Genomic DNA, 288,358 nt, shown 5'->3' with positions numbered 1-288,358 from the left:
CTCATAAGTCTTTCTAGATCTGACAGAGGAATAACTGTGTTAGATTCAGAATGAGATCTAGTGTGCTTAAAAGGTGCAAGTTTGATACAGTGGAGTCACCAGATGAAGGATTTTGACCTATATAGAACTTTATTCACCTTAAAGGAATAGGGTTTATGTCATTGTCCCAAGAAAACTAATCAAATTCGAGTCCCTAACAATGCCGTTAGGTTGATGTTGTTCCTTTGAGATGATAATGGTCAATTGATCATGCTAGAGAATCTAAGATATTTGTTTTAGAGGTTTTGGTTTTGGTTTTTATGGAGGACCAATATATGGAATAAACTATACGAATGATGTATTAACTCTTTTAGATTGTACTAATAGATAATCGAAGGGTTGTTATTTGACTTCACACAATGATTTGAATTTATAAGGTGTTTAGAAAGAATAGTAAGGAGGTATGATTAATTTAGATTTCAAACAGAAAGATAAATTATCACAAGTAAGAAAAACCTTGTCCAATTTTCAAAGTTAAACAAACTATTCTTAAGATTACATAAGATGCTGACAATTTTATGATTTAGAGGGAGATTTTTAGACAAACAGTCCAATATATCAGTCTCTTTATGATAATAACTTCATAAAGCAATTTTAAGAATAACTGTAACACATTTATTCTCACCTGATATCTCTGTAAAACCTAAACATATGCATAATAAACATAATGAATGAAACACAAGAAAAATTTACATAAGAAAATGAAACTATATGTGACCAAATTTAGAATCCTTTGCTTTATTATCAGTGATCTAGAAACAATTTGTACATCAATGCTTTTACAAAATTTCTCATGAAAGGTACCACCTTTAATAACTCATAGAAGAGAGTTATTTATACAAGTTCTTAAAAAAATATCCTAAACTGATTACAAGATAGCTTGAAAGAAGACAGGAAAAGAAAAATTGTTGCATGATGTGTCCCTATTAGATAGGAAGTTATTGATGATTGTTCCTTCAAAATCTGTTGTTGATGTCTTCTTGTTGGAATGATAAGTTAATCAATTGTTTCACACAATTGATCCCACCTTTTCTCACTAGGTATCTCAAGATTTACCATCCTTCTAAGTATCTCATCAACTTCGGTATATCTCTCAAAATTTGGTTTGGTGAGAAAAAAATGACCAATTTCATATTTAATGGAGAGATCTAAACTTCAAGCTTCCATAAACTCCTTGCCAGTAATCTTCCCTTTTATCCCTTCAAATTGATTGTTGTCTGTTGCAATGGTATAAAGCATTTCACAGTAATCCTCCAATTTTACTAGTTGATCATTTGATGATACTATCTCTGGTAAACCTTTCTTATATAATATATTAAATTTAGAGTGAAACCTCCTGATTGTAGTGTTCAAAGCATCACACTTTGTTTTTAGTTGAGTTAAGAGATTCTTCTTTACTAGGACTTTCGTTATTTCCAAAATAGTAGTTGTCCTGTCTGGAATGTTCATCTCTTGTAACTGTTGCCTAGTCTTAGAATTCAGTACCTTGATCATTCCTGATGCTTCTTTGGGTTTTGTGCCCAATGTTCCTTCTGGGTCTCTATCTCTGCTCTTCATTTAACAATTAGTTCTTGCTGCTCAAAAATAATATGTATGGATGGCCATACTTCTGTGATAGAGTGGCTAATATCTAACTAGACATCTTCTTTGGCTTGGGCCAAAGTGTCTGCCATTAGAGTCTTGCTTTCTAATTTTTTAACCTTGAGCTCTAACCTATGTGACTTCTGCATTTCTTCTACATACAAGGTATCATTTTTTACCTTTTGTGACCCCAGGGCTTGGAACTTCTGGATTACTTTCTCATTTTGTTGTTTATGTGCTTGTAGCTCTTGTGATATCCTTGTTGTTTCACATGTTGCTGAAGACAAGGCAATGTTAGTAGGAGATGAACTTAAATATACACTTGTCATTAGAATTGTTGTCACTGAGGTCATAGCAAGTTGTGTTGTCTCTTTTTCCTTGAGCAGTTGTTCTATCTGCTCCTCCATTTTCTTGATCTATATGTTTTTCTCAATAATGAGCTTTAACATCTCCTCCCTCTGTTGTTCATTTTCTACCATTTCTTTAGTCTATGGATCCTCAGTTGAAGGCAACTTCAACTGTTTCTTCAAGGTTGTAATCTCAACATCCTTCTTTAGCAGTATTTCTTCAATTTCTTTACAGTCCTGGGGATCATATCCAATCTTGATAATTATATCTTCTAAATATTTTAATTTGTTATCCTTAGGCAAGGATTGTTGGCTTGTGTTATATTCTTTCCACAACTAGCCCACGTAGTTAACCAGGGTGTTAGAAGCGGGGCGAAGCCCCCCCTTTGTTGCACCGATTGCGTAGCGAGGGGAGTGACAGGGGGTTTGAGGGGTGCAGGTAACCCCGCTCTATGGGGTCCAGGGCAGCGCCTCAGAAAATTTTGGTTTTGGACCCTATATTAGGTTGGGCAGACCTACCTATGCTTTTGTGCATGTTTTCTGCACATGGTTTTGGACACGATGGTTTTCGGTCCATGGTTTTGGACGCGATGGTTTTCGGTCCATGGTATTCGATGCTTCGGCATGTATAAATATGTATTGTAACATTGAAAAGGAACATAATTAAAAATCAAACTGGTAGTCTTGGTTTTGGGATCTAGGGTAAATCTCTGTGTATATGTGTTTTATGTGTTATGCTCTCACATTGTTTATTTTCTGTGTTTTAGAATTCGTATGCAGGTAATTTTTGTACTGGGTTAAAACCTACAAGGATGACAACTTTTCAATCTTAAGTTGTGACTATACATTGGACAAAGCAGTTCTAAGCTTGGAAAGAGTCATGGTAGTTGTGGCCATTATTGAAAATAGCATCTCACCTTATTGCCTATGAATATCCATTTGATCAATGAGATGTATTTGGTTTACATCAAACGAGAAGATGGTCTTCTTGTAGTCTATTGTGGATTTAGGAAATGGAATCTGAGCCTGCAAAAATTCCATTTGCATCCTTCCTCTTTCACTATCGAAGGTAGAAATAAGCTTATGTTGAGAAGTGGATGTTTGTTTCCAAAACTCACTGTAAACTTGAGATTTAAGACTTTCATTCTTTTGCTTGATTTCCAAAAATGTTGAGAAAATATTAGTATCCCTTGCTAAGTTGGTCTCGGTTGATTGGATAATCTCCATAGATTCAGTTGAAGAAGGAGTTGAAGAAGCAGATGGAGGCTTGGGATCAGTGGTCCCTGTTGATGAAACATCTTCCAATTCTCCAAGATCAATTATCTCTGGTGGCTTGCTTCCTAATGACATTGACAACCCAATTTTCAACTTCTTTTGCAAGATATAGTACTCTTTACCTAGTTCTGTGGCTGACTGAGTTTCTTCTCTGCTTCTCTTATGTTGATTTCTTTGTGTAGTTGGATTCTTTGTCTAAGGAGCTGATATAACTTGTTCATTATCTTTTGTGAGAGTAATTTCAGACCATTGCTCCTGGTTCATGAACTTCTCCAATTCTGGCCTGGGAGTATGGTTGTAAGGTGTTTCCTTCAACTTCACTCTGAGAGCTGAAATAATCCCAAAAGGATCATAAGACCAAGTGAAGCTTGGATGGAGGTTGATGTTATTTAGCAATATGTCTACTTTTGTACCTGGATACCTAGTGTTACAGATAAAACTCCCTACTTTGGCTTTGAGTTTAAATTGTGATTTCTTCTTGCCTGAGACAAAATGGACTTCATCCATATTTATCATTTGCCTGATGTATTCCAGTGAGAATATTCTCATTGGCACATACTTAGATAGTTTGTATGGAGCCAACTCACTGCCATAGTTCCTGATCTCAGTGTAATTTTGGTATTTGTGCCAGTCACCAGTCTTGGTTTACTCTGCTAGGTGCAGTGTCTTTTTAATTTCTTCTCCAATTCTAGGCTCTACCTAGCTGTTGAGTAATTGGAGAACTGGATGTATGAAGGAATCAATGAACTGGGAGAATGTAAAATTTAATGATCCTGCTCTTACTAGCTCTATCCAGTGAATCACTAATTGATTCAGTCCCTGCTCATCTTGTCTGTTGAGAAGAATAGGCAATAGATCTCCCTGTTGGAACCACATTAGATGAATGATAACTAAATTGTACCTGAATACTCATTGTGTGGCCAAATTCATAAATTATTCATGTATATTATCAGCCATAAAGTGGCTATAATTATACATGAAGGCAGGTCAATATTCTTTGCTAAAGATAGAAAATAACCCAAGGATGGATTCATCAACTACTTGGTCATTTTCATAACCTAGGAGGTATGATAACAGAGAGATAATATGTCTAGTAGCTTCAGGGAACATGCATGATGAATATGGAGGATTTCTCTTAGGTAATTCAGAATCTTCTGGTAGGAAAAGTTCAAAGATAAGAGCTCTCTGTGGGAAGGTGAGTTTATTGTAGAGGTCCATGAAAGCTGCAGCTGAGAAATGGCTAAGGGAATCACATGGAGGTATCATTAGCATCTGGTTTATGCTCTGATCAATGATGGTAATCAACATATTTCCATCCTGAGTCATTATTGTTCTTTGCACAGGGTCATACCTAGCTTGACATGAAGAGATTAGATCAGGGAATTGATGGGTCTTAGTAAAAGAAAACAATGGTAGAAGAGTCTCCCAAAAGCGAATGGAGTCCTCCTAATCGATATGTTTCATTTTTAACCATGAATGTAATTCATAGAAATCAAATTCACATTCACATTCATTGATCTTGAAAAGGGAGTCTACAAGTGGCATATGATCCAGATCAAGGGAGACTGTGAAGGGATTCCCTTCTTTGGAAGTCTTCTGTATCTTTGCTTTAGGAGCCATCACTACCGCAAAGGAAATTCAGAAGCTGTTTTTAACCTAAAATTGATAATAGTGGAGAAAATACACAGAGCAACAAACTGGTACTTTTGGTTTATGGATGGAAGCAAAAAGTGGTAAAGATTGGAGCCATGGAGAATTTATAGGTTCAATTGGGCTCAATTAACTGTTTGGATCTAGCCGTATGCATTCAATTTGCAGGGGAAATGTGAATTAATGCTTAACGGTTGTTTAAACAGATAATTAGGCACAACAACAGCTTTGGAGCATATGGGCAACAGTACTATGACATGGCAGGCGGTGAATGGGTAAGTGAAAATGGATGGATGACATGGAGGTTTGTTATTGGATGAATATAATGGATGCACAAGGCGCGGAGAAGTCAATGGTCGGATGGAAGAAAACCAAAAATAGATTTCGAGGAGGGGGGTTCACAATGGTTTGTGGTTTCGGGCCTTGGGGGTCCGAAACATTTTGGAGGCGCCACGTTGCAAAAAGCAGCGACCATGAAAACTACTTTTCGAACCCCCCCCCCCCCCCCCCCGTGTGTTAATGGGAAACAACAAAGGTGGGGCCGAAAGGCTTCCTCTGTTGTTGATCCGGGCGGACTAAAGGATCTTTGTTGAAAAGAACACGATGGTTATCGACGCCCGGTGTGTTGTTTTGTTGTTTCCGCCAATACAACAAAAATGTCATTTGTCACTTATTTTATAATGTCATCAAGCTTTATTACAACAATTAAATCGTAATTAAAGAACTTAAGCATGATTAATCAAAAGGACATTTTTCAAAGGTGTATTTGAGCTATCAACCTTAATTTATTTTCTAAAGCAAATATTTTTCTTTTATTGCTTATCTATCATTTTCATTTCGCCTTCTTTTTTTAGAGAAACTACTCTATCATTTTATTTGATATGGACCTGCAATAACAATCACTTCTAACATTTTTATTTTCCATCTTGTTTTTGGTCCATATCCTAACTTATCATTTTTTGTATCACATTTTGATTTTTTATATAATAGCTAACTTATCAAAAACAAGAATGTTACAATGGTTCAGTCGATTGAACAACAGAATATATAGAAAAAATCGGTGTTGTTCAATTGATTGAACAACAATCGTTCAATTGATTGAAAAACAAAACACACAGAAAAGGGAAATCGATGTTTTTCAATGGATTGAACAGCAATTGTTCAATCGATTGAATAGAAAAACACACAAAAAGAAATTGGTGGTGTTCAATGGATTGAACGGCAATCGCTCAATCGATTGAACAAAAATTATTAAACACACCAAAAAAACAAGAGAACTCCTCATATCTACATGGTGATGCCTAACTAAATTGCAACCAACTGTAAGAGAATATATACATTATTTACAGTTGAAGAAAGATACATTTTTATGAAAACAAAGTTGTCAGGTCATCACTCCCTGCAGCTAAAATTTGCATAGTGGGATCATCACATACTTGTTGACAAAAAGACTCTTTGGTGAGTCGTTTGTGATAAAGACACACTTGATGTCCATCCACCTTGAAAGAATGGGCAGACTCATCAATGTAGTCAAAGTAAGTGTGCCATTGTTATGCACCTCTTGAATTTCTTAAGGGCCAAGCCACCTTGTCTGTAACTTGCCCAAAAAGTCTTGGAATCTGGAATCATAGAGAAGCGCCCAGTCTCCTTTCTGAAACATCTTCTTTTTAATAAGACTATCGTGCCACTTTTCCCTTTTCTGCTGAACAATTGTGGTACTTTGTAGAGAAATTAGTCGAGCCTCGTCCAATTCATTTATTTGTTGAAGTCATTTGGTTTGGGCCTCTTGTCAGATCACGTCCCACTTCCTGGGCTGTTCTGAGAGTCTTTATTTCAATTTCAATAGGAAAGATAGGTTCTTTCCCAAATACAAGTTGGTATGGAGAATATCCAGTAGTATTTCGCCAAGTTTTTTGATAGGCCCACAAGGCCTCTGGCAGTCTAGTAGCCCAGTCCCACCGATGTGTCGAAATTTCTTGGTCAGAATTTCTTCTATGACCTTATTGGTGCTTTCAACCTGCTCGTTCGCCTGTGGGTGATACGGGGAGGTGACTCTATGTGTGATGTGGTGGTTCCTTAGAGTGGTTGTAATTTTGTGTCCTACAAATTTCCCTCCTACATCTGTTATCACTTTCGGAGGTAAACCATATCTCACAAATAACCCAAAAAGGAAATTAATTACAGCTTCTTGTTTAGCCCTTGGCAAATCTACTGTTTCTAACCACTTTGTTACGTAGTCTATGGCAACCGATATGTAGGGCTTTTGGTTTGATGGTGGATGAAATGGGCCAACAAAATCTGTAGGTTTTAACCTCGTATAGAAATTACCTGCATACGAATTCTAAAACACAGAAAATAAACAATGCGAGAGCATAACACATAAAACACATATACACAGAGATTTTTCCCTGGATCCCAAAACCAAGACTACCAGCTTGATTTTTCATTATATTCCTTTCAATGTTAGAATACATATTTATACATGCTGAAGCATCCAATACCATGGACCGAAAACCATCGCGTCAAAAAAACATGTGCGAAAATCATGCACAAAACCATAGGTGGGTGCGCCCAACCTAACATAGGGTCCAAAACCAAAATATTCAGGGTGCTGCCCCAGACCCCATAAAGTGGGGTTATGGGTACCCCTCAAACCTCCTGTGACCTCCCCCCCTCTAACCCCCGGTTAACTACGTGGGCTAGTCGTGGAAAGAATATAACACAACCCAACATTCTCCCACTTGTTGTTTTCTTTCCACAGGGAGCCACAAGAGAGATTAGTCATTTATCTAGCCCTGTAACGCCCATTGTTTCTCTACACCAAGAGAACTTCTCAGAGCTCACAGATTTTGTCAATGCATCTACAGTATTCTTCAAAGTGCCCACCTTTACCAGCAACACCTTTTTGTCTTCTATCATATCCCTCACAAAGTGATACTGAACATCAATGTGTTCTGTCTTTGAATGATATGCGGGGTTCTTTGCCAAGAAAATTGCACTTTGGCTATCACAGTCTATCCTTATAGCTTCATGTACTAACCCCATACTTGAACACAATCTCTGCAACCAAACTGCTTCCTTGCTTGCATGAGTGGCTGCCATGTATTTTTCCTCTATAGTTGATAGTGCCACTATAGATTGTTTCTTACTCATCCAACTGACGACACCTCCAAATAGTTCAAACACATACCCACTTGTAGATCTTCTCTGATCTAGATCTCCAACCCAGTCTGCATCAACAAAGCCACGAATATCCAACACTCTATCTAATACTGGTCTTCCTCGGTAGCACAAACCATAATCACTAGTGCCACGCAAAATACCTGAAAACTCGCTTCACTGTTGTCCAATGCTCCTTTCCTGGTTTGACATAAACCTGCTCAATACTCCCACTACATGTGCAATGTCTGATCTAGTACAGACCATTGCATACATCAGGTTACCGACTGCACTTGCATATGGAACACGGGACATGTCCTCTTCCTCTTCTTGTGTCTTGGGACACTGTTCAACAGATAACCTCACACCTACAGGAATAGGAAACTTCACATATTTACTATCCTGCATATTAAACCTCTACAATATTGTCTCGACATACTTCCTCTGTTTTAACCAAAGCTTCCTTTTTTTCCCGATCTCTTTTAAATTCCATGCCCAAAATATAGTTTGCAACACCAAGATCTTTCATGTCGAATTTGGAGGACAGTTGAGTTTCAAATCCTGGATAATTTCTTTGTCATTTCCAACCAGCAACATATCATCCACATACAAGACCAGATAAATAACACGGTCACCAATTAATTTAAAATACACACAGTGATCTGCTTTGTTTCTGGTGAAGCCAAGTCCCCGTATAAATGTAACAAATTTTTGATACCACATCCTTGGTGACTGTTTTAACCCATATAGATACTTCTTTAACTTGCATACCAGTTCTTTCTTACCCTTCACCACAAAGCCTTCAGGTTGCTTCATGTAGATTTCCTCTTCCAAATCCCCGTGAAGAAATGATGTCTTCACATCCATCTGTTCTACCTCAAAATCAAAAAAAACAACAACAAATAAAAGTAATCTAATATAAGTTACCTTGGCAACAGGAGAAAAAATATCACCAAAATCAATTCCCGACACCTGGGAATAACCTTTTGCTACCAACCGAGCTTTGTATTTCTCCACCTTTCCTTCTGCATTTGTCTTCTTCTTGAACACCCATTTTCTACTAATGGGTTTCCTTCCAGCCAGCAACTCCACCAAATCCCAAGCCTAATTTTTGTGCAAAGATGTCATTTCATCAACCATGGCCTCTTTCCAGAGATTTCCATCCTCTGAATCCACTGCTTCCTTCATAGTTCTGGGATCATCATCAGTAACAGACAAAGCAAAATTTGAATAGAAAGTCGATGGACTATACCTTTCTGGTTGCCTTCTTTCTCGAACTAATCTTCTCACAGTCGGAGTTTGTGGCTCTTCATCTTCTAATTCCTCCTCTGTTGTAGAGTCTAATTCTTCCTCCTTTAGCTCAAAGTCTATCTTCTCATGTTCCTTTGGTTGGACTTCATGTTTAATAACATCTTTCACCTCTCTCAACACCACATCTCGGTTGTGCACAACCTTCCTTGTTACTGGGTTCCAAAGCTTATAACCCTTTAAACCATCCTTATACCCAATAAAGATGCACTTTTCAGATTTACTATCCAATTTGGTTCATTTCTCCTTTGGAACATGTACATATGCATCACATCCAAATACCCTTAGATGTGAAACAGAGGGTTTCTTACCAGTCCATACCTCTTGTGGAGTCTTATCCTCCAACACTGATGAAAGTGACTTGTTGACCAGATAACATGCAGTATCCACCGCCTCTGCCCAGAATTCTTGTCCTAACCCGGCACCACTAAGCATGCTTCTTGCCCTTTCCATCAACGTCTTGTTCATTCTTTCTACAAATCCATTTTGCTAAGGTTTATATGGAGTAGTCTTCTATCGTGATATACCACACTTCTTATAGAATTCTTCAAATTCCTCGCTACAAAACTCTCCACCATTATCTATCCTCAACACCTTTATCTTCTTCTCTATCTGATTTTGCACGAGAGCCTTAAATTCTTTAAACCCAATCAAAGACTTTAGATTTCTTCTTAAGGAAATATATCCATGTATTCCTTGAGAAGTCATCTATAAATGATACATAGTACATAGACTTACCCAGTGATGGAACCTTCACAGGTCCAAACACATCACTATGCATAAGATCTAATATTTGTTTCGCCCTCTTACTACTAGAGGGGAAACTCACCCGATTTTGCTTCCCATATACACAATTTTCACAGAAATCAAAATCCAGAGAGCTATTACTCATACCTTTACCATGAAGTATTCGAAGGCCTTTCTCTCCAATATGTCCAAGCCTTTGATGCCACAACATGGTCTTCTCTCCAGAGACCACTAGATTTTCTACTCCACTTTCAAGAACCACAAAATTGTTGCACCCATCAAAAATAGTGCTACCTTGCAGCTTGTACAGAGTTCCAATCCAAACTCCTCGCATCAATACTAGTGCTTCCCGAACCATTTTGCAGGTATCCTTCTCGAACATTGTTTTTACACCTACATCATCCAACTTGCTTACAGAAATCAGATTTCTGGCCAATGCAGGAATATGCAGAACACCCGAAAGTGTTCTAACCCTTCCACCTTGCAACTTCAATTTTACTTTTCCACGACCAATGATTCTAGCCTTCATGTCATCCCCCAAGAAGACATCACCACCATCGTATTTCTCATACTCGCAGAACCACTCTCTATGGGGAGTAAAGTGAAAGGATGCACCTGAGTCAATCAACCATGCCTCATGATCTACATGTGTACTTGAAGAAGCCAAGTACACATCCCCACCTTCATCTGAGGTGGTTTTCGCCTCTGTAGAAGGAGCATCATCAAATCCTTTTCCTTTGTCAGGAGATTTAGAATTACAGTCCCTTTGTAGTGCCCTTCCTTTCCGCATTTCTAGCACACCACCTTTACAGGGTTTCCTAGAGACTTAGATCTCCCTCTAGATTTAGATCTCCCACTCGATGACTTATTTTTGTTTCTATTCTGGGACCGTCCTCGTACAGACAAGGCATCACCATTCTGGCTCTCCATATTTTTCTGTCTCATCTCCTCTGTCAGCAAGAATGAGACTATTTCATCAAACTGCAAGGCAGCTGCATTGCTACCTATTGCAATAACTAGACTATCTCACGAATCTGGTAGAGAACACAACAAATTGATGCACTTATGTTCATCTGAAATTTTAATATCAATAGATGCTAACTGACTTACCACAGTATTAAATGCGTTCAGATGCTCTGTCACCAAGTCTCCATCTTTCATCCTCAGGTTATACATCTTTTTCCACAAGAACAATTTATTCACCAGAGACTTAGATTGGTACAAAGTCCCTAACTTGTCCCACAAAGCCTTTACCATAGCTTCCCCTGATACATTCAGCAATACTGAATCTGAAACACACAATTGTATTGTGCTCTTTGCCTTTCGATCCAACTTCTTCCATTCTTCATCGGACACTCCCGTTGGTTTAGTACCCGGATCTACCGCGATCCACTGATCTTTGTCCACCAACAGATCCTCCATCTTGAGTTTCCACAACTCAAAACTCTGACCATTAAATTTCTTGATCTCTATCTTTCTACTACTCGCCATCTTTTTTCACCACCAGAATCGATCTCGCAAATCTCCCACTGAACATGGTCTACCATAGGCCTGAGCGAAACCCCTCAGCAACAAAGGCGTCCCTTTGAAGCCAAAACTACTCTGATACCAAATGTAGGTTTTAACCCCGTATAGAAATTACCTGCATACGAATTCTAAAACACAGAAAATAAACAATGTGAGAGTATAACACATAAAACACATATACACAAAGATTTTCCCATGGATCCCAAAACCGGGGCTACTAGCTTGATTTTTCATTATATTCCTTTCAATGTTACAATACATATTTATACATGCCGAAACATCAAATACCATGGACCAAAAACCATCGCATCCAAAACCATGGACCGAAAACCATTACGTCCAAAAAACATGTGCGAAAATCATGCACAAAACCATAGGTGGGTCCGCCCAACCTAACATAGGGTCCAAAACAAAAAATTTCTGGGGCACTGCCCCGAACCCCATAAAGTGGGGTTACAGGTACCCCTCAAACCCCTTGTGACCTCCCTCCTCTAACCCCCGGTTAACTACGTGGGCTAGTCGTGGAAAGAATATAACACAACCCAACAAAATCCAATGCCCATCGTTCGAAAGGTTTTATACCAGTTGGGGTTGCAGCAGAATTTCATTAGATTGGCTAGACTGGCCCATCCTTTGGCAGCTATCACAAGCCTAGACATATTTCTTAGCGTATTTAAAATATTAGGCCAATAATAGCCCATTTGTAGTACCTTATGTCCCGTTCTACAATCTACGAAGTTTCCCCTGCAGGGATCGTCATGGCAAGCCTTAAGGATGTCGTAAATTTCATCCTCATGAATGCATCTGCATATACACATATCAGACCCTGTATGAAAAAGGTATCCACCAATCCTAGAAAATCGGGCATTGCGCTAGAAAATTTGTTTCCTTTCCCTTGCTATCAAGTTTCTGGGCAACTTTCCTACTGCCAGATAGTTTGCTACATCTGCATACCATGGCATTTTGACTGCTATGGAAAACAAATGTTTGTCTAGAAACTGGTTGTCTACTACTAGTGGATCATTTATCTTTGGAACCCGAGACATAAAATCGGCGACTGGGTTTTCTTTCCTCAACGATATTTGATAGTGATATCAAATTCCTATAGAAGTAACAACCAACGAGTCACTCGAACATTTGTAATAGGTTTATTAGCTAAATATCTTATGGCAAAATGATCAATATACAGAAAAACTTGATAGCCAGTTATATAATGTCTAAATTTGTTTATGGCATAAATGAAAACTAAGAATTCCTTTTCTGTTACTGTATAATTAAGTTCAACAGCAGTAAGATTTTTGTTGATATAATATATAGCATAAGGTTTTCTATCCTCCTCCTGGCCGAGGACAATGCCTATTGTTGCTTCTGACGCATCCGTAGAAATGTGGAAAGGTAGTTCCCAGTTGGGTCCACGTAATACTGGTGTGGTCAAAACTAATTTCTTCAAATCTGTAAAAGTTGTGTCACATTTATCATACCATTTAAATTTAACATTTCATGTTAAATCATATAAAGGCGTAGCAATTTGTGAAAAAAATTGATAAACCTACAATAATAACCTGCATATCCAAGGAAGCTACGTACCTCTGTCTGAGTACAGGGTGTAGGTAGTAGGAGAATTACCCGTATCTTTGCTGGATCTACCTATATCCCAACTACAAAGATGTAGTGTCCTAGGATTACGCCATCTATCATCATCATGTGACACTTAACATTGCTTAAACACAACCCAGTGGCGATGCATCATTCCAAAACCTTCTCTAATGTTTGTAGCGCTTGGTCAAATTCATCCCCATATGGGGTAAATTCATCCATATAAACTTCAAGTCCTTCATTTATCAGACCAGCAAAAATGTTGAGTATGGCTCTTTGAAATGTAGTTGGGGCATTGCACAAGCCAAATGGTAATACTTTGTAAGCAAATGTACCCCACAAGAAAGTAAAGGTCGTTTTGTCTTGGTCTTCAGGGGCGATTTGAATCTGATTGTAGCCATTGAAGTTTTTGGCTTGATGGGCCCTGACCCAGGTTCAGCATTGAGCAGCCAAGAAAATTCCTACACTATTGGCCCTTTCGGCATCAATCCGCAGAGCGCGGACTGAAGTCTCACCTGAAGCAGTATGGGGGGATGCAGGAACCAAGTTTCCGCACCCTGAGATAGTCATGATGTCGATTTTATACCCTTACTTCGATCTTCACATAGATCGATAAGCCCTTAGGGCTTATCAATGTACTTCCTTTTCCATCTTTCAGAACCTTCGCGAAGGTACCCGATTGCCCTTCGCGCAACCTTAGACAATGATTCAGGCACTTACGCGTCTCTGTAACTATGTTACTGTCTTGTTTCCTTAATTATCTTAGTAGTTAGCCAACTTTATCATGCAATTAAGATTACCCTCGTGTAAACATATATTATTACTTGCATTCAAATAATAGATAGAAACAGATACATTCGTGCATCAATTTAACATTATAATGTAAACACAAAACTTAACATATCATAATCGGATGTAATAATCAGATACAAAAAATGCAGTGATTCTAGAATACTTCTCTTTATTTATGATTCAAGTTCCCAGTATAGACTCTATCCGCCCTACACACACAGCTGCAGGGGTCTGCACACTTAGCTGCGAACTTCCACCCTAGGCCTCTGCGCACTCAACTGCAGAGCCTCTTCATATGCTAAGACTCTCACTCTTAGCTCACCCAAAGTTACCAATGACTCATGACTTCTAACTTACTTACCGTACTTTCTTCGTAGATCTTCTCAAACTTCCCTTTTTATACAATCCCATGGTCCATGGACCATGGATGGATCTCCAAAACTGACACAACTTATCTAGACTAAGGTTGAAAAACCCTTCTAACTTTAAACATATTCACGCTCTGTGACCACAAAATACGGATACTTTACATTTCTTTACACAAAATTCGGGCCTTCTACCCCAAAACTTGGGTGTTTAACCCCAAAATTGACCCCCAGGGGACCCGTTCCCAACAGGCTCCCAACACAAACATGGTGACTCACCCTCGAGTCACTCAGTTGTTTCAAAGATCTTGTCGTAAAGACCTCCCAACTCGACCTGGACAACTACTACCTTGGTGGTGAACTGCGTTGCTGCTTGCTTCAGCTCCTTAACCAACTGTTTTATCACTAGCACTGCATTATTAGCTTGTAGCTTCTATTGAGTCTCTTGCAAACTGGACAACTTGCCTTCACTGGTGGTCGTGATCTCATAGGCCACATATAACCAAGGCTTCAAGCAAACCTTCAGCACAGCTTCCTTGTGTTGTGTTGTGTCTACATGTTCCTTCAGTGTCTTGGCCTCCTGCATCTTCGCGAGCCTCTATGTGATGGCAATAGTTTACATTGTTGCCTTAACCTCGTCGTAGCACTGTTGTAGTTCCCACGCTTTTGTCTCCAGCCTCTGTACATTAGGGTCCTCTTGTAAGCTGGTGAGGACCTCGAGCGACTGCTCAAAAAGTGTCGTGCATTCCATCACTGCACTTGCTACCACATCTGCCACAGCAGTCACGTGCTGCTCCCTGACTTCTAGTGGAGTCGAAGGTTGGGCCCTCAACTACAACTCTGCGATCTTGAGATTCAGCTCCAGCTGAACCTTGGCCAACTCTATGCATGCGTCGCACACTCCTGCAACAAATTTTTGAACCCGCACGGGTTTGCGAATTCTGAGGTGCCAATGGCCACACTGGTGGGTGCCACGCTGGTCTGCATGTGTGAGGCATGGATCTGCAGCTCGCACAAACCCGTCTGAATAGTGCCAAGCGCCTACTATTACTTCTACTTGCATTGCTGCTTCTATTCAAACTACTGCAGCAGTTCTGCAGTGGCATCCTATACCGTATCCCCTATTTCATTTAGATCCCCGTCTTTCAAGGTGATTGGATCCAAAGACGTATTGCTCGCTTTGGACTTCTTCCGCATCCCTATATTTTCTAGATCTCTAGTGCACTTGATATGGAACAAAGTCGTCTCCAGGTCCGCTCCTCCCTGTTCCGTATGTTCATCCTATTCTTCCTCTACATCTAGTGAAGGCAACCTCTAACCTCCATCAAAGCCACGCTCCTCTTCTCCTGCCTGCCCATCCAACTGCTGTGTGGCAACGCACTCTATCTTAGCCTTGTTGCCAGCCTCCTTTTTCCTTTTTTTGGCCAGCTGCTCCATTTTCAGCTTGGCTTCTTCCTTCTTCTGGTGCATAGCAGTCTTGCTAGATCCTACAGCCAAGTCCGAGGCAGCGCGCCATTCTGCCGGCCAGTAGTCAAGGACCACAGTGATTGTGTCATCTGTCACCAAGTAGGGCAATTTGTGCCACTTCTGTTTGGGGTCCTTTCGTGCCCTTATTGAGATGTGGTGGAAATCAACCTTGAATTCCACGTACTCCTGCAATCTGTCAAAATTGGTAGGTGACAAGTGCGGCTTGCAGTTGATGGCCATGTGCATGTTCATCTCCATCAAGTTCCAAAATATTTTGTTGTCCTTTATCCACTGAGGATAATTGGTCGCCCACAACGAAGTGTACTTTGAGGCCTCTGGTAGATACGTCACGACTGAAGGAAACTGATTGTCTTTGAGTAGCCCCCATGCTACCAGCACTATGGATAGCAAGAGCCATGCATAGCGAAATGTCTTGCTGAGATCATACGCCTCGCAACAATTCGTGAGGAACTCACCGCAGAGGTAGCACGCCCAATTAAATTGAACTCCCTTCGCGCATTGGGCCGCCAAAGCTACGAATGGTGTCAGCACTTCGTCTGCATGACACTTCCGCATGACCTTCCCTACTAAGAGTTGCATTGCCACTTTGACTATAGGGTCACATATGCTTGATATGTCCTAGCCATGCGGCTTCTTCACTAACTTGAAATTTTCATTCATGGCCTCTACGAGGACATGCTCGCCAGCGTTTCCACCAAACGCCATGGCCAGATTTTCCCCTATGTATGGCAGCTGCATGATCCTATGGATCATCCTATCAGTGATAGGGATTGGATCCTCCAGCCACAAACACCCATCATGTACCAAGCACAGCAGTTGCTTGATTACCAACATTGTGATGGGCGTGCGGTTGTAATGCGGCACCCATAGCAAGTTGAGCAGTCATGCCTTATCCACGCCTCTCAACCACTTCTGTGGCTCCAATGCGGTTACTCCAGTGGTTTTGTGGAACACGCGGTACATGAGTTGATATGTTTCTAGGTGAGGAAACTACTATGTGTCCGCTAAATCCCAGTCTTTTGTTAAAAGGGGGACACACCCAAAGCGCGGCCCTTCGAACACAATTTGATTTGGCAAGAGGGGTGTGTGTAGGGTGACCTTACTTTAATCAATGTATTTGGGCACCTTGGTCTTTTCCCTGCGCAGAGGAACATACTCAGGCAACTTAGTGATGGTTTCAGACCCCTCAATCTCAACATCCTCCATTTCCACACCCACATCCTCATTATCCATTGGGATATCCTCAATGTCTTCTTCTTCTAGCTCCAGGTTAATCATATTTCCCTTTTCCTGTGCGGTGGGATTATCCTTCTACGTGTGTTTCCTAGCAGATGTGCACACTGGCTACGGTGGCATGTTCTACTTTCCCTTCTTGATCTTGGGACCCTCCATGGTTGGGGTAGGCCTTGGCATAGGCATCCGTGGAGACTTTGGTACTTCAGCTGGTAATTTCATGCGCGCAACCTCTGGGGCAGATCCTTCTGCTACCATAGCCACTCTGGAACAACTCCCTTGGCTATCATTGCATCCACGCTCATGGCTTCAGTGGGCATCAACATAACACTACGTAATAACTCTTGATTCGTCTGTGGCAATATCTCAAACACAGAACTTGCTAGCAAAAGTTCGAAGGTTTCATGGTTCATTTGCGCCTGAGAGCTCAACAACTCAAATCTTAAAATTCCAAGTGTTTTTCGCTCGGTAGCCACCTGTAATTTATAGGCACTTTCAAATTCAAATCTGGAAGTTCCTCCCAAAATCGGTTCATTAATGCTAGATTGGCGATAGATTTTCAGAGATCTGATCCATAAATTCTAACTTAAATGTTCCCCCCTGCTAAATTTGGTTGTTCTTTCATCGTCAAATCATGAACAAACTCTGTGTGGTTGCTCCCTTGGCAGCGCAACCCCCTACACGCTTCTATGGGCATTATGACATATATTCGTTCCGCGCAGTTCCCCAATCGCGCAGCTCTCTGACCTAGGCAATGCAATTTATAGTGTTGCGCTTCCTTTCAGCTACCTAGAGCACTAAGACTGTGCTTCCCTCATATAGTCACCTAGCTGGATCACCAGTGTATGGCTTCAATCAGCTACCATTCACCTTCCCTGGGAAGGGTTCTCCATTCAATTTAACCAACTGAACTACTCCACCATCAGTAAAATCCTTGATGACATATGGCCCTAGCCAATGCATCCAAAATTTCCCTGGAAATTTATCAAATTTAATGTCATATAGCAAGACCAGATCATTTACCTTGAAGGTGCACAGTTTGATGAGGCGATCGTGCCATGCCTATTTGTGCTCCTTTTGAACTTATTGATGAAATCCAGCTAGAAATCGGTCCTCCTCAAGCTCTGCTAGTTGCGCAAGCCTCTCTTCCAAGGCTCCACGGTCCACCATTGCTATTAGACCAGATAAAATGTATTCCATTGGCATCACAGCTTCTACGTCATACACGAGTCTGAAAGGTGTTTACCCAATCAACTTCTTGCAATTCGTTCTATAGACCCATAGCACTGCTAGTATGAGCACATCCCAATCATTTCTCTCAGCATTGCAGACCTTCGTAAGTGCATTCTTCAGTATCTTATTGAATGCTTCCACCGTCCCATTGGCCTGTGGGTGATAAGGCGTACTCTTTTGCTGATACACCTAAAATTCTTCTATAAACGCATTGATTGTTTCGTTAAGAAAGTGTGTACCACGATCACTCATCAAGATCTTTGGACAGCTAAATCTTGTCAATACATATTCAAAAATAAACTTTCTTGATGCCATGCATGTATAGTCCTTCACAGGTTGCGTCTTCGTCCACCTGGTCAAGTACTCAGTCGCGGTGATGATGTACCGCACACCTATCTTCTTTCCTTGAGGTTGAATTGGACCCACAAATTCAATTGCCCATTTCTTGAATGGTTGTAACGTCACCTATGCATCAAAGGCAATTCATCCCTCCGTGATGATCTTTGAGTCCTTTGAGATGCATCACATGCCCTACAATATGCTTTCGCGTCCTTATGCAGGGTTGGCCACCACAACCGAGCACGCAGAACCTTCTATGTTGTTGTTTTTCCTGCATAATGTCCTCCTATAGCTCCTCCATGAGCCCCCATGAGAATGTTGCTTCATTCAAACTCAAGTACATAACATCACAATATTTCGTTTGACCCCATTTTTTACAAGTGCTCTGAAATGACAGAGAAGTCTGCCGCCCGCACTACTAGCTCCTTCTTATGTTGGCTTGTATACCCTTCTGGAGCAGTTCTCGTCATCAGGAAATGTATGATATCTTCAAAGTGATTGTCCACAACGCACACTACAAAGAGTTGCGCATTAGGCAACCCCTCCTCCAAATTAGTAGGTTCCTCTCCAATTTCAATGCGCAATAGATGATCAGGTCCTGCATTCAGTCGTCCAGGTTTCACAATAACTTCAAAGTCATACTCCTGGAACAACAACAACCATCTGCAGATCTTCCCCCTAAAAACAGGCTTATTGACCAGGTATTTCAACGCAGAATGATCTGTATACATCTTAAAATGTCCACCCAAAAAATAGTGCCTGAACGTTTGGAGCATGTACACCATGGCTAGTCCTTCGTGCTCTATAGTGGAATAGTTCTTCTCAGCTTGGACAACTTCCTGCTCATGAATGTTATCGGATGGTCCAAATGCCCTCTCCCGCCTGTGTCAGCACAGCCCCCCATGCAATACATGAGGCTTCCATGTTCACATTAAATTCCTTCTTCTAGTCCTAGAAGACTAGGATAGGCACAGTGACCATTTTCTCTTTCGGCACGTCCAAGCTCTTCTGGCATTCATCATTCCAACAGAATGTAGCATCCTTTCTCAGCAACTTCTCCATGGGCACGGTGATCTTAGCATAGCTCTTAATGAACTTCCTATAGCATCCGGTATGCCCTAGAGTTGTGCACAGTTGTTCCACATTCCTTGGCACCTCCAAGTTTATTATCACCGCGATCTTTGCTTGGTCTACGATCAATCCTTGTCTACATAACACATGACCTAGCAGGATCCCGAAAGGGACACAAAAACAAACACTTCTTTAAATTGAGTGCAATCTGGTATCCCTAACATGTATCTAACATCAAGAACATACTTTCCACATGATGCTTGACCAATCCAAACACTGTCCAATCGTCAAAGTATACCTCCAGAAACTTATGAATGAAGTCTTTGAATGTTGCAATGACTACGCGCGAAAAGATTGCTGGCGCATTCTTCAGCCCAAAAGGCATTACGGTGTACTAAAAAAATCCCCATTCAGTCATGAAGGTCATCTTGCTTCTATCCTCAGGCATGATTTTGATCTCATGGTACCCATAGAACCCATGAGTGAAAGAGTATACTTCTTGGTCACCTACATTATCGAAGACTTCATCAGTGAATGGGGTCGGGAAAGGATCACACATGCAAGCATCAATCAGCTTCAGGAGATCCACGCATATCCTTCTTTCTTCTTTCTATTTATTTTCCTGAACCACTGTCAAGCTTACCCAATTAGATTCTTCCACTAGTTCAATAATTCCTTACGCGAGCATCTTATCTAACTCAGCGCGAACCCTTTCCTTATACTTAGGAGTAAGGCGGTAAGCTCTTTGTTTTACAAGTTCAGCATCCGGGTTCAGAGCAATCTTCATGACAACCAGGTCTCCTATTATCCCTTTTAAATCAGAAAAATTCATGGGGAACAAATCCTGATATTCGCGGAGGAGCTCAGCGACCTTGTCTACTGTCGCATCATCCCAATAGTCCCCAATCTTTGCAAATTTCGATTCCGCCTCTATGCCAATGTTGACCTGCCTAGTTTTCAACGGCGTGGTTATGTTTGGATCCTCTATCTATGGATCTTCAACCTCATGGTGACCTTTAGTTTCCGAAATATTAATCTTTTTGGGATCCTCATCTTCTTCTTCAGCGGTCACATTATAGCATTCCAGTGCATGACTCAGCTGGGTAGTCCAATCAGGTTGGACCAAGTCCAAAGGATCTTGCAGTATCCTAAAGATCACAGCTTTAACCTCTTGTAGCATCATGTAAATACAGTCAAACCCATCCTCAAAGTTGAATGTCATTATAAATCCCTGACGCAAGATGTCCCATTCTTCAGTGCCATGGCGGAGCTCTATTTCCAAGTACCAATTCATTGGTATGACGTCCAGGGTATGAAAAAATAAATACACACATTCAGGCTGGGGCTCTGCTCCATAAGCCTTAGTCCATTTGGCCAGGTGATCACACGGATCATCCCTTCCATCATACTTATCTGTCATCCACACTTTTGGCTGCCCAAAATGTATTCTCATCATCCTCCTATAGTCGCGCCAATCACTGAAATTATCCTTGTGCGTACCCCACCATCTTGCGGGCGTAGTGCGCAGTACCCAGTCCAAGGCCTGGAAGTGATGTTTCTCCGATACTTCTCTCTCAAATGCATCCAAAAAGTGATCAACATCAGTTATCCCATCACAGTGAGGCAAATTCATAACTTCGGATGACACGCGGCGCAATGAATTGGTCATCATATTACAACACAACATATATACTTCATGCAGCCGGCTCTGCCAATGCTTTAATTCTTCATCTAAATCTAACGTGCAAGAGCTTTTGCAGACCATGCAATACGTATGTTTGTTGTCAGATTTACCCAACCCTGGTCTCATGTTGTTATCTTGTAAATCTGGTCTAGATTGTCATCACTTTCATAATCTCGGACTGGTTCTATATAGTGCGTTCCTTCCACGGGATCCAGCGGCACCACCACGCGGAGTGACTTCTTTTCAAATATCATCTTTCGCTTCTTCAATTTTATTACCCCATTCATGTCAATGGCCCAATCGATTCCAAGGAGCACAAGGTAGGGATTGTTATCATCCACAATCTCTATTACTTCAAAATCCGCCAGTGCACTCGCACCTTCGATATCAACTGTTACCCCTTGCAACCTCCCCATTGGGATAATTTTCTATTGATTCGCCATTCTTAACTGGATCAGAGACCACTGGAGCACAGATCTCCCCATTCTTTCCCAAGTCTGTTTTGTTAAAACATTCACGTTGAACCCCAGATCCAGGATAACTTGGTCCATTTTGTATTCCCCTATCTGTGTGGTGAGTCTCATCTCACGCTCGGTCCTTGCTTTGTGCTTGCCAAGCTTCCTGACCATGCACAGTTCACCAGTAACGCCATCCTTACCAGCGCACTGATTGATCAGTTTCTACAGGCCCTTCACAACCTTACTATCGCGGAGTAGTTTCATGTAAGTCTCCAAGAATGTGGTAATCATGGATGGGTCCATTTCTTCAACTAGTTTCTCCTGACTTCCTGAGGTAGAGGCCTCAGCGAAGCTTTTCTTTACTTCCATAAATGTTTCTTTTGCGCGCTTCAGATCAAACCCAGTCTCTTTTTCTGGTGCTTTGCAGACCCATTCGCCTTCTGCAGGCTACTTTCCTTTATCCTCCCCCATCATAGTTCCACTTCGCAGCATAATGTTTACCTTAGGGTCTTCCTCGCAAGGCTCAGCCCTCATCATCTGGAGGTTTTGCGTTGGTTTAGGGGTTGAGCCGCCTTTTCCCGAATATTAGGCAATCCTCAATCGCATGGTCAAATTGAGTACAATAACGGCATGACAATCGCATCGGATTCGAATAGTCCCTCACATAGTGTCCTGGGCCTCCGCAATTGTAAAAAATTAGTTGTCCTCGGCCTCTAGCAAGCTCTCCTCCACCCCGACCTCGGCTGCACCCCTGATACTCACCTCGCATTCCCCCAACGCCTTGGTCTGGAGGTCGCGTTTCTACCTGCACCCTGTATGCAGGTGTCATGTCCATCATCAATTCATAACTTCAGCAATTGCACTCGTCATGACCTACTAATTGACAGAAGTTGCAAAAGAGATGTTGTGGTGTTGGTACGAATTTCTGCATCAAATGGCAATTGTCAATCGCATGTTTTCCAGCCACCTGACATATAGCGCACCATAGCATGGGCCCTGCACTTGACCCTGCCGCAGCCTCCAGTTGTAGAGGCATTGGTCCCCCTACTACAAAATAGTTTTCAAAGACTAGGCAGTGATCCTTGTCATGCCCTGACCCTTGCACTTTAGGCACCAAAATTCTTCGCACGCCTCTTGCTAAGTTGTTCTGTCTTTCTTCAGACTTTGCATTTCGAGACAAAGGTTTTTCAACTGTGCATGAATATGCTGAACCCCCAGATTAGCATCCTGCATTGGTGTCTCATGCAACCTCATCATGATTTCCAGAGCTTCTGCTTGGGTTCCAATATTCTATTGTGATAGCACAACCCTTAGGTGGGGCAGGAGTGAGGCTACGAACCATTCGCGGTGCTGCCCATCAGTTAGGTTCATGTTGGCTTCATAGATCGTACACTTCAACCTTTGGTCCAAATCCCAGGGCATCTCCCTAGGCTTCATCATGATCTCCTTGAACCCCATAATTGACTGTGCTTGAGACTTAGGTCTATTGAATTCTCTATTAAGCGCGTCCTAGATATCTGCCAATGCAGACGTTGGGTTGTCAGTACTGTACTTAATGTACCATGTTAGTGCGCGATCCTGAAAAGCACTAACCAGCATAGCTTTCTTCATCTGGTCATCTGTGATACCCTGGGCTTCCCATAAAACCTTCATGACAAACCAAAACTGGTCTGGATATTCATTCCCTATGCCCTTGAATACAAGTAGTTTTACGGAGTTCGCCATGTTAAACAGCGATGGAGGCGGAGGTGGTGTGGTGTATGTGGTTAGAGGTAGGGGTGAGGATGGAGGTGGTGTGGATGGATGGGATGAGGATGGAGGTGGTGTAGGTATTCGCGGAAACCCTTGTCTTATCAATTGAGCAACGCTTAGTGGAGAAGACTGCAGTGCTCCTTCGTCGTCACTCAAAGGAAGCCCGATCAGTGGGCTATACTCATGACCTTTTCTTCCTCTGTCCCTGAAAGACTTCCCGCTTCGCGTAGCTCCAAAAATCAAGGTAATCGCATGACCTGCTTTTCACACAAGAGAATCTTAATAAAAGTATTTAATGACTTCAAGTACTTACCTCGCGACCCCTTAAAGAAGCGGTGCTTCGCTTCGCTATAACTGACAGAAGTGTCGACCGTGAATTATGTCCGAAATCCTCCTATGATGTGGTCGAGCCAATGGTCGAAAATGCAAGCGATCTTATCTTCAGAGGCTTCCACTCTCCGCACTCGGTTTCCACTCTCTGCACTAACTCCAGTGTCCAAACAATCGGATTGTTAAGCCTCCACCTTCCTAGGTCATCTACCAACTTTGCGACCCAATCGTATAACTCAACCAGGAAGGAACAGAAGAAGATTTCATGTATTTTTGTGTACAAGTATCTGTCCAACCGATGTTCTTTCGTCAATCGCATATTCTTGTTTTCTTGTGCCATGAATTTGTGGACCTTTCTATCCAACCAGTTTTCAATCTCTTTCTTAATTGGATTCCAATGATACAACATCACACATCTCGTTATGAAGATCCTAGTCTCGGCAATGGAACAATTTGTTGGCTTGATGGGCCCTGACCCAGGTTCAACATTAAGCAGCCAAGCAAATCCCTAAACTACTAGCCCTTTTGGCATCAATCCACAGAGCCTGGACTGAAGTCTCACCTGAAGCAGTATGGGGGGATGCAGGAACCAAGTTTCTGCACCCTGAGATAGTCGTGATGTTGATTTTATACCCTTACATCAATCTTCGCATATATCGATAAGCCCTTATGGTTTATTGATGTACTTCCTTTTCCATCTTTCAAAACCTCCGCGAAGGTACCCGATTTCCCTTCGCGCAACCTTAGATGATGATTTAGGAATTTACGTGCCTCTGTAACTTTGTTACTCTCTCGTTCCTTAATTATCTTAGTGGTTATCCAACTTTATCATGCAATTAAGATCACCCTCACGTAAACATATATTATTACTTGCATTCAAATAATAGATAGAAACAGATACATTCATGCATCAATTTAACATTATAATTTAAACACAAAACTTAACATATCATAATCGTATGCAATAATTAGACACAGAAAATGTAGGGATTCCAGAATAATTCTCTTTATTTATGATTCAAGTTCCCAATACAGACTCTATCCGCCCTATGCACACAACTACAGGGATCCACACACTCACCTGCGGACTTCCACCCTAGGCCTCTGCGCACTCAGTTGCAGAGCCTCTTCCTATGCTAAGAATCTCGCTCTTAGCTCACCCAAACTTACCTTCATGACTTCTAACTTACTTACCGTATTGTCTTCTTAGATCTTCTAATACTTCCCTTTTTATACAATCCCATGGTTTGCGGACCATGGGTAGATCTCCAAAATTGACATAACTTATCTAGACTAAGGGCGAAAAACCCTTCTAACTTTAGACATATTCGCGCTCTGCGACCAAAATGCAGAGACTTTACATTTCTTTACACAAAATTTAGTCCTTCTGCCCCAAAAATTGGGTGTTTAACCCCAAAATTGACCCCCAGGGGACTCGTTCCCAACAAAATCCATCTAGGAAAGAAAAGAACTGCTTCCGTGGCAGAGTATCAGGGACTTGAACAATAAATGGAAGAGGGAAGTGATTTTTCTGTGTCGCCTTGTTCTATTCCTGGTAATCCAAACAAATACGCCACTTCCCATTTCTCCTGGGAAAAACTACCAGCGGAGAGACCCACTTACTATCTAAAATTGGATAAATGAAATTCACATCCAACAGCTTTTGTAGCTCTTCTTTTACAATATCTTTGAGGTGCGGATTCAATCTCTGTTGAGGTTGTCGAATAGGATGAGCATCCTTTTCGGTGTAGATATGATGCGTACATAACTGTGGGTCTATGCCCTTCATGTCTGGATAGTCCCAGGAAAAAGCCCCTTTATGTTTTTGCAGGACCTGAATGAGCTTTTGTTGTTTGTCACTGTCCAAGTTATCATTAATTTTTAAAGCCTTGCCTGGTTCAATTTCAATAGGCTTGCTGTTATGAACAGCAGTTGTCTAGATATGTTGATCATCAGTATCTTTTAGAGGGTCTTCCGAGGCTTCATTGTCAAGGATTGCTTTCAACATTTGACATTTTACATTGTTAATATTGGCTGGCTGATTAATAAATTTATTGATTACATGATCTTCAGTCTGATTCTTGAATTCAAGTGCCTTTGCTACTATAAGAAGGTGAACGAATGATTTCTTCCAGGTATGCGGGTTGTTGTTTATATATTTTTACAATGGGCAGACTTTGTTTGGCAGGAGGATATAAAACAATATTTTATACAGCATCCCCCTTAGCAATGACCCTGCTTCCTTCTCGGCAACCTATATAAGCATCAGATATTGCCAGCCAAGGTCGGCCCAAAATCAGAGGGTGCCCATCTAATCGAATCTTTGGGTTTATAACGAGAAGATCTACTGGATACTCTCATGAATCAACAGAAACTGTAATATCCTACAAAGTTCCTTCTGGTCTCACCACCAAACAATCGGCAAGTTCTAGCAAGGTGGTGGTTGGTTCCAGAGCAGTAATACCAAGTGTCTTAAAGGTTTCTATTGTTAAGATGTTAATGTTTGCACCCAAATCAACTAGTGTGTTTGGAAAGGAGCAACCGTATATTTGAACTATAACTATGGGATTCCCAGATTCTTCATAATTTATCAGAATTTCCCCTCCCAAAAGCAAATCAGACAAGGTCCCAACAACATGAATGGTGGGTGGAGCTTTTGCTTTCCTCACAGGTTTTTTTTGCACATAGCTCTCTAATTGTTTTAGCATAAATAGGAATGTCCTGGATGGACTGGAGGAGAGGAATTTTAATGCAAAGATTTTTCAGTTCCCCTACATGATCAAAGTTTGGATAAACAACTGGTATAGGTATCGTTAATCTTTTAGGGAACGGGGGAGAAGTAACTATGAGTTTTTCAGGTTCTTTATGCTCAACTGTATCTTCTCCTTGTTTTATTTTTGTGTCAGTCATAGTCGATGGTATATGTACAGGTGGGGTTTTGAACTTAATTGATGGCTGGTATATCTCTTCCTAAAGAGTGATAATGCATCCAAATCTTAGTCTAAGTTCATTACATTCTTTCTATTCAATCTCATAGTCTGAGCTTTTGACAATTTGCACCAGTTGAACCGGTCTGTTATTGGGATTTGGACTCGGCTGGGCTAGCAATTGAGGACCGTTAAGTTATGGTATGTTCTATGCTTATAATAGTTTACTTATTTTTCTTATTATATTCCACAAATTAGCAATCACATGTACATAAAGTAAAGTGCAGATATAACATTAAATTATCGATAGAAAACAAGCCAAGACAAGAGACACAAGATGTGGCGGCTAGCCAGGGACAAACCCCACAATGTGTGGGGAAACCCTTTGATCAAATATTCTTTTATCTTCAATAACTCAGTAGAGAGAAATAGTACAATAAATCTTATTCATATCAGTAGTAGCAAACCCTAGATCAGCAGCATCAACATTAGTGGCTTCATCATCAAACTAGGGCAGACGATATCTCACAAACCGACCGTCGGATCGGCTTGATTCCACCACAAAAAGTTGCGGCTTTCAGAGGAGGTTCATATGAACCTACAACATAGTTTAGATGAGGAGATCTTTTAGTCCACGCGGGTCAATATTTACTTCTGCAGTTGCAGCTACAGTTTCGGCAGCTTCCGGCTTCAAACTAGGGCAGTCGATATCTTGCAAACCGTCTGTCGAATTGACTTGATTCCACCACCAAAAGTTGCAGCTTTCAGAGGAGGTTTAGATGAAATTATAGTGTAGTTCAGATGAAGAGATCTTATAGTCTACGCAGGTCAATCTTTACTTCTGCAGTTGCAGCTTCAGTTTCAGCAATTTCCGGCTTCACATGTGTGAGGAAGAGACCCTTTTCTGCGTAGTAGAGAAGAGACTCTTTTCTGCGTAGTAGAGAGAGAGATGTGATGAGATGAGTGAGTCCAAATGAGGAAAATTCCTCCTGTATTTATACACAATGTTGGTGTTTGCATAGATGCGACTGTTGGGCTTCTGAGCCTACATGAGTTGTAGGTCGGCTTGATAATAATTCCATAACGAAAATAAATTCATATCTCCATGAATACTTATTGGAATTGGATGATCTCTATATCAATCCTACACCTCTCGACGAGAGGAATCTAATAAAAATATTATCAGCCATGAATAAGATGACCCACATGAATTTTTTCCATATTTTCCAATTTTAACACTCCCTCTCAACTAGGGAGAACTTCATCTGCAATCTATCTATCAGTCGTTACTATTCATCCATCAAATGCACTGCCCTGCTCAGCCTATCCCATGCCCTGCTCTGCTCTATTCTTCCTGTTCTGCTTTGTCTTTTTTTGCCCTGTACTGATCTGTATTGTTCTGCTCTATTCTTCTCTACTCTTGCATTGTTCTGTTCTGCTCTGCTTTTGTTCGAATTATGAAGAAGAAGAAATGATCGAGGATGTATCATACTGACTCAAAGTCAGTCTCAGAGTATGTACCACTAATCCTAGACCAATCTCAACAAACCCGAAGTCAGCGTCATAGTGAGTACAAATCCACTGGTCCAAAACCAGTATCATCCTCCACTAACTCAAAGTCAGTCTCAGAGTGCGTACCACTGGTCCCAGACCAGTCTCAACTGACCCAAAGTCAACTTCATAGTAAGTACCACTCCTACCACTGGTCCCATACCAGTATCGCAGTCTCATAGAGTTACCACTGGTCCCAAACCAGTCTCAACCGACCTGAAGTCAGCGTCATAGTATGTACCACTCTCACTGGTCCTAGACTAGTACTGCACTAACACGAAGTCAGTCTCAGAGTATGTACCACTAGTCCCAGACCAGTCTCAACTAACTCGAATCAGCTTCATAGTAAGTACCACTCCTACCACTGGTCCCAGACCAGTATCACAGTTTCATAGAGTGTACCACTGGTCCCAGACCAGTCTCAACCAACCCGAAGTTAGCGTCATAGTATGTACCACTCTCACTGGTCCCAGACAAGTACTGCACTGACACGAAGTCAGTCTCAGAGTATGTACCACTGGTCCCAGACTAGTCTCAACTGACCCGAAGTCAGCTTCATAGTAAGTACCACTCCTACCACTAGTCCCAGACCAGTATCACAGTCTCATAGAGTGTACCACTGGTCCCAGACCAGTCTCAACCGACCCGAAGTTAGCGTCATAGTATGTACCACTCTCACTGGTCCTAGACTAGTACTACACTGACACGAAGTCAGTCTCAGAGTATGTACCACTGATCCCAAACCAATCTCAACTGACCCGAAGTCAGCTTCATAGTAAGTACCACTCCTACCACTGGTCCCAGACCAGTATCATTGATCCCAAATCAATGGAGGTCATCTTAGCGTAGGGAGTATGGTAGATACACCGATGCGTCCATCGGTACTACTATGGTCCCTAACTTCATTTCCCTACTCATTGATCAAATGAGAGGTAATTCCCATTAGTCCCAAACTGCATGGGTAGGATGCCTCGACAGGAGAACTAATCAATCCTGTCCTCACAGGAGAACACATCAATCCTGCTACAATCGCCATGGAAAACACATCAATCTAGGCTGCCATGGAGAACACATTAATCCAGGCCTCACAGGAGAACACATCAATCCTGCTATAATCGCCATGGAGAACACATCAATCCAGGCCTCACAGGAGAGTGAATCATCCTGTTCCACAAGAGAGCGAATCATCTTGTCCCACAAGAGAGCGAATCATCTTGTTCCAGTGCACACCACCAGGGGAGGGTGAGTCACCCTATCGTCATATGTTGCTCCAGTAAGAACTGCAAGCCCTTAGAGCTCCCAGAGCTCAATGTATGCAACATGCAGGACCCTTGTACAAGGGTTTCTTGACGACTCCAAGTCGATTGGGAAAATCATATATTAGATCTTTCCTCGGGGCTTTGACAAGGTGTATCGACATGTACATCATCTTAATGTGATGGAGCCTCCTTGCTCATCGATTTACCATATCCCAGATGATTTCTATCTGTTGGAGCAATCGACGAATACGAGATTCCTCAATAATCGAATCCCACCTCTGGTTATTACAGATAATCACAGTGGTATGTGTTCAAACAGCTCACTAAAGTGCTTCCCCAACCAAGCAGTTTCATACGAGATCATACTCATAGATATGTATTTGGTCTCGGTGGTGCTTATGGCAACCGACTTCTGCTTCCTGCTCATCCATTATATCGAAGCAGATCCCAAAGAGAAACAACACTAAAAAGTGCTCTAGTGATCCTCCATACTACCTGCCTAATCAGCATTCGAATAATCATGCAATTTCATATTTCCGGCAGTGTATCTCAATCCATGAGATATTGTGTCCTGAAGACATCTCAGAAGATTCTTGGCACCAATCTAGTGAGGCTCAACCAAATATGAGTTCACAATGCTAATTGTAAAACATATATTCGGACGGAGGTTCACAAAGAACATCAACGCGAATGAGTTTTGAAACTTAGAGGCATTTCCCAAATCTGGTCCTACATCACTACCATATAACCTCTGAAAGTTAAGATCCTCGAGGTAGTCACAGACTTGCAATCCACTATACCAAATCTTTTCAGAATCTTCACCACACATTTTCCTTGAGATAGGAAAATTTCCCTTGGCTTCTGCCACACTTCAAGTCCTTGGTTCTATATTTCAAATTCAGAAGCCAACTCCCTCTTACATTTGTGAATGAGATGGTATGCACCTGTTAGAAAGAGGTCATCCACATACAACACCAGTATGAGAGGCTTGTCATCTTCAACCTTAAAGTAAAGGTTAGGATCGGCTTCACTCCTAGTGAATCCCAACTTCATCAAGTAGCTATCGATCCTCTCATACCATGCTCGGGGTGCTTGCTTCAGCCCATAGAGACCCTTCTTAAACCTGCATACATGAGATTTTCAATCACAAATCTCAAATCCTTCAGGTTGCTCCACATAGACCTCTTCTTTGATCGAATCGTGCAAGAATGTGGTCTTGACATCCATCTGATGTAGGTTCCATCCTTGTGAAACCACAAGGGCTATGATCAAGTGGAGGGTCGTATATCTAGCAACAGGTGCAAATATCACATCATAGTCTATACCTTCTGGGAGAAACCACGAGCAACAAAACGAGCCTTATATTATTCTGTACTTCCATCTGCTGCAGATCTATCTTGTAAAGCCATTTTGAAGTAACAATTGGCTTGTCTTGGGGTCTGGGAACTACTTCCAAGACATCATTCTCCATAATGGTCATAGCATCCGTACATACTTGATGCTTGATGGCATCTGAGAATGATGAAGGCTCATTTTGTATGATTGTGCTCATACTGGTCAGGTATCCCTGATACCTATTGGGTTTCTTACTTTCACGAAAGTTTCCTCGGGATGCAGCATGTCTTCCAGCATCATCAAGTATCCCCCTAACCCATGAAGGCCTCTTCCTGGAAGAGGAAGGCTCAGGTGGATAAATAGGATCCATCAGTTCTTCCACATCAGGCATTGTTACATCATCTACCCATAGAGACAGCTTCCACAATCGTACGGTGCCACACCATTCTGCTCTAGAGTATGTGCTGTAATAGTCTCCCTCTTAATGCCAACCTCAGGTATGCCTGAGTGAAACAACTGTAATATATCGGAGGCCTTGCTTAGGCTTGAGGGGAATGGTCCCCTTTTGAGCTTTCCTTCGGCACATCCCAAACATACACCTTCTTTTTCTACTCGGAATTTGGGCATCCCTGTTACCATATGTCTTACATCGGGTAGATCTTTGTATTGAAGGTGGGCAAACCTCCTGTTAGCGCTTGAAATTTCACCTCAGGCTGAGAAAGGTAAACTTCAAGGCAACATCAAACCACTTAGCCTCGTAGCTAGCCCTACGGGGCAGGAGAGGGCTCTCTCCGGTCTATCTCGTAAAGATCTTCAACGGGCGAGATAGCCAATGAGGAAACACTGATTTTAGGCTAGTAAACTGATCAAAAGGTTTAATTTGGGATTTTTAGGATTTTGGTGGAAAGTTGGGGAAAGGCAATTCTGGGTGCGGGGATTGGACACAGTTTTTGCAGGGGGTTCTTTGGGGCAAGGTAGGAGACTGTACTGATGCCTTTGAGTTAAGTGAATGGATAGGAATGACCGGTGAGGAGCTAAAGAGAGCAAGAAACCTTCAAGGGTTCTCTTTAGACAGATGAAAACATAAATATTAAGCAAACTTAAAAGCAGAGCATGGCAATCATGAATTCTACTTTAACACTTCATTTGCCTAATTTGCAGAAGGAAAAGCAAGAATATGAATCACATAAAAAACTTACAAGTACAAAGAGAAACACACCATCAATACATGTAACCACAGGAATCCCAAAAAAGGACTGCAAAACCCTGGTCTTTCTTCCTTTGCCAAAACTGCAGAGATACAATGAATAATACAATAGTAGCTTCTCCCTCAAGAGTCCAACCTCTCCAACCTCTGAAAATGACTAAGAAAATACATAATATAGGCAATCTAACACCTTTCCTTGCCTCTAGGGGTCGAGCTCATCCTTCTAGGAGCTGTTTCAACCAATTCTAAACTGAGCACTAAAATCTAGGCATTCAAAACAACTTGCCTCTATAAGCTAGGAAACCAATTCATTCATTAAATGTTTGCTATTTCATGAATGAATCTTCTAGAATAGGTAAATAAGTGTCATGTCAACATGAAAATACATTAATTACATCAAAGAGGATGAAAAATCCCATCACAAGTCAAAACTGGTCAAAGCTGGGTGAATTTCTGAGTTGTAGATGAATTCCTGTGAAAACTGCCCAATGGGTCGCGCCCTCTTTCTGAACGGGTCGTGCTACTTTGGAGCTGATTTTGAGGTACTTCCAGGTGCCCAAATGAGGCAAAAGTGGGCTTTTTCGAAAGTTCTGGATGTCTAATTTCCAACCCAAGTGGAATTTCTGAATTTGGTGGTCATTTGCCCCTCCAAAATTGCAATCTCCCAAGACTGCTTCCTGTGTGTCAAAAATGTGGCAGAAAGTCATTTTTTGCTTGTTTTTTGACTTTCTGGAGGCCCAAAACTTGGTGAAATTTCTTGGAAATGGCTGAGCAAGTGTAAATTTCCATGAAAAATCCAGAAATGCTGAGTTTTCCCAAAATGGAGTTGCCCAACGAAAGGGTCGCGCGCGGCGCGCGACCCATTGGTGGAGAAAACCTGTGTTTGGCACAAAAAATTCACAATTGACAAAATTTTCTTCAAATTTCTTGAAATTTGGGCTGGGAGTCCCCAATAAAGTACCATGCTCATTCAAAGAGGCTTTGGCCAAAATTTGGAGTGGATCGGGCCTTTTCCGTCGTTTTAGTGCCTTGGCCAACCTCCTTGGATCTAGCGATTGCAATTTTGTCATTTCTCTAAAACCATGATACCTGTGTAAAAAGTGAAGGAGGTTTTTCTTCTTTGGCATGTTATGGACAAAAACCGCTCTCGGTTTCCCAAAATTAATATTTTATTGCTCTGGAACATCATTTGAGTGCGACTTGTCCCGATGTGTGAAACAAGGAATTTTGTCGAAATGAAGCGAAATGAAGGGGATAAGGGGCTTCTAAATTCTTGGGGAAATTTTTGGGAGTGGGGAGGGATGTTAGGAAGTAGGGGAAAGTGGAATCGTGGAGATCGAGTGAGGGGAAGGGGTCCAAAAGGGCAAAACACAGGCCAAACCTAGAAAATTGCCAGGTTGTAGCTAGAAACTAGGGTTTGTGCAAAAATGAGGATTTTGGGGGATCTCAGTGATGGGAAGCATTTGATAAGGTACATGAAGGATAGGGGAAGGTGTATGAACATCTGGATACAAGTTTTTCCAATGATTTGACTGTCCACGAGAAATCGCCTTCAAAACCCTAGGAGAGGGAAATGACCTTACCTAGGCACAACTGAAGCATGAACAAGGTGTAAAATGACTCATTAGACACTGAGATGATAGTGACAACCCTATGAATGATGATAAACTCAGCTGAATGATGACATGGACCGACATTTGGACAACTTTAGAAGGAGTAAAAGCAAACCCTAGACCTAATGCCTAGTGACCAAATTTTGCTTGAAAACTCTTTGAAATGACAAAATTGACCTTGACACTCTGAGACCACTTTGTAAAAGCATATTTGATCACTAGAGGAAGGCTGGAAAGACTGACACTAACATTGGCTCCAATGGGGATGGTAGCTCCTTGGAGGTGCCAAGAACCGCAGATCTCTGGGAGAGCAGACCAGCGCCTTTGTCCATTGGGTGATGGAGTCAAAAATTCAAGCTGAAATGCATGACTGAAAACCGACACAAACTAACTTAACAACAAGACTGAAAATTGACTCACAAAAATTGACTCAATACTTAAACACCACCGACAAACCTAAAATGATGCTCAAAGTGGAGCTTATTCATCAAAACCTACTCTAACAGTTTCATTCATCACCTGATCAAGTCTGTTGGTTGAATTCTCCACAAGTTCTCACTTATGAACAACAAGAGAGAACTACTGAAAGGCAACGCCCATGACAACTTAGAAACAGATCCGTGGAATGATATGGATTCACTATCCACCTCCAAAAACACTGCATAAGGATCTTGAAGTACATGCACACTGGAACTTAGCTCATCCAATGGATTATTTTTCTTCTCCTCATACCATGAATGAAAACTTTGATCTGAGCCTTGTGATGAGACCTCTGCTGAAAATGACAAGGAAACCGGCTGCCGGATCAAATTCATATCAGCACATGTTTCAAGCTCACATATAGACAATGGAGAAAGACTTTGACTGCAAACCTCATCCAAAACATCAGCTATTGGATCATGAAAAACTTGAAAAGACTGCTGTAATGTATCCATTGAAAATGTATGACATCCTTCTAGCTGTTCATCTTTTTCTTGAGAGATTTTATGAAGATTCTGCCTTATAAACTGAAATGCTTCGAAACAAAAGGGTATAGAATCTTCCTGCATCATCAAATCATCTTCCACAGCTTCATCTGTAATCTGCCCTTCAATTTCATTTGGTGGCTGCAAATCTGATGCTACAGGCTGCTCAAGAATTTTGTTATCTGTCTCATCCTCAACATTAACACCGAGAGATTGCTGATTTGTTATAGGCTGTTCATTTGAAGATTTACTATGCAATCTACCTTTCAAAAACTGAAATGATTCAAAACAGAATGGTACGGAGTCACCTTGAATCATTAAATTATGTGTGTCCACTTCCAAGTCTTCAGCTGCAACTTGACAATCAATGGCTTTCGGGGGTTGCAAATCTGAATATGAGAAGTCTTGAACAAAATTTTCTTTGCTCTCAAGATGATTCAAATCAAGACTTGTTGACATTTGATTTCTGATTGCATGGTAGTTATCTCTGATGAACTGAAACGAATCAAAACAAAAAGGCAAAGATCCTTCACTTACTTCAAAATTTGCTGCACTTTCCTCGTCAATGTTATAGCTGATATGTGATGGCTGAACATTGTTTTCAAACTGCTGAAAATGAACTTCCTCCGCCCACAAACTAGCTGTTGATTTGTCTGTAAGATTAGCTTCTTTTTGGAGAACATAATCATCATCATACTGATCATACTGAGGCAAATCATCATCAAACATACACATCATATCAACAGCTCTCTCTTCTTCACAATGATCTATAAAACAATCACTATGACAATTGGGATCAGAAACAAAATATTTTGAATCAGCAACTTGTTCTTCTTCAATCAGCGAGACATGAGCTTGAACATCATAATCATTCCTTGCGTTGATCTTGTCCATCATATTTTCCACTGCACTTACCAAAATGTCAAGTTTTACCTCTAGAGATTCAGCCGGATCTAAGGTTTTCATCTCTTCTTCTTTCAACCTTGCCCTTCGGATCAGCAGATGAGCCTCTACATTTATGGCACTGTTTTGCATCTCGTGAAGTGTTGCAATATTCCTTTCTCTCAGCTGAAACTCCATCTCCGGATCAAAGGCACCCGAATAGTGCAAGAGAGCAGATCTAGGAGTAGGCCTTATATCAACTGGCATCAAATAATAAACTTGGTTAAATCTGGCCGAAAATTGTTGTACTGTCTCCCCTGGTAGTCTTTTCAGCTGGTTATACTCTTCTACGATCAAGAGAAGGTTCTGTCCGATTATCCACCTGTCGAGAAAAACTTTGACAAACTGCTGGAAATCTGAAATGCTCGCATCAGGCAGGGTTTTGAACCAACTCTTCACTTTGGCTTGCAAAGAAAGAGCAAAAATCCTTATACTAACATCTTCTTCATCAATTTCAAAAAGATCTAGAAAATTCTCAAAATTCTGCACATGTTGTTCAGCGTTGACATTCTTACATTCACCATCAAACCTCGGCAAGTATAGATCATAATTTTTGGGGAAAGCATGAAGAACAGAAGGTAAAACAAGAGGTTTATACCGATCTGGAATTTTACAAGGTGTAGGGGTATGTACAGCAGGTATAGAATCAGTCTTGGTTGTTTGAGGTTCATCAATTTGAAGATGGTCATCACAAAATTCGGAAAAAGGATCCTGATCAAGCTCAAAGGCATGCAAATCTTTGGTATTCACAATCTTCCAAGGGAAAGAATCAACTGTAGGTCGAGGATCTCTTCTCAAATACAGTATACTTTGCAAAGCCTTCTTGACATTCTTGGGAAAAGAGAAGAAATAATTTATGACAAAGAACAAAATGTCTTGGATGAAATTCCAACTTGAGTACCTGGTCTGTCCATGTTGTCCTTTCATGTTTTTGTTGGTAGAGATCATCCTCCAGTGGAGTCTTTGGATCTGATCTTGAAACTGATTTAGAGTCGCCAGGTGAATAATTTCAGCCTTGTCAGTGTCTGATCGTTGTTCACCATCAACAATCAGATCTGAACTTGATACATGTACTGGGGTAAAATGAAAATGAAGTGCTATATTCACAAGCTCACGGAGATTGACTGAAGCAGCATTTATCTACTTCCGCTTATGCAAAGCAAAAGCGTTTCGAAAGCTACCTGGCATAACTTCAGGCTCCATCTAAAACTTATGAAACCAACACACCAACCCACAAACAAGTTTGTTCTCCCCAGTATGGTCGCCAATATGTTAGCGCTTGAAATTTCACCTCAGGCTGAGAAAGGTAAACTTCAAGGCAACATCAAACCACTTAGCCTCGTAGCTAGCCCTACGGGGCAGGAGAGGGCTCTCTCCGGTCTATCTCGGTAAAGATCTTCAACGGGTGAGATAGCCAATGAGGAAACACTGATTTTAGGCTAGTAAACTGATCAAAAGGTTTAATTTGGGATTTTTAGGATTTTGGTGGAAAGTTGGGGAAAGGCAATTCTGGGTGCGGGGATTGGACACAGTTTTTGCAGGGGGTTCTTTGGGGCAAGGTAGGAGACTGTACTGATGCCTTTGAATTAATTGAATGGATAGGAATGACCGGTGAGGAGCTAAAGAGAGCAAGAAACCTTCAAGGGTTCTCTTTAGACAGATGAAAACATAAATATTAAGCAAACTTAAAAGCAGAGCATGGAAATCACGAATTCTACTTTAACACTTCATTTGCCTAATTTGCAGAAGGAAAAGCAAGAATATGAATCACATAACAAACTTACAAGTACAAATAGAAACACACCATCAATACATGTAACCACAGGAATCCCAAAAAGGACTGCAAAACCCTGGTCTTTCTTCCTTTGCCAAAACTGCAGAGATACAATGAATAATACAATAGTAGCTTCTCCCTCAAGAGTCCAACCTCTCCAACCTCTGAAAATGACTAAGAAAATACATAATATAGGAAAGCTAACACCTTTCCTTGCCTCTAGGGGTTGAGCTCATCCTTCTAGGAGCTGTTTCAACCAATTCTAAACTGAGCACTAAAATCTAGGCAGTCAAAACAACTTGCCTCTATAAGCTAGGAAACCAATTCATTCATTAAATGTTTGCTATTTCATGAATGAATCTTCTAGAATAGGTAAATAAGTGTCATGTCAACATGAAAATACATTAATTACATCAAAGAGGATGAAAAATCCCATCACAAGTCAAAACTGGTCAAAGCTGGGCGAATTTCTGAGCTGTAGATGAATTCCTGTGAAAACTGCCCAATGGGTCGCGCCCTCTTTCTGAACGGGTCGCGCTACTTTGGAGCTGATTTTTAGGTACTTCCAGGTGTCCAAATGAGGAAAAAGTGGGCTTTTTGGAAAGTTCTGGATGTCTACTTTCCAACCCAAGTGGAATTTCTGAATTTGGTGGTCATTTGCCCCTCCAAAATTGCAATCTCCCAAGACTGCTTCCTGTGTGTCAAAAATGTGGCAGAAAGTCATTTTTTGCTTGTTTTTTGACTTTCTGGAGGCCCAAAACTTGGTGAAATTTCTTGGAAATGGCTTAGCAAGTGTAACTTTCCATGAAAAATCCAGAAATGCTGAGTTTTCCCAAAATGGAGTTGCCCAACGAAAGGGTCGCGCGACCCATTGGTGGAGAAAACCTGTGTTTGGCACAAAAAATTCACAATTGACAAAATTTTCTCAAAATTTCTTGAAATTTGGGCTGGGATTCCCCAATAAAGTACCATGCTCAGTCAAAGAGGCTTTGGCCAAAATTTGGAGTGGATCGGGCCTTTTCCGTCGTTTTAGTGCCTTGGCCAACCTCCTTGGATCTGGCGATTGCAATTTTGACATTTCTCTAAAACCATGATACCTGTGCAAAAAGTGAAGGAGGTTTTTCTTCTTTGGCATGTTATGGACAAAAACCTCTCTCAGTTTTCCAAAATTCATCTTTTATTGCTCTGGAACATCATTTGAGTGCGACTTGTCCCGATGTGTGAAACAAGGAATTTTGTCGAAATGAAGCGAAATGAAGGCGATAAGGGGCTTCTAAATTCTTGGGGAAATTTTTGGGAGTGGGGAGGGATGTTAGGAAGCAGGGGAAAGTGGAATAGCGGAGATCGAGTGAGGGGAAGGGGTCCAAAAGGGAAAAACACAGGCCAAACCTAGAAAATTGCCAGGTTGTAGCTAGAAACTAGGGTTTGTGCAAAAATGAGGATTTTGGGGGATCTCGGTGATGGGAAGTATTTGATAAGGTACATGAAGGATAGGGGAAGGTGTATGAACATCTGGATACAAGTTTTTCCAATGATTTGACCGTCCACGAGAAATCGCCTTCAAAACCCTAGGAGAGGGAAATGACCTTACCTAGGCGCAACTGAAGCATGAACAAGGTGTAAAATGACTCATTAGACACTGAGATGATAGTGGCAACCCTATGAATGATGATAAACTCAGCTGAATGATGACATGGACTGACATTTGGACAACTTTAGAAGGAGTGAAAGCAAACCCTAGACCTAATGCCTAGTGACCAAATTTTGCTTGAAAACTCTTTGAAATGACAAAATTTGACCTTGACACTCTGAGACCACTTTGTAAAAGCATATTTGATCACTGGAGGAAGGCTGGAAAGACTGACACTAACACCTCCAATGCCAAAGTTCGGACTGAAGAGATGTGTCATAAGACATGACACCTAGCAGACTTCCATCAACCTAATATAATGAATCAACATGAAACCCAAGAGTAAAGGCATCTTTAACAATATTTTTCCATATATGTACCTTGCCATTGCTAGAGGTTACCTTGTAGCCTTTGTCTTCCTTTTTCGAGATGGACACCAGGTTCTTGTGGAGGTCAGGTGCATTTAATACATCTTGGAAGTTGTAGCCTTCTTGAATGGTTGCCCTCTTCCTTGATTTCCAGCATTCCTTTTACCTTTGCTATTGAATTTTCCATCCCTTCGATTACCATGAGAAGGATTTTGATCATCGTCACGGTGAGAGTCCTTTCTATCAGGGCATTCCCTTGCATAGTGACCTGCTATATTGCAAATGTAACATCGTCCTTTTCTTCCGCCCTTAGTTCCAGCCTTTCTTTTCGATTTAGACCCGGAATTATTTCTTTCCTTGGCATGAGAAGAAAAAACAATAGGAGGACCTTTAGGCAAGGGCATTTTTTTCTCTTCTACCCTTGTTTCTTCTTCAATGCATCTAGCCATTAATTCCTCGAAACTAGGAATTACATTATTCTTCAAAGGAGTAGTCCTGAACACATACCATTCAAATGGTAATCCTCCAAGCGTCATGAGTGCCATTTCTCTATCAGTAATAGTCTCCCCAATAGATAGGAGATCGTTCTTGATCTCGGTGATTCTTAAGAAGTATGCTTGCATACTCTCATCTTTACCCTTCTTGATTTCCCTCAGCTTATTTCTAAGAAACAAAACATGATTTGCATTATTGACTTTAAATAAACTCACCAGTCTATCATAGATTTCCTTGGAGGTGTCCAGTTCAAAGATGTAGGCCACCAAGTGCTTGTCGATAGAGTCCCAGATGATCTTCTTTATTTTGACTTCTCCATTTTTCCATTGTTCCAAGCAGTAACAGATGCATTTGATGGAGGCTCAACAATATTGCCTCTCACATGATCCAACACTCCTTAATCCTCAAAGGTTAGATCGATAGACATCTTCCATCCATGATAATCAGCTTTCTCACGGAGCTTGTCTTCGGCAGGAAAGAGTGTTGAGGACCCCATCGTTCTTTTAGGATAGCCTTGCCAATCTTCTCTTCAGTGATTGCTCTTGCTCTTACTCAGGCTTTGTATTCACCTCAGCTCTTATACCATGTTAAGTTATGTTATGTTCTATGCTTATAATAGTTTACTTCTTTTTCTTATTATATTCCACAGATTAGCAATCACATGTACATAAAGTAAAGTGCAAATAGAACATTAAACGGTTGACAGAAAACAAGCCAAGACAAGAGACACAAGATGTGGCAGCTAGCCAGGGACAAAACCCACAATGTGTGGGGAAACTCTTTGATCAAATCTTCTTTTATCTTCAATAATTCAGTAGAGAGAAATAGTACAATAAATCTAATTCATATCAGCAGTAGCAAACCCTAGATCAGCAGCATCAGCATTAGCGACTTCATCATCAAACTAGGGCAGATGATATCTCACAAACCGACTGTCGGATCGGCTTGATTCCACCACCAAAAGTTGAGGCTTCCAGAGGAGGTTTAGATGAACCTATAGCGCATTTCAGATGAGGAGATCTTCTAGTCCACACATGTCAATCTTTACTTCTGCAGTTGCAACTTCAGTTTCGGCAGCTTCTGGCTTCAAACTAGGGAAATCGATATCTTGCAAACCGTCCTTCGGATTGACTTGATTCCACCACCAAAAGTTGTAGCTTTCAGAGGAGGTTTAGATGAACCTATAGCACAGTTAATATGAGGAGATCTTCTAATCCATGAAGGTCAATCTTTACTTCTGCAGTTGCAGCTTTAGTTTCAGCAGTTTCCAGCTTCACATGTGTGAGGGAGAGACCCTTTCCTGCGCAGTAGAGAAGAGACTCTTTTCTACGCAGTAGAGAGAGAGATGTGATGAGATGATTGAGTCCAAATGAGGAAAATTCCTCCTGTATTTATACACAACGTTGGTTTTTGAATTGATGCGACTGTTGGGCTTCTGAGCCTACATGAGGTGTAGGTCGGCTTGATAATAATTCCATAATCAAAATAAATTCATATCTCCATGAATGCTTATTGGAATCGGATGATATTTATATAAATCCTACACCTCTCAATGAGAGGAATCTAATAAAAATATTATCATCCATGAATAAGAAGACCCACATGAAGTTTTTCCCTAGTTGCCAATTTTAACAAGGACGCAAAAGGGGTTGAGGATTTTGCTGCAATGGATATGGGGTTGATAATGTAGGTTGAGGTTGAGGACCCATCCCCATAGGCGTATTGGTTATCCCTAAAGGTTGCTACCAATTTAGAGACCAGTTTGGATTTTGTGAAGTAGAGGCAAGCCACTAGGATGGATATGGATTACCTTGTCAAACATGAGTAAAAGGAGAATTCAGCCAGCCATTACCCAGAAAGGACTGATTTGGCCAAGGTGTCATAGGAAATGGTTGGGATTGCCAATTCGAGGAAGGTGATTGAACTTTCCATGCTACCCCGCAATTGTGATGCTGATTAAATGATGAAGAAGGAAAGAACTAGGTTGTGTCTTGTGACATACCTGTGGGTTTGGCATACCACTGTTGATGTTGGTTCATCAAGTATACGTTTTACACAGTAATTTGTCACCATTTGTCACCGTCCCTATTACCCCTCTCCCGCACTTTGGAGGACTCATTCCGGGACCTGTGAGAAGTGACATAACTTGAAAACACTTGCATTATGTTCCCCTGAGTATGGACTTCATATGCCCTGAAGACATCTCCTGCAGAATATCCTTAAAAAGTCCCCTTTTTCCATTAGCGCGGATCCACAATGACCAATGGGGGAAATCCTCCAAAGAGGGCGCGCCAGTTGGCGCTCTGTCTCGCCAATGGAAAAAGGGGACTTTTTAAGGATATTCTGCAGGAGATGTCTTCAGGGCATATGAAGTCCATACTCAGGGGAACATAATGCAAGTGTTTTCAAGTTATGTCACTTCTCACAGGTCCCTGAATGAGTCCTCCAAAGTGCGGGAGAGGGGTAACAGGGACGGTGACAAATGGTGACAAATTACTGTGTAACAATATTGGTTCTGTCTCTTCTTATGTTTCTTTGAAAACTGCCTTCAGGCTTGGAAGTGATGGACACTGCTCAGTGGCGTGGTCCTTGGTGCGGATAGCACATGTCTGGACCATGTCCAATGGACACTCCCTCTAGCTGTGCTTCTTCTGGCAACATGGGCAAAAAACGGCCAAGTTCTGTTCTGCTAAGGCTTGTTTCTGTTTAGCCTGCAGGATGTCCAACTATGTTGTAAGGGTGCCTAGGATATTCGTCTTGAACTCTTCTAGGAGGTTACCGATTTCCAGTCTTGTCATGCCTCCACTGTGCAGTTTGCTTCCTCTGGTCATAGGATCTCGGCTTCCTAACCTAGTGCATATGCTACCTCGCGAACACCTGATACACAAGCAAACAATTTCATCATAATTTTCTTGAGAAATATCTCCTTTCCCCATCAAATTGACAGTTTCCATCCATTCTTCTTTCATTCCCTTAATTAAGATGGCTCTCAAGACTTCTTTTGGTAATGTGGTGTGAGGGGATATCTGCAAACTATAGTGAAATTGTTTGATATATTCTTCTAGAGTTTCAATATCCTTTGCATCCATCTTAAATATTTCATCTTTTATTTCCCTAGTCTTGCAGAAGTCTTGGTACATTGGGAGGAAAGAAGTTTTCATGTCATCCCAAGAGTTAATAGTACATCTGCCTAAACCCATGAACCACCTCAAAGCTGCTCCTTTTAGAGTAGAAGGGAACAGTTTTAATTTTTGAGGGTTGGTGGTATAGTCATACCCTCTGCAAAGGACATCAAACTTGAATAAGAAGGCATACGGATCCTCTATGATCATCCCATGAAAGGTTGGGATGCTTTGCAAGGGAATAAATTTCATCCGGGCATTTGCCACTTGGTCGACTATGGGGTATTTCAATGTCGAGGTCTGACCTTGAGGTACTTGGTTTTCCATTTGGTCGAAAATGTGCCAATATCCTTCGGGAATTTTAGGGGATGCTATTCGGGTAAGCGAAGGATTCCCAATCCGAGTTGGTTTTGCAGCACTGCCTAGATCTAGGATCACATGATATCCTCGTTCAGATAATTGTGGTCCTGCCTTAGCAGTTCCACTGGTTTCTCCCTCTCCTTCTCTTAAGTTGCATGATTTTCCCTCTTGTAGAGGATCAGAATGTAAATTTGTTGTAACCTGAAAGCTCTGTTCAGATCCTCCAATTTGGCTATGAATCTCAGCGTAAGATGCAAATGGTGAGCCTGCTGCTTGAGGGATTATAGTAGGGCTTTTTCCAGATACAGTCTAAAATCCTATTGATGCCTGAGACTCTGTTTTTCTTACGATTTCGTCTATAAAATTTGATCTCCCAAGGTTCACCGATCCCTTGGGTTTTGAGGATTTAGGTGGGGGGTTCTGATCTTTTTCTATCTTTTTATTCCTAGTCAGTCATAAAAAAACCTATTCCTATTTAACCTCTATACAATTGTTGAAAAGTGGGCTGAAGAGAAAGCACTTTACTTGTTGGTTACACAAGTTATTACCTCCCGTTTTTAAAACCCAATTCTTTTACAAAAAAATAAAAAGAAATCACTTTGAAACACTCTCCCGGACAACAACACCAAAATATTGGTTCACTAAGATGTCTTATGAAAAGCAATCTTAATACCTACATTAATCATCCACGCAGGGTAAGTTTGTTTATTTCAAGAGTGTCAACATTGTATATGCAGTGAATTCAGAGTTCAATCCATAATGAAATGTTTGGAACCGTTGTAATCACTAATATCTATTTCTCTAATTTCAATCCAAATAATTCTAAAAGAAACCTTTAGAACATTCTCAAATCTACCTAATCTATTCTACAAGAAACTGAATTGGAATGCAAGTAGAAAGAATCACTCTTAGCAATCTAATTGGTATTGACACTAATTCATTTGATATGAAGGAAAACTACAACAATTGAATCAACAAGTAACTAGGTAAACATCTCATGGAAAGAAATCAACTATAACCTTGAGATCTGTGATAATGAACAGCAATCAAATGTCTAAATCAACATAATTAATTCGATAAAGATTATCACGCAAATGTAACACATAGCTAAATCTAGAGTCTCGTCTGAATAGTAACACAAGCCAGAATCATCAATCCTCACATCAATCGGAATAGTGCTAACTTTACAGACTAGCAGTAATGAATAATTATAAAAATAAACAGAAATGATTATAACACAATCAAAGCACCAGATCTCCTATTGATTGGGCCCAAGTCTCCAGAAATCCCTGCTGAGAGATATTCAGAATACGATTATGGATGAAACACAGTCTTCTTCATTAAAATTAATAACAGAGTTACAGCATCACAGTAATGAAAATATCTGTGTTCAAAAAGAATAGTTACAATCTCAAAATTCCTAACTAGTTGTTCAATTCGCCTCATGGCTTTATATAACTTTTGGAAAAATAAATGGATAGAAGCGAATCCTCGGGATTAGGGGATCCTGAGGATTTCGCAACCCTTGATCTAATTTCATCACAAAATAGCATTGGTCCTCCTAGTCTTCTGTTGTCCCTCCTACTCAAGGCGATGTCCTTTTCCTTTCCTGGTTATTGTTGTTCTATCGTTTGAACAACAGTCGTCCAATCAAGGTCCCTCCATAAAAAGATAGTGAAAGTTGTTTTTTCATGCCAGATTTATCCAATTTGTTAATAATCAATTTTACCCAACTTCTGCTATTATTTCTTCTAGATTTATTCCTAAAACGAATATAAACACATGAAGACAAATGCTTAATTAAGCTATTACGAGGAGAAAACATACATTTTCCTTGGCCGAACACCAACCTTGTTTTTAGAGGCTCCAACCCTATCCTTCAAGGCACCTACCTTGTTTGTTTGACGCTCCAACCTTCAGGTCAATAACCCTTTGGGCTCCAACCCACTGTTATATTTTGTCTAGATATGTTTTGATATTAATTCTCTGCTCCCAAGATCTTCTTCGTTGAATTATATGAATCTACAGTTTCACTATAGTCTCCATGCTACATCATCAATGACAACCTGTCTTCATATGAAGGAGTCTTCACAATTCTTCATATTGTCCAACGGAGTTTGCAAAGTTTACCTCATGATGATCTCAACAATGCATCATGATTTTTAATAAAGTCTCCAACATTTGTTGATGTTTTTCAATAAGATATTTGTGCTAGGTCTTTGCAACATGTTGTTTTCTGTGCTATGGCTTCATTTCGGGTCTGATCCTTCCAAGATGAATCAGGTCAAAAGATTGTCCTCCCACTTTGTCTTTAGCTTCCTTCTTCGCTCGGCCTTCAACTTCTGTTGCACCTTTTGCGTCTGCCAGACCTTCGACTTCTTGACCTTCGGCTTCCTCTGTTTCTTCAAGTTCACGAGTTGTGAAATTTCCTTGTTCTCTGTGATAGATGCCTAATTCACCTCACTCCAGTGAATCATTTCAACTTGTGTGTATATATATATATAGATATGAGTTTTGCCAATAAACTAAATAACACGTTCAAAGGTGTAGGGGCCGACTTGTGCATGAGGTGGTATATTAAAATATATCGGAGGGCCTTTTGTTAATATTCAATCCATTATAACTTAGCCTTTTTACAGAAATCACATTATAGGAGAGGTTATACCCATATTATAATAGAAGTCTGGTGGTCCCCATATGCCACATCACCGCTAATCGTAATCACAACTTTTCATAGGTCTCTTACTACGCAATATATCAGAGAGGCCCTTCTTCATATTCATAAGGCCCACATGGAGCTATCACATGCCTCGATATTAATCACAATCGCAACTATCCGAAATCCCACAATCGCAGATTTTGGAGGTATTTTACAAGTCGTGCCCATAACATAGTCGATGGTTGATTGCCCCATTACTGACGGAGCGGATGCGATATAATATTAAAAAATCATTAATAAATCCCTCGAGTCCATAGCTCCATCGCAATCGGCAATCCGTCGGGTTTATCGCAATCAGCAGTCCGAGGTGACAACCCTTTATGATTTGTGTAACTTATAGTACCTGGACACGATACTACATAAAGGTGTATTTTAATGGGGTTTCAGGTCCGCATATTATATCGCAATCGGAGATTTCAACGTGACATGACTTTAAAAACTTGCGGTATGGTGGATGTGATATTTCTTTAGGGCGCATTGTAATAGGACCATCAGGTCCGCAACTTATATCGCAATCAGCGGGCTTTTAGTAGTGGCATATAATAGAAAACGTTGATATTATATATTGTCGATACGATTTCTCTTATAACTCTATTTATTCTCCTCCGCCACAATGCTCCTCCATTTTTTCTTCCTTTTGGTTCTTCTTGGGCATATATTACATATGATACTTCCGATATGGCTCCTCCAGTGTTTTCTTCTTTGCTCCTCCGATATCGTTGTTGCTCTTTGTTCTTCTGATAGCACTTACCCTTGGGAATATGCAATAACCCGCTTCCTTGATGGCTTCTGATGAACTCTTCCTCTTACTCTTTGGCTTCATGATTCTCCTCTTTACGCTTTCTCTTTCTCTTCTAATGGCTTCTGATATCTTTCCTCCTCGGTTCCATTGTTTCTATTATGTCTATATTCAATTCTTGGATCCTCCATGAGCAGTATTATGATCAATGGGCATCAATGAACAACCACACATGTCACAAGAATTTTCCATCACAAACACTGCCATATTCACATCAATGATAACCTAGATTAACAAACAAAAGCTAAGATTGATGGTTTTAATAATGGCATGGAAGCTAAGATGGATGGTTTGAAGAATGACATCAATGGTATGGAAGAAACAATGAAAGGAAACATTGAAGATTTGATGAAATACATGGAAGGATTGAAGGGAGGTTTGGAAAAGTTGCTACAAGAAATGCTTCATAATGGAGAAAAGGTAGTAGAGGAAGCTCATGATGAGAACAAAAGAAATGTTAATCATAATTTCATATACTCTAACGTTGAATTGAAGACCCACCATATTCCAAACATTGATATGAGGAATCTTGATGGCAAGGATCCTGTAACATGGATACTACAGATGGAGCAATATTTCAATCTCCATAATGTGCAAAAAACACAAAAGGTAAGCATTGCAACTTTATATTTGGAACCCAATCAATTTGTATGGTATCGATGGCTTTGCTCTCGAAAACAGATTGTCACTTGGTCACTTTTTACGAAGGAAATGATAGCACATTATGAGGATATAAAGAGCAACACCTTCTTTAGCCAATTGATAAATCTATAAAAAAAGGGTTCAATGGTCGAGCACATTGAGGACTTCCAAAAATTGAATATAAGGGTAAGTGATATTCCAGATGATTATAGGATTGATGTGTTTATAGGGACTTTAAAGGATAACATACAACATGAGGTTCTCCTTTGGGAACCTGATTCATTGGAGAAGGCATTTAGGTTGGCAAGAAAAATTGAAAGGAAAATTATGGCAACAAGGAAGCCTACCACTCACAACTATAAAGATGGAAGTGTTACTACCCCTAGCATTCCACAACCTACAAGGTTGACAACACAACAATTGGAAGAAAAAAGATCAAAAGGGATTTGTTACAGTTGCGATAGCAAATACACTAAAGGTCATAAGTGTGCTCAGAAGAAATTATTTTACATAGATTATGAAGAGGAGGAAGACAAGGAACAATAAACATCAAAAGAAGAGGATATACACCAGGAACCAACCCTAGAGAAAGAATAAATGAATCCGACCATATCTTGTAATGCATTGGCAGTAATTACCACTCCTCAAACTCTCAAGATAAAAGGACATATCAAGAAGAAAAAGGTAATAATGTTGATTGATTTGGGTAGTACCCATAATTTTATTCATTGTAAGATAGCCAAGGAATTGAATTGTTTCCTATATCCTGCACCAGAGTGTCAAGTGATGGTTGCAAATGGAGGAACCATAAATTTATCTGGAAAGTGTCATAATATCAAGCTATCCATGGGAGAATATGTATTGAATAGTCCAATGCTTTCCATTCCAATGGGTGGTGTTGATGTTGTACTAGGAGTCCAATGGCTACAATCTTTGGGTACGGTATATTTTAATTTTTAAGAACTTTTCTTGAAATTTTTTTGACGAGAAAAGGAAGTTGAATTTATGGGTATCACAGGGAAACCGAGAAAGATAATCAGCTCTAATGACATGAAAAAACTTCTAAAGAAAGGAAAACTGGGTGTAATTTCACAATTATGTTCACTAGAGGTTCTGACATTGAAATCATCTATTTCTCCAGATCTCCAAAAAGTTTTGGACAATCATTCCAATGTATTTGAGACTCCCAAAGGCCTCCCACCTATTCGTGATCGTGATCATGTTATTCAATTGATTCCAAGTGTTCCTCCAAACATCAGGCCTTACAGATATCCCTATGCCCAAAAGAGTGAAATTGAACGTATGGTTGCAGAAATGCTAGATGTTGGTATAACTCAACCTAGTCAAAGTTATTTCTCTACTCTAGTAGTATTGGTGCACAAGAAGGATGGATCATGGCTCATGTGTCCGGATTTTAAGGAGCTCAATAAGCTCATTGTTAAAGATAAATTTCCCATTCTTGTCATTGATGTATTATTGGATGAATTACATGGAGAAATTTACTTCACCAAGTTGGATATTCGTTCAAGATATCATCAAATCATAATGAAGACTGAAGACATTCTGAAAACATCATTTAGAACTCATTAGGGTCATTATGAATTTTTGGTCATGCATTTTGGCCTTACCTATGCACCTTCTACATTTCAAAGTTTTACGAATTCGTTTTCAAACCCTTCCTTAGAAAATTTGTGTAGTATTTTTTGATGATATACTAATCTACAAGAAGTCTTGGAAGGATCATGTTCAACATGTTGAGAGGGTGCTCAAACTATTGGAGGGGAAACAAGTAGATGCAAAAACCTCCAAATGTTTCTTTGGAGTACAGGAGGTGGAATATCTGGTTCATATTGTATCTCATGAAGGTGTGAAGGTAGACCCTAGAAAAATTAAAACCATTAAGGAATGGAAAATCCCCACATCCATAAAGCATCTGTGAGGATTTCTTGGGCTGACAAGGTATTATCGCAAGTTTGTTAAAAATTATGGGAGAATAGCAGCACCTATAACAACATTACTGAAGAAAGATGCATTTTCATGGACTCCAGAAGTAACGAAGGCCTTTGAACATCTCAAAGAGGCAATGTGCCAAGCACTGGTCTTAGCTACGCTAGACTTCAAAAAAACCTTTATTATAGAATGTGATGCGTCACGAAATGGAATTGGTGTTGTTTTAATACAAGAAGGAACTTTTGAAAGTCATCCAATCAAAGGAAAGTATTTACACAAAGATATTTATGAGAAGGAAATATTGGCAATACTACATGCACTTAAGAAATGGCAACCTTACCTAATGGGAAGACACTTCAAGGTAAAAACGGATCATTATAGTCTTAAATACTTTTTAGAACAAAGATTATCTTCAGAAGAGAAGAAAAAATGGGTCATAAAGATGTTGGTTTATGACTTTGAAATCATCTACAAAAAAGGGAAGCAAAATGTTGTTGCAGATGCACCCTCAAAAAAGGATGAGGATGTGAAAGCATTGTTTTTTGCAATTTCTATCATCCAACCAGATTGGATAAACGAAGCAAGGGATGAATGGAAGAATGACAAAGAAGTGTGGGCACTCATTCAAAAGTTGCAACAAGGTCCCAATACATCTGATACATTTAGTTGGAAAAATGATTCGTTATGGTGCAAAGGTCGTTTATACCTTTGTAATAATTCCCAACTTAAACAAAATATTCTTCTTAGGTGAGCACTCAGGATTTTGAAAAACTTACCACATGGTTAAGAAGGAATTTTTTTGGAATGACCTTAAATCTAATATTCAAAAGTTTGTGGCAGAATGTTTGGTTTGCCAACAAAATAAAGTTGAGATAATTAAGACCCCGGATCTGTTACAACCTTTATCCATTCCAAGTCAACGTTTAGAGGAGGTTTCAATGGATTTTATCACAGGTTTACCCAAGTCCGAAGGAAAGAGTGTCATCATGCTGGTAGTTGATAGACTTACCAAGTATGCACACTTTTGTGCATTATACATTAGGGGTTTTTGAGATCTAAAATGGGCCTCCTAAGAAAAATGTACAACCAAAATAAACTTTATAAGAACCAATAGGATTCAAGATGATGACGCCAACCATGGGGGATGACTCACCATTTTTGGAGTAAAAAAGTAAAAATATTAAAAAATAATAAAATAATAAAACTAATTTTTCAACTCGTATTGTCAACTTATCTCGCTAAGGTTTTTCTCAAATTTCAAGTAGGAGTACTTGTTGGATGAAAAATTTAATTCCTCATCCAAATAGTACCCATGTTGCATACTTTTGATGGAACCTTCTACACAAAAATGAGAAATACATGAAAAAACGTGATTACAATCATGTTTTTCATGTATTTCTCATTTTTCATGTAGTGAGGTCCATCAAAGGTATGCAACATGGGTACTCCTTGGATAAGGAATCAAATTATGAATCCAACAAGTGTTTTCGCTCGAAATTTGAGTAAACTCATAGGGAGATAAGTTGAAAATACGAGTTGAAAAAATAGTTTTTTCTTTTTCCCTCTAAAATTTGATGATGCGATCTAATCTTATTTTATTATTTCCACTATTATTTTATAATTTCTTTAAGAGGCCCATTTTAGACCTCAAAACTCCCATAATTTCATCCATTTAAAGCCAATATAGTGGTTAATGTATTTATGGAAACAATTCAAAAGATACATGGAAACCCAAAGATTATTGTAAGCGACAGAGATCCCATTTTCACTGGAAATTTTTGGACAGAATTATTTTCTTGTCTGGGTACTCAGTTAGTTCATATCTCATCTTATCATCCTCAATCTAATTAGAAAACTGAGATAGTGAACAAATGTTTGGAAGGATATCTTCATTGCTTTGTATATGATAAATAGATACAATGGGTCAAGTGGTTGCCTCTAGCTGAATGGTCGTATAACACTTTTCCATACAGGAAAATGACCTCCTCCACAGCTTAGAGGAGAAACACAGTCTGGTTAAAGACATGACATAAAGAAAAGGCCTATTAGCCAAGGTAACACTCCCCAAAAATAGGCAAGAAGAGTTATAACACTCTTCATGCATGAGCCAAGGGTGTTAGTCCCTAGGGTAACTCACTATTTTGCCTAAAGGACAGTGTTACCCAAGTTTTGAGAGATTCTCAAGGTCAAAGAGCAGGTTGACTGACTGACACTCCACTTTTCACTCAAATGTAGGCTCGAAAAGTAGGAAACATCTACCTCTGACCTAACTAAGGACATTGTTATTCCTAACGGAGTCTCATGGAAAGGGAAAGAGAAATAAAGTGAGGAAACATCCTAGCTTTTTCCTCAATGGAACTCATGAGACAAGTGGAAAGGATAAGCCTCTCATCATCTATATATTGGAGGCTTGGGCATTGTGATTGAGGTCAAATGATTGTCGAAACTTTGTTTGAGACATAGTTGTTATGCTACCAAGAGGTTGAGAGAGAGAGAGAGGAGCTTGAGGACTAGAGGAAGCTTGATCTAGGAAAGATGTTTGTAATCATTCTTCTTCAATCTAATAATATAGATATGTTGTTGTGTTGTATACTTGATGGTGTTGATGCAATGTTTATTTACATGTTGATTCAATACCATAACTTATAAGTAGCTTAGATGCATGTTGTCTTATATCTTTATGTATGAATTCTTTAATTTCTAGAGTTTATATGTTGTAGCATTACTCTGTCTTGTTTATACGCAAGTACTGATATAGGAGCTAGCAGAGGTGTCTTTCGCTTTGCTACATTGTGTTCTCCAGTAGGGTTGCACCAAGGACTGAGGTAATCTCTCTTCTTTGCTTTGATTATTATGCATTTATATGGATATATGTATGCTTCTTTGTGACAGATGCAATCCCGGGAAGATCCTTGACGGTATTCTAGCCACAACCACCTGTGCATTAATCCCTATAGCATAATTGGTGACTCCGCTGGGGACTATACTTAGTTCCTAGTTTTTACCTCCTAGGTTCTTGTATCTCTCTTTTTTTCCAAGCCTTCCTGTTCTTTTTGGTTCCCATTATGACCACTCAAGACACTTCATAACCTTGTTTACTATGCTCAGCGTTTGATTTGACCCTGAAAGACTCTATTTATAGCCTCTGCTCTTGTAACGCACCCTAGCTGTGAAAACCAGTGAGTTATAACACTCCCCATGCTTGCAGACAGAGCATTAGTCTTGCCATTAACGCTTTGTAGCCTCTCCTGAAGTGTGTTAGCCAGCCAATATCTTGATCAACATCCTACTCTATGAATTCCTAGGGTGGGGAAGCTGCTTATAGTCTATTTAAGGGATCTTCATTTGTGCAATGTGCTTTGTTGCCTGTTTCCTTATTATTATTATTTTTTAGATAAATAGCTTAAGTGCATTTGTTTCTTGAAAAGAAAAATGAAAAAAATTATTTATTATTTTTTGTTTTAGTTGGTTAGATTTTGCATCTGTATATTGGGTTAGTTGTTAGAGAGCATTGCATGTCTACAATTTTTGCATGTGTTTACTGCATTGGATGCATGGTGTTGAATTGATGTATAAATGATTCTCTCCTTGTAGAAATAATTCATTCATCGAATTGAAATTGAAAAGAATTTTTTGCATGGTTTGCGTCAGTCTCACAAAACTCCATACATCAACACCCCTTCCGAAGACATTAATAAAGTACATCTAAAATTGATCTCGTAATAAAAGCAATCAAAAACTATTTTTGAGGATACACACATATTAGTCTAGGCTAGGATCTTGGGTTATGCAATTGTGAGTTAACTACCCAAGATCGTAAAACTGAAACTAGTGTCATTAAAGAGAGTAAAATCTTGCCTCACTCATACTATCCATGACCGCTCCAGTCAAAGAGGAGTTAAATGCGAGACAACATTGGAATGTCAAAAAAGATAGCATGTCTTCGATTGCATCTCGATTGGGTATTTTGTGTGTCGGGGATCGCTTCAGGGATATCGGCGCTGAATTGGGGACTCAGGTATCCTGCCCACATAGTGTATTGTCTACGACCATGTCCCCCCCGGTAGTGTCTGTGATTTGAGGTAACCATAGTGGCTAGACTTTTTTAGGGATGAACATAAGGTGACTAGGGTGGGCTGCCCTGGTACCTAAATAGACGAACCTACTCTATCTTCAGTTTTTGGGAGGGTGCTCGTCTTCACGAGAGTACTTGGCCCCTTAATCTAAGGTTCGGGTGAAGCTCAAGAGTAATCGTAACTGTACATTTGGCCAGCTCTCTCTTTTAGCCATTGTGATACTGGGTTTCATCTCCAGCAAACGGTGGTTATCAAACAGAGTCATATTCCTTGACTGGTTGTTGATTGACTTTTAGAGTATTTTTTATTTTTTAGGTGCTAGTTTGTTATCACTGAGACTATAATAAATATCACTATAAAAACTTTTGATAAAATATATCGGTCATTGTGGCTACATACTGCCCTCGTCGTCAACCTTGGCGATAGCAAGGTCTTCCTCTGCTGACTGCGGAGGATCAGTGGAGCCTTGGTGATCCGGATTATCCCTCTTCGGGTAATCAGTCTCCAGTATCTAACACTAAATCACACAATACCTCCCAGGACACTATACTGCCAAAGGACTTTTTCACTGAAGGAGTTGTACCTCCTTATAATCCTCCTCTCACTGATCCTCTGGGACCAATATTGACTCAGGTAGCACCTGCACCTACCATTTATTCAATTGTACCTACATCCACCATTTCCCTGGCAACTAATGGGTCGTGGGCTTTTGTGGACAACTTTGGTCCACCCTCACTTCCCCCACCGATAGTCAGTAATACACAATTAATTGGTTACCCCACTATCCAAACTATGCCAAGTCTAAGCAACTTAGTTACACCTACTATGAGTGGAACCCAGTACAGGTTGGTTTCTAGCCCTTTTGTGTCTGCTCCTAGCCCTTCGTCTATCACTCCAAATAGCGTTGTTAGCACGGGTCCCTTTAGTAATCCCTTTGGTTGGAATCCTCTATTAAGTTCAAACCACCAGGTTCAAATGCCAGGGGGGCAATGTTCCCAACGTGCACATACCGATAGGGGGCCTTACCATAGCCCCTCTGCCTATAGGACAAGCATGACCGTCATTAATTGACATAAATCCTCTAAGTGGACACTACCCCAATGTCAATCATGTGCCTATGGACAAGTACATGGCTGACGGGATCCCTCAACCCAGTCCCACTCAATCCATTTGGGCACCCCCTCCTCAACCTCAATTGAGTCAAGGGGGAAATTTTTATCCTGGGGGAAATCAAGCTTATATCCCCGAGCTTAACATCCCATATGGACATCCATCCTATATGACTACTCCACCACCGCAAAGCAACTATTATCCAGCAAATCCTATGTATCACATTGGTAACAATATGATGGAGGACCCCAAGGTCCTTCAAGTCATTTGTCATCACCCTGGTCAGACTCGGGGACACCAAACACTTTGTCTTTTTTGACAACACTGGATATCCCCAATCTGTATAAACTAACTAATGACCCCATCTACAATAACTTACATTAGCCCCCAATCCCGCACAAAGTACCTACCGACGTCCTGAAGTTTGAAGGGAAACAAGGGGATGATCTAGGTACACATGTCACCACCTATCGTCTATGGTGTGTATCGAACTCCATGGTGGATGACAGTATCCGACTCTGACTCTTCCCTCACACTCTTATTGGCAATGCCTCCAAGTGGTACATTGAGTTACCATGCGCATCAGTTAATATCTTTGGCACCGTTGGCAATGGAATGTTTAAAGCACTTTCATTTTCCCATCCACTATGAAACCGGGATGGAACTTCTTACTACCTTGCGCCAAGACACCTCCACCCACATCTCTGATCACATTCATGAATGGAGACGTAGGTGGAGGCTCATCAAGGCCCCCATTCTGGATTACCTATTAGCAGATTGGTTCTGCAAATCTCTTCTTCTCCAAATTTCCAAGGACATTATCTTTGGTGGTGCGGTCATTGAAGACCAATCCATTCATCGTGCCTAGCACTTAGATTTGATTTATTCGCAGTCTGGCTTACTATACGACATAATCCCCAATACCCCTCAAACTTCTAATGCTCCCGCTACTTAGCAACCTGGCATGCACGCTGATGGCCTCGTTGGCGCTACCTCAAAGGCTGCTGTAAAAAACTTAGCGAGCACGTTGCCTAGTTGTCTGTCAATACCACTACATCCACCCAATCAGCTTCTCTTCCAACCGCTAGAATCAACTTTGTGTATTCTACACAAAACCCTAGCAGCAAGAACAAGAAGAAGACATCTCCTTCTGAAGAGTAGCCCGCTACGCAATTCAACCCCAAATAGAAAACTACTACAAAATCTGGCAATGGAAAGGACAAAGTTGACAAGTTCCCTTGCAAAATATGTGCGGAAGACCATATGACACAGCGATGCCCGCATCTCCAAGAATGCACAAATATTATTTCTCAAAAGGAAACTGGCCAGACCCCAACATTCCTACATAACCCCTTCCCTTCTCAGCAACAGCAACATCTTATTTTGAACCCGCCTCAACCCCCGCAAGGGGGCAATGATAGTTCAAACCATCCTTCTGCTGGTGAAGGATCATCAACCGTTTACACCTTTGAAACAATTGATCTTCAAAGCGAGCCAAAACTTATGAAGCTCCAGTCGCTAACGCTTTGGACGTTGCCTTGAGTTCAAACCCACCGCTGCCTAACGATATTCATATCGAAAGGCCTATTTCTAATCTTGTAATTCGCCCCCCAAAAGGGGTACTTCTTCGCACAACACATAATAGTTGTGCACGTGTTGCTCAGAACTATAGTATTGTAGAAGATTTAGCGCAAGCACCATCATCTATGTCTGCACTCTAAGTATTACAAACTTGTCCAACACAATGGAAAGATTTTCTTTCGGCCATTAGTGTGGTTGTCCCTCGAGATTCCATGCTAGCAATATTCAACATGGAGAAATGTAAACCTCGTATTTCCCACCAACTTGCATTTCAAGTGTAGGTTTTTTCGAAAGGTAGAGGTGTCCATAGAACAGTCATTGACGAAGGCGCTTGACCTGTGTCATGTCTAATTCATGTTGGTTCACCTTAGGTTCTCCAACCCTCTCTCTGTCGTCGAATTCCCTTAAAGCATTCGATGGCCATACATTCATCCAAAAATGATACATTGCCAGCTACCTCATCACTCAGAGTGGGAAAACGGTAACGGTGGACATTGAAGTCATAGATCGTCATCTCGACTCTAATCTACTTTAAAGCCGCAGTTGGTCTTATGCCATGAATGCCATTGTGTCTTTGGTCTTCCGCCTCATCCTCTTTCCATTGGATGGGAGAATAGTCATAGTGGACCAGTTGTCCTTCTACACCCTAGATTACTCCCCGTTGCCTAGCGGCATCGTACCCTTAGTGGGTGGCATACCTTACTCTTACGTCAATGTTGGTATCGGTCTTTTGAAGGGTTTTGCCCTGATGGGTTGCTTTCCTCTCCCGCTGCTCGAGGTTCCACAAATGGTTTCTATGGTCTCCACTATTCCTCATGACCCAACCAATCCCTGGATCCTCCCAACCCCTTCTGACATTGACTCTTATGGAGAACAAATGTTGTTGTCACCAGTCGAATTGGCTTACCAAGCCATTCAATCTGCATTTAATTCTTTTATCACTTTGGTTACGACCAACAGTACCATCTCCCCTCCCATAACAACTCCCTCTAATGATCTCCTCGATGAAGTCCTACCTACGGATGAAGTTATTCGAGAGATATTATCTTTAGAGGAGCAACCTTGGGAAACCTCTCACCAGCGCGCTTTGATATATGATTCAGATGTGACCCCTGTAAAAATATTGTCTTTTGAGCCACCTGAGATTGTTCCCTCGAGTTACACAACTATCCAAACTTTGGATTCATAGGGGAACATGGGAATCCTTCTAAGATAGTGCTCATTGATATCTCAGTCAAGACACACATCGTGGAAAATATACAGATTGGAGCCGATTGCAATTCTGAGGAAATTGCAAGCTTCACCTGCCTTTTCAAGGAATTTTGCAATGTATTCGCTTGGTCTTATGAGGAAATGTCTGGCATAGATTTGTCTATTGTTGAGCATGACGTCAAGGTCTATGACAATGCCAGGTCTGTCCGCCAAAGAATCTAACCAGTCCGCCCCCGTAAAACTGCAGCCATCAAGACTAAGGTGGAAAAATTATTACATGTTGGTTGTGTCTACCCCGTTACCTTAACAGAATGGGTTTCCAATCTGGTTCGTGTAGATAAAAAGTAGGGTACCATCCAAGTTTGTGTCGACTACTGAGATTTGAATGTTGTGTGTCCAAAAGATAATTATCCGACCCCGTTCATTGACCAGATAATCGACGATTGTGTCGGTTGTGAATCCTTCTCCTTTATGGATGGCTTCTCAAGCTATAACTAGATTTCCATAAAACCTACAGACCAACACAAAACCGCCTTCATTTTCCCTTGGGGAATATTTGCATATAGGAAACTCCCATTCAGTCTGAAGAATGTTGGAGCAACCTTTCAAAGGGCCATGGACTATGTGTTTCATGATATTGAACACATTGTTCAAGCTTACTTGGATGACCTTCCATCTCATTCAACAATGTAAACTTTGAAACGGGAACTATAAACTCAAAACAGGAACTCTGGCCAAAAATCCTCGAAAAAACATCAAAAACAGTGCTAAAAACGAAAAGTGTGTATACTAGAACGATGATTTTATTTTTTAGGGGTCAATTTTGAACATGTTTTAAAAATGGCAATGACTATGAAATTTAAGATGAAATTTTCATGCAAAATATATCTTCAAAACGAAAAAGTGATGATACTGGAATGATGATTTTTTTTTAGGTCAATTTTCAAACTTTTAAAAAAATGCGAGTAAAACCAAATTTTTATGTGCCAAACAAAGTTGTTTATGAGGAAAAAAAACACATCGGATCAATAATCCAAATCTATTGCACGTGACAAGATCCTACAATCTCTTATATAGAATCTACTTTATATATCAATGTTGTGTCATGAGCTTTCAATTTGGCTATTCATTTCACATTTACTGGTCTCTAAGTGAATTTACCAATTATTAACAATTACCAATTATTAACAAGTGATATAGAAGTAATTACATACTATAATTGGCTCAATTAAACTAGTCAATAGTTAATACTAATATGTACAATAGTTTAAAATCAATTTAACAATTAAAAATTCTTACAATGATAAAACATTTTTTTATGTTTGCAAAAATTCAATTCAACAAATATATATTTGTAGAAAATAAGTCTATTACTAGGGCTACAATGTTGCTATATAAATTTACTACAACTACTTTTTATGAAATAATTGCAAGGGCTATTGAAAGAAACAAGGTATAACCACTGGGAAGAAAATAAGGTACATTTAATAAAATACAGTATGAATATGTTTTATAAAATACAATATAGTGGATAAAATAGAGTATAGCTATTTTACAAAAAAAATTAAATAATTTACAAATATAAAAAAATAAAATATTTCCTAAGTTAGAAAATAACAAATTGAATCCATTAAAATATATATGGATAGAAAGAAAACATATTTATATATTTACATAGAAAAATAACTTAAAATTAGCATTACCACTTCTTTATAGTGGCCCTTGCTCTAGAGTAGAACGTGGCTTGGGCAAAAACATGATAGCCAGTGGCCAAACCGCCTTATCTCATACGTGTGGTCTCTCCCTCGTTACTTTACTTAAACATTCATAGCAATGCAAGTAGTTAAGAGAGACCACTGATTGAAATGTTAAGAATAACCAAAAAAAGATTGATTAAAAAAAGACTTTAATAATACATATGGAATTCAACTCAACTACTATTAAGAGAATTAAATATTAAAAACCATACGTGTGGTCTCTCCCTCGTTACTTTACTTAAACATTCATAGCAATGCAAGTAGTTAAGAGTGACCACTGATTGAAATGTTAAGAATAACCAAAAAAAAATTGATTAAAAAGAGACTTTAATAATACATATGGAATTCAACTCAACTACTATTAAGAGAATTAAATATTAAAAACCCCAATTCCTTGAAAATAAAGTAAATAACAACAATGGGACAAATAAGCACCAGAAATAATGCCCATGTTCACTGAAAGGAGTCTAACGGAAGGAGAGTATAGTACATATATCTCCTGCTTTAAAAAGGAATGAATAGAGGAGTCAGAAGACATATCCGGCAGTAAATTCAGATCACTACTATCCCTCAGGCTACACAAAAACAAAACAAAACCGCCAAAGAAAACAGAATTCCCTGGGAATGACTAGAGCGTGTCAAAGATTTCCTCCATGGGAATACTCCTATACCAAAAACGAAATATTGCATCTTCTAAATGTGCCTTGATATCTCCTTCAAAGAGAGAGAAACAGAGCAGACATAGAAGGCATATACCGTAAATAAACTCAGATCACTACAATCCCTCGGGCTCTTGCTGTACAAGGCACTCGTTTGAAGATCCTATAAAACTGCTGCGAGCAAGATTTACACACCTCGACTTCTCTCAAGGCTACCCTTCGATTTCAGACTCGCCTCCGCAACCACCTTCCTTACATTTAAAAACTTAAATTAAAATAATCTTTATTTAGTAAAACAAATTTATGAAACCTATATATTATGTCTAAAGTTTTACTTAAAAAAGCTACCGTTTAAAATATAAATCTGAAAGGTTTTTAATCCCCATGATGAAAACGCATAGTGCTCATAAAGGAACACATAGTTCTTGTAAAGGGCGATTCTCAAAATCGCCCCGCCACTGCCCCGCCACCTGGGTTGTCACGTCCCTACACCTACGGTGATCTTCCAACCGCTTGTAGCGAGGTGCGGCACCACCAAACGCTTTCTTTTTAACAATACTAACGTTTATGGGCTACGCCTATTCCAACATAAACTTACTTAACTTGTGTTCTTATAATCGAATGAAGTGTTATCCTTTATACTTTAACAAAGAACATTCTCATTCATTAACCATCAACAATAAACCGAGAACAATACAAGTATAAAGGGAGGGGCAACTCCCCGAACAGTCTGCCCAACAATAATATTATGTCAAGAATATCAGATTTTACAACAAGTGTGTCTTGGTTGAACCAAGTCTCACACTTAACCAATTTTTACAAAGATAGGCCACCTGCCTTTTACAATAGTCTTGTGCACCTCTTGCACAAAGAATGGTGCTCACCCGAGCCACCTAAAATCTCTGCCAAGTCCTACACCAAAACTCGTACCTTAGAATTCACTCGGGCACACCTTGCACAATCTTCGGCTCACCCAAGACTAAACTCACAACCAAGTCTTCATACCTCAACCTGCAAACCACTTCCTCCACGCACCTAGGTTAGACTACGCATGAGGTATGCGTATCTACCTCTAAACCTGCGCAAGTGTTTACCCCTTGAGCGTAAGAAGAGATGAGCGAAGTTGCTTGTTCAAATGAGCTCTGCGTCCATGAATATATACGCATGCTTGCCTAAGTGTGAAGGGGTGTCCAGCCTTAAGGCCGACCCCATAAACTTTGTCATAACGCCCACACTTAACCAAAGTGTAAGTCGTCTTTGCCAATGTGCAAGCCTTTCAACGCCAAGGTATAAAGCCTTCTTCGCTCCATCGCATTATTCACTAAGTGTCGTGCTCTCTCATGAGTATTGTCGCACTTAGCTTCAAACGTCGCATAAGGCTCGGATGACCGTCGCACTTCGTCGCCCAAGGAGTGCCCGTGCGCCCGCCCGCGCCCTCGTGCACGATCGCCCGCCCGGCGCCCGTCGCACCGCAGCTCGGAGACCTTACATTCTCCTCCACCTGAAATCGTTGTCGTCCTCGACAACATACCATCTCGGTAGCTCTCCACCAAGATCATCATCATTCAGGATGTCGACCTTTCTACACAAGGCAAACATCCTTGCAACATATGTAGAGACTCTTTCTCCACTATGTCTCGGCCTAGTGACCACTGCCACCAAGCTCACCATCCATAATCCATGCTCAGGTCCATGGAAACTCCATCCATCTCATCTGCAACATGTTTTCCATATCAAACCGACTCTCGATGTGCCCCATTCAGGTCCATGAAGCTCTCTCCATCATCTGTAATGTGCCATCCTCAAGTCTCCAATCTTATCAACTCTTGATGTGCCCCATTCAGGTCCATGAAGCCCTCTTCATCATCTGCAATGTGCCATCCTCAAGTCTCCATAGCAAGTCCTCCTGCATAACATTCCTGCCCTAGCACCTTGTTAGGATGCCCCTCGACATCTCCACAAGTGCTTCCACACAATGTCCTTGCATAGGTCTCTACCATGTTCCATGTCTTTAAGTCTCCAACCTGATGTCCATGACTAAGTTGCCCATGTAGTCAACCAAGTAGACACATCACAACATCTGGCCATCCCACCCAAGTCTTCAACTTTCGGTTTAGTGAACTCGGTCACTCAACCAACTCATCATCGTATCATCATGTCATGAGTCCCTTCACCATAGCTCCTCCACCAAAGTGTCCACCAAGACTACCTCTTGGTCTCGACGATGAGAAGTCCACCCAAAACATCACAAGTGTGTGCCCTCCAATCTGTCCATGAGTCATGCCAGGCACTTAGCCAAAGAGGCTAAAGCATGACCCAATCCTCCACAACGATCATCAAGTTCCTCCCTTGTCAAGGGCCTTTGCACCTTCAACCATAAGGTCACAAGTAGCCCCAACAAGCCCTGCAATGGTTGACAATCCTTGCTCTTCCATACAAGGTTCCATCATAGTCATCCATGGTAAGATGTCCTCTTGCCTTGGCAAACTGACTTTGCCCTTTCTGCACACGGTCCATCTCCCAAATGCCCAAATGAAACACAAGTATCATCACTTACTTCATCATCATGAGGCTCCTCCATGTGAGTGACCTCATCCATACATGTTGACAGGTTGCATGATCCTGGTTCAACCTGATCAGCCTCAAGTTAATCTTCCATCGTAGTCATGTCTTCAACATCCTCGATCATTACGACTTCCTCTTCCTTGATGGCACAATCTGCAACTTCACCTTGCTTCATTGTCCAACCGGGTTGAAGAAGTTCTTTCTCAGCTTCCTTCTTCAAGGCTATGAGATGCCCCAATTCCTTCTTTCTTATCTTGAGCCTCTCGAATTCAGCTTCAATCAACTCTACTTCCTTTGCAAGTCGAAGAGCTTCTCCATATCAGGAACCCCTTCCTTAATCAAGGTACGGAGAGCATTCTTTGTTTCAAACATCCTCTTGCCACATTCTTCAAATTCTGTGTTATTCTTCCTGACTCTTCAAGTAGACTCCTTCCGAATTCTTTCAAGGATGTATAACCCAATTCTTGCAAGATAGACATCTTCATCTGTCACCAGCTCTGACCGAGCTCTGATACCAACTGTCACGCCCCTACACCTGCGGTGATCTTCCAACCGCTTGTAGCGAGGTGCGACACCACCGAACGCTTTCTTTTTAACAATACTAACGTTTATGGGCTACACCTATTCCAACATAAACTTAATTAACTTGTGTTCTTATAACCGAATGAAGTGTTATCCTTTATACTTTAACAAAGAACATTCTCATTCATTAACCATCAACAATAAACCGAGAACAATACAAGTATAAAGGGAGGGGCAACTCCCCGAACAGTCTGCCCAACAATAATATTATGTCAAGAATATCAGATTTTACAACAAGTGTGTCTTGGCTGAACCAAGTCTCACACTTAACCAATTTTTACAAAGATAGGCCACCTGCCTTTTACAATAGTCTTGTGCACCTCTTGCACAAAGAATGGTGCTCACCCGAGCCACCTAAAATCTCTGCCAAGTCCTACACCAAAACCCGTACCTTAGAATTCACTCGGGCACACCTTGCCCTATCTTCGGCTCACCCAAGACTAAACTCACAACCAAGTCTTCATACCTCAACCTGCAAACCACTTCCTCCACGCACCTAGGTTAGACTACGCATGAGGTATGCGTATCTACCTCTAAACCTGCGCAAGTGTTTACCCCTTGAGCGTAAGAAGAGATGAGCGAAGTTGCTTGTTCAAATGAGCTCTGCGTCCATGAATATATACGCATGCTTGCCTAAGTGTGAAGGGGTGTCCAGCCTTAAGGCCGACCCCATAAACTCTGTCATAACGCCCACACTTAACCAAAGTGTAAGTCGGCTTTGCCAATGTGCAAGCCTTTCAACGCCAAGGTATAAAGCCTTCTTCGCTCCATCGCATTATTCACTAAGTGTCGTGCTCTCTCATGAGTATTGTCGCACTTAGCTCCAAACGTCGCATATCGTCGCATAAGGCTCGGATGACCGTCGCACTTCGTCGCCCAAGGAGCGCCCGTGCGCCCGCCCGCGCCCTCGTGCACGACCGCCCGCCCGGCGCCCGTCGCACCGCAGCTCGGAGACCTTACACGGGTGGTGGTGGGGCGGTGGCGGGGCGATTCTCAGAATCACCCCACATCCATTTCTGTCAAAACTTAAATTAAAATAATCTTTATTTAGTAAAACAAATTTATGAAACCCATATATTATGTCTAAAGTTTTACTTAATAAAACATAAATCTGAAAGGTTTTTAATCCGCATGATGAAACGCATAGTGCTTGTAAAGGAACGCATAGTGCTCGTAAAGGAAGAAAAACAAATGTTATGTTAATACACGTCAATTTTAATGTGTAGCATTCTAGATTTATGGACATATAAATTTGAAGTTCATCATATTCACAAATTGGAAAAGCACGATAAGTTATTGTGGAGTAGCAACTAATGTTTTGTGGTGTGCGGTACGCTGCATGCCAGAATTTAACAAATAACAAATGATTAGTATTGTAAAAATGGAGTACATTAATTATACCCACAGCTCAATTTGTAATTTCAACAATCTTGGCATTACCAAATTCCAAGGCAGATTGCAGAAATTGAAACCGCATGATGTCACTTATCAAACGCCATTTTTGTTGTTAACTGGTTTTGTGACAACGCAAGTAGCCATTGTCCGCCATGAATGATAAGCAGTGGAGTAGTTGTTCTTTTTCGGTCATTGATTGCTGAATCCATGACGATGTCAGAGGCAGTGGGGACAGGCTACTATTATAAAAGAAGATTATAGATGGTGGTTCTGTACTGCATTCAACACAGCCATTTCTGTCAAAATGCAGCGCTCGTCGAAATTATGGGTTGTTGCCGCGTTCGCGGTGATTCTATTTATGAGCAGTGCGGGTGCACACACAACCAAATTATGAAAAATTACATTTTGATTTTGGGCATACAAAAGCATAGTTAGTCGCCGGGTTGTGGGGGCGATTCTCAGAATCGCCCCGCCACTGCCCCGCCACCCGGGTGGTGGTGGTGGGGCGGTGGCGGGGCGATTCTGAGAATCGCCCCACATCAATTTCTGTCAAAATGCAGCTCTTGTCGAAATTATGGGTTGTTGCCGCCCCACATCCATTTCTGTCAAAATGCAACGCTCGTCGAAATTATGGGTTGTTGCCGCGTTCGCAGTGATTTTATTTATGAGCAGTGCGGGTGGTACCTCGAGCGTTCACCAAAATGAAAGGTAATGGAAACTATTCTAGTTTCCACACACAACCAAAGCTCATGAAAAATTACATTTTGATTTTGGGCATACAAAAGCATAATTAGTAGCCGGGTGGTGGGGCGATTCTCAGAATCGCCCCGCCACCGCCCCACCACCACCACCGGGTGGCGGGGCGGTGGCGGGGCGATTATGAGAATCGCCCTGCAACCCGACGACTAACTATGCTTTTGTATGCCCAAAATCAAAATGTAATTTTTCATAATTTGGTTGTGTGCACACCCGCACTGCTCATAAATAGAATCACTGCGAACGCGGCAACAACCCATAATTTCGACGAGCACTGCATTTTGACAGAAATGGATGTGTTGAATGCAGTACAGAACCACCATCTATAATCTTCTTTTATAATAGTAGCCTGTCCCCGCTGCCTCTGACATCGTCATGGATTCAGCAATCAATGACCCAAAAAGAACAACTACTCCACTGCTTATCATTCATGGCGGACAATGGTTACCTGCGTTGTCACAAAACCAGTTAACAGCAAAAATGGCGTTTGATAAGTGACATCACGCGGTTTCAATTTCTGCAATCTGCCTTGGAATTTGGTAATGCCAAGATTGTTGAAATTACAAATTGAGCTGTGGGTAGAATTAATGTACTCCATTTTTACAATACTAATCATTTGTTATTTGTTAAATTCTGGCATGCAGCGTACCACACACCACAAAACGTTAGTTGCTACTCCACAATAACTTATCGTGCTTTTCCAATTTGTGAATATGATGAACTTCAAATTTATATGTCCATAAATCTAGAATGCTACACATTAAAATTGATGTGTATTAACATAACATTTGTTGTTCTTCCTTTACGAGCACTATGCGTTCCTTTACGAGCACTATGCGTTTTCATCATGCGGATTAAAAACCTTTCAGATTTATATTTTAAACGGTAGCTTTTTAAGTAAAACTTTAGACATAATATATGGGTTTCATAAATTTGTTTTACTAAATAAAGATTATTTTAATTTAAGTTTTGACAGAAATGGATGTGGGGCGATTCTGAGAATCGCCCTTTACGAGCACTATGCGTTCCTTTACGAGCACTATGCATTTTCATCATGCGGATTAAAAACCTTTCAGATTTATATTTTAAATGGTAGCTTTTTTAAGTAAAACTTTAGACATAATATATGGGTTTCATAAATTTGTTTTACTAAATAAAGATTATTTTAATTTAAGTTTTGACAGAAATGGATGTGGGGCGATTCATGTGGGGCGATTCTGAGAATCGCCCCACCACCGCCCCACCACCACCCGGGTGGCGGGGCGGTGGCGGGGCGATTCTGAGAATCGCCCCACACCCCAGCGACTAACTATGCATGCCCAAAATCAAAATTTAATTTTTCAACAACCCATAATTTCGACGGTGGCGGGGCGGTGGCGGGGCGATTCTTAGAATCGCCCCACCACCCGGCGATTCTCAGAATCGCCCCAAACAATGTTTGATACCTGGCATATCCTTCACAGATCACATTTAAAATGGTGATAACTCGCATATCGAATGAAACTTCACGTATCTAGTGATAATTGCCATTATAATTTGCATAAATGGTGTGATAACTCGGGAGATAACGACTTCTTTTGTGATGGCAAGTTTCCGTCCAACTCCGGCGACGTCAGAATTGCGGCTCACCTCTTCATGTAATTGTTGAGCATTACACCGCCGCAATGGTCTGCAGAACAGGTCACTCGTTGCGTTGAGAAATTGAAAATGCCATTGAAGGTGAGTGGGCTTTAGCTGCTCTTTTGAAAAAGCATGTCTCATCATTTTCAAAACAGCATTAAAATGGACATCAGACCTGCGTTCTACTTTCAACTTTCATATATTCTGTGAGATTACCAATATGCCAAGAAACATTGTGAGAACGTAGTGTGAAGTGTTGAGGTTCGAGCGATGACGGTCAATCACTGCGAGCATTGTGAGAACGTAGTGTGAAGTGTTGATTTCTTTCTTTGGACTTTGACTTTAAAATTACATGAATAATTGAACCCCCATGGTATAGTCAATGATATATAAGAAGACGAGTTCAACAAAGACATTTCATGTAATTGAAGTGATACTAGGGGCTATAAATCAAACCATATCTACTCTCAAATCAAAGCCTATCCACTCTTTCAATAAACTTGACCACAAAAATGATGAATTTGACCACAAAACCACAAATATGAAATTGGTTAAACACCAACCCATGTGGCTATAAGGTCATAGCTTGTTACTTCAAATATTTTCCACATGCTTTATTTTATTTTATCTACTAAAAGCGTGATAAGCTTTAGAGATTCTTTAAATGTTTTTAGTGGAAGTATGATATGACATCCTATGACAATCAATTACTGCGAGCATTTGTCCTTAGCTTGTGATGTATTTAAATATGATGAATATTGTATATATATAATATACAATGAAATATTCTAATTACAAAGATTTTAAAATTATAATGTACTTAAATACTATGAATATTGTATACATAATATACAATATAATATCTTAATTATAAAGACTCTAAAGTTATATACATAATATACCATATAATATTTTAATTACAAAGATTATAAAATCATAATGTACTTAAACGATGAATATTGTATACATAATATACAATGTAATATTTTAATTACAACAAATATTTTAATTACAAAGATTCTAAAATTATAATGTACTTAAATACGATGAATATTGTATACATAATATACAATATAATATTTTAATTACAAAGATTTTAAAATTATATAGAACATTTTTGATAGATTAACATGATGTTATTAATATATATGCAATACATATTATATATATATATATATATATATATATATATATATATATATATATATAATCGTATTATAATGCGATTAAATTATATGTAAAATGTTTTTATAAACATTAATAGTAGATGTAATAAGATGGCTGCCAGGGACAAAAGCAATGAAGCCCTCAAAACAAATCTGCTTATTTCAAAGTTTCAAACCACCATAACCAGCGTCGCAAGGAATCACTGACTACAATTGTATGACCAGTTTGTAGATAATTGCATCCTAATATTCAAACCGAAAGCACAATCGATGTCTGCAGAAATGAAGAACAAGGGTGATATTTAGATTTCTATTTTATGAAACCCCTTATCAATTTAAATAGCAGTATGGAAAACTAATTTAACAGAATTTCACGTTCAAACCCTGCATAATATCGTATTGGATGCCCAGTAAGCATTGTTTGGGGCGATTCGTAGCAAATGGGGCGATTCTGAGAATCGTCGGGTGGCGTCACCCGACGATTCTCATAATCGCCCGATGAAGGACTCGTAGGTATAGAAACATTTTCCTTCACAACTGTAGCTCGGCGCTAGGGCGCCAGACAGGATCCGCATGTCTGAGACGGCCGCACGTTCCATTACAGCCATAATTAACAGTACCAAGAAAATAGTGATCAAACACAATGGAGTCTCCATGCTCTGTCTCTCAGAGCTAACAACACATTAGTCAATGAAGGCACCCTGACTGTTAAGCCGAGTAGGGTGATACTAATGGTGATCCTGTCCACGCCCATTGGTCAAAGTCAACTCGACATGTGATCCACGGTTGTGCTTCCAACTTGCTAGTCTTTGGAAGGTGGATTTATGTTGTTACTTGAGTCGGTAAATAAAATTTGGTTCTTTCTTTATTCCATAAATGAAAGAGTATAAGTATCTTTATTTTATTAATTTAAAGAGGTTAGGAATTCCAAATTATATCTATTATTTTTATTAAAATAGGAAATAAAATATTGCGAAGAATATTTGATGATTAGTATTTAAATTATTTTAGTTTCAGAAGTTTAAAAATATATAAAGGCTCCACGCTTCTACTCATATATTTTCTTTGCAATGTTTTGATTTTGACATTTTATGAGAAGAATAAACACTCAATTAGGGTTGTTATTCGTTCAATATTTGTAATATGTGATTTTCGCATTGATTTTTAAGTTAATCGTAATTTTTTGAAAAAAAAAATGTGATTATTATTATTTTTTGACTTGAAATTCATAAAAAAAACTATTATTTAACCATTTTTAGTTAAAATTATCATATAAAAATTGTGATTTTGACATGTCAATTCTAGCAAAAAATTATCAAAACGTGTAGTTTTTTAGTTATATTTATGTTAAAAATGGTTATTTTTATGTCCATTGTTAAAAAATATTGTTTTTTAGAAACAATTATTTCATGTGGATTGAAAAATTAATTAAGGATGTATAAATATGTAGAATATTGAAAATTCTAAATATCGACCTTCTAATGTAAAAATGCAAAACAATAAAAACCTCACTAAAAAAAAAAAATTTAAATAAAAAACAAGAAAATGTGAAGAAAACGACCACTTCAAAAATTATCAAATTTACAAAATAATTATTTACATTTTATACATTAAAAAATTGAAAGCCAAAAGACAGGTCTTTTAAAAAAAGGGTGTGATGCAGAATACTCACTTTTTTAAATCAGCATGAAAATCACTACCATTCTAAAACGTAATGTACATAAAAAAAATTAAAGTGCCAAAAACTATGCTCTAAAAAAAACATGTGCGTTCTGCATCACCCCTTTTCAAAATCATGTCACTTTTTTGCTATCTCTACGAAACGGGTAACAGCATCAGTTCCCGTTTCAAAGTTTACATTGTTATTCCAAGAAGCAGACCCAACACCTAGCTCATCTCAGAGCAATATTTCTTAGGTGTAGGCTCTATAACATACATCTGAATCCGCACAAATGCATATTCTTTGTTGAGTCTAGACATATACTTGGTTTCATTGTCTCCAAACACAGGATTAGGGTTGATCTCGATAAGTAAAGGAAATTACTCAATTGTCCGCACCAAAATCCATTTTACAGCTCCAACGTTTGCAAGGGAAGGCAAACTTCTAATGACAATTCATCGTGAACTATGTCGAGCTAACGAAAGGATTTACGTGCCTACTAAAAAAAGGAGTACCATACTTGTGGGATGATCAAGCCCAACGATCATTTGATGCCTTGAAAGAGGCACTTATATCTGCCCCACTGCTTAGTGCTTCCAACTATTCGCATGACTTTCTCCTATACCCAGCAGCCTCGCCATCCTCCATTGGTATGGTGTTAGTCCAAACCCATGATGATCTTAGTGAGCATGTGATATATTATCTCTCAAAAGGCCTGGCTGGGCCTGAACTCCGATATTCACATGTGGAAACGCTATCCTTGGAAATTTTCTTTGTTGTCAACCGTTTCCGGCACTATATACTTCTGCGACAGACTACCGTTATTGCCTTGGAGAATCCCATGAGACACATTTGTCTTGTCAAGTCATCAGAGGAAAATATTCCAAATGGATTTTTATCCTCCAGCAAGTTGATTTGGTTTTCACCACTGCCAAGACAAAAAAATCCTTGGTCTTCACAGAATTATTGTCAGACCTTCCCATCGTCGATCCAAATGAGGTAGCCCATGATCCTCTTCCAGATGAATCTGTATATCTGATCGACTCAACTGATCCTTGGTATGGAGACATTCTTGTCTACCTCCAAGCACAACGATTCTGCCCAGATCTCTCGTCAGGAAATTGTTGCCTCATCTGCCACCAAGCCAAGCACCATTTAGTGTTGAACAATACTTTATATCGTTGTGGCGCTGATACAATCCTTTGACGTTGTCTCACTCATGCAAAGTTGGAACACATTCTAAATGACTGCCATGATGGGGCATGTGGCGGTCATCTTTCTGGCATGGCTACCGCCCAGAAAATTCTACACACAGGATACTACTGGCCAACCTTGTTTAAAGATTGTATTACTGCAGTCCAACAGTGTCATCCTTGCCAAATCTTTACCAAGAAAATGTGCGCACCACCGACCCCCTACACCCGATTATCTCTGTCAACCCCTTTTCTAAATGGGGCATTGACTTTGTCACGTGTAATCCCACTTCCTCTGATGGACACAACTTCATTTTTTTTGTTGTGGACAGTTTACAAAATGGGCGGAAGCCATTCCCACTTTTCAGGTTGATGGAGAAACCACGACGTTATTCCTATTCAATCAGGCAATCTGTCGTTTCGGCGTGCTCCGCACGATCGTTACAGACCATGGTTCTCACTTTCAGAACACTTTCAAAACACATGATATTTGACTTAACATTGTTGCTAGGTTTTATACAAAAACATTCTTCCTCCTACTACCCACAAGCTAATGGCCAAGTGGAAGCTGTCAATGGCATCCTAAAAACCATGATTCGCTGGTTAGTAGGTAATCATAAAACCTGTTGGCACTGTATGTTATATCCTTCTCTTTGGGCATACCAAACGTCAGGGAAAACTGCTACAGACTTTACACCATTCCAACTTTCTTATGGCCTAGAAGCAATCCTTCCTATCAAGTGTCAGATTCCTTCCCTAAAATTAGTTGTTGAACTCTTTCCCAGCACCACAGTCGAAGAAGAGCGCTTGCTATCCCTTAATCAACTAGACGAGACTCATCGAGATGTCGCACTGGATCTCGAATAAGCGTCAAGTCATTACCCAATATGACAAAAATGTCAAGCCTCGTTCTTACCAAGAGGGTGACCTCGTTTTACTTTACAATCAAAAGCATGATCTCTTGGGGGCAAGTACGCTTCAACCATTATGGGTCAGTCCATACGTTGTTACTAAGGTCCTTTCAAAAGGTGCCTATGAACTTCAAGACTGTGATGGAATTCCACTCGTGGAGCCCCGCAACGGGCTCTATCTGAAGAAGTATTATGCCTAGTGTTTCACTGGGCATTTGCTTTGTAATTTTATGTATTTATAAGTTTTTCTTCTTTTATTGTGACTGGATTTTTTGGCTTTTCATGAGTATTTGTCTCATACATGTCTCTCGTTGCATAGATGTCTTCACTACCCTTACCGTACGTAGGATACCCGGATGGTGCCGGTCATCCCACATGGCACATTGCATCAACTGCTTGGGTCCTTTACACACCTGAGTCGGAATTACTTAGTTCCTAGGGAGTTTTTCTTGGTACTACCACCAACAATATTGCTAAGTATATGTCTGTAATCGAACTTCTTACTGAAGCATCATCTCAGGACATCTCCAATCTGGTGGTGAGGCTAGACTCTCAACGAGTCGTTATACAATTGACTAATCACTATCACATTCGCAATCCAATCTTGTTATGTTACTATTTAAGGGTACGTCTCTTGGAACGTCAATTTGAGTTTATTACATATGAACACATTCCTCGAGAATTTAATGCATTAGCTGACTCATTGGAAAATTATCTATTAGATTGACATATGCCTCATTTATTATAGTTACATGTATGAAATGTAAAACTTTGCATAGCTAAAAACTTACAAAAATGAAAAAAAAAGCATGTACACCGTGAATCACCAATATATATATATATATATATCGAGTCCAGTGTTTTTACATCAAAAGCTCCCAAAACTTGGGTGTTTTAAGTAAAAAATGGCTCTACTAAGCCTCTCTATGACACGCCCTAGCTATACCCCACTATTGTTAAGCCTGCTGCACATGATAACTCATAACAGCTCTAGCCAACATCCTAAGAGGAACCAAAAACCACTCTGGCACACCCACTATGTGTCGCTACATATGAGCCGGTATCTCCCTCATGGGAAGAGGTGGCACACCCATGTTCAAACCCTCGAGGTTCCTAGAAACCTCGCAGAGACTCCGTGTGTCATCTCCCTCTTCGGAGACTGTTGCACCTGCTCCAGCCACAGGTAGTTGATAACCTTGCCTGGCATAGTGGGGCATGCTTGCAAGACATACCGGTGCCACATTTGTGTCAATCAGATGCTTCATGTCAGTACTTTTTCACCCATAATTAAAAAACATTACATAAACTTCAAAAGTTAAAAAATACTTTTTACTTTGATCAAATCCTCTTACCTTGTGGTCCCCACTAAGTGCCAAGTGGAAAAATTAGTTCCGGATCTCCTATGTAATCCATGCCTACATAGGCATAATCATCAATCATGAGGATCTAGCCATTGAGCCACTCGACGAAGAAATCCTCGAAGAAGTGTCTAATTGGTTCCCCTCCTATACAAGGTACTGGGGAAGCCCATCACTCCTGTCTCGACTCCTAAGGACCAGCTAGACCTAGACTCATATGAGGCCCCATCACGGGCACTCTCTCAAGGATAAAGGACATGATCAAAGTACCATACCCAAACTCTCTTTGGGCCTAAGTCTTGGAAGTTGTCAACTTTGCTTTCACCTAGCGAAGGACTCCCTCACACCAGTTGAATACCTGTGGCTATAAGAAGTCTATTGCTAGTTGCAACTGAGCCTTTGAAGCTACATGTTGACTCTTAGACCCTGCCAAGCATATGATCATCCATGGAATGGACCTCATCGGCATAGTTCTCATTCGCTCAATAGGGACCTTGTTGCTCACTAACCCACTGCCCAACCTACAATATGTCTGGACCAACTCCACGATGGTCCTCGAATCCGTCTACCTCCGATCAAGTTTACTCGTGCACCTCTGCATGATAAACTAGGAATAAAGTAAATGTCATCTCTTTCGATCGAGAGCTTGTGATCCCCAATCCTAAACACACCTTGTTGTTCATCCCACCGTTGGATAATCAAACTAAGGAGATCCTCCTAACCCTTCATCAGGTCTAGTCTCGCATATTTTAACAAACTGCATCTTTGCAAAGTTGTTAAGCTTGTCGAATAATTGAGCATTTGTAGTTCCTCGACATCTTGAGCTCTTTCCCTCCATAGACTCATTTTGCTAGCTCAAATCCTGCACAAAAACACCCTTCAATCAGTCTTTTGCTAACTAGAAACCATGGGAATGCAAAAAATATGGTTTTACCTTGCGCTTACCTGGCTAATGCGGACCTCTAGAGCCCATAGGGCATGCTAACACCCCTCCCTTTCACGGGCAGAGCGTTTAACGCCCCCCAGGCTAAGCGACCATGTTAGCTGGCCAAGCCACTTAGGGCTTGCCCAAAAACTAAAAAGCATCCCCAAAATTGACTGAAAAGTGTATTAAAATGCAAGTTAAGGATTAGGAAATCTACCTAGAATAGACGGTGCGTCAAATGGTTGCTTGGATTACTCACAATCTCTTGGGGAAGATATGTTCCTTTTTCACTCCGGAAAACTCTCACATAACTCAAAACAGTGAAAATGAAGGTCTCTAACCCTTCTTATAGTCACTCTGGAGGTATGACTCACCTTAGCTAGTCATTGAAATTGAAGTTTTTCATTCCTATGTTGTTAATCATGCACAATTTTGATACATTGTTAAATTTTACTTATGCTCTAATGAAATTTTAGTGTTGATATGCATAAATGACCATGTTTGACTTTGGTATGAGCACTTTCTTTTTTGGGACCTTTCCTCGCTCTTGAAACGAATAATCCCCGAGTTATCATCTTCGGACTCGTAAAACTCCTACGAAGACGATATGAACATTTTCATTTTTGGGACCTTTTCGCGCTCTTGAACTGAAAAAATTCTCGAGTTATCTTTTCCAGACCGGTAAATGTTTTACAAAAAAGACTTGAGCAATTATTTTATCTCTTTTTCCTCACTCGTTAAACAGAAAAAAGACATATCGAGTTTTCTTCATTTGACTCATTAAAATTTTATGAAGATAAATTGTGTTTTTCTTCATGTGACTCATTAAAATTTCATGAAGAATATCGAGTTTACTTTGTCCCCTCGTACTCGTAACAAAATGAGGCAAACGTCTATTGATCATAGGTTTATCACTTTATCCGAACTCATTAGACTAACTTACAAAAAAGGAACTGTGTCGGGTATACTATTAAACCTTTGTCGCACCCAGTTATCAACCATGACAAAGGGACCCCCCTGGAGTTTCTCTTTAAGATCTTTTCAAACTCTCTAAATATGAAAAGACCATTGAGTTTACCCGTCTAGACTCGTTAAACTTAATCAGATGGGGAAAAATTGGACAACACAGTGGCTCAATATCTGTATTCAGAAGGATATTTTGGAAGTAGTCGTTCCCTTGAACATGGCACTCCCTCGGCAAACCTCTTTTTGTCAACCTCTCGGATGAACCTTACCATCCTATGAGTTTAGCCTATATACTCTAATGTTCCTACATCCCTATATCCTAACACTCTTTGGTGTTCATGAGTCTAAATCTGCCTGGTAAATCTTTGTGTCGTGCCTTCTATTGTTCAAGGGATTCACCTATCCTCTGCTTCCTGTATCAACCATCGATCGTGCACTTCCATCATGCCCTCCATTTGTTTGACCCTTTGCTCAAAATTTATCTCCAAAACAAATCATTCTTGTTCCGTTTCGTGGTGACTGATGTAGGACACCTTATTGCCTACCTTTCGACAGGTCTCTTCCTATCGACTTCAACACTCTGTCTAGGAAGCAGATCCAGAAACATATTAGTACCATGGAACTTGCAGTCATTAGTGGCACGTTACCTTGTGTTTGATTGGAGGTTTTCATCACTGGCTCCCAGTTGAATGATTCTATGAGTGTTCGATGACAAAATCATTCTTCACACTCGCTATATTGTACCATTCATCTTGGAGACCATCATCATTATTAGTGGCCATCCTCGCATTTTGTTAACAATTTTCATTATTGAATGGTAATCGGACGATTTCTCACATGTTCGACATCAACTCCTTTATTCACATGTGTAGAAATATGTTGTTCAGATAAAGCGATGACCAAGACCTTGGGTAGAGGCTTGCATCACTCAGCCTTGTTTCCTCTCCCAAGCTGCGTATATTGTTTTTGGAGACAGCTCGTCAGGATGATCATATTATGACACAGTTCCACATTGTGCTTATCGGTGGACAAGCTCGTCATACCTCTTTTGAGAAATCACTCTGACATAGCTACTAAGCATGGGAATTCCCGACTCAGGACATGATTCTATATTTTTAACATATGTAGTTTGTTTCAGGTTTCCCACAGTCTTAAAGCTCCAATCCTCTCTCTCTTTTTCCAAACAAAATTTATAAAGTATTTCAGCCATCATCTTCATCTCTGACCTCACACTTTAGGGGGCATATGTTATACAGGAAAATTACCTCCTCATCAACTTAGAGGAGAAATACAGTCTGGTTAAAAACATGACCTAAAGCACAGGCCTATTTTCCAAGGTAACGCTCCCTAGAAACTTGCAAGAAGAGTTATAATGCTCTCCATGCATGAGCCAAGGGCGTTAGTCCCTAGGGTAACTGATCTGATAATCAACCTATGAGTGACATCAGCTGAAGATTTATTGATTAAAGGTATTATAGACTCATGTGCTCGTGTGTGTTCTGTGTTATTGAAGCAACAGATCGATCAAATTGCCAATACACAGACAATTAAATGGAAAAACAACAGAGAAATACAGTAAGCAAACACAAAGACACAAGAAATTAATAAGGAGTTCACCCTATTCTCCAGGGCTACATCTCTGGTCCAGCATTCAGTGGTGGTCTTGTTTTATTGTGTCATTAAGCAGAGAATTACAATGCAGGAGCTCAATATGATTCATCTGAAACAGATATTTGCTTGTCAAGGTGGTTCTTGGATTCCCCAAGCCACTTGAGTACACAGACTTCTTCTTCCTACCAGCTCTGTGACCTTTTGGTCTACAATGGAGAGCCCAATGTGGTGCTCAGCCCAAACAGATCCTCTCTGGGATGGCTCGGATCTCTCAAGCCTCTGGTGCTTGACGCTGCCTCTGGTCAGCTCGGCCCTTTGTCCTATTTCTGCTTTTGCTTCACTGTCTTCTTTCTTTGTGTTCCGTCCTCCTCTCGGGATTCTGGACTCTCTGTCTTCGGGGTTCTCTATCCCTCTCTTCGTCTCTCGGACTAAGTAACTGATTAACCGTGTATTCTGTCTCTGTTCATGGCTTTTAGGCCATTCGTTCCAAGACTATTCGGTTCCTCTTCCGCCTCTGTCGATTCGCCTTCTACAGCTGCGTTTGGAGTTCCCTATTCAGCGTCATCATCAGCGCTCAGGGAGTGGCCACATGTCCTCCTGTAACGGCGCCAACCTGCTTCGTCGGTTCGTTTCTTCAGTTACGTCGTGGATGAAGTCTTCCTCCACCGTGGTGGTCAAAACGAACTCCAAATCCTTCTAAATCGCGGCTCATTCCTTCGTCGATTCCACTTCCCCCATCGGGCGCAATCTCAACCGTTCGATCTGGGCCCCCTAGATCCAACGCCATACGCACGTTTCGCACGATTTACTTGCTCGACCGATAGCACACGATCAACGGTGGTTTTCTCTCACCTCCGCTTGAGACGCGTCGATCATTCAGTGGGATCGCTCCGTTCTCATCCAAAACCACTTACCGTTTGAGGGTGCCCCGATCAATACCGCCGGTTTCCAGAGCACAGGTCCCACCTTTGTCCTTTTAGCGCTTTTTGCCTTTCGCCCGCAGTTCTCCGGCTACCCTACGCGACCGAGTGCTCAGGACTTCTCCATTTCAGCCCTTTTCACCCAACGATGTGTAATTAGCGCTAATCGCGCATCAAAAATCACCTCCATTTCCCAATTCAAGCCTCCCAGGGGCTACTTTGACCTCCCGTGCAGTCTCCATGGGCCTCGGTCAATGTGCTTTGACCAAGGTCCTCGTCGTTCCACGCTGGCTGCCATTGCCACTGGTTCAGGGGTGTTTTTTATCGTGGTTCTGATTTCTTTGATATTTGTATAATCGGATACAGTCATGGTTCCTTGACAGTTCTTTATGAATCCAATTCGAATCACGGCCTTCCCACTAAAAAAGCTTTTGGACCACCAAAAGTTGGTTTTCAAGCATTGACTAAGTGAGAGTATTGTTTTCTCACTTGTCCAATCTCAATCCACTTTGCACTGCTTGGCCTTGAACCTTTGAGCCCAATCCTGACGTACTCAACATCTACCCTACACGTCGTCCTTACCTTCCTGTCCAACACTGTGTCTTCCTGCAACACATTAAGATATTCAAGTAGCAAGTCATCAATAGAAGGAAATTGACTCTGCTCTTCAAGGTCTTCAATCATTGAAGGTTCAAACAATCTCAAACAATCTACATTTATGACTGAGTAGATGTGCATGTAAGCTGGTAGATCAAGGCGAAAAGCATTTTCACCAATTTTCTCAAGTATCCTAAAGGGTCCATACCTGATAGGCTTTACCTTTTTACCTTCACCTTGCATCCTATCCTTACTGATATACAGCCAGACTTGGTCTCCAACTTGAAAACTATGCTCCATGCGATGCTTGTCATGCCTAGCCTTGTACTTGGCTTGGCTCTTTTCCAGCTATTCCTGTACTGCCTAGTGGATCTCCTAGATCTGTTCAATGAACCTAGTTGCCTTGTCCACATCATTGTGTCCATCAACCATGGTATCTTTACCAAAGACAAAATCCAAAGGAGACCTTGGTGTGAAACCAAAACAGGTCTCAAAAGGATATCTCTGTGTAGAAGAATGCTTTGCTTTGTTGTAAGTATGCTGCACATAACACAAGTGTTCATCCCAAAGCTTAGGATGTTTGCTGCAATAACCTCTCAATAACTGGATCACTGTCATGTTTACTACTTCTGTCTGGGCATCTGTTTGTGGATGAAAAGCTGTGCTTTTCTTCAATTTGGTGTCCATCAGTTCCCACATACTCGACCAAAACTTTCCCACAAATCAAGTGTCTCGATCAGATACAATGGAAGTGGGTAATCCAAAATGAACCCAAATAGTTCAAAGAACAATTTTGCAGTCTGTTCAGTTGTAGTCTGTTTATTACAAGGTATAAAAATGCACATTTTGTTGAACCTATCCACAACAACATATAAATAATCATGACCTTTCCTAGATTTAGGCAGTCCTCCAACAAAATCCATGGAAACACTTTCCCAAAGATGAGAAGGAACTGGAAATGGAGTGTATAAGCCTAGTTTTCTGTTGCTGGGCTTGCTTTTAGCACAATAGCACACCCTCTTACATATCTAGAAACTGTCTCATTCCTTTTTGGCCAATAGCAGAACCTTTGCAGCTATGCAACAATTTTACTTACCCCAAAGTAACCTGATATCAGAGAAGTGTGTGCTTCCCTAATTATCTTTATCCTCTCAGTTTGTGGAATGCAGAGTTTCCCACAATGATATAAGAGTCGGTCCTTCACATGATAACCCAATTCTTCTATTCTTTTGCCTTGACTCAAAGTTGCATATACATCTTTAAAGTCCATATCCTGAGCATATTGTTTAATGTAGCTTTCATGTAGTACAGAATTATGCTTAAGTATAGTAGATGCGTTTATAATGGGTCTAGATAACATGTCTACAACCTTGTTATGTATGCCCTTTTTATATCTGATGACTAAATGAAACTATTGTAGAAAACCCATCCATCTAATGTCTTGATTGCTACAACTTAGTTTGGGACTGTAGATATTGAAGTGGTGATGATCAGTATGTATTACTATCTCTTTGCCCATTAAGAATGTTTCCACTTTTTCACACTCTGAACTAATGCATACAATTCTTTATCATAGGTAGAATAGTTAACTACTACAGGATTAAAAGTCTCATAATGATAACATATGGGTTTACCGTGCTATGTCAACAGTGCTCCCATGGCATAGTCAATGGCATCAGTTTGGATCTCAAATGGTCTTTGTAGATCTTGCAGTGCTAGTACAGGTGTTGTACTAATCTTTTTTTTCAAGGTGTTGAAGGCTTTCTGATGTTTGCCTCCCCACTGAAACACCTTATTCAATCTTGTTAAAGCATGTAAAGAGCTTCAATGGAGGAGAAGTTAGAAATGAATTTCTTCCAATATTGTGTTGCTCCTAAGAAGCTTCTCACTTCTGTAGCAGACCTGGGTTTAGGCCAGTTCACAATGACTGCCACTTTAGAGGGATCTATTTTCAATTCACCTCCCCTACTATATGACCCAAGTAGTTTAGAGATGTTTTGTCAAATTCACATTTTGAGAGTTTAACATAAAGTTTTTCTCTTTCAAAACATCTAATGTCTGCTTAACATGCTTTAAATGTTCTTTTTTTACTAAAAATCAGAATGTCATCCAAGTACACAATAACAAAATCATCAAGAAAAGGTCTTAGTACATCATTCATTAATCTCATGAAAGTAGCAGGAGCATTGGTCAAGCCAAAAGGCATAACCAGTCATTCATACAATCCCTGCTTTGTTTTGAAAGCAGTCTTCCATGCATCTTGCTCTGCAACTCTGACCTGATGGTATCCATTGTGCAAATCCAGCTTGGTGAAATAAACAGCTTCCTTTAATTGATCTAAAAGATCATCTATGCGAGGAAGGGGATAACGATTTTATTGTTATCTTATTCAATGCTCGGTAATCAATGCACATTCTCCATGAGCCATCTTTATTTCTCACCAAAACGATTGGTGACCCACATGGTGATGTGCTAGGCCTGATGAACCCTTTCTCGAGCAACTCCTATACCTGCTTCTTGATTTCAGCATTCTCTATAGCAGACCACCTGTACATTCCAATGTTAGGCAATGGAACATCTTGTTGCAAAATAATATCATGTACTATTCCCTTTTTGGGTGGCAGACCTTTAGGTTTTTGAAATAAGACATCATACTCTAAAACAACCTTTTCTATATCAGCTTGCTATTCAACATTATAGCGCTCAAATACATTGGTTTTATCAGGTTTCTTTTCCTTTACAACCATCAGTAAGAATTGCTTGCATGAATTTATCATTCTTTTAATCTGCCCTGAGTTTATGAGAGTATAATTATTCTTGAGCTTGTGAGCTCTTACAAAGTATTCGATTCCATCTTTAACAAGTAGATACTTATTCTTAGCGCTATAGAAAATAGCCTTCCTATCATACAAGTAAGGACTTCTTAAAACAATTCCACATATATCGAAAGGAATTATGTCTAACTCAACCTCATCTACAAATGCTGACCCAAAAAAAACTTGAGTTTGCACTGTCTAGTCACTTGTAGATGTGCTTTATCATTCAACCATCCTAATGGGTATGGTTTCTTATGAGGTGTAGTTAGTAATCCCAATTTCTTTACAATTGCTTCAGAAATCATATTTACTTGTGAGCCACTATCAAACAAAGTATCAATCTTTTGATTTTTGGAAATAACTCAAATATGGAAAAGCTTATGTTTTTTTCTTTCATTTTCTTCATTAATAACAGATTGAGCAAAATTACTAATAGATGTCCTTTTATACCTGTGGCTGCAATAGTTGTTTCATCTCCTGAGTCTAACCCCAAATTTTTCTGAATAGCTGCAGCAATCTTCTTCTTCTTACCCTCGGACTTCTTAGGTCTCAGCTCTGGATGCAAAATCCAACAATGTTCATCATCATGCCCATCCTTTTTACAGTGAGTGCATAAAGCTTTGGCTTTCTGTGCACTGTTAGCCTTCCTTGCTTTCCACTTCTGCGTTCTTTTCTCCTTGCTCTTGCTTACAGTGGGTTGGGATGGTCCCCCAACTTCTGGATTTCCATTCTTTCCTCTAGCTTCTAGATGAGTAGCTTGTACATATACCTCATCTATACTAGTGGGATTAAACATGAGGATGGTATGCCTCATGTAGCTATGTAAACCACCAATGTACTTCAAAAGAGTCTCTAGTGAGTCTAATGAGATACCCAACATCAATGCTCTCTTTCTGAATTCTCGAGTATACCCTTGCACACTTTGCCCTTTCAACTGTCGAAAAGTTTCCAACTCATCATGGCTTGTTGCATGTAGGCCAATGGATAGAACTGCTTTTTGATTGCAGAAACAAATTCACTCCAGACAGAGATGGTCTTACCATGTCTTTTCATATCAGCTTGGGTTCTGCCTTCCCACCAAACCAAGGCATTGCCTCCTAGGCGTAGGCTTGCCAGCTGAATCTTACTCTTGTTTGAGTCTATGTTCTGTACCCTGCAATACACATCAATTTGTCTAATCCAATTATCCAACTTTTCAGCATTTAGCTCTCCATCGTATATAGGCAAATCAAATTTAACATCTAACTTGATCAAAGATGTTTTCTTATTATGCACGGGGCTATTAGGAGGTGTGAGAAAGCTTTCCTCTTTCTCTTTTCCTTTGGAGTGGTCATGAAAGTGAGACTCATCTTCTTCCTTATCTTGTTTAAAACCTGATGAATCTTCAACCTTATGCTTTCTAAAGTCCCTATACATTTCTTCTACCATAGACTTTATAGCTAGAAAATTTTCTATGAATTGAGGGTCTGGCCCCACAGAACCTTCCTTTAACATTGTATTCCAAAGATAGACTCTCCCAATTTCAGGATTAGTTTCCACCAACTCTCCTTCTCCTAATTTGAGCTTTGATCTAGTGAGCATTCACAGCGAAAACCAACACAAACTTGTCTAACCTTACAGCCTAGAGCTCTGATACCACTTGATCTGATAATCACCCTATGAGTGACATCAGTTAAAGATTTATTGATTAAAGGTATTACAGACTCATGTGTTGGTGTGCGTTCTGTGTTATTGAAGCAACGGATCGATTAGATTGCTAATACACAGACAATTAAATGAAAAGAAAGCTGAGAAATACAGTAAGCAAACACAAAGACACAAGAAATTAATAAGGAGTTCACCCTATTCTCCAGGGCTACATCTCCGGTCCAGCTTCCAGTGGTGGCCTTGTTTTATTATGTCTTTAAGCAGAGAATTACAATGCAGGAGCTCAATATGAGTCACCTGAAACAGATATTTGCTTGGCAGGGTGGTTCTTGGATTCCCCAAGCCACTTGAGTACACAGACTTCTTCTTCCTACCAGCTCTGTGACCTTCTGGTCTACAGTGGAGAGCCCAATGTGGTGCTCAGCCCGGACAAATCCTCTCTGGGATGGCTCGGATCTCTCAAGCCTCTGGTGCTCGACGCTGCCTCTGGTCAGCTCGGCCCTCTGTCCTCTTTCTGCTTTTGCTTCACTGTCTTCTTTCTTTGTGTTCCGTCCTCCTCTTGGGATTCTGGTCTCTTTGTCTTCGGGGTTCTCTGTCCCTCTCTTCATCTCTCGGACTAACTGACTGATTGACCGTGTATTCTGTCTCTGTTCATGGCTTTTAGGCCATTCGTTCCAAGACTGTTCGGTTCCTCTTCCGCCTCTGTCGATTCACCTTCTGCAGCTGCACTTGGAGTTCCTTGTTCAGCGTCATCATCAGCACTCAGGGAGTGGCCACATGTCCTCCTGTAACGGTGCCAACCTACTTCGTCGGTTCGTTTCTTCAGTTACGTCGTGGATGAAGTCTTCCTCCACCATGGCGGTCAAAACGGACTCCAAATCCTTCTAAATCGTGGCTCATTCCTTCATCGATTCCGTTTCCCCCATCGGCCGCAATCTCAGTCGTCTGATCTGGGCCCTCCAGATCCGACGCCATACGCATGTTTCGCGCGGTTGACTTGCTCGACCGATAGTGTGCGATCAATGGCGGTTTTCTCTCACCTCTGCTTGCCATGCGTCGATTGTTGAGTGGGATCGCTTCGCTCTCGTCCAAAACCAATTACCATTTGAGGGCGCCCCAATCAATATCGTCGATTTCCAGAGCGCGGGTCTCGCCTTTGTCCTTTTAGCGCTTTTTGCCTTTCGCGCGGTTCTATGCGACCGAGTGCTCCTTCTCCATTTCAGCCCTTCTCGCCCAGCGATGCGCAACCGAGTGCTCGGGACTTCTCCATTTCAGCCTAGGCACTAATCGCGCATCGAAAATCACCTCCATTTCCCGATCCAGGCCTCCCAGTCGCTACTTTGACCTCCCGCGCAGTCTCCATGGGCCTCGGTCAACGCGCTTTGACCGAGGTCCTTGTCGTTCCACGTTTGCTACCATTGCCACTGGTTCAGGGGTGTTTTTTATCGTGGTTCTGATTTCTTTGATATTTGTCCGACCGGATACAGTCATGGTTCCTTGACAGTGCTTTATGGATCCAATTCGGATCAGTAACTCACTGTTTTTCCTAAAGGACAGCGTTACCCAAGTTTTGTGAGATTTCGGAGGTCAAAGAGCAGGTTAACTGACTGACACTCCACTTTTCAGTCAAATGTCAGCCCGAAAAGCAGGGAACATCTACCTCCAACCTAACTAACGAAACTGTTATTCCTAACGGAGTCTCATGGAAAGGGAAAGAGCAATAAAGTGACAAAACATCCTAGCTTTTACCTCAATGGAACTCATGAGACAAGTGGCAAGGATAAGCCTCTCATCATCTATATATTGCAGGCTTGGGCATTGTGATTGAGGTCGAATAGTTGTTAAATGATTGTCGAAACTCTGTATGAGATATAGTTATTACGCTGCGAAGAGGTTGAGAGAGAGAGAGAGAGAGGAGCTTGAGGATTAAAGGAAGCTTGATCCAACCAAGATGGTTGTAATCATTCTTCTTCAATCTAATAATATAGATTTGTTGATGTGTTGTCTACTTGATGGTGTTGTAGTGTTTATTTACATGTTGATTTAATACCATAACTTATAAGTAGCTTAGATGCATGTTGTCTTATATCTTTATGTATGAATGCTTTAATTTCCAGAGTTTATATGTTGTAGGATTACTCTCGGTCTTGTTTATGTGTAGGGACTAATCTAGGAGCTAGCAGAGGGGTCTTATTGTTAAAATTGGCAACCAGGGCAAAACTTCATGTGGGTCATCTTATTCATGGCTAATAATATTTTTATTAGATTCCTCTCGTCGAGAGGTGTAGGATTGATATAAAGATCATCCAATTCCGATAAGTATTCATGGAGATATGAATTTATTTTGATTATGGAATTATTATCAAGCCGACCTACAACTCATGTAGGCTCAGAAGCCCAACAGTCGCATCTATTCACCCACCAACGTTGTGTATAAATATAAGAGGACTTTTCCTCATTTGGACTCACTCATCTCATCACATCTCTCTCTCTCTACTGCGCAGATATGAGTCTCTTCTCTACTGCGCTAAAATGGGTCTCTCTCTCTCACACATGTGAAGCCGGAAGCTGTTGAATTTGAAGCTACAACTGCAGAAGTAAAGATTGACTTGCGTGGCCTAGAAGATCTCCTCTTTGGAACTGCGTTGTAGGTTCATCTGAACCTCCTTTGAAAGCCGCAACTTTTGGTGGTGGAATGAAGTCAATCCGACGAACGGTTTGCAAGATATCGACTGCCCTAGTTTGAAGCCGGAAACTGCTGAAACTGAAGCTGCAACTGCAGAAGTAAAGATTGACTTGCGTGGCCTAGAAGATCTCCTCATCTGAAACTGCGCTGTAGGTTCATCTGAACCTCCTCTGGAAGCCGAAACTTTTGGTGGTGGAATGAAGTCAATCCGACGGTCGGTTTGTGAGATATGGTCTGCCCTAGTTTGATAATGACGCTGCTAATGCTGATGCTGCTGATCTAGGGTTTGCTATTGCTGATATGAATCAGATTCATTGTACTATTTCTCTCTGCTGAATTATTGAAGATAAAAGAAGATTTGATCAAAGGGTTTCCCCACACATTGTGGGGTTTGTCCCTGGCTAGCCGCCACATCTTGTGTCTCTTGTCTTGGCTTGTTTTCTGTCGATGGTTTAATGTTCTATCTGCACTTTACTTTATGTACATGTGATTGCTAATCGGTGGAATATAATAAGAAAAAGAAGTAAACTGTTATAAGCATAGAACATACCATAATTTAACATGGTATCAGAGCTGAGGTGAAGACAAAGCCCGAGCAAGAGCAAGAGCAATCATTGAAGAGAATATTGGCAAGGCTATCCTAAAAGAACTATGGGGTCCTCAACACTCTTTCCTGCTGAAGACAAGCTCCGTGAGAAAGCTGACTTTCACGGATGGAAGATGTCTATCGATCTAACCCTTCAAGATCAAGGAGTGTTGGACCATGTAAGAGGCAATATTGTTGAGCCTTCATCAAATGCATCTGCTGCTGCCTGGAACAAATGGAAAAATGGAGAAGTCAAAACAAAGAAGATCATCCGGGAATCTATCGACAAGCGCTTGGTGGCCTACATCTCTGATCTAGACACCTCCAAGGAAATCTACGATAGACTGGTGAGTTTATTTAAAGTTAATAATGCAAATCAAGTTTTGGTTCTTAGAAATATGCTGAGGGAAATCAACAAGGGTAAAGATGAAAGTATGCAAGCATACTTCTTAAGAATCACCGAGATCAAGAACGATCTCCTATCTATTGGGGAAACTATTACTGACAGAGAAATGGCACTCACAACTCTTGGAGGATTTTCATTTGAATGGTACGTGTTCAGGACTACTCTTTTGAAATATAATGTAATTCCTGGTTTCGAGGAATTAATGGCTAGATGCATGCAAGAAGAAACAAGGGAAGAAGAACAAGAAATGCACATGCCTAAAGGTCCTCCTGCTGCCTTTTCTTCTCATGCTAAGAAAAGAAATAATTCCGAGATTAAATCAAAAGGAAAGGTTGGACCTAAGGCTGGAAGAAAATGACAATGTTACATCTGCGATAAAGCAGGCCACTATGCAAGGGAGTGCCCTGATAGGAAGGACTCACACCGGGACGATGATCAAAATCCCTCTCATGGTAATCGAAGGGATGGAAAATTCAATAGCAAAGGTAAGAGGAGAGCTGGGAATCAGGCAAGAGGACAACCATTCAAGAAGGCTAGAAAGTCCAGGATGTATTAAATGCACCTGACCTCAAAAAGAACCTAGTGTCCATCTCAGCAATGGAAGACAAAGGCTACAAGGTAACCTTCAGCGATGGCAAGGTACATATATAATGTTAAAGATGCCTTTACTCTTGGGTTTAGTGTTGATTCATTATATCACGTCGATGGAAGTCCGCTAGGTGTCATGTCTTATGACACATCTCTTCAGTCTGAACTTTGGCATTGGAGGTTTTCCCCCCTTCATTATAAAGCTATACTCGGTGTAAGACAAATGGTGACAGGGATGCCCGAATTCCAAGTAGAGAAAGAAGGTGTATGTCCGGGATGTGCCAAAGGAAAGCTCAAAAGGGGACCATTCCCCTCAAGCTAAAGCAAGACCTCCGATGTATTACAATTGTTTCACTCAGGCATATCTGAGGCTGGCATTAAGAGGGAGACTACTACACCACATACTCCTGAGCAGAATGGTGTGGCAGGAAGGAAGAACCATACGATTGTGGAAGTTGTCCAGGCCATGCTACATGATCAAAGACTTCTGAAGTTTCTATGGGATGAAACTACAAACACTGTCGTATATGTACAAAATCGATGCCCTCATCAAGCATTGGGTTCCAAGACTCCTGAAGAAAAGTTCACCACAAGGTGAACAATCTTCCGACTTTGAGGAGCTCTCAAAAAGCCAACACCAGGGAACTGAAAGAAAAGGATGATGAATCAATGCCTGATGTAGAAGAACCCATGGATCTGATTGATTCTCATCCACATGTGCCTTCCTCTTCTAGGAAGAGGCCTTCATGGCTTAGGGGGATACTTGATGATGCTGAAGGACATGCTGCACCCTGAGGAACCTTCCATCAAAGTAAGCAACTTAACAGGTATCAGGGATACCTAACCATCATGAGCACGATCATACAAAATGAGCCTTCATCATTCTTAGATGTCGTCAAGCATTAACTATGGAAGGATGCTATGACCATAGAATATGAGTATATTATGGAGAATGATGTCTGGGAAGTAGTTCCCAGACCCTGGACAAGACAATTGTTACTTCAAAATGGCTTTACAAGATAAAGCATGCAGCAAATGGAAGTATGGAAAAGTATAAGGTTCATTTTGTTGCTCGTGGTTTATCCCAGAAGGAAGGTATAGACTATGATATTTGCACCTGTTGCAAGATATACGACCATCCGCTTGATCATAGCCCTTGTGGCTTCACAAGGATGGAAGCTACATCAGATGGATGTTAAGACTGCGTTCTTGCATGGTTCTATCAAAGAAGTGGTCTATGTGGAGCAACCTGAAGGATTTGAGATTTATGTATGCAGGTTGAAGAAGGCTCTCTATGGGCTGAAGCAAGCGCCCCGAGCATGGTATGAGAGGATCGATAGCTACTTGATGAAGCTGGGATTCACTAGGAGTGAAGCTGATCCTAACCTTTACTTTAAGGTTGAAGATGACAAGCCTCTCATACTGGTGTTGTATGTGGATGACCTCTTTCTAACAGGTGCAAACCCTCTCATTTACAAATGTAAGAGGGAGATGGCTTCTGAATTTGAAATGAAGGACCAAGGACTTGAAGTGTGGCAGAAGCCAAGGGAAATTTTCGTATCTCAAGGAAAATATGTGGTAAATATATTGGAAAGATTCGGTATGATGGACTGCAAGCCTGTGACTACCTCGAGGATCTTAACTTTTAGAAGTTATATGGTAGTGATGTCGGACCAGACTTGGGAAATGCCTCTGAGTTTCAAAAACTCATTCGCATTGATGTTCTTGGTGAACCTCCGTCCGAACATATGCTTTGCAGTTAGCACTGTGAGCTCATATTTGGTTGAGCCTCACTGCATTGATGCCAGGAATCTTCTGAGATGTCTTCAGGACACAATCTCTCATGGATTAAGATACACTGTCGGAGATGTGAGACTACTTGGATATACTGATGTTGATTGGGCAGGCAGTGTGGTGGACCGTAAGAGCACTTCCGGGTGTTGTTTCACCTTGGGATCTGCTTCGATATCCTGGATGAGCAGGAAGTAGAAGTCGGTGGCTTTGAGCACCGCCGAAGCAGGATATATTGTTGCTAGCATAACCTCGTGTGAGGCAGTCTGGTTGCGAAAGCTCTTCAGTGAGCTGTTTGGATTTACATTGGATACCACTGTGATTCTCTGTAACAACCAGAGGTGGGATTCGATTATTGAGGAATCCCGTATTTGTCAATTGCTCCTGCAGATAGACATCATCTGGGATATGGTAAGTCGATGAGCAAGGAAGCTCCATCACATTAAGATGATGTACAGGTTGATACACCTTGTCAAAGCCCCGAGGAAAGATCTAATCTGTGATTTTCCCAAACGACTTGGAGTCGGAAAGAAATCCTTGTACAAGGGTCCTTCATGTTGCATACATTGAGCTCTGGGAGCTCTGAGGGCTTGCGGTTCCTACTGGAGCAACATATGACCACAGGGTGACTCACCCTCCCCTGGTGGTGCACACTGGAACAAGATGATTCGCTCTCTTGTGGGACAAGATGATTCGCTCTCTTGTGGAACAGGATGATTCGCTTTCCTGTGTAGCAGGATGATTAGTTCTCCTGTGAGGCCTGGATTGATGTGTTCTCCATGGCAGCCTGGATTGATGTGTTCTCCATGGCAATTGTAGCAGGATTGATGTGTTCTCCTGTGAGGCCTGGATTGATGTGTTCTCCATGGCAATTGTAGCAGGATTGATGTGTTCTCCTGTGAGGACAGGATTGATTAGTTCTCTTGTCGAGGCATCCTACCCATGCAGTCTGGGACTCATGGGAAGTACCTCTCATCTGATCAATGAGCAGGGAAATGAAGTTAGGGACCATAGTAGTACCGATGGACGCATCGTTGTAACTACCGTACTCCCTACGCTAGGATGACCTCCATTGATCTGGGATCAATGATACTGGTCTGGGACCAGTGGTAGGAGTTGTACCATACTATGACGCTGACTTCGGGTCGGTTGAGACTGGTCTGGGATCAGTGGTACATACTCTGAGACTGACTTTGAGTCAGTGGAGGATGATATTGGTCTAGGACCATTGGAGTTGTATTCACTATGACGCTGACTTTGGGTTGGTTGAGACTGGTCTGGGACCAGTGGTACATACTCTGAGACTGACTTTGAGTCAGTATGATACATCCTCGATCATTTCTTCTTCTTCATAATTCGGACAAAAGCAGAGTAGAACAGAACAATGCAAGAGCAGAGCAGAACAGAACAAAACAGTACAGATCAGTGCAGGGCAGAACAAGACAAAGCAGAACAGGCAAAATAGAGCAGAGCAGGGCAAGGGTCAAGCTGTACAAGGCAGTGCATTTGATGGATGAATAGTAACGACCGATAGACAGATTGCAGATGAAGTTCTCCATGGTTGAGAGGGGGTGTTAAAATTGGCAACCAGGGCAAAACTTCATGTGGGTCATCTTATTCATGGCTAATAATATTTTTATTAGATTCCTCTCGTCGAGAGGTGTAGGATTGATATAAAGATCATCCAATTCCGATAAGTATTCATGGAGATATGAATTTATTTTGATTATGGAATTATTATCAAGCCGACCTACAACTCATGTAGGCTCAGAAGCCCAACAGTCGCATCTATTCACCCACCAACGTTGTGTATAAATATAAGAGGACTTTTCCTCATTTGGACTCACTCATCTCATCACATCTCTCTCTCTCTACTGCGCAGATATGAGTCTCTTCTCTACTGCGCTGAAATGGGTCTCTCTCTCTCACACATGTGAAGCCGGAAGCTGTTGAATTTGAAGCTACAACTGCAGAAGTAAAGATTGACTTGCATGGCCTAAACGATCTCCTCTTTGGAACTACGTTGTAGGTTCATCTGAACCTCCTTTGAAAGCCGCAACTTTTGGTGGTGGAATGAAGTCAATCCGACGAACGGTTTGCAAGATATCGACTGCCCTAGTTTGAAGCCGGAAACTGCTGAAACTGAAGCTGCAACTGCAGAAGTAAAGATTGACTTGCGTGGCCTAGAAGATATCCTCATCTGAACTGCGCTGTAGGTTCATCTGAACCTCCTCTGAAAGCCGAAACTTTTGGTGGTGGAATGAAGTCAATCCGACCGTCGGTTTGTGAGATATGGTCTGCCCTAGTTTGATAATGAAGTTAATGCTGATGTTGCTGATCTAGGGTTTGCTATTGCTGATATGAATCAGATTCATTGTACTATTTCTCTCTGCTGAATTATTGAAGATAAAAGAAGATTTGATCAAAGGGTTTCCCCACACATTGTGGGGTTTGTCCCTGGCTAGCCGCCACATCTTGTGTCTCTTGTCTTGGCTTGTTTTCTGTCGATTGTTTAATGTTCTATCTTCACTTTACTTTATGTACATGTGATTGCTAATCGGTGGAATATAATAAGAAAAAGAAGTAAACTGTTATAAGCATAGAACATACCATAATTTAACACTTATGCTTTGCTACATTATGTTTTCCAGCAGGGTTGCACCAAGGACTGAGGTAATCTCTCTTCTTCGCTTTGATTATTATGCATTTATATGGATATATGTATGCTTCTTTGTGATAGTCACAGTTAATCTGAACGATCTTCCTTGGATCCTGGGAAGATCCTTGAGGGTATTCTAGCCACAACCACCCGTACATTAATCCCTATAGCACACTTCCTTCCATACTGCAGCAAAAATGACCCCATTTATAGCACTTTATGGATATCATCCACCGTCCATCACGTCATCTTTAAGAGAAAATTCTAAGATTCAAGCAGTGGAGGATCACATCAAGCATCAACAACAAGTTCTCCAACTCTTAAAGGATAACCTCACTTTAGCGCAAAATAGAATGAAACAAGAAGCAGATTAACATCGCAACAAAAGAAGTTTTGATGTAGGTACCTAGGTATTTCTACGACTACAACCATACAAACAAATGTCCCTCAAACAAGTTAAGAAGGATAATAAATTATCACCAAAGTATTATGGTCCATACAAGGTGTTGCAAAAGATTGTTACTATGGCATACAAATTGGAGCTTCCTGCATCTTCCCGAGTGCACCCATTTTTCCATGTTTCATGCTTAAAGAAGGTTATAGGTGACATGCTCCTAGTTCAAACAATATTGCCAGAACTTGACAAGGAAGGAAAAATCATATTGGAACCTGAAGCAGTCACAGAAACAAGAACTCGACAGCTACAAAATCGATCAATTTCAAAGTATCTCATCAATTGGGAGAACTTACCCGCTAAAAATTCCACATGGGAAGATGAGAATTATATACAAAAGCATCTAGAACTACTCAAGCGTTGAGGATAACACTTTTTTGGAGAGGGGCATGTTAGGTCCCTATAATACTAATGTATTCCCCCATTATTATTGTCATTGTAGCTCTTATTGTTATTGTTGTGCCCCTGTTGTCCCCATATTGTTGTTATTGTGCCCCATAGAAGCCAACTATTGTTATTGTTGTGCTATTACATTATTATTGTTATGTCGGCTCAGATTATATTGTGACTCTTTAGAATTATATATATAGAAAAGAGGTTTTGTCATTTGTATCATCCAAAAATTGTTCATTTGTGTAATGTAAAGGAGGTTGCCCTCTCGAAGAGACTAAGTTTGAAGTCGTTGATCTATCTCTTATTATATTTTGTGAGTTGGTTGCATAACAAATACACTATCTTAAAAAGTAAGGATTCAAGAAATTAAAAATGGTTTGACAAATAATGGAGAGTAAACATATTAAATTAACAATAACCATAGTTACGTATGTTGCAAAATTCAATAAAAACTCAATGGGGATCATCAAGTCAGAAAATCCACAATGACAGGCAAAAAGGGAGTAAAATCCCAATGAGCATAAGCAAATGCAAAATATATCTATTTTTTCCTAAAAGAGATCAGCGAGATAAAAATTCAGGTCCAGGTTTTCCCCTTTGGAACATGCAGGAACACTCCTCTCTCCCAAAATAGCAGAACAATGAGAGAGGATTCTCATCCAACAAAATTGTCTAAGCAGGGTTTTCTTTTGGCACGGATCAAAAAGAACAGCCAACTCAAGATTTTTTGCAGATAAGAACTAGGCGACCTGAAAAACTTGGACAACTCACAAAAAGTTGCCGAATTCTGCAACACTGTGAAACATTTGAGCATAATAGTGATCATAGCAGGTAAGTCCATGTGTCAAAGTGATATAAGTATCCTTCAAAATAAGAGTAGCCAACTTGAACATAGTTGATCCTTGTAATGTAGAAGGCAGAATAGACATTACAGCACTCATCACATGATTAAATAGCTCGCTAAGTCTTTAAAAAGCTTTTCAGAAATCGATATAATCTGCTATTAATGTATTGATGTTTATCATTTCCTGAACCAAAAGTATAGGATGCTCCATCAGAATACTCTTTGGCAAAATTGAAAGCCAAACTTAAAAGCCTCTAAAAAAATAAGAAAAAAGCAACAAAACATGAATTTATTCATAACCACCGGTAACATAATATAACTTGAACTTGTTTAACCAATAAAATAACGTATCGAAAAAAAGTGCTTACACATGTGACAGGGAACTGTACAACCAATGGACAGTCTATATCATGCGACTATTAGAGGAAAGGTTAACCAATTCAATCTTGTCCAGGCTTTCTTTACTCAGGAGCCATCAGTTAAAATATAACCTCTACACTTGTCCAAATCATTTAGCACCGATAACAAAGACCCTCGGCAGGTAGCAGTGTTGCTGTTTGCGCTTAGTTTCCAGCTATCGGTGAATCCAACTTCTTTGCTTTTGTTTCTGATAGTTGCTTGGATGGACCCTACTTTGGTCTGTAGCATTATATAACTCTGAGTTTTGCAATTTGACTTTATATGCTACCTTCATCCCTATGAAGCCTGATTGTGATTTTTCTCTCGGGTGTGCCACATGCCTTCCATTCTTTTATTGTAATTTTAGTTTGATATGAAAAAGAGATTATTACAACAGAAATTAATTTCATATAGGATAATGCTGTTATAAACTTCACAGTACTGTATGGCCTCTATAAGACATCCACAGGTAATTTTAGGAATTCCCTGCTGCAGACATGGCAAAATAATTAGATTGACTGTCTAGGAGTTCTAACTGACGAAGAATCTTGCCTGCAATCTGCCTTTGTGTTGGAGAACCTTTCTGAGCCAGACCAATTATGTGCATCTGTGCAGTAGAACCATATCTATTCCTGTAATCAGCCATGTTGAAGAATTGCTCACACAGATTGGCGCATATATCTTGGACCTCCGGTGTCCCACTGCTAACCAGTCCAATTATCAAAAGAATACCATTTTCTTGATCAATTAAGCGACACCCAGTTTCACTGTCACCTGCTTGATCATCAACTAGTGTAGATAGAGCTTCAAGTGCTGTTAACACACATGACATTTGTTGTTCCCTCAGCAATAGTACTAGAGGCTTGATGGCACCTGCTTCCAATAAACAGTAACTACTTTCTAGGTGGCAAAATCCACGATGTAGCTTGCAGACAGCAGGTCTTGATGAGAAACAGCTAAAGCATTTCGGAGGATCTGGCTTCTTAGTTAAGGTAGGGGTGCTTTTAGAAAAATAGTATAGTGCTCTAGCTGCTCTTTCTTTTGTTAGACTCCTTCCTGAACTTAGAAGACTAACCATTCTCTGAATTACCTTCATCTCTGCAAGTTTTCGCTGGTGCTCCTTCTCCAAACAAAACCTTAAAAGAGCACCAACACAAGCCTCTACAACTACATCATGGACTTTCTCTAGCAGATTAACTAGTCGAGGCATTATATTGGCCTGTAGTAATAATGATGATATCTGCTTATCTTCCGGAGGAAGATCAGCTAAAATAGATGCAGCAACAGCATGATCTGATTCAGCATAACCATCTTTAAGCATATCCATAATGACGTTCAAGCTTCTTGGTTGTTCTTTTAGAGCTGAACAAGCATCAACTCCAAATGTACTTGATAGGAAACTAAACAGCTGCACTGCTCGCTCTCTGACCTTCTGATCTGCAGCTGTCACCCACAGATTTATGAGCAACTTAAGAGCATTGTTTTCTTTCATCTTTGTTTTTACAGTTGTGCTTGTTTTCTCTCCACTTGCTAATCCTATCATCCCTTGCAGTAAGTAGCAATGAACTTCTGGTGGTGTGATACGACCCATTAGAGACATGAATGTCGAAATTAGCTCGTCCAGCTGTGCATCTCTGTGGTTGTTTTCTTCATAGTCCTCTACAGTGGTGTTAAATATATTGGAAAGCACATGTGCAGCACCTGTCTTGCTTGCTTCTGAAGATCTTGTACAGTTAAGTTTCTTTACAAGTATCCGTACACCTCCAACGTTCTCAATTATTTTGCTTATAGACAAGACAGATGAGAGATTTTCAAGGGCACTTATTGCTGCTGCACATGCTTCATTATTCTCACTGTTCGTCATCTCTATGAGAGTAGAAATAGTTTCAGTTGTTGCTACAAGTTCCTTGCTCTTGTCAGGCATGTGCAGGCGGCCAAGAGTCTTAGCCATTAAAATCTGAGACGAGGATTCTCCTGCAAAATAGAACCCATAAAATCATTTAAAGCGATAGCAAGCAAACAACTATCATGTGAGGACTATTTTCAACAAAACCAATAAACATTACAAATTAAGCTGTCAATTGTCAAAACATTCTTGTTATTCAATTATAAGATAATATTCATAGTGTTGCCACTGAACTAACACTCCAATGAAAAGTCCAAACACAGGTGCTAACTTGGGGCAACAAGATGGGAATTGCACTATTGTCGCCTCAATACAATATCCCCTTACTTTAAGCAAGCTCCTAGAAGCCAAGAGGGGTATCCGTTTCTATCAAAAGTAAACCTTTTTAGCAAATTATTACCATGCAAACTTATGATTTACTTCAGTGAATCCAAAATATGTATAACATTTAGATGCATACAGATTCTAATAAGTGATTAAATGCTTCAAAGATAACCAATTAAAAACAATAGCGTCAACCACCAATTATCCAATTAAAAAAAGGGTTAGGAGCTAGTGGATGTATGTGCCAAATCTGATGTGAAAATAAACCATAAAACAACTTCAGATTTGCAATTTAATGATTTTCACTCTACAAAAGAAACTTTAAAGAGGCTAACTAAGCATGAACCACTTTTAAGTTACTTTAGGGCACAAATAGTGTAATCAACTAACATAAATCAATGGTGCAATGTGTGCTTTGATGACCAATAAATTATGTGTAAGAACAAGGATAAGCTTAAAGCTGTCCACAACTTCTAAATCTGTTTTTATAATCAACACAGAAATTTCAAATTTGAAGTGAAAAGAGAACCATCCAAGAGAGATTATTCACTTGAGAGCAAGATGTCTTGGACGATTTTACTAGTGAATATGCAATGAAATAATAGTTCAACAAGTGTTAGAATCAAGTTCCAAACATATATAACAATGAAATAAGTAAAAAGTCGAAAAATGTATGCTGAATCCCCCTTAGGGTTTCCAACATTAGCACTAGAATTCACCAATACGATCTCCAAATAAAAGATAACAATTATAAGCTCTTTAGAGATCAATTTCACCAATAGATATGTAAGATAAACTTGTAATAGCAATCCAGATAGAGGCTAGGTATGAGTAAAAATGAACCTTTGACCACCAAAACCTAGCTCTAGGATTTCTCCAAATCTGATTTTTAGTGTCGTTATGTATTTTTCCAGATTTGAGAAAGCCTTAAATCAAACCACAAAACATTGGATTTAACCTTGAAGTACAATTCTATTGGATCTTTTCCCTTTTAGGTTAAAGATAAACAAATGCAAACCCTCAATAAAACTAGTCTAGGAAATCAAATAATCAATGAACTTTGTAGTAGACTAGGAAAGAAATCCAAATTATGATTTTCTTTGATATTTTACCATTATATTTCTTCTGTCTGAACAAACAAAAATAAAATATTATAACTTTAGGTTTTAGTTGGTCGTTGGAAGATGACAAGTGCCTTATTGTTACTAGGGCTTATGGGATCAAGAAGTATGTCCCTCTAGGAATTTGTCTTTCTTATCTTAAGGAGAGCCTCTATTTATAGAGGAGGCTTTTGCATACTTCTATCCTTTTATTATTTTCTAATCTCCCTAAATGTATCCTAGGAGACCTAAACAGTAACTTGTCATCCACAACATCAAGCAGACTAAGTCAAGATATAAGTGAAAACATGTCACATGTACAATAAACCCTCCAAGAGAGGAGGTCATCCCACAATAATGAAGTGACTTCGGGTGAATGAGCTCAATGTTCTCCTCAAATGCTTGACATAGGCATCAAATCATGAAGTAGTCCTCGAAGGAAGAATCAAGCCAACATCTAGCCTCCAAATATGGAACCACCTCATGGATGAAGTGAAATAGCCCCTAAAAATTTGATGGCTCCTCTAGAAGTGCCCATAAGTCCTCCAATGAAGTCTCCAAGGTAAGATTATGTCTGTATCTCAAGCAAGGAACCTCCACAAAAGATGGAAAGTGATCCTCCAAATCAAAAATGGGTAATGAGATCCTCCAACAGCGAGTATGATGTCCACAAGTGTGAGGTTAACCCTCATTCAAGTAAATAATAGCTCAAAAGTGATGAAAGAATAGGCTTCAAATAAAGGTGAAGTAGCCCTCGAAGGAAGAATCAAGCCAACATTTAGCCTCCAAAGGTGGAACCACCTCATGGATGCAGTGAAAAAGCCCCCAAGAATTGGATGACTCCTCTAGAGGTGTCCATAATGTTAGTTTTTGTAGCATCGGAGGTATTCCAGTCTCGAAACTTTGCGGAGAAGCTAAAATACAGGAGTTCTCCATAACCTAGAAATCGTTTCTGGAAAATCCACCTAGAAGTGTCTCAATTAGATTAATAGCCTATTTTAAAATATTTCGTAAGTCTAAACTTAGGAAAGGGGGTTAATTAATCAGTGTTAATTGAGAATGGTGAGAATTCTCTAGAAACTCACACAGATCGTTCCAGGTATGATCTCAGCCATCGATTATGCTTTAACCTTAGCCGTTGTAGTCCCAACTAAAGATTATAAGAGGAGGTCGATGGGTAGATGGAGCACACACCAGTTACAAATACTCACTGATCTAGGCAGTTCAACTTTCCAGTGCAGGTAATTTAGCCAGAGAAATTGAGCCAATAGATCGAGTAGCGGGTGACAAAGGGGCAACGCAAAGGTTTTCCAGAGGAATTTTCAGTTATAGGGAAGCAATGAGACGAGGCCATATTATTTCTCCAGGAGGCTACGCAGTGGTGGATTCAACTTCCAATGGCTAGGGAAATTTCCAGGAGACCAGAAGAATCACTTCCAATGGCAACAACAAGCTAGACATCACATCAGAGGCAATTTATGGGTAGCACAAGTGAGGCCTGCGCAGAGGCAGTGCAAAAGTTTGATGTAGAAGTGTTCCAGAGTCAGTTATGAGGCTCAGATTGTTGCGGGATCGCTTGAGGAGGGTAAATACCCTCAGATATTTTACCAGTATTTCTCTCAGATAGAAATGCCAATTTGGTGTCATTTTATTGTACTCATAAATTCTGTTACTGCATAATAATAAAAACCCTTAGTTGTTGCACTGGTTTTCCCACATTGGGTTTTTCTAGGGACATTTGTCCAAAAATAATTGTGTCATTTTTTTGTGTGTGCTAGCATTTCTCAACTCATATTTTTTGCTTTCCCAATATTTTATTTGGTGAAGAAATTGCAGTGTGAATATTTCTTTATTTTGTCGTAAACAAAATAAACTGCATAATTAATTTATCACTTAGGAGAAATATTTCCAGTTGTTGCATTTCAAGGAATTTTCACATGGTATCATAGCATATTTGATAGGTAGGAGGCTTAGAGTCGAAGGAGGAAAATTTTGCTATTTAGAGGAAGTAACAAAACGAAATTTTTTGGGGCTGCATAGTGCCTAGCTAGGAAGTGCAAATTGCTAGGCAAAGGTTCAGTTTTTCAGTTGCAGGTGGCAAAAAAATTTGAGTTGTCCAGAAAAGCAATTCCATCGAGCAGAGGGAGCAGCAACTCAAATTTTCGCAGAGTGGATTCTTAGTCTAGGCACAGAGGATTTGCAACAGCAAATTCAGTGCCAAAAGGAAGAAAAATAGCACACTGAAGTATACCTAGAATTCTCCAGTGTGGCCACGAATTGATTTGATATTCAGGGGGCTTCAGAGCTATCTTCCAGATGTTAGTTTTTGTAGCATAGGAGGTGTTCTAGTCTCGAAACTTTGTGGAGAGGCTAAAACACGAGAGTTTTCCATAACCTAGAAATCATTTCTAGAAATTCCACCTAGAAGTGTCTCAATTAGATTATTCGCCTATTTTTAAATATTTCCTAAATCTAAATTTAGGAAAAGCGGTTAATTAATCATAATTAAATGAGATAAGGTGTGAATCATCTAGAATCACACGATCTACTCTAATATGACCTTAGCCATCTATTAAGATTTGATCTTAACCATTGGAGTCCCAACAGAAGATTATAAGAAGTCGATGGGTAGATGAAGAACACACACAGAGATCGATTTCCTTAGAGAGTTTGATTTTCCAAAGGCAGTAGTTGGAACAGTTCGAGCTTCAAAAGGGAAGCAGAGACAAAGAGGGGCAGAGGGAGTGAGATTGGAGGAATATTTTCCAAATACAATGAGTACTTTGCAGAGAGGTAGAGATAGCCACAGATATGTTGCACAAGGGTTGCACAGAAGCCTCTAAAAGGCAGTTCGATTTTGCTAGAGAGAAGTTGGTTTTCAATTCCAAAAGTTGGGAAAGTGTTCAAGAGTGCCAAAGAGACAGCGTCTCGGTCAACAGTAGGCAAGACAACTTGTTTGGCAGCTGATTCAGGCAAAGCGTGGAAAGCACTGTGTCACGGTGATGCAAGCCTGCACAGAGTTGGTTGGACAGCTAGCTATTCAGTAGCGGTCAAAGCCCAGATTGCTTGTGGGGGTGAGGAAAAATTCTTCACTAGATTTTTGCCAGTATTTTCTTTGCAGATTCTCAGTTTTCAACATCCAGATTGTACTTAGAATTTCTCACTATTGCATAATAATCAAAACCCTAAGTTATTGCATCGGTTTTCCCGCATTGGGTTTTCCCAAGGACATTTGTCCAAAAATATGTCAAATTTTATGTGTGCGTACTAGCATATTCTCAGTTTACAGCGCTATTATTTTCCGTAGTTTTATTAGTGAAGGTTGCAGTGTTGTTTATTCGATATTTGCCATAGCAAATAAATTTGTAATTAACTAAAAATTAGAAGAATTAATCCCAGTTGCTACAAGAGGATTTCAGACTTGAAATTTTCACATGGTATCAAAGCATGATTGATCAGACGGGGAAGCTCAAAAGCGGAAGCAGAAATTCATTGTTTAGAGGGAGCAGCAAGATGAATATCTAGAGGCTACGCAGAACCTAAGCCAGGCAGATCAAATTGCTTGGGGAAGTTCGGTTTTTCAGTGCAGGTTGGCAAAAAAAATTTGGCTTGGCAGTTGAGTGATTCCGACAGGCAGAGGGAGCAATTGCGACTCAGATTTTCGCTAAGCAGATTCCTTGTTTGGGCATAGAGGGTTTTGCAGCAGTTTGCAGTGGCAGAATCAACATCAGGTGGAAGAGAAAAGTGCACACGCAGAGGGGAGGAATTTCCAATTTTCTGGAGGAGATCCATAATTTTTCAGTTGCAGAAGGCAATGCGAATTTGCTAGACGCAACTAGTTCAAGTTGATGGGGTTACAGTTCGTGTGTCAGTTTTTCGAAGAAGGACATTCGAAAAGGCTGAGCGACTAATCCCCAAAAGCATCTAAAGGCAAAGCGAGGCAGACAGAGCAGTTCTGCGCATTCTAGGAGAGAGTGTGAGTTTCAGAATATGAAGCCAAGCAAGAAAACAAGAGGAGATTCCGATTTGTTTTTTTTCCAGTTTTCGAGTTTCGCAAATTTTGCAGCTTTCCAGAGATGGCCATACGAGATTGCCAGAGGAGGCCGTGCGAGTTAGCCAAAATGCAGATATGGGCAGCGAATCGACTTCCAATTGCCAGAGATAGGTGCCCAAGGAAGTATGAGTTATCCAGTGTGAGTTGCAAAGCAAAGGGTCCCAACTAGGGTCTAGGCTTGAAAGGAAATAGTTGGGCACCAAATCCAGGAGGAGTATGAGACTCCAGTGTGCCAGATGGGCAGGGTCCATTGAGGTGTCCTCCTCATGGATCATCACCTTGCTACAGAGGCCCACAATATTTAGTAGCAGGATGGATCAGTGTCAGTGATGCAGTCAGATTACCCGAGTGACGGTTGCAGACTAGTGGCAATCAGGTGCTAAGGAGCGCAGTGTAGTATTGGCAACAATGCAGAGTGGCACAGTGCAAAGTCAGTAGCACCGCAAATTCCTTAGTGGACAGTGCAGTGGCTAGTATCAATCAGGACACAAGAGACAAATGCAACAGACATAATTAAGTCCATATTTAGGATGCTTCTCAGTTGTAGTTGTTGCAGTTGCAGCAGCAACAGATGAGAGGAAGTTGCAGTGCAAATGCAGAGTTGGCAACAGTATGGCAGTTTCAACAACAACACGGATGCAACATCAGAGTTGCGCGGTGGTTGGTGGGTACTAGCAGACAATCACAGTGGCCAAACATCAACAGCGTGATAGAGGATGATACAGAGACAAGGTGTTGCAGCAGTGGTGCAACACTTGAACACCTTCCTCGCTAAGAGGGAGTGTTGTTTTTTATAGCATCGGAGGTGTTATAGTCTCAAAACTTTGCAGAGAGGCTGAAACACAGGAGTTCTCCATAACCCAGAAATCGTTTATGGAAATTCCACCTAGAAGTGTCTCAATTAGATTATTAGCCTATTTTTAAATATTTCATAAGTCTAAACTTAGGAAAAGGGGTTAATTAATCAAAATTAATTGAGATAAGGTGTGAATCATCTAGAAACTCATACGGATCGACTCTGATATGATCTTATCTATTGAATAAGATTTAATCTTGGTCGTTGAAGTCCCAACAGAAGATTATAAGAAGAAGTCAATGGGTAGATGGAGAACACACACACATAGATCGATTTCCTTGGAGAGTTCGATTTTCCAGAGGTAGTCGCTGGAACAGTTCGAGCTTCAGAAGGGAAGCAGAGATAGAGAGGGGCAGAGAAAGTGAGGCTGGAGGAAGATTTTCCAGATCCAGTACTTTGCAGAGAGGTAGAGATAGCCACAGAGAGGTTGTGCAAAAGCCTCTAAAAGGCAGTTTGATTTTGTTGGAGAGAAGTTGGTTTTCAGTTCCAGAGGCCGAGAAAGTGTTCTAGAGTGGCGGAGAGATAGCTTCCCAGTTAGCAGCAAGCAGGACGACTTGTTTGGCAGCTAATTCAGGCCGAGCGTGGAAAGGACTGCGCTAGGGTGAAACAGGCCTCCACAGAGCTGGCTGGACGGCTAGCTATTTAGTAGCAGTTAGAGCCCAGATTGCTTGTGGGGTGAGGAAAAATTCTTCAGTAGATTTTTGCCAATATTTTCTTTGCAATATTGCCAGTTTTCGGCATCCAAATTATACTAAGAATTTCTCACTACTGCATAATAATAAAAACCCTTAGTTGTTGCATCGGTTTTCCCACATTGGGTTTTTCCGGGGACATTCGTCCAAAAATAAGTGTGTCAAATTTTATGTGTGTACTAGCATATTTCTCAATTTCCAGCGCTATTAATTTCCGCAGTTTTATTTGTGAAGGTTGCAGTTGGTTTATTCAATATTTTCCATAGCAAATAAATTGTTAATTAACTAAAAATTAGAAGAATTAATCTCAGTTGCTGCAATAGGATTTCAGACTTGAAATTTTCACATGGTATCAAAGCGTGATTGATCAGACGAAGAAGCTCAAAAGCAGAAGTAGAAATTCGTTGTTCAGAGGGAGCAGCAGAATGAATTTCTGGAGGTTGCGCATAACCTAAGCCAATCAGATTGAATTGCTTCGGGAAGTTCGATTTTTCAGTGAAGGTTGGTAGAAAATTTCGACTTGCCAATTGAGTGATTTCGGCACGCAGAGGGAGCAGTTGCATCTCAAATTTTCGCTAAGCAGATTCCTTGTTTGGGAACATAGATTTTTGTAGCAGTTTGCAGTAGCAGAATGAACGCAGAGTGGAAGAGAAAAGTGCACACACAGAAGAACGAATTTCTAGATTTTCCTAGAGGGTTTCCAGTTCCAATTTTCTGGAGGAGATCAATAATTTTTTAGTTGCAGAAGCCAGTGCGAATTTGCTATACGCAACTAGTTTGAGTTGATGGGGTTACAGTTCATATGTCAGTTTTTCGAAGGTCATTCGGAGAGGCTAAGTGAGTAGTCCCAGAAAGCATCTGAAGGTAGAGCGAGGCAGACAGAGCAGTTTTGCGCATTCCAGGTGAGAGTGTGAGTTTCAAAACAGGTAACCAAGCAGGAAAGCAGTAGGAGATTCCGATTTTTTTTTCTAGTTTTCGAGTTTTGTAGATTTTGCAGCTTTGCACAGATGGCCATGCGAAATTGCCAGAGGAGGTCGTGCGAGTTAGCCAGAATGTAGATCTGGGCAACAAATCGACTTCCAATTGTCGGACATAGGTGTCGGAGGAAGTAGAATTATCGAGAGCGAGTTGCAAAGCAAAGGGTCCCAACCGGGGTCTAGGCTTGAAAGGAGATCGTTGGGCACCAAATCCAAGAGGAGTATGAGACTCCAGTGTGCCAGATGGGCAGGGTCCATTGAGGTGTCCTCCTCATGGATCATTACCTTGCGACAGAGGCCCACAGTATTCAGTAGCAGGGTGGATCAGTGTCAGTGATGCAGTCAGATTACCCGAATGACAATTGCACACTAGTGGCAGTCAGTTGCTAAGGAGCGCAGTGCAGAGTCAGCAGCAGTGCAAATTCCCTAGTGGGCAGTATAGTGGCTAGTAGCAGTCAGGACTCAGGAGAAAAATGCAACAGACACAGTGGATTCAATATTTATGATGCTTCTCAGTTGCAGTTGTTGCAATTTCAGCAGCAACAAATGAGAGGAAGTTGCAGTGCAGATGCAGATTTGGCAGCAGTATGGAAGTTTCAGCAGCGACACGGATGCAACATCAAAGTTGCGCAGTGGTTGGTGGGCAGTGGCAGACAATCACAGTGTCCAAACATCAACAGCGTGACAAATGATGATATAGAGACAAGGTGTTGCAGCGATGGTGCAACACTTGAACACCTTCCTCGCTAAGAGGGAGTGTTATTTTTTTTAGAAACGGAGGTGTTCTACTCTCGAAACTTTTTGGAGAGGCTAAAACACAGGAGTTCTCCATAACCCATAAATTGTTTATGGAAATTCCACCTAGAAGTGTCTCAATTAGATTATTAGCCTATTTTTAAATATTTCATAAGTCTAAACTTAGTAAAAGGGGTTAATTAATCTGAATTAATTAAGATAAGGTGTGAATCATCTAGAAACTCAGATGGATCAACTCTGATATGATCTTATCTATCGATTAAAATTAATCTTGGTCATTGGAGTCCCAACAAAAGATTATAAGAAGAAGTTGATGGGTAGATGGAAAACACACACAGAGATCAATTTCCTTGGAGAGTTCAATTTTTCAGAGGCAGTAGCTGGAAGAGTTCGAGCTTCATAAGGGAAGCAGAGACAAAGAGGGGCAGAGGAAGTGAGGCCAGAGGAATATTTTCCAAATCCGGTGAGTACTTTGCAGAGAGGCAGAGATAGCCACAGAGAGGTTGCGCAAAAGCCTCTAAAAGACAGTTTGCTTTTGTTGGAGAGAAGCTGGTTTTCAGTTCCAGAGGCCGAGAAAGTGTTCTAGAGTGGCGGAGAGATAGCTTCCCAGCCAACAGTAGGCATGACAACTTGTTTGGCAACTGATTCAGGCAGAGTGTGGAAATGATTGCGCTAGGGTGAAGCATGCTTACGTAGAGTTGGTTGAACGGCTAGCTATTCAGTGGCAGTCAAAGCCCGAATTGCTTGTGGGGTGAGGAAAAATTCCTCACTATATTTTTGCCAGTATTTTCTCTACAGGATTGCTAGTTTTCAGCATCCATATTGTACTTTGAATTTCTCACTGCTGCATAATAATAAAAACCCTCAGTTGTTGCACCAGTTTTCCCGCATTTGGTTTTCCCGGGGACATTTGTCCAAAAATAAGTGTCAAATTTTGTGTGCTAACATATTTCTCAGTTTCCAGCGCTATTATTTTCTGCAATTTTATTTGTGAAGGTTGTAGTGTGGTTTATTCGATATTTGTTGTAGTAATAAATTGTTAATTAACTAACAATTAGAAGAATTAATCCTAGTTGTTGCAATAGGATTTTAGACATGAAATTTTCACACCAGATTGGAGGATGAATTTGCTTTCTTATCAAGCTTAGCTTCACAGGCTATCTGGTATATAGACAGTGGAGCGTCAGCTCACATGACAGGGGTTAGAGAATATTTCACTAACTACAATGAGAAGCAGATGGATTTCCAGATTACGATGGGAAACAGAACGAAGTGTACTACAGTGGGGAGAGGTACCACCGACTTTCAAAGGGAGTCAGGGCCAAGTACCAGCGCTACAAATGTACTGCATGTGCCGAAATTGGGTATGACCCTGATTTCAGTATCCTAGCTACATGATAAGGGAAATGATGTCCATTTCATAGGGAAGAAGGTATTTGTCAAACACCCAAGCTGGAAGAGGGTGAGACAGATTGGAGTTCGAAGCAACAGGTTATACAGGTTACAGCTCAATTCTCCAATGGCACTGGTAGGCAGTGATAGTAGCAGTGGGAAGACACTGAATGAGCTAGGGCATAGGAGAATGGGACATTTACATCGTGGAGCACTCAAGATGCTCAGAGAGACAGTACCAGGGATTCCAAAACTTGGCATGGAACACGATGACGTGTGCAGAGGGTGGATGCTTGAGAAATATGCTAAGGAAACATTCCCAAGAAGTGACAATAGAGCAGATGGTGTGTAAGGACTTATACACTCAGATATTTGTGGCTCGATGTCCACTAGAGCTCTCAGTGGGGCCGAATATTTCCTCACCTTCATTGATGACCATTCTAAGAAAACCTGGATCTACTTCCTGAAGGCCAAGGATGAGGTCTTCGATCGTTTCAAGGAATCTAAGGCTTTCATGGAAAATGCGACAGGGAAGAAGATCAAGGTGCTTCACTCAAATAACGGTGGAGAGTATATTGATAAAGACTTCACATATTTTTGTGCGAAGAAAGGCATCAGAAGAGAGTGGACAACTCCATACAATCCATAGCAGAACAGGGTAGTGAAGCGGAAAAATAGAACTACAGTTGGGGCTACAAAAGCAATGTTATATAACTAGGATTTGCCCAAGTTTCTACGGGTAGAGGCATGTAACACAGTAGTGTATATTCAAAACAGGACTCTTCATAGAGCATTGGGAAAGAAAACGCCAGAAGGAGTTTTCACAGGGAAGAAGCCAGAAGTTAGTCACTTCAGGATCTTTGGCAGCGTTGGTTATTGCCATGTGCCAAATGAGAAGCGCACCAAATTAGATCATACTACAGAGAAGGGGTTCCTTGTTGGATAAAGCAAAACCTCAAAGGCATACAGGATCTACATTCCCAACAATAGGAAGATTGTAATAAGATGGGATGCAAAGTTCATGGATGACCGAGCTTTCAAGAGATCTCATGAGATGCCTACAGCTAATCAGAATCAGTGAGCTGAAGCTCCATTAGTCCAGCAGCAGGGGAAACCAGTGGGACAGTCGTAGGGATCTAGTACAGTGACTAGTACTAGTATTTCCTCAGGTGTAGGGGATCCAGTGAGATCTCAGTAGACAGAGCAGCAGAGGCAGGATGAGGAGGAGCTAGTTGAACCTCCCACAACTAGTGGTCGAACCAGCAGAGAATTTCTTCAAACATTGAGATATGCAAAGGAGTTCATTGGAGCTCCTAGGATGAACAAGAGACAGCGTAGATACCTGACAAGTACCAAGCATTGGTGGCTCAAGTTGCAGAACCTTCCAACTTTCAAGAGGTCACGCAACATCAGGTGTGGGTAGATGCCATGGTGGAGGAATACAGCTCTATCATGACAAATGATGTTTGGGAGGTGGTGACAAGGCTTGTGGACAGGTCAGTTTTAGGTTCTCGTTGGATCTACAAGATCAAGTATGCTGCAGACAACAGTGTGGAGAAGTACAAGGCTAGATTCATTGGCAAAGGGGTATGCGCAAAAAGAAGGGATAGATTATGAGAAGACCTTCGCCCCAGTTTCCAAATACACTTCTATCCAGTTAGTTATATCCCAAGCAGCTCAAATGGGGTGGCAAATTCACCAGATGGATGTCAAGGCAACATTCTTGAACAAGGTGATAGAAGAAGAAGTGTACAGAGAACAGTTAGAGGGGTTCAAGACTCATGAGAGGCGCACTCATGTGTGCAGACTGAAGAAAGCTCTATATGGGCTCAAGCAGGCTCCCAGGGCATGGTATGGTTGAATTGGCAGCTACTTGCAACAAATGGGATTTGTCAAGAGTGACGCAAATCCCAACCCTTACTATTTGATGGTAGAGGATGAGCCACTCATCCTAGTATTGTATGTAGATGATCTCTTCCTGACAAGGTCATCAGGGCTCATAGAGGACTGCAAGAGGAACATGGCAACAGAGTTTGATGTGAAGGATTTAAGGTTAATACACTATTTCCTAGGATTGGAAGTGTGGCAGAAGGACGGGGAGATCTTCCTTGGGCAAGGAAGATATGCTAAGGTATTCTGAGGTGATTCAGAATGCAAGATTGTAGACCCACGTCTACGCCCATGCTCACCAACTGGAAGAAAATAGATGCATCAAACAAAAAATATGTTGACCCCACCTTGTATAGAAAGTTCATCAGTTCTCTCGTGTATCTGGTCAACACTAGGCCAGATATCTTCTTCACGGTCAATACCCTCAGTCAGTTTATTATGGAACCAAAGAGTACATTGGACAACAGGGAGGCACATTTTGAGGTATGTGCACGACACAATCGAGTATGGGTTGAGATATACCTAACGGGGTGATGTTAGACTATGTGGGTTCAAAGATGCAGATTGGGCAGGCAGTTCAGTGGATAGGAAAAGTAGCTCTGGGTACTGCTTTAGCGTTGGATCATGGATGGTTTCTTGGTGCAACAAGAAGCAGTGGTCAGTAGCACTGAGCTCTGCAGAAGCAGAGTAAATGGCAGCAAGCACAACTACGTGCGAAGCTATATGGCTTCAGAAGTTGCTAGTAAACTTGTTCAGGCAGAGGATGGAGGTGACTAGTATCTACTATGATAATCAAAGTTGCATCAAGCTCTCTACAAATCAAATGTTTCATGATAGGTTGAAACACAGATATTCGGTGTCATTTTATTAGAGATTGTGTGCAGCGTGGAGCAGTCCAGCTACAGTATGTTTCCACAGATGAGCAGGTTGCGATATACTCACGAAAGCTCTAGGCAGAGCTAAGTTCGTCTATTTCAGAAAATAGATGGGTATGGTGGAGAACCCATTTCAATAGCAGGGACAGAGTATTTTGGATGCATCTCAGTGGCACTAGTTGCAATAGTAGCAACAACTATTGAGAGGGAGTTATAGTGCAGATGCAGAGTTGGCAGCAATATAGCAGTGGCAATCGCAGCAAAAATGCAGCATCAGAGATGCGAATGGTTGGTGGGCAGTGGCAGGCAGTCACAATAACAAGACATCAGTAGCGTATGGAGGATGATGCAGGGACATGGTGTTGGAGCAGTTTAGCTGCTAGAACACCTTCCTCACTAAGAGGATGTTTTAACTTTTGTAGCATCAAAGGTGTTTAGACTCGAAACTTTGTGGAGAGGCTAAAACACAAGAGCTCTCCATAACCCAGCAATCGTTTCTAGAAACTCCACCTAGAAGTGTCTCAATTAGATTAATAGCCTATTTTTAAATATTTCCTAAGTCTAAACTTAGGAAAAGGGGTTAATTAATTGAGAAATGTGAGAATTCTCTAGAACTCACATGGATCGATACAGATATGATCTCAGCCATCGATTATGTTTTAATTTTGGTCGTTGGAGTCCCAACTAAAGATTATAAGAGGTCGATGAGTAGTTGGAGCACACACCAGTTGCAGATACTCAGTGATCTAGGAAGTTCGACTTTCGAGTGCATGTAAGTGAACAGGAGAAATCAAGTCAATAGGTCGAGTAGCAGGTGACAAAGGGGCAACACAGGTTTTCCAGAGGATTTTCCAGTTCCAGAGAAACAGTGAGAGGATGCCATATTATTTCTCCAGGATACTGCACAGGGGTTGTGCAGAGCCCCAATTAAGCAGTTTGATTCAGCCAAAGCAGGGGTGGATTCAGCGTCCAGTGGACGGGGAAATTTCCAAGACGCCGGAAGAATCACTTCCATTGGCAGCAACAGATTAGACATCACATCAAAGGTCGTTTTTGGGTAGCACAAGTGAGGCCTGCACAGAAGGTTAACGCAGAAATGTTCCAAAGCTAGTTTTGAGGCTCAGATCATTGTGGGGTTGCTTGAGGAAGAGGGTACATACCCTCATATATTTTTGCTAGTATTTCTGTCAGATAGAAATGTGAAAATTTCTAAATAGAAATCCTACTGCAGTGATTAATATTATTTCTTCTACTTATTACCTCAGAAATAAGTTATCTACAACATTTTTACGGCAAATATTGAAATATATTCTACTACAGGCTTCGCAATTAAAACATTGTAAAAAGTAAATGTAAGGAAATATATTGGCACAAATACAACCACAATGACAGTTATTTTTGGACAATCGCCCCCGAAAAAACCCAACTTGGGAAAACCGGTGTAGCGGTGAGGGTTTTATTTTATTATGCAGCAGTGAAATCTAAGTACATCTATGGATGCCCAACTAGCAATCCAAACAACAAGAAAATATGGCAGAGATATTCCCTAAGCAATCGACACTCATGTTGCCTTCACTTGCGCGTTCCTGCACTTGCGAGTTCTTGCACTCGCAAGTTCCTGCACTTGCGAGTTCTTGCACTCGCAAGTTCCTGCACTCGCAAGTCCCTGCACTCATGCTTTCCTGCACTAGCGAGTTCCTACACTGGGAATAACTCAGCCTCTTACTACTACCTCTCCGAATCTGGAAATCTTCCTCTGGATCACTGTCTGTGCCCCTCTACTACAAAGAATCTCTTTGATCAAAATTTCCTCCTGAGAACTTCTCACTTCATAGATTCGATCTCTTGATCTCTAGGTGTGTTTTCCAAATGACCTTCAAGCCCCTTCTTATACCTTCCTGTTGGACAACCAACGGACTACATTAGCTCCTAATCAAAGGCTTAAATTATTTTGACTTGATCTCCGTCTCTTTCTAGAAGTTTCACCCACAATTAGATTAATACCCATTAATATTTTAATTTTCCTAAGTTTAGACTTAGGAACCTCATTAAAAATATTAATTATTTTAATAAGATCGTCTTTGGATGGAATTTCCGAAAATGGTTTTGGGTTCTTTAGAATGCATGTGCCCAAGCCTCCTTGCAAAATTTGAGGCCTAGAGCACATCCGATGCTACCCCAAATCAACACTCCCTCTTAGCGAGGAATGTGCTCTAGCAATATACTGTTGCTGCATACTGCTCTGACTTTGAAGCATCGTCCTCTGCGTTGCTGATGTCTGACATGTTGTCCACCAACTACTACATTGATGCTGCAACTGTACTACTGCCTTTACCACTGCCACTGCCAATGCTACACCTGTACTACATCTCCCTCTGAATGTTTGCATTTGTGCTGCTGTTGGCACTACCACTGCGAACTGTCCCTGGACTGCAAACTGCTGCTGCTACTGAAACAGATTTTCAACCATACCCATCTGCTCTCTGAACTGAGTGAACTTAGCTCTTCCGAGAGCCTTTGTGAGTATATCGGCCACCTACTCTCCTATGGGGACATACTGTAGCTGTACTGCCCCACGCTGAACACAGTATTTGATAAAGTGACAATAGATATCTATATGTTTCGACCGATCATGAAATATTGGATTCTCAGAGAGTTTGATACAACTCTGATTATCACAGTAAACCTTGGTCGCTTCCATCCTTTTTCTGAATAAGCTAACAAGCAATTTTCTGAGACTTATGGCTTCACACGTAGTTGTGCTGGCTGCCATATATTATGCGTCTGCTAAACTCAATGCTACCAATTTCTACTTCCTATTGCACCAAGATATCATTCCTAATCCAACACTGAAGCAGTACCCTGAGGTACTTTTTCAGTCTATTGAATTACCTGCCCAATCTACATCAGTGAAACCATTCAAACTGACGTCCTCCCCTCTGGAGTACGTCAACCCATATCCGACTATTCCACGTACATACCTAAGAATGTGTCTTGTTGTTGCCCAATACAACCTTTTTGGTTCCACCATGAACTGACTAAAAATGTTGACAGCAAAACAAATGTCTGGCCTAGTGTTGACCAGATACATAAGCGACCCAATGAGCTGCCTGTATAAGGTGGGATCTACTTCTTTGGCTTCTGATGCATCTATTTTCTTCCATTTGGTGATCATGGGAGTAGCCATGGGTCGGCAATCCTGCATTCTGAATCTCTTCAAAAATTTTGTAGTGTACCTTCCTTGTCAAAGGAAGATCTCCCCATTCTTCTGCCAAACTTCCAACCCTAGAAAAAGAAAATAATGCATCAATCCCAAATCCTTCATGTCGAATTCAACTTCAAGATTCTTCTTGCAATCCTGGATGACCCAGTTAGGAACAGGTCATCTACATATAGCACCAGAATAAGTGGCTCATTCTCTACCAACAAATAGTAGAGATTGGGATCAGCATCACTCTTGACAAATCCAAACTACTGCAAGTAACTATCAATTCGACCATACCATGCTCTAGGTGCCTGCTTGAGCCCATATAGGGCTTTCTTTAACCTGCAAACATGAGTTTCAAAGCCTTCGGGCTGTTCTATATACGCCTCCTCTTCTATCACTTTGTTCAAGAATGTTGTCTTGACATCCATCTGGTGAATCTCCCATCCCATTTGAGCTACTAGGGATATAACAAATCTGATAGAGGTGTATCGAGCAACTGGGGCGAAGGTCTCTTCATAGTATATTCCTTCTTTCTGAGCATACCCCTTTGCTACGAACATTACCTTGTACTTCTCTATGTTGTCGTCTGCAGCATACTTGATCTTGTAGATCCATCGTGATCCTACAACTGATCTATCTTCTAGTCTAGGTACTACTTCCCAGACATCATTCGTCATGATGGAGTTGTATTCTTCCACCATGGCATCCACCCATACTTGGTGTTGAACAGCTTCCTGAAATCTAGAGGGTTCTTCAACTTGAGCTACCAATGCTTGGTATCTGTCTGGTTGTCTACGCTGCCTCTTCTCGGCTCTAGGAGCTCCAACAAACTCCTTTGCATCCCTCAGTGTCTGTCGTACTTCTCTGCTAGTTCTACCACTGGTGGTGGGAGGCTCAACCAACTCTTCCTCCTGATCCTGTCGTTCCATCTATTGAGAATCATCTGCATTTCCTCCTTCTGAGGAGATACTGGTGCTGGTCATTGTACTCGATCCAAGTGTATGTCCTCCTGGCTATGCCCCTGCTGCTCTTGGACTAACAGAACATCTCCTGACTGATCTTCTGCAGGCATCTCACGAGATTTCTTGAAAGCTCTATCTTCCATGAACTTTGCATCCCGTCTTACTACAATCTTCCTACTGCCAAGAATGTAGATTCTATATGCCTTTGAGGTCTCATTGTATCCTACGAGATACCCTTTTTCTATAGTCTGATCCAGTTTACTGCGCTTCTCGTCTGGAATGTGACAATAAGCCACCCTTCGGAATACCCTGAGATCACTGACTTCCCGCTTCTTCCATGGGAAAACTCCTTCAGGCGTTCTCTTCCCCAATGTTCTATGAGGAGTTCTATTCTGGATATATACTGCTGCGTTGCAAGCTTCTGCCCATAGATACCTAGGTAGATCCTGATCATACAACATAGCTTTGGCTGCCCCAACAATAGTTTTGTTCATCTGTTCTGCTACTCCATTCTGCTCCGAATTATATGAATTTGTCCACTCTCTTTTGATGCCCTCCTTTGCACAGAAATCTGTGAATTCTTTGTCTGTATATTCTCCAACATTCTCTGAACGCAATACCTTTATCTTTTTCCATGTCATATTTTCAACAAGAGCCTTAAACTCTCGGAAACGATCAAAGACCTCATCCTTGGTCTTTAAGAAATAGATCCAGATTTTTCTGGAGTGATCATTGATAAAGGTGACGCAGTATTCGCCACCACTAAGAGCCCTTGTGGACATAGGACTATAGATATCTGGGTGTATTAATCCTAGTATACACTTTGCTCTATTGTTACTTCTGGAAAAAATTTCTTTAGCATACTTTCCTAGCACACATCCTCTGTACAAGTCATCATGTTCACTACTAAGGACTGGTACCCCTGTAACGGTCTCTCTGAGCATCCTCAATGCTCGATGGTGTAAGTGCCCCATTCGCCTGTGCCATAATTCATTTCGCTCCTTCTCACCATTACAGTTGTTGCCTATCAATGTCATTGGTGATTCGAGTTGCAACCTATACAACTTGTTGCTTCGAACCCCAATTTGCTTTTTATTCTTCCAGCTTGGATGCTTGACATATACCTTCTTTCCTATGAAGTATACATCATATCCCTTGTCATGTAACTGGGACACTGAAATCAAGTTCATTCCTAATCCTGGTACACGCAGAATATTGGTGGCTCGGATGTTGGTTTCTACTTCCGTCTAAAAAGCTAAGGTGCCTCTCCCTACTGGAGTACATTTCATTTTGTTTCCCATAGTTATTAGGAAGTCCATTTGTTCTTCTTGATAGCTCGAGAAATGTTCTCATACTCCAGTCATATGAGCTGAAGCCCCGCTATCAATGTACCAAACATCCGTTGATGCTGAATTTGCTAGGCATGCAAATTCTTCATCTAATCTGGTAGATAAATCTGAGACATTTTGAGTATCCATATTGTGCCAATTTCTGACGCTAACTTGTCCCAGCAACTGCTGCAGGAAAAACTGTGTCCTACCTGAGACAACCCTCCTTACTGAATCTTCTGCTACGTTGTACCTTCTACCACTGACAAATTTCAATTGGAAAGACTTACCTTTCTGTCAACTCACTCAGAGAAAGTTTTCCCACGAAATCCAATCTCTTTGGCTTGAACTGCGCAATCCTCTGGGAGATTTGAATTTCTACCCCTGCAGGAATTTTTAATTCCCTTCTCCTTTCAACGTTGGATCCTTTGGCTTCTCTCTTTTGCTTCCCTGTAGCTCTAATACCATGTGAAACTTTCTAAATAGAAATCCTACTACAGTGATTAATATTATTTCTTCTACTTATTACCTCATAAATAAGTTATCTACAGTATTCTTACTGCAAATAATGAAATATATTCTATTGCAGCCTTAACAATTAAATCATTGCAAAAAGTAAATGTAAGGAAATACACTGGCACAAATACAACCACAATGACACAGTTATTTTTGGACAATCGTCCCCGGAAAAACCCAACTTGGGAAAACCGGTGCAACAGTGAGGATTTTTATTTTATTATGCAGCAGTGAAATCTGAGTACATTTATGAATGCCCAACTGGAAATCCAAACAACAAGAAAATCTGGTAGAGATATTCCCTAAGCAACCTGTCAGGCCAGGAGTAACTCCAGTTTGGCAGAAAACTGATTCGATTTATTTCATTAGGTAGTTATTGTTATATACAAAGAATGTCACTGCTCAGTTCATCTTCTGATGACTGTTCACATTCCAAATTCACCCAATCGCAGAGGATTAGGTGTCAACATTCCCCCCCTTAATCTGAAGGGATGTTGGTGAGTCCAAGCATCGTTCTGAATCTTTCAAGCTTTTCTCTTCCAAGCGCTTTGGTGAAGATGTCTGCAATTTGCTCATTTGTGGAACAATGACGGAGATGGATTGTTTTGGCCTCAACATGATGTCGGATCAGATGATATTTAGTATTGATGTGCTTTTTACGATCATGGAACTTTGGGTTCTTGGCCAACTTTATTGCAGGGGTGTTGTCAATCATGAGTGAGTTGATTGTACTTGTTTTACCTGCAAATCTTCAAGAATTTTCCTGAGCCACACAATTTCTTTCGTTGCTTCAGCTGCTGCCACGTATTCTGCTTCTGTTGTGGAATCTGCTGGAACTGATTGTTTGCGTGATCTCCAAGAGACAGCTCCTGATCCAAGACTCATAGCATATCCTGAAGTAGATACCCCAGTTTCTTTGTCTCCATCGAAGTCTGAATCAGAGTATCCAATCAAGCTGAAGTCGTCCACCTGTGTATACTTGATTCCAAGGTCTTGAGTTCCCTTCAAGTACCTTAGAACTCTTTTTGCAACAAACCAATGTCCCTCACAAGGCTTTTGCATAAACCTGGAGAGGATTCCAACAGCAAATGAAATGTATGGTCTGGTAGTAGTGAGGTAGATGAGACTTCCTACAAGCTGTCTATACTTTGTTGCATCCTCAAATTCCTTTCCTTCAATAGATGTGAGCTTTAAGTTTTGTTCCATTGGAGTAGAAAGAGGATTGCACTCTGTCATGCCAAATCTGTTTAACAAATCTCCAATGTATTTCTTTTGAGAAAGAAATATGGATTTTGGATGTTGGGTTACTTCAATGCCAAGATAGTAATGAACATAGCCCAAATCAGTCATTTCAAAACTTTTCCCCAATTCCTTCTTTATGGATGCAATGTAGCTTTCATTGTTCCCTGTCATTAAAAGATCATCTACATATACCAGAAGATATACAACTGTTTTGCCAACTTTCTTGACAAATAAAGTTGCATCATCAAGATCAAAATGATTGAAGTTGAGTTTCAGAAGATGCTCAGTTAGTTTTTCATACCAAACTCGCGGTGCTTGTTTGAGGCCATACAAGGACTTCACAAGTTTGCATACTTTTTGTTCATGTCCTTTCACAGCAAATCCTTCAGGCTGGGACATAAAAACATTCTCTTTTAGATCTCCATTCAAGAAGGCAGTTTTTACATCCATTTGATGGACTTGCCAACTGTTCTGAGCTGCTAGTGCAAAGAGTGTCCGGATGGTGGCCCATTTTGCTGTGGGGGCAAAAGTTTCCTCATAATCGACCCCTTCCTTCTGTGCAAAACCTTTTGCCACAAGCCTAGCTTTGTGCTTGTCAAGTGAGCCGTCAACTTTGTACTTGTTCTTGTAGACCCACTTGCAGCCAATTGGTTTGGTTCCAAATGGAGGATCAACCAGCTTCCAAGTGCCGTTCTTTATGAGGGCATCATACTCCTTTTGCATCGTTTCTTTCCATTTATCATGAGAAGCAGCTTCTTTGAAGGAAGTTGGTTCAAAATCTGTAGACAAGTTCAATTCACAATCATAAGAAACATCCATATCAACAGGTGAATTAGAGTCATCTACATCACCTCCATTTTGTTGGTTTGAATTTCTGGTTCCTGTTTTTCCAATTTCATCAGGATGAACACTTTCAAGTGTCTTTGTCAGCCACTTTGGGGGACCTTTCTGAGATGGTCCAGGCTGCTCTGTTGATTGAGTTGGGACTGAATCAAGATTGAGTCTCCCAATTCTATCAATTACATCACTTAAAGCATCATCCGTTGTTGGAGTTTCAGTCGAGGGAGAGTGTTCTTCAAAAGAAGATTCCACATGTTGATCTAGTATAGGAATCCCCCCTTCAAGATGTGGAATCTAATTATCAAATTCTTGAAATGATTTCGTTTTTGCGAATCTATCCAAGCGATCAAGTTGCCGCTCAACAACATTGTCAGATTTGGATGATTCAAGAAAAATTACATCTCTAGATACAACAAACTTTTTATTTACTTCATCATAGAGGCGGTATGTTTTGGAGGTGTTTGAATAACCCAGGAAGATACACTTACGACTTCTAGCACCAAGTTTGTTTCTATTTACCTTTGGTATCAAAGCATAACAGGTGGAACCAAAGATCCTGAGATGTTTTACCGAAGGAACATGTCCATACCACAATTCATAAGGAGTCTTGTTTCTTATAGCATTAGATGGACATCTATTCTTTATATATGCAGCACATAGAACAGCACCAGCCCAAAACATTATCTTTACATTTTTGAAGAAAAGCATGGATCGTACCATATTCAAGATTGTTCTATTTATTCTTTCAGCTACACCATTCTGTTGGGGATTATAAGGCACAGTTGTTTGATGTTTGATCCCATGTTGGCGAAGATAGTTTTCAAATTCATTTGATGTATATTCTTTTCCATTATCAGTGCGAATAGACCCAATATGAGATTGTGCATCATTTTCAATCCATTTATGAAAATTCTTGAATGTTTGAAAAGCATCAGATTTGTTCTTCAATAAATAAACCCAACACATTCTGGTGTAATCATCAATAAATGTCATGATATATTTATTTCCATTTGCAGAAGGAACAGGCATTGGACCACATAAATCTGAATGAATGAGTTCAAGCTTCCTATGTGCTCTTGAATGTGAATCATGAAAAGACTGTTTGCTATGCTTTCCTAGAATGCAAGCATCACATTGCTTATGTTTCCTACGAATTGTAGGCAAACCAGCAACACCATTTTTCTTCAATAAGCGGAGACTGTCATAGTTTAAATGTCCAAATCTAGCATGCCATAATAAACTTGATGGAAGTGTACCTTCTTCATGATGAGAAATATATGAGAAATGTTGTGCATGAGCAGAGGTTCCTTGCAGTTTGAGAAGCCTTTCTTCTTCTATTCCCCTCATGACAAGTGAGTGGTCAGATGCTTTTCTTACCTCAAGCTTGCCATCAAACATATGAATGGAGTGACCTTGCTGGCGGATGTGAACCAAGGACAGCAAGTTTCTCTTGAGTTGTGGGAGATATAGAACATGATCCAGAAGAAAGTCTGGAAGACCAGGCAGTTTAAGCCTGATTGTGCCAAGCCCTGATGGCTTGATTTTTGACTGATCTGCAAAGTATACTGCTCCATCAACATTGTCAGTGAAATCTTCAAAAAAATCTTTTCTATGAGTCATGTGACAGGTTGCTCCTGAATCAAGCAACCAATCATTTTTCGAAGAAGCAAGTGAAGCATTAAACAAATCTTCATTTACTCCAATGTTACATTGTGCCTCAATATAGTGAGCGGATTCAGGTGCTTTACCTTTGTCTGTATCATCAGTTTTACCTTTCTGTTGGTTTCTTTTCTGCTCAATTTTGTCCCATGGTAGCTTGCATGTAGAGGCATCATGTGATCCATTTCTTTTGCAGTGAATGCAATGTAAGTCTGCCTTTTCTCCTTGAGAATGTCTGCCCCCCCTGCCTCTGAAATATCTTCCTCTTCCTCTTCGTCCACCTCTTCCTCTTGTAGAATCTTGAGCAGGATGCTTTTCTTTATGAGCAAGGCACACAATCTCTTCAGAAGATTCAGGGGTTGTCTTCTTTCCAAAGGCTTTCTCTCTTTCAGCAAACTTTTTCACAAGAGAGTCAAAGGTTATATCTTTAAGATTTCCATTTGCTTGTAAAGACTCAAGATAATTGGAGTAAGTAGGATAGAGTGCCTTGAGAAAAGCAATAAGAGGGATATCCAGCTCAACCTTAGTGGATTTGATATCATGCATTATAGACTTTACTTCAGATGCAAGTGCAAGAGGATCATTATTTTTCAGTTCAAGAGTGAAGAGTTTAATCATGAGCTGAACAACTTCAAGTGCAGAATGTGAGTCATAGAGTTCTTTCAGCTTTTGTAAAGCTTCAAAGGCAGTTGAATATAATGAAATATGGCGACTTACTTCTTCATTTACAGATGCTGCGATTAATGCATAGGCTTTGTTGTTCTTGTTTTCCCAAATGACGAGCTCTTTGTCTGATGTAGGCTGTACTGGGTCATTGTCTCCTTCTCCGACACACACTCCTTTCCACAACTCATTGAAGATGAGGGTGGGTTTTATCATCCGGGACCATTCAGGATAGTTCTCCTTGCCAGTGAGAACTATTCCTACCATAGAGATGATTGAATGCATTCTGTAAAAAAAATACTTCTGCTGATAAAAAAAAAAACTTCTGCTAATATACAGTGAAATTGTACTCAAAAAATTTCTTTGGGAAACAATTTTGGTTGTTTAATTCATATCACAATCAATAATCAATCTTTCACCGCGAGCTCTACAAAGTTGGAGCAACAACGGCATCAACCGCGAGCTCTACAAAGTTGGAGCAGCAACGGCATCACAATTTCAAAGCTCACTGAAAAGACTAAAAAATCACCATAAATCCCTTTGATTCTCTAGACCTTGAAGCCACGACTGTTTCTCTTACCACGAGCCATCTCAAATTTCCTACCCTATGATCGAACATATGGTTTAGTGTGGCTGTGCGGAACACCTGGTGCTCTTCCAAAGTGCCTGACAAAGAGAATTAGAGTCCACGCAGCAAGACTTCCTTCCAGCGCTAAAACATATGGCAGCGTTAAAAATATGGAGACCGAATCTTTCTACTGCTTTAAGGCTTTAAAACCATTAGCCACAAGTGTGTACTAAACATGCGTCTAGGACTGCTCATAGAAGTCACTCTTAAGAGATGCACACAGTAATGTATACATATTGTTTAACAATGGGACAGCGTTTAAAAACATATCGGACAGCGTTTAAAGCATATGGGACAACGTTCAAATAGACAACGTTAAAACATATGGGACAGTGTTTAAATAGACGAGCTTAAGATACCAATACTGCAGTAACAAGTTTGAGGAGTCCCGAATTTTAGATCTGGAAAATACGGCGGATCAGATCCTTTTTCAGCGTATGTATAATGCCTAGAATAATGGTTGCAAATGCAAACGAAATGTTTACCGGATGGGAGAAGTTCAAGAAATCAATTTTACAGCATTAGATGCGTGTATATGAGAGATCTCAGGACAGCGTGGTTTGGAGAGGCGGTATTCCAGGGTTAACGATGGTATTGCAACTGTTTGAGAACTGGTGGTATGGGAGATACACAGTCAATCTTTCCTCTGTTATGCAAAGAAACGTCCTCACACACATGAAACAATACTCTTAACCTTTGATTGGATTGAAGTCACTTCGAGCAGGGGTACAATGTCTCGGCTAGCAAGCTTCTTCAGATAGTGGTAAGCTTCAAATCTTCAGTTTGAATCGCTTGGAGAACTGGAGTTTGACTGCAGCTGGAGAGCGTCCTTCATATTCCTTTCAATGAAAAAAATTTGAAAAATGAATACCTCTCTGCAAGAAGGCCGAAAATTGAATAACTCTGCAAGAAGTATCCGCCGGATTCGATGCTCCGCTTCCACGATGGCCTATGGTTTTCAAAAAAAATAAACGGTAAGGCAGACCGGTATCACAACGAAAAACCAGAGAAGTGAGGACAGAGGCGTTGAGGACAGCGCTCAGTGGACAGAACGACAGAGGCGTTTGAGGACAGAGCTCAGGTCAGAACGACAGAGGCGTTTGAGGACAGAGCTCAGGTCAGAACGACAGAGGACAGCGCTCAGTGGACAGTGCTCAGACCAGCGTACAGCCCACAGTAGCAAAAATGAAGGGAGTTACAACTATTTTGAGAACTGGCTCTGATACCATGTCAGGCCAGGAGTAACTCCAGTTTGGCAGAAAACTGATTCGATTTATTTCATTAGGTAGCTATTGTTATATACAAAGAATGTGACTGCTCAGTTCATCTTCTGATGACTGTTCACATTCCAAATTCACCCAATCGCAGAGGATTAGGTGTCAACACAACCATGGCACTCGTGTTTCCTGCACTGGCGTTCCTGCACTTGCGCGTTCCTACACTCACGTTCCTGCAATCGCGTGTTCTTGCACTTGCGAGTTCCTGCATTCGCGCGTTCCTGTACTCACAAGTTCTTGCACTCACGCATTCCTGCACTCGCGCGTTCCTGCATTGGGAATAACTCAGCTTCTTGCTACTACCTCTCCGGATCTAGAAATCTTCCTCCGGATCACTGTCCCTGCCCCTTGTTAGATGATCCAAAAATAAAATATTATCATAGGTTATAAAGTTGGAATAAAATAATTATTAATTTAAGATATTAAATTAATAATTATTATTCTAGAATGTTTAATTATTTAATGGAGACATTTAGAATTAGTATATTGTTGTAACAAGATATGACTCTCCAAATGTGTTGTATCTTAAGCTCTATTTTAAGAGATTTGTTAGCTAGTTGTTTTGAATAGCATTTATTGTAAATGGACAGTTGTTATTTAATAAGTAATCCATAATTAGAGGTAGTTAGGACATTAAGCTTATAAATAGCTCATTGCAAGAGTGTTTAGTGGTTCGGGTGTAAACTCTTCCAAAATCAAATATGTAATTGTTTTTTTTTTTTTAATAAAATTACGTGTCTGAGGACACTTCTGCCATTATTGTGGTATTAGAGCTCCAGTAATGCTGCAGTGGATGTGAAGAGGAGATTCCAGCGCTACAAGTTTTTGGAAAACTCCATTGAATTGATCAGCTAGTGATTGGTATGAAATTGTCCAGTTTTGTGTTCAACAAACAAAACAAAAAACAGTTCTTACTGATTTTAGATTTTTAATCTGCAAATTGATTCTGTTAACTTTTTGATGCTGGAACATACATCCATGCTAGAATTTAATGCAAAGTTGGATGGTATTTTTTTTTATTGGCTGTAATATTGAAAGTTTGATACGTTAATCCAAGCGTTGAAGAAATGAGGCACTTGTTGGAAGGCATAGCAGAAAACCTTGGTCAAAATTCATTAACGCTGACAATCAGCATCTAGTTGTTTCAGACGCAATTGTTTCAGACGCAGTTGTTTTTGAATGCAGTTGTTTCTGGATGCGTGCTCAAACTGAGGCCGCCTTATGGGCATCCGCTGCAGCCGACATGCTGAGCATTGGAACTGCTTATTGTGACTTAAATTGCCATCTGGGTTGGCTTCTTGCAGACCCTCTGCCATTTTTGAAGTTCAATATGGAAAATACTGCGGATTGAGATTTCAGATACTTCAGGAATTTACCAATGAGATAAAAATGACCTAGCTTCTTGATTTCGGTGCTAGGTTTTGTCCCCAATTTTTCTAATAATCCGGCATTTGCAATTCTGGAAGTGTTATTTTCAAAATGATGAATGATACTCTTAACCTCCCTGGCACAATTAGTCAAAAGCTATTTCGTAGTATGCAAATGTATTTAGAAAGCCTAAAATGTGCTTTCTTTGATGTATGTTTAGTGTTCTTTTTGTTGTCATTGTTATGGCAATGAGGAACACACAAGTGTGCAAATTGAAAGATTAATGAGATGAGAGCATAATGTCTGAATTTGATGATCAGCCAGCCAGCGTGAGAGCCAGCTAGCCAGCTTTTGACAAGTAAAAAGATCCAGCGTTTGACAATTTTTTTAAAGGTGAATCTGAAAAGTCTTTGCTGGAGAGATAAGGAATATTTTTAATTTTGTAAATATTTGGAGAGATAAGGCATATTTTATTTTGGAGAGATAAAGTATATATTTTTTATTTAATGTTTTATTGGATTAATAAGGATTTTGTAATATTTATGGAGTAATAAGGTTATTTGTAATTTTTTGGAGTAATAAGGAGATTTTTCTTTGTAATTTGTTTCTGGAGAGATAAGTGTGACATTGTAACTCAAAGTAATTTTACTTTGGAGGGGGGTAACTTTTTTTTACCAAGTCTTGCAAGAGCATAGTTGTAAAAATCAAATTTTGAAAGTCACCTTGTAATTTTTGAGAAATTGACTAGAGCCAAGTGCAAAGCTCAGTGATTTTTCTCCTGCTTCAATGACTATACAAGGGTCAAGGCCAAGCCCCGATAGATCGTGTTTTTTGCGTGGTGTGTTGCATGTTGTCTTGCCCATCTTGACATTTTTTGTTTTGATTCTTTGTGTGAAGCTTCAACACTACAATGTCCAAGTTAAATAATTTGTTCTCTGATTCCTACAAACTTGAAGGTACAAAATCCTATAAAACATGGCACCGCCTCATCGAAAGCACTCTCATTTACAATGAATTATGGCAAGGTATATGTGATGGTGATATTAAACCAAATAAACCCACAGATGCAGCTGCACTAGTAAAATGGAAAGTTAAGAATGCCAAAGCCTTAGCTCTTATTAAATCTTCTGTCAATGATGAAATGTATGTCCATATCAAAAATGCTACAGATGCATGGTCTGCTTTCAAAACTTTTAAAGACCTCTTTGATACTCAACCTGAATCAAAGAAAGTTGATCTACAATTAGAATTGTTGCAACAAAAATTGACTGAAGGAGGTGATGTTCTTGAATATATCTCAAGACTTAAAAATATTAGGCAGGAAATCATTAATACTAGTTTTCCAACAATAGATGATAGTTTTATGGTAACAATTGTAATTGTTGGACTTCCTTCTTCCTACACGCATTTTGTGGAGACTCTACAATTAACTAGGAAATTAGAGAAACTAAAGTTTGATGAGCTCTGTGAAATGTTGACCCAACATGATAAAACCTTTGGGAAGAAGAAAAAATTTGGTGAAGATGTTTTTTTCACAGAGGCCAACACTAGTAAATCATCAGCAAACAGTTCTCGAGGCAGAGGCAGAGGGAATTTCAATCAGAATCAAGCAGCACATAATGTACAAAGTCGAGGTCGAAGCCAAAGCAAAGGAAACAACTTTAATAGAGGCAACAGTTTAAGAAGAAGTAATTTTCAAGGTAGAGGAAACAACCAAGGAAGAGGTAATTTTCAAGGACAAGGAAATAATAATCAAGGTAGAGGACAATCTCAAAATAGAAGTCAAAGCAGAGGCAGAGGACAATCTTCAGGAAGAGGAAGAGACTTAAGTCAAATTGTGTGTCGAAGATGTAACAAAATTGGATATTATGCTGAAGATTGTCGAACATCTCTTAATAAAATTCCCAAGTTTCAGCAGCACTCAGTGCAATTTGCAAATGATCAAGATGATGATAACTCAGAATATGTTTTTACTTCCTCGCCAGCATCACAATTTTCTTCTCATCTTAGAAGTGATTATGAAGATGCATGGATCTTCGATTCAAAGGCAACTCAGCACATGACTTGTCGACGTGATTTTTTCTTAATTCTATTTTTCTTGCAGATGATACAAAACATACTCCTTATGGAAAAGAAGCAGTTAAAGTTTTTCTCCCTGGCATTGGAGAAAAAATTATTTCCAATGTATGGTATGTACCAACTTTGAAGAAAAATTTGCTCTCTTTAGTCACGATTCGACATGCAGGGCATCAGGTGATTATGGAAGATGGTTTAGTCAAGATTAATTCAGTGAAACAGAGCTTGAACACTGTCATGACAGGTTATGAAGATGGAAAATTGTTACGGATGAAAGGGACAGTTATTCCAAGACATTCTGATTTTGTAGGGGCAGTAACTACAGGTATTTCACCTGTAAGACTATGGCATGTAAGATATGGACATTTAAATTTTGAGAGCCTTTCTCAATTGCAGAAACAAGGGATGGTTAAGGGATTGCCAACTTTCAAAAAGGAAAACGCAAAATGTGAAGCTTGCATTTATGGCAAACAAAGTCGAGAAAGTTTTCCAACAAGTTCATGGCGTGTAAACAGACGGCTACAACTAGTTCATAGTGATGTTTGTGGACCACTCCAAACTTCCTTTGGTGGTTGCAAATATTTCTTACTATTCATTGATGATTTCAGCACAATGACTTGGGTTTACTTCTTGAAGAACATGTCAGAAGCATTTGAGAAGTTTAAAATTTTTCGCCAACTTGTTGAAAATGAAGTCAAAGAAAAGATAGGTACTCTCAGGACAAATAATGGGGAGAATTCACTTCAAATGAATTCAAAACTTATTGCAGTGAAAATGGTATAAGACGACATCTTACTAATGTTTACACTCCACAACAAAATGGAGTAGTCGAAAGAATGAATCGCACCTTGTTAGGAATGGCGAGATCCATGTTAACTTTCAAGAGGTTGAGTCCAACATATTGGGCAAAAGCAATACATACAGCTGTCTACTTAAGAAACAGATCTCCAACTGCTTCTTTAGACAGAATCACAACTTATGAAGCTTGGTTTGGTTTCAAACCTCGAGTTAAACATCTTCGAGTTTTTGGATCAGTATGTTATGCCTTAGTTCCGAAAGAAAAACGAACTAAGCTTGACTCAAGAAGTTTAAAATGCACAATGATTGGCTATTCTGATGAGAAGAAAGGGTACCGTCTTTTGACCAATGGAAAATTTATTGTGAGCAGGGATGTAATCTTTGATGAAACAGAAAGTAAGAGTGCTGAAGAAATCGAAAGTCTTCTTCAAAAGTTAGAAACTAAGGGCAGTAAAAGAAAAGGAAAAATGCAAAGTCAACCAACTTCACCAAATTGGTATGAACTTGATTTTCCTTCCTCTGAAGATGAGTCATCCAGTCCATCTACTTCAACAACATCATCTGGGTCTTCTAGCAGTTCATCCGCATCTCCAAGCAGCAACAGTTCTTCTGACAGTGATTCTCCAGACTCTTCACCTAAACGAAGAACATCAGTTTATATTAATCCTCTTTACAATGATGGAGACTTTTCAGAATCACAAACAAGTGAGCACCAACTACCGAAATGGGCAGTTCAACTTTTGAAAGATGTAAAGCTTGATGAGCAGAATAAAACGGGCACCAGAAGGGCACATAGAAGTGAAGGCAATTTTGCCTTGATAGCAAATGATTTTACTGAACCTTCCACATACAAAGAAGCAGTAAAACATAAAGAATGGCAACAGGCTATGGTTGAAGAATATCAAGCAGTAATTGATAACAACACTTGGAAACTTGTTGATTGTCCATCAAATGTTAAACCCATAGGATGCAAATGGGTTTACAAAATTAAGTATAATCAAAAGGGAGAACTTGAAAAGTATAAAGCACGACCTATCGCAAAAGGTTTTGCGCAGCAAGAAGGCATTGATTATGAGGAAACGTTTGCTCCTACAGCTAAATGGAACACCATCCGATTAACACTTGCATTGGCCGCTCAGAAAGGATGGAAAGTTCATCAAATGGATGTGAAAAGTGCTTTTCTCAACGGGGATTTACAGGAAGAAGTGTATATGACACAACCACCAGGTTTTGAAATTGAAGGGCAAGAACATAAAGTCTGCAAATTGATTAAGGCTTTATATGGATTAAAACAAGCTCCTCGAGCTTGATATGCAAAGATGGATGAATACCTTAAGAAAGTTGGTTTTCAACGAAGTGAATTTAATGATACTTTGTATGTGCGACAACAGGGAAAATATCTGGTAATTCTTGTTATGTATGTAGATGATTTGATCATTACTGGCAACCATGATGATCATATTGCACAAGTGAAAAAGGAGTTACATGCAGGTTTTAAGATGACAGATTTGGGATTACTTCACTACTATCTTGGAGTTGAAGTCTTCCAATGTCCACGTCATATTTTCATTTCCCAGAGAAAGTATGCAGCGGAGGTTCTTCAATGATTTGGCATGCAGGATTGCAAGCCCGTTCTTACCCCGATGGAGCAAAACTTGAAACTTTCAAAATTTGAAGGGGGGGAAGGTGGACAGTACTACTTACAGACAATTGATTGGCAGCTTGATTTATTTGACAAATACTCGCCCTGATCTATCTTATGCAGTCAGTATTCTTTCACGTTTTATGCAGGAACCACAAGACAACCACTGGAATGCAACCAAAAGAGTTCTTCGATATATCCAAGGAACAAAATATTTTGGTCTTCTTTACACAAAGACTAAAAACTTTGTACTTGGTGGATATTCCGATGCCGACTTTGCTGGAAGTATTGATGATCGAGCATCAACATCAGGTTATTTAATGAACATGGGGTCAGCAGCAGTATCTTGGAGTTGTAAGAAACAAGCTATAGTGGCCACTTCTTCAGCAGAAGCAGAGTACATTTCAGCATGGGAAGCAGCATGTGAAATTGTTTGGTTGCACCGAATTTTGCAGGACTTGGGCATTTCTCAGGCAGAAGCTACATCATTATTCATTGACAGCCAGTCAGCCATCAAACTTGCCAAGAACCCAGTTTTTCATTCAAAGACAAAGCATGTGGACACCAAGTATCATCATATCAGATCTCTCATTGCCAAAGATGTCCTCAAGCCAGTTTATTGTCCTTCCGAAGATCAAATCTCCAACATTTTCATGAAACCACTTGGCAGAATAAAATTTACTAAGTTTAGGGATGAACTTGGTATCTGTTGTAATGTATCTTTGGATCATAGGGGGGAATGTTAGATGATCCAAAAATATATTATCATAGGTTATAAAGTTGGAATAAAATAATTATTAATTTAAGATATTAAATTAATAATTATTATTCTAGAATGTTTAATTATTTAATGGAGACATTTAGAATTAGTATATTGTTGTAACAAGATATGACTCTCCAAATGTGTCGTATCTTAGGCTCTATTTTAGGAGATTTGTTAGCTAGTTGTTTTGAATAGCATTTATTATAAATAGACATTTGTTATTTAATAAGTGATCCATAATTAGAGGTAGTTAGGACATTGAGCTTATAAATAGCTCATTGCAAGAGTGTTTGGTGGTTTGGGTGTAAACTCTTCCAAAATCAAATATGTAATTGCTTTGTTTTGTTTTTTTTTGTTTTTTTTTTCCTTTAATAAAATTACATGTCTGACGACACTTCTGCCATTACCCCTCTACTGCAAAGGATCTCTTCGATCAGAATTTCCTCCTGAGAACTTCTCACTTCAGAAATCTGATCTCTTGATCTCTCGGTGTGTTTTCCAAATGACCCTCAAGCCCCTTCTTATATCTTCCTATTGGATAACCAACGGCCTAGATTAACTCCTAATCAAACGCTCAAACCATTTTGACTTGATCTCCGTCTTTTTCTAGAAGTTTCATCCACAATTAGATTAATACCCATTAATATTTTAATTTTCCTAAATTTAGACTTAGGAACCCCATTAAAAATATTAATTATTTTAATAAGATCATCTCTAGGTGGAATTTCCCAAAATGATTTCTAGGTTCTTTGGAATGCATGTGCCCAAGCCTCCCTGCAAAATTTGAGGCCTAGAGCACATCCAAATCAACAAGAAATTCTAGTTTGGCATCATTTTATTGTACTCAAAAATTTTGTTGCATAATAATAAAACCCTTAGCTACTGCACCAGTTTTCCCACATTCGGTTTTGCTAGGGACATTTATCCGAAAATAATTGTCATTTTTATGTGTGTGCTAGCATTTCTCAGTCCCTACTTTTTGCTTTCGCAGTATTTTATTTGGTGAAGAAATCGTAGTGTGACTATTTTGTTATTTTGCCGTCAACAAAATAAACTGCATAATTAATTTATCAGTTAGGAGAAATATTTCCAGTTGTTGCATTTCAAGGAATTTTCACACATAAGTCCTCTAGTGAATATCATGTCCCTATCTCAAATAAGGAACCTCCACAAAAGATGGAAAGTGATCCTCCAAATCAAAAATTGGTAATGAGATCCTCCAATGACTAATGTGACATCCTCATGTGTGAGGTTGACCCTCATATCAAGTAAATAATAGCTCAAAAAGTGATGAAAGAAGACAACGCTCAAGGATCTTCAAAGTGGAATGTCAGGAGACTCATGCATGTAGAAATAGCCCAAAAGTGCCTTGGATAATGCGACCAATGCACTACCTGAAGATATGTGAAACTATCTTGAGAAACATGAAACTATATAAGCATTTGTATGTTAGTTTTTGTAGCATCAGAGGTGTTCTAGTCTCGAAACTTTGTGGAGAGGTAAAAGCACAGGAGTTCTCCATAACCCGGAAATCGTTTCTGGAAATTCCACCTAGAAATGTCTCAATTAGATTATTAACCTATTTTTAAATATTTCCTAAGTCTAAACTTTGGAAAAGTGGTTAATTAATCAGTATTAATTGAGAAATGTGTGAATCATCTATAAACTCACACGGATCAATCGAGAAATAATTTTAGCCATCAACTATGTTTTAATCTTCGTCATTGGAGTCCCAACTGGAGATGATAAGAAAAGGTTGATGGGTAGATGGAGAACACACACTTGAGATCAATTTCCTTAGGCAGTTCGATTTTCCAGAGAGCAACAACAATTGCTGAAAGAGTTCGAACCAAAGAAGGGAAGTAGAGGTAGAGAGGGGCAGACACAGTGATCTAGAGGAAGTTTTCCAGATTTGGAGAAGCAGTAGCAAGTGGCAAAAGTATTCCACGCAGAAGCTTCAGCAGAGCAGTTCGATTTAACTGGAGAGGAAGTCGATTCAGCTTCCAGAGGCCTAGAAAGTCTTCCAGAGGCTCGGAGAGTTACTTCCAGCAACAGAGACAGATAGGACGGCTTGATCAGAGGCTGAACAGAGCAACACATACGAAAGGCAGCGCAAGGACTACGCAGAGGGCCTGCGTAAGGGTTTGGACAGCCATATTTTCTAGAAGAGCAAATGTCGGGATTGCTTGTGGAGTGAGAGAATTTTCTCTCTAATTACTTTTGTCAGATACTTGTTGATTGTATAGCCAATTGGGCATCCATAGATTGTACTCAGATTATTTCACTACTGCTTAATAATTAAAACCCTTAGTTGTTACACTGGTTTTCCCAAGTTGGATTTTTCCAGAGACTTTTGTCCAAAAACAATTGTGTCAAATTTGTTGTGTGCGCGCTAGTATTTTCTCAGTTTCCATTTTATCTTCCGCGGAATTTAATTTGGTGAAAATTGCAACTGTGAATTATTAGTTGTTTATGTGGATGATCCAGATCTTGGAGGGAGGCCCCCAAGATCTAAAAAAAATTGAAATGAATCTTGGGGGGAAGGCCCCCAAGATCTGAAAAATTGCAATGCCAGAAAGAAAATGAGAGAACACACAATAACAAAACCACAAAGAAACTTTTTATTAAAACAGATAATAACTGTAAGGACTACATTGTGGTGGACAATCTGTCCTTTTACAGAATGTGACTTATTACTTATAGCCTTTTTCGGTTACAATACCACGGATAAATTCCATGGGTGAATGAATACCATGGGTGGATGCCACTTACAATACCCTTGGTAGATTCCATGGGTGGATGAATACCATGGGTTGATGCCATTTTCCATTCGAATCATTCCTCTCTCTTTAAAAAGCAATGGTCCCCATTGCATGAAGTTCTCTCCTGCGAAGCCTTAGTTGAATTTGAGAGCCACTGAATAGAAAGATTTTATGTGGTTAACCCATAACCATGTTGAACGAAGATCCGAGGATAGAGATACCTTGTAATGCTTGTGACCAACCGTGATACTAACAACGTGTGGCCTAGCAAATGGACTTCGATGACAAGGATTTTGTGCAGTTGACCCATAACCGTGATGTTGATTGTTGATGAAGTAGCAGGTGCCTACATAGCCTGGGGTGGAAGGGCACGTTCCAAAAACCCAAGCCAGATGCTGCTATGTTGAAACTGATGAATGTGAAGCAGGTGCCTACTAAAGTAGGGTGGGAGGGCACGTCTCCAAAGAGAACTCGCTCTAAATACTACTCCAGAATTAAAATGGACATAATTCGGTCAATATAACTCAGAATATTTATTATAACCTATTTTTGGAAACAAAATGATCATTCTGCATCTTCCCATATGTTGGAATCTTTATCCGGACACTCTAGAATCTCAGATTCGAGCTACATCTGTTCCGTCGTCACAAAAGTTCTGAAAAAAATAATTGATTTTAAATCAGCGATATCTCCCACATCCAAACTCTGATTTGACCCTTTTTTTAAACTCAATGATTTTTCGAGAGGATCTCAGATCTGCAATCATTGTTCTGAAATTCTGCACAAAAACTGCAAAAAATGATAAGAGAGTCGTCGTCCACTAGTTGTCGTCAGAAAAAAATCTGAAGCATAGCTGATTTTAAATCAACGATATCTCCCTCGTCCGGACTCCGATTTGGCCAAGGCTTTTTTTTAATTTTGATATTTTTCGCAAGGAATCCAAATCTGTTATTTGTTTTTGTAAATTTTGCACCAAATGTTTGAGATCTGATCCGCAAACTCGCCGCCTAAAAAAAAATCTTGCAAAAAAATGAAAAAAGAAAAATTCTTCCTACTTGGCCCAAGAAAATGCTCTGTGAAAGTCGCAGCACGTGCCTGAAGTTTGTTGAATATTGCTACAAAACTTTGAAACTGAAATATGCATTAAACCCTCATTTCCATGGAGTCGTAACCTGCTCTGATACCACTAATCTGAATCTTGGGGGGAGGCCTCCAAGATCTAAAAAAATTGAAATGAATCTTTGGGGGAGGCCCCCAAAATCTGAAAAATTGCAATGCCAGAAAGAAAATGAGATAACACACAATAACAAAACTACAAAGAAACTTTTTATTAAAACAGAGAATAACTGTAAGGACTACATTGTGGTGGGCAATCTGTCATTTTACAAAATGTGACTTGTTACTTATAGCCTTTTTCGGTTACAATACCACGAGTAAATTCCATGGGTGGATGTCACAATACCATGGGTGAATGAATACCATGGGTGGATGCCACTTACAATACCCTAGGTAAATTCCATGGGTGGATGCCACTTACAATACCCTAGGTAAATTCCATGGGTGAATGAATAACATGGGTGGATGAATTCCATGGGTTGATGCCATTTTCCATTCGGATCAACGGATAAATAAAATGTTAATTAATTTACAGTTAGAAGAATAATTTCTAGTCGCTGCAATAGTTAAAAAATTCACATGGTATCAAAGCGATTTTGATCAAATAGGGAAGCTCATAAGCAGAGGCAGAAATTCAATGTTTAGAGGGAGTAGCAGGACGAGTTTCTGGAAGGTTGTGCAAATCCTAAGCCAGACAGTGTGAGTTGCTTGAGCAAGTTCTATTTTTCAGTGCAAGTTGGCAGAAAAATTCAACTTGCTAGATTCGAGTGATTCCAGCAGGAAGAGGGGCAATCGTAGTTCAATTTTTTGTTAGGCAGATTCCTTGTTTGGGCGCTAAAGGGTTTTGCAAACAGATTGCAGTAGCAGAATCAGCGCCGGGTGGAAGAGAAAGGGGCACAGAGAATTTCTCTGTGAGGGTTTCTAGCCTAGAAATCTGATTTTTCCAGTTGCAGGCGACAGTTGCTGCAGGAAGTTTTTCTTACTCCAAAAGGGAGTGTGAATAGCATATTCAACAGCCGAGCAAAGGAAGAGGGAGATTTTCGATCGCATTCAGAGATGACCACATTTGGGCTTAGAGGTCAAGATAGGTTGGAGGGAGCCTCCAACTTTGTCCTCTAGAAGGCTAGGATGTCCTTCCTTCTAGAAGAATTCAGTCTTAAGGCCTATGTAAATAATGTTGTGGAAGTTCCCTAGGATGTAGATTAGCTGAAGCAGTATAGGAAAGAGATGGCGAAGGTGAAGCGGTTGATCCTGAATGGGGTCCAGGACCATATAGTTTCACATATATCTGGAAAAGGAACTGCCAAGGAGATGTGGGATGCTCTCGACCATCTATATCATAATACTTCCGAGTAGCAAAAGATGTTCCTGCAGGAGAAGCTGAGAAGCATCAAGATGTTGAAGGGTGACCCTAGATGTAGTGGACTTAATTTCTCCTCTCGAACGTTGCAATCGCGGGTATGTCCAAACTGCTCTTCTTGTGAATGCCTTAATACCTGCGTTTTGTTGGTACTTCACAATTCTGTGGATGGTTGTTTCTAGGATGGTCTTTTGGGTTAGCATCGAACCCTCCTAGGAGATATGGGCTACAACGGTTGTTTTGTCGCTGGATTGTCTGGATGTTTTCGGCCCTTAATTAGAACTTTCTCCATTTATTTTAGAATTCTGCTTCCCTTGGTGCGCATTCAACCTTGGAATGTGCTCTTAATATCAGTTTGAATCTCTTGCATGGGGGCTTTTGTTCTTTCTTTAGTGTTTCAGAATAACCCTCTGTCTAGTAAGATATGGGGTGGGCTTGTGATGGTAAACTTGGAACTGGATACGGTCCCTTGTTTAAGGAGGTTTCGTGAACACCAGGATGTTGTTGGTGGCTTGTCTCACCAAACTCATGTCACTGGGGTGGGGAAAGTTTTGTCTTCCTAGCCTAATGTTTATTGTCCTATTGTATATTGTTGTATAACTTCCACAGGGCCACTTCTTCATCAAATCCGTTGGGACCCTTCACTAGGTCGTCTCCCTATTAGCTTACAAAAAAATTTATCAAGATTTATATTACACTAATGAATTTTTCAATATTCTAATTCATATGGGTAAGGTAGGTAAATAATAATAATAAAATATTTCACAAATACCCAAATTAATAGTAAAATATTTCACAGATACCCAAATTAAACAATTTAAAATTATTTTAAACATGTACCTCTTTTTAAATTTAAAGGATTTTGATTGGTTTACATATTACGACATGGAAATTACGTGGAAATTTCATGGGCACTTTTAGGCTGAAATTTCCTCTAATGAGTTTCCTCAAAGAGAACAAGAAAGAAGTATTCCATTGGCCATGCAAAAAAAAGTCATGCTCTTTACATGTTGAAGCAATGCATCTAGTCCTCACTGAGATTGGCACTACTTGAAATTGAGGCAATCGGCTTAGAACATGCAATGGTAGTTCCCTTGTATAGCATGGGCACCCCATTGTGTATCTTTTAGATGCAATCAACGTAGAGAAACCTATGACTTAGAGATGTTTGTAATCATGTAATTAGTCTAACACTAGAGACACAATATCCTGGAAAAGGAAACGGTGATTAATTTAGATGGTGGTTCATGCAAAATCATAATCCAAGATTGAGAATGCTAGATATATGAAGTCAGCTACAGTCTGTTAGTTTTTGTTGCATCGGATGTGTTTTAATCACAAAATTTGGTGGAGAGGCTAAAATGCATGAGATCTTCAAAACCTATGTTGGACACAGATTGTCATTGATGTCAATATGGCAATATTCGAGGAGCAAAAGGAGCAGAACAGAGGATGCAGACAACCATCGCAGCAACAGAGGAACAAGCAGAGCTTTAAGGAAGCAGATAGAGCCATCAGAGGAGCAATGGGTGCATTTATATTATCAAGAGCTATCGGGCCACAAAAGAATTATATGCATGAAGATACAGGCGGAGGAGCATATATCATACATATGTGTTTTTACACTATCGGAGGCACAGAACCTTATATATATATATATATATATATATACATTTATACTATCGGGCCCGTAAAACCCATGTATGCATGCTTTAACACTATCGGCAGACAGAAAGCCCATATACATAGGCTTAACACTATCGGAGGCGAAAGACTTGGCTCTAGGGCAAATACACTATCGGAGGCGGATTGCGGACTTGAAACTCTATACATGGGAGTGTTGAGTTGTATCAGGTCCAGCACATCGCATCGCTATGAGGGGTCTACGTTAACGTCGAGCCCTAACCCTGTGCGACTTTTGATCGCCGATAGCGAGTATCGCATTGGCACTTCGGAAGTGGGAGCTACAATATGTCAAGCGGTCCATTGCAATTGCCGATAGCAATATCGCATCAGACCTCCGCCAGGGGCAACTCACGACTGCAATGCATATCCACGCGGACCCGCCGCACATTATAAATATGACTTAATGTATGATCGCATCTGACGCATATCGCATGCCGTAAAGCCTTGCCACATTGGAAGCACCGACTGTGATAGGCTGTGGACCCGACAGGCATATTAACTATGGTTTAATACCATATCGCATCCAGTCCATCGGAGCAGTGGAGGATCGGTCGTCGGCCATCGGCAGAGTCATGGGTCTGATATATAAAGGACCCCCGGGAGTCACGAATCGCCGATTGCGATTTAAGCGCGGACCCGATACAGGAATAGGTGCGATTGTAATATTTCCTGAAGTCCACCTTTTAGTCTGTTTGACTGTTTTTTCTCATATTCTCTGTGTAATGGAATGTCTGGCTTGCGCGGGGTGTTTTAAGCCGAAAGGCTTACGATGGCTGTTCCGACGGTTCAGAAGGTTGAACGTCAATGAAAAGGGGTGAATCATGGCAATTATGATTGCGATCAGGACAAAACATCTCTGTTTAATTGAAAGAACTCTGTGTATGCCGCAATCATTTCCAAAAGGAGCACTGTTACGGTAAACCGGAAGGATGTGTTCTACATGGATCATTTGGACCAATCTAATGAATCTACGTATCCCCAAAAAGTCAGTGAACTTGCACAGCGCAGAGGAAGCCGCAACGACCGAGGAAGAAGCCTAAGAGGCGGTGTACGCAAAAACGAATGGACAGAGGCATGGGAATGTATAAAACAGTAAAAACAGAGAACTGTTCGTGCTGTTGTTGTGGTGAAGAACCAGAGTGTGAGGTAGCAGAAGCAGAAGAGGCAGAAGAGGCAACAAAAGTAGCGGAGGCTGTAGAGGCAGCAGAAGCAGCAGAGGCGGGAGAGTAGGAGTGAGAGAACCTCAACTGAATAGAGTGTAGCAGCATACCAGTTTATACCAAGGTTGGGTTGGAGCCCAAGAGGTTGGAGCCTCAGAACTGAACAGGACTGAAGTCATTGGGGATAGGTGCTCCTAAGTGCAGAACCACTGTAAAACAGAGTTGTTGCTCTAGAGATTGGAGCCTCACTGAAGTCCAAGTTGGAGCTTGGCAACTATTCACAATCAGATATATACTTATATTTTATTTATTTCATTGCACTGTCTTGAGTTTTAATAAAAGCATTCATTCCAGCTGTTGATTTCTGTGTTCTGTGTATACATATACATATCTATATATGCTTTTCGCAATCACTAGAACAATTAAAAAAAAGAAACACTGATTCACCCCCCCCTCAGTATTTCCAACAATTAGTATCAGAGCCAGGCTCTTCATACTAGCCTAACAACTTGAAGAAGGATCCACAGCCATGATGAGAAATCACGAAGCATCAGGAAGACCTCCTTTGTTCGATGGCACTAACTTTGGTTTCTGGAAGAAAAGAATGGCCTACTACTTAATGTCCCTTGGACCTGAAGTCTGGCATTTTGTTCAAAATGAATATCAAACGACTTCCACTCTTCCAACAAACCCAGACGAGAGGAAAGCCTACATCGCAAATGTAAAGGCCTTGAACTCTATCACTAGTGGAATCACTGATTCCAAGTTTACAAAAGTCATGCACTATACCTCTGCCAAAGAAATGTGGGAGAAGCTAGTTGGCTTGTACGATGGAGACTCAAAAGTCAAAAAGGCAAAGCTCAAAAGTCAAAAAGGCAAAGCTTCAAACTCACATAAGACAATTTGAAAGTTTGAGGATGGAAGATGAAGAAGATATTGCACCATACCTCCTCCCAGTGGCTGAAGTGGTAAATTCCCTGAAAGGATTGGACGAAACAATTGAAGAAAGTACCATTGTTCAAAAGGTATTAAGGTCTCTTCCAGACAGATTTGACTCCAAAATAAGCACTATAGAAGAAGAAAAGGATCTAGATACCCTCAAAATGGATGAACTCCATGGAATTCTCACTGCCTATGAAATGAGGAAAGGTGGCCCAAGCTCCAAAGATGCAGCATTCAAGGCCTCAAAGTCAAAGAAGGGTGAAGAAAGGAATCACTGTAGTGATGAGCCAGATGTGGAATCTGAATTGGCTCAATTTGTACGAACGCTGAAGAGAGGATCTAAGCTTAAAGGCAAGTATCCTCTTATCTGTTTTAAATGTGGTAAAATAGGTCATTATGCGGCAAGATGTCCTCATAAACATGACAGTGATGATGAAGGAAATTCTAAAAGAATGGCACACAAAAAGAAAGGGTTCAATAAGAAAAACTTCTTCTCCAATCAAGATGAATCTGATGAGGATGACTTTATGGTCATCAAAAAGAAATCAGATGAGAAAAGTGATCATGATGAAAGCCAAGAAACATTATTCATGGCACTCGCAGAGGATGATGAATCAGGGTTGGAAGTAAATGTAGATGAACTATTAATAAGTGCCATTGAAGAAAATGAGAAACTACGGAACAAAATCATTTCTCTCAAAGTGGAAAACGAGGAAATAAGAAAGAAAGAAGATCTCTTGGAAGCAAAGCTTAAAGAAAAAGAAGAGACTTGTGAAGAACGTGAGGCCGAAATAGTGTCTCTGAGAAAGGAGTTGGAGCAAATTAAAAAGGGCTGTAAAAGCTCTCAAATACTTGAGACTATTCTGAAAAATCAAAAACCTCAACATGACAAGTCTGGAATAGGTTTCAAAGGAGAATCCTCAAGCACTAAGAATAGTGCGAAAAGCTATGCCGATGCACTTTCCTGCAATCCAAAAGATGAAAAAGTATGTTATCAAAAGTGCATCCCAGATCCCAAGAATGAAGAGAGAATTACTCCAAAGAAGAATGTGGAGTCGAATCATGGACACTATAGCAAATACAAACCTATACTCCACCAAGGGCCTATTGCAAATCCAAAAAATGAGGCAGGAGTAATTCCTAGGAAGGAAATCGACTCAAACCGTGGTTGCTTCAACAGGTACAAAACCATCTTTCTTGGACACTGCTTTCACTGTAAAAACTTCAGTCATCAAGCCAGACATTGTATGGCTCACAGAAGTGAAAAGACAAAGCTAAAGGACCGAATAATCAACTCATATGCCCCCAAAAGGCAAGGACAAATCAAAACCTTCAATTCATTTGATCCCTTGACCAAATTTGATCTGATTTGCTCTTTCTGGTACAATAATCGACACTATGAACAAGACTGCCCACTCAAACGAAGAAAGACGAGTAGCAAGAACTCCAGCATGGATAAATGTGGCCTGGCTCTATATGCTCAAAATAATGGAAACCATTGGTTTGTGGATAGTGGGTGCTCCAGACACATGATAGGAGACAGAAGGAAGTTTGTCTCACTGAGCAAAAAGGAAGGGAATGTGTCCTTTGGAAGCAGATTTGGCAGAATTGCAGGAAAAGGAACAGTTACTCTAATCAATGGAAAAGGAAAATCTCAACATGCTCTGCTAGTTGACGGACTCAAACACAACCTCCTGAGAGTCAGCCAAATCTGTGATCAAGGACATAAGGTTGTTTTCAACACCAAAGACTGTGAAATAAGGAACTCTGCCTCAGGGGAACTTGTGGCAAAAGGGGTGAGAACATCAAACAACATTTACATTCTGAACAAGATTCAAGAAAATAAATACTACTTGAGTCAGACATATGAGAGTTGGTTGTGGCACAAGTGACTTGGACATACAAGCTTCGAAAATCTGATCAATATCATCAAGATCAAAGCTGTACGAGACATCCCAAGGCTGTTCAAACCAAATCAAGGAGTATGTGGTCCATGTCAACATGGAAAACAGACCAGAACCAGCCACAAGACAAAGGAGCTCTCTACATCGAAGCCCTTGGAGATCATCCATGCTGATGTGTGTGGGCCAACTAGAAATCAGGGACTCCAAGGAGAAAGGTACTTTGTGTTATTTGTAGATGATTATACTAGAATATTGTGGATATATTTTATAAAGTTTAAATCTGAAACTTTTGAGTGTTTTAAGAATCTAAAAGCCCTGGTAGAAAACGAAAAAGATTCAAAAATTAAGTGCCTCTGAATAGACCGAGGGGGAGAATTCACATCAAACGAATTTAGGGAGTTCTGTAATATCATGGAATTAAAAGGGAATTCTCTGCTGCCAGAACACCTCAACAAAATGGGGTAGTTGAAAGAAGAAATCGAACAGTCCAAGAAATGGCAAGAACAATGCTATTAGCAGCAGACTTACAGCCTAGATTCTGGAGAGAAGCAGTAGGGACAGTTGTCTATACATTGAATCGAACTCAATTAAGACCAAATTGTGAAAAAACTCCTTATGAGCTATGGAAAGGAAGACCTGCTTCGGTGAAGTACTTCAAGATCTTTGGAAGCAAGTGCTTCATAAAAATAAATGATGGCTCACTCGGAAAGTTTGATTCTCGAGTTGATGAAGGGATATTTCTTGGATACTCTACATGGAGCAAGGCTTACAAGTGCTACAATTATTGACTGAAGAAAATAGTGGAAAGCATTGATGTAAAGGTTGATGAAGATCTTCCAGAAAAGGAAATTGAAGAACATGAAGATGACTTTCTCATTGAAGAAGAAGAACCTAAAGAAGAAGAAATAGATGAGGAAGAAGAAGAAGAAGAAGAGGAAAGAGGACCACCTAATACCCCTTCAAAGATGAAGTATGTCCAAAGACATCATCCAAAAGAGCAGATCATTGGCGATAGAGATGAAGGTGTGCAGACCCGAAGAAGGATAACAATCACACCCAAGAGAAAAGTCATTGCCCTCCTATCTATGATAGAACCAGAAACATTTGCAGAAGCAAGTAAGGATCCTCATTGGGTAAAAGCCATGGAAGAAGAAATGTCCCAAATTGAGAAGAACAAGACATGGGAGTTGGTACCTCGTCCAAAGGACAAAAACATAATAGGAACCAAATGGGTGTTCAAAAATAAAATGAATGAGGAAGGACAGGTTATCAGAAACAAGGCAAGACTTGTCTGTAAAGGCTATTCACAAATTGAAGGAATTGACTTTGAAGAGACATTTGCACTAGTGGCCCATATGGAAGCTATCAGGATGTTCTTGGCATTTGCTTGCTCAAAAGGATTCAAAATCTATCAAATGGACGTGAAATCAGCATTTCTAAATGGGGAACTCAAGGAGGAAGTCTACATGGAGCAGCCAGAAGGTTTTGATCTAACAGCAGGAAAGGAATTAGACTGTAAGCTGCAAAAGGCTTTATATGGGTTGAAACAAGCTCCTAGAGCTTGGCATGCAAGATTGGATCACTACCTACAACAACAAGGCTTCAAAAAGGGAGTGGCTGGAAGTAATCTATACATAAAGACAGATGAAGGTAAGTTACTAGTTGCTCTTGTTTATGTCGATGATCTGATTTTTGCTAGTAATAATGATGAAATGAGCCATGAATTTTCTCAAAGCATGTCAAAAGAGTTTGAGATGTCAATGATAGGAGAGCTGTCCCACTTCCTTGGACTTCAAGTATCTCAAACCAAAGCAGGATTGTGTATTCAAACCAAATATCTAAAAGACATGCTCAAAAAATATGGAATGGAGGACTATGCACCCATGAGCACACCTATGACCACAAACTGCAAACTGAGCAAAGATGATGACTCCCCTCTAGTAGATGCAACTCATTACAGGTCAATGATTGGAGCCCTTCTATACTTAACAGCTACAAGACCAGACATAATGCAGGCAGTAGGAATGGTGGGAAGATTCAATCTGCTCCCAAACAATCCCACTTATTAGCTATAAAAAGAATTCTCAGATCCCTGAAAGCAACTTCTGATTTCGGTTTTTGGTACCCAAAGAGCTCAACACTGACTGTCACTGCATACACCGATGCTAATTGGGCTGGAAGTATAGATGATCGGAAAAGTACTAGTGGAAATGCGTTCTTCCTAGGAGACTGTTTAGTATCCTGGCTCAGCAAAAAGCAGTCATCCATATCATTATCCACAGCCAAAGCCGAGTATATTGCTGCAGCAGACTGTTGTACTCAGATACTATGGATGAAGGAAGCTCTAAAATATGTCGACATATGTACAGATCAACCGATTACCGTCTATTGTGACAACACAAGTGCTATCAGTCTCAGCAAAAATCCAGTGATGCACTCAAGAACCAAACACATACCAATCAAGTATCATTTCCTCCGTGAGCAAGTAGCTGAACAAAACATCGTCCTGGAATATATCAGTACTAAGGAGCAGATAGCTGATATTTTCACAAAACCTCTTCCTCGAGAAGCATTCAAACATCTGCGTCAAAAGATGGGGGTTATTTCTTTATCATCACTCAAGTTCATTCATAAAGATGTAGCAGGACAGGGGGAGTCCATATGCATTCCTTTGCCATTGATGTTAAAGGGGGAGAGCAGAAGAATATTGCCATCAATAACAAAGGGGGAGATTGTTGGACACAAATTGTCATTGATGTCAATATGGCAATATTCGAGGAGCAAAAGGAGCCAAGAGGAGCAGAACAGAGGATGCAGACAGCCATCGCAACAACAGAGGAACAAGCAGAGCTATAAGGAAGCAAACAGAGCCATTAGAGGAGCAATGGGTGCATTTATATTATTGGGAGCTATCGGGCCACAAAAGAATTATATGCATGAAGATACAAGCGAAGGAGAATATATCATACATATGTGTTTTTACACTATCGGAGGCACAGAACCTTATATATATATATATACTATCGGGCCCGTAAAACCCATGTATGCATGCGTTAACACTATTGGCGCACAGAAAGCCCATACACATAGGCTTAACACTATCGGAGGCAGAAGACTTGGCTCTAGGGCAAATACACTATCGGAGGCGAATTGCGGACTTGAAACTCTATACATGGGAGTGTTGAGTTGTACCGGGTCCAGCACATCGCATCGCTATGAGGGGTCTACGTTAACGTTGAGCCCTGACCCTGTGCAACTTTCAATCGCCGATAGCGAGTATCGCATTGACACTTCGAAAGTGGGAGCTACAATATGTCAAGCAGTCCATTGCGATCGCCAATAGCGATATCGCATCGGACCTCCGCCAAGGGCAACTCCCGACTGCGATGCATATCCACGCGGACCCGCCGCACATTACAAATATGACTTAATCTATGATCGCATCCGTCGCATATCGCAAGCCATAAAGCCTTGCCACATTGGAAGCACCGACTGCGATAGGCTGTGGACCCGACAGGCATATTAACTATGGTTTAATACCATATCGCATCCAGTCCATCAGAGCAGTGGAGGATTGGCCGTCGGCCATCGGCAGAGTCATGGGTCCGATATATAAAGGACCCCCGGGAGTCACGAATCACCGATTGTGATTTAAGCGCGGACCCAATACAGGAATAGGTGCGATTGTAATATTTCCTGAAGTCCGCCTTTTAGTCTGTTTGACTGTTTTTTCTCATATTCTCTGTGTAATGGAATGTCTGGCTTGCGCGGGGTGTTTTAAGCCAAAAGGCTTACGATGGTTGTTCCGACAATTCAGAAGGCTGAACATCAGTGAAAAGGGGTGAATTATGGAAATTATGATTGCGATCGGGACAAAACATCTCCGTTTAATTGAAATAACTCTGTGTATGCCACAATCATTGCCAAAAGGAGCACTGTTACGGTAAACCGGGAGGATGTGTTCTCCGTGGATCATTTGGACCAGTCTAATGAATCTACGTATCCCCAAAAAGTCAGTGAACTTGCACAGCGCAGAGGAAGCCGCAGTGACCGAGGAGGAAGCCTAAGAGGCAATGTAAGCGGAAACGAATGGACAGAGGCATGGGAATGTATAAAACAGTAAAAATAGAGAACTGTTCGTGCTGTTGTTGTGGTGAAGAACCAGAGTGTGAGGTAGCAGAAGCAGCAGAGGCAGAAGAGGCAGCAAAAGTAGCAGAGGCTGTAGAGGCAGCAGAAGTAGCAGAGGCAGGAGAGTAGGAGTGAGAGAACCTCAGCTGAATAGAGTGTAGCAGCATACCAGTTTATACCAAGGTTGGGTTGGAGCCCAAGAGGTTGGAGCCTTAGAACTAAACAGGACTGAAGTCATTGGGGGTAGGTGCTCCTAAGTGCAGAACCACTGCAAAACAGAGTTGGTGCTCTAGAGGTTGGAGCCTCACTGAAGTCCAAGTTGGAGCTTGGCAACTATTCACAATCAGATATATACTTATATTGTATTTATTTCATTGCATTGTCTTGAGTTTCAATAAAAGCATTAATTCTAGCTGTTGATTTCTATGTTCTGTGTATACATATACATATCTATATAGTCTTTTGGCAATCACTAGAACAATTAAAAAAAGAAATATTGATTCACCCCCCCTCTCAGTATTTCCAACAACCTAGAAATCGTTTCTGGAAATTCCAACAAGAGATAACTTAATTAGATTATTAACCTAATTTTTAATGTTTGCTAAGTCTAAACTTGGGAAAATTGGTTAATTAATTGGTGAGAATCATCAAGAAACTCACACGGATCGACAGAAGATTAATCTAGGCCCTTGATTAAAATCTAATCTTGGTCATTGGTGCTTCAACAGAGGATTATAAAAAGAAGTCGATGGGCACTTGGAGAATATACCAGAGACACTTGGAGAATTTGATTTTCCAGAGTAGCAACAGTTAATTGCCAGAGACTTCAAGCTTCAGTGAGGAAGCAGAGTCAGTGAGGAGCAGAGACAGTGGGGATGGAGGAAGTTTTCCACATTCAACGAGTGCATTTGCAGAGACACTAAGATTTCTCCAAGAGGCAACGCAAAGCCTCAAAAACGCAGTTCAATTTGCTAAGAAGGAAGACGTTTTCAGTTCCAGAGGCCGAACAGAGGTTCCAGAGTGCTAGAGAGATGTTTTCCTAGTCAGCAGCAAGTAGGAAAGCTAGACTAACAGTCAGTTCAAGCAGCAGTTGTAGAAAGCAGCATCAGGTTGACGCAGAGCTTGCGCAGGCCCAATTGAACGGCTTGCTTTTCAGAGGCAATCCAGTGCCGAAATTGCCCAAAGTGAGGGTAAATTCCTACTAGATATTTTAGTCAGTATTTTCTCTGCAGGATAGCCAGATTTCGGCATCCATATTATTGTACTCAAAATTTCTCACTGCTGCATAATAATAAAACCCTCAGCTACTGCACCAGTTTTCCCAAGTTGTGTTTTTTTGGGGACTTTGACCAAAATAACGGTGTCATTTTTGTGTGTGTGCTAGATTTTCTCAGTTTCCAGCGCTATTTTCTTCTGCAATATTTATTTGTGAAAATCACAGTGTGAATTATTTGGTATTTTTCATAGCAAATTGCAAATAAATTGTTAAATAAATTATCAATTAGGAAAATAATTTATGACTGTTGTGATAGATGAAATTTTCACATGGTATGAGAGCATGAGTGATCAGCCAAGAAGCTCAGAAGCAGAGGAGAGAATTTCGCTGCTCGAAGGGAGCAGTAGGCCAAAATTCCTAGAGGTTGCGCAATTCATTGACAGGCAGGCCAAATTGTTGGGGCAGAAATTCGATTTTCAGTTGCAAGTTGGTAGAAAAGTCGACTTACCTAGGATAGTGATTCCAGCAGTCAGAGGGAGCAACAGTAGCTCATATTTTCGCTGAGCAGAGTTCTGGTTGGACGCAGAGGGTTTTGCAACAGTTTCCAATAGTAGATCAGCGTTGGGTAGAAGAGAAAAGCACACACTGAGGGAAAATTTCTCTTAGGAAACTTCTAGTCTCAAAAGTTCAATTTTCCAGTAGCAGATTCACAGTAATTGAGTGCAGATTTTCTCACTCCAAAAGGGAGTGTGTATAGCAAAATTAGCAGCCAAGTGCAAGGAAAGAGGGAGTTTTCAACAAATTCAGAGATGGTCGCAACAGGGCTTAGAGATAAGGATAGGTTGGAGGGTTCCTCTAACTATGTCATCTGGAAGGCCAAGATGTCCTTCCTGTTAAACGAATAAGACTTGAATCAACTGAAGGAATACCAGAGGGAAATGGCGAAGGCGAAGCAGTTGATCCTGTATGAAGTCCGGGACAATATAGTGTTGATTTTGGGTAGCATCGGATGTGCTCTAGCCATGAAAATTGGTGGAAAGGATAAAGCACATGAGATCTCCAAGACCCAGAAATGGTTTGGGGAAATTCCACCCAGTTAGAGAGATATTAAAATAATCAATATTTTTAATGGAGTTCCTAAGTCTAAACTTAGAAAATTAAAATATTAATGGGTATTAATATAAAACTGGGTGAGAATGTTCTAAATGACATGGATCAAGCCAAATCTAATCTTAGTCGATAATTAGAGATTTAATCTCAGCCGTTGAAGACTCAACAGAAAAAGTATAAGAGGAGGCTTGAAGGTCAGTTGGAAACACACCAAGATTGATCAGTCAGTTCAATTTTCTGGAGCAGGATTTGCTGAGAAAACTCGAACAAGTGATCTAAGTTGTAGCGAGGGGCAGTGAGTGCATAGCAAAGAGGCAGAGATAGTGTCAAAGGACCAGCGCAGAGATTGAGGAGGTTGCACAGAGCCAGCAAGAGCCACGCAGAGGACCAGAGTGACTGCGCAGAGGCTAACAGGTCCTGCGTAGGTGACGCAGAAGGCCAGAGAGCCAGTGTAGGCAGCAGAAGGCTAACGCAGGGGCTTTCAGAGTGACGCAGAGACCAGGAGGACTGACGCAGAGCCTCAGAGAAGTGTTGGAGAGATTTTTGTGGAGCAGACTTGTTGAATATCTGCTTCCGAAGAGAGGTATTATTGCCAGATAGATATCTCTGTTGGGTGAGCCAGTTTGGCACCCTAGTTGTACTCAAGAAAGTTGCTTAATAATAAAACCCCCAGAACTGTTGCACTGGTTTTCCCAAGTTGGGTTTTTCCGAGGACGATTGTCCAAAAATAACGGTGTCCCTTGTGTGTTTGTTTGTTATTTAAGTTGTTGATCTGTAGATGGTTGAGAATGCATTTGTGTTTATTTTCAGTATTTATATGGTTAAATAACTTGTTAAGAAATAAACAAGTGGATCGAATAAACCAGAAAATGCAGGAAGAATTTCTTACATGTCAGACTTAGAAATTTCAACATGGTATCATGTTGATTTGGGGTAGTATCAGATGTGCTCTAGGCACGAAAATTGATGGAGAGCCTGTAAAACATGAGATTTCCAAGACCCAGAAATGGTTTGGGTACAATCTAACCAGTTTGGGAGATAATAAAATAATTAATATTTTTAATGGGGTTCCTAAGTCTAAATTTAGGAAAATTAAAATATTAATGTGAATTAATATAAAACTGAGTTAGAATGGTCCAAAGGTCATGGATCAAGCCAAATCTAATCTTAGTCGTTTATTAGAGATTTAATCTCGGTTGTTGATGGACCAACGAGAAAAGTATAAGAGGAGGCTTGAGGATCAGTTGGAGAACACACACAGAGAGATCAAGAACTCGATTTTTCGGGGCAGGGTTTGCTGAGGAAATTGAGTGAAGTGATCTGAGTTGCAGCTGAGGGGCAGTGAATACATAGTAGAGAGGCAGAGTTAGTACCGGTAGCATCAGCACAGAAGCCGGGAGAGGTTGATGCAGAGCCAGCTAGAGGTAATGGAGAGGCAGCCAGAGGCCACGCAGAGGAAGCCAGGAGCTGCGCAAAGCCAATGAGGGTCAGCGTCTGAGACGCAGAGGCTCCAGAGGTTGATGCAGAGCCCCGAGAGGCTAACGCTGGGCTAGATAAGCTAATGCTGGACCAGAGAGGCTGACGCAAGCCTTAGAGGCAGTGCTGGTAGATTTTCGTGGGACAAATTGGAGCTGGAGAGCTGGATAGGGTGACACAGAGCAGCAGAAGTTGCATTGTTGTTGTGGGATTGTCTATTCGGTGATTTCGCCGGAATATCTGTCTCCCACTGAGAGGTACTACTGCTGAGGGCATTCTCTGTTGGGTGAGCCATTTCTAGCACCCAGGTTGTATTCTGAAATTGCATAATAATAAAACCCTCTAATAGCTGCACCGGTTTTCCCGCATTGGGTTTTTCCAGGGACATTAGTCCAAAAACAATGGTGTCACTTGTGTGCTTGTTTCTTTCAATTGATGATCTATATGTGTTGATACTGTACTTGAATTTATTTTCAGTATTTACATGGTAAATAACCTGTTAAGAACAAGTAGGAAGAAATAAATCAGATAGTACAGGAAGAATTTCTAACGGTTAGACTTAGAAATTCCAACATCGTATCAGAGCGAGGTTGCAGATCACAAGATAACTAAAGGCATCAGCTGAGCATAGCAGTAGCAGCAGCAGAAACAGTTGTCCCGAGTGACAGAAGTTGTTCCTAGCAAAAAGCAGCAAGGAAGGGGTGACACAGAGAGCCTGCGTCATCAGTTCGAGCCAGGAGGAGGATCAGCGCTGAGGCAAAGAGGAGAAGACCTGACCTACGCAGTGCCCGGTCATCTTTCTCAGTCAGGAAGGATCGATGCTGTGGCCAAGAGGTGCAGATTGTGTCGATGTCGGGATTGCGCAGAGCCTAGAGGCTCTAACCTTCATACTATTAGGGCATAGGAGGTTGTGGGTAAGTTGCGGAGCGAAGCTGGTGGGGTACTGTGGTCAAAACAGTACCTAACAGGGCAAGACCAAGGAAGAGGGAGTTGTTGCCGAAGATTTCTAGCGAAGAAATCCGGATCAGCGGTGCAGCTGCACAAACGATCGGAGTGGGGCATCTAGACATTGGCAAAGGGATTTCCAGAAGTGGAATCGAGACTCAGAGGGAGTCAAACTGAGAACTTCCAAACGAGAAGTTGAGAGACTCAATAGGAGTCGATCAGAGGACTTCGAAGAGGGAAGCAGAGACTCGAAAGAGTCGAAAGAGGACGAGTGAAATGGCAGTGAATGGGCTGAGAGATCAAGATAAACTAGACGGAGCTTCGAACTTCGTAGTCTAGAAGGCGAGGATCTTGTCCATTCTAGAGAGGTATCGCATCAAACACTTCGCCTTGAAAACGATAGCGATCCTAGTTGACCCGGCTGAAAATGAGAAGTACAAGGAGGCAATGGCCAGGGCTAAGTGCATCATTCTTGACGGGGTCAAGGATCATGTGGTACCACATATTGCCGAGAAGGGTACGGCAAATGAGATGTGGGATGCCCTGAAGAAGTTGTATCAGCATACTTCCGTGCAAAGGAAGATGCTTCTAGAAAATCAACTGCGGTCATAACAAATGCAGAGGGGCGAGCGGATAGATATCTTCCTCGAGAGATTGACGGAGATCCAGGATCAGCTGACTTCCATAGGGGCCACGTCGGATGAGGAGATGTTGGTGAGGACCGCACTAAATGCAGTATCAGAGGATTGGGAGGTATTTGTCCAGAGCTTACTGGGTAGGTCGAACCTTCCGGATTGGGAGGAACTGTGGGCGGCTCTTCGTCAAGAAGAGATCAGACGACCGACCAAGGCAGGAAGCAGCGGCAAGGGGGTCAGAATCAGGAAGGAGGAAGAAGAGGATGTTGCCCTAGCATCTGCAGGAAAATAGAAGAAACGGAAGAAGGACCTCTCCAAGGTCAAATTCTTCCATTGTGGGGAACTGGGTCAGTATGCGAACCAGTGTCCAAGGACGAAAAACAAGGGAGAGGCTTCTGAGACCAAGGTAGCGCCAGCGAGGGCGGAAAAAGAAGTGGCGACAAATGACGACTGTGCCATGAGTGCTCATGCACCACTTGAGAGGAAGTGGGGAGACATAGAGTTGTAGTCAAACGGACTACAGACGATGAGGCGCAGGATCCTCGAGGTACCCAACCTCTTGGATTATACCTGGCTACGGGAGCCCCAAAGAGGAGTAGAAGGACTGGCAGATATCGGTAGAGACGGATGCGGATGGAGCGACAAAGAGTGCTACAGTGCAGGAGTCTCGGGACAACGTGAGGCAACAATGCGAGAGGCATGGAGTTGTTGCAATAGCGCAGAGGTCAGTAGAGGGAGCACTTGTCAGTGACAGAGGGAGCTTTAGCATCAGGATTGTTTCTAGCCTAAGGGAGATGTCAGAGTTGGGAGGATCAGTTACTTACTTCTCAGTCACTGAGTTGCAGTGCAGCAGTTAGCAGTGGCAGTGCTATGGGCGGCACGATGCAGCATGATGAGAGGGGATGCATTGCAGATGCAGTAGTGGCAGTGGCAGGACCATGGGCAGCAGCACGGATGCAGAGGGAGCTGTCATACAGAGGCAGCAGTGGCAGTGGTAGGTCCATGGGTAGCAGTACATGATGCAACAGTGCAGAGGATGTTGGGCGGGGACACCTAGCATCAGCAAAGGGACCAGTGTCGGATGATCAAGGTGATGTTCAGTGGTGGAGCATTACTAGAGCACATTCCTTGCTAAGGAGTGTTGATTTGGGGTAGCATCCGATGTGCTCTAGCCATGAAAATTGGTGGAAAGGCTATAGCACATGAGATCTCTGAAACCCCGAAATGATTTGGGCAGAATCTAACCAGTTTGGGAGATATTAAAATAATTAATATTTTGAATGGAGTTCCTAAGTCTAAACTTAGGAAAAATAAAATATTAATATTAATATAAAACTAAGTTAGAATGGTCCAAAAGTCATGGATCAAGCCAAATCTAAACTTAGTCGTTGATTAGAGATTTAATCTCGATCGTTGATGGACCAACAAGAAAAGTATAAGAGGAGGTTTGAGGGTCAGTTGGAGAACACACAAAGAGAGATCAAGAACTCGATTTTCTGGGGCAGGGTTTGTTGAGGAAATTGAGTGAAGTGATCTGAGTTGCAGCTGAGGGGCAGTGAATACATAGCAGAGAGGCAGAGTTAGTACTGGGAGCATCAGCGCAAAAGCCGGGAGAGGTTGACGCAAAGCCAGCTAGAGGCCACGCAGAGGCAACCAGAGGCAACCAGGAGCTGCGTAGAGCCAGTGAGGGCTAGCGTGTGAGACGCAGAGGCTCTAGAGGCTAACGCGGAGCCCTGCGAGGCTAACGCTGGGCCAGATAGGCTGACGCTAGGCCAGATAGGCTGACGCTGGGCCAGAGAGGTTGATGCAAGCCTTAGAGGCAATGCTGGTAGATTTTCGTGGGACAAATTGGAGCTGGAGCGTTGGATAGGGTGACGCAGAGCAACAGAAGTTGCATTGTTCTTGTGGGATTGTTTATCCGGTGATTTAGCCGGAATATTTGTCTCCGACTGAGAGGTACTACTACCGAGGGCATTCTCTGTTGGGTGAGCCATTTCTGGCACCCAGGTTGTATTCTGAAACTGCATAATAATAAAACCAAGTGTTGATAATATCGGTATCGGCAAAATATCGGCGACAGTCCAGAAAACATCTTATCGGAAATATCGGCAAATATCGGCAAGCATAAAAAATCAATTTTTTTTCAGATTTTTAAACATAGCCGATATTTTCAAAATATGGCAATATTTTGCCGATATTTTCAAAATATCGCGATATTTTGTCGATATTTTCTCGGCGATATATCGTTTTGCCGAAAATATCGCGATATTTTCGAATATCGTCGATATATCGGCGATATTATCAACACTGATAAAACCCTCTGAATAGTTGCACCAGTTTTCCCGCATTGGGTTTTTCCAGGGACATTAGTCCAAAAACAATGGTGTCACTTGTGTGCTTGTTTCTTTCAATTGATGATCTGTATGTGTTAATACTGTACTTGTATTTATTTTTAGCATTTACATGGTAAATAACTTGTTAAGAACAAGTAGGAAGAAATAAATCAGATAGTAAATGAAGAATTTCTAACGGTTAGACTTAGAAATTCCAACATATGTTGAGCGTTGCAAATCACAGGAGAGCTGAAGGCACCAACTAAATCAAAAAATTTGCAGCAGAAATAGCTATCTCGAGAGACTAAAGTTATTCCTAAGCAGAAAGTAGCAAAGGAATGACGCAGAGGGCCTGCGTCATCATTTCGAGCAAGAGAGAGCACTAGCGTAGAGGCAAAGAGAGGCAGAAGAGGCTCACGAAGATCCACGTCATCCTACTCAGTCAGGTAGGCTTGACGCAGTTGGCCAAAGGAGTGAATCAGCCTTGCTGGGATTGTGCAGAGCTAAGAGGCTCAGTTTCTTCAGCTGCTGGGGCCTAGGGAGCTGTGGGCAAATTGTGGGTTGAGAAGCTAGTGGAGTGTTGATGTTGTCGAAGCAAAACAGTAACTAACGAGACAAAACCAAGGTAGAGAGAGTTGCTGCCTTGAGGGATTTCTAGCCAAGAAATCCAAATCCGTGTTGTAGGTGCATAGAGGATTGGAGAGGAGCAGTCCGACAGTTGGCAAGAGGATTCCCAGGAGGGAAATAGAGACTCGGAGGGAGTCCAGGAGAAGAGCGAAGATGGCAATGAACAGACTGAGGGATCAAGACAGGTTGGATGGAGCTTCCAAATTTGTCATCTGGAAGGCCAAGATCCTATCTGTTCTAGATAGGCATCGCATCAAGGGCTTTGCCTTGAGAACCGTGGCTATCCCAATCAACCCAGTTGATAATGAAAGGTATGAGGATGCAATGGCCAAGGCAAAGTGCATAATCCTTGATGGGGTCAAGGATCATGTGATACTGCATTTTGTCAAAAAGAACACGGCAAAGGAGATGTGGGATACTTTGACGACATTGTATCAGGGCACTTCCGTGCAGAGGAAGATGTTGGAGAATCAGCTGTGGTCGTATCAGATGCAGAAAGGGGAGCAGATAGATCTATCCCTCAACAGGTTGCAAAAGATTCAAGACCAACTTACTTCCATAGGGGCCACACCGGATCAAGAGTTCATGGCGAGGACCGCCCTGAATGCAGTCTCTAAGGATTGGGAGACATTTGTCCAAAGCATTTTGGGCAGAGCTGATCTTCCAGGATGGGAAGAGATGTGGGCAGCTCTTCGCCAAGAAGAGATCAGATAGTTGACCAAGGCAAGAAGTAGCAGCAAAGGAGGTCGAATCAAGAAAGAAGAGGAGAATGCGGCTCTAGCATCAGCAAGACAATAGGGGAAGAGGAAGAAGAAGGACATCTCCAAGGTAAAGTGCTCCATTGTGGGGAGTTGGGTCATTACGCAACCCAGTGTCCCAGGAAGAAGAATAAGGGAGAGGCTTCAGACTCCAAGGCAAGCCGGCTAAGGTAGAGAAAGAAGTCGAGACTGATGACGACTGTGCCATGAGTGCTCATGCACCTCTAGAGAAGAGGTGGGGAGACATCGAGCTGTAGTCAGGAGGACTACAGAAGATGAGGGGCAGGATCCTTGAGGTACCCAAACTCTTGGATCATATCCGGCTATGGGAGCCCCGAATGACAGTAGCAGGATGACGGATGTCGATAGAAGCAAAATGTGGATTGAGCGACAAGGCAATGCTAGAGTGCAGTGGTCTCTAGTAGTGCAGCGAAGGTTGCAACAGTGCGAGAGGCACAGAGGTGGTTGCAACAGTGCAGAAAGGCACAGAGATGGTTGCAGTAGTGCGAGAGGCACAGAGATGTTGCAGCAGCGCAGAGGCAACAGAGGGAGCACAAGATAGCAGCAGAGGTAGCTTCAGCATCAGGGGGCTTCTAGCCTGACAAGGATGTCAGTAGTTGGGTAGATCAATTACTTACTTCTCAGTAACTGAGTTGCAGTGCAGCAATTAGCAGTGGTAGTGCTATGGGCAACATGATGCAGCATGATGAGAGAGAACTGTAGTGCAGATGCAGTGTTGGGAGGAAGGACCAGCAGCAGCACGGATGCAGAGGGAGTTGCAGTACAGATGTAGCAGTGGCAGTGGCAGAGCCATGGGCAGCAGTACAGGAGGCAGCAGTGCAGAGGATGTTGGGCAGCAGGCCAAGCATCAGCATAGGTACCGGTGTCGGATGATCAGGGTGATGTTCAGTGGTGGAGCATTACTAGAGCACATTCCTCGCTAAGAGGGAGTGTTGATTTCGGGTAGCATCAGATGTGCTCTAGCCATGAAAATTGGTGGAGAGGCTAAAGCATATGAGATCTCCAAGACCCAGAAATGGTTTGGGGAAATTCCACCCAGTTAGAGAGATATTAAAATAATTAATATTTTTAATGGAGTTCCTAAGTCTAAACTTAGAAAATTAAAATATTAATGGGTATTAATATAAAACTGGGTGAGAATGTTCTAAATGACATGGATCAAGCCAAATCTAATCTTAACCGTTGATTAGAGATTTAATCTCGATCGTTGAAGACTCAACAAAAAAAGTATAAGAGGAGGCTTGAGGGTCAGTTGGAGACACACCAAGATTGATCAGTTAGTTTGATTTTCTGGAGCAGAGTTTGCTGAGAAAATTCAAACAAGTGATCTGAGTTGCAGCGAGGGGCAGTGAGTGCATAGCAGAGAGGCAGAGATAGTGCCGAAGGACCAGCGCAGAGATTGAGGAGGCTACACAGAGCCAGAGCCAGCAGGAGCCACACAAAGGGCCAGAGTGACTGCGCAGAGGCTAACAGGGCCTGCGTAGGTGATGCAAAAGGCTAGAGAGCCAGCGTAGAGCAGCAGAATGCTGACGCAGGGGCTTTCAGAGTGACGCAGAGGCCAAGAGGACTGACGCAGAGCCTCAGAGAAGTGTTAGAGAGATTTTCGTGGAGCAGACTTGTTGAATATCTGCTTCCGAAGAGAGGTATTATTGCCAGATAGATATCTCTGTTGGGTGAGCCAGTTTGGCACCCTAGTTGTACTCAAGAAAGTTGCTTAATAATAAAACCCTCAGAACTGCTGCACTGGTTTTCCCAAGTTGGGTTTTTCAGGGGACGATTGTCCAAAAATAACAGTGTCTCTTGTGTGTTTGTTTGTTATTTAAGTTGTTGATCTGTAGATGGTTGAGAATGCATTTGTGTTTATTTTCAATATTTATATGGTTAAATAACTTGTTAAGAAATAAACAAGTGGGTCGAATAAACCAGATAATGCAGGAAGAATTTCTTACGTGTCAAACTTAGAAATTTCAACATATAGTCTCGCATATATCTGGTAAGGATACTACCAAACAAATGTGGGATGCTCTCACCTAGCTATATCAGGGTACTTCCGAGCAACGGAAGATGTTTCTGGAAGAAAAGTTGAGATGCATCAGGATGCAGAAAGGGGAAGGCATAGATCCCTTCCTCACCAGGATTCAAGAGGTCTAGGATCAGCTTGCAGTTGTTGGGGCAGCTCCTCAACCAACAGAGCTAGTGTTGTTGGCACTAAACAGTGTCTCGGAGGATTGGCAAGTCTTCGTCCAAAGTTTATTGGATAGAGACAAGCTACTAGAATGGGACAAGATGTGGTCCGACTTGTAGTAGGAGGAGTTGAGGTGAGCTCTTCTAAAGAGCTCCATCAGTGCAGCAGTAGCAGCGGATTGAAGGGTGTGAATGAGGAGGAGAATGTGGCCCTCACATTTAAGGGTCCTAATCAGGGGCAAGGGGAGCAAAAGAAGAAAAAGGACCTGTCAAAGGTCAAGTGCATCAGGTGCAACAAGTTTTGCCACTACAATACTTAGTGTCCTCTCAGGAAGAAGGACAAGTAGGATCAGCAGGTAGCGTCTACGGAAATAGACAAGCTTTCCTCTAAAATAGAGGAAGATTTTTCTATGTTAGCAGATATACCTCCAGGAGTGAGGTGGGGTGATTTGGTGTTGTAGCCCTAGAGAGCTACAGAGACGGGTAGGGTCTTTGAGGATTCCACCTCATGGATCATTACCTGGCTATAGTGGCCCACAGTATTCAGTAACAGGATGGATCAGTGGCAGTTGATGCAATCAGTAGCAGAGTGACTATTGCATACTAGTAGTAGTCAGATGTTGAGGAGCACAGTGCAGAGTTGACAGCAAAGCAGGTGGCTCAGTGTAGAGTTAACAATAGCACAGATTCTTCAGTGACAATGCAAAGGCTATTAGCAGTCAAGACTCGGGAGATAGATGCATCGTACTGAACACAGATGATTCAGTATTTCGGATGTTTCTCAGTTGCAGTTGTTGCAGTTGCAACAACAACAGATGAGAGGGAGTTGCAATGCAAATGCAGAGTTGGCAGTAGTATGGCAGTGTCAGCAACAACACACACGTAACATCAAAGTTGCACAATAGTTGGTAGGCAGCAGTGGCCACACATCAGCGGCGTCACAGGAGATGACACGGAGACAGAGTTTTGTGATAGGGTGTGTAGCATTAGAACACAGTCCTCGCTAAGAGGGAGTGTTAGTTTTTGTAGCATCGGATGTGTTCTAGCCACGAAATTTGGTGGAGAGGCTAGAATGCATGAGATCTCCAAAACCCAGAAATTGTTTCTGGAAATTCCACCTAGAGAGGACTTAATTAGATTATTAACCTATTTCTTAATGTTTCCTAAATATAAATTTACGGAAACTGGTTAATTAATCAGAATTAATTAAGTCAAGATGAGAATAGTCTAGAAACTCAAACGGATCAACAGAAGATTAATATGGGCCCTTGATTAATATCTGATCCTGGTTGTTAGTGCTCCAACATAGGGTTATAAAAAGAAGTCGATGGGCACTTGGAGAATATACCAGACACTTGGCGAATTCGATTTTCCAGAGTAGCAGTAGTCAATTGCTGGAGAGTTCGAGCTTTAGTGAGGAAACAGAGTCAGTGAGGGGTAGAAACAGTGAGCCTAGAGGAAGTTTTCCATATCTAGCGAGTGCATTTGCAGAGAAGCTGAGATTTCTCAAGGAGGTTGTGTAGAGGCAACGCAGAGCCTCAAGAACGTGTTGATTTGGGATAGCATCAAATGTTCTCTAGCCATGAAAATTGATGGAGAGGCTAAAGCACATGAGATCTCCAAGACCCAGAAATGATTTGGGCAGATTCTACCCGGCCTGGATGATATTAAAATAATTAATATTTTTAATGGAGTTCATAAGTCTAAACTTAGGAAAAATAAAATATTAATGGGTATTAATATAAAACTAGGTTAGAAGGTTCTAAAAGACATGGATCAAGCCAAATCTAATCTTAGCCATTGATTAGAGATGTAATCTCTGCCATTGAAGGACCAACAAGAAAAGTATAAGAAGAGGCTTGAGGTTCAGTTGGAGAACACACTGAGGGAGACAAGTCAGTTCGATTTCAGGAGCGGGGTTTGCTGAGAAATTCGAACTAGTGGTCTGGATTGCAACAAGAGGTAGCTGGTACGGAATAGAGTGGCAGGAACAGCACCAGAAGATCATCTCAAAGACTAGAGAGGCAAACGCAGAGGCAGCAGGATTGCGCAGTCACCAGAGGGCCTGCGTGGGTGACATAAAGAGGCCCAGTGCTGACACAGAGAGGCAGGAGTTGACACAAAGGGTCTAGGACCTGCGCAAAGGCCAGCAAGTCTGACGCTGAGTCTAGGGGAGGGCACTGGAGAATTTATCTCTATTAGGTAAGCTAGTTTGGCACCCAGCTGTACTCAAGAATAGCTGATTAATAAAATCCTCCTCTACTGCATCGGTTTTTCCAAGGACATTTGTCCGAAAATATGTGTTGATGCGTGTGATTCTTGTGCATGTATTTGTTTCTGTATTATGGTGTGATGTCTACAGCAGAATTTATTTTAATGTTTACTGAAGGGCTTTCGTAAATAACTTATTGGAAAATAAGTAGGTAAAATAAATTTAGTTGTTGCAGTAACAGAATTTTCACATGGTATCAGAGGGAGTAATCAGAGACACGAAGGGAAAATCAATTATGGGTCGAGACCATGATGCAGAGGCATCTACGTTAGGAGACTCGCACATATTTTCAGAAAATTGCACAGCAAATAGTAATTTTGATTTCTCTATGTTGGCTTCCAATTTGGAAGAAGAAGTTGCTTGTGTGACAAGCTCTGCATCATCAGAGGTATGGTATATAGACAGTGGAGCCTCTTGGCATATGACGCGAATTCGGGAATGTTTCTCAGATTATTAGGAGGAAAGGATGAATTTTCAGATCACCATGGGGAATAAGGCAAAGTGTACTCCAGTAGGGAAGGGTACCATAGTTTTTCAAACAGAAACACGAGGGTACCAGGACTAGGGATGAACTTACTTTCCATATCGCAACTTCAAGACAAGCAATCAAATCTATGCTTGCCTCAATCTCCCTTTACGTGTTTCCTAGCTGCCCAAAAATACCATTCCTTGCTCTGCGCTGGTTGGTGGTGTTATGTCACTACCCGGGAACTCCTGAAATCCTTGTAGAACTGCCTCTCTAGGGCGGGCACGGATGGTCCCCCGAAGTAGAGGTTGAATCTCCCACTTGAGAGATTCGTGGCTAAGCAGCCAATTGACTCAGCTAAATAGCGAAGTGTACAGTCAAGTGATTTTGTTTGCAAGATGTATGAAATGAATCCCAAAATGAGCGTTGCTACCTCCTTATAACTCCTTGGGCCTCCCTTGCCTCATGTGGGCCCCTCCATCCACCTATTCGACTTTCCCTCCAAGCTATTCGAATGGGCCAATTTGAATTCCCATGTGGGTGGCCCCCACATTCCACTAGCAACCAAATTAAGTCGAATTGCCTCCTAAGTCCCTAACTGAAAATGATGGGTTCTCTTCCTTAGCCAAAATTGTGTAGCAGCACCCTATTACAAATGTGTTTGAGAAGGGACATGACAGTTCTCCCCTCCCAAATGTTGTTTGCCCTCAAGCAACCTCAATGTTGGGTGCTCCAATATGTGCTCAGCCTCCTAGGTGGCATCCTCATCTGGCAAGTTCTTCCAATGCTCCAAAAATCGTTTGTACTCAAGCAATGCCTGAATGAGCATCCTCTCTAACTGTTGCTCCCCACTATCACTGTAACATGTGCCAGGGTCCCAGATGTGCCATTGAATCGTCCCTGACCTCGGCGTTGTCCTGATATGAAAGAATCCTTCAATACCAGGATACCAGGCCATCATGTCCAACATGAAGCTCCACTCACTATCCTTCTCGGTGCAAGTACAAGAAGTCCCTTGCTCCATCAATGACTCGCTAAAGCCCAATGGAAGATCTGTATGATCTCCCCTTGCAGTAGTCGGCACATCCCTAAAGGTTATTGAGTTGTGAAGAGCTGTGACACCCTAGTTCCCTGCTAGTCCCAGACTGGTGCCACCATGCTGATGTTGTGCTACTCTGACTATGTCATACTCCCCATCATGCACAAATTGTATCCTTCTCTCCTGGAACTCGATGGTGGAATATTGAAAGAGGCGAGACACATCCTGCCTGGGCCTCTCCATGGCACCAAGGCCTACCCATCTAAATCTAACTCTGAACCTGTGCAGCAACAGAGAATGTCTGCCTCCCCATATGATGAAACCCTTTGTGAACCCCCATGTGTCATCCCGAGAGCGAACTATATCACTCTCTGCCACGACTCTGCTCATCATGAGTGATCTATCGATCAACTGAATCCTTGCATCCCATAGGAAGACTTGCTGCGGCATAGCCTTGACAACCGATGGAATCCCTTTGGCCCTCATCTCTAGTCCCTGCATGCCACCCATATATAGACTCCATACATCATAAACTAATCTGAGGCATGCTAAACTGTTCAGTGCCTACCACTGTGTAGCACTGATGACCACTGGAAACCATGTGTGCCAAATAGCTACCCCCTGAATGCAACCAATAGATGGGTATCTGATACGCGCAATCGACTCAGTGTATGTAGATCCATCCTACTCCTGCCAACCATCACCATTGGTTCGGCTACCCACCCCCTCAAGAATGTGTCGATACAATGTCGGGAACCCGGATACAAACTGGACAACTATCTCAGCCACACATAGTATCCTTTGCTCATGCATGGTCTAGACATGCCTTGTGGAAAGAGTGAAACATGTCTCCCCTGTGACCAGCTCCCCAGGCATAGGATCAGTGATGAATGATATGCCATCCCTGTCGGTGATCACATCATCCCTCGACCTGTGGCTGTAAACTCGTGCAGTGACTCGATGCCCGCGCTGAGAAATCTCCCCTCTATCGCACCAAGTGTCATCCAAATATCTTGGTTGAGCTCCCCTTCCCTTGCTACTCGTGCCTAGAGTGTCAAAGGACAACAACCAGATCGCCTGTTCCTATAAGTGACGTAGAAGAGGGTCAAGAGTGTGAGTCCCCGCGGATACCATCAAGTATTGCTCATTTGTGTCCCAATTGATCCTAGGTGAACTACACCCAAAGGTATGCCCGGTATCTCCGTCCATGGGTGTCCCTGGAGGCAACACTCCAAGACCTCTTTATGCAAACACCATACGCCTCTACATACCACCGATCATCCTAGTACTCCTTGATATGCCACTGTGCACCGTAGCCTACCCCTGTAGACTGTTGGATACCCTCGGCTACAGCTATGCCATCCTATACTATCCTGCTTCCTACCTATGTCACTGCACCTGTCACTCCCCGCATGTACTCACTGCGATGTGAGGCACTCCCACTCCACAACGCAGTGCAACACACTACAACACACCACCATGCATCTCCATGCCCACCTGTAGACCATAGCTCAACAATATATGCTCCCACACATCCCTGGATATGATGGCCTAGAGCTATGTCTGTACATGTTAGGCCACACTCGATCAGTACCATCACCTCCACCATTGCATCATTATCCCCGGCAATGAATGGATCTTCCCTCCAAATCCCCTCTGAGGGATCTGAGAAGTGACTCTCCCTATGTGTCAACAGTGATGCCACCACTGCTCCGCTCCTCAGCGTCCTCTGTGCCCCGCACAAAAGTGAAGAGCCCCCAACTCCATGCAAGGCACCGTCTGGTGGCCTACCAATGTTACCTCCTCCGACAAACTCCTGCCAGAGTATGTTGATCACCCAGTGATCTCATGTACAAATGCCATACCAAGAAAACCAAAAGAGTCTGTCCATAAACTGGTCGGCCACTTGTGCTGACCGAGACTACCCTAGTGAATGTGCATGCTCAATTGCTAAGTCAACTGTACCATCCCAGTTGTAGTCAACCGACATACATGGGAAATGATAAGTAGTCCCTCCCGGATCCCAATGCCATTTGATCCCTCTCTTAGGGTTGGGTGGCGAGAGATTCTGAGTTGGTACCCGGTGGAGTGGACTATGGAGATGGTAGTGGACCCAGGTGGAGCTCAACAGGAGTTTCCAGGCACTGGGGATGCTGGAAGCCCAAACTACTCCAACCATTTTCTCATCGGGGCACTTCAAGTGAATTTCTTATTGCTTAACTATACCCTTTTACAATGTCTCTCTATAATAGCCAATAGCCAATAGTCGATGCCAGGTGTCAATCCAGTTGATCCGGGAGTCCATGCACTCGATCCTGCTACTCAATACAGGTTTCGATCACTCGATCCAGGCGGGTCAAGTGTCGATTGATTATTGTATGTTAGGGAATCGACGCCTTCTCTTAAATCCCCCTCTATGTGTGCTATAACAGTCAGTACATGACGTTGAGTCCGTGCCAATTAGTCAATCATAGTCAGAAGGAGCCGATCATTGTTGATATACACACATAGCTGGTTCTATAGTCGCTAGTCGTTTCACAACAATAATTCGTACCCACTTCAAATATATACCATACATTCATACCTCATAGCTGCTCGTATAACACATGCTTCTTACTCTTCAATGGGCCATGGTAACCTAACAGTGATGCCCGCCCCGTCTATGTATGTCCGGAGAGGGCTTCTCTCACACTTCAACATGCACTCTAGCTGCACCAGTAGGGAATCTAACTACTCCCCAACGTGAGTCAATTTGGCCGTGGACTCTGCACAAACTGCTCTCATGCCCTCCAACTCCTCGTTCTGCTGCAGAATCGCCTCTCGCACTAACACGACCTTCCTTTTTAATGCTAGAAGGTCGACCTAAAACTAATGGAACTATCATGGGCATCTATCACTTGTAAACTCGGTCACGGCTCCAAATACCTCAGCGACTGTTGGCATCTCGTCCAGGGATGGCACCCTCTCAACAAATGGCTCTATGTGAGTAGGCTCTATCCTCTCCACCAGGGTATCAACTGGGGCTATCAAAGAGGTCTCTAATAAAGGTGACACCTGCACCACACATGGTATATCGATGTGCTCCTCACCATCCTGTGGGCTCTCAGCATCATGCTCAACCTCCCCCTCAAGCTCTTGATATCTAGAGCCAGGTCTCCACCAGCAAAAGCACCCCCTAGTCTCACCCTCTAACCGTCTTTGTCCTGTCTACTCCTTTTCAAGAGATCTGGTGCCCTGATCTGGTTGAATTTCCCCACACGATGTAGATGGTTGCACCCCCACGACCTGCTCACCTCTAACGTCTTTGTTGTAAGGGTGAGGATGGGTTTGGTTTGTCACCCTCCTCAACTGGGCCAACCTCTCATCGTCCCAATGAATTCTACCCTAGAATTTCTGCATACTGGATTTCCCTTGAGCCATGGGTTTGTCTCTGGTTTCACCCATCACTGTGCACTCATACCCAAAGCTTCCATGATCTTCTGGCTAATTTCCCACAGCTAGGCCAAGATCATGCTCTGATACCACTGTAATGATCCTTAATAGGAATACAAGTGATAACAAGCAAATAATATTATAATACATTCAACAAATTATAGAAACGAAATATTCAGAAAACACCCATATAAACGCTACAAATGGAGAACTTCTTAGCCATTTTATTATATTTATGCAAGTCAAATACAATAGATGATCGAATGGTGCACCTAGGCTTGTCTGAAAGGACAAGCAGGACCAAACCCAGGAAGGAAAATTGCTGAGCTGGAGGTTGCCCAGCTGCTGCATTAATCTGCATTGCGCTACCCAGAAACCACTGCTTTGCTGAAGTTTGAATGGCTGGAAGGTGCACTGAAACTGCCCAGAAATTTATATGCTTTTAACCCCGGACTCCTTGGCCAAAACCCACAAAAACTCAGAAATGGTTTGGCCCGATTTGGACTTCCTAAAATTGACCCCCAAAGGCACTATTCAATCCCTAGCAATTCTACATTGTCTGCTGCAAAGATACGGCTTAAAACCCCACCTCTGGTGCTCGGAAAATTATGAAACTTTATATTCGGGGTCCTTGTCAAAAACCCAGAAATACCCAGAAAGGATTTTGTTTGGTTTAGACTTCTGATTTTCAACCCCCTTGGAGCCTTACCTCAGCGCTAGCTACCAATTTTGACTTGCTATAAATTGCCTGTAAATCCACCTCAAAAATTCTCCAAAATGCTGAGTTAAACTGTGCTATCCAATCCCTGACTCCCCGGATGATCTCTTGGCCCAACTTAGCTACTCCCAAGTACCACGAAAATATGTTGTGTGGCCTTTGCGCTGTCCCCCAGCCCAACAGTTTGAATTGCTGGAATGTTGGCTCAGCTGGCTGTAAAACCCAGCAAGAACGCTGGTCTAATGTTGCTACCTCAGCTCCCCAACTCCCAGACAAGCAATCAGATCTCTGCTTGCCTCAATCTCCCTCTGTGTGTTTCCTGGCTGCCCAGAAATACGCACTCCTTGCTCTACATTGGTTGGTGGTGCTATGTCACTGCCCCGGAACTCCTGAAATCCTTGTAGAACTACCTCTCTAGGGTCGGCACAGATGGTCCCCTGAAGTAGAGGTTGAATTTCCCGCTTGAGAGATTCGTGGCTAAATAGCCAGTTGACTCAGTGAAACAGCAGAGTGAACAGTCAAGTGATTTTGATTGCAAGATGTATGAAATGAATCCCAAAATGAGAGTTGCTCCCTCCTTATAACTCCTTGGGCCTCCCTTGCTTCATGTGGGTCCCTCCATCCACCTATTCGACTTTCCCTCCAAGCTATTCGAATGGGCCAATTCGAATTCCCATGTCGGTGGCCCCCACATTCCACTAGCAACCAAATTAAGTCAAATTGCCTCTTAAGTCCCCAAGTCTAAAATGATGGGTTCTCTTCCTTGGCCAAAATTGTGCAAAATTGTGTAGTAGCACCCTGTTACAAATGTGTTTGAGAAGGGACATGACAATCTTAGTACAGAACGAAATGATTTATGAAGAGGATGTGCTCTAGGAAAGTATGCCAAAGCGGCATTTCCTAGAAGTAAAAACAGGGTCAAGAGTGTACTAGGATTGATACACTCAGATATCTGCTAACCTATGTCCACTAAAGCTCTTAGTGGTGTCGATTACTTCGTCACCTACATTGATGACCACTCAAGAAAAACTTGGATTTATTTTTTGAAAACCAAGGACGAGGTTTTATGTCAATTCAAAGAGTTCAAGGCTCTGGTGGAGAACTTAACAAGGAAGGAAATAAAGTTTCGCACTTAGATAATGGTGGAGAGTATGTCGATAAGGACTTCACTGATTTTTGCGCTAAGGAGGGCATCAGAAGAGAGTGGACAGCTCCTTACAATCTGGAGCAGAATGGAGTAGCACAAAGAAAGAACAAGACTATCATGGAAGCAGCTAGGGCCATGATGTATGATCAGGATATGCCAAAATTCCTGTGGGTAGAAGCATCCAGCACAGCAGTCTATGTTCAGAATAGAACTCCTCATCGGGCATTGGGCAAGATTACCCTAGAGAAAGTCTTCACAGGGAAGACACCTAAAGTCAGTTATTTCAGGATATTTGGGAGCTTAGCATATTGTCGCATACCCGAGGAAAAGAGGAAGAAGCTGGATCAAACTACAGAGAAAGGATATCTAGTGGGATATAGTGAAAACGCTAAGGCATACAGAATCTATCTTCCAGGGAGTAGGAAGGTAGTAGTTCGACGAGATGTGAAGTTCATGGAGGATAGGGCCTTCAGAAAATCTCGAGAAATGCCTTCTGAGGAGCAGTCAAAAGATGAGCCGTTGGTCAAACCACTTCAACCAACGGAAGTAAAGAATTCTTCCTCGGATCAGGAAGAATCACAGGAGGAGGAGGAGCTAACAGAAGCACCTGCTACTAGAGGAAGAACGAGCAGGGAACTTCGTCAGATTCTGCGAGATGCAGAGGATTTCATTGGTGCACCAAGAAACAATAAAAGGGAGCGAAAATAGCCAGACAGATATCAAGCATTAGTAGTTCAAGATGGGGAGCCTACCAATTTTCAGGAGGCTGCTCAACATCAGGTTTGGTTGGATGCTAGGGCCATGATGTATGATCAGGATATGCCAAAATTCCTGTGGGCAGAAGCGTGCAACACGGCAGTCTATGTTCATAATAGAGCTCCTCATCGGGCATTGGGAAAGATTACCCTTGAGAAAGTCTTCAGAGAGAAGACACCTAAAGTCAGTGATTTCAGGATATTTGGGAGCTTAGCATATCGTCGCATACCTGAGGAAAAGTTGAAGAAGTTGGATCAAACTGCAGAGAAAGGATATCTAGTGGGATATGGCGAGAACGCTAAGGCACACAGAATTTATCTTCCATGGAGCAAGAAGGTAGTCGTTTGACGAGATGTGAAGTTCATGGAGGATAGGGCATTCAGAAAATCTCGAGAAATGCCTTCCGAGGAGCAGTCAAAAGATGAGCCATTCATCAAACCACTTCAACCAACAGAAGTAAAGAATTCTTCCTCGAATCAGAAGAATCACAAGAGGAGGAGGAGCTAACAGAAGCACCTACTACCAGAGGAAGAACGAGCAGGGAACTTCGTCAAATTCTGCGAGATGCAAAGGATTTCATCAGTGCACCAAGAAACAATAAAAGGGAGCAAAAACAGCCAGATAGAGAGCATTAGTAGCTCAGGATGGAGAGCCTTCCAGTTTTCAGGAGGCTGCTCAACATCAAGTTTGGTTGGATGCGACGGTAGAGGAATACAATTCCATAATGGTGAATGATGCCTAGGAGGTAGCGCTGAGGCCTCAAGACAACTCAGTGGTAGGTTCGAGATGGATCTACAATATTAAATACGCTGCAGACGGCAATGTGGAAAAATACAAAGCCAGGTTTGTGGCTAAGGGGTATGCTCAAAAGGAAGGAATTGACTACAAAGAGACCTTCACCCCAGTAACCAGGTATACATCTATTAGAACCATGATATCTCTTGCAACACAGATGGGATGAGAGATTCATCAGATGGATGTCAAAACGACATTCCTGAATGAGGTGATAGAAGAGGAGGTATACATTGAACATCCAGAAGGTTTTGAGACACATGAGAAGAAGTCTCATGTATGCAGATTGAAGAAAGCCATGTATGGGCTGAAACAAGCACCTAGAGCATGGTATGGTTGAATTGATGGCTACTTGCAGAAGATGGGATTTGTCAAGAGTGACACAGATCCAAATCTCTACTATCTAGTTGTAGAGAATGAGCCTCTAATCCTAGTATTATATGTGGATGATCTCTTCCTGAGAAGATCATCCAAGCTCATCGGGGACTGCAAGAAGAATCTAGCCACAGAATTTGACATGAAGGATTTGGGATAGATGCATTATTTCTTGGGGTTGGAAGTTTGGCAGCAAAAGGGGGAGATCTTCCTTGGACAAGGGAGATATGCTACAGAAATTCTGAAGAGATTCCAAATGCAAGATTGTAGACCCATGGTTACTCCAATGATCACCAGCTGGAAGAAAATTGATGCATAGAAGACAAGGATGATGATCCCACCTTATACAAGCAGCTCATAGGGTCCCTGATGTATCTGGTCAATACCAAGCCAGACATTTGTTACGCTGTCAACACCCTCAGTCAGTTCATGGTGGAACCAAAGAGGCTGCACTAGGCAGCAGCTGAACATGTTCTCAGATATATACAGGGAACAGTTGATTATGGACTCTTGTACACCAGGAGTAAGGATATCAGATTGAGTGGATTTATTGATGCAGATTGGGCTGGAAGTTTAGTGGATCAGAAAAGTACCTCTGGGTACTGTTTCAACATTGGATCAGGAATGACCTCCTGGTGCAGTAGGAAACAAAAATTTGTAGCTCTGAGCTCAGCTGAGGCAAAATATATGGCTGCAAGCACAGCGTCGTGCGAGGCCTTAGAAAATTGCTTGTGAACCTATTCAGAAGAAAGATGGAGAAGACCGGGATCATGTGTGATAATCAAAGTTGCACCAAGCTCTCTAAGAATCTAGTATTTCACAATCGATCAAAGCATATTGATATTCGGTGTCACTTTGTCAGAAACTGTCCAACGAGGATTTGTACAGTTGAGCTACACTCCTATAGGAGAACAGGTGGTAGACATCCTTACCAAGGCCCTTCGAAGAACAAAGTTTGATTATTTCAGGGAGAAGATGGGGATGATAAAGAATCCATTTCAGTAGAAAGAATTGGGTATGATGTCGCAGTGCAGTAGCAGTCAGTGGTAGCACAATGCATCATCATGAGAAGAGGTTGCAGTGCAGATGCAGTGTTGGGAGAAAGGACCAACAACAACACAGGTGCAGAGGAAGCTACCATACAGATGCAGAGGAAGCTACCGTACGGATGCAGCAGTGGTAGTCACAAAGCCATGGGCAGTAGTACAGGATGCAGAAGTGTAGAGGATGTTGGGCGTGGAGGCCTAGCATCAGCACAAGTACTGGTGCCATATAATTAGAGTGATGCTCAGTGTGGAGTATTACTAAAGCATACTCCTCGCTAAGAGGGAGTGTTGATTTGGGGTAGCATTGGATGTGCTCTAGCCATGAAAATTGGTGGAGAGGCTAAAGCACATGAGATCTCCAAGACCTAGAAATGGTTTGGGCAGATTCTACCCGGTCTGGAAGATATTAAAATAATTAATATTTTTAATCGAGTTCCTAAGTCTAAACTTAGAAAAAATAAAATATTAATGGGTATTAATATAAAACTGGGTTAGAAGATTCTAAAAGACATGGATCAAGCCAAAATCTAATCTTAGTCATTGATTAAAGATGTAATCTCGGTCGTTGAAGGACCCACAGGAAAAGTATAAGAAGAGGCTTGAGGGTTAGTTAGAGAACACACTAAGGGAGACCAGTCAATTCGATTTCTAGAGCGAGTTTTGCTAAGAAATTCAAACTAATGGTCTGGATTGCAGCAAGAGGCAGCGGGTACAAAACAGAGAGGCAAGAACAGCACTAGAAGATCAGCTTAGAGACTAGAGAGGTAGACGCAAAGGTAGCAGGATTGCGTAGTCACTGGAGGGCCTACGTGGGTGACGCAAAGAGGCCCAGTGCTGACGCAGAGAGGCAGGAGCTAACGCAGAGGGTCTGGGAGCTGCGCAGAGGCTAGCAAGTCTGACGCTGAGTCTAGGGGAGGGTGCTGGAGAATTTATCTCTATTGGGTAAGCCAGTTTGGCACCTAGTTGTACACAAGAATAGCTGATTAATAAAATCCTCCTCTACTGCACTGGTTTTCCCGCATTAGGTTTTTCCAGGGACAATTGTTTGAAAATATTTGTGTTGATGTGTTTGATTCTTGTGCATGTATTTGTTTTTGTATTATGGTGTGATGTCTGCAACAGAATTTATTTTAATGTTTACTGAACGGTTTTCGTAAATAACTTATTGGAAAATAAGTAGGTAAAATAAATCAGTTGTTGCAGTAACAGAATTTTCACAGAAGGCAATTCGATTTGTTGAGAAGGAAGACGTTTTCAGTTCCAAAGGCCGGACAGAGGTTCCAGAGTACCAAAGAGATGTTTTCCTAGTCAGCAGCAGGCAAGACAGCTAGACTAGCAGTCAGTTCGGGCAGGAGTTGCAGCAGGTTTGTTAAAATTGGCAACTAGGGCCAAACTCCATTTGGGTCATCTTATTTATGGCAGCTGATATTTTTCTTGGATCCCTCTCATCGAGAGGTGTAGGATTGATCTAAAGATCATGCGATTCCGATAAGTATTCATGGAGTTATGAATTTATTTGCGTTATAAGACAATTCGTCAAGGTCGGCCAGCAACCAAATAAACCCCACATGTGCTCAACGTTTTAGTATAAATAGAGTTGGCCTTCAAGTCATTTCAACACACATGGGATCTCTTGCTCTCTCTACTTATCTTTGGGTTTTAGTAGGAGGAAAGATCCTAAGGAATAACGTTGCCCTGATCCAAAAAAGCCAGAATAGCTAGAACTGCCGGAAAAGCCGGAACTGCCGGAAAATCCAGAACTGCCGGAAAAGCCGGAACTGCCGGAAAAACTGGAAATGTAGGAAAAGTTGGAAATGCCAGAAAAGCTGGAACTGCCGGAAAAGACGGAACTACCGGAAAAGCCAAAAAATCCGAAAAAGCCAGAAAAGCCGAAAATGCCGAAAAAGCCGGAACTGCTGGAACTGCCGGAAAAGTTGGAACTGTCAGAAAAGCCAGAACTGTCGAGACTGCCGGAACTGCTGAAATTGCCGGGAACAGCCAAAACTGCCAGAACTGCGAGGAACTGCCGAAACATCCAAAGCATCTGTCTCCAAAGGAGAGCAGCATGCAAGGGACAGCTAACTAACATTGGGACCAGTTGTATGGTACTTAGCAGCGAATACACCAAGCATGCAATGTTACAGCTAACATGCAAGGGACAACTAGCATGCAACGACAAGCATGCTAAGGACAAAAAGCATGCTAGGGACAACAAGCAAGCAAGGTGCAGCCAACACATAGGTCAGGATGGCAACATGGTGCAGCAATGGCACATAATGCAGTACAGTGATACATACAGTCATGATTAATGAAGCGTGATGAGATGCAGCATAGTGATGATGGGTGCAGCGCGGTGAGGTGCAGCATGATGACGAAATGCAGCACAACAATAGGTGAAGGAGTCACCTTGGAGAATTAGTTGAAGCAGCATGTCTTCAACTGATCTCATGTATCATCTTTTTAGAGATGATCTATGCTCTTATCTAGATAAGTCAAAGTGTTGACTTCTATTGTAAGCGTACTATCTCTCTCTCTCTCTGCTGAACTATTGAAGAACATATAAGAAGAATTGATCAAGGGTTTCCCCACATTGGGGTTTGTCCCTGGCTAGCGCCACATCTTGTGTCCTCTTGTCTTGGCTTGTCTTCTGTGATTTATGTTTATGTTCAATCTGTAGTTTACTTTAATGCTGATGTGATTACTAATCTAGAAAAGATATGGAGCTAACTGTGAAAATTGAAATAAATTGCTCTAAGCATAGAACATACCTAAAATTAACATGGTATCAGAGCTGAGGTGAAGACAATGCCCAAGCAAGAGTGAACGAGCAATCACCGAAGACAGTTGGGAAAAGACAAAAGGATCAGTGGATTCCTCATCCCTCTTCAAATTCACCAAGGGTGAAGTCGAAGCAGAAAATATTATCAGAATGGCGCAGCAGAATATGGCCTACCTAAAGATCACTTCATTGGAAGACCGGATCTCAGGGTGGAAGGAAAGGCAGATAACTAGTTCACCCATTATGCGAAGGAGTGTCTGAATGGCAAGGACACATCACTTGATGATGATAACAATCATTCCAGGGACATCTTCAATGATCAAAGGAATGACAGGTAATGCAGGTCATCAAGGAAATGGTCAACTCTTCATAGAAAGCAAGGAACCCAGGTATGAAGAATCAAATGTTGTTTCTGATGAGATAAAGAAGCGTTATCTTGTATTGGCCCCTCTCCTTCAGATTCTTCGGGAATCTGGCTTATAGATTGTAGTGCTTCAAGGCACTTCGATGGATAGATGGGTGCACACTACACTCTCTAATTTGGTAGAGAAGGAAACAATCGTGGGATTATACTTGGAGCCGATACCACCTATCCCGGAAATGGTGATAAGGATGTCTGAATTCAAGTAGAGCATGAAGGTACATGTCTGAGATGTACCAAAGGAAAATCGGGACCATTCCCCTCATGCAACAGGTCCACAGGTTTGGAACAACCCGAGGAGTTTAAGATTCATGATCGGGAATCTCATGTATACAGGTGGAAGAAAGCCCTCTATGGCTTGAAGCAAAACACCCCGGGCGTAGTATGAGAGGATTGATCACTGTCTGATGAAGCTGAGATTCACTGGGAGTGAAACCAATCCAAACCATTACCTGAAGGTTGTGGATGATAGACCTCTCATACCGGCACCTTATGAGGACAACCTATTTCTAACAGGTGCAGACCCTCTCATTTGCAGAAGTAAGAGGGAGTTGGATTCCGGATGTGGAATGATAAGCAGCGAGCCTGTGACTACCTCGAGGATCTTAACTTTCAGAAGTTATATGGTAGTGATGTCGAACCAGATTTCGGAAATGCCTCTGAGTTTCATAAACTCATTCGCGTTGATGTTCCTAGTGAACTTCCGTCTGGACATGTTTTGCAGTTAGCATGGTGAGCTCATATTTGGTTGAGCCTCACTGGATTGGTGCCAAGAATCTTCTGAGATATCGTCGGGGCACAATCTCTTATGGATTGAGATACACTGCCGGAAATATGAAACTGCATGATTATTCGAATGCTGACTGGGCAAGCAGTGTGGAGGATCACTAGAGCACTTCTCAGGGCTGGTTCTCTTTGGATTCTGATTCGATATCATGGATGAGCAGCAAGCAGAATTCGGTTGCTATAAGCACTGCCGAGACCAAATACATAGCTACGAGTATGATCTCGTGTGAAGCTGCATGGTTGCAGAAGATCTTAAGTGAGCTGTTTGTACACATGATGAATACCACTGTGATTCTATGTGACAACCAGAGGGGGGATTCAATTTTTGAGGAATCCCGTATTCGATGATTGCTCCAGCAGATAGACATCAGATACTACCTTATCTGCGATATGGTAAGTCGATGAGCGAGGAGGCTCCATCGCATTGAGACTGATGTACAGGACATTTTGTCAAAGCCCCGAGAAAAGGTCAAATTTGTGACTTTCCCAAACGACTTGGAGTCGTTGAGAGACCTTCTTATAAGGGTCCTGCATGTTGCATGCATTGAGCTCTGGGAGCTCGGGGGGCTTGTGGTACTTACTGGAGCAACATACGACCACAGGGCGACTCACCCTCCCCTGGTGGTGCGCTATGAACAGGATGATTAGTTCTTCTGTGGACCGGGATGATTAGTTCTCCCATGGCAACTGTGGAACAGGATGATTAGTTCTCCTGTGGGCCGGGATGATTAGTTCTCCCGTGGCAACTGTGGAACAGGATGATTAGTTCTCCTGTGGGCCAGGATGATTTGTTCTCCGTGGTGACTATGGAACAGGATGATTAGTTCTCGTGTGGGCCAGGTTGATTTGTTCTCCGTGGTGACTGTGGAACAGGATGATTAGTTCTCTTATGGGCCAAGATGATTAGTTCTCTGTGGCATCCACTGGCAGGATGATTCGTTCTCCTGTGGACAGGATGATTAGTTCTCCTGTCGAGACATCCTACCCATGCAGTCTGGGACTCATGGGAAGAAACTCTCATCTGATCAAAGAGCAGGGAAATGAGGATAGGGACCATAGTAGTACTATCGATGGACGCATCACTGTATCTACCGTACTCCCTATGCTAGGATGACCTCCATTGATCTGGGATCAATGAAACTGATCTGTGATCAGTATGAGTGGTTTGAGACTCTCTTGTGGCATTGATATGGGATCAATGAAACCGATCTGGGATCAGTATGAGTGGTTTGAGACACTCTCTTGTGACATTGATCTGGGATCAGTATGAGTGGTTTGAGACACTCTCTTGTGATATTGATCTGGGATCAATAAAACTGACTTCGGCTCAGTAAGAGTGATGTGACACACTCTTCAAATGAAACTGACTTCGGGTCAGTAGAGAATGGTATGAAACATTCTCGATCAATTCTTCTTCTTCATGGTTTAGCGGAGCAAAGCAAAGAAAATCAAAACAGAGCAGAGCACAGCAAAGCAGAGCTCAGCAGAGGCAGAGCTCAGCAGGTCAGAGCAGTGCAGGGCACTGATGGCAAAGATAGTACAGTCGGACATATGGATCAACGGATGGAGTTCTCTCTAGTTGAGAAGGAGTGTTAAAATTGGAAACTAGGGCCAAACACCATGTGGGTCATCTTATTTATGGTCGCTGATATTTTTCTTAGATCCCTCTCATCGAGAGGTGTAGGATTGATCTAAAGATCATCCGATTCCGATAAGTATTCATGGAGTTATGAATTTATTTGCATTATAAGACAATTCGTCGAGGTCGGCCAGCAACCAAATAAACCCCACATGTGCTCAACATTTTAGTATAAATAGAGGTGGCCTTCAAGTCATTTCAACACACTTGGGATCTCTTCCTCTCTCTACTTGTCTTTGGGTTTTAGTAGGAGGAAAGATCATGTTAGGCCCCTATACTACTAGTGTAACCCCTTATTGTTATTAGTACAACCCACTTATTATATTGATGTACCCTTGTAGTGCCCATATTGTTACTATTGTGCACCATAGAAGCCCACTATTGTTATTATTGTGCCCTTACATTATTATTGTTATGTCGGCTCTGATTATGTTATGACCCCTTAGACTCCTATATATAGAAAGGAGGTCTTTTCATTTGTATCATCCAAGAATTGTTCATTTATGTAATGTAAAGGAGGTTGCCCCCTCGAAGAGGCTGAATTCTAAGGCGTTGATCTATCTTTTCTATCTTTTTCTTGAGCTGGTTTCATAACATTTGGTATCAGAGCTTTGGATTCTAGGGTTTTGCTACTCCAAACAAGTCATCATGGCATTTTCGCTATAATTTTTTTCAGCGACGTTTCAGAAGTTGCAAAAAAAACCCATTTGAGAATAAACCGCGCTGAACCTCGAGTCCAAATTTCAGAGTTGTTCGCGCTATCTTTGCGGAGATATGATCTGAGGAAGTTGGTCTTTTTGCAAACTCCTGAATTACATTCCAAACAGGTGACCTGCGGGAAAGCATCATAACTTTCTCTCTGGGGATCGGATTGAAATTTCGTAAGAAGGTACAGAAAGAGGACGGACTGTAGTTTCTTGTATGCATTTTTCAGATCCAAAGGTCGAAACAGTGACTCGTGGCAAGTCGTACAAGTTCGCTCTACTGAACTAGTCTATAATCAAGTCACTGTGGAAGATTTCGCATAACTCTTCCTTGGAGAATCCAATTTGGGTCAGACTTGTGGCATTGGAAAAAGGACACAGAGGGCTACTGCAGGTCACAAATTCAGATCTAAATGATTGGAAAGTACAGAGATACATCAGAGGCAATATCGAGCTCCTACAAAGTGAAAAAAGGTGTGTAGATTTTCTTAAATTTTTGCTTAAGCTTGGTTTGAAAATTTATTTTGAAAGAATTCAAAGGGCATAGTAGAGCATTATTATTGGTAACTGATGCCCCGAGGAAAGAAAATGCAAACACCTAGTAAGGAACCTGAAAGCTCTAGCATGACTCATGAAGAAGAGGAAGAAATGCAACATGATATATCAAAATTACAAGACCAAGTGCAACAACTGTCCCTTGCACAAAAAGGAACAGAATCTAAGATGGATGGTTTAAAGAAAGGCGTAGAAGCTAAGATGGATTGTTTAAAGAAAGGTGTAGAAGCTAAGATGAATGACGTGGAAACTAAGATGGATGATTTGAAGACATACATGGAAGAATTGAAGATAAATATGAATAAGTTGCTACAAGAAAGGGTCACTAATGGTGAAAGGGTAGTAAAGGAAACTCATGATGAGAACAAAAGAAATGTTAATCATGATTCCATAGACGCTAATGTTGGATCAAGGACCCACAATATTCCAAAAATCGATATGAGGAAGTTTGATGGCAAGGATCCCGCAACATGGATATTACAGATGGAGCAATTTTTCGATCTCAATAATGTGCAAAACACACAAAAGGTACGTATTGCAACTTTATATTTGCAACCAAATCAGTTTGTATAGTACCAATGGCTTTGCTCTCGTAAACAATTTATCACTTGGGCAATTTTTACGGAAGAATTGATAGCACATTATGAGGATACAAAAAGCAACACTTTTTTTAGCCAATTGATAAGTCTCAAACAAAAGGGTTCAATAATGGAGCACATTGAGGAGTTCCAAAAATTGAACATAAGGGTAAAAGATATTCTAGAGGAGCATAGGATTGATGTGTTCATAGGGTCTTTAAAGGATAATATCCAACATGATGTTCGCCTTTGGGAACCTGATTCATTAGAAAAGGCATTCAGGTTAAGCAAGAAAAATGGAAAGCAAAATTATGGCAACCAGGAAGCATACCACTCACAACTATAAAGACGGAAGTGTTGTTGCCGCTAGTCTTCCACAACCTATAAGGTTGACACCACAACAATTGGAAGAAAAAAAAGCAAAAGGGCTTTGTTACAGTTGTGATAGGAAATACACTAAAGGTCATAAGTGTGCTGAGAAGAAATTATTCTACATAGATTGTGAAGAGGAAGAAGAAAATGAGCAAGAAAGGTCAAAAGAAGAGGATATACTCCAGGAACAAAGCCTAGATAAAGAAGAAATAAATCTGACCATATCTTGTAATGCATTGGCGGGAATTACCACTCCTCAAACCATCAAGATAGAAGGACAAATCAAGAAGAAAAAGGTAATAGTGTTGATTGATTCAGGAAGTACCCACAATTTTATTCATTGTAAGGTAGCAAGAGAATTGAATTGCTTCTTATATCCAGCACCAGAGTGTCAAGTGATGGTTGCAAATGGAGGAACAATAAATTGCTCCGGAAAGTGCCATAATATCAAGCTATCCATGGGAGAATATGTATTGACTAGCCCAATGCTTTCCATTCCAATGGGAGGTGTTGATGTTGTACTAGGAGTCCAATGGCTATAATCCTTGGGTACAATAGCTTTTAATTTTCAAGAACTTTTCATGAAATTTTCTATGGAAGGAAAGGAAGTTGAATTAAGGGGTATTGCAGGGAAACCGGGAAAAATAATCAGCGCTAATGGTATGACAAAGCTTCTAAAAAAAGAACAAAGAGGTGTAATTGCACAATTATGTTCGCTAGATGTGTCCACAGTGGAATCATCTATTTCTCCAGATCTCCAAAAATTCTTGGACAATCATTCCAAGGTATTTGAGACTCCCAAAAGTCTCTCACCTATTCGTGATCATGATCATGCTATTTATTTGATTCCAGGAAGTGTTCCTCCAAACATCAGGCCGTACAGATATCCCTATGCCCAAAAGAGTGAAATTGAACGTATGGTTGCATAAATGCTAAAGGCTGGTATAATTCAACCAAGTCAAAGCTCTTTCTCTACTCCAGTCGTATTGGTGCACAAGAAGGATGGATCATGGCGCATGTGTCCGGATTATAGGGAGCTCAACAAGCTCACTATTAAAGATAAGTTTCCCACTCCTGTCATTGATAAATTACTGGATGAATTGCATGGATCAATTTACTTCACCAAGTTGGATCTTTGTTCAGGATATCATCAAATTAGAATGAAGATTGAAGACATTCCAAAAACAGCATTTAGAACTCATGAGGGTCATTATGAATTTTTGGTCATGCCTTTTGGCCTTACCAATGCACCTTCAACATTTGAAGGTTTGATGAATTCAATTTTCAAACCATTCCTTAGAAAATTTGTGTTATTATTTTTTGATGATATACTAATCTACAGCAAGTCTTGGAAGGATCATGTTGAATATGTTGACAGGGTGCTACAACTATTGGAGGAGAAACAATTATATGCAAAAAGATCCAAATGTTTCTTTGGAGTACAAGAGGTGGAATATCTGGGTCATATTGTATCTCATGAAGGAGTTAAGGTAGACCCTAGCAAAATTAAAGCCATTAAGGAATGGAAAATTCCCACATCCATAAAGCATCTGCGAGGATTTCTCGGATTGACAGGGTATTATCGCAAGTTTGTTAAGAATTATGGGAGAATAGCAGCACCTCTAACAACATTATTGAAGAAAGATGCATTTTCATGGACTCCAGAAGCAACAAAGGCATTCGAACATCTTAAAGAGGCAATGTGCCAAGCACCGGTCTTAGCTACACCGGACTTCACAAAAACCTTTATTGTGGAATGTGATGCTTCAGGAAATGGAATTGGTGCTGTTTTAATGCAAGATGAAAGACCCATTGCTTTTGAATGTCGTCCAATCAACGGAAAGTTTTTACACAAAGCTATTTATGAGAAGGAAATGTTGGCAATACTCCATGCACTTAAGAAATGGCGACCCTACCTAATGGGAAGACACTTCAAGGTAAAAACGGATCATGATAGCCTTAAATACTTTTTAGAACAAATATTATCCTCTGAAGAGCAACAAAAGTGGGTCACAAAGATGTTGGGTTATGACTTTGAAATCATCTACAAAAAAGGGAAGCAAAATGTGGTGGCAGATGCACTCTCAAGAAAGGATGAGGATGTGGAAGCATTGTTTTCTGCTATTTCTATTATCCAACCAGATTGGATAAACGAAGCAAGGGATGAATGGAAGAAGGACGAAGAAGTATGGCCATTTATTCAAAAGTTGGAAAAGATCCCAATTCAAACAATATTGCCAGAAATTGAAAAGGAAGGAAAAATCATATTGGAACCTAGAGCAGCCACAGAAACAAGAACCTGACAGCTACGAAATCGATCAATTTCAGAGTATCTCATCAAGTGAAAGAACTTACCCGCAGAAGATTCCACATGGGAGGACAAGAATTTTATACAAAAGCATCAAGAACTACTCAAGCGTTGAGGACAGCGCTTTTTGAAGGAGAGGGGCATGTTAAGCCCCTATACTACTAGTGTAACCCCTTATTGTTATTAGTACAACCCACTTATTATATTGATGTACCCTTGTAGTGCCCATATTGTTACTGTTGTGCCCCATAGAAGCCCGCTATTGTTATTATTGTGCCCTTACATTATTATTGTTATGTCGGCTTTGATTATGTTATGACCCCTTAAACTCCTATATATAGAAATGAGGTATTTTCATTTGTATCATCCAAGAATTGTTCATTTATGTAATGTAAAGGAGGTTGCCCCCTCGAAGAGGCTGAATTCTAAGGCGTTGATCTATCTTTTCTATCTTTTTCTTGAGCTGGTTTCATAACATATCCTAAGGAATAATGTTGCCCTGATCCAAAAAAGCCGGAAATGTCGGAACTGCCGAAACTACCGAAAATGCCGAAACTGCCGGAAAAGACGAAACTACCGGAAAAGCTGGAAAAGCCGGAACTACCAGAAAAGCTGGAAAAGCCGGAACTACCGGAAAAGCCGGAACTACCAGAAAAGCCGGAAAAGCTGGAAATGTCGGAAATGCCGGAAAAGCCGGAACTGCCGAAAAAGCCGGAAAAGACAGAACTGCCGGAAAAGCCGGAACTGCCGAAAAACCCTGAAAAGCCGGAACTGCCGAAAAAGCTGGAAATGTCGAAAATGCCAGAAAAGCCAGAACTGCCAGAAAAGCCGGAAATGTCGAAACTACCGGAACTGCCGGAAAAGCTGGAACTGCCGGAAAAGCCGGAACTGCCGGGACTGCCGAAACTGTCGGGAACAACCGAAACTGCCGGGAACAGCCGGAACTGCCAAAACTGCGGGGAACTGCCGAAACAGCCAGAGCATCTGTCTCCGAAGGAGAGCAGCATGCAAGGGACAACTAACTAACATTGGGACAGTTGTATGGTACTTAGCAGCAAATACACCAAGCATGCAATGTTACAGCTAGCATGCAAGGGACAACTAGCATGCAACAACAAGCATGCTAGGGACAACAAGCAAGCAAGGTGCAGCCAACACATAGGTCAGGATGGCAACATGGTGCAGCAATGGCACATAATGCAGTACAGTGATGGGTACAGTCATGATTAATGAAGCATGATGAGATGCAGCATAGTGATGATAGGTGCAGCATGGTACAGCGCGGTGAGGTGCAGCATGATGACGAAATGTAGCACAACGATAGGTGAAGGAGTCACCTTGGAGAATTAGTTGAAGCAGCATGTCTTCAACTGATCTCATGTATCATCTTCTTAGAGATGATCTATGCTCTTATCTAGATAAGTCAAAGTGTTGACTTCTGTTGTAAACGTACTATCTCTCTCTCTCTCTCTGCTGAACTATTGAAGAACATATAAGAAGAATTGATCAAGGGTTTCCCCACATTGGGGTTTGTCCCTGGCTAGCGCCACATCTTGTGTCCTCTTGTCTTGGCTTGTCTTCTGCGATTTATGTTTATGTTCAATCTGCAGTTTACTTTAACGCTGATGTGATTGCTAATCTGGAAAAGATATGGAGCTAACTGTGAAAATTGAAATAAATTGCTCTAAGCATAGAACATACCTAAAAGTAACAAGGTTGCATCAAGTTGATGCAGAGCCTACGCAGGCCCAATTGGACGGCTTGCTTTTCAGAGGCAGTGCAGTGCCGAAATTGCCCAGAGTGAGGGTAAATTCCCTCTAGATATTTTTGCCAGTATTTTCTCTGCAGGATAGCCAGATTTCGGCATTCAGATTATTGTAATCAGAATTTCTCGCTGCTGCATAATAATAAAACCCTCAGCTATTGTACCGGTTTTTTCCGAGGACTTTTGTCCAAAAATAACAGTGTCATTTTTGTGTGTGTGCTAGATTTTCTCAGTTTCCAATGCTATTTTCTTCAGCAGTATTTATTTGTGAAAATCACAGTGTGAATTATTTGGTATTTGCCATAGCAAACTACAAATAAATTTTTAAATAAATTAACAATTAGGAAAATAATTTCCAGTTGTTGTGATAGATGAAATTTTCACAACTTCTTGCAGTAGTTAGTTGGTATTCAAGTACAATAATGGTGAAGGAAATATCCATATTACAGTACAGTTGGATCCAAAGTCAAGTGCATCAGTTACCTCTAACCCAATCATGGCCATTCAAATGAAGAGCACCAGCTTAGCAAGACCTCCCTTATTTCAAGTAGATTAGGCTAAAGAACAACAGTATAATTGTACTCTTTAGAATAGGTGAATATTAAGTTTACTCAATTGCATACAAAAGCAACGAGGACCATTGCGCTCTAAAGGGGAGCGGCTGATCAAGCTACAGAGATTCATATGTTGATTAAAACCCAAAACACCCCTTGTATAGAACACCACTATGTGTAGTTAATACGTGTGCAATAGACAGGAATGCAGAAAACAAGTTGAAGAACCCATAGCTCAATGTTGGAAAAATGCATTCACATGCAGCACCATTGCAGGGCCCACAACTCTGCATCCCAATTTAATGTTGTGAAAATGCATGACCTGCACAAACTGTTGCAAGGCCCACAAACTAATAAGCCAGCTTGTGGATCTTGCAACACAAGATTTTGAGAACAAAACCCATAACTCATCATCATGGAAACCAGCATTCCGGAATAGCACACAATGAGTCTATCTATAAGGAAGTCCTGCATTAGCAAGACTATTTGCAACACAACATTTTTCAAAGGCAACTTTAACAATCCACCATTGAACAAAACATGAAATATGACAAGGAAACTGAATGAAATCACTTTAGCTGTTACTATCAAAGCCTGAAGGGTCATCTGAATTATTACTGTCACTATGTAGATACAACAGCACTGCAATAGCTATCTAGAGTAATGTACGAAAAACAAAGGGCCTTAGAGCCTTGAGAGGAGCAATGAACCCTAGAAAGTCTTCCACACAGCATGCAGGAAAGCACTTGCAATCCAAGCTATAATATTAATTAAGAATCAATTATTCAACATCTTTACTCTGTCATCTCTGCTTATTTTTGTGCTAACCTAGGTGCTTACAATTTAGCCATGCATATGACAAGCACACCCAATCTCATAACCTAATTTCTTTCAATAACTCTGATTTTCCCATGGAATTGACCCTAAGGTTGGACTAGAACAACTTGGTAATGGACCGATAATATACAAATTATGCTATAGTGCATGATTAGTTACAAAAGTCTTTAGAAAATAGTTGCTGTTTCATCTTTATAGTACAATTAAGATAAGTTGAGCCACTGAGTCTTACCTTCAATCAGTCGTGATACTAGTGGCTTCATTATATTAGCTTCCGCCATTGTAATAACATCATTGTCACTCTTTGGCAAGTTCTCAAGAATAACACCAACATTTTCAGCAAACTCCTCTTCCTGCATGAGAGTCACAAGAAAGAGAATCGCATTCCGTGCATGACTGATTTTTTTGGCAATATCTTGATTTTCTGACAATAACCTCATCAGATATACAGCTTCAGGAGCTTCTTCCTTTTGTCGTACAAGGCAGTGCACAATCAAATCAATGATTCCATTTTCCACCATGATCCCCTGTAAACAACTTTGATTAGATAAAGAACAAAGTTTTAATAGTGAGAACATTTTAAGATTACCATCAGTGTAAATCCATTAAAACTTGGAATGAGACCTAGTCTTTAACAGTAGAAATACAAACTAGACATAGCAGATTCTTGATATGGGCTTCATATGTTGATCAGATAGGAACATTGAAAGATTAGTTTCGCTAGCAAGGCTAGAAAAGGACATAGTTGTAAGAGAGTTGATGGGAATGTGGAGTTGTAACCCAATGAGAAATAAAGTTGGGTGAAAGCTTGAGTACACAGGTGAGAGGGAGGCTTCTCCTTAACACATGAAGAATTGCTGACACCTATCTGAAAATTGTATGCCCAAAAACTCAGCATCAAGGTTCCTTGACCCATAAACTCCACTTAAGTGACTACAACAGACAAAGGACCAAGCAAACTAAGAAGAACAATGAAGAAAGAGAGGTGGAATTAGGAGAAGAAAAATAAAAAGATAAGCATAGGAGAGAATGTACAAAATGCCAAGTGTCGCCCCTGGCAATAGCAAATCGAGCACGTCTGAAGAGGTCAGGAGTGTTAGCCCTCTGTCAATGGGGGTACATAGACTTTTTCAGTGCATCATTGATTACCATTGTAACTGCAAGGTCACAATGCGAAGCCATGTGAGGCCCTGTATTAGGTCTCCTAGATCTGTGTCTTGTCAATTTGAGTCTATATCGATTGTGATTGGTCAGACCATGCCCTATCCCTTTAAAGCTTCATCTAGGCGATCTCACCCTTGATCGGATTGGAGAACCTTGGGAGGCTTCTTAGGAGGACTCATGGTTTATCAGAGCCTACTTTTTGTAGGGGTCATCGTCAGTCTATGGGGCAGTCCAGCCCATGTCAAGGTGCACCTATGTCATTCCACATGGTTAGTGTTTATAGACTCGTAGGTGACCTTGGCCTTGGTGTAGTATTACTCATGACAGCTCTCACAACATAGTAGTCTCTAGTGACAACTTTTATGTTTCCCAAGATAGTTCAAGCTTCCCAATGCAAAATGGTCCAAGTGATCAAAATGTCAACCCGGGCTCAGATTATAGAGCAAGACTAGAGGATGCCATGTCACATGGAAATTTTCCAATCAGAGCATCTGGTGAAAAGTTATGGCTCGGCCAAACTTAGTTGAAATTGGTCAATAGTATAGGGATTATTCCAAGTGGAATTTCTAGCATAGCGTTGGGCAATTCCTTGCATGCATTCCATCAAAAGTGATCAACACGACAAAGCAAAGAAAACCCAGGTGTCATAATACTAAGATCATGAAAGGCGTTAGAGATCAAGCACAAGGGCAGGATCACGTGGCAATCAAGTGATGATGTGGCAATGCCCTAGAGGCTAAGAAAAAACAAAGACAAGCCCATTACAGATTGGGACCAAAGCAGCAAAACTCAAGTCTCAAATTTGTCAGGAGGGCAAGGATGTTGGAGATTTGCCACTGTGGGCCCAAGTCGAATTATTAAAAGGAGAAATAATGCCAAGTCAAGGTCAAATTAGCCTTTGGGGTCAAAAAGAAGTCTTTGGAAAGGAAGTCAACTAGCCGTTAGGCCTACCTTGGACTAGAAAGTTAAAACATGGACCTATCAAGTAGCCATTACAACAAATTTTCCTCCAAAGGACCAAGTCGACTTCACCAAGTCAATTCACACACCTCTATGTGGACAAATCGAGTCGCATATGGACCAAGGGAGCTAGATGTGGAGGGATCTTGGTACTACTTTTTATTTTGACCATTGAAGACCATTTTCAAAGGGAATGTGTGGCCTCTCTTGAGATTGTTGGACCAATTTGACCCTACTTGGGGATTTATTAAATTTATTTTACAATATTCCATGAAATAAAAAATTTCTAAGTCCCAGATTGTGGAAGACTGGGAATATTTTTAATGAGAAAAGTCAACTAGCCATTAAAGATTTTTTCTATAAGAGGCTAGGTTCCCTTCTATTGTAGTTGTTGTTGTTCACATGAGACAAGTGCTATCTAATAAAAAGAGCTCATCTATTTTGCAAACATTTGTGCTTTTGTATGAATGTGGAGTGGCTATTATTCTTATTATTCTTCTTGTTATTGCCATTGAGTATTCTTTTTATCTAATTTCGTTTACTAACAATGAAATTTATTCTAAGGCTAGTGTTCTCTACCATTGAGGAGCTAATACGATATGTGGAAGAAAGCAACTAGGGTTCTCCACTTGTTTGTTTTGGTTTTGTAGGTAAATTAGTCCTAGGGCTCTATATTACTTCAATAAGGGGCTTTATTATCTCAAGGGCTTCGTACTTTTCCGCACACAGAGAACAAAGGTTGGAGACGTCACAAAAAGAGAGGCACTCCAAAGGAAAATTGAAAGTTGTAGGGTGGATTAAGCTAAAGTGGCAGTGATTTTTGGAAGGACCAAGCCCACTCCCTAGACATGAACCAAGCATAGCGACTTAGAGGGTATCTACTTCACACTCCAACAAAGGGTGAGACTCCAAGGCATGGGTAAAAATTCAACAACCAAAAATATAAATTCTTCAAATTTCTTATATTTTTCTATAGTTAGAATTGGATTTTGCTTGCTGGATTTTACTGTCATATCAATTTACGACAAACTATTTGTTGGGGTCCGGGGAAAACTAATAAAATTGCTCGATTTAAACCCCACTTAGATACAAGTTATTATTTCTTGCATTTTACACTTGTATCTAGCCTTTTGGTTATGCGCTACCAAGTTAAGAGGGCTTTCTACTTGTTGGACCTGTATTTTCAGCTACCATATACGAGTTCTACAAGCATACAAATAAGTAACTTACACTACAACTTGTGATTTTTTAGCTCTGTATTAGTTTATAAGCAAAACTTTCATGTTAACGTTGAATTAATTTTATGTTCCAGACATTTAAATTATAAAATAATTTTCTGGAAATTTTTGGGTTAATAAACATAACCCTTAAATCCAAAATTTAATTCCCAGGTAGCTGGAAATTGCTTTTCAGTCTAGATTCATTAGAAGGGAGGCCCCGAAACCTCTACAATTACCCTCTAGCCATTCCATACTTTAGGGTAACTTCCTAGAAGTGTTTTTCACACAGTGGATTGTCTAATTGAACAAAATAGATTGTTGTCTCTGCATTTTTACGCAGGTCTTACAGGCTGTCATACAAGACAGCAAGTCATTTTGACTTATAACTCCTTGACCAAACTTCAGAATGGATAAGTAATCACGTATTTGGATAGGGGAACTTCAGTGGACCAAAATCCATAGCTTACATGCTATATATTTCAATTTTTTTGGCTACTAATATCAATTGTTAGAATTATGTTCTATTTTAGCACTGTTTTTATGCAGGACAGCAGATAGACTAAGAACACCCCCATCCCCTCGACTCTATATAGGGCACTGGACATAACATGGAGTTGTTGGGGATTTTTTAGGGACTCCTCCCTTTTTTGTTTAGGGGTGTTGGGCCTGAATAGTGGGGACATGGGTCGAGGTGATAGTGGGTCCCTGCCTTATGTGCCCCCATCTAGCAAGGCTATCAGTACCTTAGCGAGACTTCTAAAAGGATCGGTAACCTTTTTGGCATTGTTGCCAGGGAGAAGGTATTTCAACCTAGGCCACTTGGGTAAGACTTTATTTCCTTCTTGTGTATTTTTTATAAGATTATTGTAAAGGACTTGTTGACCACACTTTTTCAACAGTCCAAGAAGCGAGTACAAAGCAGCAGATCATTTTTGTTTAGATCGATGTCATCATGCAGCTTCCAGTTATATCATTGTAAAGCCAATTTCTGCAAAGTTTATTGTAAATGATGCTAGTATGACCATTGAATCATGTAATTGCACCTCGGTAAGCCTATGTTTTTTGTCAAAGGATTTCATCCTCGGAAGTTTTTTAATCTCCCCGAATTATGTGTGTTTGTAAATATGGATAATTGGCAGAGTTTTTCTTCCAGCTATGATGCCAAAGTGAGGGTGGAATTCATTGGCAAGGACTTAGGTGAGCCATAGTGTCTATCGAGTCTATTGTAAAAGTGTGTTTAGGAATAATTCTAGTGTATGGTCCATCATAATTAGACACCATGGCTAAATTATTTTATTATAAGCACACTTGGTTTCGTACTAGATCATAATGTGTCGCAAAATTGGGTAAGATCTTGAGGGTCACCAGTGTAAATGTGTATTTTCCCTTCTAAGGGTTTAATTAAATTGTAATATCTTGATGTAAAAAGTATTTTAGTGCATCGTTACTCATAATTAGACACCATGGCTAAAATATTTGAGGGTGGAAAAATTATTAATCCCCTCTAGAGTCAATTAATTAATTTTTCTGACAAAATTAAATAAAAATCCTAAGCTAGAAAATTAATTAATTTTGAGTCAAAAAACAATTAGAGAAGAATTAAATTCTTTCCAAGTGGAAAATAATCAAAATTTCATGGGTCAAAAGGAAATTAATTTTTGGAGATTCTCCACCAAGGGAAAAATGGATATTTTAAGAAAATTTGAGCCTTGGACCTTGTTGGTTAAGTCAAAGTAAATTTTTTGAGGAAATTAATCCAAAATATTAATTTTTGGATTAATAAAAAATGGTTTTTAAGAAAAATTCGATTTTTTCCTCAAAATTAGAAAATCAACAGTGGAGATTAAAAGAAGATCAATTTATTTTCAACAAACAAGATTTATTTGACGAAGATCAAGCCAACTAGCCGTTATTTCCAGTTGGAGGGGTTTATTTCTCTCTCATTCTCTATATAAGGTAGATATTGAGCTCTTATGAGGTATCTTTGGATAATCTTTGGATGATGTAATTTTGTAACGCTAGTTTTGAACCTTGCTCTGCTGTAATTATTTTCCTCATAATAGAAAGACTTTGGGGTTTCAGTTCATGGTATTCTTCTATCTGTTGATTTGTGGTATGTGTTAGTATTTTACTTGTTTATGCTCTATATTGTGCCAAAATTTTATGATTGTTATTTCATTTGTTAGTGATAAGAACATGCTATTGGCACGAGTTATCTTAGATGATCTGATTCACCATATGATCTAACAATTTATTTTCAAGATTAAATATAGATCTACAGGTACACTAGCCCTTGGACTCCAAGTTCACAGACTATGGAGAAGGACTGGCCTTGTTTGAGCTTTGGGCTTTCATTTTGACAAATTATTTTGCAGGAGGGTTTTGGCCAGTAATTTTTCAAAATTATTCATCCATATACTCTAAAAACTCTAAAAAAATTCTCAATCTCTTTCTCTTATGCTATAATGAAATTTACATGCTAACGAGGGGAAAAATTATTTTGTAAATATTGTAAATAATTGTGAATTAATTTTCTAACCGTTGTATTTAAATTTTATATTTTGTATAGTATTTGGGGTTTTGGGGATTTTTTGTGATTTTTGTATATCTTGGGGTTTTGGGAATTTTTTCTATTCATTTGTGCAAAGGAATTTTCAAGCCCTCAAAGGAAGTCAAATTTGTTTGGAGGAACTAGCCATATGGCAAGGGTTTCTGGGGTTTTTCTCCTCCAACGCAAGATGTCCAGCTTCCTTGAGCAAAGGCATTGGGTTTTTGAGGTAGATCTAGGCCTAGGAAGGCAAGATCTGGCCTCTGGCCATCCTCCAAGCTCAACACACAAGCAAGAAGGAGGGTCGCAGACCCTAGGAGATAGTTTTTGGCATTTTCGGGTGAATTTTGGTGTCTTGGCTAAATCTCTTTGTGATTGTAGGGGTCTGGTTTTGTTTTGAGGTCTCCAAGGCCTAGTTGAAGACCTATTTCCCTAAGTTGTAGCCTCTTTTGGCCTAGTTCTTTGAGCCGCAGGCCTATCTCCTCTTGTCGTGGGCCCTAAAGGCCTTGTTCTTTGAAGTCGTGGGCCCTCTAGGCCTTGTTTCCCTAACAACAGGCCTCCTTCCCTTTGTCGCAAGCCTCCTTCCCTTTGCTGCATGACTAAATATGCCTTCTAGGCCTTGTCGTGGCCTCATTAGGCCCTCTTCCTCTCACCCATAACCCTTTTAGGCCTTGATTTCCCTTGTCATGGCCTCATTAGGCCCTCTTTCTCTCACCCGCAACCCTTTTAGGCCTTGATTTCCCTTGCCATGGCCTCTTCTAGCCCTATTGTCAACCCTAGAGGCCTTATCTCCCTAGCCATAGGCCTTCTAGGCCTTGCTTCCCCCATCGTTTCCTTCTTCTAGCCCTCATTCAGTCATTGATTGGATAAGCATTGGTATTTTGGCACTAACGATTGGTTTTTGCAAGTGTCTCAAGCAATTTTGGAGCTAACACTCGTGGTTGCAGGTGGACAAGTTCGTTGGAAGACTCCTATCAATCAAGCTAGTCACCAACAAGGCCATTAGGCCTGGTGGTTTTTCCTCTAACTCTCTTTTCCCATCATTGTTTCATTTTCATCATTAAAACCCTTGTTTGCAGGGGTATAAATCACATAACAATGGCATAATAAGTAAGCTGCAGTCATCTTCTCTCATTGAGAAGTCACTTGCATTGTTGGGTTATTTCATTAATAGGCATTGTTGACATTTCTTGTGATTTTTGGATTGTTGTGATCATTGGTATCTTTGCTACCCCATATCACTGTTGCATCTCATTCATTGCACTCTTGCATGCATAAGCATTCATTGTTAGTAGTCTCATCTAAGTGATAAGACACATGTGTTCTCATTAAGTCAATATTCTCAATAAGAAGATAAAGGATCTAAAAATTGGTTTACTTGGATTGAATTGGCATTTCTTGCATAGATTAACTTGTTGCTCTAAAAAGTCTGCTCTTTCTCTTTTAATGTCACCAACATCAATCTAAAGGGTAAAATTGTTGAGAAGTTATTGGTTATCAAGTTTTGTTATCTCTCCTTCATTAACATTGTATAGAATTAATACATTGTGTTGCCTAAAGGATTACTAGCATTTCTTGTGACATTGACTTTAAAGGAATAATTGTGCTTGTCATTGCTAAAGTGGCTATTGGATAAGTGGTTACATTGCTATTGTCATAATTAGCACTTTTTTTTTGTGAGTTGGCTTTTGTGATAAGAGCACTAACTTATTGTTTTCCTAGTGAGCATCATATCTAAAATCATAATCTTGCAATATTTTAACTCACTCTTAAAGGACTTGATTGATCTCCATATTGTGACAAGAGTAATCTAAGTGATCTTAAGAATTGCTAATTGTTGGCATCTTGTTAAGAGATTGGCATTTATCTAATTGGCATATCAACATTGTTAAGAGAAGCATTGGACTTGTGCATTTTACATTTATTGATCAAGTGATTATCCATTGTGAGATTGCTAATCTTGAATTGCCTTACACAACATTTTTTGGCACCATCTAATTGGTTCATTAAGCACTGCTTTTGGTGAAGATTGTCCTTGTAATTGTTAAGTACTTTCCTTTCATTTCTCTAAATTGAATATTTTTTTGGGATAATGTCTTAAAGTAATTAAAGCATTTAACGATCTCACCTAAAGCTAATCATTCATTTTGCACTTGCATTCTAGGAGTAGTAGTGCATTTAATAATTTACCTCCAAGCATAAGCTTGGTTGAAAGATGATAGGACCACCTTTCTCATCTAACTTGCAAAACTAGACCCTCACTTGTGGTTAACACGGTGACCTTGCAGTCGTCAAAGCCACAGTGTCTGCAGCGCCAGAGGCATCAGGTGGTTAGAACTCCAGGGGAGGTATCGTTAATATAGTCTTTGCTATCTTCTCCTGGGTTTCTCTCCACAATCTACACTTGAGACTAGCTTTCAAAACAACTAAGAGAAAGGATTCACTTAGATAGGCATTGAATCTAAAATTAACCAAGAGTTTGCACTTCATTTAGTTTTAGGTGTCGCATCGCATATAAAATAGTGTGCATCCTAAGCAGCAACTGTTCATTCGGTAATTTGGTAGTTAATTTATATTACACAAGTAATTTGACTACATAAGGCACCAGCCTCTCAAATAATCTAATCTAATCGTGCTAATAATTAAACTTGCTAATCATCATTCACCAAGTTGCCAGGCCATTCAGTTGTGTCTCCCGAGCTTGTCGATTCCGATAAGCCTCTCATTTTCATATTTCATAGGTACTACCACCCATAGCCTATTGCAGGAAGACAGATATAATGGAGAGGGTGGGGATCAGAGTGACAACCCCTGCCCTGATTCGTTGTCGCATTTACCTATACAATTTGGGCAACAATAGGACTAATCTGCAGATCTCATATGGCAACTCCAACTGAGGGTGCTCCAATTGAACCCAAGTAAACAAAAAAATACACAACAAGGTCATCAACCCAAGGTGAGTTGGTTTTCGTTCCTAGACCAGAGTTATTTCACTAAAGAAAAAAAGCTAAAGCTAAGAGTAGGGAACAAAATTCAATTGCATCTCATTTTGCTTTACTTGCACTTTGAGAGTTCTTTGAAAGTCAACAATCTTTAGTTCTAAGTACATCTCAGTAAAACACATCTAAAAGTAATAAAATGGATTTACCTTGGTTAATTGATTTATATAAACAACTTAATTTAACTCAAATACTGCTTCAACTCCATGATCTCCCCAAAAATCACGATAAACTACCAATTTTTTAGGAGGATCATTCAGTTTCCGCACATTTCTTTTGGGAACCTTTCACCAAAATGATGGAAGGAATAAAAATGCAACATGAAGATGTAGCTATGAAATGATTTGTTCTCACTTTGAATGGAAATGTTGCTAATGGTTCGCTAGTTTACCTAACAATAGCATTAGATACTTTGCATAAATTAAAAGCAAGCTTTTTCAAAAAATGGTCTAAAACAAAGGATCCTAGATTTTTGCTTAACTCATTATATGAAATTAAAAGAAGAGAAAATAAAGATATTGACGAGTTCAATGGTAGGTTTGATAAAGTAGTTCAAGACATACCTTAAGATTGTAGACCTCCAAAAAAGGCTATCCTAACTTATTACGTCCAAACCTTTAAAGGAACTTTTGCGTATAACTTAAATCTCACTAAACCAAATTCTATTAATGTTGTTAAGGCTAGTGCAAAGAACATAGATGATAGTTGGACTCTAGCAAATAAACCAAACATACCAGCACCTTTGGAGTCTAGAGCCAAACCTCAAATCCAGACATCTGAGAATAACGACAAGCCTTCAACATCCAACTCAGATGACTCTATGTCCCAATTAACTCACCAAATTAAAGAATTGCAGTTCTCCATGAGGGAACTAATGCAAACCCATCAAGCTATTCAAAACAAAGTTGTTCAAATGGAGCGTAGTCAATAGTGTTTTCAACCAATAAATAGTTTCCCTCCTAAGAATGTCCTTAAACCTCCATACCACAGTCATAAACCTCTTAATCTTTTGGAATCTAACAACAACCTTGTGCAATTTAGCCATGTTTTTTGTAGGGTGTGCAATACCTTCCACTCTAAGTTCACTTTCTATGCTTTTGCAGAGGCACACAATGTAGGAAAAATCGAAGGGTTCGGTTTCCTAAACACATGCACTTTACCCTTTTTTGAGGGTACTAATGGATTGTTTGATGAACTTGGGCCTAGGGAAAGTGAGCCTCAAGTGGATAAGGCTACTAGGTTGCTTGATAGGATCCCTTCCAATGATCAACTTAAACAAATGTATGCCAAAGTTTTAGGGAAAATTTATCAACACAAATGTGAAGAAACATCCAATATGAACCCTAACCTAGCTCAAACTCTTGGTCATTCTTCTAGTCAAGCATCCTCTTCTTCTAAAAGGGTAGTGAACCCTTCCAAATCTTCTCAATCCACTGAATTGGATGTAGATCTCTCTGGATCAACAAATAATGCTAAGGTGCCTATCCCTTTGATTGAAGTTGTCAAGATGTCTACCTCTAGAATTCAAATAGGGATTTTAAAGAACCAACAATCCAGGAAGTGATTAAGAGTAACCCTATCTATACAGATGAGAGTGAGGATCCCCATGTGTTTCTCACATATGCCACATTTAATAAACCTAGCAACAATCCCTTAAACAAGCCATTCCTAGTGTCATTAATCGTAACTAATTGGATCCTTCATAATTGCATGATGGATTTGAGGGTTGCAGTAACTGTCATGAGCTTCCAAGTGGCTAAGAGGATGGGACTTAGAACTTCACGACCATACAAGAATATATGAGTTTTTTTACATTTGTGAGATCTCATCCATCGAACTAATTAAGGATTTACAAGTCCACTTTGTAGCACATCTAGATGTATTCTTGAGTATGGACATTGTGGTGTTGGATGTACCTCCAGGTTGGGGAATGTTGTTGTCACAAAAGTGAATGGCAAATTTAGGTGGCGCGATTCAAAATGGATCTATCTTACATCATGCTACCTACCCCCGAGGGTGAGTCTATTAGGTTATACAGGAAATCCTATAGAATGAACCATATAGAAGATCCTAAAAATATTGGCAATCAAGTTAAGATCATAGAAGAAAATATGGGATCTTGTAGGTTCATGGTTGTTGAAGTTCCTCAACCAAAAGAAGGGAAGGGATTATGGAGGATGAGCTTTGATAGTGCATCCTCGAAATACAAGAATGGATCCGAAATTGTTTTCACATCTCTTAATAAGGAAATCATCCATTTCTCGTATAGGTTGGAGTTTGAGGCAACTAATCATGTAGCAGAATATGAAGCTTTACTCCTAGGATTATCCACTACTAGGGAAATGGATATATCATGCTTAAAATTCACATGGGATTCAAATCTAGTGGTTTTTCAAATCAAAGGCTTACATAGCTGTAAAAATTATAGACTTAAGAAGTATAGATAAGCGGTCATGAGGGTCATAGATGTCTTCGATCCTTTTGGCATCGAAGCGGTGCCAAGGTCTATGAATATTGTTGCCGATTCATTAGTTTTGTCTACATCAATTATGCAGTCGTGCCTGGAGTTAGAGAAGGGTGGTAGAATCAAGATACTTAACAGACCCTTTATCCTAGAGAATGTTGAGAACTAGCAAGTTTTTAACAATGATGGTCAAATTGTCAGACTTTTCAAGGGCGCTAATGAATTCGAGAGAGATGAACCTGATTTGAGGGTGGAACATTCTGTAGAAACTTTAACCTCTAATAAGATTCGCTCGGGTTTTATACCTTTAGAAGCAACTTTCAACCAAGACGATGCCTTCAAAGGATGAACTGACTCAATCAGCAGATTGAGACGGATCCGAAAATGATTAAAGTTGGTAGTCACATCACTCTCAGAGAAAAGAGTAAGATTAAGAAGTTAGTGATGGACTTTAACGTGTTTGCTCGGTCATATGATGACCTGAAAACGTACAAAGATGATGTCATACAACATACAATTCCTTTATTCAAGGGTGCCAAGCCTTTCAGGAAAACGCTTAGGCAAATCCATCTAAAGCTGGACTTTTTAGTTAAACAAGAGCCTGAGAAAATGACCAGTGCGGGAATCATTGCTTCATCCAAACATAACCCTTGGCTTTCAAACCTCATGGTGGTGAGATAGAAATCAAGACAAATTTGTTTATGTTTGGACTTCAAAAACCTAAATGTAGCCTCCATAAAAGACAACTACCCATTTCCCAACATGGAAATGTTGTTACAATGGATTACGATATCTGAGATGATGCCTTTCCCTGACAGTTTTTGGGATATAACTAAGTGTTAGTTAAAGAGGAAGACCGCGAGAAAACGACATTCAAAACTCCTTGGCTTAACCTTTAATACATTAGGATGTCATTTGGGCTAAAAAACGTTGGTGTCGTTATTCAAAGAACAATGGATTATGCATTCCACAACATCATTAGGAAAATCATTGAGATTTATCAAGATGATCTCACGGTATTCTCAAAGAAAAGGTTGGATGTTGGGCGTGGAATCCCCCCAAGGCATGTTTTGGGGCTTAAAGCCCAAGTTTTGACTAAGTCCATTGTAAAGACTCCACGATTTGTGGGCGCGGAGCGCGAAGTCATAATAGAGTCATAGGGTTGTCCGCCCTTGTTTTTGTAATGTAATGTCGATTTGAAAAATCTACCCATGGTCCGCGGACCATGGAATTGTATAAATAGAGCGAGGCACTACGTATAGAAAGTAGCGAATCGAAGAGAAGAAATAGGAGCATTGAGTCGAAGTGTAAGTCGTGTCTTTGGGTCGTAGAGTAGGAGAAGGCTCTGCAGTTGAGTGCGCAGAGGCCTAGTAGTCCGCAGCTGAGTGCGCGGACCCCTGCAGCTGAGTGCGCAGGGCAAGTCGAGTCTATAACCGTTGGAAGCATTAATAAAGAGAATTTTTACCATATTTCTGTGTATCTTTTCCTGTTTTATGTATTATTGGGTATGAATTGCAAGTTTACTGTTTATTTGTTGCGTGAACTCATATGAATGTGCTAAATAAGTAAATATAACATAAGGCATCCGTTTACGCGAAGATAACTAACTGGTATAAGAAGATAAGTAAGATCTCGGGTGTGACTTAGGGAAATAGTATAGATCGCTGCTCCAGCAACGCGAAAGCCCCATAGACCCTGGTTAGAGCTGCGCAAAGGCGAATATATTAGGGCGTGAAGGCCAGGGAAGTGCGCGAAGGGACTCATAGTTGGACCAAGTCAACCCCTCAGACATCTCAAGGGTGCGGAAACCTCGTTCCAGCACCCCCCATACTACTTCGGGCAAGACCTCAATCGGTGCTCCACGGACTATTGTCGAAAGGGCCAGTGGTACAGCGATTTGTTTGGCTAATTAACTCCGAACCTGGGTCAAGCCCCAACAAGCCAACAAATGGTTCCGTTGTCGGGACCGGGATCTGCATAGAGATGTTTGATGTCGTATCACTGGAATCCAACTAAGAAAGAAATTGAAGATTGGTTAGATAGGAAGATTCACGAGTTTGCGATGCAGGAGAACAAGAATCCACGACTATCAAAAGAAGAGTGGTTAGACTGCTACCTGTACACAGAGATCCACAAAATTTTCTTTGCATCTTTCCCTACTGAGCTATATGAGTGGATCGCGAAGCTAGCAGATAGCCAAGGAAGGTGCAAGCTCGACAGAGTTATTGTGTGGACCCCAGAGTTGGTGTGCAGATTGGAAGCATCAGAGGATAAGATCGCGCGCGCTGTTAATCACTAGCTCGATCAAATTATAGGAGGATTCATTATTGAGTTCGCGATAGATACTTCAGTCAGCTATAGTGAGGCAGAATGACACTTCCTCAAAGGACCGCCAAGTAAGTACGTTAAGTCTTTGAACACTTGGATTAAAATGCTACTGGGTAAAAAGCGAGTTATGCGAATACATTAATGTTTGGGGCTACATGAAGTGGGAGAATTTACAGAAACGAAGGTAGTGCAGAATTAGAAACTAGCCCCTTGATTTCACCTCCGCGAGGGGACGAGGAGGAGCTCGCGAAAGTCTCACCAAAAAGTGCGATTAATTTGATAAGGCAAAGGATTCCACACATACCACCCCCACCAACACCACCGCCAGTTTCACCGTCTTCACCCCCATCTTCGCCCATACCAACTCCACCTCCACCGCGAGTTAATATGGCAAGCGCAATAAAGTTGTCGGTGTTCAAGGGAGTAGGAAATGAAGATCCGGACCAATTTTGGTTTGTGATAAAAGTTGTATGGGAAGCGCAGGGAGTCACGGATGACAATATAAAGAAAGCAACGTTGGTCAGCGCTCTACAGGATCGCGTGCTAACCTGGTACATTAAGCATTCTAATGACAATCCAATGCAGGGATCGCAGACATCCAAACTACGCTGAACAGAGAATTTAGCAGAACGAAGTCAGAGGCGCAGTCGATCATTGGGTTCAAGGAGATCACGATGCTACCAGGTGAGACTCCTTGGGAGTTGGATCAGAGACTAAAGTGCACGATTCGCGAAGCTAACATGACTTTGATGGATGGACAACAACGCGAATGGTTTGTAGCATCGCTAATGCCGCATTTAAGGAACACGTTGTCACAACAAAGGCTAACAACTCAGGCCGAGGCCTTGGAGATTGCGATGAGGCTGCATGAAACCCCGATACAGGATCCTAACCTAGGAGTTCAACAGCCTTGAGATGCAAAGTCTGAAACAAGACAGGACAGCTCAGCTAGAAGTGCGCGACGAGGTATGGTGCGTAAAGTGTAAGGGTCAGGGACATGACAAGGACCACTGCCCGGTGTTTGCGAATTACCTCGCAGGAGGAGGACTAATGCCATCGAGACCAGAGGCACAAGCAAGACCTAGCGCGGCGCCTTCTTTGTGGTGCCTGATTTGTCAAATAGGAGGAAAACATGCTACGAACAACTGCCATTTGTTGCAGAAGTACACGTAGAATTCACAACAGTTGTTCTGTAATTTCTGTAGGTCAGTAGGACACGATGAACACACCTGTAGAAGTTATGAGCTGATGATGGAAAGGACTCCCACCTACAGAGTTCAAGCCGAAAGACGGCCCCTTGACCAGAACGCAAGGATGGCGCAAACCAAATTTCAGGGGCGCGGACGAGGCCGAGGTGGAGGAGGACCTGGAAGAGGTGGCGGACAGCTGATATGTTACAAATGCGAAGGGCCAGGACATTATGCTTGTGATTGTACGAATCCGACGCGTCCATCATGCTTGTATTGTACATTGTTTGATCATGAGATGGAGGATTGTCCCACACTGATAGCAAGGCTGTGCGACAAGGGAGCGCTCCAACCTCCCCCGACTCAGAACCTGCAAATGATGAGGTCTGAGCTGTGCGAGGAAGACCCTAATGTGAACATTGTGCTCCAAAGTGGAATTATGACAGGGGATGACAAAGGCAAGCAGCCTGAAGATAGTACTTGGGTTCGCAAGGCTCCGACGAAAGAACCAGAGTTTGATTTGGAGCGCGCTAAGGAAACCTTCATGGAAGCTAGGAAGAGCTTCGTTGATGCCTCCACTTCAGGAAGCAAAGACAGACCGGAGCTGGAAATGGACCCATTGATGCTCACAACATTCCTGGAAACATGCATGAAGCTATTGCGCGACAGCAAGGCTGTAAAGGGACTGCAGGAACTCATAAATAGATGCGTTGGGACCGCGCCAGGAGAACCGCGCGTAGTCCGGAAGATTGGAAAGCACGCGACAAGGACGGGAAGAGAAATGAGGTTGACTGCGCAGATTGGGGAATATGAGATGGACCAAGTGATTTTGGACCTAGGATCGGACGCGAACGTTCTGCTGAAGCAAACGTGGGAGCACATGGGAAGGCCTACTGTTAAGTTATGGTATGTTCTATGCTTATAACAGTTTACTTCTTTTTCTTATTATATTCCACAGATTAGCAATCACATGTACATAAAGTAAAGTGCAAATAGAACATTAAACGATCGACAGCAAACAAGCGAAGACAAGAGACACAAGATGTGGCAGCTAGCCAGGGACAAACCCCACAATGTGTGGGGAACCCTTTGATCAAATCTTCGTTTATCTTCAATAATTCAGCAAAGAGAAATAGTACAATAAATCTGATTCATATCAACAGTAGCAAACCCTAGATCAGCAGCATCAGCATTAGCGGCTTCATCATCAAACTAGGGCAGACAATATCTCACAAACCGACCGTCGGATCGGCTTGATTCCACCACCAAAAGTTGCAGCTTCCAAAGGAGGTTCAGATGAACCTACAGCGCAGTTCAGATGAGGAGATCTTCTAGTCCACGCAAGTCAATCTTTACTTCTTCAGTTGCAGCTTCAGTTTCAACAGCTTCTGGCTTCAAATGTGTGAGGGAGAGACCCTTTTCTGCGCAGTAGAGAGAGATGTGATGAGATGAGTGAGTTCAAATGAGGAAAAGTCCCCCTGTATTTATACACAACATTGGTGTTTGAATAAATGCGACTGTTGGGCTTCTGAGCCTACATGAGTTGTAGGTCGGCTTGATAATAATTCCATAATCAAAATATATTCATATCTCCATGAATACTTATCGGAATCAGATGATCTTTATATCAATCCTACACCTCTCGACAAGAGGAATCTAATAAAAATATTATCAGCCATGAATAAGATGACCCACATGAAGTTTTGCCCTAGTTGCCAATTTTAACACTCCCTCTCAACTAGGGAGAACTTCATCTGCAATCTGTCTATCGGTCATTACTATTCATCCATCAAATGCACTACCGTGTACAACCTGACCCTTGCCCTGTTTTGCTCTATTCTGCCTGTTCTGCTTTGTCTTGTTCTGCCTTGTACTGATCTGTACGGCTCTGCTCTGTTATGCACTGCTCTGCTTTGTTCTGTTGTTCTTTGCTTTTGTCCGAATTATGAAGATGAAGAAATGATCGAGGATGTCTCATACTGACTCAAAGTCAGTCTCAGAGTATGTACCACTGGTCCCAGACCAGTCTCAACCAACCCGAAGTCAGCGTCATAGTGAGTACAACTCCACTGGTCCCAGACCAGTATCATCCTCCACTGACTCAAAGTCAGTCTCAGAGTGCGTGCCACTGGTCCCAGACCAATCTCAACCGACCCGCAGTCAGCTTCATAGTAAGTACCACTCCTACCACTGGTCCCAAACCAATCTCAACCGACCCGAAGTCAGCTTCATATTAAGTACCACTCCTACCACTGGTCCCAGACCAGTCTCAACTGACCCGAAGTCAGCATCATAGTATGTACCACTCTCACTGGTCCAGACCAGTACTGCACTGACATGAAGTCAATCTTAGAGTATGTACCACTGGTCCCAGACTAGTCTCAACCGACCCGAAGTCAATGTCATAGTATGGTACCAACTCCTACCACTGGTCCCAGACTAGTATCATTGATCCCAGATCAATGGAGGTCATCCTAGCGTAGGGAGTACGGTAGATACAACGATGCGTCCATCGATACTACTATGATCCCTAACTTCATTTCCCTGCTCATTGATCTGATGAGAGGTACTTCCCATGAGTCCCAGACTGCATGGGTAGGATGCCTCGACAAGAGAACTTAATCGATACCGTCCTCACAGGAGAACACATCAATCCTGCTACAATCGCCATGGAGAACACATCAATCCAGGCCTCACAGGAGAACACATCAATCTTGCTACAATCGCCATGGAGAACACATCAATCCAGTCCTCACAGGAGAACTAATCATCCTGCTACACAGGAGAGTGAATCATCCTGTTCCACAAGAGAGCGAATCATCTTGTCCCACAAGAGAGCGAATCATCTTGTTCCAGTGCGCACCACTAGGGGAGGGTGAGTCACCCTGTGGTCGTATGTTGCTCCAGTAAGAACCGCAAGCCCCCAAAGCTCCCAGAGCTCAATGTATGCAACATGCAGGACCCTTGTACAAGGGTTTCTTGACGACTCCAAGTCGTTTGGGAAAATCACAGATTATATCTTTCCTCGGGACTTTGACAAGGTGTATCGACCTGTACATCATCTTAATGCGATGGAGCCTCCTTGCTCATCGACTTACCATATCCCAGATGATGTCTATCTGCTAGAGCAATCGACGAATACGGGATTCCTTAATAATCGAATCTCACCTCTAGTTGTTATAGAGAATCACAGTGGTATGTGATCAAACAGCTCATTGAAGAGCTTCCCCAACCAGGCAGCTTCGTATGAGATCATACTCGTAGATATGTATCCGGTCTCGGCGGTGCTTATGGCAACTGACTTCTGCTTCCTGCTCATTCATTATATTTAAGCAAAATCCAAAGAGAAACAACACTAAAAAGTGCTCCAGTGATCCTCCACACTACCTGCCTAATCAGCGTTCGAATAATCATGCAGTTTCATATTTCTGGCAGTGTATCTCAATCCATGAGAGATTGTGTCCTGAAGACATCTCAGAGGATTCTTGGCACCAATCTAGTGAGACTCAACCAAATATGAGCTCACAATGCTAACTGCAAAACATATGTTCGGACAGAGGTTCACCAAGAACATCAATGCGAATGAGTTTTTTTGAAATTCAGAGGCATTTCCCAAATCTGGTCCGACATCACTACCATATAACTTCTGAAAGTTAAGATCCTCGAGGTAGTCACAGGTTTACAGTCCACCATACCAAATCTTTTCAGAATCTTCACCACATATTTTCCTTGAGATAGGAAAATTTCCCTTGAGATAGGAAAATTTCCCTTGGCTTCTGCCACACTTCAAGTCCTTGGTTCTTCATTTCAAATTCAGAAGCCAACTCCCTCTTACATTTGTGAATGAGAGGGTATGCACCTGTTAGAAAGAGGTTATCCACATACAACACCAGTATGAGAGGCTTGTCATCTTCAAACTTAAAGTAAAGGTTAGGATTGACTTTACTCCTAGTGAATCCCAGCTTCATCAAGTAGCTATCGATCATATCATACCATGCTCGGGGTGCTTGCTTCAGCCCATAGAGAGCTTTCTTCAACCTGCATACATGAGATTTTCAATCATAAATCTCATATCCTTCGAGTTGCTCCACATAGACCTCTTCTTTGATCAAACCGTGCAAGAACGCGGTCTTGACATCCATCTGATGTAGGTTCCATCCTTATGAAGCCACAAGGGCTATGATCAAGCGGATGGTCATATATCTGGCAACAGGTGCAAATATCACATCATAGTCTATACCTTCCTTCTGGGAGAAACCACGAGCAACAAAACGAGCCTTATACTTTTCCGTACTTTCATCTTCTGCATGCTTTATCTTGTAAAGCCATTTAGAAGTGACAATTGTCTTGTCTTGGGGTCTGGAAACTACTTTCCAGACATCATTCTCCATAATAGACTCATATTCTTTGGTCATAGCATCCTTCCATACTTGATGCTTGACGGCATCTGAGAATGATGGAGGCTCATTTTGTATGATCGTGCTCATGATGGTCAGGTATCCCTAATACCTGTTAGGTTTCTTACTTTCATGGAAGGTTCCTCAAGGTGCAGCATGTCCTTTAGCATCATCAAGTATCCCCCTAAGCCATGAAGGCCTCTTCCTAGAAGAGGGAGGCTCAGGTGGATAAATAAGATCCATGGGTTCCTCCACATCAGGCATCATCTATCCATAGAGACAGCTTCCACAATCATACGGTTCTTCCTTTCTGCCACACCATTCTGCTCAGGAGTATGTGGTGTAGTAGTCTCCCTCTTAATGCCAGCCTCAGATATGCCTGAGTGAACCAACTGTAATATATTGGAGGTCTTTCTTTGGCTTGAGGGGAATGGTCCCCTTTTGAGCTTTCCTTCGGCACATCCTAGACATACACCTTCTTTCTCTACTCGGAATTCGAGCATCCCTGTCACCATTTGTCTTACACCGGGTAGAGCTTTATAATGAAGGTGGGCAAACCTCCGATGCCAAAGTTTGGACTGAAGAGATGTGTCATAATATATGACACCTAGCGGACTTCCATCGACCTGATATAATGAATCAACACGAAACCCAAGAGTAAAGGCATCTTTAACATTATTTTTCCATATATGTACCTTGCCATCGCTGAAGGTTACCTTGTAGCCTTTGTCTTCCATTGCTGAGATGGACACCAGGTTCTTTTTGAGGTCAGGTGCATTTAATACATCCTGGAATTTCTAGCCTTCTTGAATGGTTGTCCTCTTCCTTGATTTCCAGCATTCCTTTTACCTTTGCTATTGAATTTTCCATTCCTTTGATTACCATGAGAGGGATTTTGATCATCGTCACGGTGAGAGTCCTTTCTATCAGGACATTCCCTTGCATAGTGACCTGCTTTATTGTAAATGTAACATCGTCCTTTTCTTCCACCCTTAGGTCCAGCCTTTTTTTTCGATGTAGACCCAGAATTATTTCTTTTCTTAGCATGAGAAGAAAAAGCAGCAGCAGGACCTTTAGGCAAGTGCATTTCTTGCTCTTTTACCCTTGTTTCTTCTTGAATGCATCTATCCATTAATTCCTCGCAACCAGGAATTACATTATTATTCAGAAGAGTAGTCCTGAACACGTACCATTCGGATGGTAATCCTCCAAGAGTTGTGAGTGCCATTTCTCTGTCAGTAATAGTCTCCCCAATAGATAGGAGATCGTTCTTGATCTCAATGATTCTTAAGAAGTATGCTTGCATACTCTCATCTTTACGCTTCTTGATTTCCCTCAGCTTATTTCTAAGAAACAAAACTTGATTTGCATCATTAACTTTAAATAAACTCACCAGTCTATCGTAGATTTCCTTGGAGGTGTCTAATTCAGAGATGTAGGCCACCAAGCGCTTGTCGATAGAGTCCCGGATGATCTTCTTCACTTTAATTTCTCCATTCTTCCATTTGTTCCTGGCAGCAGGAGGTGCATTTGATGGAGGCTCAACAATATTGCCTCTCACATGATCCAACACTCCTTGATCCTCAAGGGTTAGATCGATAGACATCTTCCATCCGTGATAGTCAGCTTTCTCACGGAGCTTGTCTTCGGCAGAAAAGAGTGTTGAGGACCCCATTGTTCTTTTAGGATAGCCTTGCCAATCTTCTCTTCGGTGATTGCTCTTGCTCTTGCTCGGGCTTTGTCTTCACCTCAGCTCTGGTTCCATGTTAAGTTATGGTATGTTCTATGCTTATAACAGTTTACTTCTTTTTCTTATTATATTCCACAGATTAGCAATCACATGTACATAAAGTAAAGTGCAAAGAGAACATTAAATGATCGACAGAAAACAAGCCAAGACAAGAGACACAAGATGTGGCGGCTAGCCAGGGACAAACCCCACAATGTGTGGGGAAACCCTTTGATCAAATCTTCTTTTATCTTCAATAATTCAGCAGAGAGAAATAGTACAATAAATCTGATTCATATCAGCAGTAGCAAACCCTAGATCAGCAACATCAGCATTAGCGGCTTCATCATCAAACTAGGGCAAACGATATCTCACAAACCGACCGTCGGATCGGCTTGATTCCACCACCAAAAGTTGCGGCTTCCAAAGGAGGTTCAAATGAACCTACAACGCAGTTCAGATGAGGAGATCTTCTAGTCCACGCAAGTCAATCTTTACTTCTGCAGTTGCAGCTTCAGTTTCAGCAGCGTCCGGCTTCAAATGTGTGAGGGAGAGACCCTTTTCTGCGCAGTAGAGAAGAGACTCTTTTCTACGCAGTAGAGAGAGAGATGTGATGAGATGAGTGAGTCCAAATGAGGAAAAGTCCTCATGTATTGATACACAACGTTGGTGTTTGAATAGATGCGACTGTTGGGCTTCTGAGCCTACATGAGTTGTAGGTCGGCTTGATAATAATTCCATAATCAAAATAAATTCATATCTCCATGAATACTTATCGGAATCGAAAGATCTTTATATCAATCCTACACCTCTCGACGAGAGGAATATAATAAAAATATTATCAGCCATGAATAAGATGACCCACAGGAAGTTTTGCCCCAGTTGTCAATTTTAACACCTACGCTGCAATGGTCTCCTATCCAACTACGAATGGCGAACCAGTAAAAGATCCTAACTATGGGAAGACTGCAAGGAATCACCATGGACATTGAAGGAGCAAGTGCACTGGCAAACTTTGAAGTGATAGAAATTGTTGATGACAGCAATCCCTACCTTGCGCTATTAGGGATAGATTGGGCCTGTTGTCGCACAGATTGTCACGACAACGCTCAGACCGGGGGCTGTCACCCTGATCCCCGATCTCTCTATTTAAGCGTCTCCTGCGGCTAAGGTGAGTAGACCCTATAGGATGAATGAAGACCAACTGTGGACCAGTTGGGTTGGGAGACACAACAAAGCAATTTTAGCACTTGATTGATTTAGAAATTAATGTACCAGTGCCTTATGGAGTTAATGATTAAATGATTATTTATTAAATGTTGCAGAAGTATAAACCATGTAAAACAATCATTTATCATCAAATAACCCAAGCGATGTAAGATATTCAACAAATGCACAATGCCTTAACGATGATCCAGCAATTAAACTTCAAGAAAAATTAAATGCTTTAAATGATCATAAAATTTAAATGCTGACCTAAGTCACCTGACACGAGGATTCGGGACACGTAGGATTCAAGATTCGTGGTGTCGGATTCGGACACGTTGACCCCCCAGAACAGGACACCTAGGATTCGTTATATATTATTTTATTAAAAAATATAGATATATATTAAAAATTAGATATTTCTTACACAAATTTTAATTAATGATACAAATTTATTGATTTCAAACATAGATCTTCATCTATAGCTATTAGCATGCATAGTACATACAAAATTCAAATAAATGTCAGTGGTACTAGTCACATAAATGATAAATCTATTAAAAATTTAAATCATGATTCATAATTCATAACTGAAAGACAACTTACAACTACAAGATAGTAAGATAAACACACTGACAACTGTAGTTTTCTCATTAAGTGATCAAATCAAAATGTGTTACATAGGTAGTGTTGGTGCAATGCAAATGGCAAATAGAAATAGAAAATATAAAACAACTACAGGTATACAAGCCTCAAGGCATCAATCAACATCAGAATCAGCATCACTGTCCTCATCATCATGTTCCCCACTACTCTCCTCTGCATCCTCCTCCCCTGTATCCATAGTCGCCTCTGCATCTGCTAGTGTGGAGGATGACCCCTCTAAGTCATCAAATCTAACAGGCTCTAGCACTGGATAATTGAGATCCATGTTGGCCAATGCCAACTCAACACTGGTGTCGAGACCCATATCATCAGGATCAGTGCTACTTGGGAGCGGGAGCGAAAGCGGGGAGCGGGAGTGAAAAAGGGAGCGGGAGTGACATTTTCAAAAGCTCCTGGTTTGGTGCTCTTGATTAAATACGAGTTCCATACCCTAATACATGACAAAATTCAATGGAAACATTGCAATCCCCCAATCCTAAAATCCTGAAAAAACTGATAAGTCTGCTGGATTTTGAATAAAATCTAAAATTCTACTTTCTCCATATGAAATCCAATGAGGCCGGAACCACTCTCAAACATCCTGAGTCATTTCATAGTAATGTCAAAAATTTAAGTAAAAGGATGAAAATGATGATTAAGGTGAATGTCACTTTTACTTTAAGAATTTAACATTACCATGAATAGCATATCAATACTAGGGTCTAAACTTGATCATGAAGCTGCCAAAACGCTTGCCAAATGAAAATATGCGTGGCTGTAATGACCAAATGCGGCCTTTTCATACCCACGCAGGTCACTTTTTGAGCCTCGCGAGTCCTGGAAAACAGGACACGATTCCCAAAATCGTGACACACAGATGAAAATAGGGACACGACCTCGGATTCGACGAGTCAGGAAAGGACACGACGTGTCATTGGATTTGGACACGAATCAGGGCAGAATCGCGTCGGACACGCTGGATTCGAGATTCGAGGGGCCTCTAGGACGAATCCAGTTATCTAGATGCTGACCAATTACCACTTTCACATAGCTAACTTCAAAATAAACATTAAGTGCATTTAACTATAGAGAAATGGAACATAGAGACACCAAAAATGAATTTTTCAATTTTTTATTAAGCTTTTTCAAAAAAAAAAAAATTAAATAAAATTTTAAGTTTAAAACAAAACAAGATCTAAAATTTAAATCTAAATCTAAGACTAACACTTTATCATATATACATAAAAAAGGGGGGGAAATCTAAATTCTAAAAAAAATAAACTTTTATGGTTTTTTTAATTTTTAATTTTTAACTTTTATATTTTTTATATTTTAAAATTTAAAATCAGAATAAAGCCTAAATCTATTCTAAACTAAAGGAAATTTAAAATTATTAAAACTAAATCCTAAATAAATCTAAAAAGATCAAAGCAAAATCTAAAATTTAAAAAAAATATATATAATTTTTTATTTATGAAATTAGGATCAAAACAAAACTAAATTAAAACTAAAAGCCTAAAAGAAAATAAATACCTAATCTATAAAAAATGAAAGTCAAATTCTTTTTATTTTAAATATTTTTATTTTTATGATTTTTTGATCTACTTTAAAATTAAAACAAAACTAAACATTAAAAATTCTAAATATTAAAACTAAAGCCTAACCAAAAGAAAAGCAAATCGAATAGATACAAAACTTAAATATATCCAAAATAAAAAAATAAAAAGAACCTATGCTAAATCTTTAGAAAATGAAAATGCGTTCATAAATCTTAAGTCCTAACTATACCTTTAATTTAACCAACGCATAAAACTAAACATAACCCTAGCCGTATATACAAAGAAAATCCAAATTCTTTGTTTGGTGTTTGTTGCGCAGGTAATGGACAGGAGAAGGGTAGCTCGATGAGATTGCTGCGTGAGGAGCTAAGGACGGAGGAAAATAGGGCTCAATGGACTGCATGCAGGGATCAGAATGAGGTAGCAGCAGCGTGAGAGTAGCAGTGGGAAGCTGCGTTGGAAGGTAGCATGTGAGGGTTGAATGTGCAGGTGGCAGCGTTGATGAAAAAGTGCAGATCCAAAGTGGATGAGTAGCTGCACGTAGATGGCTAAGGACAAGGAGCAGATCGTTGTTTGGCATAGAGAAGGAGGGGGATACACAGGTGAGTTGAAGAAAAACGAGGCAACGTGTTGGAAACTACGTGCAGGCAGAGGAGGATACACGAAATGAGGGTTTGGACGGAGGATGGGCGTACGGATTTCTGGCAACATGAAAATGGAAGTGACAGCAACCAGAGAAATGACATTGAGCAGCGGATTGGCAGTCTGCGTGGAGAAAAATGGTGATGAAAATGGAGGAGAGAGCTGAGAGATGGTAGAGGGTATGGCAGCGGCAAAAAAAAAAAAAACTGTGATCCCTTCAAAAAAAATTTGCAGCAGTAAAACCCCAGGCAATAGTGAAAAATGAAAATGCAGTTTGCAAACCCGCAGTCCAGAAACCTTTTCAAAATTTTAAATCTTTCCTGCTCCAAATTGCCTGATGGAAACCCTGAAAATTCTCAAAGCCTGTACCTGCAACTTGCAATGGCAAAAAACAGAACACCCAAAAATAATATGTGCAAGAAACAAAACTGAAAACCCTAAATCAGCTAAATAATTACAGTGTTTACAGATTTTCGACTCTTAAGCGGCCAGATTTGTCAATAATCACAGTTATATTATCAGAATTTAAATTCAATGTGAGATACTTCAAAAAACCCTTCATGCATTCATAAAAATTTCGAATGATAAGCCCGGAATTAAAATTGGCTGAGCTCTTTCAGAAAATGCAATCCAGGAGTTGGCTGGTTCAACCAAGAACTTCCCCTAATGCCTGGTAAACTCAAAACTAAGATTTCCTGCACAGCTTAAAATCAACCATTAACATAGAGGGAAAAAACAATAGTGAAATCCAGATCAAATGGAGATACCTGCCATTATATTTCAGAATCTACACTATCATTCAAACCCCAGAGATCAGACAAGATACTTGTGCCTGAATCAATCTTCATCAAGCTATTATCGATGACTGAAAATAAAATTATGCACAAAAATAAAAGATCTTACAACATTTCCAGAAGAGTAACACCAGCAAGATTTTTACCCCAAAGTCTTTCTTTATTGCACCAAAAATGACTACAAGAGAGCTTTCTGTAGCACCAGACTCTCAGAAAAAATCCGATCTCAAATGACCCCTAACACCCTATTTAAAGGAAAATTTCCCAACGGCTAGTTCGAGTAATCCATGTCAAAATGATCTCGACCGTCGATGAGGATCAAAATCCCTTTTAATCTCATCCGTTGAATTTTTAGATGCATTTTAATCTATGAAAAAATTAAAACTTTGATTTACTATTATTTTATTATTTTGTTTTATTTTTCAAATTTATTTATTTTTTAATTTATTTTTAAAATTTTATTTTATTTTTTTATTTTTTTAATTATTTTCATTTTTTTATTTTTGGATCCTCGAATTTAGCCTTTGGAAAAATCACCTAAGACCTAGGACTTAGGACTTATGAAGGGATAAAACATTTTATAACCCTCAAGACACTTTACATCATGACTTTTACACTTTTACATCTCAAGGGGGAAAACCCATTTGACATAAACCCTCATAGATCACCCAGTTCTGCCACACAACTATAATCTAGCAAATCAAGCAATTTGTAATAACCTAACCAAATTACTTTTACATAGACTCGACCAAGTACACTAGGAGTCCCCTAAGATTCTAATGACAAAATCCATTCCAGCTTTTGGGGTTAGGCTGAAGGAAAACTCTGCCGATCATGGATCGGTGAGACAAAAAACCTTCCGGAACGTAGATTATCACTAGAAAATTAGGTTTGCCTAGGCAATTTACATACATGACTCAGATATGCTAAGATTATTTACAATTTACACATGCAGACTGGGTTTACAACATAACATGATCGAGCAGATGATCACAATCGAATGGCACAAACACGTCGATCAAGCGCTATCCCTTTTGCGAAAAATGGGAGTGTACTGCTATGGGTAGTTGACACATAGTGGTCAAAAGGGCCACTGACATGAACAGGGTGATAAATCTAAAGAAACGCAAAATGATTTTTGAGAAAAATTCTTTGCGCGTAGTTGTACCTTTGGACCCTGCAAAACGATCGCGCTACACGGAGCCAGTGCGCAACTATGAAAGCGACAACAACTTGCACTGCATCTACAAGATAACCGCGCGAGAGCAAGACTAGGTAAATCCCACCGCGGATGGACGAATCTCATGGGTGCACGAAAGCTTCTGTACGTCGGATTCGGACGAAGAGATAGAGCGATGGCAAAACCGGTTACACGAGATAACCACGTTGAACTGCAACATGATGACAAGATCGTTGCGCTACATATCAACGGAGGTAAGGGATCTGCCTACGTATGATGGATTAAGCGAGGTAGATGACTTCCTGAACAGATTCGAAAGGGAGGTGTCAGAACAACAACGTTTCGAGGCTTTGAAATGGGTACTGCGCGCTACGCCCACAAGGTGGTGGGGCACGCACCAAAGAAGCTTTGAGGACTGGCGCGAATGCAGGAGAATGATGCACATACGGTTTGGGAAGCCTCAGATGCGATTAACAGACAAGATTGCCGACCGGAACAATCCGCGTGCGCACCTGTCCAGATGGATACAGGCATATGTTAAAAAACCTGCGCGGATGCACACAGACTTCGCGTTAGGAGACACGGTCAGTAAGCATGTGCGGGCAAGGAAATTGTGCGAACGACCCCTCAGGTTGGAACAACAGAGTATGGAAAGAACGAGTGGGCAGAAGGTTATCCACGCAACAACCCTTAACAAAGTGTGCAAAGCGCTAAACAAGGTATATGATATGCAGCGGACTAATTGGGACTTGCGTGTACCAACGGTTCTGTGGGCTTATAGGACAACGTGCAAGAAACTGACGGAGCAGACGCCTCCAAGGCTGGAGTATGGAGCGAACACTGTAATCCCCATAAAGTATAAAATGCCTAGTCCACGCATAGCAGCACTGGTAGATATGACGGCTCGCGGAGCCTTGGAAGAAGGGATCGCGCAGCTGGACAAAGCAGACCACTTAGGGCCTGAGGAAGAAATCCGACAGGGTGATCTTAGGCTCCAAGAACTTATGAAAGAAAAGGTGCGATTAAGGGAGAAAAGCACTCTGGTGGAAGCGAAAGTCAAGAAGCGGGAGGACAAAATAAAGAAGGATTTTCTCGATAAGAAAACCAGGGTGATAAAACAGGGTGCGCACGATCACGTTGACGAATTTGGGGACTACCACCGAGAGTTGATCAGCCTAATGCCTTGGATTGGACCACATATTACTAAAGGGATCACCCATGGTGGCGCGCTGCAGATGATAAAGTGTGCGACGCAGCCAGTAACAATCGAAGGTGGATGTTTTCTAGGAAAAATGATGGATGATCGGTTGAAACCCTATACAGGTGGCGCGGCCACCTGACTAACCGTGGGGAGTACAGTCTTAGCGCTCCAGGCAGTTGAAAGGAGGCGCGGGACTATAAACTACTCTGCCCAAGAGCTGCGCGATGTCGAGGCTGTGTGCAGGAGCAAAGTGTCACAAGGTCCGCGACCGTGCAAGGGGGGTTGCACTGCCGCGCGGGTTGGCTGGAAAGTGACTGTTGGAGTCACTATTCACGATGTGATGCTCGACTTGAGACCAAATGGAGCGGGTGGCAAACATTTAAGATGCGCTTTATGGGCAAGATTTGGGAAAATCTTCCGCCAAGGTAGCATTAATGAACCGGATTTGGGGAGAACGGTCGAATTCAAATTTAAAAGGCGCTATAAATTGCAAAGGGCTACCCACCAAACAACACTTGGTCATTTGCGAATTGAGTTGTCATATGCCTAGCGTATTCTCAACCGAGACCTGGTTGCCCTATGCAAAGCGTTGATTGAGCCCCTAATTGAGCGATTGAGAGATTTCTGGCCGAGCAAGATGGCAGCGTCTGAAGAAGCTAGGGAAATTGTAGAGATGATCGCCGAAGAGGCTGCGCAACCCCTGACCATCGAAGATGCCCCTGAAGGCGACGGGATTGTGGCGGAAATCCCTAAATCCCTAGTTTGTAATTACACTCTTGTACTTGTATACTTTTGGTAGTACTTGTCAAGTGAATGTTGCAGATACATATAGATATAAGAACATTGATACTTCATTGTGAAAGGGAGCTTCCACCTTCTCACAAAAGATAAGTATTATTTTTTATTTCATATATACATATATAGCTTTATCATTGTTGCTTGATTATTATATTTTCTCTTGTATTTTCCTTGGAAGGACTAAACTTGCAAGTATATTCTAAAAAATAAGGACTATGGCTAGATTTAGAGGAAGACTTGAACCATGAAAGAAGTTTTGTTGTCGAGGAAGCCCTTCAAGAGAAAGCCCTACAAGGTTTGTAAAAGAAGCAACTCAAGGTATGTATGAAAGTACAAGATTTGTAGTAGGTCCTCTTCATGAGAAGGTATGACCATTTTGTCTTTAAAGACTGCTTCATATTACTAATTGTCTCATGTCTAGGGTATTGCTATAGAATCTTGAAAGATTCTCATAATGTTGGGGTGATTGATCTCTAGACTAAATCAACCCTCATCTTACTATCTATTGTTCACTTTGGTAAAACCCTAACCTTTATGGTTCACTATAAAAAACATAGCCTTTTAGAGTTTGTTGTTGATGTCTAGGATATATGATGAAACCCTATATTTTTAGGGTTTGATGAATTAGGGTTTATAGTAAAACCCTTGCAATACTCAATGTAAGATCCTAGGAATGAAACCTTAGGTGTATATGTTTCCGTTTGATTGAAACCCTAGCTTGGTCGAGTTGTTGTATATCTAACATTAAAGTTTTGATGTTTGTGTCTAGGGTTTACAATAAAACCCTAGTAGAGATTGATATAAGATTCTAGGGCCTAATAATAAAACCCTAGATGTAAAATGCTTTTGCTATAATTGAAATTCTAACTTGATTTAGTTGTTAATATCTAAGGTTTAGTTTTGTTGATGGTATCTATGGTTTGTAACAAAACCCTAGCAAAAGTTTGTTGTAAAAGTCTAAGGCATGAAAATGTAACCCTAGTCAATTGCTTCTCTTTTGATTGTTATCCCATCTAGGTTTAGAATTTGATATTTAAAGTTGAAGTTCTTGCTCAAGGTTTTTGATAACCCTAGATGCTCTCTCTATGATAATATGGTAACCCTAGTTTGACAAAAATAATTTCATACTCTTGTACATATATATTTGTGCTTGGTTGTACTTGTTGTTGAAGATTTGTAGGTACATAGTCTTCAAGATGTTGAAGATGCTTACCTACGTCATACTTGATGATGATGATGAGCATGATGTAAAGAGGTAGTTGTAAGAACATCAAAGACATTGAAGTTTACATTAATGATTAATAAGATGACCTTGTTTCGAAATGTTGAAGTTCTTCGATGATATAATGATTCGAAAGAAAGAGCCTCTGTCATTGAGTGGTTGATGGATTTGTCCCCTAGTAGAGAAGAAGCTTGGATAAAGAAAGTGTATATCTCCCCAATTAAGAGGGGGGGATTTTGTGACAGCGATAGTAAAAACCTTAAAGAAAAGAATAAGATCGGAGAAAGGCTAAAGCACTTTAGATGGTTATTTATAATTGAGGAAGTTGTGAACAAGAATTAGATGTTTTGGAAGGTGTTGAGGCTAAGTTTGGTGTTGTTGGAGAAGCTGAAAAAGGAAGCCTCCGTCGAGATGTGTTTGGATATTGTGATAACCTAAGCAGCATCAAAATAATTGAAGACCCCGGAGTTTTGTGCTAGCATACAAGAACATATACATTGGAAGTTTGATATTAGTTGGGGTCGTGAAGCTATAGTATGTGCCAACAAGATGAACAAGTAGTTGATGTATTAACGAAATCTCTTCTCAACAAGAAGTTAGTTTATTTTAGGAGCATGCTCAAATTTGTAAATATCTCTGGAGGGAGAGATGAGTACCATAAAACTGTATGTATGATGGTACTTGGGACGAAATCTTGGCCTGGTTAGTATTGAGATCTCAGTTGATGTCTAGATCCCAGTGAGGGAGGGTATCGTGTGGAGCTCCGATTTATTGTTGATACCTGGATCCCTGAAAGGGTTGGTGTCAGGGCATGGAGGCTTAGATGGTATCTATAACCTATTGGATTGATACCAGGGTTGTAGCCTGATGGTAGATATAGTGGCAGATGCCTAGATGACACCTTATTCCCTATTGAGACGATACCTTAGCAGTTAGGGTATCCCTAGCATTGCATATGTTGTTGTACTCTTCTTAAGAACATTTCAAATTGAGGTCAACCTTGTACTGGTTGAACAATTATGAATACCTCCCTATTTAAGAGGGAGTGTTGAGAAATGTAACTAGTATCGGTCTTCATAATTGTATTTGGGTCATGATATAATGTATTTGTCAAAAGAAAGAAAAAGGAAATTTATTGTAAAAGAAAATTATTTATGAGCATGGGTTTCATGCTATATTTATTTTATTTCTAGGTCAAAGCACACACTGAGTGCTTTTAGGGTTTATGTCATGAGTCATAGTCCTTATCGTTATGGTCTAGACCCTTCTTGGGCTTTGTACATCAAGAAATAAATTTATAATTGAGTCAAAATTGTTAGTATAGCCTCCTCCACCAAGTCGGCCTGCCCACTCTTCATGTCAGCCTTATTGAAGATAATTCGACCTCCAAAAAGACTATATATAAAAGAGCATTCGACCTATTGTGGAGATATACATCCAAGACATTCAATTTGCAGTTGATGCACAAGAAAGAGAGTGTGTGTGAAAAACGAAGAAACAATAAAGAATACTCAAGCGAAGATGAAGGAGATTTATGTCTAGCAAAGGAGACTGAAAAACTTACCTTATGACAGTCTACACACAAGAAGAACTCAATCTGCAATTCAGTACAGAAAGGAAATGCAAGACACATAGAAAAGAAAGTTATCCTATTGCAAGAAGTGAAGAAAAGCCTAGCAAAGAAGACAAGAAGCCTAGGAAAGAAGAAGAGGTCTGAAATTTGTCAAGTTTTGTTACACGTGCGAGAAGACTGAGGTAGTGCAAGACGAAGGTACGGGATTTACGTGCAGACCGAATTACAATGTTGAAGAGAGGACCAAGACCCTTGTATAAGAGCTAACTTGAGTTGACTTGTGAAGGAATGAGCTAGAGTTTGACTTGTCTTCATGGGAGGCTGGCTTGGTGGATGGAGGAAAGTTTTTGTCTTGGTCTAAAGGACTTGGTTGTCTCATTTGATTTGGTTCTTGAAGAAGAAGAAGAGATTTTTGGGTTTTCCCCTCGAAGAGGGGTTTTGCCCTGGCTAAGAGCCTACATCCTATGTCCTCGATCTTCATGTTTATGGGTTTGATAGTTGCTTGATGATTAGAAGTTAAAGAAGACATAAAGAAGTTAATAAGAACATCACAAGTAATTATCAAAGATAAGGAAATATTTTTGCGTTTATGATTTTCTAACAGATGTCTCTCTTTGAAAATTTCGGACCTGCAATTTGAGGATGAATTTGGATGAATTTCGATGTTTGGATAATTTCGCTCTCTCTCTCTTGGAGCTTCTTTTTGGCATTGTGATAGATGCATATGTTCTTCATTGTCTTGTAAGTGCTATTTAATGTTGTATTTCTAATTTTGATTAATGTTTAATGCATGGAATATTGTCTCATGGTTGTTAATGTGCCCTAATTGATGAAAATTTGTCTAAAAATTGCAACTATTTGGAAATTTTGCATGTCATCTCTCATAGATAATGAATGAATGAATGTTCCTAGGGGATTCGTTCAAGCATTATCTATGCGTAATCCATGCAAAATTTCTCAATAGTTACAATTTTTAGACAATGTTTCATCAATTAGGGCACATTCATAACCATGAGACAATATTCCATGTTTAGAAATTAATCAAAATCAGAAATACAACATTAAATAGCACTTACAAGACAATGAACATATCCATCCATCACAATGCCAAAAGGAAGCTCCAACAATGATAGTGAAATTATCCAAACATCAAAATTCATCCAAATTCGTCCTCAAATTGTAGGTCTGAAATTTTCAAGAGAGATATCGAAAATCCAAGTGATGATGTTAGGAAGAGACTAGGTCTCTCCTATTTATACAAGAGTTAACAGTTCAAATTACAAAAGATGAAGCCCCTTTACATGCCTAAGATGCTAAGTAACCCACCCATTGTTACAAGCCAACCATAATAGCTCAAAAATTAAATCAAATTGCCCTCTTAAGCCCACGCAAGGCTGACATCAAGCATGCATGGAGGCCTAGAGGGGCAGAGTTGAGACCTTATGTGCTACGAATGAGAGAGAAGGTGTCAAAAATAATGATGAAGAGGGGGATTCCCTCCATATGCTGCAAAACATCACCAAACCCCTATTTGGGCTTTGTGGGCTCCAAATGGGTCTCATGGGTATCCAAGTGGCTCAAGATCAAGTCAATGCTCCATCAATGAGGGCTAAAAGATGACACATTCCCTCCCATGTCTCCCTAGGAAAGACATAACCTCCTCTCAACCTTGGAACAGCTGCCAAGTGTTGGGTGCAATTTGTAGCCGGTTGATGCAATGTGGTCCAAGTGCATCATTATCTCTGAATAACTGGGGCACGAACAAGCAAGTGGTGGTGCTGAAAAAACCCATGGTGTAGCAATTAATGCTTTGCATGGATGGAGGCCCATTGCTCTTAACGCTCACCCTACAAATGCCATTGTGATCCTCTAGAGGGCTTGGATCCCATATAGGGAGGCCAAGTCCAAGATGAAAACCCACTTGCAATCCTGTATAAGATCCAATGTGTCTCCTCACCTTCCAATACAATGATTCATTAGTGCGATTAAGTAAATAAGCTTGCTAATCAAGGGCAGAAGTGGACACTTCATAGTGGGTTTCCATTCCAAATTTGGGGCTTTGAACATGTAATGATGATACCTTCCTGGGTAGGAAATGTTAGTTTTTGTAGCATCGGACAGGTGTTCTAGTCTCAACTTTGGTCAAAAGAAGCTACAAAACACAAGATCTCCAAAACCCAGAAAAGGTTCCGGAAAAAAAACACATAGAAACAGCTCAATTAAGTTAATTGATAAATAATTAAATATTTCCCAAGTCTAACTTAGAAAAAGTGATTAATTAACAACAATTAATTGAGAAATGTGAGAATGTTCTAGAAACTCACTCAGATTGAGTTTGAGATGATATTAGTCATTGATGGGGATCTAATCATGGTCGTTCACCAACGAGAGATTATAAGAGCAGGACTCTGGGATGGAGACGGACACACCACTAGTGCGCGTTCCTTGGCAGATTGAGCTACCAGTTGCAAAGATTGAGCAAGGGAGAGAAGTTTGAACCAGAAGGAAGTGAGGAGTGGGACTGAGGGGGCAACAGCAGAGTATTCCAGCGAAGATTCCCAGCAGCATAGCAACAGAATTGGGAGGCCGAAATATTTTTGCAGGAAGACTGAATAGCCAATGCGAGCAGCCATAAACCCAATACGAGTTGCTGGAAAAGAGTTTGCAGTATTGTCGGAGGTCAGATCGAGCTCCAAAAGGCCAAGCGAATTTCTTTCAGTAGCAGAGAGAGGTAGGACGGCTCAGTTGGAGCCAATCTAACAGGTTGTACGATTTTCCCAGGCCCAGGCAGTTGAAATTCCTAGAGGCTGAGTTTCTCAGTGGGGTTTGAGCAAGTTAGATGGAGGCCGAGATAATTTCCAGAAGGGAGAAAAAATTCTCCAAATTATTTTAGCAGAGATTTTGTTGGAGGATTGTGAGTTTGGCATCCAGATCATACTCAGAACTTTCGTCGTTGTGTAAAAATAATAAAACCCTCACATGTTGCACCAATTTTCCCACATTGGGTTTTTTCGGGGACTTTTGTCCAAAAATAATAGTGTCATTTTTATTGTGTTTGTGGTATATATTTCTCAATTCCATTATTTTATTTTCAACAGCGTTTTAATGGTGAAAATTGCAGTTGTGATTTTATTCGTTGTTTGTCATAGCAAATAAATTGCACTTAATATTAATAAGTTAGAAGAATAATTTTCGGTTGTTGCAATAGAGTTGAAAATTTTACATGGTATCAGAGCAGAGTTGACGACAGATCAGAAGCAAAGAAGCGAAGAAGAAATTTGTGCAGGTTCAAAGAGAGTTTTGCAACACAAATTTCTAGGTCTGTGCAGAGTTCCAGCCAGGCAATTCGAATAGTTGGGCAGGAAATTCAATTTCCAGTTGCAGGTGCAGAAAAAAGTTAAAACAAGCTCAGTAGCAGTTCCAGCAGGCAGTGATGTTGCCAAGAAGCAGTTCCAGTGAGCATATCAGAGAATTCGTTGAATATATCTGGGTGCAGTTGGTTTGCAGCAGCAAATCAATGTCGGGCGGAAGAGAAATAGCACATGAAACTATACTCAGGATGTCTTCAGTAAAATTTCTAGAACTCTTCAGTGTGGCCATGGACAAATTTGATATTCAGGAGACCACAAAATTGTCGTAGATTGGAGGATGAATTTGCTTTCTTAACTAGCTCAGCTTCATAGGGACTTTGGTATATAAACAGTGGAACTTCATTTCACATGATAGGAGTTAGAGAATATTTCTCCAGGTACAATGAGGAGGAGATGGACTTCTAGATAACAATGGGAAACAGGGTGAAATGTACTCCAGCTAGGAGAGGAACCATTGACATTCAGAGGGAGTCAGGAGCAAGCACCAATGTTACAAATGTATTGCATGTGCCAAGATTGGGTATGAACTTGATTTCAATATCCCAATTACAAGATAAGGGATATGATGTCCACTTTGTAGGGAAGAAGGTGTTCATCAAACACCAAAAATGGAAGACGGTGAAACAGATTAGGGTACGAAGCAACAGATTGTACAAATTGCATTTCGACTCTTTAATGGCACTAGTGAGCAGTGGCAGTGACAGTGGGAAAGACCTGAATGAGTTATCACATAGGAGGATGGGATATTTACATCATGGATCGCTTAGAATGCTCATGGAGACAGTAACAGGTATTTTAGAACTAGGCACGGAGCAGGATGATGTGTACAAAGGGTGTGTGCTTAGGAAATATGCTATGGCAACATTCCCAAGAAGTGACAATAAATCAGATGGTGAGTTACAGCGTATACACTCAGACATATGTGGCCATATGTCCACTAAATCTCTCGGAGGATACAAGTACTTCATCACCTTCATTGATGATCATTCCAGGAAAACCTGGATCTATTTTTTGAAGACCAAGGATGAGGTCTTCGATCACTTCAAGGAGTTTAAGGCTCTAGTGGAGAATGTGACAGGGAAAAAGATTAGGGTGCTTCGCTCAGATAATGGAGGTGAGTACACAGATAGTGACTTCATGGGTTTATGTGTGAAGGAATGCATCAAGAGGGAGTGGAAAGCTCCATACAATGCACAACAGAATGTGGTAGCGAAGCGGAAGAACTGGTCTATAGTTGGGGTTGCAAAGGCGATGTTATACGACCAGGATTTGCCCAGGTTCTTATGCGCAGAGGCATGTAATACGACTGTGTATATTCCGAAAAAGGTTCCTCATAGGGCATTGCAGAAGATAACACTGGAAGAAGTCTTCTCAGGGAAGATGCCAAGAGTCAGTCACTTCAGGATCTTTGGCAGCATACCTTATTGCCATGTACCAAACGAGAAGTGTGCCAAGTTGGATTAGACAATAGAAAGGGATTATTTCGTTGGGTATAACAAAACCTCTAAGGCATACAGGGTCTATGTTCCTAGCAGCAAGAAGATTATAGTGAGACGAGACGTGAAGTTTATGGAGGGCATGTTAATTTTTCATAGGGCTACATTGTTCTTTGCTTTGATAATTGCATTTCTTCATTAATACATTAAGTCAACCCATATCATCATTACATTATTCAAACCTACACCATTATTCATCAGCATATGCAATTATATAGAAAGAACAACAGCATCAATGCAACAGAACATGAAGGAACAATAGAAGAAAAGCATGCACACACAGACACACCAAGATTGGTTCGAGACCAGGCAAAACCCACTATGGGGAAAACCCTTGCAAATCTTCTTCAAAAAGCATGCACACACATAGACACACCAGGATTGGTTCGAGACTAGGGCAAAACCCACTGTGCGGAAAACCCTTGCAAATCTTCTTCTTCTTAGATCATCATCAAATGATTCGGCAAAAGAGAGTACAATGATCCATAACTCTATCTATGCAACAAAACAACTATGATATCCATGAAACAAATCTAATCATGCTTATAATCACAACCTTGATTATGAGGGTTGTAGTGTGCAGACACTAATTGTAGTTAACTGTTGGATACTGTTGCCACTACGCTGAACACTGGTATCACTGAGCGAAATCTTCGGAATATTGAAATCTCATCTTTGAGTTTTGGACGCAGGGAGGAGGAGATGTGTGAGCGTCTATAACAATCCTGGACACTCTCTATGAACTGTATGCAAACGTTTATGGTAGCCCGAACGCCCCCTAGACCATTTTGTGTGTGCATCTGGGGACCAACTCATCAGATCTACTCCAAACCCTCAGATGCTCTCTTCCAGTTACCGTGCGAGCATCCGAGACTACCTGGACGCTCTCAGGACCACTCTATGCTAGCGTCTGGGGACCGACACCTCCAGATCTGCCTCTAAAACCCTGGATGCTCCCATAGGCTTATGTGTTAGCGTCTAGGGCTCTTTGGACGTTGTCTTGACCACTGTGTGCCAGCGTCCAAGGGCTAAAATGCCTAGTTTTGTGCCAGCGTCCAGGAATCAGAAAACCCTAGATCAGTGCAAGCTTCATTCCTGAGATTTCGAACCCTTGCGCAAACTTTCCTCCGACAAACCTGTGCGAACCAAGACAATAAGAGAAGAGAAGATGGCTTGATCAATTGTGTCCAAATGAGCTTGAGGTCTCTCTTATTTATAGGCTTTCATGAGGGTCCACTTGGGGTTGAGGCTGACCTTTCCAATTTGACATGTGCTTAGGGCCGACCTAACCTAATATACATGAGAGAATAAATAAATTCAAAAACCATCTTTCTTTAGGTCGATTTTGGTCCTCTCGAAAAGAGGAATCTAATGCAATCATCATCTCGGTCATCTGAGTTGTCCAAGGTGGAAACCGCAGTTGCAAAACTCCTCTCAACTAGGGAGAATTCCACATGCCAATATCCATCCATCGATCAATATGCCATTCTGGTATCTTCACGTATCGTCACTGATCATCCCTTTCATGTAGTCATCATGCCATGACCACCTTAAGTATCTTATCATCACAAATCATCAATGTACATCTCGATCTATTGCTTTCCTACTTATCTCTTGATTGCTCCTGCTCATATGTTGAACATTCTCAAATCTAGAAGAAGAAAAATTTGTTACTAGAGGGGAGCTTAAGCTACCACCCTTTATCCATCAGGCTGCTACCTGGAATCTTTGCCAACAGGCTACTACCCGGAATATCATCATCAATCGTCATCGGAGAGTATATCATCAAGGAGCACATCTCAACCTGGAACCACATTGGGGAACACATCTCAACCCGAAATCTCATGGGGGAGATATACATCTACAACCCCATATCGAGCAATAGGATATACAAGCACACACGGGAGCACAACTCGACCCTGGGATCTCATCAGGGAGCTCAATCTCAACCTAGAATCGCATAGGATTATCTCAATCCATCCTATTGCCTAATGATCTTCCCATCGATGACCCTGAATAGTCATGTGGTGAAACACCTGCATCATAATCGACTTGGGTTGTACACCCCAAGTACACTCTCGACTTGTTGGCCAAATGAGAAGCAGTATTCCCGACAAGCCCAGCATGTGGGTATTATGCCAACTGGGGTATACTTTGCAAAGACCAACAAGGGAGCAGCATTCTCCGACCCTATGAAAATAGGAGAGCAACATCTCCAACCCTATGGGTAATACATAGGGGCCATACCCTATTGTCCAGAGTTCCCTCAACCCCAAGAGCCCTCCATCTCAATTCCTCACCCTGGGAACTCAGACAGGGAGGAAGAGTTGGCTCAGTGTCCTCGATCAGCGCTGCTCTCATCGTACTCAAATCTGGTATCAACTTGTCTTAATAGTAGTTGTTTCCTATTCATACAGGGCATCAAATCAAATATCATGTCAAAACATAAATAGTCATATAAATCACAAAAGGATACCATAATCATCCTCCCTCTCAAGGAGGTGCCAACCACAAGCCTAAGCTTGTTTCGAACAACTACACTTTCTCAAAATATGAGAGTATCTTGGTCCCAACTATAAATATGGGACTTTCTGCCAATCGGATCTCACTCTATGTCATCATAATGTATCCATGTCATATCCAGATCATGCTCAGACAACTCTCTAAGGAGCTTCTTCATCTTGCCTCACAGCTAGCCATGCTAGCAACATCGTACTCATCCTCAATCGTACTATGGACCTCTCATCCAAGATATCATGGAAGATCTCATACTAAAGTAGCATCCAAATGTGCTCATCAACAATAATCTCAAATATCAACAATACATCCATGCAGTCACATTGTTGATTTTGGGTAGCATCAAATGTGATCTAGCTCCGAAATTTTGTGGAGAGGCTAGAATACATAAGATCTCCAAGATCCAGAAATCGTTTGGAGAAATTCTGCCCGGATGATGAGTTATTGAAATAATTAATATTTCTAATGGGGTTCCTAGTTCTAAACTTAGGAAAATAAAAATATTAATGGGTATTAATAAAGATATGGGTGAGAAGCTTCTAAGAGACGAGGATCAAGTCTGTTTTAATCTTAGTCATTGATTAGGGACTTAATCTTGGTCGTTGATTCATCAACAGGAAAAGTATAAGAGAAGACATGAGAGTCATTTGGAGACACACCAGGCAAATACTTAGTAACCCGAGGGAAATCGATTCTCAAGGAGAAGAAGTTCAATTTCAGAGGGAGAGTTGCAGGGTGAAGGAAGAGGAGGGCATCAGCATCAGTCAGAGACTAAGGAGGAGGTGACGCAGAGCATCCGAGGGACAGCGCAGAGGGAAGATCAGAGAGACAGCACAACTGGAGACCCAATTCTCACGCAGGCCTCATGCAGAAGTGACGCAGAGAAGGACAGAGGGTCTCCGAGGTGTCAGAACTTCTCTGGGTAGAGGAGGAGAAATTGTCTCAGGTGTTTCTCTCAGAAGTGTCTCAATATTCTGTAGAATCATTCCTTGTAAAGAGATTGTTGTTGAAGATTAATAAATAAACCCTCATCTGCTGCACCGGTTTTCCCGCATTGGGTTTTTCCGGGGACAATTGTCCAAAAATAACTGTGTTGATGTGATTGATTCTTGTGCTTGTATATCACTGTTATTTTCTCTATGCTATTATGTGGTAATTGCAGTAGAATTTATTTTAATGTTTACTGAGGGTTTTGTAAATAACTTATTGTGGAAAATAAGTAGGAAAAATAAATCAGTTACTACAGTAGAATTTTGTGTTAGAAATTTTCACACACATATCATAGGAGAAATATCTCAGCATCAAAAATAGAATATCTCATGCATATATTTCAAAGGATGCTTGGTGGCAACTCTATGTGAATGAAGCGGCTCACTCATGAATTTATTCAAGTTCTATGCACATCATATATATGGATGTTCAAAACGGAACATCAATGCTTCAATCAACATTCAGATGCCATGTCAAGTTCAACAATATTTTTGAACTTCAAATCGGAGTATCCAAGGATTTGCATTTTCATTATTCAAAAACATTTTCAATAGCTTTGCAATATAAAATTTCTTTCCCAAATTCTAGAAATCGATTCATCATGCCATGATTCATCATTTCGAGCTTCATAAGCTATCTCCCTCTGATTTAGATCATCTATTGTCACTCACTGCTTTTTCAGTGATTAGTGGCTTCAAAAGCCAAATAGCAGTGGTAATTAATGCCAAATTTTGAGCCACAGAAGCTATCAGAACGAGATGGGGCCCTCTTCAGTGCGTAGTGCTCTGGAAGAGCTTTCTAGGGGTATAAAGAAGTCCAAAAAAGGGGTCCTGGATCAGAAGTTAGGGCATGTTGAAGAATCCCTCTAGAAAGCTCAGAAAACCCAAAAATGGCCAAGTCTAAGGGACAATTCGCATATCGGCGTCGGCAGGTATGGGCGCATCACATATCGGCATCGGCAGGACCAAGAGAGAAAGAACATTGGTGATTGTAGAAACTGTGATCCGCTGATCATCGATATCATATAGTGGCGTCAGCGGGTCAGGGCACCACGTTTATCGGTATCGGCAGGATTTAAGTCCTGAAGACTGCGCTGGGAGGCCGATTGCAATACGATGTAATATCGTTGGGGGGTTGGGAAATTCATTAACAAAGAAAATGGTTAACAAAATAGGAGCGGGCTGCCCCCCTTCCCTCTCCTCCACGTGGCACAATCCTGCATCCCGCATCACAGCACTCTTGTAATCTAAAACTCCAACGACCTTGCAGGGGCCGATTGCAATACAGTGTTGTACCGCTGGGAGGGGCCGATTGCAATACAGTGTTGTAACACCGGGAGGGGTCGATTTCGAGTTACAAAGGAAATGCCTGCACCAACCAAGGGTCGGGCCTCCCCTTCTCTCTCCTCCACGTGGTATCAGCGATCGATGGGATCATAACTCTGAAACTATAAGAAATCGCCGATATTGCGATATGGACCATAATCGTCGGGGAGGGCCAATTTTTAAATATAAAGGAAAGCATGGCAAAACGGGGCTAGCGAGCCTCTTTATCTCTCCTCCAGGGGGGCCATGTGGCGGCCTCTGATTGGTCCACCGAGCTGACATGGCAGCTGACATCAGCAATGACGTGGCAAGTATGAAAGATGACATCGCAGGTGGACACGTGTCACTCATTTTGGGCGTTTTAGGGGTCCCATGGGGCTGTTTCCCGGTGCCATGTGTCACCACTCACAGGGTGACATGTTGCAATGATGACGTCACCCTGCAGATCGGCGATTGCTATTGCGATTGCAGGACCTCCCTTCCAGACGCAATAAGTATTATGGCAAGGTCTATATGGACCTCGCATCCGAACTATCGGCCTGCACCAAAGAAAAGGGTAAGGGGCCTTCTCCTCCAGCAGGCGACTGCGATATCTTTCGGCGGACCCAACCCCGTAGATCAGCAATCGCAAGGATAAAGGGAAGCGCCACAGGCAAAACACAATAACACGCTGAAGTGCGAGATTTCATAATAACAAAGGAAAGAAGCCCCCGGACAAGAGCCTGAAGGCCTTAGCGCCCGAGGGCTAAGCCCCTGGTCGTAACCCCGGTTGTATATGATAAGAAAAGCACAAAGGGGCTAAAAGCATATGGGGCTAAAGGGGAAATTAAAAGTGCCCGCTTGTTCATTTGTTTTAAACATTAAGGACCTGTGGTCGTGGTGCTTTGATAAGTGTCCTGTAGCGATTTAAATGGGAAAATGTGCCAGCTGTAATAGTTAATGGAGCATTGCGCAGCTGCAGAACAGTATGGGGGGGCTCAGGAGGACTTAATGGCACCGCATGGTGCCCCATCCCTCTTCACAGAAAAGGACTTAGCCTGTAACACGCCTCCATAAGTCGGTGCTGAAAGCAGTCAAAGGAGAGTTGACAAAAGTCGGTCGATGAAACAGTAAACTGCCTCAACAACAAAGAAAAGCATGACAACAGCCAGGACATGGCTCTACCCAAGGCCTCCACTGAAGCAGCAAGGGGACACCTCCTCCTTCCTCTCTCGACTTTCTTTCTCTGAGCATTTATTTATGTATTTTTCCGAGAAAGGGATTCAATCCCTATTGTAATCTTAGGTAGGCGATAGCAGAGCCGAGAGAGCTAGTCTAGCATGATAGCTGGGGGTCGGGCTCATATATTTTGATTGTAATTCAAATCTCTCCCCCTCTTCTTATAAATGGGGGGACAAAACATAATACCAGGTTCCGCATTCTCAGACCCGCGAGGGCTGAACTCTGTGTTTCCATTTTGGTTCAATATTTTTTTTTGGGACTTCACTAATATCATGGTTGAGTGTATGGACTGGTTATTGGGCCCTTTGGGATAAATGGTGTTTCCCTGTTGATTCCAAGCATGATTAATGTGAAACAAGTTCCTCTTGGTAATCTCATTTCACCTGTGTTTTTCTTTCTTTGAAATAGTGTAATGAATGCAGTTGGTTCCTCTTCAATCTATGGATTTATCTTAGCTACTTTGGCAGAGAACAATACCCATGTTATGTTTGATCTGAAACCTTCTTTTGCTCCTCTATTTCTATCATCTCATTGGAAAACCATGGTTTAGGATTCTGTCTTGCTTACAGCCCTATCCATTGAATTCCCCTTTCTGCTGGAACATTGTTGCCTAGGATTTTGTTTGTTACAGCCCTATGCATCTATTTCTCTCCCTCCTTTCCTCCTCTCCACCATCAATACAACTTCAGTTTAAGCTGTCTCATTTTTGTGTGTCGGCCACCAGAAGGAGAAGTCATTTCTCTTTGAGATTGCCCAAATACCCCCCAACATTTGGATCCATGAGTTGGCCTGAATCTTCCTCTTTGAAAGCTTATTGAACCAAGCCCCTCATACCTTTTTACGTGACAATTGGAGTGTTGCAACCCCTCACATATAACCTCACAAGCACTCCTCTATTTAAGATGTCCTAGGCACTAGTCTACAATCAACCCATAGGTTGTCTCTAGGGAGCTTTCCTTGCCTCCTACTGCACTTGTGTTGCAGGTGCAAGATTTAGCCACAACATCATGAAAGGCTCATCACCTGTCAAGAGTAGACCATTAGGATGTAAAACTAAAATCATAATCAAAATCAAATTCATACCTTGGAACTCATCATCTTGACTTCATCAAATAACTATCAAATATAGACATATCTAGATCGAGGAGCTTGCTTCATGCAGTGCTCTTAAGCATAATGCCTTGCTAAGCCAACATACTCAGCCTTACATAAATCAATGTTGTACCATCACATCAACAAAGTCAACTTATCAATGTTTAGAAGCTAGATCACAACCATTATCAAAATCATTATTATCACAGTGTCAATACTTTCAATCGAGCGATGGGGAGAGCTCATATCAAGTCCTGATTTCCTTTATTATTATGCCAACAAGTTGTCATTAACCATGCATTATCAATCGGAACTTTATCAAGTCATTCTCATAATCATAATACAAGTCATTTATGTCGCTAGGTGCAAATGAATACACCAAGGATGAGTCATGCACAACTATCAGTACCTCAACCATTGTGCTAGGAACGAAGAGGCCAATACAAAATATTTTTTCCAAATACTCACATAAGTCATTATGCCCACATAGCATAGACATCAAGGCCAATCAACGATCATCAAATCAAATAATTATACATCAGGTCAAGTCCAAATTTGATATCATAGAGAGATCTATAGTCAAAGCATATCTCAAATATCAATTCAAAGTTATTGTTAAGCATCATGACAACAAATTGTTCATCTATATCAATCAGCCAAATCATGCCAACCTCTTGTAGCACAAACATAGTGACATATCTATATGTATGTCTCGGTCACCTGCAAACACAAGTTCAGTCTGCATGTTCATGTTATGGAAAACATTCAAGCTTTTCCTGCTTCCAGATCTTGTTATCTGCAACATATCTATGGAACTGACATCTTCCAGGTGACCATCCGATTTCATGCACAATATTTTATGTGATCAGAAATTTAACCCAACAACTTCAAAAATCATATTACAATGGCAGAATATGTCAGAGACACCTTGGTTCAGAGTTCAAACAGCTTCAGAAAGCTTCAGATGATGGCCTATTGTAGTCAAACCCCTAAACGCTCCCTTCAAGTTAGCATGGGAGCGTCTTTAGCTACCTAAACGCTACTTGGGCCTTAGCATGCGTGCGTCCAGGGACGAGATTTCCCAGTGCAGTGCCTGCGTCCAGAGCAAAAAGTCTAATTTTGTACAAGCTTCAAATCTAAGACTTTGCTACAAATCAATTATGTCAGATGCACATAAATCATACTTCAACAGTGCAAAATGCAAATAGTAATAAGAGCAAGAATCTTGAGAAGAGATACTCCCTCTGACTGGGAATCTATGTCATCAACCTATCTCTAATAGAGTCAAGCAACAGCAGATCTGTTAGATCATAAACATATCTCTATCATGGCTATGACATCAATCTTTCATCAACGGTTAGACTCAAAGCAACATACAGATGCAACATCATATCTCAAAGATTATGAGCACTTTCTATTAAGTCACTTCATCAAGTTAGGACATTCAGTTTAACCATACGCCATCAAGACAAGACCAAAGGTAGTAAGAGATCTAGAATATCAATCTCATAGTTATACCTCTAACATCATGCTTATTGGTGGGCTCCAGTATTGTAGAAATAATGCTACAACTCCTGGAACTCCCTTCTCTAATTTTATCAACCCGGTAGTTCGTAACAAATTTGGAAGCGACGGTGTTGTATGCACAAGTACTAGCTCTTGCCGCAGCTGTCACTTGGTCAGCTGGCACAAGTCCGCCAGGAGCTTAAGCCAACTTCTATGAGCTCTTAGAAGAAGCTTTTTAATTGATGGATGAAAGCTAACTCGAAGGAAGTTAATCTAATTGCAAAAAGAAACTGAGAGCCAAAAAGAAACACAAACCCTAGCAAACCCTAATTCTACCAGCTAGTCCTACTGATGCAAAGGAGAGAATGCAAACTACGAAAAGAGATGCCATTACTTCTAGGAAGGTAAAATGCATGTGTCTAAGTTATCACTATCTGAAGAAAACATCTTTTTGTATTTTTGATTAAGTTATTAGAATTATCATGCATGTGCTTTTAACTGGCTTTTCACTGTGCAGGGGTGGATCAAGGAGGAGAAATGCTTGGAAAAGGTTGGGAAGACTCGGAGAGGGTCTAAGGGATCCCTATCATCCTTTCAGAGAGTTTCACAAAGTCAGGATGCCATGCAACCGTGTTTATGAACTTCTACAGGAAGTCTGCAGGGGTTTCTACAGGAAGTTCTGTAATTCTTCTACAGGATGTTTCGTGATTGGGTTTTTGACTGATAGGTGAGTGGGAGAGAATGCATGAATGGGTAGGGAGGTAGGGTAGGGGCCTGGAATGACCCAATGACTGAGGGATGAGGTGATGAGAGGGTGTGGAAGTCTAGCTTGCATCAAAAAGGTTTAGGCAATGGAAAGGCAAGAAGGTAGGGTTACGTGGCAAAAGAGCAGATGGGAGATGAGGAAACAGACTTGGTGATGGAGGAGCTGATCTGGACGAGGCTCAGATGAACGAGGAGGTGATGAAGGTGCCCTGCATAGTGTTTACCTGATCAAACCAACTACGTCTTGCATACAATCAAAATATTAGATGATTTATCTAACAGTTTAATGAGATCAGTGAACAGCAACCTTATTCATGACAAGAATCACGTACAGCATGTGAACAAAACATTATCAAAGAGATATAAACGCATGACTAACTCCTACCAATCCATCCTAAACATAAAAAGCTACTTCAACCATCAAAATCAACCTAAGTAACAAAGCACGAATTAAATCTAAAGAGCAGACATTATTTTAAGAATGCAGCGAACACACATAAAGATAAACAAGGGAGGTACTGGGCGCTTGAGATGGGCCCAACCCCAAGAGCTACAGCCTCCCAAGAGAGATTTAGAGCTGGTGCAAAGCTGGATTCATCTTTATTAATCAAGAATGAAGAGTTACATCAAAACTGTCCACAAAGAGAGCTTGAGAATGAGCTGAAAGCAAAGCTAATCCACTGCCTACAAATCGAATTACAAAATGACTACAACAAGGCTATGAAATGACTAACTACTAGCTACTATCTACTGGCTAACTAGCTAACATCCACTGGCTAACAAAATGACTAACTGGCTAACCCAAATGAGGCCCTAAGCCTTCTTATTTATACAATTTGAGGACCCAACAGTCCTCCTAAAATTTAGGGACTCGGCTGCCCAAAGCTTGGAGTTAACAGCAGTCCTACTTGACTTGCTTGGCTACCCTTGTGTTGATTGATTCGGTGGCCCTTGAACTCTGAGCTAATGGTGGAGAATTCGAGGCAAGGGCCCATAAATGAAGGGGACACCTTCCTACAAATCCTCTAGCTTGTCTTCCCACGAATTTGGCTGCCAAGTGCTCATTAAGACTTTCAATTTTGTCTCCAAATTGACCAAAAAGGCTACACAAAGCACCCATTAGACTTGTTGGCATAATGACTAACCAAATTCACTCTATTAGCATAAAAATAATCAAAAACATGCAATAAACCAATGAGAATGGTGGATTAAGTCAAATTAGGAGGTTGAATGAGCCCAAATAATTGTACATTTTTGGGGCTCATCATCACCCCCCTACTGAAAGTGTTGCTCATCCTCTGAGCAACCAATCTCTCTTTCCTCGTCTTTGATAGCCCTGGTGGCTTCTTTGGCTAACATCTCGGCCGATTCCTCCTTTGGCTTCCCTCTTTTCAAACTTCCTGTAGAAATAGTTCGTTGGCTTCCTGTAGAAACAGTGCTCTGTCTTCCTGTAGAAACAGTCTGCTAACTTCCTGTAGAAACAGTCTGCTAACAGTTCTCTGTCTTCCTGTAGAAACAGTCGGCACTGTCTTAGCCTGCTTGGCTGAGGGTGCTTTTCCTTTCAGCTTGGCTGTGGCAGCCTTCGTCTTCTCGCCCTTCTGCTCTTCTTCCTCACTGTCTGCTGCTTTTCTTAGTGAATCCTCAGCCTTGTTATGAGTGCACAAGTATATGCAATCATATGGAAGAAATGGTGCCCTTGGCATTCCCTAAAACCTGCAACGTGAGGGCACTCGTATGTCTTGTAACAAGAAAGTTGGTTAAATCCACAAGATAAGCCATGGTCATGTTTCCAAACAACAGGAATATGATAAAGGTGTTTCCTTTCCTTATGCTTTGGCTTTGATACAAACAATTGGCACTGGCTTCTTTAACTATGCACAACTAATCAATTTTCCCCTATTTGCCTCATGTTGACTAGATTCTGCATAATCAGTTGTAGGTCTCCACCACACCTCTTCCATATCTGATGGGTTCTGTTTCATATGTTTCTTTTCATCCAGATCACTAAGCATATGAATGCCCGACAAGGGATCCTTCAATGCTGAAAAAATCAGAGATCCTTCCTCTCTTCTCTCATGTTCATTAGAAACACCAGCTTCTTTAAATTCGTATTGAGCTGCACTCTGGCCATCTGGCATACCTGATATATAATCTTCAACCCGTTCCATGCCCTCTGTATTATCAAGTTCAACATAAATGTTTGACATATGTTCCTTGAGTTGTGAAAAAGAAATTTGTTTCTCCTTACCTTTATCTTGTTTAAGAGGAAACCTTATGTCCAAGAGCTGGTACGTTTCCTTCTGGACCTCAGTCAAGTGTGTAGGAATGATTTGCTCATGCGTCACTTTAGGGAAACTTATCTCCATATGCTGCTGACTTTTCTTCTGAATAATAGTTGGATGTGAAGGGCTAGTTTCTTTACATACCACTTTTGGAATGGCGGAATTAAAATGCTGTTTCGGAAGCTGCATTTCTGATCCAGTATGGCTGACATTGTGAATTTCATTTTGATGAGCATGAATGCTCTCTTTATGCACTTTTTCGGTGTGTGCAAATTTTGTGTCCCTTTCAAAAGCACAGCTTTAATGGGCTCCTTTGCATCTTTCTCCTCTTGAGTATTTACAGTGGCATTTTCCTTTAAACACCCATCATCATTTCCAGGCCCACTCTGATCGGCACCAACATTGTTTGCCTTCCCTACATAATCTTCCAAAAGGCAGTAGCAGAAATTCTTTTCCTCTGAGGTGCAGAAACAAGCTTCATTGGGTCACCAGGATGTCCGAGTCCTCTGCAGCAGTTATTGATGGGAGAGTTCCATGAGTAGTGAGCACTAATGCTCCGTGAATCAGAATCCCTGACCCTGTCGAGTTTATGCTTACTATGGCTCCTTTGTTGGACAAGACACTTTCTCTTATTTTCTCTGAACAACCAGGCTCTGCACACAGGTACCCACAAAAGCAGGATGCATTGCTCAAGAAACTCATAAGGGAAGCCTTTGACTGCTTGCTCCCAGTGTCCAGTGATTACCAAAAGAGCCGAAGATTTTCTGATTAGTTTCTGATTTTAAACCCTTTTATCTCTGCTCCATAAATATATATATTTACTGCACACAAGAAGACAACAATAACTGAACAGAATTCATCTGCGTGTGATGGAATTGACACACAAGGATTCCATTGCATTCATGGTCACTACCAGTAAGGGATGACATGAATATTACTCAGTTTTGACACTTTCATGAAAGAAAATGCAGGGCTTCATTCTCTTCTGGATAATGGGAATGATCAAATAACAATTTTCACGAGTACACCAGCAAGGAGATTTTGATCAGAAGCTGGAAAGGTAAAACTTGCATGGGCAGTATCAGGTTCCTCCCGCTCCAAATCATAAAGCTTTGGAATAGCATTTGCAGCACACCTTCTCACATAAGGAGAAGGATCTATAGCACATTTCTTAAGAGCCATTGAAACCAGAGGTGCCACACCATGAACACGGATTCCAGACATTGCACGAAGAGTCCATGCACGCAACAACACGGATTCCAGACATTGCTATGGAGCTTGTTACAGCTGCAAGGACGATGATAAACTAGAAACAATAGCTGTGAGAGTTCGATTGGATGTTTATGAAGATTTTCGTTGATGAAGGGTGAGCTGGCCAACTACACGTTGGCCCCATGCAAACTGTTGTGCTATCATGAACTGCAGTGGTTACTATTTGTTCTCTGCTTGAAATCTCATCCATCAGTTGCACTGGAGTTAGACTACCCACACTGTCCGTGTTTTTTTAAATTTCACGTGCATGACTGACCCATGCATGCTGCGTGACTTTCTCGTGAGTGCTAGAGAACTGGGTGTCTTGCTACATTCATGGCTTAATTTCACCATTCCATTCGTTCATGCAATGCTTAGACTAGATTCATGCAATAGATGAACAAGGTTTAGTCACGTACCTGAAGTCAAATGGTTGCTTGTGAAGCTTTTTGCTGCTGCATGCTCATGTTCTGCTGCTGCATGCTTGGATCCTTTGGTTGCATGAGGGCTTGGCTGATGATTTTTGATTGCTTTTCCTTGTGCAGGTGTCCTCTGACCAGATCTAAGCTGCATGCATTTGTTTCCACGTTCAAATCTGCACGTTCAAGCTGTTGCTGCTGCATTGTCACAGAACCAGAACTTGTTTTCGCCATTTCTCCCAAACGGTAAAGCGGATCGATCTGAAACTTGCTGAGCATGTTTCTATCATCATGATGCATCTCCCATAGCAAAATCGTGATCAATGGATGCACGGATTTCGAGAAAAATGGAAAATGGCTGAAGATTTCAGAGATCGATTTCTCGGAAACCGTGCATCGGAATCGGCTGAAACTGCTTGGGTAGGTTACTATCACTCACATGCATATCCCCATGAAACAGGTTTTGAAACGGATGCACGGATATGGAGAAAATGCAAAAATGGCTGATGGTTATGGAGGCTGATTCCTTGGAAACCGTGCACCGAAACGGCATGAAACTGCTCAGGCATGTTGCCATCAACCTTGTACAATTCCCCATAAAACGGTTTGTCAAATGGATGCATGGTTCTCAAGTTATCGCAAAAACAAATTTTGTTCTATGTCTTTTTGCTTCAAGGCTTTTTGCAAGTGTTTGCATGGAAGGGAAAACTGAGCTTGGGCTGTGATGCAGGTATGGAGATGATGGAGGAGGAGTTGGAAGATTGCATGAGGACTTCTGAACCCTTGAGGAAGCTACCATGTTCGCCAAACCACTTTTTGAAATCCATGTCTAGTTTCCCACAATTTCTACAGGAAGTTCCTGTAGAAGCACAATGAGAAGCACAATGAGGTGGAAAAAATGATGGAGAAAGGAAAGGGATGGACACACAAGTGCTTGTAGGCCTAATCAACAGATTCCCACCATCAGATTCACTTTTGAAATTGGATTTGGCTCGTCCAAAGGTTCTACAGGATGTTTCCTGTAGAAATACAGAGCTTCCTGTAGAAGGCACAAGAAAAATTCCTTTGATCTTGATTTGAGTGCTCCTCCTGTCATGAAACGTCCTTCTTGCAACCTGCAATTAGCCAATGGAATTAGTTTTATTTTTCTTTTTCTTTTTCTCTTTTTTTTTTTTTTGAAAAACAACTAGGGCGCCTCATGGAGGTTTTCACCCTAATTGCCTGCCTTGGGCGCCTCCAAGGGAGGTTTTCACCCAAAGATCTTATTCCCTTTTATTTTTTCTTTTTTTTTCCAACCCATTGACCGCCTCATGGAGGTTTTCAATCAATGAGCCAATCTAAGGCACCTCCGAGGAGGTTTTCACCTTAGATTTCTATTTTCCTCTTTTTTCATTTTTTTTTTCTTTTTCTTTTTTTCTCTTTTTTCTTTTTTCTTTTTTTCTACCCTACCCTACTTGAAAAACAAAATCATTTTCAAGTATAAGAATACTTCCAATGGAGCCATGTGCACATCGAGATTAGAGACAAAATGATGTGAAGGCTCAAAATGCATGCTTTGACAGGTATCCGGATCTCAGAGACCAAATGATCTGGCTTTGAAGGGATCAAACATAACTGAGGAAGAAAGTACCGCTGCAACTTAGTGACCTTCTGAAACCATATCTCAATATAGCTTTGATATCCTTGGTCGTCTTGCTGATTTGGATCATTCTTCATGTCACCTTCTATCATGACCTTCTGATCTTCCTCTTTTTGTTGATCTTTCTCTTGAGTACATGGAGGATTTGATGATAACCATGAGGGAACTCTCTCGATCTCTGATTTAGATCTCTTCTCTTCATCAAGTGCAGCCCATGGTTCTTTGATCTCCTCTTTGGAACCTTCTTTTTCCTTTGGTCCTTCAATGTTGTCAATAGATTCTCTCTTTTGCAACACTCTTCCTGAGCTTTGGTGAACATCATTGAGCTCAAAAGGAGTCATTTGCACATGTTGTGCCTCAGCTTTGCAATTGGGTTGAGCTACTCCACTGTATGGCTTTGGAAATGGTACGGGTAGTTGAGTGGAGGTGTGAAATTGAGATGGAGATGGATGGCATTGTGGTTGGGTAGGCATTTGGGGTTGCCTTGGTGGAGGAGGAGGCGATGGTTGTGGATGAGCAGGTGGTCAAGGAAAAGAAGCGGGAGGAGTGTTGTACTGGGGCCTCCACTCCTGATAAGGTGCATTCCACTGAGGCTGTGGCTGAGCATAAGAGTGAAATGAATGAGCAACTGGGTGGGCATAATATGGATCTGTGAAGGAACAAGGAGGAGGTGTGAACCAGGAAGGATGAGCAGGGGGACCCCAAGAAGGCATGAAAGTGGCTTGATAGGGGTCATAATAGGTCTCGGGTGTCCCTTGCAGTTCCTGCTGGTAAGATCTAGGCCCATGCGGCCAACTTTGGTTCATGTAATAGAGTGATTCAGTGGCTCCTTTGGCTCTCTGATATGCAGCTTTGAATCTGGGTAAGGAAGGGCACTGATCTGTAGGATGGTATTCTTCACAGACAAAACACACTTCTATGGAGTACAATGGACATTCGTTCCTAGGATGCTTTCTAGTGCACCTAGGACAAAAAATGACCAAAGCCCTCTTGGCTTCCTCTTGCTTCTGTTGGATCCGCAAGGTATCCAGTTGCATGGCAAGAAACTGCCTCATATCACTCTTGAAATCTTTGATCTGATTTTCAAATTCATCTTTGGACAAGATGTTGCTCCCAACATTTCTGCTTGTAGCCATTTGCTTCAGAGGAATGTTTTCTTCTTCTTCTCCCCTAGGGGTTCTTCAAATATGTCTTGTTGTCCACCTAAGGGTTCTTTAATCACAGCCATCGAAGAAGAGAGAGAAGGTTGGCTGTGTGAAGCAGTGGGGGTGTTGTGCAATCATTTTTCTAACTTATCTCTACTCCTACAAGGCATGAAATGAAATCTTTTTGGTTGATTTTTGCTTTTTTTCTACTTCTACTTGCAAAACTGAAATAGATTGAACTGCAACTAACTATCTTGCTAAAATGAAAATGCGGAATTGAAATGAAAGCAGGAAAGGACTAATCTATTTTTCTCAAATGAAATTGCAGGAATGAAATGCTAGTCTACGCTTGCGGAATTGAAATGCTAATCTACGCTTGCAGAAATGAAATTGCGGAATTGAAATGCTAATCTATGAAAGCGGGAAATGCTAATCTACTTTTGCATAAACGAAATTGCATAATGGAAATGAAATAAACTACTTAGCAGAAGATTGTAGTGGAAAATAGAAGAAAAGCGACAATCACCAATACTCTGACGCTTCCCCGGCAACGGCGCCAAAAAGATGGTGGGCTCCAGTATTGTAGCAATAATGCTACAACTCCTGGAACTCCCTTCTCTAATTTTATCAACCCGGTAGTTCGTAACAAACTTGGAAGCGACGGTGCTGTATGCACAAGTACTAGCTCTTGCCGCAGCTGTCACTTGGTCAGCTGGCACAAGTCCGCCAGGAGCTTAAGCCAACTTCTATGAGCTCTTAGAAGAAGCTTTTTAATTGATGGATGAAAGCTAACTCGAAGGAAGTTAATCTAATTGCAAAAAGAAACTGAAAGCCAAAAAGAAACACAAACCCTAGCAAACCCTAATTCTACCAGTGAGTCCTATTGATGCAAAGGAGAGAATGCAAACTACGAAAAGATATGCCATTACTTCTAGGAAGGTAAAATGCATGTGTCTAAGTTATCACTATCTGAAGAAAACATCTTTTTGTATTTTTGATTAAGTTATTAGAATTATCATGCATGTGCTTTTAACTGGCTTTTCACTGTGCAGGGGTGGATCAAGGAGGAGAAATGCTTGGAAAAGGTTGGGAAGACTCGGAGAGGGTCTAAGGGATCCCTATCATCCTTTCAGAGAGTTTCACAAAGTCAGGATGCCAAGCAACCGTGTTTATGAACTTCTACAGGAAGTCTGCAGGGGTTTCTACAGGAAGTTCTGTAATTCTTCTACAGGATGTTTCGTGATTGGGTTTTTGACTGATAGGTGAATGGGAGAGAATGCATGAATGGGTAGGGAGGTAGGGTAGGGGCCTGGAATGACCCAATGACTGAGGGATGAGGTGATGAGAGGGTGTGGAAGTCTAGCTTGCATCAAAGAAGGTTTAGGCAATGGAAAGGCAAGAAGGTAGGGTTACGTGGCAAAAGAGCAGATGGGAGATGAGGAAACAGACTTGGTGATGGAGGAGCTGATCTGGACGAGGCTCAGATGAACGAGGAGGTGATGAAGGTGCCCTGCATAGTGTTTACCTGATCAAACCAACTACGTCTTGCATACAATCAAAATATTAGATGATCTATCTAACAGTTTAATGAGATCAGTGAACAGCAACCTTATTCATGACAAGAATCACGTACAGCATGTGAACAAAACATTATCAAAGAGATATAAACGCATGACTAACTCCTACCAATCCATCCTAAACATAAAAAGCTACTTCGACCATCAAAAGCAACCTAAGTAACAAAGCACGAATTAAATCTAAAGAGCAGACTTTATTTTAAGAATGCAGCGAACACACATAAAGATAAACAAGGGAGGTACTGGGCGCTTGAGATGGGCCCAACCCCAAGAGCTACAGCCTCCCAAGAGAGATTTAGAGCTGGTGCAAAGCTGGATTCATCTTTATTAATCAAGAATGAAGAGTTACATCAAAACTGTCCACAAGGAGAGCTTGAGAATGAGCTGAAAGCAAAGCTGATCCACTGCCTACAAATCGAATTACAAAATGACTACAACAAGGCTATGAAATGACTAACTACTAGCTACTATCTACTAGCTAACTAGCTAACATCCACTGGCTAACAAAATGACTAACTGGCTAACCCAAATGAGGCCCTAAGCCTTCTTATTTATACAATTTGAGGACCCAACAGTCCTCCTAAAATTTAGGGACTCGGCTGCCCAAAACTTGGAGTTAACAGCAGTCCTACTTGACTTGCTTGGCTGCCCTTGTGTTGATTGATTCGGTGGCCCTTGAACTCCGAGCTAATGGTGGAGAATTCGAGGCAAGGGCCCATAAATGAAGGGGACACCTTCCTACAAATCCTCTATCTTGTCTTCCCACGAATTTGGCTGCCAAGTGCTCATTAAGACCTTCAATTTTGTCTCCAAATTGACCAAAAAGGCTACACAAAGCACCCATTAGACTTGTTGGCATAATGACTAACCAAATTCACTCTATTAGCATAAAAATAATCAAAAACATGCAATAAACCAATGAGAATGGTGGATTAAGTCAAATTAGGAGGTTGAATGAGCCCAAATAATTGTACATTTTTGGGGCTCATCACTTATCATGATCATTGAGATCAAGTTAGGTCATTCAATAAAGCTTATCAAAACAATGAGAGTGTCAATCTCTCTTTCCATATGCTTCCATCATGCTTATCACAAGCATTATCAGTAGAGCTATCCTTCTTTATAAAATCCTTCTTTCATGACAAGTATCAAGAGTATCATTTTACTAGGGTCAAGGTGCTAGCCTTCTTTATAGGATCAAGATGTCCAACAGATGGATGTTAGCCAAACATCAAGTGTATCAATGTATCAACATTAGATAGCCTCATAGAATTCAAGAAGATCAAAATGTTCAACACCAGGTGCATCATTTCATCATAGGAAACATAGATCCAAGTCGCTTTCATATGCATGTATGAGCCATCAAAGAAAGAGACATTCTCATCATGTCTTAGGGCTTACCTAGCCATCAATGTTATTGTTGAAATACAACATACCATGCATACCTTGTGGTATTCAAATACCTATGCACCTTCTCATAGGTAGCTTGTAGTGCTTGTCACCTTTTCATCAAGTACCTCTTTACCTCTTTCTAGATCTAGCTTTTCTTTCCTGCATCTCAAATGATCCTCAAGAAGGATCTACTCATCACATCTCATCAAGGAGGTTAGAATCATCCATATACTCAAATATATATGCAGGAAGTATAAGAAATAAACATAATCATCAGATCCATAGGTCTAAACAAAAGTAAAAGGCATCATAAGTCAAGAAATACTTATCTTCAATGAGAGGTGATCCTCTCTCTCTTGAACCAATATTCAAGAGCCATCAATGTCCATGGTCAATGTACCAATGTTGCCTTCAATTATCCAACCAAGTCTGCTAGGGATTATCCCATTAAGGGCTTCATCAAATCTTCCACAAGTGTTTGAGCATCTTCACATTGACCAACTAGGTACCATATCTCATATTGTTTCCATAAACCAAGACCAACTAGGTAACATATCTCATATTTTTTCCATAAACCAGGGTTTTCTCTCCAACCCTAACCTCATAGAATCCATCAAACCCTAATAATAAAGTTGCCTAGGGTTTTCTTCAAACCCTAGAATTCTTTTAGGTCTCCACCATCCTCTTCTTGCTTCCATCTAAGGTGTCATCATCGAGGTGATCTCCATGGATTTTCTTTAGCCCAGCTCCAATACCATGTTAATTTTTCATAGGGCTACATTGTTCTTTGCTTTGATAATTGCATTTCTTCATTAATACATTAAGTTCACCCCATATCATCATTACATTATTCAGATCTACACCATTATTCATCAGCATATGCAATTATATAGAAAGAACAACATCATCATCATCAATGCAGCGGAACATAAAGGAACAATAGAAGAAAAGCATGCACACACATAGAGACACCAAGATTGGTCTGAGACTAGGGAAAAACCCACTATGGGGAAAACCCTTGCAAATCTTCTTCTTCTTAGATCGTCATCAAATGATTCAACAAAAGAGAGTACAATGATCCATAACTTTATCTATGCAACAAAACAACTATGATATCCATGAAACAGATCTAATCATGCTTATAATCAAAACCCTGATTCTGAGGACTGTAGTGTGTTGTCACTGACTGTAGTCAATTGTTGGATACTGTTGTCACTGTGCTAAACATTGTTGAACACTATTGTCATTGAGTGGAATCTTCAGAATACTGAAATCTCATATTTGAGTCCTAGACGCAGGGAGGAGGAGTTGTGCAAGCATCTATAACAATCCTGGACGCTCTCTCTGAACTGTATGTCAACATCAATGGCAGCCCAACACTCCCTAGACCATTCTGTGTGTGCGTCCAGGGACCAACTCACCAGATCTGCTCCAAACCCTCAGACACTCTCTTCCAGTTACTGTGCGAGCGTCCGAGACAGCCTGGACACTCTCAAGACCACTCTGTGCGAGCGTCCGAGACAGCCTGGACGCTCTCAAGACCACTCTGTGCGAGCGTCCGGGGAACGACACCTCCAGATTTGCCTCTAAAACCCTAGACACTCCCATAGGCTTCTATGCCAACGTCTAGGGCTCTCTGGACGTTGTCTTGACCACTGTGTGCCAACATCCAAGGACTAAAATGCCCAGTTCTATGCCAGCGTCCAAGAATCAGAAAACCCTAGATCAGTGCGAGCTTCATCCCTGAGATTTTGGACCCTTGCGTGAACTTTCCTCCAACAGACTTATGCGAACCAAGACAATAAGAGAAGAGAAGATGGCTTGATCAATGTGTCCAAATGAGCTTGAGGTCTCTTCTATTTATAGGCTTTCATGAGGGTCCACTTGGGGTTGAGGCCGACCTATCCAATTTAACATGTGCTTAGGGCCGACCTAACCCAATATACATGAGTGAATAAATAAATTGAAAAACCAACTTTCGCTTGTCCAAATAAGGTGATATTTAGGTCGATTTTGGTCCTCTCGAAAAGAGGAATCTAATGCAATCATCATGTCGATCATCTGAGTTGTCCAAGGTGGAATTTGACCGCAATTGCAAAAATTAACAGGATAGAGCCTTCAATAAATCTTGCAAGATGCTAGCAGGTAATAAGAGTGAGCTAGTAGAAGCTCCATTGGCTCAGAGGGTAGCCACTGGGACCGTTACATGGTCAATCACAGGGATCCAGTACAGTTACTAGTACCATCACATCCTTAGGTGTAGGAGATCCAGTGAGTTCGCGATAGACGAAGTAGCAGAGGGAGGATGAGGAGCTGGTTGATCCTCCCACCACTACTGGTCGAAACAAGTAGGGAAGTTTCGTCAGACATTGAGAGATGTAGAGGAGTTCAATGGAGATCCAAGGACAAATAAGAGAGAACGCAGACAGCCAAACAGGTACCAAGTGTTGGTGGCACAAGTTGTAGAACCTTCCAACTATCAAGAGGTCGCACAACATCAGGTGTGGGTGGATGCCATGGTAGAGTAGTATAGCTCTATCATGACAAACAATGTTTTGGAGGTAGTGTCGACGACTGTGGATAGGTTACTTGTGGGCTCTCGATGGATCTATAAGATCAAGTACACTGCAGATAGCAGCATGGAGAAGTACAAGGCTAGATTTGTGGCAAAGGGGTATGCGCAGAAAGAAGGGATAGACTATGAGGAGACCTTCGCCCCAGTTGCCAGATATACTTCTATCCGGTCAATTATATCTCTAGTAGCGCAAATGGGATGGCAGATTCACCAAATGGACATCAAGACAACTTTCTTGAACGGGGTGATAGAGGAGGAGGTATATATAGAACAGCTAGAAGGCTTCGAGACACATGAGAGAGACACGCATGTGTGCAAACTGAAGAAAGGTCTATACGAGCTCAAACAGGCTCCCAGGGCATGGTATGGTCGGATTGACAGCTACTTGCAGCAGATGAGAATCATCAAGAGTGATGCAAATCCGATCCTTTACTATTTGATGGTAAAAGATGAGCCACTCATCCTAGTAATGTATGTGGATGACCTCTTCTTGATAGGGTCATCAGAGCTCATAAAGGACTGCAAGAGGAACCTAGCAGCAGAATTTGACATGAAGGTTTTGGGACTAATGCATTACTTTCTAGGCTTGGAAGTATGGCAAAAGGATGGGGATATCTTCCTTGGTCAAGTGAGATATGCTACAGAGATCCTGAAGAGATTCAGGATGCAAGATTATAGACTCATGTCTCGCCTATAACACAAACTAGAGAAAGATAAATGCATCAGAGGACGAGGATGTTGACCCCCACCTTGTATAGACAGCTTATCAGTTCCCTCATGTATCTGGGCAACACTAGGCCAGATATTTGCTTCGCAATCAACACTCTCAGTGAATTTATGGTGGGACCAAAGACACTATATTGGACAGCAGCGAGACATTCTGAGGTATTTGTGTGGCACAATCGAGTATGGATTGAGGTGTACTCCTGGTGATGGTGTCAAACTATGTGGATTCACAAATGCAGATTAGGCAAGCAGTGTAGTGGACAGAAAGAGCACATCAGAGTGTCGCTTCAGCATTGGATCAAGGGTTGTCTCTGGTGCAGCAGGAAGTAGAAGTTAATAGCACTGAGCTCTGCAGAAGCAGAGTATATGGCAGCTAGCACAACCACATGCGATGCTATATGGCTTCGAAAGTTGTTGTTGAGCCTGTTCGGTCAGAGGATGAAGGCAACCAATATCTACTATGATAATTAGAGTTGCATCAAGCTCTCTGAAAATCCAGTGTTTCCTGATAGGTCGAAACACATAGATATCCGATATCATTTCATCAGAGATTGTGTGCAGCGTGGAGCAGTCTAGCTACAACATCTTCCCACAGAGGATCAGGTTTCAGATATACTCACAAAAGCTCTAGGGAGAGCGAAGTTCGTCTATTTCAGAGAATAGATGGGTATAGTGGGGAACCCTTTTCAATAGCAGGGACAGGAGTTTTGTTCTCAGTTGCAGTAGTTGCAGCAGCAACATGAGATCACTGGGAGTGTCAGCAGCAGCGTAGATGCAGTATGGTTTAGCTACAGAATTGGCAGATGAATCAGAGTATGCACAGTGGCTTTGTGGGCAGTGACACGTTGTCACGGTTGTTAGACATCAATAGCGTGTGGCAAGATGTTATGGGAGAGAGAACACCTTTCTTGCTAAGAGGGAGTGTTAGTTTTTGTAGCATCGGACAGGTGTTCTAGTCTCGACTTTGATCAAAGAGGCTATGAAACGCGAGATCTCCAAAACCCGAAAAGGGTTCCAGGAGAAAACACCTAGAGACAGCTCAATTAAGTTAATTGATCAATAATTAAATACTTCCTAAGTCTAACTTCGGAAAAGTGATTAATTAACAGCAATTAATTGAGAAATGTGAGAATTCTCTAGAAACTCACACGAATTGAGTTTGAGATGCTCTTAGTCATTTATGGGGATCTAATCATGGTTGTTGGTTCACCAATGAGAGATTATAAGAGCAGGACGCTGGGATGGAGATAGACACACTAGTAGTGCGAGTTCCATGGCAAATCGAGCTACCCAATCGTGAAGATTGAACAAGGGAGAGAAGTTTGAACAAGAAGGAACGCAGGAGTGAGATTGAGGGAGCAGTAGTAGAGTACTCCAATGAATATTCCTAGCAGCAGAGCAGCAAAACTAGGAGGCAGAAATATTTTTTTAGGAAGGCCGAATAACCAGTGCGTGCAACTAGAAACCCAGTACAAGTTGCCGGACGTCAGATCGAGCTCCAAAAGGCCAAGCAAATTTCTTCCAGTAGCAGAGGGAGGTAGGACGAAGCTAGCAGGACGTACGATTTTCCCAAGCCAGGCAGTGTGAATTCCTGGAGGTCGAGTTTCTCAATGGGGTTTGAGCAGGTCAGAGGGAGACCGAGATAATTTGCACAAGGGAGAAAAAAATTCTCAAAATTATTTTAGAAGAGATTTTGCTAGAGGATTGCCAGTTTGGCATCCAGATTGTTCTCAGAATTTTCGCTACTACATAAAAATAATAAAACCCTCATCTTCTGCATCAGTTTTCCCACATTGGGTTTTTCCGAGAACTTTTGTCCAAAAATATTGGTGTCATTTTTATTGTGTGTGCTCTATATTTCTCGATTCCAGTATTTTATTTTACGCAATGTTTTTATTATGAACATTGTAGTTGTGATTTTATATGTTGTTTGTAATAGCAAATAAACTACACTTAATATTAATCAGTTGGAAGAATAATTTCCAGTTGCTGCAATAGAGTTGAAAATTTCACAAGAAAGGTTAATAAAGAACCCTATTAGGTGGTTTTAACCTCTAAGGAAATGACAGGTCCAAGGTAAATCCATCAAGTGGCAAGTGTCATGTGAAATAATGATGGAACAAAGTGGGGGCAAAGGGAAGGCTCCAAGCCACATGTCGTGGTACAAGGGTAGCTATGATGAGAAAAGCCCATACCTTGGGTAAATGAATGCAAGAGGGAGCAATCGTGGTACATGAGTTACCTCGGCCTTTGTTTTTCCACCCTTCTTCATTTACCTTTTTCCTTTTATTTATTTTTCTTCATTTTAATGCTCGGGGCTCATGGGAATAAGAGGATGATGTGTAAGAGATAGTAGTGATCACCCCCTTAAGGTGAAGCAGTTCATCACCCACTAGGGGTTGGGACATTCAGGGGTTCCTTATTGATGCAGAGGGGCACTCATAGGGGCCCTAGGAACCAGTGTGATAGCCATAATAATGCTGAAGTTTCTAAGTCTACTTAGTTAGAAACCCTCCATGCACTTTATCTGATTTATTCCTACCTACTTGTTATGTTAACAAGTTATTTACAATGTAAATACTGAAAATAAACACTAGTGCATGCTCAACATATTACAAATCAACAACTGAAGGAAACAGAAACAATCACACCATATGACACCATTATTTTTGGACCAATGTCCCTGGAAAAACCCAATGCGGGAAAACAGGTGCAGCTATCTGAGGGTTTTCTTATTAAGCAATATCATAGTACAATCTGAGTGCCGAAACTGGCCTACCCAACAGAGAATTTCCTTAGCAGCTATACCTCACATTTTGAAAGAAATCTCCTGGCTGAAACCCCGGAAAATCCTTCCGGCAGCTCCTCAGCACAAAACTGCTCTGCAACCCCAACGTCTGCCCAATCTGGACTGCGTCAGCCCCTCTCTATCTCACGCTAGCCCTGCGTCAGCGTTTCTTGGCCTGCGTCAACCCCAGGAGGCCCTATGTCAGCTTTCTAGGCCTCTACGTCAGACACGCTGGCCTCTCTGGTGCTCTGCGCAGCACTTGGCTGCCTCTGCGTGGCCCTGCGTGAGCCCTTGCTGGTTCTGCGTCCCTCTCCTTGGTTGTTGCGTTGCTCTCCCGGCACAATCTTTGCCTTCTCTGTTTCTCTGTACTCAATGCCCCTCAGCTGCTCTCCCAATCACTGATTCTATCTCTCTTAGCAAACCCCGCTCTAAAGAATAGAATGACTGATCACTCTGGTGTATTCTCCAAGTGACCCTCAAGCCTCCTCTTATACTTTTCCTATTGGTATCTCAACGGCCGAGATTAAGTCCATAATCAATGGCTAAGATTAGATCTGGCTTGATCCATGTCTTTTGGACCATTCTAACACAGATTCATATTAATACACATTAATATTTTATTTTCCGTAAGTTTAGATTTAGGGACTCCATTAAAAATATGAATTATTTTAATATCTCCTGATTTGTTTAGAATCTACCAAAACCTTTTCTATGTATTGGAGATCTCATGTGCCCCAACCTCTCCACCAAATTTCGTGGCTGGAGCACATTGAATGCTACCCCAAATCAACACTCCCTCTTAGCGAGGACTGTGCTATAGCAATACTCCTCACTGAGTATTATTCTAATCATCCGGTATCGGTACTTGTGCTAATGCTAGGCCTTCCTGCCCAACATCCTCTGCACTTCTGCCTCTTGTACTGCTGCCCATGGTTCTGCCACTGCCACTGTTGCATCTATACGACAGCTCCCTCTGCATCCGTGTTGTCGCTGGTCCCTTCTCCCAGCACTGCATCCGCACTGCACCTCCTCTCATCATGTTGCATCGTGTTGCCCACTACTGCACTGCAACTCAGTTACTGAGAAGTAACTGATCTCCCAACTGACCTCCCTGTTGGGCTAAAAACACCCTCTGATGCTGAAGCTCCCTCTACCGTTGACAAGTGCTCCCTCTCTGACCTCTGCGCTGCTACAACAACTCCCTGCATCTCACACCATTGCACACCTCTTTGTGCCTTCCTACACTGGTGCAACACTCCTATACCTCTCGCACTGCTGCAGCCTGCTAGCTCTGCGTTGTCTCGAGACTCCTGCACTATAGCTCTCTCTGCCGCTCCATCCGCATCCATCTCTACCCACCCAGCCAGTCCTACTAGTCCTCAACAGGGCTCCCGTAGCAAGGTCTAATCTCCAAGAGGCTCGGTACCTCGAGGATCCTGCCCTTCATCACCTGTAGTCCTCTTGAGTACAGCTTGATGTCTCCCCACTTCCGCTCAAGTGGCGTGTGTGCACTCATGGCACAATCATCGTCTGTCAAAACTTCCTTCTCTGCCCGTGTTGGCGCTGCCTTAGTCTCGGAAGACTCTCCCTTACTCTTCTTCCTTGGGCATTGGGTCGCATAATGACCCATCTCCCCATAGTGGAAGCACTTGATCTTGGAGAGATCTTTCTTCTTTTGCTTCTCCTGCTTTCCCTCAGATGCTAGGGCCACTTCCTCCTCCTCCTGCTTGACGTCGATCCCTTTGCTGCTGCGACCTGTCTTCGACTGACATCTGATCTCTTGCCCACACCTTGGGTTGGGCCTGGAACGATGCCCCAAAGGTTGATACAGATAAAAAAAAAGATAAAAGCATAATATGGCCACATAAAATAGAAAATGTACCACAAAATGCAAAAGATGGTCAAGACAATAAAATTTAGTACGTGGGAAAAAGCCAAACACAAGCTTTACCCCTTATCATTATGGTCATCGCCCTGGTTCCTAAGGCCCCCATGAGTGCCCCCTACATTATTAAGGAACCCATGAATGTCCCAACCCCTGGTGGGCGATGAACTGCCCCACCTTAAGGGGGTAATCACCATTATATCTTACACATCATTATCTTATCCCCTTGAACCCCAAGCAGTAAAATAAAGAAAAATCAATAAAAGGCAAAAGGCATATGAAGAAGGGTGGAAAAACAAAGTCTGAGGTAACTCATGTACCACGATTGCTCCCTCCCTACATCCATACACTCAAGGTGTGGGCACTCCGTATCATAGCTACCTTTGTACAATGGCATGTGGCTTGGAGCCTTCCCTTTGTCCCCACTTTGTTTCATCATTATTTCACATGACACCTGTCATTTGAAGGATGTATTTTGGACATGTCATTCCCTTAAAGGTTGAAACCACCTAATAGGGTCCTTCATTAACCACTCCTAGCCAAAAAGGTAACGTTGTTACATGTTCAAAAGCCCAAATTTGGAAGGGAAACCCACTATGTGTTGATTTGTGGTAGCATCTGTTGGAAATACTGAGGGGGGGTGAATCAGTATTTCTTTTCAATTGCTATTTTTACCAGTTAAATCATGTATATTTAGAACACAAAAATGAACAATAGGAATAAATGCTTTTTATTCATATAATCTTTACAATAAATCAGATACAATATATATAAAGCTTCAATCTGTTGCCAAGAACCAACTTGGACTTTTTGTGAGGCTCCAACCTCCAAGGCACCAACCCTGTCTTGTCAAGGCACCAACCTTGGATTTAGGAGCACCAACTCCAAGGACACCAATCCTTCCAATTCTGAGGCACCAACCCCAAGGGCTCTGACCCTATCTTGTCAAGGCATGTTTGATAGTAATTCTCTGCTCCCAAAATCTTCTTTACTGAATTCTGTCAATTTACAACTTCACTGTAGTCTCCATGCTACAGCATCAATGACAACCTGTCTTCATATGAAGGAGTCTTCACAACTCTTCATACTGTCCACACAGAGTCTGCAAAGTTACCTCATGATGATATCAAATAGCCATCATGATCTCCAATAATGTCTCCACACAACTTCAGTGTGTCTACAATGAACTACACTAAGCTCTGCACAAAAACCAACTCTCTGTTTCAAGCCTCTGTTCTCACTGTCATGGTAAATGCTTCCGGCGTGACTACTTCTCACTGTTCTTGCTGTCGCGATCTCTTACTTCCCAGAAACAAATTCACATACGCTTCAATGCTGGTGCTGGCTACTGCTCCCTTCAAGCGATGTCAGATGAAACTTTATTTTTCCCTTCACAGAATTGTTCTTCAGGTTGCGTTATGTACCTGATTAATTTATCACTGGTTTGAGCCTTTCAAAGGTTAACTCGATCAACAGAGTTGCTCGTCCTTCGGCTTCCTCCTGTCCTGCTGGACCTACCACTTCCTCTCTTTCTTCTAGTTCACACTTTTTTGAACTTTCCTTGTTCTCTGTTATAGATGCCTGATACGCCTGACCTTTGGCTTCCTTTTCGCTCGCTTGATCTTTGGCTTCCTCTGCACTCGCTCGACCTTTTGGCTTCCTTCTTCGATCGCTTGATCTTCGGCTTCCTCTGCACTCACTTGACCTTCTTCGCTCGCTTGGTCTTTGGCTTCCCAATCTTCGGATTCCTCTATCTCTTCGAGTTCACCAATACTCAAAAGACACGTTCATTCAGAAGAGAGGCCGAATTACAATAGTGTTGCATATTAAAATTTTATCAGAGAGGCCCTTTTTAAATATTCATAAAATAGACTCATTATTTACGGAGGATTTCATAGGAGAGACATTACCCAATGAGGTCCCACATCCACATCATCAATCGCAACTCTTAACATTGCCAATGTAACATGACCGATATTCATATTGTCGATGAAATGGGCGTGATATAATATTAAACAGTCGTCAATAGATCCATCGGGTCCATAGCTCCATCGCAATCGGCGGTCTGTCTGCTCCACAAGTCTTATCGCAATCGCAGTTTACCATCGTTGCATTTCTTCAAGTCTTGCGACATGTGACGGATGCGATATTTCTTTAGGAGGTATTATAATGGCTTCCAATGTCTTTCCAATGGCTTCCCTGATGGCTTTGCTCCTTGGCTTCTTGTTGTTTTTTTTTCACGGATCTGCTCTTCTTCTCCTTGGCTTCATATCATCATTTAGTATCCTAGAATATTGTCGTATTGACATCAATGACAATCTAGATCAACAACATCGAATGTGCTCTAGCCATGAAAATTGGTGGAGAGGCTAAGGCACATAATATCTCCAAAACCCAGAAATGGTTTGGGGAAATTCCACCTGGTTGGAGAGATATTAAAATAATTAATATTTTTAAAGGGGTTCCTAAGTCTAAACTTAGGAAAATTAAATATTAATGGGTATTAATATAAAACTGGGTGAGAACGTTCTAAATGACATGGATCAAGCCAAACCTAATCTTAGTCGTTGATTAGGGACTTAATCTCAGCAGTTGAAGACTCAACAAGAAAGTATAGGAGGAGGCTTGAGGGTCAGTTGGAGACACACCAAATTGATCAGTTAGTTCAATTTTCTGGAGCAAGGTTTGTTGAGAGAATCGAACCAGTGATATGTTGCAGCGAGGGGGAGGTCGACACAAGGCCAAGAATACATAGCAGAGAGGCAGAGATAGTGCCAGAGAGATAGCGCGGAGCCTGGGAAGGCTGATGCAGAGGCAACTGGGAGCTATGCAGAGGCTGAAAAGTCCAACATGGGTGACACAAAGGGTCTGAGGGCTAGCGCAGAGGCTAGCAGAGCTAACGGAGGGCCAATAGGCAGCGCCAGGGGAATTTTCGTGGGGCAAACTGAGTGTTGGTGAGCCGGGAAGGGTGACACAGTCCCTATAGAGTGACGCGGAGCAGTAGAGATGCTTGGAACAGCTTTCGTTGTCCAGCTAAGGAGTTGCCATTGTTGTTGTGGGATCGTTCATCTGATGATTGATCAGTCGGAATATCTGTCTTTGAGGAGAGGTACTACTACCAAGGAAATTCTCTGTTGGATGAGCCATTTCTGTCACCCTAGTTGTATTCAGAAATACTGCATAATAATAAAACCCTCAGAACTGATGCACCGGTTTTCCCGCATTGGGTTTTTCCGGGGACGATTGTCCAAAAATAACAATGTCCCTTGTGTGTTTGTCTCAGCTATTTCAATTGTTGATCTATATATGAGTTAAGGCTGCATTTGTGTTTATTTCAGTATTTATATTTATAAATAACTTGTTAATGGAATAAACAAATAGGAGAAATTAAACCAGATAATGCAGTAGGGATTTCTAACGTGTCAGACTTAGAAATTTTAACATGGTATTAGAGTGTTGCAGATCACATGAGAACTGAACGCACCACCAGAAATCTGAAGTATTTGCAGCAGTAGCAGCTGTCCCCAGAGACAGCGTTGTTCCAGAGCAGAAGCAGCAGAGAAGAAGTGACACAGAGGGCCCGCGTCATCATTTCGAGCAAGAAGGAGGGTCAGCACAGAAGTAGAGAAGGGCAGATCAGACCTACGCATTGCCCAGTCATCTTTCTCAGCCAGGAAGGATCGACGTTGTGGCCAGGAGGAGCAGATTCTGCAATTGTCGGGATTGCGCAGAGCCTAGAAGGCTCAGTTTCTTCAGCGTCGGGGCTTGGGGAGCTGTGGGCAGATTGTGATTGAGAAGCTGGTGGGGTGTTGTTTCTGTCGGTGCAGAACAGTACCTAAGGGGACAAAACCAAGGTAGAGGGAGTCACTACCTTGACGGATTTCTAGCCAAGAAATCCAAATCTGAGTTGCAGTTGCAAGGAGGATTGGAGAGGAGCGGTTCGACATTTGGCGAAAGGATTTCCAACAAGGAAATCAAGACTTACAGGGAGATTTCCAAGAGGGGAGTCGAAACTCAAAGGGAGTCCAGAAGAGGAGATGAAATGGCAGTGAACGGATTGAGGGATCAGGACAAGTTGGACGGGGCTTCCAACTTTGTCATCTGGAAGGCCAGGCTCCTGGCAGTCCTGGATCGACATCGCATCAAGGACTTTGCCTTGAGAACCATGGCTATCCCGGTCAACCCAGCTAAGAATGAGAATTATGAGGATGCAATGGTGAGGGCAAAGTGCATGACCCTTGATGGGGTCAAAGATCATGTCATACCACATATTGCTGAAAATAACACAGTAAAGGAGATGTGGGATACTTTGAAGACCTTGTATCAGGGCTCTTTCGTGCAGCAGAAGATGCTATTGGAAAATCAGTTGTGGTCGTATCAGATGCAGAAGGGAGAGCAAATAGATCCATTCCTTCTCAGATTGCAGGAGATTCGCGACCAGCTCACTTCCGTGGGGTCTACACCGGATCCAGAATTTATGGTTAGGACTGCCCTGAATGCAGTCTCTGAGGAGTGGGAGACATTTGTCCAAAGTATTTTGGGCAGGGCTACTCTTCCAGGATGGGAGGAGATGTGGGCAGCTCTTCACCAAGAAGAGATCAGGTGGTTGACCAAGGCAGGGAGTAGTGGCAGGGGAGGTCGAATCAAGAAAGAGGAGGAGGATGTGGCTCTAGCATCTACGAGCCAACAGGGGAAGAGGAAGAAGAAGGACATATCCAAGGTGAAGTGCTTCCATTGTGGGGAGCTAGGACATTATGCATCCCAGTGTCCCAGGAAGAAAAACAAGGGAGAGGTTTCCAATTCTAAGGCAGCTCCGGCTAAGGCGGAGAAAGAAGTCGAGATTGATGATGAATGTGACATGAGTGCTCATGTACCTCTAGAGAAGAGGAGGGGAGACATCAAGTTGTAGTCAGGAGGACTACATACTAGGGGCAAGATCCTTGAGGTGCCCAAACTCTTGGATCATATCCGGCTATGGGAGCCCTTAACGACAGTAGCAGGATGACAGGGGTTGGGTGGAGCAAAGTGTAGTGGAGTAGCAAGGCAGTGCTTGGGTGCAGAAATATGAGGCAATGCAGTGGAGGTTGCAGCAGTGCGAGAGGCACAGAGGTGTATGCAGCAACGTAGTGGCAGCAGAGGGAGCACAGTATAGCAGCGGAGGCAACTTCAATTTCACGAGGCTTCCAGACTGACTGAGATGTCAATATTTGGGAAAAATCAGTTACCTACTTCTCGGTAACTGAGTTGCAGTGCAGTAGTTAGCAGTGGTAGTGCTAGAGGCAGCATGGGCAGCATATTGAGAGGGAGTTGCAGTACAGATGTAGCATTGGAAATGATAGTGTCATAGGCAACAGTACAGGAAACAACAGTGCACATGATGTGAGGTAGCAGGGCAAGAATCAACACAGGTACCGGTGTGGAGAATCAATGTGATGTTTCAATGATGGAGCATTACCAGAGCACATTCCTCGCTAAGAGGGAGTGTTGATTTGTGGTAGCATCGGATGTGCTCTAGCCATGAAAATTGGTGGAGAGGCTAAGGCACATAAGATCTCCGAGACCTAGAAATGGTTTGGGGAAATTCCACCCAGTTGGAGAGATATTAAAATATTTAATATTTTTAATCAAGTTCCTAAGTCTAAACTTAGGAAAATTAAAATATTAATGGGTATTAATGTAAAACTGAGTGAAAATGTTCTAAATGACATGGATCATGCCAAACCTAATCTTAGCCATTGATTAGGGACTTAATCTCGGCCATTGAAGACTCAACAGGAAAAGTATAAAAGGAGGCTTGAGGGTCAGTTGGAGACGCACCAAATTGATCAGTCAGTTCGATTTTCTGGAGCAAGGTTTGCTAAGAGAATCAAACAAGTGATCTGTTGCAGCAAGGGGCAGTTCGGCACAAGGCTAAGAATACATAGCAGAGAGGCAGAGATAGTGCCAGGGAGACAGCGCAGAGCCTGGGAAGGTTGATGCAGAGGCAGCTGGGAGCTACACAGAGGCTAAAAAGGCGAGCGTGGGTGACGCAAAGGGTCTGAGGGCTGACGCAGAGGGTCTGAGGGATGCGCAGAGGCTAGCAGAGATGACGGAGGGCCAAGAGGCAACGCCAGGAGAATTTTCGTGGGGCAGAATGAGTGCTGGTGAGCCAGGAAGGGTGACGCAGTCCCTGCAGAGTGACGCAAAGCAGTAGAGAGGCTTGGAGCAACTTTCGTTGTCCAGCTAAGGAGTTGCCATTGTTGTTGTGGGATCGTTCATCCAGTGATTAATCAATCGGAATACCTCTCTCTGAGGAGAGGTACTACTGCCAAGAAAATTCTATGTTGGGTGAGCCATTTCTGGCAACCTAGTTGTATTCAAAAATACTGCATAATAATAAAACCCTTAGAGCTGCTGCACCGTTTTCCCGCATTGGGTTTTTCCAAGGACGATTGTCCAAAAAATAACGGTGTCCCTTGTGTGTTTATCTCAGTTATTCCAATTGTTGATCTGCATATGAGTTAAGGTTGCATTTGTGTTTATTTCAGTGTTTATATTTATAAATAACTTGTTAATGGAATAAACAAGTAGGAGAAATTAAACCAGATAATGCAGTAGGGATTCCTAATGTGTCAGACTTAGAAATTTCAACACTATGAAGTTCTCATTGCTGCCCTTGATTAACAAGCTTATTTAGTCAATTACAGTAATGAATCATTGTTTTTGAAGGTAAGGAGACGCATTGGATCTTATACAGGATTGCAAGTGGGATTTCATCTTGGACTTGGCCTCCCTATACAAGATCCAAGCCCCCCAGAGGATCACAATGGCATTTTTAGGGTGAGCGTTGAGATCCATGGGCCTCCATTCATGCAAAGCATTGATTTCCACACCATGGGCTTCTTCAGCACCACCATTTGCTTGTTTGTGCCCCAGTTATTCGAGATGATGATATACTTGGACCAGGATACCCCAGCCAACTACACATTGAACCCGACAATTGGCAGTTGATCCAAGCCCTCATTGATGGAGCATCGACTTGATTTTGAGCCACTTGGAGACCCATGGGACCCATTTTGGAGCCCCAAACCCAAAATAGGGGTCCCAGAGATGTTTTGCAGCATATGGAGGGCATCACCCTCTTCATCATGATTTTTGAGGTCCTCTCCCACATTTCTGGCACAAGGCGCTTCAACACTGCCTCTCTAGGCCTCCACACATGCATGGCGTCAGCCTTGTGTTGGCTTTGGAGAGAAATAAAATAATTTTAAAAGCTATCATGCTTGGCTTGTAACAATGGGTGGGTTACTTAGCACATTAGGCATGTAAAGGGGGCTTCTTTCATTTCTTATTTGAACTACTTAGTCTTGTATAAATTGGAGAGACTCTCTCCCATTTCAAACCATGAACTCTTGGATTTTCAGCCTATTTGGAAAATTCAAACCTGCAATTTGTGGATGGTTTTAGAGGATTATGGATGAATTTTGATGTTTGGATAATCTTGTCTCATTTTTGGAGCTTCTAATTGGCATTGTTATAGATGGATATACTCTTCACTATCTTGTAAGTGCTCTTTATTGATGAATTTCTGAATTTCGCTAATGTCTAATGCATGGAATAATGTCTCATGGTTATTAATGTGCCCTAGTTATTGAATATTGTTTGAAATTATAACTCTCGAAACTTTTTGCATGTGTTACTCAATGGATAGTGAATGAATGAATGTTCCTAGGGGATTAATGCATATTATCCTTGAAACTCCATTAACAAGTGTCTAAGAAGTATAAATATCTAAAGGAGCAGTGAAAGTCTTAACCTTTAGGTCTCCTTGAAGAGCGAGTTGCCCATATTAAGATCTTTCATGACTCCAAATCTCCCAATGGCTAGGAACTGATCCTAAATCCTTCTTGGTCATCAAAAACTCAAAAAATATCTCTCTTTTAAACCTTTATTTTTTGTCCCCTTAAGGTTAAAGGTAAGGAGGTTCATCTAAGGCTTGGTGCGAAATCTTTTGGAGGAAATTTTGAATTTCGCTTGGATAGAACTCTTCCTTTGTGTCTCATCTAGAAGTGGTCAAATTTTAGTGGAATTCCCACAGTGAATTTTCCATAAATTTTGATGCCCTAGCTTGTCACACCAAGAGGGAACCCTAGAGGCTAATCCTTCAACTTGGGGATTCTTTGAAAGCAATATTCTTTAGTACTTGGTGAAGTAAATCGTTCATTGCCTTTTCTCTCACCATGCTTGACCTTGTATGCACATATATATCGTGTTAAATTTCAACCCTAGGTCTCATGTAGTTTCTTCTCCAAGGGGTTTTTCGTGGAAAGTCTTAATAGCTTTTCCCAAAGCTTTCACTTTCATTGAACCTTTCCATTGAATGAGCTACCTTGCCTCACTTCAAACCTATCATAGATACGCATTTATCGCAAGTGAGTAATATTGGGACTCCTCCCGTCGATGAAAATCCGAGAAGAGTAGGGGACTTAGGTTGTGGTGACAATGGGCCTCTGTTCCAAGTGTTGTTGTGCCCTCTATATTTTGCCTCTTTACAAGGCCTGCTAGTTTGTAACCTTGTGCAACAAAAAATCCCAATAAACCAACTTCAAGCAAAAATTCCCCTCCAAGAACAATTCACACCATAGACTCACATTGCAGCAAAGTAGAAAAGAGACAGAGCTAGTATCCACTTCCAAAGAGAGAGAAGTGTGATGATGGATGATGATGAATAAGTGAATAAAGCTCCCCTCTATTTATATGAGGTTAACCAAGCCTTTTTTCACTAATTTTACAGGCAAAACCCCTAAAAAAGTTTACTTTAGCATTCAACTAGGTGAAAAGTCGCAAGTCTACATTGAAATAGCTCTAAAACATAACAAAATACCAAAAAAACCCACAAGTGTGAGAGAAAAGTAGTCTCCATCATGACATCATCCTCCAAAATAGGTAATAAGGCCTCACTAAGACAAGGGTCCAAGGGTGCTTCTCACTCCAAGAAAGCCCCAAAGTGCATGTGTACATCTCTAAATGGTGCCTCCTCCACCATGACAGCATCCAAGAGAGGACCTACACCACCCTTTTCAAGCATGTGGGGGTGACAAGCACCTCTAACGGAAAATGTTGGCATCAAAGAGGAATGTGCTAGCCCTCCCAATTCATCTCAGCTATAACAATCTTCATCTAGGCTCCAACAGAAGTTACGGTCCATTAAACAAGGTCAAGGCCAACCTGGGGGCGTCCTGAATCTATCTAGACACATCATTAAATAGTCCAATGCCCAAGCTTTTAGGCTCAGCATTCAGCATTTGGAGGCTCATCAACGGGTGTAGCACCATGTGGAAGTTGCTCAAGGCCCAAAGCTCATCTCTAGAAGGCCAACATTAGGGCCACAAACTCATATTTGCTCTCACAAAGGGGCAAAGAACCCACTGGAAGATGCTGGGGAAAAAGGGAGTTGTCCCTCAAGGGATCTTTGTTGCATATGTGATGCCATCTGAACAAAACCTCTCAAAATCAAGTGATATCAACTACACTAGGAACATGAAACTATTAAAGGGTCGTAGTGAACCATATCTAATGTTAGGGGCACAAGATTGCTTCACACAAAACTCACCTTCAAATTTCTAACTAGATCAAGATTTCTAAACAAATTAACTTACTAATGTTAAGGATAACTAGGTTAACAACCCTATAATGTGTTCCCAACCAACATGAGTGACATGTGCTAGTTCAGCCTATCAATCCATAGGTGTGTGTGATAATGATGTTAATGGAGTGGGAGAGACTTCAAGGAAGGTGCGATAACCATGAGACCAACTAATGGGGGTCCAACATCATGAGTGTAATGATCCAAGGAGGGAGCAATTGTGGTGGCATGAGTTGCCCTTTTCCTCGACCTACTTTTTCCACCCCTCTGGTATGCCTTTTACTTTAATGATTTGTCTTTATTTGGTGCATAGCTTAGGAGCCTAAGCTTACTTTATGTTTTTCCAATACCCCTTTAAGATATAGCAGTTTCTAGCTCATTGAGGTTGGGACATTCAAGAGTTTCTTTATTTAGATGAAGCATTGAATGCTTGACGAACTGGGTGATGGCCAATGAGGGGGGTGGAGCTCATGCTGGACTTTTGCCCACATGCTAAATATTGTCCCAACCATCTTTTGCAATTTACATTTTCTTTCATTGTGGCCTTATATGCTTTTAACCTTTTTTTAGCTACATCAACCTCCTTCGCCAAGTTTCCGACCCTTACTCAAAGATATCGATAAAGGGTGCCAATCCCAATGACCAATGACTACCAAACCAGAGAAAGGAGGCGATAATTGGGAGAGATGGAAAGTGGTATGTATGAATTACATTAGACACAATATATCAATCAATGCCTCCTCAGTAGAGCCCTTCCTAAATCCTAAGGCCTCAAAGGAGGTCCCACTGAACTAGAGTAAAAGACTAACGTCCCAAGTGAAGTGTAGGGACAAGGATACAATTGAAATTGGTCAATCATCCAGTTTTCCCTATGATCCATATCAATATGCCCATAACATTAAATGAAAGCACATGATTGCAAAAATGGTTAGAGTACTTGCCAAGTGAAGACCCACCTTCCTTTGAGAAGCATGCTAGATAGGAGAGAGGTTTGACTGGAGCAATGGGTGGAGAAATCTGGCATAGTGTTATATGCTAACCATCATGTGCTTGTTACCTAGCTAGTTGTCAAAAGAGGAGAAAATTTTTCTCCCATGGATTACCCACTTTTTGTAGGTAACAATGCCTACCAAGTGTTCTACCAGTGGGGATTGGTATCTCCAGTAGGTTGTTGTCTACAATTATTTGTAACAGTAGGTTGGTCCCTAAAAAGAATTATAAAAAGAAGTTTTGTGGTTTCTCCCAAAAGGGTTTCAACGTAAATCTTGTGTTCCATGGTCTGCAACTGATAGATCTCGTATGTGATTGCTTTCTTTTGGTTTGTGAATGGTTATATAAATAAAAATTGACTTATATTGATTCAACCCCCCCACCCTCTCAATACAATTGTGTGCTCAACATTAGACCCATTCCATTCATGATGGTCCCCCATTTCTAAACCTTGAGACTATTTTTCCTTCTTCTTGTCCCAATTTTGGAAGACGCTCACCACTTGTTCGCAATTTCCCTAGTACTGCAGCGTTCATAGTGGCTATTCCTTCACTATCTTCAAAGAAATCACTTTGCTACCAATATGATCAATAATCACTTAGGCAATGGCTAATACAATTCACTAGCATAGACCTTTAATTTTTATTTGATTAGTGCTCTTTTATGTTAATATGTTGTTGTAAATTAATTATGACCATGTAAGAAATACAAAGAACTCAGTGCAAACTAGCATCAATCACATATAGTAGATACGGAGATTATCTTTGAGAAACCTAATATGGGAATACTCCAACTTGAAATGGCTTGCTTGACTCTTTTATTGTATTTAAAGGAAATTAATTACTAAGGTCCTCAATAAAAGCATTTACTCTGAGCTCACGTCCCAGAAGTTATAGGGTGAATACGCCTATGCTCTTGTGCAATCTCTACTCAAATCAGCTTCTCATTGTCCTCCAAATAAACCATCGAATTTTGTCATGTTGTTGGACACCTGTGGATTCAAACTCCCTCTTATTTATTCATTGCTCGAAGGCCAATCGTTGAACCAAGAATCAATTATACCAACACTGTAACTATCAAGGTCCATTAAGCATCTTCCCATGCTTTCATGGAAACAGACACAATCATGACTTCATGGTGTCCTTGTGACACTTCCCAAAAGGGTTCTACCATGTCAATGTGGACTAACTAGCTCATTGTATTCCAACAGCCCTTTAAGCCTTTTCCTTGTGCCACATGCCAACCTACAACAGCAAAAAAGGCTTATTTCAAGGTCTTATGGAAATTCCTTTTGAACCTCCACTAAAACTCTAGTCATCTAATCAGATGGCACGCATATTCCCAAACACTAACATCTCCAAGACTGTCCAGGCCTTGCAAATACCATCAATCTCTTGGAGATCAAGAACATGCAAGCTATCTTCCCCATGCCACATGGTGCCAAATGATAGAACTGCATGGTATTTTGTGGAGGAGGATAGAGTAGGGTCCAAACCCTCATTGGACAGCTAGGATCTCATTTTGATTGATGGTCCAAATCTCTATAGTGATGGGTTTAGTCTCCTCCTCGTTTCCCTCTTAAATCTCAATAGCCTATCATATTATGCCATGTGTCTTCATGGAAGAGTCTTCTCCAACTCTAACTCCAATATCCATTTATGAGGATTTGGAATATGACCTCGGGGTGTTCCCACCCCTTTGTGCTCATGGTGGTTCAAATTAGCACCTTAATTTCTGCAATGTGTTTATTCGTGATCTTTTTGGAGCAAATTGACATTGGACAAGCTTTCCAAAAATCACTTCTTGACTTGCATGGTGGATATCTATTGCTGAGATATTCGACTATGTATCCGTTATAAAGTGCTCATTATTCCTCGTCGTTGACACAATCAAAGTTCTTATTGTAACAAGCCACTTTTGCTTTATGTTGCTCCAACCTCTCAATTCTGATTAGGACACCATATGATCCAAGAGGTAAATGATAAGATTTGTCTTAGTAGATAAGCCAAGCAATCCCAATGGGCATTCTCTTACTACTTCCTTAATAATCTTTTTTGCTCTGGTGACCAATTGGACTAAGCATAGTCTGCCATGCTTCTTTGCATTAAGCTTGCACCACTCTACTATCTTATGTGACATAAAATTATGACTAGCTCCAGGATCAATAAAGACTGAATCTGTTTGATCAGCAAGCTTACCTTGCACTTCTATCGTGGCACATATCCATGGTACATTCACTACATTCTCCATCATTTGCACTTCATGCATACTGTTGATAGTTCAGCTTGGTTTATCAGACCTCTAGCATAATGTCCCTTATCCCCCACTGCATTTGAAGCAGATATTTCCAATTTCTTACTTAGTGGTCATGTCCTACAATGGGATGGCCATTTAGATTCATGCTCTTGTCCATGCCCGCATGAGTGAGAATGAGGCTTAAATCATCTTTGCTATTTTCCCTTCACTTCTTTGTTTCCTTCAATCTCCTCTAGCTTTCCTGATGGCCCTAATCTTGCTCTTCATAATGTTGAGCTTTTCGTACAGCCTCTGCCAAAGTTTTAGGCTCAGTTTCCCAGATTTTACTTGCATATGAAGGGTCCAGACCACTTCGGAATGATTCGCCTTGAGCTTTATGAATCTTCTTCATACTCATCCGCTATTATTTTCCCTTGCTTTAGGGTATGGAACCGATTAGCTCTTGACGAGACCTAAAATGACCCACTATTTGGCCTTTGAAGTGTGTGACAAAAACAATGAATTATTTAAGAAACTTTTTCTTCTCCTCTCGATGGAATAATTTCATTTTCAATCTGAAATTTTTAAATGAACTTATTTTCTGCAAGAAACCCTGTATTATGCAACCATGCTTAGAATCAAGCAAGTCTGACACGATGAAACTTCTAGACAAACTCATTCTAAGTCATCAATAACCCTTTAGTTTTCCTTCTGTTTGAAAGCAATTACATAAGAAAGGAACATTTTGGCTCAATTACCTGATTTTCAACATTGTCTTTTGCAAGGACAGTCAGAGTAGAGAATGCCTTAACAGCCAACTTGCTGGGGGATTTTGTGAATTTAACTAGCCTGGGAATGAGATGCTTGGCTGCTACTTTATACTTATTTAATGAATCCTCTTCACATAAAGCTTGTAATTCTTGCACTGCCTTTAACCGCTCCTCCTCATCCTCTGAATTGTTAATGATTTCATTTGCATTTTCCAACCTGATATCATAATTCCGCTCTCTCCATTCTGCAATGGACTGTTTCAACGCAAAATTCGACTTCATTTTGATGTTTTTCAATTCAACCCCGTTGGGCACCTGGTATGGCCTTCTTCAAACCATCTTTCGATGGCAGCACGCTCATAGGTCTGACCCGAGGCAATCTGAACTGGATCCCGCATAATATCCTTTGTAATGGAACAAATAAATGACTGCAATGGAAGCATGGGAATGTTTCTGTGGGCGCTCTGTTTTCCATGACTGGACTCATCTTTAACATAGGAGGATGTCCGGATAGGCTTGCGCTTTGAAGCAATTGCCTTCTCCAGCAGAACAATAAACTGCTCCAAATATAGAGAGTGTACCTTTCCTTTGAATTGCTCTGCCTCGGTCCTCTCGACCTTCAATTTCTCCAATTCTGTGGAAAAAGCATCGGAGTCTAATGGAATCTGCAAACTCTCTGCTATCTGTTCCGCGAGCTTGATGCTGAGGGAGTAGTCGGCTACAACTGAATCCAGAGCACCATCCTCAAAATAATTGCAAAGAATCTGATCCTTTAATTCAAGCTTTGGAATTCCCCTCTCTATCAACTGCTTGGCTTCGGAAACATGAAACCTTAATGCAACGGAAGAGCCTTCCAAGATTACATTCTCCAGAAATGTACCTGAACTATTTGCGAAAACCTTGACTCGATCAATCACAGTGGAGCAACAAGTTAATAAATAGAGCGAAGACCTACCAGATATTTCACGTATTAGAGTTTCAGCGTTTTCAACCTCGTCTTCCAGCACCTTCATGTCCAAACCCGTGTAATTGACACTGAGGGTTTCTGCATCTGCCAATAGCTCTTTCATAACCTGGGCTAGTTTGAGAACGAATGATTCAAATTGCAAAAGCACCCGTTTTACTGCGTGTTCCTTGGCGGGACAAACTTCTTTTGTTTCTTTAGCCAATTTGCATAACTTCTTGTTGATGGTTTTGGCCCATCTTGCAATCTCAGCAGAACTTGCGCCTGGCCCATTGTCATCCATTTACTGCTCCCAGTTTTGGCGTGCTGTTATCCGAATTGAGAGAGTGAACAAATCCAACGGTGCGATATTCCACAGAGGTTGTTGATTCCACTCTGGTCGATTTGGTTAAATATTGAATGGATCTGAATCGCTTCACTCTTGGTCCGCCTTGACTGAAAATTTTGGATATTAAAATAATTGACTGGCTCGGCGACTTCAGATATCTTCGAGGTAGTGAGGTAACTGGCATGTGCGGGCTGCAAGCCGCCGCTCCAACTGTTGACATTGACTGGATAATGGAAGTTAAATGCGAAAACGCCAATTGAAGGAGCCCAAGTGTTGTTGTTAAGAAAAATAATGGTATATGAATGCGACAGCCCCAATTGAATGACGAAGTCGCCCAGGTCTGCACCACCCTACAGCTGGGCCACCCTGAGTTCTTAATTCCTCTTATGGAAGGAACAGTATCTGTCACAAGGTCAATGTGGAGCCTCAAATTCTCCGCATTTAACGCATACAACACGTTAATGCACACTCCAACTTATCATCAGCAAGGGATGCGTTTCAGACCATTATGGGAGTCAATACATATGCGCTCACACTACCCGGAATAAGTCAAATAAGAAAGAAATAAATAAATTAGGTTAACGGCCACTTAGCGTATGGTCAAATTGTTTCTTTGTTAGATGAATATAGTTTATGGGACAAATTGTTTCTTCATTTAATGTATTTGGCTCAGTGTTTCCACAAATTTATTGTTAAATAAATTATCTCAAGAGCTAGCTCTCAGCTTATCTGCATAATTTTGATAATAATTACAAAATTAGATTGATTTCCCTAAGGAAGTAGATAATTTTGTAATTAAAATACAAATTTATATATATCGAAAACATAAGAAATATTTTAGTATTGGAGAGATGTTGTCTTACATAATTTAGTATTGTAGAGATGTTGTCTTATATTAAAAGAAATTAAATAATACTTATATTAAAAATTTAAAAATATGGGCAACAAAAAAACATTTTAATATGTAACATAAATATAACAAGCTACATTATACTGTGGTTTAATTTAAATATAGTTAAATTAAAGTAAAAAATTATGAAGATTTGGCAAAATGGAAGCCTATATAAGTGCATGCATAAACCTGAAACCAAAACTAAAAGAAAGAGGTAAAATTGGAAAACAAGAGATTAGGAAAAAAATAGGGCTATTCCAGTGGTTCTAAATATTCTTCAACTAATTATTAAATGGTTATTGGGTCATTAACCATAAAATCTAATAAATAGTAGTTATACAAACCGAATAAATAGTTATGAAGCTTGTAATATGAATATATGTGATATAGATATTTCTTTATTTTATAAATTAAAGCCTAAAACGAAATAGACTTTAATTTTAGCAAAATTTTTAATTATATTGGATTTAATTTTATGTTTTCTATTTTTTATTTGTTTTTGGATATATCTGTAAGTTAATTTTGTCTAAATTTTAGTAAGAATTTGTTGAAATTGTATATTTAAGTTATATAGTTATAATGAGTTAATGTAAATTAGAACCACAACATTTCATAACTTTATGTTTAGAATGTGTGTATACAAACATAAAAATTTACTATTTACAATAAACTCTTTATATATATATATATATATATATATATAATGCTATGCCTAAGTTGAAAATTTAAAAAAATATAAAATATATTAAAAAACATCCTATATATTTATATGCATAAGTTGTAAATTTAATTTTAAAAAAATATAAAATGTATTTAAAAACATTCTATATATTTTATAAGAATATATCATATGAAAATATTAGCATTTTGTGAAATTTATTCTCTATTAAATTTGTAATTAAAATAAATCTATACTAATTATATATTAAACATTTAAAAAAAAACTCTTATTTATTTTCTATTTACAAAAAAACATAATAAAGATAAATTTTAAAATGAAATTGACAATAAAAACTTAGTTATATGTTATTAGATATTTTTTTGGGATTTGCATTGGGTGTGAAATGAAAATGACAATAAAAACTTAGTTATATGTTATTAGATATATTTTTCGGATTTGCATCGGGTGGTGCTCACAAGGGTGAAGAAGAGGGATTGAAACTAGTGAAATGAATCACATATCACTTATGGGGCTTGCACGAAGAGGGATTGAAACTAGTGAAATGAATCACATAGCATCAATCATCGATTGTGGGGCTTGCACCCGGTAACTAGGGCTTCCTGGGAGGTCACTCATTCGAGATCGCCTCTGGCTCAAGCGCACTTAACTATGGAGTTTTCCCCACAATCAAGCCCATTTAACTTGCTACCCCATTTGCAAAACCTTAGCAAGTATTGTGCCTCATGAACTATTCAAGTAGAGCTCCCTTCACTCTTTTTGTATTTAAGTATTGAGGGGTTTCTGTAGTGCATTATATTAAATATCTTTTTGGGATTCAACTGTGTTAAGTGAGTCATTCGTCTATGACCATATTAATGAGAGGTAGTCGTAACTGACTAATTTCTCATGATTTTTGAGTAGTCCACTTAGCACTCATTGAATCAGGTGATGCTCACAGAGGTTATTTGAAAAAACCTATTTATTTTAAAGAAAGGTAATGAGGAAGACAGATAAGACTTTATTAATTAAATGTCAACTATATATATATATATATATATACACGTTCCTTGTGTTCTTTCCTTTTTTTATAATCATATAATTAAAAAATGATTATATAATAATTGTTTAGTATTTTATATCAATTTGATTAGTTGTGAGGTGCATCACTCTCCCTTCATGAACTTTGTTATTTATAATGCTAAAGACATAGAATGCAAACATAGTTGAATCAAAGAATATAAGTGTATCCTCCAAGAGGGTGTAATGTTGTATTGAATTTTGAATTTTAAGGGTTTGATGACTTTGACATTTTGCCATCATAGCAATTTCATTTCATCAACAGCGCAGTAAAACAATAGCATGAAGCACGGAGGGTGTAATGTTGTATTGAATTTTGAATTTTAAGAGTTTGATGACTTTGACATTTTGCCATCATTTTTTTTTATTTTTTTTTTCAGAGGAAAAAAAACCACCATATTTTTATATATAGATATAAAAAGACATATAACAGAACATAAGGCAAAAAGGGAGAGCTAAGACAAAACTCCCGACAGTTTTGCAGAGGATGACCATTGGCCAAAGCCAAAAAGTCCAAAGATTTGATCCTGAAAGCCTCTAACAGATCCAGCTAAATAACATATGACCCAAGATAACGAAGAATGCAGCAGATTACAGAACTTTGGAAGAAGGAGACAGCCTCCTTAAAGGAGAAGGAAACAGAGGGATCATTACACCAACAGCCAAAAGCAATGGATAAAACACATAGACTGATACCATCATAGCAGAAAACACCATCATGGAGTCATGGAGCTGAAAGTCAGTCTACCGAGCATACGAATCATAGAAGGCCAAAATCTTCTGAATAATAACCTGAATGGGCTCTTTGGAATGTTGAAAGATAAGAGCATTCCGCCATAACCACAAGAACCAGCAGGAAATAATGAACAGCGATCTCGCCGAAGAGGACTGACTACTCCACCAAATAAAAGCTTCCTGAACAGAAGAGAAAGACATGTGAGGGAAACCAAACTGTAAAGACAATTCATACCAGATTTGGAGTGACGAGGAGCATTGAAAGAACAGGTGCAAATTGGATTCCGCATCGTTGAAGCACATGGAACATCTGCTCGGACCCTGCCAATTTTTCCTCTGAAGAACTTCCCACGTGAGGTTCTTATTCCAATATAGCAGCCAGGAGAAAACGATCATTTTAAGGGGGCAAGAGGCCTTCCAGAAACAGGAGGGAAAGAGCTGAGAAGAGCTTCTTGCTGAAGATGAAATAAGATCTGCATAAATGAGCTTCACATTTGCAGATTGAAAGGATCCTTTTAAGCACCATACCAAGTGATCATGAGTGCCCGATCGCTGTACTCCTAAACTGCCTAAAGAAGCTTTTGTTGAATCCCAAAGCGGACGCAATAGAGGCGGCAAGAACAGGTCCTCCGCTTCTTTCCAGACCGGGACAGAACCCCTCCATTGCTTAATTAACTTGTCCCAAGTGAACAAACCCTGCCTGTGGAAAGAAAGAACCAGCTGATGAGGAAAAGATATACCCCGCGCGCACGAGATGGAGTCGAATCCAATGAGAATATTGGTGCCCGAGGAGAGGTTCCAGCTTAAAAACTGCAGGAAGAAAGGCTGAATTTTCCTTAAACTCTGCCAGATCGACGAACCTTGCCTAATGCCAACCGAACCCCTCCTGTACCAAAAGTCAATGCACCTACCTTTCATGTATTTTCCTTTAATGATCATGCTCCACAGCCCGGCTCCGAAAATACCACGGTGGAGGGATTTACAAAGAAGAGCATTTCCAAATGAGCGTAAGTCAAGGAGACCCCAGCCTCCATCGATTTTAGGCTTTGATATGGCTGATAGCTTAACAAGGTGCATTTTACTATGAACAGAGCGACCACCCCAAAGGAAATTGGCGATCAATCTGTTCATGTGTTTAATGGTACTTGAAGGAAGATAAAATAAATGAGCCCAGAAAACTGAGAGCTGAGAGAGAACCGCCTGCACGAGAACGAGTCTACCAGCCAGGGAAAGGAGTTTGAACTCCCAGATGGATATCCTTTTATAAAAACGATCCAAGAGCCATAACCAGTCCGAATTTGAGTTGCCTTTTGCTTTTAAAGGAAAGCCTAAATATTTAAGCCCTTGCGATATAGAAATTGGAGCGATGCTCATCAGGTCCGCAATCCAGCGAACTATTTCCAGGTTCAAATCATTATGGTATAGAGAGGATTTTCCCCTATTAATAATAAGGCCTGTAGCTCTCTGGAACTTCACAAGAATATCATATATACACTGCCAGGAGTTTTTGCAAAGCATAGCAAAAATTAGAACATCATCTACAAAGAGATTATGAGAAAGGGATACGTTTTTGCATATCTTTACCGGCCTACAACGCCTCTCTGCTACTGCTTTGTTCAGCTGCAAACTAAGAGAATTCATAACCAAAATAAAGAGCAAAGGAGATAAGGGACACCCCTGTCGGAGGCCTCTCTCCGCCTGGAAAGAAGGGGAGGGTGATCCATTTATAATCACAGAGTATTTAACATTTTCTACACAGCTCATGACCCAATTGACACTTAGAGACTTCAGTCCAATTTTTGCCAGAAGAATTCTTAAAAAACCCCAATCCACGCAGTCGTAGGCTCTTTGCAGATCGATCTTGAGGATGGCCGCGTCCTTATTTTTGGATAGCATAGAGAAAAGAGTTTCCTGCGTCAAGGCGATCGCGTCCAAGATAGACCTGCCTTTTAAGAAAGCATGCTGGTCCCCCGTAATGCAGCGATTAAGAAAAGGCTTCAATCTTTCTGCAATGATTTTAGAAGATAATTTGAACAAAATATTACAGAGTGAGATGGGCCTGAAGTCATGGAAGGTCTCCGCCCTGATTTTTTTTGGAATCAGGGCTATAAAAGTTGAAGAGATCTCAGGATGAATGCTTCCAGACATCCTTGAAGCGTCGAGCATCCGCAGCAAGTCCAATTTAATAAGATCGAAGAAATGGGAGAAAAATTCTATTGGCCACCCATCGGGACCCGGACTTTTGTCCTTTTTGATAGACTTAATAGCGCTTAGGAGTTCCTCTTCTGATATAGGCTTGATAAATTCTTCATTAGCAGCATCATCCAGCATTTCCGGAACCATCTCTATGCCCCACATAACATCTTCAAAGAGCACCTCCCTTCTTTTAAAATGGCTATGAAAAAAACTCACTGCCTCCCTAGTGATCTCTTCCTGAGAAGAGAGGATATTTCCCCAATCGTCTTTTATGCTCCATATGGTATTCCTTTCCCTCCTAGCATTTGCAAACCTATGAAAAAAACTTGTATTTCTATCTCCTTCTTTGAGCCAGATGGCTCGGCTCTTGAGACGCCAGGTAGCCTCCTCCCTTTGCAAGATCTGTTGTTTCTTTTTCTCCAGATTCCTAATCAAAATTTTTTGATCAAAAGATAAACTGTTTGGGTCAGCTGATTGACATAGGGAGTCCAATTCCCTTCTCGCATTTTCCAATTCCTGTTTATCCATCCTCCTTTTATGTCTTTGCCATTCCATCGTCACTGTCCGCAGCCTGTCCATTTTGATGCGAAAAGGCATAAACGGCGCCATCTCATCTTCATGCAGACTTTTCCATTTGCTTGAGATCTTATCATTAAAGGAAGGGTCTGTTAGATGAACCCGATTGAATTTGAAGGGGTAACCGAGCCTGAAGACTTTTTCTCTCCATTTTAGGAAGATGGGTCTGTGGTCTGAAATGTGGTCGCTTCCTATGATAAAACAGGCGTTCCCATCTTAGCGAAAATACTTGCATGCATAATTACTCTATCGATCCGCTTTGCTATATATGCCTGCCCGGTCCTGCTGTTGTCCCATGTTGGACACATATTTTCCGGCACAACGTCGACCACATCCCTGTTAAGAAGTTCTCTCCTGAATCTGCCAGCCATATTGCCGGGACTCCTGCAATTCCCCCAACATTCGGCAGAGCCCAGAACTAGATTAAAATCACCTGCCATCAATAGGGATTTAATTTCAAGGATTCTGGATTGAAAGATCCTTTCCCAGTAAGCAAGTCTATTTTTATAAGGCGCGTAAATATTTATCAGGTTGAGAATGAAGTCTTGACCCCTGATAGAAGCTGTTAGGAGGATTCCTGCACAGCATTTGTAAGCTTTTGCCCTTATCCATTCTGGATCCCACATAACAACAAGACCACCTGACTGACCATTTGCCTCAGTGGCAGCCATGTACCATTTTGGAAACATTCTCCTGAAATAAACAATCGCCACTTTACTGGGATGCATAGTTTCTTGAATAAAGATAACCTTTGGATGAGCCCTGATGAATACATCTTTTAGCGCGTTAAATTTAGGGGCTGCGCCTAGTCCCCTGATATTCATCGAAACAAGAAAGGTCATTTTGATGACTGTCCAGCCTCACATGCTCTAAGGGGCTGAAATTCAGGTGATTCCAATACAGGGACTTCCACCAATGATAAGTTCCTCACACCCTGCGCCGAGGCTATCGACCTTCCTCTAAAATGGCGACTTCCCCCTTTGGATTTCTTTCTGACCGTAATATTTCTGGCCGAATTTGGACTGATGTGCTGAATGGGAGAGCTCATCGGCTTGTGAATGGTCAGGGGCTCTAGATCCAGAGATGATCTATTGAAGAGGAAATCTAAATCACTGTCCGGGTTATTAGCAGGAGATTCCAAAAACCGAAAGTCCAGAGAAGCCAGATCATTCCCTTGTGTCTGAATGGGTTTCTTGCCTTTTAAGTGATCTTTGACCGGAGATGACGAAGATGATGAAATCTGAATTGGAAGAGATCCCATTATAAAGTCCCTCTGATTCATATCTGGGGGGGAAGGTACAGGAAAGTCCTCACGGGGTTCCGGAATATTTGCAGCTTGAGGAGGCGGAGAGAAAGCATCAGATCGACCGGGAGGATCAAGAGGGGAGAAGTGAATATCAGCCTGAGGAGGGAGATCCTGAGAAGAGAATTTATGGAGCGGCTTTAATCCTTGTGATTCCTGCTGACTCTGAACTGGAGGCTCACGGAAGTCTAATATCTCCTGAGAATGCTCTGAGTCTGATTTCCTGTTGCGGTTGAAAACTGGTTTCTTTATTCTTCTTGAAAATCGGAGATTGCAATTTTTTATCAGATGTCCCGTTTTATGGCATCCGGAACACCTGAAGGGAATGCCCCAGAAATCTAACCTTTGATGGATGTTAGAACCCCCCCAAAAGATCTCCAGATGTTCAGGGTATCCGCCCTTATATTGCTTCTCAATAAGGATCCAAGCTATTCGCTTGTCCTTTTCTCCTCTGCACCAGGGGTCAACATACACGAACTTACCAATCGAATCACCAATTTTAGCGAGGGTCTCTTCTGACCAAAGTTCCAGCGGTAGGTTCGGAAGTTTCACCCATATCAGGGAATTCGATGGGGTGTTCTTTAATGGATCGAACCCAATGTACCAGCGGGAAAGAGCCAAGAAACTTCTACCAGATACCCAGGGGTTATTCAGGATCAATTCAAGGTCTTGGGTTTTTAAGAAGTGGAATGAGTACCATTCCTTCATGAGCCGAGAGATAATGGGGGTATATCCAAGTAAGGGGGACCATTTTTCCGCTAGCCACTTCCTCATGTCCGAATCGCCCATCTCCGGGAATTGCCACTTCCCTACCAGAGCTAAGTTCTTCAGGCTGTCAATTCTATCAGCTAAGGTAGCATCCTCCACAGAAACAGCTTTCGGGGGGGAATAGTCTTGACAGGGTTCTTTGATTTGTTGAAAAAAGAGGACGGGGACCCATCTTTCCCAGAACATTTATTATTATATCGGAGAGAATCCTTATAGGTTGGATTAATTATCATATCCTCGACTGTGGCTTGCCATCCTGTAAGGGAGGGGGCCTTTTCCCGCGCTTCCTCAGCTTGAATGGCGGCCTGTACAAGTGCCCTCGTGGCTGAAGAGTCTGAGTCATCCACCATTGTGATTGGGATTTCGAGACAAACAAAACAAGACAGGGCTTTGGGATTACCCTCTGTTCCAAGTACAAGCTCAATCTTGTCCTGAGATCATCCAGAGCAGGGCCCCCAAATAGAAAAAGGCCTAGGGACTAAGAGAATTAAAATGATGGATCAAGCAAGATCAGTCCGTAGATTCGATCCCTGCAGGAGGATTTAGATTGATATGGGAGTTAAGAAGCTCTGACAGGATAAGGACACTATGACATGAACAAGAATGCTCCAGAATGGAGGATAGAAGCAAGAGACCCTGATGCACTGGAATAGACATCAGCTGATGCGATAGAGAAGGACGAAAACCATAACTAGGAGAGATATGGGTAGGTCTGGCCTGAAAATTTGAATTTTCAGATGATCGGAAACCTGTTACAGGGAATGAAAATTCCAGGAGAACGATACGAAAGAAGCCTTAGCCTAGACTGGGCACTGTGGAAGAAAACCGCTACTGGTTCATGAAGACGAAAGGAGACTTATGCTGATGAGTCTTCTTGACAGTCTATACAGCAGCAGTATAGATGAAAAACGCACCAACAGTTCCCTATTCTAATACGAAAATCGGAACAGGGGTTATAGAGGACTATAGAGATCTTTATCTTAGTGAAGATAGACTTCAACAATTTAGATATCAGCTCCATTGAATACCTACATCATCTCCCCTCGCTGGAGCTTTTACCTGGACAACAGATAGACTCCTGACAAAAACCCGAGACTTACAGATACAAAGTCAACGTATCAGACCCACAAAAAGCTCCTCTTCTTTGTCTGAAAGAGTATAACAAGACCACAATCCCGCTTCATGCATGAAAAAATTACATATTCAAACTGATAGGGAGGGAAGTCTAAAAAGCTCGAAACGAGGAAAACAGAGACAAATGGCCTGTATCTATAGGAGAACAAAAAGTGACCACAAACCAATAGCTGATTACCTTTGGGCGACTTAGTCAAAAACAAGAGGACGAGGACAATGAAAGTGACTGTGAGTGGATGACTCTGGGAGAAAGCACGCTACTCTCACGTTCCCATTCCAGCTCTGCTTAAACTGTGCTGCTTTGCTTAAACGCTTCTCCTTGGCGCTCTCAGAGTTATCCAAAAATCCCCTCCAACAATTTGCCATCATAGCAATTCCATTTCATCAACAGTGCAGTAAAAAAATGACATGAAGCATGAAGTTATTGTTTGTCAGTGATGTCATGCACCTATATCTTTCAATTCGTTGTTCATAAAAAAACTCATTTCAATGTGTTAAAATACTCTAAATTAACAAAATTACATATCTCAATTTTTGTTAATTAAAATGAAAAAATCAATAACTTAATATTCTCCTTTTACTTGGGCCTTCCTCAATTTAACTAATTATAGATGTGTATTATATTAATAAACAATTTTATTCGTTTCATATTAAATGTGTATTTTTTATTAATACGAGCAAGTCGAATCTCAAGTACTTAAGGCATGTTTCATAAATGTCAATAATAATGTTCACAAAATATAACAAATAAATTACAAAGATGCATGGATAATATTTCATATTATTTTATAATTTGTCGTTTCATGTTTAGGCTATACCATGAGATACGAGATGCTTCCATTTCCCCTATACTTCAGAGATTATGTACATAAATAGATGAAACGTACAATAAGCAATCGAAGACGACTTTAATTAGATGTTACGTTCATAACTAAATATTTGGGTTATATGGGTAATTTTGTAAACTAAAATAAATAAAAGTTGAAATAAATATATTAAAATATTTTCAAAAAATAATAAAATTCAATTTCTAATGTTAAATTATGGAAAAATGTGTAATTTTTTTTTGAAAACAAACCAATAATTGGTCAAGCAAAAAAATCAACACAATATATCCAAGAAGTATAATAACAAAAAAATATTTTAATATTGATAATATATACAACAAATATAATAACAAAAAATTATTTTAATATTGACTATATATAAAACACTTCAATGTTCACAATAAATGATATAATTTTACAACTTTATATCTACAAAGATTAGGTAATTGATATAAATGTGTGTGTGTGGGGCCTAGAGTACACCCTAAAGTTGTTTTTGCTTAGCTAAGAGTTCGTCTACCTCGAATGTAAGGAAACAGATAAACGGCCCAAGACCTAGAGGCATCTAGTAGGAGTGAAAACCCACCCCATTATGGACCACTAGTGGGTAATTCTAGGTGGCATTGTTTTCCTTGAATAACAATGATGAGTCAACTTGCATTCGCAGATAACAACCAGTGATGGTTGTCCCCACTATTGGTTTTAACAATTGAGTTATGATAGGTTTTCCCATTGTTTGTTTGTTATATATATATATATATATAGAGAGAGAGAGAGAGAGAGAGAGAGAGAGAGAGAGAGAGAGTGCCTTCTAATTAAGGATATGAAGGAGATGTATAATTCCCTCCATTATTAACATGTCATTGACATAACATTTTATAGAAATATTAATAACAACATAAATTCAATGTGTGTGTTTGTAGAAAGAGATAAGTACTTTCTTATTCATTGTATGAAGGAGATGTATAAATCCTTCCATGTTTTATATGGAATCGAGATGTAGCATTTTAAAATAATATTAATAAGGATGTAAATTCAATGTGCCTACATATAAATAGAGAGAGAGAGAGAGGGATAGAGAGGGAGAGAGAAATTTTTTATTCCATAGATACATGCTTTCTATTTCCTAATAGAGAGAGACACGTTCTTCTTCTTTTTTATAAATCAACAAAATCTATTAATTCATGAAAAATTACATTATGAGCAGCATAGTTTCAAAACATTTCTGGACGCATTCCTATTAGACTTGTTGGTCAAGTGGTAATGACAAAAAGATACAAATAGTAACATATCAAAACTTAGAGACCAAAACTGTATTTCCCATAGAAACCAGAATCATCCAAGGAGCCAAATACAACCCATTAACATCGTTACCCAACAAGATTACCTAGAGATGGATCATTCAGACCATCACCACGTGGTTGACAAAAGGCCTCATGGATATGAGTTTCAATATGTGCAATCCTCCCTTCGAAGTTATCCAACCTTTCCTTGGTGATCCATAAATTTTCGGGAATGCTTTCAAACAAAAATCCCCATTATGCAGGACCTTTTACTTTCACATATTTGCATGTGAAATCATGAGCAATGTGAATTCTTAAATAACACCTCAAAAAACCATCAACATGAAACAAGAAACAAATAAGAAGCAATCATAACACAACAATATGATAACGGAGTTCATCCAATGTGGAATACGTCTATGGGCCCAATGTCAACTTGTCAAGAGTGGGGAGGTCTCTTCATTAGTCACTACAAGAAGATGATGAGTACATGATGCAATCTTTGTCAATACAGGGATTAACCCCCTTATCTAGAGTGACATGTCTCTTCCCAAAAGATGTTCTCCTACAGAACTCTCACTCACAAGTGTTCTTCGCAAGTATGGCAAAGGAACAATCTTTCACATAAAGTGACATACAATGATCCTCTCAAAAAGTGGCATACATGGATCTCAGATTCAAATCATCATCTCAATAAAATCAAATGAACACATGCCAAAAATACACCTTATACCTCCAAGTCTTGGAATGGTCTAAAAATTGGTTGCTTAAATGAATAAATGACTTACGCCATCGCATTCCTTCAGAAAAACCGTGATATTTGAGTATAAACACGACCCCTTTCTATCATGGTCAAATCTAGGCTCCACAGGAATCTTTTAGATTCCACACAAGATTCTCTTATGGACACGAGCGAAATATATATTGCTCAGATGAAGAAATGGACTGCGTCATTAGACTCTTGGCAAAAAGTTGGTTCAAATGAATATAAACTCTACATGTTTCTGACACTGTAAAAAATCAGCCCTTAGGGAATCTCCAAGATTCTTCAAAGATTTTGCATAAGAATATTTTGTGGAATATTCCACTAGAATATTCCCTGTCGAAAAGCATGCTCTGATTGGGCGTGGTTCCTCCTCAACTCTTGTTTCAGTATGCACTCCCTTCTCGGCCTCCATTCTCTGTTCAAAATGAGTGTGAGTTTTATATATACTTGCGGGCAGATTTCCCAAAGCCCAAGAGTTTCCATGTTGGTTTAATTGGGAAAATTAATTGGGGCTAGCTCGACTTCCAACCCACAGCCCACCCATTCACTTTTTGGTTCTTGTGTGTTTTTTATTTAGCGGCATTATTTTTAAATGGCATATGAGTTTGCCCGTTAGCAAGTCAGCCCATCGTTTGGGCAGGTTCAATCCTCGTCGACCCCAAATCACACAACATAGTCATTCGCCCATATATATATATATATATATATATATATATATATATATAGAGAGATAGAGAGAGAGAGAGAGAGAGAGAGAGAGAGAGAGATAATGTGGTTGGAGGTTGGGTAGTTCTACTAGGCCCGCCAGACCCATTTTTTTAATATTTTTTGTTTAACATGTAACAGAAAACCACTTGTTAGATTTTCGGGTTCAACGAAAAAATTAAAGAGGCGACAATTTCGCTAATTCTGGAGACCGCATAGTGTCAAAATGTCGCTTAGTTTGTGGCCGCCAAATTTGGTGGGTTCCGCTAGATTTAGTCACTGTGCCAATTTTAGTTGTGCTCCAAATTTAGTTGGCGACAAAAGTACTAGTCCTTTTGACCTGAACTTTGTTTGTGAATATCTAGCACATACGAAGTCAAATTTGAGTGTTGTCTGCATTATTGGAATTAGGATGACGAGCTCTACGTTCTAGTCCTAGTTTCGACGAAATCTGAAGACTTTAATTTTTTAGCATTTTCATAGCAATCTGGATCATTCCTCCCCACTGAGGAGATTTTGGTCCTCCAAAATCATAAACATGATTGTAATCTATTGTACTCCCTCATCTACACAGAAAGTTCCCTAACAGACTGCACTTCCTTCTCCTTCACCTTTGTACTTCAGAGCCATAAGTGATGGACCAACACTTGTATCCTATGCAAACATGTAGTACAACTTGAAAAATACATGTTCTTTTACAAGATCAAACATGACCCAAGAAAACCCCATACTTGACAAGAGTTGATAACATGCTCATTGGTCAAGTTTACATCAGAAACCATTTCCCAAAGTATCAACTAAAAAAGGGCCAAAATATCATCATGTTGCTTTCATAAGTGATTGAAAACACTTTACCACTTTTACAATTACTTTGCAACATGTGATTTACAAATCTAGCCAAACTCAACTACTTATAAATCCCCATTTCTTACCCAACGAGGTTAATGGGTCTTCTTCCCATAGTCACTTCTCTCGTTGATCAACTTCATTGACTGGTTCCTTCAGAGGTTCTTTCTAGTCTTCCTTCGTTCGTTGCTCTCGATGGAGTTCCCAACATGTGGCTCTTTGATGTCCACCATTGTTGCAATGGCTAAAAAAAATCTTCTTCCTTCAAACTTTCCTAACCTTCCTTCTACCCTGATGTGGAGAAGGGTCTTCATGTCTTGTCCTCTTCCTTGCTACCATTCTTTTCTAACACTTGGCAATAACATGGTTATACAAGTCACAAAAGCACATGGTTTTCTACGCCATAAACTTTGCTCATATTTATTAATTTGTTGGTAATCAAAAGTGACATTTGAATATCGAGACCTTTTATACCTTGCTTGGTTGTCTCTGGTATGAGTCTGGCAAGAACAACTTGCCTTAGCTCTTCCCCTACAATGCTCACTATCACAGGAAGATTGCGATGCGCTCTCAACGTCCTATTTCCTTGATGGTTTCGATAATGGCTTTGAAGCTTCTACTACCTTCGAACATTCTCCTTAAATGTACCCCAATCCTACAAATCAAGGTAATTCCACCATTTGGATGGGATTCACAATGCCTTGGCCATTAACACCTAGGCCCCTGCCTTCATATCCCATCTTCTTCATTAATCTCAAACCAATGCCTGTAGTGTGCCTTTCAAAAGCACCCAAATCACCATCATCATGTGAAAATGAAGTTGAAGAACTACCACCATTGTTTACCTCGGTTGTTGATTCTAACTCAGGCAATGATGGCTTCACTAAGCCTTCATTGCACTTCAAATTTTCCAAGCCCTCTTCTGTGGCTTGTAATTGAAGTTGCAATCTCTGCTTCTCCTCTTTTGCTTCTTGTAGAAGTCTCCTCAATTCAACATTCTCTAATTGAAGGCTTTGATTGATCTCTTCATTTGAATGCTGAGAAGAAGATGAAGAAAAATAATATTTTCCCGAAGATGGAGATGCAGCATCATCCTCTACTCTCTCTTTCTCTTGTTCCTCTTTTGCCATTTTATCCTCATTATCTACAAACAATATGTCTACCATGTTTGCCATCCTGTAGAAGGCCTCATAGAGATATTGGTTCTTCTCCATTTCCCTTCTTGTTGCATGTTCAATCTCGCCCATGATGACATTCATAATCCTTAGGAAAAAGGTCAGACTGCTTTGATACCACTTGATCTGGAAATTTTCGTGAATTCTTTCAAACAAAAATACCCATTATGAAGGACCTTTTACTTTCGCATATTTGCATGTGAAATCATGAACATTGTGAATTCTTAAACAACATTTCAACAAATTATCAACATGAAACAAGAAACAAACAAGAAGCAATCACAACACAACGATATGATAATAGAGTTCGTCCAGTGTGGAATATGTCTTCGGGCTCGGTGTCAACTTGTCAAGAGTGGGGAGGTCACTTCATTAGTCACTACAAAAAGATGATGATTACATGATGCAATCTTTGTCAATACAAGGATGAACCCCCTTATCTAGAGTGGCATGTCTCTTCCCAAGAGATGTTCTCCTACAAAAATTTCACTCACAAATGTTCTCCTCCAGTATGACAAAGGAACAATCTCTCACATAAAGTGGCATACAATGATCCTCTCACAAAGTGGCATACATGGATCTCAGATTCGAATCATCATCTCAACAAAATCAATTGAACACATGGTGAAAATACACCTTATACCACCAAGTCTGGGGATGCTATTAAAAATGGCTACTCAGATGAAGAAACAACATGTGCCATCGTGCTCCTTGTGAAAAACTGTGAAATTTGAGTATAAACATGTCCCCTTTCTGTCACGGTCAAATATGAGCTCCCCGAGAATCTTTTAGATTCCTTACAAGATTCTCTTTTGGACACAGGGCGAAATATCTACTGCTCAGATGAAGAAATGAACTGCACCATTAGATTCTTGGCAAAAAGTTGGTTCAAATGAATATAAACTTGACATGTTCGTGACATTGTCAAAAACTCAACCCTAGGGAATCTCCAAGATTCTTTAAAGATTTTGCATAAGAATATTTTATGGAATATTCCAAGGAACATTCCCCTAGAATATTCTCTCTCAAAAATCATGCCCCGCTTGGTCGCGGATCCTCCTTGGCTCTTGGTTTCGCACTCGCTCCTTTCTTTGCCTCCATTTTCTATTCAAAATGAGTGTGGGTTTTATACATACTTGTGGGTAGATTTCCCAAATCTCGAGAGCTAACACATTGGTTTAATCAGTAAAATTAGTTGGGGTGGCTCGAGTTCTAACCCGCAGCCCACCCATTCATTTTTTGTGCTTATGTGTTTATTATTTGGCAACATTATTTTTAAATAGCATATGGGGCCGCCCGTTGACGGGCTGCCCACACTGGCCCCGCATCAATATATATATATATATATATATATATAGTGTTCGGGGGTTGGGCGGGTCCCCCAGGGGCTAACCCACCACCCGAGCATGTTCAATCCCTGTTAGCCCCACATCACATGGAATGGTCATGGGTCGTTGTACCATATATATATATTGTTCGGGGTTGGGTGGGTCCCCCAAGCCCGCTTGTCCCATTTTTTATTTTTATTTTTGACATGCAACAAAAAATCAATTGCTAGATTTTGGGGGTCACCCACAAAATTAAAGAGGCGACAATTTCATCAATTCCGGCAATCACAAAGTATCATAATGTTACTTAGTTAGTAGCCACCAAATTTGATGGGTTCTGCCAAATTTAGCCAGTCCGCCAATTTTAGCTATGCTCCAAATTTAGTTGGCGATCATTTTGAACCAAACTTTGACTGTGAATATATTACACATACGAAGTCAAATTTGAGTGTCATCTTTGTTGTTGGAATCAAGATGACGAGCTCTACGTTTTGGTCCTAGTTTTGACAAAATCCAAAGACTTCAATTTTTGAGCCTTTCTGGAGCCACTTTTGTCCTCATCGGAGGGAGACCAGTCAGTCCATCATGTGCCACTGATTTTGCTAGACGTCATTCATGAACGTGATAACCTCATTGCGATCACGATGTCAGTGTTTGGCCAGTTGCTCCACCGCTTCTGACAGCTAGCGAAGTTGTGCTTCTAAAACATCAAAGGGCAAAGGAAGGTCGACGCAACCCGGTGAATTTATGTGTTGTTCCTCAATCCCCTCATCCAATTTTGGTTGCTCCACATGATGACCATCTCCTTTCCCACGCAGCCCAACACCTCGTCAAGCCCAACCACGTTGGTGTTTCATAGTGCCCCATCTAGTTGTTTGACTTAGTCCACGCATGAAAGCCAAACCTGAAACCCATTTGCCAAGGCGGATGCTAGTCCACCCACACTCCCAGTAAACTCAAAGCACCCCTCCAACTGGGTCATACGCTCCCCGCACAACCGGTCAAATGGTGTGAGTCTGCCAACGCACCCCTATACAAACCTTCATCCTCAAAGAACAACCCCAATCCTCCACCACCTCGAAGAGAGTAATGTCAGAGTCTTCCAACACCCCACTAAAAGGACCCTCTAAAGACAAAAGGTTATAGAAAGAAAACACAGATGATGCACTTAGGGTTCCACTATCCCCAATGACCATTGTAGCCAAACTCGAAGACTCTACACATGACACAGTAAGAACCCCACAAGGCAAAAGTCGACATATAATGAAAATTAGACCGAAAAATAAGCACCTGCACCATTGAGAGAAGGGATAAGATGAGCCTGTTGTGGCTACCCAACGCCACAATGGGATTATCACCACCTTTTAGACTTCCTACCCCAAAGCCCCAACACTCGCCAACTCCCACGCAGACTAGACCCCTCAAATATTTTGGTAAGATAACCAGAGAGGGTCAAGCCATAAGAATATACTAGTGAGGAAGGGGTTCCAAAGATTTCAGGTCCCTAAAAGAAGCTAACCCTTTCGACCAAAGTTCTAACCTGCACTGTTAGTAATACGTTGTATCCAAACACCATGTGCCCCCCATTTCAGATGATTATCCCATGCGCCACCACTAGAGTCAAATAAACACCATGCTTCTTACAAACATAACAAAATGTCTTAGTCTCTACCCAGGGAGTGAGGAATGGCTTTGTATGAAAGCCACCCAACTCTCCTAACAAAATTACCCTCACCATAGGCTTATCCTTAATCCCCCAAATCTTGCAAACACACCCTACGACTAGGTCAATGGTAATTAAATGAAACAAGTTCTCTAGACTTCCCCATGTGAGCACCAAGTGAAGCGTCTGTAGCATGATTGAGTAGCATTAATGATGCATGGGAGGGGGGTCGTACGCCAATTCCCGAGCCGTCAATCCTTCATTCATCACCCCCATCGAGGAGAGAAATACAACTATTTAAAAATGTACCATGTTGAGTAAAATATTTCAATGTAAGAATAACATAAGTTTCCTAGAGAAGAAAAAATCGTTGTCGCTGCTGAGCGCTGAGTTGCGCAGCGAACCCTAGCCCGAAGAACGCAAATCACAGCTACTCCTCAGCGGCCTCCTGCTGATGAGGCCTTGGACCAAATGGATCCTCCAGAGGATCAAGATCCCCTTCCAAATCGCCAACGAGAAATTGAAGACTCTGCAAAAGCATTCGCCTCCATCATTTCTGCAATGGGTCCGACCAAAAATCGACCGTCAATAACGAAGTTTGTTAAAATATTGGAAGACATTCCAGAAATATCCCTCCCTCCTGCTCTCCCTCGTAGAGCAACGTTATCCCTTACTGAACGTGGATTAGTTGGGAAGTTTACTAGGTTATAGCCCTCACCCAAGACGGTCTAGAAATGGGTTGAAAGGAACTGGACTGCGTTGATAAATGGGAAAATATCAATTAGGTTCCGTGGAAGAGGATACTACACCTTCCACTTCAAAACCAAGGAGGATCACAATCTGATATTTAGGAATGGCCCATACTTCATGGATACAAGAGGACTGTATCTAAACAAATGGACACCAGATTTTGATCTAGAAATGGATGTGCTCAGCATTGTCCCAGTCTGGGTCAGGCTGTTGCACCTCCCCCTACATTTATGGGGAGATGATTCAGTAAAAGCCATCGGAAATGTAGTTAGGAAATACATAGATAGATGCAAACCAAAGGAAAATATGCATGCATGTGCCAGAATCTGCGTAGAAGTGGATCTAGGGAAAGGGCTTCCGGAGGCGATCAAAATCAAAGTGGATCAATGGACGCACATTCAACAACTAGATTACGAGAAAATTCCTTTTAAATGCAAGGTATGTCACGAATATGGTCATTTTGCTAATAGATGTACAAAAAAAAAAGTGAAAATGAAAATGCAAAAGACCCAGAAAACAAATGGGAGTAGGCTAAACGGAAGAAGACATCCAATAAACAACCCCCTCACTCTTCATCGCAGCCCCTTGTCTCCTCCGACCCCCTCCCTCCATCTCCAAAAGCAGACAACACCTCCTCTCTCATTAGCCTAAATCCTTTTGGGCCCTTGGACCTCACAGCCCCTCCATCCCCCAGATCCCCTCCACATCCTCACAACTCCTCCGCATCCCCTCCTCTCTCAAACATTCGATCTCCACCTCCTCCTTCAGTTGACAGAATTATAACAAGAAATCAGTCAAAGGAATCCCTTCAAACCACTAAACATAAAAAAAAGCAGGAAGGAAGTCCAACAAAGAGCTGAGGGATGAAGCTGCAACAAAGGAAATGGCTCTAGGTACACAACAACCAATGGACTCCTTTTTGGGAAAAAGTTCAGGAAACAATGACAAAATCCAGTAGAGAGGGAAAGGTCCCTTGCACCACCCAACAAATAAATAATGATTGTGGTCTCCTGGAATTGCCGAGGATTGGGATCATCCTTCAAAGAAAATGCTGCAAGAGACATTTTGGCAAAAGAAAATCTAGACATTTTTATGATTCAGGAGACCAAAACAAATAGTCAAGAAACTGAAAAAATAATAAAAAAATTCAAAATTATGAAGGGGAAGCAATACAGGCTACAGGAGCTTCAGGAGGAATCTTCATGATATGGAAAAAAGGACACTGGGAAATGATACAACAAAAGAAGGAACAACACTGGATACAAACATATCTAAAGTGAAAAAGCACAAAAGAGAAGTGTAGCTTCATAAATATATATGCTCCCAATCATTACAGGGAAAAAGAGTAATGTTGGAACACCATAAAGGAAGCTCTAAATGAAATACAAACTAGAAAAATAATCCTTGGAGGGGATTTAAATTTGGTGAGAACTATAGAAGAGAAGTTTGGAGGGATATATCATACAGACCCATTGAGGGACGCTTTGGAAACAATAATGGAGCAGCACAACTTAATAGATATTCCTCCAAACAATGGAAAATATACCTGGAACAACAAAAGAGTGGGCAAAAATAACATAAAAGAAAGGCTGGATAGAATTCTGATTCAAGAAAACATAGCAGCAGTTTACAACTCAACTAAATCAAAAATCCTTCACACCATGGAATCTGATCACAAGCCGGTGGCAATAATTATGGGAAAAATGAAAAACGAAGGACCCCTTCCATTTAGATACAACTCAATTTGGGATAGCAATGCAGAATTTAGAAATCTAATCAAAGAAACATGGGCACCAAGAATCTCTGGATCACCCCATTATATTTGGGAAACAAAATTAAAAAATATAAGAGCTAAGCTTAAGGAATGGGCAAGAGCAAATGCAAAAAAAAAGAGTTACAAAATAAAATGGACAACATACAAACTGAAAAAGAAAATAAAGAGGAGGACAAGCAAGATTATTTAAGAGAGAAGGAGATTTTTTGGGAAATATACCGGAAAACAAGAAAGAGGAAGAAGAGGCAAGATTGAAATCCAGAAGCCTTTGGCTCAATGCAGGGGATAAAAATACAACCTTCTTTCACAACACCATTAAAATAAGAAGAGCAAGAAATCAGATAGACAAAATTCAAGTTGACGGACAAGAGGTCAAAGGAGCAGAGGATCTAAAAAAAGCAGCCCACAAGCATTTCAAAAATCTACTTTCAGCTAGTGAAGAGGTAGTTGATTATGAAAGCTTCCTTCAGCACACCAAAAAAAAAATTTAAAAAAGAGCAAAACTCAGAAATATGCAAAGAGATAACAGAAGAGGAGGTAGTGGCAGCCATATGGAGCCTACATCCAGATAAAGCTCCAGGGCCAGATGGTTTCACTATAGCTTTCTACAGACTTCATTGGAATATAATAAGAAAGGATTTCTTAAGAATGGTGAAAACATTTTCAAAAAAAAAAATAGGAAGCAACACAAAATCCTCCTATCTTGCTCTAGTCCCAAAAGAATCCAACCCCTCCACTTTCAATAGATTTCACCCCATTTCCCTTTGCAATTCCTCCTACAAGATCATCACCAAAATAATTGCAAATAGAATCAAAGAAGTACTTCCGACAATAATATCAAAAAACCAAGGAGGTTTTGTACCTAGCAAGCAAATCATAGATAATGTAATTATTGTACAGGAAGTTGTACACTCCAGCATGCAAAGAAAAGAGAAAGGAATCATTATCAAACTAGATATGGCAAACGCATTTGACAGGGTCAGCCTCCCATATCTAGTGGCAGTGCTAAAAAAATTTGGATTCTCTAAAGAAATAATAGAGGTCATTCAAGCTTGCATCACAACTCCATGGATTTCACCTCTCATAAATGGAAGGCCCAGTGAATTTTTTCAAAGTACAAGAGGCCTTAGACAAGGATGTCCACTCTCCCCCTTTCTATATGTTATAATGGTTGAAACTCTAAGAAAAACATTGGAAAAGAAAGAAAAGAAAGAAATATTACTGGGCTTTGAATAGCAAGATTAAAGACCATAAACCACTCCTTGTTTGCGGATGACACCCTATTATTGGGAGGGGCCTCTACAATAATTGCAAGAAGATTCAAAAGAATACTTGATGATTTTCTACAGGTTTCAGGTGGGCTCTTAAACAACACAAATACAAAATATATGGCTGGAACACTTCTCCCAGAATCATGCAAAGGATTTCACAACTCCTAGACATCCCCATACAGGAAAAATGGACTCATTTCTTCTATTTGGGACTCCCCATCTCCAAAGAAAACATGAAGGTAGAAATATGGACCAAACAGATTGAAAAATGAAAAACAAAATCCAAAGCTGGCGGATGATGTGGTTAAATATGGTAGGGAGGGTGATCTTAATAAAAACACTTCTTACAGCGCTCCCAATCTATCAATATGCAATAATTTTGGCTCCAGCAAGTGCTCACAAACAAATGGAGTTAATTCTAAGAGGCTTTCTATGGCAGGGAGGGAAGCAAGAAAACAAAAAATTTAGTTTGATCAGGTGGGAACAAGTAGTACTTCCATATGAACAAGGAGGTTTATCAATACGACTACCTAGCCTCATGAATGCAGCCCTGGGAATGAAAATAATATGGAGATTGATCACAAGAAAAGAGAGTTGGTGGAAAAAAACTCTCGCCTCAAAATACATGGACAACTCTAGAAGAAGTTTGTTGAATGAAAATATCCCAACAAGACCATGCACTCAAGTCTAGAAACTCGTGAAAAAGACAATCCCTCTAATTAGCAATCATATTTCTAAAATCCCAGGCAACGGGAAAACAATTTCGATTTGGGATGATAGAATTATGGGGGAAGAGCCTTTAAAAACTCACATAGAACTTGAGGGCATTCAAAAATGGATGAGAGAAAAAGGTATTAACACTCTACACTCAATATCTGTTTGGAATCAGAGAGAATGGCAAGAATGGAAAAATATAACAATCCCTGCAAATCTGAAAGTGCAATGGGTCAAATTAAGGCAATTCCTTAAAGGGGCAGCGCCCATAAGCTATGATGAAGAAGATGACTTCCTTTGGGACCTAAGTGGAGGAAGATACACAGTCAAGACTGGATACAAAATTTTACAAGATCACCCAAATCAACAAGATTGGGGTCTCTGGAAGACAGTTTGGAAGTTTGAAAGTTTACCTAAGATCAAAATTTTCACCTGGACACTCTTAAAAGGAAAGATCTTAACTAGTGAAAACTTAAAAAAAAAGGCCTCCAAGGCCCTTCTAGATGTCCAATGTGCTTGCAAGCAGAAGATACCATACAACATTTATTCCAGGATTGCATTCTAGCCAAAGAGTGCTGGCAATAGCTCACAAGTCCCCTTGAAATCAACCTAAATTTCGCAAAGCCTTTGCCGGAATTTTTCCAAGCCTGAGAGAAGGCTTACCCATATACAACAAAGAAGAAAGTGACAATACAGAGGATCTGGAAATGCATCCTAGTAGTACTATGTTGGAAAATATGGTTGACAAGAAACAAAAGTATTTTCAAAAGCTAGACCCCAAGAATAGGGAAAATTCTCTCCAAAACTTGGGGCTTAACTTCTGAAATCCTAAATGTAAAAGGAACAACAACAACAGACTACAACATTCTTCAACAAGAAGAGAAATACTGGCTCAATAAAGCCATAATAAATAACAATGGACAAACAGGACAAAAGAAAAAACCTCTAGCACATAGCTAGAAAATTAGACTGAGTGAAGAAGAATTCACAACATGGAAAAAAAATAAAAAAAGACATTGTCTTTACTTTGATGGGGCTTCAAAACATAATCCCGGGAAAGCAGGGGCAGGAGGAATCATTCTCGATCCTGATGGGAAAGAAATTGTTACTTATGAATGGGGACTTGGAGAAGTTTCAAATAATAAGGTTGAAGCTTATAGTCTGCTAATGGGAACAATAATAATTAAAAAAAGATTGATTCAAGACCCAATCATAATAGGAGATTCAGCCATAATAATAGAGGCAATGGCTAGAGACAAAAATCCTAGCAATGAATTCATTAACAGAGTTTACAAGAGGATCAGGAAGAATTTAGAAGGCTCAGGAGATGTGACTTTTAGACATATACTGAGAACTCACAATCAACAGGCAGATCATTATGCAAACCAAGCAGTTAAAAGAGCAGAAGGGAGCACACGGGAGAACAAAGAGATATATTACACCTCTGTTCCATAAGTCCACCCATATGTCAAGAAGCATGAATCTATCCAAAAAAAAGAAACAACGAACATTCCCAAAAAAATAAACAAAAAGACAACAAGAGATCAAAAAAAGGATATCACTGCAAAAGCAATCAGATGGTCACGAGATTTCAAAGGAAAAATTAGGGGGAATCAAAAAACATCAAGCAATCTGGCAGTAAGGACGATTGTGATCAAGCACGCATGAATCCCACAGCAATACATCTTATCAGGGACAGGTACTGTATAACTCTCAGTCTTTTTAAACATAACTCGAATTGCATTAATCCTTGCAGCTCTAATCCCAGGCATACTCACTCTCACCATCTGCTCCACACTGCCTCTGCTCTGCTTCATGCAACTCCACCGTCACTAAGCTTCCACTAACTCCTTTCCTGTGCACTGGGAATCACATCAACCATTTAAACGCTATCATCAGTCAGCAAAAAAGCCCAGCCCTCCTGCTCCAATTCCGCTCTCCTTTACTCCACTACGTCCTCACTCCATATCCATTTATAGCCAGTTCTAGCCCTGTCGCAAGTTTTCCAAAACACAGGCTCCACAATCCCTCTCACTCCTCCACTAGAAATCACATGCGCCCTCTGCTCATTGTTGAGTCTTGAAAATGTCATTCATTTGCATTACACTTTCGCTATTATGTCCATTATTTCACCTCCATTTCACTACTATGTCACCACATTCATCCCACTTTCATTATCATTGGGCTACCTTTATGTTTTTCCAATATTTATTATTTCTAAGCCTTTTAAGTGAATTTGTGGTTAAACATTAGAAAATAATGTGCATATGCTTATACCTAACAAATGGGTTGAGTTTGTTGACATGTGTAGGTTGAAAGGAGGCTTCTAGAAGACCCTTATGTGGCACTCTAAGGCCAAATTCGAATTTGGTTGAAAAGAATCATGGGATTATGAGGATATGTGTCACATCTCCTAATTGTATTGTAACTCTAAAAGACATGTGTCTTATCAGTTCCTATTTTGATTAGGACTCTAGAGGTAGAGGGAGAGATTCATGGATTATCATTAATGAGATGGCTCTCATCTTTTTGTATAAATAGGAGATCTCTCTCCTTCATTAGTTAGTCTCTTTAGTCTCTTTTTAGTCTCTCTTTGGAGAGCTTTGTTGTACTTTGCACTTTTGAAGAAATTGAATAAAGCTTTGATGTTCTCAACATGGAAGGAGATGTGAAGTAGATGTCATGGAGCATATTAGGATGTAAGTAGATTAGATTTCATTTTGTAAATATTGCTTTGTAGAATGTAAAGTAGATTAGATTTTCATTCATGCAATTTTAAGTATGCTTTGATTTCATAGGTAGAAGGGGGCCCCTGCCTTGTACAGTTTGAATTATTGCATTTTATTTTCTCCCGGGATTTGTTTTTATGTTTATGTATTTGCTTTACAAACTAATGGTATTTGAAGTTGACAGGTTCAAGCTGCTGCCTTTGTTTTTATAGCTGATTTTTAATTTTATTTCTCAAAGAGCTGCTAACACATAAATGATCTTCATCATAAATTGTTATATTTTAAGATCAAAATATCACTAACTTGCAGCTGGCTTTGAGTGCTTTTCAGACTGTTCTTTCACTACTTTCTAACCATACTTTGCATAGTACATATGGCTGAAGTAGAGAGTTAGAAAGAGCAAAATATTATTACTAGTCTTTAAAGTAGATTTTTGGTTTTAGGTGCTTCTTAGACTAATCTTTCACTACTTTCTAATCATACTTTGCATAGTACATATGGCTGAAGTAGAGAATTAGAAAGAGCAAAATATTATCATTAGTCTTTAAAGCAGATTTTTCTCACTTTTCTAATTCAACTTAAGCTACTTTCTATCCGTGCTTTACACAGTACATGTGCTTAGAAGCATCGAGTTAGAGAGAGATAATCTTTATCTTTGGTTTTAAAAGTGACTTTCTTTTCTTTTATTAGCCGCAGCATGAATGGTGTCTAGTGCCATTGGAAGTGGTCATTTACTTTCAAGTCATTTCAAGTTCTTTGCTTTCAGTTTCATTTCAAGTTATTTCTTTCAAGCTCTTTCTTTGCAAGTTTAAAGTTTGATTACTTTCTAGACTTATTTCTAACTACTTCCTAATCGTGCTTTACACAGCACATGTGTTTGAAGCAGAGTTTTAGGAAGAGTTGAACATTATAACTGGTCTTTAAAGTGGTTTTTCTTACTTGTCACCTTAGAGCTTGACTACTTTTTGGACTTATTTCTGACTACTTCTTAATCGTGCTTTACACAGCACATGTGTTTGAAGCAGAGTTTTAGGAAGAGTTGAACATAAACTATAAAACAACGAAGTAAGAGAAAGGTTAACTAAGCACATATAGTGCACCACACTTCATCAGTTTACGATACCCGGATTGATAATTTATGTAGAGCAATTTAAGACGTTAAATTGACTAAACACTCATTTTCACTCACTCGGTTTTATCCCTGTTTGTCTATTCTACATCTCCCAGGATCATCAAAATATAATCTCTCCAGCAAGCAGCAAAGACTTTCACTGCAAAAGACTAGAAGGCAGCTACAACATTAAAAGGATCATCTCAGGCAACACAAGGTACAAGAATCTCAACAACAAAAGGAACAACAAGCAGCTCAAAAAGACAAAGAAGGAAGTGAATCAAATGGAATTCAACCCCATAGAAAAGGCAGCAAGGAATGATGCATGTCGTGCATGCAAAGCAAACAAATTCATGATTAGTAGACTCCAAGAATCACTGAAAGACATCAGGTCTGAAATGAGAATGGAGTATAGCTATCAAAAGAGGAACATGGAAGCTCAGAAAGAAGAGATCATGGCTCTTAAAAACAAATGCGAGCATTTAGAGGAGGCAGTGGCATATTTCAAAACCACCACCATGAGCCAAGAAGGCGAGAACTCTGTCCACTATGGCAAGAAGAAACAACCCTCTCAGGAATAGTTAGTGTACAAACCATGAAAAACTACAAGAAAATCAATGTTATGTAAATTTTCTTTACTAGTAGGTCAATATGTTAGGCAGTACTCTAGAATAGCTACAGAAATCTATGAAATTTTGAATACAAGCACAGGAGAAGGGACTGCGTTCCCAGCACATTCTCAATGCTTGGTTTCCATCTTCACTACAGTTGAATGTAATAGGAGCTTGCTCCACCCCATCTTTTGGTAATATATCCACTATCCGATCTTGTAAAAAAAATAAAATAAAAATCAATGTCAACTATGTATATATTATAGAAAGAAATTTAAAATAGATAAATAAATCTTATGGTTAAAGCATTATACTGGTGTGTTGCTCAAAATCAAGCAGACATGGAATTCTTTTTATGCTCAACAAAGACTTACACATGGCAAATATATATATCTATATATATAACCAGTATGGGTCCATCTTAAGCCTAGATTTATCAAGCACCTAGAGAGATCAAAACTCTAGAGATGCAAACCTTTTTACAAGTTTTGCACTCTAAAAGAAGTTTGCGTCCCAAGAGATTTAATGGCTGTCAATGCTTGACAAATACGGGATTAAGATAAATTTATGCTCATATTATTAATTATAAAAAACATTTTATATAATATATAAAATATTATTAAATTTTAATTTGTTTGGTGTATATTCTATTTATTTCTATTCCAGTTTTCATTTTTTTTAACTTTTTTATTTTTTATTCATATTTATAATTTAATATAAAAAAAGTAATTCGAAAATAGTTTATTATTTAATACTAAGTTAATTTTTTTAATTTTTATTAAATTGATCCATAATTTTGTTTAATATATTTTAAAATGCCAAACACCATACACATAATGTAATGACATAACCTATTTCATCTTTCTCCTATGTATATACTGGCAATATGTGTGAACCTCAACTAGATGTTGTAAGTGGTCAAGATTCTTGTAAAGAATTTATAGAGAAAATCGAATCTGTAGGCCAGGTGATGAATGGGCCCACTAAATATGAAATAGGTAAGGAACAGATAGATATATCTAGTTAGCAAAAGATAGATTAAATTACAAGGCCTATTCATTCTAGCAACAATTTGGTGAATATTACTACTAAAAATGCTCGAGAGAGAAATATGCAAGTCAATTTGACTTTTTCACTCTCTCTCTCGGTTGAACATGTTGATATAATAATAAGAAAAAATGATCAAAGGGTTTTCCCCATCTTGAGGTTTTTCCTTGGCATCTGCCAAATATGGTGTCCTCTTGTCTTGGCTTGTCTTCTCCTGGGCTTTGATACCATGTTAAATTTAGTTAACAATGGCATGATCTATTCTTAGCACAATTACTTCAATGTTCCTTAAGAAACCCAATAGCAATTTCCAATTTAGATTTCCAATAGCAATCACATTAATCATTAATCACATTGACAGTAAAAGTAGATAAAACATGAAACAATATGCAAAAGACAAGCCAAGACAAGAAGACACCAGATTTGGCAAATGCCAAGGAAAAACCCCAAGATGATGAAAACCCTTTGATCAATTCATAGTTTAGCAAAGCAGAGATGAGATGACAGAGATGGTACATGACGTCAGGATGGCATGATGGTCGATGATAATGATGGATGGATTGGCAAGTGGAATTCTCCCTAGTTGAGGGGGAGTGTTAAAATTGGCAACTAGGGCCAAATTCCACCTTAGGACAACTCATTTGATGGAGATGATGATTGCATTAAATTCCTCTTTTCAAGAGGACCAAAATTGATATAAATATCATCTCACTTGGATAAGCAGAAATGTGATTTTGAATTTATGCCCACATATGTGAAAATTGTCAAGGTCGACCACATCATCATGTAGGCTTAGAAAGCCCAATGGATGTGTCACTTCACCCTTGACGAATTATATAAATACAAGTGACCTTTCACCTCATTTGGCACCTTCTTCACTCACACATTCTCCTCATTGGTTTGTACTACATTGGGCATTCTTCTCTCACACACATTTGGATCAAGAAGGACAATTTTAGAAGTTGAATTATAGGTCTGAAATTACAGAGTTGACTGTAGTTTGACCAGCGTTGACCAGCACCTTTTGGGCATCATTTGACTTTGATATTTTGGGGATATTTCTGTCTCAGCAGGCCACATATTTTGGCATAGGAACCGAGGCAATCTAAGCACTTTGACCGCAAACCAAATTACAGGTTGACCGCAGATTTCACAACAACGGTTTGACCAGGTTTAACCGCAACTTTTGTGAATGTTTTGGGCCGACTTTGACCTCCTGATTAGGTTGAATTACACTGGGGAAGGCCGAGATGTTTTGAGGACATTCTATTATTTATTTGATCAACATTGACTTTTTGGTTAGGGTTTATTTGTCTACAGCTGACTGCAGATTTTGACAGGGTTGTTTTGACTTTCTTTTCATCTTCGACTTTGGACATTGATGAATACCTCGTGTTATGACCGATCCTTTGACAATGCAGCCTGACAATTTGCCTGGGATCATATGCATGAAAATATTTGGTGGTGAAGTGTAGGCACTCCGGCTCTTTTATCTCGGTTGTTGTCGCCTCGTGACTCTTTATTCATACAATCTGATCATCAATGGAAAGATAGGAAAAGGGGATTTCTTCCTCCTAGGAAGAAGTCTTGACAATTCCTTATCCAACTTATTGGAAACTTCTTGCATGACCACTTTGTTAGTCACATATCACGGCATAAGATGAGGGGATATCTAACAATAGAAGCACCTTATGTATGTACCCTCTAGAGCTGCAAAGCAGTCTGTGATATCTCGAAGAGACTCCTTCACTTGATTGGTCATGCAACGAGGATTGATCTCAAAAATCATGTGAAAGAATACTACAAATAAGTGTTCAACTAATTTTTCATATATGCCTCTGAAGCTCAACTCGGATAACACTCTGCAGTGGAAGTATATTGGGAACTTCTCCTCAGTAGTCCAGTTCCACTTCATTCTCGGGAACGCCAACTGTGCACAAATTTTGTCTAAGAGAAATGTAAACATGTAGAATTTTAGTGCCTAGTTCACTTGTGAAGATGCTTTTGTTTTCCCCACCTGACACTGCAACTCAAATGATAGGATATCCGCCCAATTGAAAACTTTTCCACAAGTCACTACTATATTGAGCGTGTATATCCAGTTCTCTTGGAACACATCATCGTTCTTAAGCCCATATAAGTGACAATACATAGCTATCAGGTACTTATAAACATCTATGAGAATATTCATCAGATACATTGTAAATGGGTGATGGCAAGACTTGGCTATCTCTCAACACCATGTTTTGATAACAACAATAGTGTCAAGGGTTGCCCATCTTGTGTAAAATTCGTCATTGGAATATTCAGTGGGCTTGAACATCCTAAAATATGTCTGCATGTCTTCACCAGTATAGGTGGTGAGTTGACCGCCACTCTTATTGTGTAGCACAATGTGAGAATCATCCATGTGTGTAATGATCCATTCAATTACTTATGCACATGGCATGACCAGGAATCTGCATGCAATCCTGTGCATCTTGGACTTCTTGATATTGATATATGCATGCAAATCTTCTAAGTCCCAAGAAACCTCTCCTGCATGAATGTGTTGTATATTTTGCTCCAAGTGACCTATGTGCCTTTATCAATGAAGCACTAAGTATCTGCGTATATGGGAACATTGGGCCTTGTAACTTCCACAGGTTCATCAGCACTTGCTTCTGAAAGTTCTTTGGAGGTCACTTTGCAAGGTGACATGTCTCCAAC

General features: G+C 40.8%; 1 protein-coding gene across 1 annotated transcript; it reads right to left on the bottom strand.

Moving 5' to 3' along the window:
* Positions 1-93,383: 93,383 nt before the first annotated feature.
* Positions 93,384-258,128, bottom strand: LOC149233556 (U-box domain-containing protein 44-like). Its single transcript, XM_089379795.1, is given in 4 exon segments — positions 93,384-95,495; positions 179,250-179,544; positions 256,404-256,717; positions 256,720-258,128. Coding segments are annotated over 4 exon segments (3,051 nt in total). The 5' UTR covers positions 257,663-258,128; the 3' UTR covers positions 93,384-93,996.
* Positions 258,129-288,358: the final 30,230 nt, after the last annotated feature.

This window comes from Pinus tabuliformis, chromosome J, assembly GCF_031772625.1.
Source record: "Pinus tabuliformis cultivar Carrire ecotype Pingquan chromosome J, CPIR1, whole genome shotgun sequence".
NCBI lineage: Eukaryota > Viridiplantae > Streptophyta > Pinopsida > Pinales > Pinaceae > Pinus > Pinus tabuliformis.
The sequence above is the reverse complement of the archived record's forward strand: the minus strand, read 5'-3'. Positions and strand labels throughout refer to the sequence as shown.